This window comes from Gopherus evgoodei, chromosome 12, assembly GCF_007399415.2.
Source record: "Gopherus evgoodei ecotype Sinaloan lineage chromosome 12, rGopEvg1_v1.p, whole genome shotgun sequence".
Taxonomy (NCBI): domain Eukaryota; kingdom Metazoa; phylum Chordata; order Testudines; family Testudinidae; genus Gopherus; species Gopherus evgoodei.
The window spans coordinates 18,283,261-18,546,785 of NC_044333.1; the positions used below are offsets into that span (position 1 = coordinate 18,283,261).

The following is a 263,525-nucleotide window of genomic DNA, read 5'->3' on the forward strand; positions in this document are numbered from 1 at the left end:
GTCAGAGCTGGTAAGATAATGCAATAGTGCTTCCTTTGGTCAGAGAGGGCATTGCTCAGAGTTTGCTTGATCTGACCAGCAAGGTCAGGCAGCAACTTCTGCCTGAATCTTTATGGTAGTCCTGTTCTGGTCTATTAGTTTCAGTCCCACTGTAGTGTGTGGGTTTTCCCGTAGACTTGGCAGGGTCACCTAGTCCTGGTAGCCAGAGGGTCTGGAAATCCGTTTGGTTCCTAAGTCCTTAAGGGGTCATTAGGGGAACCCAGGCCTATCCACTCCACTGCGTTCCAGCTCAGGACCCTTAAACCAGGCAGGCAGAATCAGGCCTCAACAGCTCTTCCTTCTGTGCCCTGATCTTCTTCCTACCTCCCTTGGTTTCTGCAGGCTTCTCCAACTGTAGATCTTGTCATCCCCTCTCAGGGTGCTGTCTCTGTGTAGCTTCTCAGCAGCTTGGTGGCAGGAGTTTCATTCTCCAGCCTGCTTGCTCCTCTGGCAGCCAAGTGTTTGCAGGTGTATTCATACAGGCCCATAGAAAATTTGACCCAAGCATATCATTACATTTTTAATCAGACAATTGCTATTAAAACTACTTAATCAAGCCAATGTTTCATATAAGGTAATGTAACATGATACAGTGCCCCATATGACTGAATGTGAAGCAACTTATACAAGACAAAAGCAGGAGAAGTTATGGAATATTCTGGTAGATTAACAAGCAGTAATGACTGAGGCAGGGAGCATTTCCTCTGAGATTAATGGCTGATTATGAAAGAGGATCTTCCAATTCAATGCCAAGGGCCATTAATTTCATCCGGCCATTAGCTCTTTAGCAAAGAGAGTGTATGCACGTGTAATGTGCATGTATGTTTGTTTAAAAACGCTTAATATTAACACTGTAGCTTGTTTTCCTTTCTATTCTCAGTGATGCAATATCTTGTATGTTGCTTCATGCTGCATCTAATTATTTTTATAACTAATTTATCCCTAATTATTATTTTCTTACTCAAAATTATTTCAATAGAAACACTGGAGTTTTCTTTAAAAAATATTTTTCATATCACTTGCCATGGAGCAAATCCTATTTAGGCCTTTAAAATGAATTTAGTACTGAGGCTAAATTCACAGATTGGGACAATTATTATCTTCATTTAGTCACTGAATAGATACAGTACTTACAGCAGCAGTGCAAGCTTCCTACACACTACCTCTGCTTTGACTCAATCTCCAGCCACATTCATTTCTTGCCATCTGGGCTGAGATGGCCAACAGCTTTCTTTTTAAATGGACACCCGTCTACTCGGGCAACAAATTTCTCTCTTTTCTGAGCTGGCTATATTTGAACTGGTGACAGACAGAAGAGTTCAACATCTCACTACTAGTTCCCTGAGTCAAACAATTATCTTTCCATTATTTTGTACTACTATATTTCCACACAAAGAAACATCCAAATGGTCTTTATTTCAGATTAAAGGAACAACACAACAAGAAAGAACAAAAGGGAAGTCTCCATGAGTGAGCACACAGTGTGCATCTCCTCTGACAGTTTATATTAAATTGAATTAAACAGACTACTAATCTCAAAAGCCAGGAGCAGGGGACTTCTCTTCATTTAAAGATCCAAATAATTCTGAACAAATACTGTCAGGTAATTCTTAGTCTTGTGAATAGTCTATGAGCAGAAAAAAGACTACATTCATCAGATGAATTTATTTTTTTTTCAAATTATTTGATGAGTTGTACAGACAACACCCCAGTGAAGTAGGTGAAATATGATACCCCCATTTTATAGATGAGGAAACCAAGGCACAGAGAGGTAATGTGATTTTCCCAGGGATTGTTTACACAGGAACTCTGGAGTAGAGCCAAGAATTAAACCCAGATCTCCTGTGTTCTAGTCCTGTGACTTAACCCCAAGACCATCCTTCCTACTAATGCACACACAACTCTTACTAAAAGTAAACATAGCACACAGAGCTTTGCTTGAGAGTAGGACCAGGTATAAGGATAGGAATGAGATCCTGTCCCTGTTAAAGTCAATAGCAAAACTCCCATTGACTTCAACATGGTCAGTCACCCACAGTTGGTAATGAGACCACTGTTCATTTCACACAAATCTTTAAAAGGTTGTCAGATGTCAATATCTTTACTGACATGGACTGGATTGAACAAGTAACCAATTTACCCTTGGAGCTACCCAGTATCCTGTTGGCCTTGATTCTCAATGTACCAGTCAGCCATATTTTACGTGCTAAAATTCTTCTACAGTAATTATAGCCAGCTGTTTATTGGCAGGTTGAAAATACTCTCAGGCACATAACATTTTCTTTAATAAGCTAAAATTAATCAACAAATACATTGTGCATATGTAAACAAGCTAGTTACAGAAACACATCATTGTAACAATAACATTATCACCATAATCACTGAGATACTAAAAATAATGAAGGAATATTTGTATATTTCAAAGCTGTATTGGCCTGTGGAAAAACCATTCTGGATTTCAAAACAGAAAGATATTAATATGGATTTCCTTCCTTCGAAATAATACATCCCACTCTTCTAAAGCATTAATTATAGCCCATTGTCCTTTACTTTTATCAGGCCAACTTAATACCATTTACCTAATGTTCAGGCTCTGAAAAATACTGTCATTTTGGGGCATATTGTGGAGTTATTGTGTTGTCCTTTCTGTGTTTCCCCCTTCATTTCTTCCTGTTAATGCAGAAGCTAATGAAAGACAATAAGGAAGAATTATAACACAGCCAAGGAGAGAGAAACAGTGCATTCAGATGGGTTTCTCTGATTTTTCAGCATACTCATTAGACTAAGGATGCATGGTCAGACTGGCAACACTAGCAAAACCTTCTTTAATTGCACATTCTATTTGCCCCTGCTCTACGCATTCAACCTGCAGAGAAGAAAGACATTTAAAGATTACCAAGACAAGTTTGTAATGAAGCGGATACCTCTTTGTCTGTCCTTGTGCCAACAGCAGCAGAAGGGATACTAATTAGAGGGTGAATTATTAGCTTCCCATGGTGCACTGCAGGGGTATTAAAAATGAGTGTAGTTTGTTGCTTGCCTTTTAGATGGTTAGTACTGGTTTAATATATTCTTGTTTCTAGGTGAACAGCAGGGGACAGTTTTTATAATTATAATTGTTGCATAATAATTACTGGCCTAAGGTTGCCTATTGTTAAATAAAAATACTGAGATACTAATGTTTTATTGAACAGCACAAGTAGATAAAATTGTAATATATTTTCAATGAGCAATATAAGCTTGTTATCTAGCAGCTTGGTGACAACCCTAAGTTGCCCTGTGCCTAAGGACTCTGATTTTTGTGGAGGCTGAAAATAAAAAGCTAAATATTTGTTTGTTTGTTTGTTTTTTAAAATTTGGAATCCAATTGATTTTAAAAATAAAATGATATTACTGAAAATAATTCCAGACTAAGGGCCAAGTGCTGCAATCTTACTCAAGCAAAACTCCTGTCAAGTTAAATGGGGGTTTTGCCTGGTACAGAGTATGCAATGACCTTAGGACTCAGCCTTGATTTTCCTAGACATCCCCTTGACAATGTGCATTTACTAATAAACACATCTTGAACTTTTACCCCATATTTTACAGTGACATTTGGAACAGCCCAAAGTGATTAACGCACGATGCAGATACGAAAACAAGCATTGTGCAGAAATAAATGTTCCCAATAAATCCAAATTGGCCAACTAACTTTTCCCCAATTCCACTGTGAAATGTGAAAACCTCTAGCTTCTCATCAGACATTTCTGTGATGGAGAGGGGTTTCACAACCTTGAAAAACAGAGTTTTTGTGACTGTAAACAAGCCTGTTCATAAGGGAGAAGAACAGTGTGATTACATGGGGAAAAGAGCTTTTCACCTAATCTCCTCAATATCCTACCTTGGTTTCTGTAGGTCAGTGGTGAACAAACTAGTATGACATCCCGTGGTGGATCTAGCAACCTGCTTTGTACTGTAACTCCCATCAGATAACCATTCTGAAGTGTAAGGATCATACCTTGCCACTAGTGCATCCTCTTATAGAACCTTGAAATCTGTGGGAGTTTTAGGTGTAAATCAATGGAAGGATATAGCCCCTGTGACAAAGTTCCTCCTCTACCTTGGTGGGTCCTGCGCTTATTGGCAGATTTGCTCACCTCAGTGATCTTCCCCACAGTCTGGATCATCTCCTCCTGTGTCTGATCAGAACTTGGGAAGTTTGTGGGGAACCTGGGCCCGCCCTCTACTCCGGGTTCCAGCTCAGGGCCCTGTGGATTGCAGCTGTCTATAATGCCTCTTGTAATAGCTGCATGACAGCTACAGCTCCCTGGGCTACTTCCCCATGGCCTCCTCCAAACACCTTCTTTATCCTCACCACAGGACCTTCCTCCTGGTGTCTGATAACGCTTGTACTCCTTAGTCCTCCAGCAGCACACCCTCTCACTCTCAGCTCCTTGTGCCTCTTGCTCCCAGCTCCTCACACACTTCCTCTCTTCTGGCTCCTCCCCACCTGACTGGGGTGAGCTCCTTGTTAAACCCAAGTGCCCTGATTAGCCTGCCTTGATTGGCTGCAGGTGATCTAATCAGCTTGTCTGCCTTAATTGGTTCTAGCAGGTTCCTGATTACTCTAGTGCAGCCCCTGCTCTGGTCACTCAGGGAACAGAAAACTACTCATCCAGTGACCAGTATATTTGCCCTCTACCAGACTCCTGTAGCCCACTGGTCTGGGTCTGTCACACCCCTAACAACATAAGAACAGCCATACTGGGTCAGACCAATGGTCCATCTAGCCCAGTAACTAGTCTTCCAACAGTGGCCAATGTCACGTGCTTCAGAGAGAATGAACAGAACAGGCATCACTGAGTGATCCATCTTCTGTCATCCACTCCCAGATTATGGCAGTCAGAGGCTAGGGACACCAGAGAATGAGGCTGCATCCCTGACCATTCTGGCTAACAGTCATTGATGGACCTATCCTCCATAAATGTATCTCATTCTTTTTTGAACACCATTATACCTTTGGCCTTCACAACATCCCTAGGCAAGGAGTTCCACAAGTTGTGTGAAGAAGTACTTCCTTTTGTTTGTTTTAACCTTGCTGCCTATTAATTTCATTGGGTGACCCCTGTTTTTTGTGTTATTTGAATAAATAACATTTCCTTATTCACTTTCTCCACATCATTCACAATTTTATAAACCTGGATCATATCCCCCCCCTTAGTCATCTCTTTTCCAAGCTGAAAAGTCCCAGTCTTTTTAATCTCTCCTCATATGGAAGCTGTTCCATACCCTTAATTATTTGTGTTGCCCTTTTCTGTACCTTTTCGAATTTTAATATCTTTTTTTTGAGATGGGGCCACCAGAACTGCACGCAATATTCAAGGTGTGGGCATATCGTGGATTTATATAATGGCATTATGATATTTACTTATTATCTATTCCTTTTCTAATGGTACCTAACATCATTAGTTTTTTTGACTGCCACTGCACATTGAGCAGATATTTTCAGAGAACTAACCACAATGACTCCATGATCTTCCTTATCACTATCCTTGAGTGATAGCTAATTGAGATCCCATCATCTTGTATGAATAATGAGATTATGTTTTCCAATGTACATTACTTTGCATTTAACAACATTGAATTTCATCTACCATTTTTTAGCCCAGTCCCCCAGTTTTGTGAGATCCCTTTGTAATTCTTCACAGTCTGCTTTGGACTTACCTATCTTGAGTAAATCTGTTTCATCTGCAAATTTTGCCACCTCACTGTTTGCCCCTTTTTTCCAGAGGATTTATGAATATATTAAACAGCACTGGTCCCCATACAGCTCCCTCAGTGGGCACCACTATTTACCTCTCCTCATTTTGAAAACTGACCATTTATTTCTACCGTTTGTTTCCCATCTTTTAACCAGGTACTGGTCCACGAGAGGATCTCCTCTCGTATCCCATGACAGCTTACTTTGCTTGACAGCCTTTGGTGAGGGACTATGTCAAAGGCTTTCTGATAGGACATGATTTCCCTTTACAAAAGCCATGTGGACTCTTCCCAACAAATGATGTTCATCTATGTGTCTGTTCTTTAGAATCGTTTCAACCAGTTTGTCTGGTACTGAAGTTAGGCTTACCAGCCTGTAATTGCCAGGATGGCCTCTGAAGCCTTCTTAAAAATTGGTAAACAAAACAGCCCCAGGTAAACAAAATAGCATTTGAGCCTCTTTTGGTTCCTTCAGAAAAGGTTGTGTGGGGATTGGGGGGAAAGAGAGAAGTTTTTTGTTAAATTCGGTGAAAAATAATTTTTATCAAATTTTGCCAAAAGACAACTAGAGATTTGGTCAGCATCACACTAAAATAAGTGTGTATTCTATAGTTAACTAGTGCAAATACACTGCTACCTCGATATAACGCCACCCGATATAACACGAATCTGGATATAACGCGGTAAGACAGCATTATATCGAGGTAGAGGTGTAGTTAAAATTGAAAAACATGGTGGTTCCTCTATAACTCTTTAGATCTCTTAACAAAGCTCCTAAAATGGCATTGGAATAATTATTTAAATTGTTGGACATGTTGATTTCTAAAGACTTTTTTCGTGGAAAATATGACTTGCCATAATAGATCTGAAATGAAGACTGCAGTTGAGTGAGGCCACTTCCATGAACTTGGATGGACTTCAGAATCTGAGGTTGTCCAAAGGCCCACAGGATTGGAACACTTTCTACTGCCTCATTTGTCTTGCTGTCCTTGGTCTCCTAAGAACATTCCTGCAAACTCTGCTGTTGTCACACCTTAATGGAGACTGAATATTACATTTATGATATTTTGTAGAAAAAGCAACCAAATAATGTAACATCATTACTAAAGCTACTTTTCTTTTAAAATTGCAAACATTGTAAAATTTCTTAAGGGAATTAAGTGGCTGTAGATGGGCTCCAACTTGCATGCCCATTCAGGGCTAGATACACTCAGACTCACGGTGGAAGGAGAAAGGAGAAATTATTTTAAAAGTAATCCCTGCCGTCATCACTATATAGCTCACTGTCACTGACTGCAGGTTCCACATCAAACTAACTCAAACAGACATGCTACCCCTTCCCTCGCTGCTGCCCATAATTTCAGTATTACTGGTCTAGCATCCAACAGACATAACTCTTGAAGAGCAGCTTAGTTTTAGTTGCCAAACTGTTAAAATCAGTGACAGGAATATAGCGCTTGGTCCTTTAAAGGAGAAATATTGTTTTAACACAAAGTGAAACAAAGGAGGAGGATGGAGCTGTTTTCCATCCAACTACATCTGATGGGATATCACACACATACCTATCACCACCTTTCCCCACTAAAATCATCATCATCACTATCCATTGAACTTCTTCCACTTTGACCTAGAAAATACATTAGCCGTTTGCTATTTTTGTAATAAAATGCTGATCTGTGCAAGCCTATAGCCCACGCTGACACATCTATACAATATTTTCCCTGCAACATGCTGCAGGTTGCCAATCTCAGCAAACCCATGGTATTGTTGAACACTAAGAGACCACTGACCTTTCCTTCCTCTCCAATGGATGGGCTATTTAAAGATGAAGCTGCTGTAGAGATAACAAAACCTAAGGAACTGATGACAGGTGTCACATTTAAGAACTGTGCCAAGCTGCCTGTTTTTCACAAACATCCCCATGCATATTTGTGAACCTGATTTAAGGGGAAATTGTCATTTCTACCAGCAAGCACAGGTTTTTATTTTTAATGTCATGAAAATTTCACCATCATCAAAATTTCACAATAGCTCCAGGGAGACATTTCATTTTTACAGAACATTTTTTTCTTTTTTGTGCATTAAATGGCAGTTTTTCATTTGAGATAAAAAGATGCTGCAGCGACATGCAGGAAAAAAATCCACAAAACGTTTTGCATTTTTGTAACTCTGGGTTTTCCAGAACTTGCCTTCACAAATGATTTTTTTCCCCTTCCTGGCTGTAATAATTTCATCTGTGCCCATCTGATTTCAAACAAAAATGGTTTTTCCCTGTGGCCACTAGCACTCGGTGGTGAAACTGAGATTGACCAGTGAAGTGCAGTGTAGTGAAGGATCAGGCCCTACCCTAGGCTTATCCAACTTTCACTAAGCAAAGCCAATAGAAAAAAATCAAAATGCTTAAGCATGTGCTTAATTCCACTCCTATTCAGCAAAGCACTAAAACTTAAAGTTGAGCATTTGCTTAAGTCTGATTGCAGCTAATGGGACTTACACACATGCCTAAAGTTAAGCATTTTGCTTAAATACTTGCTGATTAGGGATGGATTGCTGAATTGGGGCCTAAGCTATTTATTTCTAATTTAAATTTGTAGTTTTTTCATAAATTTCTGGTAAAGGAACACTAAGATAGACATTTCTAATTACATATCTTTACAATACAATTTTATAAAGTCTGATCTAGGGAATCAGTAACAACTTTTCTCATGCAAGGACAGGATCCTCATGTACGGTAGTGTCTCATACAAATTACGGTTAGAATTCAGATGCTATATTAATGCTGATGTATGTGGCTTGTTGGAGAAAGTATGAGGGTAGGATTGCAGCAAGAAAAGCAAACATGAAGGTGTAAGATAAAGCAGACTTCCTTCCTATGTACACGCAATGTCATCTTCACCTTGGTTGGAGGCTTTTCTTCATCTCTAAGCATTCGCGTGACTTCCAAGCTGACATTAATCCTCTTCACATCCTCCATCAGTATCTTGAATCACATTTTTCTGGGTCTTGCTGATTGTCCATGTCCTGTGACTACTAGACCTTGCACTCTCTGGCCAACATATCCTGCATGTTGTCATATTACATGACCCAGCCATCTCAGTCTGTACTCATTCAGCTTTTCCATGATGAGGCTTACCTGCATCATGGCATGGACCATTTCATTGCGTAGCCTATCATTCACCTGAGCATTCTCATTTTGGTAGTGTGAAGAGTTCTCTCTTCCTCATTGGCCAGCATTCCAACCCATACATCATGGCTGGAATAATCATGATCTTATACACTTGGTTCTTTAGTTTACTTGGCATATTTTGATCACAGAGTATTCCTGTCAGCTCCCTCCATTTGCACCAAGTGCTTTTAGGCAGCTCCTAACATACACATCTACATTCCCATCATGGCTCAACAACGAACTAAGGAATCTGAATTGTTGCACAGGCCTTAAACTCTATGCCATCTAGTTTTATTGACTTCTTGTTGTCCCTCTCACTTATGCATTGAATGCATTCCATCCTTTTTCAGCTGATTCATAAGCTGTTTTCTTCTAATGTGGTCCTTCATTTTTCTAGATCCCTTTCCAGTTCATATTTATCTTCACAGCACAACACAATGCTCCATGGAGCTAGGGTGACCAGATGTCCGGTTTTCGATCAGAACACTCAGTCAAAAAGGAATCCTGGCAGCTCCAGTCAGCACTGCTGACCAGGCCATTGACTGTCTGGTTGGCAGCACCGTGCAACAGGGCTGGCAGGCTCCCTGCTAGCCTCTGCACCGCGTAGCTCCCAGAAACAGCTGCACGTCCTCCCTTCAGCTCCTATGCATAGGGGAAGCCAGAGGACTCTGCATGCTGCCCATGCCTCAAGTGCCGCTCCTTAGGCTCCCATTGGCCGGGAACCACAGGCCGGCGCCTGTGTACAGGCCAGTGCATGGAGCCACATGGCCGCGCCTCTGCATAGAAGTCAGAGGCGGGATATGCGGCTTCTTCTGGGAGCTGCTTGAGGTAAGCACCGCCCAGAGCCTGCACCTCTGAGCACCCCCCTGCATCCCATCCCCTTTGCCTCATCCCTGATCCCCCTCCCGCCCTCCAAACCCTCAATCAGAGTTCGGAGCACCCTCCTCCACCCCAAACTCCTCATCCCAAGCCCCACTCTAGAGCCTGCACCCCCAGCCAGAGCCCTCACCCCCTCCTGCACCCCAACCCACTGAGCTATCCCAGTGAAAATGAGCAAGGTGGGGAGAGCAAGCAACAGGGGCAGGGGATGGAGTGAGCAGAGGCTGGGCCTCAGAGAAGGGCCGGGGCATGGGCAAGGCCTCTGAGGAAGGGTGCGGTAAGGGGCGGGGCAAGAGTGTTCGGTTTTGTTTGAGTAGAAAGTTGGTAACCCTACATGGAGCTTTTCTCCTAATCCTGTTTCCAGGAGTCCATTATAATCACAAATAGGAATGGGTTTAAGACTGATCCTTGATGTAGACCTACCCTCACAGCGAATGACTCACCGTAGCCACAGCTGCTTCTTACTACTCTTGTGCCACCTTTGTACGTGTCCATGATAAACTGAATATATGTCGCCAGCAGATTGCACAACTGCAGGCACCACTACAAGCAATTCCCTAGTGTTAACAATCTGGATCTGAATTTTGTGGCTTCTAGCCATTTGTGTTTTTCACCACTTCTGCTGTTTGCTCACTAGCCCAATCTGATTCTGTTTGGACAGTGGAATTAGACTGATGCTTTTGTTTATAGTCCACTTCACTTTATGGTTTTCATGCTTTATCACAATACTGTTGCATTTGCCATTCCAGTCCTGATGGAAATTGGTTAAAGTCAAATAACAGTTTGTTTTTTTTTTTAATCCATGAAACCACCATTTCTATTCACAATAGGTTTTATAAGATTTGTATTACCTAAGAGCTAGATATGCACCTGCCCAAAGGAGTAAGACAGAACAAGAACTCTCCCTTACCACACTTCCACTGGAGACTTGGACCTTTGGTCCAGATGCATAAAAATAAGTGGAACTACTCACCTGCTTATTCCTTCCCTGGAGCAGGTGGGCAGGGACTGAACAGATTTTCTATTTGCTGGGCAGAACAGTTGAAACAGAGTAGTAATTTGAGATAGGGCAGCAATAAATTACTACCTCCTGGAAACAAGGAGGAAGCAGGGAAAATTTGTATCTCAAAGGTGCTCCCTCATGGCTGGACATGACATTGCACTTCTTGCACCCCCCACTTCTTGGTGACCACTTCCTTGGCCCCATGATGGCTAGCCCCAGCCAGCCTCTTCTCCCAATTCCCTCTCTGGTTCTTCTGTGGCTCATAAAATTCACTCCCCTTCTGGGAGTCCACCTTAAGGTCACAAACAATGTCCAAACTTATAGATCTTCTTCCCTCTTGGGCTTGACTGAAATCTTCTGCTTCCTGGATCTTTCTCCTGGCCCCAGCACAGATTCTCTTGAACCACTTCTTCCCCTGCCAGATATCCCCACTGATTCCCTTCATCTGAGACTCCAGGAGTTTACCTCTGGGATCTCTTTGCTCCTTCTAGGACCTATCTCAAGGATCCCCCACCCCCAGAAGCCTACTCTGTTCCCTGTGGGTCTCTTTCTCCATTGCTGGCCCTAAATAGGCCTCTCTCTCCAATAAGAGTCTGCCCTGCTTCCTGTGGTGACTCAGCCTCACTGCCTCAGGCCCTTCCCAGAGGGACACTCCCTTTGTCCCTTTCTCCAGGGTCTTCCTTCCTCTACTGCGTTCCCATGTCTATTTAAGTATTGCTCACCCTGCACCACCAAAGCTTTGATCAGCCTTTCTAATTAAGTTCCATTACACCCAGCTGGGGTCACTAATTAGGACCTGGTGCCAGCTCATGAGTGAGGCTGAAGGATAGCTGCTAGGTCATGGTCAAGCCAGAGCCCACCTTCTCTAAAACCAGTAGGTTTGTGCTTGGCACGATCCACTGTCACAACCTGTGCTATTGAGGCTACACTGCTATCGATACTTGCGCTAGCTTGAGGAGAGGTAGTGCAAGCATGGGCACACAAGCATAGGAATCACACACCTAGCTCACAGTGCAGATGTAACCCTAGACAGGACCAGATTAAGCTATGTGCTCTTGGTGCCCTTGCACAGGGCCCCATCTCGGGAGGGGGTGGGGGGAGGGCTGACCACCAGATTTTGGTGAGTCGTGTTAAAACCTATGACACTGAGCCACAGTGCCACTCAGCTTTGGCCCAACTTCCCCTGCATCATGACAGGAGAGTGTCCAGGCCAAATTTCAGTAAAGGTGGGAGGGCCCCAATTTGCATAGCGCACAAAGCCCCAAAAATTCTTTAATCTGGCACTGATTTTAGATACTCATATGCCCCCTCTCCCCCCAATATCACAGTATCTCACAATCTTTAAAGTATTTTTTCTCAATCTAGCCTTACATTAGAGGCCTAAACTCCTTGGCATTATCTCTTTGGTAATTTATTAAAATTCTGTTACTTGGACTATTCAGGATGAGGTAAAGACTTAGGGCCAGATCTTAGAAACTATTTAGATGCCTGAAGATGCAGATAGGTGCCTACTGGAATTTTCAAAAGTATTTAAGTGAGAGAGACACCTAACTCTATTGATATTCAATGGGAGTTAGGCACCTAACTTCCTTTTCTTTCCCAGCACATAAAAATACCTTTGTAAACCTGGCCCTAAAACCCTGTTCTTGCAACAGGGCCCACTCACACAAATCTAGGTGCAGGACTGGGGCAACTTTGCAGCCTTAGTTCTGAATTTTCTGGCTTTTATCAGTTTAAAGGAAATCCCTAGTAATATTGAAACAGATTTTTTTCTGTGTTCATATTTCTATTGTGTCATTTACTTTAAGAAGTTAGAAGTCAATTAGGGTGACCAGATGTCCCGATTTTATAGGGACAGTCTCAATTTGGGGGTCTTTTTCTTATATAGGCTCCTATTACCCGCCACCCTCTGTCCCGATTTTTCAAACTTGCTGTCTGGTCAACCTAAAGTCAATAGAGTGGTTTGTCATGAGAAGTTATCATGGTCCTCTCAGCTGGGGTGCTTTCTAATATGCTTAGTCTCTATTAGTACTAATACACATTCCCTAAATAAGTAAATTAATCAACATGAGAAAGAGTTTTATCCACAGCCATGCATCAATATAGTTAATAACAACTTGCGCTTACATGCTGTCTGTTATAAATATTATGACAACTGTTCTTGCGATCGTTATTTCTGTGAAGGGAAAGAGCAATCTCTGCCTCAGCATGACTGAATGGGATTGAATGGCACCTTAAAGGTCTCATTGTGTAAGCCTCACTGAATTTGTCTTCGTTACACAATTTAAAAGCTAAGGAATTGCCCAAAGCAAGGGTAACCAAGGCTTAAAGAGTGACTGCATAAGCAAAATGACAGATGAATATAACCACCGTGATAAAGAATATACAGCAGCACTTGGAAGCTGTTCATTTAAAATAGGAAGGGAAAGAAAAATTCCTCACATCCCTTGTCATTCTTTTTGTACTGAAGTGGTCACTACAAGGGGGAATCTCTTTTCACACCAAGGTAAGTCAAGACTAACTCCAGTGAGGTAAATGGAGTTACCATGGTGTTAAACTGGTGCAAGTGAAATTAGAATCAGGCCAACAGATCTCATATAGAAATCCTGCACACTTTTTACAGCACCATCTAGTGAATACAAGGGGCAAAATTTATTTAAATTATTGAGAGTTTTGCCAGAAACTTCAATGGGAGCAGGACCTAAAGTGTTATCTAAAATGTTCAATGAAAAATATTAAAATTCTATTTGATGTAGCTTCAGCCCAAGAGGAATTGGATTTATATTGGAATGCACTGTCAGAGGACCTTTCAGTGACAATGGAGACAGTAGGAGTCACATTTAAATTAAATTAATCAATAGGTAGAGTGTGGTTATGATCACTAGGATCAACAATATTATTTAAAGGTATTACCTGGATCTTTCATTTTGCCTGGTGCTGCAGCCTAAGCGGTCTGCTATTTCCAGAAATGAATGACATCAATTCCTGACTGGGATTGTACTCAAGCAGCTAGCCTGAGACACTACTCATGCACCTGCAGCCACACTGCTCTTTTTAGCATGTTAACTCAATCAGAGCAGTGAAGACAACGCAACATGAGCTTCAGAGTGGGCTAGAAGCCAAACAAGTCCAGTCTTGACTAGAGCCAGCTCCAGCTTTTTTGCCACCCCAAACAGCAAAGAGAAAAAAGAAAAAAAGAAAAAAAAGGAAAACCTGATTGAGCTGCCGCGGACGAAGAAGAAGGGGAGTGAAGGACCCGCCACCGAATTGCTGCTGGAGACCTGGATGTGCTGCCCCAATACTGGATGGAATGCTGCCCCTTTCTATTGGCCGCCCCAGGCACCTGCTTCCTTTGCTGGTGCCTGGAGCCGGCCCTGGTCTTGACTTGTACTGAAGCTCACACTCTGAATCTCATTCTGTACTGTCTGCACTGCTATTGTTACCTGCACTAGCTGGATTCAAACTAGTTCAGGTTGTCTAGCCTGTGCACAGCTTTTGCTGTGAAGACATACCTATACTTGGAAAAAGAACATAGCATCCAGTCAAAACAACAACTTGAATTTCTAACTATGAATATTGAAACAATACTTACAAGTAACTCACATGCTGACATATGTTCATTTAAAACATCCAAATAAGTTCAAATAAACAAGTAGAAACCATGATATGTTTATAAACAACTCAGAAACAGAAAAAAGGACTTCATTTGACAAACTGTTTGCTGAAACTAGCTGATCCAGCTCTGCTTGAAGTTGTAACTAATGTTAACGAGTTTTGAGGGACTTCATTGGCCCTTCAACTATAATTTAAAAAGCATTCAGACATCACAGTGATGTTTATGGTATAAAAACCTGAATAAAATAGAATAGAGAAAAAAATAGCACCCTGTAGCAATTTTGGAGATTAAGCACGATAGGGCTGGAGTTATATTTCAGTTGTAATTCACATCATTTGTTATTTCAGTTTAAGTCTGCACATGGACACTCTTATTTCAGGAAAAAAAGTTTCCTATTTCAATTTAGCTTCAATTAATAATTAAGATGTTCACACATAGACTTGCACCAAAATTACAAAAAGTGAAGATTAAAACTGGTTGTTAATTTGATGCAAGTTTGCATGTATATCAGCTCTCATTTAGAATAAGGCCTCTTATACTACTCTGCTAAAGAATCAAGGCCTATAGTCTGTGTTAGGTTTCTAATATAGTAGGACAGTTCCAGGTTTTCATATAAGGCATCTGTAGAAATTTGCAGCTTGCATTTAATAGCGTTCACATGGATAGTGTTCTCATAAAATCCCAAATTTTATGAGAATTAAACCATGATCTAAAATTCTGTGCAAATTATCTCAGAAAAGTCTACATGTTAAACCTGCAATGACAAACCTCTTTTCCATACTTTCAATCCATTAGTGTAAAGCAAACCTAGAAAGTAAACAGCTCATGTAATCTAGCAGTCAGGGGCTGTAAATTTATGTCTTGAGACATGTTTTGCAGCTAGTCCTAGACTTTGCCTTAGTGTATGTACGCTATACAGAAGTCTACTATTGCTTGAAAGCATTCCATCTCTAGATAGCTCTAGAGAGGTAAAACAATAATATATTGATTCTGTTACCCTCAGTGACACCGAATTCAAATTCCAGCATGACTGGTCAGGCTGCTGTGCAAAATAAGGGCAAAATCTTACTATCGGATCCATGAGGCAACTTTAAGGTTCACTATCAACATTATGACTGTTTCAATGCAGAAACATTGCTCCTATGCTATTGGGTCAAAAAGGGGTGTTTTGTCTCAATGCACCCAAATATTAAATCTACTATCACAACTTTAAAAGTCATGTCAGAGATAGCATGAGTATGTCTGCTTAAGCTGGGAATCACAACCATAGCTCTAAGTGTAGATGTAGTCTCAAAGTGGTAACTTACAATTTTAACATACATCACAAAAACCTCTGTGTATTCCAGCTAGGAGGTGGAAAAACTAATGTAGAAGATATAAACCAGTAAGATGGATGAAGATAAAAACATACACATGTACCTCTAAAAAACACATAAAATAGCAAACAATCCATAATCATCATGTTAACTTTGGATGTTTCCTAGAGGATACATTTCTCAAAACTGTTATGTTCATGGCATGTAACCAGATAAATTATATTTTTAAAATGCATAAAAATACTCTTGCTGCAACATTAACACTGTTTTAGTTGTTAGAATTATGAATGATAATACACAAGAACCCCAAAACAGAGAGAGACAAAGCAGGTTGGTCTTTAAAACAGAAAGGTACAACTTTATCCATCTTATTCAAACATGCTCTCTGCAGACCAATTGCTCTAGACCCAAATTGCACACCTCCCTTCAAAGCTCCCTAGCCTGCAAGCCAGAACACAAAAAGCCCTGAAATTTAGGTTTGTCTACACCTAGAGGTGGGGCATGATTCCAAGTACAAGTAGACTAATTTCTGCTAGCACTCACCCAGCTAGCATGCTAAAAATAGTAGTGTAGCTGTGGTAGCATAGGCAGTAGGAAGTGGCAGCATGGGCTAGGGTGACCAGATAGCAAGTGTGAAAAATCAAGACTGGGGGAATGGGGGTAATAGGCACCTATATACAGGGGCAGCTCTAGCTTTTTTGCCGCCCCACACATGGCAGGTAGGCAGCTTTCGGCGGCTTGCCTGCGGGAGGTCCGCAGGTCCCGTGGCTTTGGCATACCCGCTGCTGAATTGCCGTCAAATCCGCACGACCGGCAGACCTCTCGCAGGCAAGCCGCTGAAGGCAGCCTGACTGCCGCCCTCGCAGGGACTGGCAAGGCACCACCTCACGGCTTGCCACCCCAGGCAGGCACTTGGAGCACTGGTGCCTGGAGCCGCCGCTGCCTATATAAAACAAAGTTCCAAATATCAGAACTGTCCCTATAATATCGAGACATATGGTTACACTGTTTTCATGTCAGATTACAGGAAAACACTCCCTTGTCCTTCCACCAGTACAGAAAAGTGCCACAAAACTCACCTATCGAGCCTGAATCTGTTACATTAAAACTCTTTACATTGTTATGGTTTCTTAAAGTGGGTGGAAACAGGCCACCGAGAGTAACCCCTGCTCAAAGGGTCTCCTGAGCAAATGAAGAGCTGGCATAAAGGCTTTCCACTCTCAGCCCCTGTGTAGATGGTGAAAAAGGAGGCATGGTAGGGGTGGTATTGGATTGAACTGTGCTTTGGCTGTTCTCTGTTTCTCGAGGCCCACTGAGCGGCTATGGGAAGAAAAGAATAAATTAGAGTAGCCTAAGTAGCGTGCAGGCACATTTCTATATGGCCCCAAATATGAGAAATGGAAGGGTCACCTAAAGCTCTAAGCACAGAAACAAAGGTAGCCCCATATTTGTGGACTCTGAGGTGCTGCATTAACTATTTTTGTCCATCTAACACAAAGTGCACTTTAGTGGCCTTATTCTCACTGTCTAAAGAGGCTGTAACACATAGCAAGCTGCTAGGTTTGAAAAGACAAAGAGGACTCTTGATTTCTGGCAACAGTGGAGCCATTGCTGCTGAGTAGGAAATAAGAAAGATAAAACATCAAGTTTACGTCACTCGTCCATGTCACTGTAATCCACCCACTAGCTTTGTCAGAAGAGCACCACTTTCAGGAAGCTTATGTCAGTTTTGCAATGCTTCCAAACAAAACAAAACTCTGCATTAAAAAGTATAAGAGGATCAGAGAGTTTTTTAAGGTTAAATTCGTTAATGTAAAGAAGCTAACAAAAATCTCATTCCAAATCTTCTACTTCTGCATTTTGTTAGTCTTTCATGTTTATTAACGCAATATACTTACAATTTCAGTCAAACATAATATTCAAATTTATTTAAATATGTCAAGTAATAAAGGCTTTTCTGTTTTTGTTTTCCTGTTTAATTAAAGAAGACATTTAATATCATTTTGGGTATTTGCAAGACTGTTGGCCTGCTTTTCTTTTCTATTTTTTTAAAGTCCTCGACTCATGGATCACTAATGATGGCATTTTCGCCAAGTGACAATGATGTCCTAAATTAGTCCATACCCTTTTGGCAATTTAACAATGAGCATTAACTATTAAACTTAAAAATAATATAATATAATTGATACAAGGATAGGGCTTTTTGGGGAAAGATAATTAGGAGAGGAATGAGGACTCTTTAATGCTGAATTTTTTAATAAAATGTATAGAAAATTAAACATGTAAAACATGACAATCAAAGAAGCTGAAAAGATGCACAAATTAGTAAAATATAAAATGCAAACTGCTTGTTCCTATTTCTCACTACAACCAGGAAATGTCAAGGAGTTTTAATGCTTAATGAGCCCATCAAGCCTCAAATGCACCAACTGTAACATTTTAGCTAATTGGTTACAATATTTTCTGTCTTCAAAGTTTTTCTCCCCCATCAAGTTCTTTTTTTTTTTTTTTTGATAATGGCAAGGACACTTAGCATCTTACATGAACTAAATCACTTCCCGTCAAAGGTGCAGGATATTTTGTGGGGTATTTTTTAAGTAGGCATTTCAAACAATATGTCAAAAAGGATCTATTGCTTCTGGTGTGGCTGACATTTTTTTTTTGACAGATACAATGGTGTTAATGCAAGCAACGGTGGAACAGAACGTTCAACTTTATCGGGATTTAAGTTTACAAGCTTATATTAACAAAAACAAAAACACCCTGCTAAACCATTTATTATAAGGTTAGAAATATAAACAGCATGGACACAAATGCAGCACTTACTTCACATACAGCATTTATTGATTAGGCACAAACTGCTAAAGCATTAAAATAAATAGCTACATAAATACAGTTCAGTATTTAATAACAAAGGACTCCCTGCTGTCATAGCTGGTCCCAGATAACAAGTCCAGCCACTGCAGTATTATTTTCCAGTCATGTCATGTTCTTCATACTATTTCCAGTCATGAGCAACCAACACTGAGTTGGAAAGTCATATTCTGATACCTCTAACCCAGTGTTTCCCAAACTTGGGATGCCACTTTTGTAGGGAAAACCCCTGGCAGGCCGCCAGTTTGTTTACCCACCGTGTCTGCAGGTTTAGCTGATTGCGGCTCCCACTGACCGTGGTTCGCTGCTCCAGGCCAATGGGAGCTGCTGGAAGCAGTGGCCAGTACATCCCTCAGCCTGCACCGCTTCCAGCGGCTCCCATTGGCCTGGATCAGCAAACTGGGGCCACTGGGAGTTTCAATTGGCCCCAACCTGTGGACGTGGCAGGTAAACAAACTGGCCCGGACCGCCAGGGGCTTTCCCTGCACAAGTGGTGGAACAAGTTTGGGAACCACTGGTCTAAATGAATCTCTCATAAATTGAAGCATTTTAAAAAGTGAGATATAAGGGATCTCATATAGGAAAAACGTTGACAGGCAGCTTGTTAATTTCTGTTTGTCGAGGGATCTCTTTTAAGTAAGCGTTACAGAGTGCTACAAGCCTAGAGCTGACCCAGCACTCTGGTCACTAAGGTACTAGCTATCATCCCCTGGAATGGACTTAACTGGGGAGATGGTCTAATTAGGAATGGGATGGACAAGCTAAAAAGAGCACTCAATCCATCAGCTAGGAATGGTTACAGGACTAGAAGGAAGTGCAAGGGAAAACACTGGCAGAGACTAGTGAAGACAGGATCTAAAGAGGAGGAGGTAGAGGGACTCAATAAATAACACAGTGATGCTTACAAACTCATAAGTGTCCATGCTATTTGAACAGGAGTACTTGTGGCACCTTAGAGACTAACAAATTTATTTGAGCATAAGCTTTCGTGGGCTACAGCCCACTTCATCGGATGCATAGAATGGAACATATATTGCTATTTGAGGTAGTCCTAGAATCACAAGACCATAGGGTTAGAAGGGACCACAAGGGTCTAAAGAGTGGAGAAGGTCACAGAAGGATTCGTTGAATACCTCAGGCTAGGTTTTGACTGTCTCATTATGGGTACAAAACAATGGGGGCAATGTCACAAGATTCTCCTTCCCCTGTCCCAAACTAGCCGTGATTGCATGTCTTGAGTACAAAGGGGTGGAATTCTGTGTCCAGCAGTGTGCCACACCCTAAAGGCGATGTGACTGGGTACAATGGCAGTATGGACAGGACAACATCTAGCAGTCAGAAGCTGGTTCTGAGTGGAACAGATGCAGCACTTTTTAAAAAGAGGCATGAGCATGAGCAGGTGTTTCCTCCACCCCTATCCAATGGCTAGGAATGCATTCTGCTTACCTCAGCACTAGAGGTGGATGAAAAATGTGACTTAAATTTTTGTTTCCACTTAAAAATGCAGATTCAGATTGACCGAAACATTCTGCAAATTTTTATTTATTTCATCAAATGTTTGAGTCGCAACAAAAAATTCTGAAAAAAATCAAAACATTTTGTTTTGACATTTTCAAAATCAAGTGTTCCAATTTTTTAAATTCAAAATAGCTCTTTTTTAGAAGATTCCTTCAACTTTATAAAAATAGTAAAACATAAAAGATCAAAAACTAAACTAAACGATTTTTTGACTTTTTTGTTCACCAAAAAATTGTTGAGAAATGTTTATTTTGGGGCAAAATGATTTTTTGAAATTTATTTTTCAAAACTGCCCGCAAGCCAAAAAATCATTTATTCATCCAGCTCTACTCCGAACTCGGCAGGTATAATACCTCCGGCAACTGCCCAGCCCCAACCAGGGCTCTGGCTGTAAAAACCAATTGAGTGTTTGTATATATAGTATTTACTAGATGGTACAGCTCTGATTGAGACCACATTTGTCTGCAAACTGGAACAAATGTTTTCCGTCAAGAAATTAAAAAAACAACAAAAACCCATGTTCCTAACTCTTTTCATTTTTCCTGGTCTTGCTTGAGCCTCCTCTGGGAAAGTATAGCACCTCTGTAGGAGACAAGGCTCAAGGTATGATAAGAAGTATTAGCATTTTTATGTTCATACCCTTTCAACAAGGAGAAGGATGGAGTGCTGGGAAAATATTATGTATCTTTGAACATAGTGATACCGCTACCTGCAGGTTAACTCTCATTTTACAGCAAGGTTAGTACCTACATCATGAGAAATAGTTCTTCATTTCAGGCCTGATCCAAAGCCCATCTAGACCAAGCGAAAGAATCCCATTCACTGCAATGGGAATTGGATCTGGGGCTTAACCCCTGATCCTGCAAAACACTGAGTACTCTCAACTTCCACTGACAACAATGAAAGTGGAGAACACTCAGCACTTTGCAACATTGGGCCCTTTAGACCCAGATTCACTTCAGTCTCATACACACCTAAAGCAGCAAAGAATCCTGTGGCACCTTATAGACTAACAGACGTTTTGGAGCATGAGCTTTCGTGGGTGAATACCCACTTCGTCAGATGCATTGCATCTGACGAAGTGGGTATTCACCCACGAAAGCTCATGCTCCAAAACATCTGTTAGTCTATAAGGTGCCACAGGATTCTTTGCTGCTTTTACAGATCCAGACTAACACGGCTACCCCTCTGATATACACCTAAGGCTCTCCCACTTGTTTTCATTTTAAGCTATTGACATCAAAAAATCAGATTTTTTTCACCATACAAGAGCTGTTGCATGCTCAGTAACTCTGGAAACCACACTACTGACTTATATAAATTAAATATGAATTTGGATACCTAACTTTAGGCAGGCAAGTTTCATATTCTGAGCATACACCTACATAGATGCTATATAACTGGATGGGAATACTGCTTACATGTAAAAAGGGAAAATAAGGAGGAACCGTGTAATTGGCTTCTAGCAAGAGATCCCAGTCTAGAAACTTTCAGTGGTCATCTATGTTTACAGCACGTCAATGCAAATGCCACAGCTCACGAACTTTAAATAAATGGAGCACCTACACACTAGGATTATGATTCAAACACTCTCCTGTACATCACAGCTACTGAGGAACCAAAAAACTTCCCCTACAACAGATGCATTTTGAAATCAAAGAGGATTTATTTATACTAGAAATATCCCAAGCACAAAAGAGTAACCTTATTGATAATGAAGCCAGGAGATCAGTTGTAAATGAAAGAGGTATAGATACTTATTAAACCTTGCAGTTCATTCTCTTTGAGATCTCATTTAAAATTCTACCCTACATTCTAATCTATACCATGAGCTGAGTAAACTAACCCAGGCTGAAAGCACCTCTAAACCTGTCCTGGAGCAGAATTTTTTATGTGCAGATGGCATGGGTGTTTGGGCTATAACAGGGTTCACTATGCAGTGAACACATACCCTGATTCAGATCATGACATCTGCAAGATGTGGATGAGAAAAAGCAAGCATACCACTTTCTCTAATTTCTGCCCCTCCCTTCTCCTGTCTGAGAAAATGTGGGGGCTACCCTTCCTTCAGCTACCCAGAAGTGCATTTTAAAATTACCTCACCAATTTAACATCTAGTACCTCCCCTTGCAAACAAAGCGCATTTTAATTAGACTCAGCAGCAGCTTTCTTATTCCCTGCGGGGAGTCAAAGCAGCCCCTCTCTGGACTGCTATGTGAGCTCTTCAGTACTGAGCTCTGGATAACCAAGAACCCTTCAGAGGGGTAGCCGTGTTAGTCTGTATCCACAAAAACAACAAGGAGTCCAGTGGCACCTTAAAGACTAACTGATTTATTTGGACATAAGCTTCGTGGGTAAAAAACCCACTTATCCCAATGCATGGAGTGAAAATTACACATGCAGGCATAAAAGAACCCTTGTTCTTACCACTGGAACTCAAATGGCTTGCATACAACAGGGAAAGCTATTATATTTTGATCATTTAAAGATTAACCCATTCTTCTTAGTTTCAAATGCAGATTTCCAGCCTCGTAAGTAGTAAAGATATTACTTAGTTAAAAATCATAAAGAAAAGCCAAAGAAACCTTTTTCTGTCATAAACACAAATTAAACAGATTAATGAATTCATTTTTCAACCACTGGTCAGAGAAGACAAAAAATCTGCAGTACATTTTGAAATACAAGAGTAATGAAATTACAAGAGATAATTGTAAAGAGCCATTTGCAGTTAAGGACTAAAAACCTAAATGTTCCAAACTACCATGTGAATTGCTAAATAAATTTCAAAGTAGTCATCTTTGCCAGAGAACAGACTTTCTATTCTGACCAAGGAAAGATTCATTTTCCATATACTATGAAAAAAAAATTAAAACTTGTGTGTCTAAAATTAGGCATCTAAAGGTCTGTCTACAAAATGTGTTAGTCCTCACCAGTGGGATGTAAATTTTAGTCTGAACCAGGGTGTCAGGCAGTATCTGGCCCATGGGGGTCACTAAAAATTTCCTAATGTGTGCTGATGTATTCCCGAAACAGTACTACCTTAACACATACTAGTGAACTTTTAGTGCCCAGCCACGGGGTCCATACGAGCCAATTAGTGTGAGACATGCTGGTGTAGGGCACACTGGTGCATAGGGTGACCAGATGTCCCAATTTTATAGGGACAGTCCCGATTTTTGGGTCTTTTTCTTATATAGGCTCCTATTACCCACCACTCACGTTCCGATTTTTCACATTTGCTGTATAGTCACCCTACTGGTGTGGACTACAGCATTCTGTAGACAAGTCCTATATGCACAGTTACTTACCTAAATGCAATGAGCACCCAGAATTCCCATTGTTTTTAAGGGGAATTGTAGATGCTCAGAGCTTATGAATGTCAGGCCACTTTGATTTATGTGCCAGCCTTAATTATCAGCATTACTACCAGTTCTGCAGATAATTATAAATTGGGAGGAGTATGGGAGGCTGTTTATAGTTGTACATTTGTTTTTACCTTTTTACTTTGGAATAAACCTAGGAAATTATATGCATAACAAATACATTAAAAGAGCATTATTTAGATTGGAAATTCAAGCACTCAAAAGTTAGGAAATGCCAAATTTAAGTTTGCCCATGCAACATCAGTTCTGCCCACTTGAACATCTGCAATATGATATAGTTTTTAATTAGTTGGTAATATACTATTTTTACACACGACTGATTTATTCAGTGTATCAGTTGGATGCACAAGAGGGCAAAAATAAGATTGCATGGGCAACTATAAACTGAGCATTTCCATACTTTTGAGGGTTTGACTATGCAACTTAATTCATGTTCTTTCGATCTAGGGTTTTTGTAATATACATATATAAATATAGATATAGATATACATGTCTGTCATCCAAAACACTTGATAAAGAAACTGACATGACAGACACATTAGATTGGATATCACTTGATCCATCATATCGACCTCTGACTATAATAGGGTTCAAAAAAAAAAAAAAACTAGATGAGTTCAGAAAGGATAGGTCCATCAATGGGCTATTAGCCAGGATGGGCAGGGATGGTGTCCCTAACCTCTGTTTGCCAGATGTTGGGAATGGGCGACAGGGGATGGATCACTCGATGATTACCTGATCTGTTCATCCCTTCTGGGGGACCTGGCATTGGCCACTGTCAGAAGACAGGATACTGGGCTAGATGGACCTTTAGTCTGACCCAGTATGGCTGTTCTTATGAAGTGTATACATACTAGCAACTAGTTCCTAAATACTAGACTATTCATGTTTGCATGAAACACAATGGAATGGTTCCAAGAGGACTGCTACAGTCTGTCATGTCAATTTTCATTCATTTCTGAGAAAGGCTCTTTTAATGCTAGTATAAAGAGTCCTTATTCTTTGGATACAGAGTACTTCAGTCTCCAGGCTGTCAATCTTTTCTGAAGCATTGTTTTTGTTTGTTTTTTGAGAAAACACTAAAGAGTGAAGCTCACAAAACTATGCTTGACTAAAGTTAAGAGTTTACAGGCTGAAATCCTGCCTTGCTTTGCTTTAGTGTGCCTAAGTAAGGCAAAGGTTTCCCAAGAGTAAATAATCATTAGCATGTGTTCAGTACCTTGGCAAACTGATTATGAGCTTCAACGTTCACTCTCTCTGGGCTTTTGAAGATCAAGCCGTTAACAATATTCAGACATAGACTCAGTACCTTCTGAACATATTTGGCCTGATTTTCAGATGTGTTGAGCACCAGCCACGCCCTTTGAAGTCAAAAGAAGCTGCATGCATTCAATCAGCACATTTGATAATCAAGCCATTTGTACATAGGTATATTATCTATGTAAACAGAAGGGGGCCCAGACCAGAATCCCATGAACTATACTAAACTTTGGAATGTGAAGGTAAAAATCCAGACAGGACCCTAGATCTACATTTCACAGCTAGGGCCTACCGGCCATCCTGTATCTGAACATCCAAAGTTTGATGGCAGGACTCATTGGTAAAAACCCAAAGCCACATCCTAAACCAGTATAAATCAGTATAGATTAATTAACTTCAGTGGAGCTAGGACAGTATATACCAGCTGAAGATCAGGCTTCCAGATTTGAACCGACCATGGTCCTGATTTAGAAAAACATCCCTATTCAGGAAAGCACTTAAACATGCTTAACTCCTATTAAAGTCAATGAGACTTAAGTACATGTTTAATGTCAAGCATATGCATAAGTGCTGTGCAGAATAAAGATGGATTTAAGCATATGCTTACATGCATTCCTAAATCAGAGCATGTAGGTCTAAGTTTTGCAAATTCAGCTTCTCTAAACAGTGTGTTTTACCCAACAATCCAGTACTTACCATTAGGGCTGTCAAGTGATTAAAAAATTAATCACAATTAATCCCACTGTTAAACAATAATAGAATACCATTTATTTAAATATTTTTGGATGTTTTCTACTTTTTCACATATATTGATTTCAATTATAACACAGAATACAGTATTCACTTTATATTTATTTTTGATTACATGTATTTGCACTATAAAAAATAAAATAAAACTATTTTTCAATTCACCTAATACAAGTACTGTCGTGCAATCTATATCATGAAAGTTGATCTTACAAATTTAGAATTATGTACAAAAAACTGCATTCAAAAATAAAACACTGTAAAATTTTATAGCCAGCAAGTCCACTCAGTCCTACTTCTTGTTCAGTCAATCGCTCAGACAAACAAGTTTGTTTACTTTTGCAGAAAATAATGCTGCCTGCTTCTTGTTTACAATGTCACCCAAAAGTGAGAACAGGTGTTCTAATGGCACGGTTGTAGCTGGCGTCGCAAGATATTTATGTGCCAGATGTGCTAAAGATTCATATCTCTCTTCATGCCTCAACCACAATTCCAGGGAACACGCGTCCATGCTGATGATGGGTTCTGCTCGATAACAATCCAAAGTAGTGCGGACCAACTGATGTTCATTTTCATTATCTCAGTCAGATGCCACCAGCAGAAGGTTTAATTTATTTATTTATTTATTTTGTGTTTCAGATTCTGTAGTTTCTGCATTGGAGTGTTGCTCTTTAAAGACTTCTGAAAGCATGCTCCACACCTCGTCCTGCTTAGATTTTGGCAGGCACTTCAGATTCTTAAACCTTGGGTCAAGTGCTGTAACTATCTTTAGAAATCTCACATTGGTACTATACCTTCTTTGCATTTTGTGAAATCTGCAGTGAAAGAGTTCTTTAAATGAACAACATGTGCTGGATCATCATCCAAGACTGCTAGAACATGAAATATATGGCAGAATGCCAGTAAAACAGAGCAGGGGATATACAATTCTCCCCCAAGGAGTTCATTAACTCATTAACACATTATTTTTTTAACGAGTGTCATCAGCATGGACGCATGTCCTCTGGAATGTTGGTTGAAATATGAAGGGGCATATGAATGTTTAGCATATCTGGCACGTAAATACCTTGCAATACTGGCCACACAAATACCTGTTCTCACTTTCTGGTGACATTGTAAACAAGAGGGCAGGATTATCTCCTGTAAATATAAACAAACTTGTTTATTTTAGCGATGGGCTGAACAAGAAGTAGGACTGAGTGGACATGTAGGCTCTAAAATTTTACATTTGTTTTGTTTTTGAGTGCAGTTGTGTTACAAAAAAATCTACATTTGTAAATTGCACTTTTACAACAAAGAGATTGCACTACAGTACTTGTATGAGATGAACTTAAAAATACTATTTTTTTATCATTTTTACAATGCAAATATTTGTAATCAAAAGTAATATACACTTTGGATTTCAATTACAACACAGAATACAATATATACGAAAATGTAGAAAAACATCCAAAATATTTAATAAATTTCAATTGGTATTCTATGGTTTAACAGTGTCATTAAACTGTGATTAATCACGATTAATTTTGGGGGATTAATCACGTGAGTTAACTGCAATTAATCGACAGCCCTAGTTATTATGCATAAACACAGAGAGAGCAAAATCTGATCCAAATATTTCTGAGACAATCCATTTTTTATAATTTATTTTCCCATCTGATGTGACATTACTTAAAAAAAGAACAGAAAAGAATATAAACCTCTCTGCAATGAGGATGCATTTGATAAGATATATTCTGCCCCAAACAAGAACTCCTCTTTTTTGTCATTCAGTGAATTATCTTCCTCATTGCAGATGTGTCAGTTTCATTTTGTCTGAAGAGTATTCATTTGACACAAGCTTAAATTAAGACATTAGCAGTGAACACAGTGGTAATTAGAGCTGCAGTGCACAATTCTACCAACATTATCTTTAGTCTGTTTTGAGGGTCAAGACTGAGTTCTATGACTTGTAAGCAATTATTCAGTGAATGTGGGAATATTGCACAGTGAAGCATTGCCATCAGCTGTAAATTGGACAATCACTTTGTTATTCAGATTGCTGCTTTATTATTTTAATCTATGCACTGTATACTATTATCTCCCCCACCCCTACCAAAACCAGTCCTAGTAAGAATTTTCAAAGATACAAAAAAAAATCCCAATAAAAAACATGTAGAATGACTGATATATATTACTGTGTTTAGAGGCACATGACACCAGCTGGCCTCTCACTTCATCCAACTTGCCCATTAAACCTGCCTCATTGTTGTGAATGAGTTTTATATAGCAAGGACTTTAGAAAAACCTTGGAATCCTGCCAGGCTGCACAATCATAACTATTCAATACATTGTGCATGACTGTATCAGCAGGAACACAAAAGATTATTATAATACTGCCTTTCATTAAGTGACTAAAACACACAGAGCTTGACCAAGTAATATTAGAGCCTGAATGATCTGGTCATACTGTTACAGTTGTCTTTCAGAGGCCACCCTAGTTGGGAAGTATTGATCTTTTCATCTCCACAGCTGCTAAATCTCACCAGATTGCAGAATGACAAGTGTTAAAAAAAGAGAGAAAGAGTGAACAAAACTGTGAAATATGTGCAATTGATTAAGTGGCTGAAGCCTCCATGTTTGTGTTACGTATTGATTCTCTCACTTTTTTTTGTTATTTGATTGATGACAATGGTGTTTCATGTCAGCTCAAGCCACAATAATATTTTACAACCATGTTTGTGAGTGCTGGACTAAATGAGAACAATTGGATCAGGAGGCCTTCAGTCACATCTCCTTGATTTAGTGAAGCAAGAGTCTATCTTTATTGTGCTGTATCTAAAACTATCAGTAATTAAAGCTGAGTGCTTAAATCACTAAAGTTAATCAAAGAACATGTCCAAAATGCTTGTTTACTGCTAAAGGAGTGATAAACCAAGAAGTCAACCAACCATGTAAAGACAGTCTTTTGAAGCTTTAAGAGGCTGAGTGAGATTTGCTCTGTTACAATAATGTAAGAAGAAAGAAAATACATGCCCATTTTCTTTAAATTAGTGCCTACTGAATGGCTCCCAAAAGCACACTGTTCAGAAATGTAGAAACATCAGTGTTTGCTTCTTTGGCAATGTATCCTGGTTTAAACATTGTATCATCATTATAATATTGCAATTACACCGTTCTGTAGAAATGGAAGACACCTCCATATGCTGATGACAGTTAGATTCTGAAATTAATGCAAGTACAGGTGCATTAAGGACCTAACTAAACAAAGCACTTGTGTATTTATGTTCATCCCTATTCAGAACAGCATTTGAAGGATGTACTTTCTATTCTATACATGTTCTACCTTAAAGAGGTCCTAAGAATATGGTTAAAGTTAAGTATGTGCTTAAGTGCTGAATTGTCTCAAACTGCTGGTTGGGAAAAGCAATATGCCTAATACCAAACATTAATTTTAGTAGTTAGATATTATTTGTAAAACAGTGATGTGTTATGGTGTTTCTTTAAGTTTTAGGGCTTGCCTGCATGAGGGATTTAAACTGGGGTAAATCAAGTTAATCCAGTTCGAAAACATTTACATATACTTGATGCAATCTGTCACAAAGGACTAACTGCATTTATTTTTGGTTCTCATGTCATCTAAAGGGCAGAAGTGTCACCTTTTGCAATTAGCTTAATTATTACTGCTGCATCTGTAAGTCATGATGCAAATATTTACAAGCCTTACAGATGCCAACAGTCAATAGAGTCCAGCTGAGACTGACCTGTTTCCTCTTCGCAGTTATGATAGAGGCACATCAGCCTTGCTGTTGTGGAAGGTCCATTGGCCCTTTTTGCTCTTTTGGTTTGATATCTTGGCCACTTTAAGAACACGTCAGACTCTCCAATATCTCCTGTGTTTAGCTTAAGCTAAACACAGATAAAACAGAGCTTCTAAACTCCCCCCTGCAAAAAAAAAAAAATACTCGCTGCTACATCCTCAGTTCTCATTCACAGTTACTGTGGACAACACCACCCTTCTGCCTGTCACTCAGGCCCACAGCCTGGGTGTCATCTTCAACTTGGACCTCTGTCTCGGGCCTCACATCCAGGCTATATCTAAATCTTGCTGAGTCTTTCTGCATAACATCTCTGTGATACAGCCTTCCTTATTCATACAAACAGCTAAAACTCTTATCCAAGGTATTATCATCTTGTGCCACAATTACTGAAGCATCCTCTTCTCTGGCTTTGACAGATGAAATCTTGCCCCACTGATATCTATTCAGAATGCTGCTGCAAAAATCATTTTCCTAGACTTTTGCTTTGATCATTTCACACCTCTCTGTGAATCCTTCCACTGGCTCCCCTTCTCTATTGAATCAAAATACACAGCTTGTATTTGTCTTCATGGCACTTCATAATCTGTTTGTATTTACTTTCACGGTGTTTGCAGCCAATGGCTACGCTACCTTGCATCTCTAATTCACTATCAAGCTTGCTTTTGAGTGGCCCACAATGCCAGCCTCCATTGCCCACTTGTAAAATTTTCAATCACTTTTGTGCTTTCTCCCATGCTTGGGATGAGCTTCCCATAAATATCCACAAAACTAACTCATTATGCTCCTTCAAAATCCTCCTTTAAACTCCTCGTTGTGTGGAGGCCTACAAAAAAACTGACAATGGTTAGGCTGTTGGTATGCAGAGACCACTGCATCTCATGCTCACCAATACTGTTTCGTTGTTCCCTTGTACTCCCTCTCTGTCTGCATGCATCTGTTGTTTCTTGTCTTATATTTAGACTGTAAGCTCCTTGAAGCAGGGACCATCTTTGTCTTCTGCTTTTGTACAGTGCCTACCACAATAAGTCCATGCCTAGGGTTCCATGTTCATCACTATGGTAATACAAATAATAATAAATAATTGTAATTATAATATGAATAATTTTAACTTGTGCCTAGTCAACCTGATTCTCTATTGCCCTGCCTGCACCTTGTGAAATCATTTACACAAGTGCAAAGTGACTGTACAACACTACTATTCTGATTTGGTAGGATTATACACTCATTTTGATTTGGTGTACGTGACAAAGGAGAATCAAGCCTCATATCTCTAGTCAGATCCACACTACTCATTCTTTTACAAATCAATCATTTCAAAATACATTAAATAAATCATTGTAGTTTATGACTGAAAAGCAATTTAGCTTATACTTTTTTCACTAAACTCTAGACAAAGAATGGCTTAATTTAGAGAAAATGAAGTTTTGCATGTAGTTAATTCTGAAAGTCTTCCACGCCCTCATTTGGGAACAAACAAGGAAGACAGAGAGAGATTGGTTTTGAAGGTAATAACGGTAACATTTTGCCTCAGCATTAAAGAAGTTAACATAACTGCGTTGTAATGCCCAAAGCCACTGATTCAGGGGATTATCACTCATTCAGGGTAACTTTTCTCATCAGAATACAATAATTTGGAATTTGCTGATCGGGGGAAATAGAGTTTTGTATTTTTCTAGTCTTTCATCACAATATGAACAATCAAGGTTTCAGTATGGAGTTCTCTCATCCTTCCTTTACCCAGCCTTCTCATCTTGTGTCTAATGCATACACTTACACACATGAATAATATTATTCATATAAGCAGCATTCACACACTGTCCTCTGGTCATAGAAAATGGAATGAGAGTGGTACTCTCCCATATCTGGCTCATTAGCAGTTGGTACCAAAGGCCAAGTCAGCCTTCAGAGAGCCCAGAATCAGGGTGGGCACACATAAAGCCACTTAGCTATAGTAAAAAAAAAATGTTGATTTTTGAAAAAAACAAAACAATAAAAATGTTAAAATATTTTTACAAATCTTTTTTTCTTGTATTAGCGCTAAAAATCATTTTTGTCCTTCCACCTTCAGCTGTATGCAAATACATCTCAACCAAACACAAGGATCAGGGTGTATGGTTTTCTTTTGCCGTAGATACCAGCTTGATAAAAGTCAGGCCCTGCACAGTTTGCACCCAAATACACTTTAATGCATGTTCATCGTCTTTTTCTCACAGCCAAATCATGTCATTTTGTAAGGCTCTAGTCTCAGTGCTATTGAGAGTGATTCAAAAGTTACCCAAGCCTAAACAAACATACAGCATCTGTCACTCTACACAAGGGTATCCTACATGGAGTGTTGTAATGTAACTAACCCAAAAACATCCCCCTCCCACACTCTTAACACAACCCTGATGAATTTGCAATGTCAGAAATCATCCTCTCTTGTGTTATTTAAAGCTTTTCTTTTTAAGAAAAGAAATCCAAATATATGAATAGTTTTTATTTGGTCTTATGGAATTTCCTCAGTTTATGTCAATCTACCCCACTTAATGAACATTTTTCATAAAATGAAGTAAAGTGCCATAAAACATTGCAAAAATACAAAGATACTAAAAATTTTAAGAGGGAAATAAAAGTAGTTTATTGATGCCTATTAAAAATCTGCTGAGTATACTATTTTACAAAGACAAAAAAGGGTTCATTTTTTGCCAGCAGAATATGAGATCACCTATTCAGCATAATCTATTGAATTGAAGAAAACATGAAAAAAATCAGTCAACTCTTTGCTGAGCCTGGATAATAAATATATAAATCTAAACTATAACTTTGTTTGTGTGTTCATTGTCCATATAATACTGTTGGCATACGGCATTTCTATTCATTCCCAATGGTTTTCAGAGCAGCTTGTTGACCTTTAAGCACCCGATTCTCATTTACAGGAAGACCTCTTTAAACTGATATGGAACAGTTCACTCTCACTATAAGGCTCTTTTACACTTCCAGTGTACCTGAGAATCATGTCCTAATAATCTACTGTCCTTGTGACAGGTACCACCTCATCATCTTTTTCTTTTGCAGTGCTAATCACATTTGGCACCTGATATTGAGCAAGCATTAGAATATATCTTGGAATACCGATTACCAAAGCTGCATGATGACCTTTCTGATTACATCACAGACATGCCCAACTCAGTTGTGCACAGCTGGGACCCCATCACTTAAGCACACAGAGAAAATCTCTACACTAGTTATGTTCAGTGGGGAAAAATTCAGTGGGGAAAAATTAACAGGTTGGACAATGTTAATGTTCCCTATAGGAAAGCAACTATTGGAGGGAAGAAAGAAAATGAAGACCTGAAGGAGAACAAAATGAGTTTCAGCTGCTCCCTCCTCAAAAGTCCCCAATCTGCAGTTTATCAATGGGCTCCCTGTAGCATAGGGGGCTGACTGCTCAGAGCTCACAGCTGAATCAGAGTCTTAATTTGCATTTAGGAACTTTGATTTAAAACATAAACAAAACTGGTTAGGTTTAAATTACTTGGTCCCTGTCAAGGTTCCTTCCCCACTCTGAACTTTAGGGTACAGATGTGGGGGACCTGCATGAGAAGCTCTAAGCTGAATTACCAGCTTAGGTCTGGTCTGGCTGCCACCATTCACAAGCACTCCCTTCCTTGGGTAGCCTTGAGAAATGTCACCAATTTCCTGGTGAACACAGATCCAAACCCCTTGGATCTTAAAACAAGGAGAAATTAACCATCCCCCTTCCTTTCTCCCACCAACTCCTGGTGGATCCAGATCCAACCCACTTGGATCTAAAAACAAGGAAAAATCAATCAGGTATTAAGAAAAAGGCTTTTAATTAAAGAAAAGAAAGGTAAAAGAAAACCCTCTGGGAAAGATTAGCATACCAACTACTCTCACAGACAACAGATTCAAAACACAGAGGATGTTCCCCTGGGCAAAAACTTAGTACACCAATGAAAATAACCAAATAACCAATTTGATTCTACCTCTAATTGCACAAGACAGGTTACAAAGAAATAAACATAAACCTATTTATTCCTTTCTAAAACTTACTACTCTGATAAGAGGCTGGTTCCTTGATCTTTTTCACTCCGGCTGAAACTGAAAACTAACAAAGATAAAAACCCTCCTTCCTTTTGAAACATCTTGTTCCCTCATTGGTTCCTCTAGTCAGGTGTCAGCTAGGTTGGTGAACTTCTTAACCCTTTACAGGTAAAAGAGGCATTAACCCTTAACTATCTGTTTATGACAGTCCCATTGGTTGGTCATTTAAAAAACGTAATTGCACAGCACACTAGAAAATGTGGAACAGAGACCAAAGGCTGTGGATGAACAAAAGTAGTCATATTAATAAGTCTTTTCTGTCTCTAACTTCTGTAATTACACAGTAATTTAATAATGAGTGCTCTGCCAGACACAAGACAATATTTTTGTATGTAATGCAATATAAAATGTACACCACCAAAAAGTAGACACAGCAAATTTATTTACAAGCATTATCTGCTATAAATAACAATTACCTCCACTTCTCATAAGAGGACTGTACCTGGTTCAAACAAAATGTGGGAAAGCCTAGGACAGTGCTAAATTACTGCAGTTTAGCTCCTCTTTATATCAGTAAAGTATCCGACACCACAAAACGAATCTGTCATGCTACAGGGCAGCTGTGCTGGAAGAAAAATGATATTTTAATAAATTCACTGTTTAAAATATATAATTGGATTAACATGAAGCGAAGCATCCTAAATAGCCATGATATAGTTAACCATGTGTCTTAGAGCTTGAAACAATAAAAACAACTCTTATTGACCACGTTTTAAGTTAACTATGTTTTTTTACCATACCCATGTCAGTAAAAATGTAGTTGACTACTGCCTGGTATTTTCATGAGTTAGAGGAAAGCAACAAATAGTGAGTAGACTGGGTTGTATCTACCTTTACCAATTTGAATGAAAAAATAGAGGATCATGCTTTTTCCCCAGCAGCATATTCTGACATGTTGATGAGTAACAGGATGTGAATTTTAATTTTCAGGACACCACACACACATCTTTCGGTACAAGGACTCTCTAACAAAGCATTCTATTCTGCTAGAAGAGAATGTCTTTTTTCCTCTTGATGACCCAAAAGCCTTATCACTATAAATGACCCCCATAAACTCATTGAGAAGGATCTCAAGGCCAGTTCTGTAAAATGAAGTATCTTTCTTAGTAAAAAATGAAAACATCCAAGGTTTCCATATCATTTTCAATGAGATTGTGATGTTAATTCCTATTCCACTTACTCCACATGGAAAATTTAAGTTAAATAAATGTTCAACATTTATTGTAGGGTTTATTTCTACAAAACAGCAAGAAGCTGAATTTAAGCATCTCCCAAAGATCAAACATCTTCAAATATTTGCTGGGAGTGAGGGTGGAGGAATTGGAAAGCTCTGACACCAGCTATAAAGCCAATAGAGGTTATATGGGATGTAATACATGTTATGTAGCCTTATAGAAAACCTAGGGTTGTTTAATCAACATATGCTATAGACATTCACACAATCCTAAAGGATGTAAAGATTGCTTTGTGGGGTATGTCTACGCTTAAATTGCTGCAGCTGTGCTGCCGGAGCACTTCAGTGTATACACTACCGATGCAGATAGGAGGGGTTCTTTCATTAGCATAGGTAATCCATCTCCCCAAGAGGCAGTGGCTAAATTGGTGGGAAAATTATTTCACTGATCTAGCACTGTCTACACCAGGGATTAGGTGGGTATAGCTAAATCTCTCATGTGTATGGATATTTCACACTCCAGAGAGATGTAGCTATGCTGATGTAAATTCCCAGTGTGGACCAGCCCATGGTTAAGCACTGGATTGGATTGCCAGTGATCTGGGTTTTGCTCATGACTCAGTTAGACTCCTTGTACATCTTTAATGAAGCTACTTAATCTCTTTTTTCCTCAATTTGCTATCTGTAAAACATGGATAATCCTTCTTCGGAGGCGTATTGTCAGGAAGTTATTTATATATTACAGTGCTGGGTGTGTGACCCTAGGCATCCTTGTAGTCATACCCTACACACTACTGCAATGATATTTGTACAAAATATGGCTTGTGAGCTATCATATGAAAGCTAATAACTCACAGGTTATTAATATCATTGTAAAGTGCATGTGTTAACATTATTTGTGAAGTTATGAATTGCCTCTGTATGTTACTAGAACATGTTTAAGTCAAGACACGCCAGCCTAGGTAATGGTGATGAACAGGTCTGTCCTAGAGAAAGGAATGTGGGTTTACCTCATTTTACATATTAGCAGTAAATGAACCTATTAAGCTAAACCAGCAGGGGTTATCCTGTTTCTAAACTGGAGAGACAGAGATTTAAAATGGCTCCTGAACCCCAGAGAGACACAGGAAACTGAATCCCCAGGAGGCCCTCCTGACTTGTAAGACACAGCCATCCCTAGCAATATAAGAAACAGAGACTCCATCTTTATCTTTCACCTTTGGAGACAAAGCAACCTAGCAATTTAAACTCTGTGATGGATCCTGGCCAGGCTGGTCAATAAACAGCTGGAAAGGAGACTGAGGGTAAAAGAAACCACCTTGAACTGTATCTTGCTAGATTAAACTTTTAGATGTGTTTTCACTTTTATTTTCCTGTATCCATCTCTGCCTTTATCTTTCTTATTTTTTTGTACCACTTAATCCATGCTCTTTGATTAATAAACTTGTTTTACTTTTACTATAAACCAATTCAGTGCTGTATTTGAATGGACTGGTATATTGATCCTAATTAAATTAATAAGATGTGATGTACTGACTCTTTAGCAGAGCAGTGAACTTAATAACTTCTGTGAATGCACAGTGGTAAGGTCTGTGAATTGCAAAGATATATCTCTGAGGAGACTGGGGACTGGAGTCCACTAATTGTTAGCTGCTAGGCAAGGGAGAGACTTGAAGATTTTGCTGGTGAGGAAGACCTACTGGCATGGCAGGTTGCTGATAGTCTAATAGCCAGCAACTCACCTTTGCTGAGGCACAGAGGTAACACAGTGGCTCACAGCTCTGGGTACACTCAGCATCATGTTATAGGGTGCCATCTTAGTAGCTAATTAAAAATATGGGTAAAATATAGACACCCCCCCCCCAAGTTATCCTTCATAATTTTCATGCATTTGGTTCATACTGGGCAGGGCCGGCTTTAGGAAGTCCGGGGCCCAATTCAAACACTTTCGGCGGGGCCCTGGCAGGGATGACTTAAAAAGAAAAAAGTGTAAAAAAAGCCTTCCATTTCTTCCATGTATTATTTACTTTCCATAACTATATAAATAATAAAATTGTATATTATGTACATTGCATCATATATGCTGTTGATTGGTTATTAATGACTGCCGTTTCACATGTGTGGGTCTCCACCACTCCCTGGGGGCGTGCACATGTGTGGGTTCCCACTGCTTCCTGCCCCCCTCATTGAAGCAGGTGTGCAGGTTACTGGCCTGGGAACTGCAGGGCAACAGTGGACATGGGGCTGGTTCGAGGCAGGGCAGGGGCTGACTGGAGGTAGGGTCTGGCTGCAGGCAGGGCAAGGGGTGCGGGGCTGGCTGGAGACAAGGGAGTGTGGGGTGGGCTGGCTTCAGGCAGGGCCACAGGGGGGTGCAGCAGGGGTTGGCAGGGCTGGAGACAGGAGTATGGAACTGGCTGGCTTCATGCAGGGGGGTGCAGCAGGGGTTGGCTGGAGACAGGGCAGGGGGTTTGGTAGGGGCTGGCTGTGGGCAGGGGGTGCAGAGCTGGCTGCAGGCAGTGGGGGGCGGGGCTGGTGTGGGCAGGGCAGGGCAGGGGGTGCAGCAGAGGCAGCTGGAGCCCCGGCCCTTTAAAAAGCCCCCAAGCCCCCCGCTATCCCAGGGCTCTGGGGGCTATTTAAAGGGCCCGGAACTCCCCTGCTTCTACCCTGCCCCGGACCTTTTAAATAGCCATGGGAGCCCTGGGGAATGTATAGGGGCAGCGGGGCTCCAGCAGCTATTTAAAGGACCGGGGTGGCAGAGGCAGCTGGAGCCCTGGCCCTTTAAATAGCCCCCAGAGCCCCCTGCTACCCCAGGGCTCCCACAGCTATTTAAAGGGCCAGGAGCTCCAGCCGGGGCACGGGGCTTGCCACGCTCCAGCCAGGAGAGCGGGGCCGCAGGGCTTGCGGCACTCTGGCCAGAGCTCCAGCCGGGTCCGCGGGGCTTGTCGCGCTCCAGCCAGAGCTCCAGCCAGAGCTCCAGCCAGGAGAGCGGGGCCGTGGGGCTTGTGGCGCTCTGGTCAGAGCTCCAGCTGAGAGAGCGGGGCTGTGGGGCAGCCATGCTCCTGCCGGCACTTTGGTGAGGGGAGCGGGGCCATGGAAGACCCCGGAGCAGACCGCAGCCAGCGTGAGTAAAAAAATTTAAAAGGCGCCTAAACCGCTGGGCCCTCTTAGGCGCGGCACCCTATTCCCAGGAATCGAGCGAATCGGCCTAAAGCCGACCCTGATACTGGGAGGGGCCAGCAACAGCTGTTATGTGTTAAATGCACCATTACAATACTGGAATACTGGAAAAATCAATTCAATATTTTGCATGTGAACAAGACCCACCATGTTAAATATCTAAACCCACAAATGCCCTGCCAAGCATTTCATAAATGAACTATTAAAAGAGGGACTAAGGGAGGGATATTGGCATCTCTTATAAGCAAGGGGAAAAATCAAATTGTGGGCTTTACAAAATTGCCCAGGAAAGTCCTAGCAGACATCTTTTTAAGAACAGTCTAGCAATTAAATTCTTCAGAAAACTACAATATTCAGTGTACAGTTGGAGGAAGGGGTTTGTGGATGAGAACTGTAAAACTCATTAATAGGGCCCTACCAAATTCACAGCCATGAAAAACGCATAACGGACTGTGAAATCAGGTCTCCCCCTTTGAAAACTGATATTAGGTGTGCTTTTACCCTATATTATAGGGTAAAAATCCATTTTAGATTTCATGGGGGGAGACCAGCATTTCTCAAATTGGGAGTCCTGACCCAAAAGGGAGTTGCATGGGGGTCACAAAGTTATTTTAGGGGATCAGAGTATTGCCACCCTTACTTCTGTGCTGACTTCAGAGCTGGGTGGCATATATACCATGCTACCCTTACTTTTGCGCTGCTGCTTGCAGCGGCTCTGCTTTCATAGCTGGGTTCCTGGCCAGCAGCTGCCACGCTCCAGCTGCTCAGCTCTGAAGGCAGCGCTGCCACCAGCAGCAGTGCAGAAGTAAGAGTAGCAGTACCGCAACCCCCCTACAATAACCTTGTGACCCTCCCACAACTCCTTTTTGGGTCAGGACCACTACAATTACAACACTGTGAAATTTCAGGTTTAAATCATGAAATTTACTATTTTTAAAATCCTATGACTATGAAATTGACCAAAATGAACCCTGAATTTGGTAGGGGCCTATTCATTAGTGATCAATTGCCACATGAAGAAATTGATCAAGAGATGATACCTTTTTGTGAAGAGATATAATCTGATAACATCTTTGCCCTAGACCAGGGGATCTCAAACTCCCACTGTCTGCGGCCTGGGATCCTCCCCAATGTGGCCCACGGGGCTCCAGCAGTTTTGGGGCCAGGTCTCTCCTTTAGCCCCACCTGCTTCCCCCAGGTGCTCCCCCCTCAGGGGGCCCCGGCAGCGCAACAGAGCTGAGTGGCATCTGCCTACTCGCTCTAGTGGCTGCGGCCCCTCTCTGTGGCCAAGGGGCGGGGCAGGGCTTTGCTTCCATGTGCTGCCTCTGCCCCAAGCACCCCTGTGGCCAATGAGATGCTGCAGGGGCAGTGCCTGGGGGCAGAAGCGCGCAGAGGCCCTCTGGCCCACCCCGCCTTGGAGCCTCAGATAAGCACTGCACCCCCACCCTCTCCCCCACCCTCTCCCTACATACCCACTCCTGCCCCCAAACTCCCTCGCAGAGCCTGCACCCCCTCCTGCCCCCAAACTCCTTCCCAGAACCTGTGCCCCTTTCTCCTTCCCACACACCCCTCCCACCACCAAATGCCCTCCCAGAGCCTACCCCCTCCCCACATCCCCGAGCCTCCAAACTCACTCCCAGAGCCTGCACTCCTCCTCACACACCCTCCAGTCCCCAAACTCCATCCCAGAGCCTGCACCCCAGATCTCCTCCCCCACCCAAACTCTCTCCCAGAGCCCAACCTCTCACCCTTTCTGCACCCAAACTCCCTCCCAGAGCCTGCACCCCAGATCTCCTCCCCCACCCAAACTCTCTCCCAGAGCCCAACCTCTCACCCTTTCTGCACCCAAACTCCCTCCCAGAGCCTGCACCCCAATCCCCTATCCCAGACCTCCTCTCCCAACCAAACTCTGTCCCAGAGCCTTAGGCAGGTGGGGGATGGAGTTTTTTGGGGGGCAGAGTTTTGGGAGAGGGGTTCTCGGCAGCATGAGTGACATTGGCCTGCTGGAAAGATTTGAGGACTGGCATTGGCCCTAAGGTAAATTGAGTTTGAGACCCCTGCCCTAGACTCTTCTTTGCACATGCATGAGGCTGGTATTGGAATGGAGATCCTTAATGCAGATTTACTGGAGGAAAAAAAGACCTACATGAAGCTGACAGAGTTGAGAAGTCTGATGTGCCACAGAAGTAAACTAATGTGCCACATGGCAAAATATAGCTCTCAGTTTTAGTTGACCCATTTCCATTTTAGGAAAGGAAGGTAGGGGAATATTTAAGAGACCTACAAAACTCTACACCTTGGGAAATCTTGACTCCACTGAAATTAGTGGCAAAACTTCCATAGTTTCTTGAAAAGAAAGCTATTTCCTGGTTAACTGAAGGGTAGGAACTGAAGTCATTTTTCCCCATCTACTTTCTAACATCTTTCTAACATAACGTAGAACAGCTGCTAAATCAAGCATCACTAATTAATGATTCAACTATAGAGTGCTATAGTGTACTCTGACCCCATATCATTATCATTATCGCTTCTGAAAGGGTGTCATTTTTCCTTATAACTTCTAGGTTTAATGTCTTTGGTTCATGCAATTTCCCAAAAATGAGAGCAAAGTCATGCCAAACATCTCTACAGGTGTTTCTGTATAATTAGGTAATGGTGTCATTTACAGTCTTTTCAGAAGGCATTTGCCACCTTAACCTTCTGAGGGCAATTGGTATCAGTTTAAAACTCTCAGTGATCAAACTTAAAATTCACAGGTGATAACTATTAAGCCAAAGCATGAGTATTCTGCTTGAGTTATCATATCAGCTTCTTGTTTGCTGTCTCACAGAAAGTTAGTACCATGGTGATATTGACAGGTTACTTTATAAAATTCTCTGCCTGATCCTTCTAAAAGAGAGGAGGGAGATTTAGAAAGAGTGGCCACAGGTGTCCAAAAGGGTGCCCAGCACTGGGAGGTGTTACTTTACTTTCTAGCCAGAGGTTTGGCTGGCCACTCACAGAGCTCTGGCTCTTCGCAGACAGTCCCCCAGCCTCGCTCAGCAGCAGAAGGAACCTTTCAGATATCTGCTGTGTGCTTCATCAGCATGTCTTGATGTGGAATTTGCACTCATGCCATACACATAACCACTTTCTTGTCCCTAGTATGCCCCTGTTCTACTCTGTACAGAAGCAGCTGGAGTTCCCAACTCACCAATATGAGTGTGGTATGGAACTCTATTCATAATATGGATGCAATGCTGATGCACTTGGGCCTGATCTGAAGTCAGTGGAAAGATTTCCATTGACTTCAATTGGCTTGCTGAGTGTGTAAGCATATATGAATACACCTCAGCAGGTACACTGTTTCCCTTCCTCACCATGCAATGGCTCCTAGGAACAAATTATTGTTTACTAAGCTAGATCACACTCTTCCATGACACTGGAATCACTAACTTCATACTTTAATGGTGTGGAAATACACAAATCAAGATGTACAGATAGTGACATATTTATTATTTTAAGATGGTTGTGGAGAATAAGAACCTCTGCTTATGTTTCACAGACACTTTACCAGCTATGTTGATATGGCATAATTAAAATTTAGTCATAAAAATCCAAATACAACCTCTAAAATTTCAGCATCCTATTTTCAAGTTAGATAGTTGCTTTGAATTCCAAAAGTATCTAATTTAAATCTGTTATGGGAAATGTTAGTGTTACAAACTTTAAGTAGATATGATGAACCACCAGCTGCTGATGTGAGTATTATCATCTACATGCAGTACTGTATTTTGCTACCTTTAATTGTGTTTATCTGTTTTCTTACCCACAGTGCTTTTGTGAATTTGTGATATTTGTACACTCAGGCAACTATATTGGGTTGTGTGACATCAGCGTATGCTGTGTCACACGATGAACCGACTAACCTGACATAATCCAGGACAGCATACTTTTACACATTAAGGAAACCAGTATGTATAATTCATCAAGACTTATCTCCTAAATTAGCCTGCATGCTGAACTGTTATTTCTCAGTATTAGCTAGAAGAAAGAAGTACTTTGGCAAATGATTATTCAGTTCAGAAGCTGAAAGCAAGCAAATAGTGGTGTAATTGAAAAATCAGATCTGGATAGACTAAAATGCACCCAAACTGAGGCCCAATCCTATTGCTATTTAATGGTCAAACTCACATTGACTTCAAATGGACAGATGCTAGTCATGTCACTTAATGTACTACTTGAAGACATTCAGATACTGTGGTGATGAGGTCGGTACAAGAACCTATAAAGGACAAAAAAGGATCAGGACTTTGATTAATACCTAGGGTGAAATCCTGGTCCATTGAAGTCATTGGGAGTTTTCCACTGACTACAGTGGAGTCATGATATCACCCCTAGTGTATAGTAAAATGTTTTTCTAAATGACCTACTTCCCAGGGATGTGGTGAGTTTCAATGAACTAATGCTCTCAAGATGTTAAAAAGTTAAATATTACTATATCCACCCAGTGCAAATCATTCTGAAAAACATTTTGATACTGCATTTCATTTTTAAAAAATAGTGTCACCTAAATACAAAAGGCATGTTGCACCCAATATTCTATATTTGAGTTTTTTACATTATTCTAAACCTTGGGCATCTTATAAATTGAATACAAGACAATAAAAGAAGACTGAGTATTTTTTTTCCCTGCAGGATGAATCATGTCAGCTTCTCAGAGTCTCTTTTAATATATTTGGAGTTCAGCATATTTCAGTTTCATCTTTTTAACTGCATTTAAATACACTGCCTTGTTCCAAGCCATTAAGCAATCAAAATAAAAGTGTTTACAGAAAAAAGGATAAGTTCATTTACATAAACATGGCATAAAAAGATATAAAAACACTTTCTAAACACATGTAAATTTGCATCCAACCAAAACTTCCCTTGAAATAGCACATAAATTCAATTAAAGCGTTATATGCTTAATGTAAATTTGTTTATTTCTGTGGTTATCATTGGAAGTGTCAGAAGTTCCTGTCTTTCAATACTGCAGGTGAAAAGTATGAGTTGGTTGAAAAAATTAAAAATATATGTTTACAGTTTAAGTAACATAAAATTAGTCCACTTGAGTTTCTATAGCACCATTTTTAGATAGGCACTGTATTATGGAAAATAAAATAGGTGATATATTCATATGAAATCAAATACAGGTTCCATATGAAATCAAACATAGTATAGTATAAAATTTATATGAGAAACATTTAATCTTGATATTGTTATAGTTAGAGTATTCAAATTCTCCAATCTGCAATATTTCAGGGATTTTATAGATGATAGTCAATGGTCCTTGAGCTCTATAGACAATTGTGTTTGGTTATACTCAAGAATAATCATACTTTTCACTTATACAAGTCAGAGGTCAATAAACACTGGATTTTATCTTTTCCTCAAAATGAACCCTAACACAACTCCTGAGTTTAAATAAAATAATAAGACAACTAGGGCCAAATTCATCCCTTTATAACCCCACTGAAGTCTCTAGTAACCCTATTACAAATTTAGTCCTGGGTTCTCCTCATAATATATGCTTTGAAGATCTTGGGGTTATACCAATTTTGTCTGAAAAAATAACTAGCAGTCTGAACAGTTCTATTCCTCTTAAATTTTAAAAAATAGTCATATCTTGATAGTTTAATATGATAAAAACTGTAGGATTTTTATATTAGCAAATAGTCTATATGCTGTCACAAAAAATTAAACGAAACAATATGTGCAACATGTTATAGAAAATATATCTAAACTATATATTTTTCTACCTAAAAACTACCTAGGAAGATCTGGGACCCCGTTATCAAAACCTCTATCAGATGGCATGATGCTGATAATATTCTAATTAAATGCTAATCTCTCTATAATACAAATGGCTGCTTCCCATCATTTCAAAGACCTCATATCACTTGAGGGCACTTTTGCAAAGAATTCTCTTTACATAGAAGGTCAGTCTTCTGAGAACTTCACAAAACTGAGAGATGCAGCTATTATTTATGTTTGGCATTCAGCTTTCTATGCAAACATAATGATTCTAGCTCTTTGGGCCTCATTTTAAAGCTTTTAGAAACTTCATTCTGTATAACTAAAAAGTTTAATAACTAGGCCCCAATTCATCAAAGCGTTTTAGCATGTGCCTAAAGTCAAATATGAAGCACTTGGAGGAGAGGAAGGTGATCAGGAACAGTCAACATGGATTCACCGAGGGCAAGTCATGCCTGACCAACCTGATTGCCTTCTATGATCAGATAACTGGCTCTGTGGATATGGGGAAAGCAGTGGACATGATATATCTTGACTTTACCAAAGCTTTTGATGAGGTCTCCCACAGTATTCTTGCCAGCAAGTTAAAAAAGTGTGGATTGGATGAATGGACTATCAGGTGAATAGAAAGCTGGCTAGATCGTCGGGCTCAATGGGTAGTGATCAACGACTCGATGTCTAGCTGGCAGCCAGTATCAAGCAGAGTGCCCCAAAGGTCAGTCCTGGAGCTGGTTCTGTTCAACATCTTCATTAATAATCTGTCTGATGGGATGGATTGCACACTCAGCAAGTTCATGGATGACATTAAGATGGAGGGAGAGGTAGATATGCTGGAGTGTAGGGATAGGGTCCAGAGTGACCAAGACAAATTGGAGGATTGGGCCAAAAGACATCTGATGAGGTTCAACAAGGACAAGTGCAGAGTCCTGCACTTAGGATGGAAGAATCCCATGCACTGGTACAGGCTGGAGACCGACTGGTTAAGCAGCAGTTCTGCAGAAAATAACCTGGGGATTACAGTGAATGAGAAGCTGGATATGAGTCAGCAGTGTGCCCTTGTTGCCAATAAGGTTAACGGCATATTGGGCTGCATTAGTAGGAGCACTGGCAGCAGATCGAGGGACGTGATTATTCCCCTCTATTCGGCACTAATGAGGCTACATCTGGAGTACTGTGTCCAGTTTTGGTCCCCCCACTACAGAAAGGATGTGGACAAATTGGAGAGAGTCCAGTGGAGGGCAACAAAAATGATTAGAGGGCTGGAACACATGACTTATGAGGAGAGGCTGAGGGAACTGGACTTATTTAGTCTGCAGAAGAGAACAGTGAGGGGGGGATTTGATAGCAGTCTTCAACTACCTGAAGGGGGCGTTCCAAAGAGGATGGAGCTAGGCTGTTCAAAGTGGGGGCAGATGACAGAACAAGGAGCAATGGTCTCAAGTTGCAGTGGGGAAGGTAGGAAAAACTATTTCACTAGGAGGATGGTGAAGCACTGGAATGGGTTACTTAGGGAGCTGATGGAATCTCCATCCTTAGAGGTTTTTAAGGCCCGGCTTGACAAAGCCCTGGCTGGGATGATTTAGTTGGGATTGGTCCTGCTTTGATCAGGGGGCAGGACTAGATGACCTCCGGAGGTCTCTTCCAACCCTAATCTTTTATGATTCTATGTGCTTAAGTTCTTTGCTAAATAGAGACCATTTGTTGCTTAGAATGCACATGCTGATCCTGTTGGGAAAGGATTATGTGGGTTCTGCTGATCCACTGAAGCAAATTTTTCACCCCACTTGAATATAAGGGAAATGGGAGTAGCTCTCTAAGGAGAGAGGCTATGGGTGTGAGTAAAGAAGTTCTGAGGTAGGATCCTAACCAGCAGCCAAGACTGGGGAGAAGGTTTGAGATGAACTTTGCTATGTTATTGCTTCTTTCTTTCTTAATAAAGTAAAACAGTAGGGAGAGGGAAAGTTTGGACTCTTCATAGTGTGTGGATTTTGTTTGCAGAGCAGGCTGGGAAATGTTCCCCTGCTCACAAAAAACTTACAGAATAAAGCAGGGGAAGATGGAAGCCCTATCTACTTGATTTGATAAATGTAAATTAATTCATTTACTTGTCAAAATACTATCAAGACCCTAGTGGAAGGAACAGACTATTACTGTTCTTTTAAACAAACAAGATAGATTGTTTTTCATTTCAAATCAAAGCTAACAACAACAACAAAAGGATAGGTTTTCATTATTTTGGAGACCTTGGCATTCTTGTGGATGTATTCATGAATTAATCATTAAAAAATCTTAAGCACAAAATAAATCATGCAGTTTTCAATGCCAATGCACAAGAAAGAATATTGAAAATGATTATAAAAACACAGTGGAACCTCTTTCACTAGCAACTCCTAGTGAATGAAAAGTGTGATAGGTCATTCCTGTAATCTGGCAAAGCTAAAGATGATTGGATGCAGGTGATAACAATATGTCAACACATATTAGCAGTATTTAAAATCTGTTAATGAAACAGCTACAGGTATAGTAAACAGTGGGAGCTTTAGAATGCCATGTAACTTTTAAATTATTAGCGCTAATTAGCCAAATGAAAAAAGACCAGAGAACACATTAGAAATGAGGTAAAGACAAGTGTATCTGCATTGCTATGTCAAGATTAAGTTTCCAAACAACCAATTAGTGAAGACGACCTTTCAGCCCAGTAAGCCACATGCAAAAGTGGACAGCTTCATTACCGTGGCTGCCTAATTAACATGTAAAAGCTGCTGATCACTGCATAATTAAACAATGTGTCATGTGGTTTCATCTGGCTATCGCAAAGCAGCTAGACCTAAAATCATTAATGCCTTAGATGGTGCCTAAATGAGTCCAGAGACTGCAGAACTACATCCTGTCAGAACACAGAGCATCTTATGGTCATTATGGAGATAATATCCTCCAAAGGGGCTTTTATGTATAAAATGTTAAATTTTTTCTCTTCATATGACTCCAGCTTTCTTTAATCCAGTTTTCTTCCTAATTAGCCAGAAAGATAAAGGCTAGCAAGGCTAATTAACTTCCAGCTACTGTAATCTAAATATAAAGCTACAGAAGCAAAGATTTTCCCTGTGGATATTCTTAGTTTTTCCATGAGTAAAAGCTCTGTTATTGAGAAATCATTTGTTAGCTAACCTCATGTCTTGACTGAGAATCCCTTATGTGGTCTCTCATTTAGATTCTTTACAGCATGCACAAGGGGTAAAAAAAATTGCAGTAGTGGTTCTCAAACTGATCTGTGGACCACAAGCAGTCCGCAGAGTCCTTCCTGATAATCCGCAGAAACACTACGAACCAAACAGTGAGGGTATTGGGGATCTAAGAGATTTTCTTCTACAAATTGATCTGCACAATGCTGAAGCCGGAGAAATACTCATTGACATGAAGAGAAACATCTTTATTATTGTGAAAATATCTACATTCCTCCATCTATGGGACAGAAGTAACACTAGCTGAGCTTCCTTTGAAAATCAGTGTAGAAGTGCTCTTTCGTAAAATGCCAGGAATAGCATCTGTTCTACATCCCAATCAATATCTTACAGTGCATCTTCTCCTTTTGCATCTCTCATGTGTATACTCCATACACCTTTCCTCAGATATTTCTAACTGCAATAGGGATTTCAGATGCTTTCTTCTGAGCACTTTGTTTGAGGTTACCACTTCTTAGAGACCTTTGCCATTTGAAAGTAAACAAAGCTGGATCTAAGTGAACTAGGAAGAAACCAACTTGGCAGGAAAGCTCATTTTAGAAAAATTAAAAAGCTCTTCGCATTTGCCAGGCTTGCAACCTAAGGGGAGCTTAATTAAGTCAGGAGAGATAAACAATGAAGCACTGGAAAATGATACATGGAGATAAATACCAGCAGACCAAATTTGGTGATGAATCTTGATCACGTACCACCTGAGGCACATTGCACGTATGCTAAGAATATCTGAAAACCTGGAAAATGCCAACAATATGAAACTGGGGGGTTTATATGGTGAACATTTTATATCTCAGCCCATGCACCTTTTCCCTACTGTCATCCCCTCTCTGAGGCTTGGTGTGTGGAAAGGAGAATTACTGCAAGATCGCCCTTTGGATTTCACCTTTGTTTTCTTTCTTTCAGTGTTTATAGTTTTATTATTTCATAGCATTACAAAAAATAAATAAAATCAAGTCTAAAATATACAATAGACTTGAAAGGTAAAACACATGGAAGTAGGAATTATCCCTCTTTATGTCTACAGTATGCGCTGGATCAGTGGGCAGCAATCAATCCAGTGGTGATTGATTTATCGTGTCAAGTCTAGATGCGATAAATCAATCCCAGAGCACTCTCCCATCGACTCCTGTTCTCCAGCATGCCGAGAAGTGCAGGCAGACTTGACAGGGGAGCGGCACCAGCCAACTCACCACAGTGAAGACACCACAGTAAGTCGATCTAAGTATGTCGACATAGCTGAAGTTGAGTAACTTAGATCGAACCTCCCCCACAGTGTAGACCAGGGCTCAGATTCCACATGCTTAAGTACTTACAATGTTATTTCCAGCATTTTGACTCTTTGCCTACCCTTCCCCCTCCCGCACCAATTCTATGGCTTAATTCTCCTCTCACAGTAATGTAAATCAGATCCAACTCCAGTAGACTCCATTAAATTGTATTACTGTTAAACTGGTGTAAGTAAGAGGAGATTCAGGCCCCTAGTCTATCTTGCTGATACACCAGTTGTGTCCTGGGCTTGCATCACACACAGGACTAATTTATTACAGAATGTGAATTCTAAACATCCATTCTAAACATACTGTACATTTCCTTCAGGAAAACTGTTGCTTATGTTTGGAGCATTTTGAATTTCTCATTGGCGCAGTGGACAGTTGTGAGGCTCAGTCTGTATCCCCCCCAGACCTAATAAATGCATTCAGCCTGGTACAGTGAAACCACCTGGGTAATGCTATGTGGCTCTAAACCAAACCAATATTCTCTCACTGAGGAAAGCACTAAGAACTGTCCTCTTGTTAAGTTTTCTCAAGGACAACTAACTTCTGTATGGGATTACATTTGTGAGATTTCTCTCTGGTAGCATCACCGCTAAGGAAGTGATTATAGCAGCGAACAAACATCCAATTCCTTTCTCATTCAGCTTCATATAATACTAATCTTTGGCTTTCTGAGTCTAATGACTTTATTTGTTATAAAAACTGGAAGCCCCATTACTATAATACCACTTTCAAGTGAAAGATGGACCACGGCACTTTTAAATATTCTAACTATTCACAACTTAGCTTGTTTGTGTTGCTTCAGTCCTTAGGGCAAATATAGACTCTTTTGAAATAGAGTGTATAAGAGAAAAATTTGAGTGGATTTCTCACTAGACTATATAGGTAGCTGCAGTAAGATTTTCTGCCCTCGATCCCCAACCCACCTTATTTTTTTGCAAACCTTTGCTTGTGAGCAGGATTTCCATATCACCAATTCTGAGAAATACAGGTAGTGATCAACTTATAAATAATTATCTGTATTTAGAGGTGGGTGAATTATTTTGGTGAACAGTAAATTAGCCAAAAAATGCAGTTATAACCAAATAAAACATATTGGGAAAATGTTTGAAAAAGTCAGAAAGGTTAATTCTGACATTCGAATAGATATTTAATTTTAAAAATGCCAAATCAACCTCAACAAAAAAAATTTTTTGCTTGTTATTTTGGCAAGAAAAACTAAAAATATTCAGTTTGGGCTCAAAACAAACTGAATATTTTTGGGGGATGAGGGCATCAGTTTGGGCACCAAGCCAAAAAAAAAAACAACCACAATTATTTGTTCAGCTCTGTTTGTATGGTAGCACCCAGGAGCCTTAATCTGAGCCCCATTGTGCTGGGCAGGGGACACTGTTCAAATATATAGTAAAAGGCAGTCCTTTTCTTGAGGAGGTTAGAGACTAAATTAAGACAAGACCTAATGTGTGGATGTAACAAAAAAATGCAGGAAAGAGAGGAAAGTAGGTCAGGATAACAGTTATAGGAACATGGTGTTACACAACCTCCATATCTCTTCTTTATTTTTTTAATATATAATCAAATAGATTTTAACAGTGTCAGTAGTTCTGCTACCAACCGGCTTATGTACCATGCACTGGTATAAACCTATGCCTATGTGTACACTATATACTGCTGTATACACATTTGAGTATTCTTCTATTGGCAATTGTAAGCATGACTATACATATCATACTACTTACCATGTCTTGCTCATCCAACCAGAATTGTCTTCCTTGTCATTTTCGCATATTATATAAACTGTACCAGAAGAGCAACTGTGATTGGCATTATAATATTTTGCCCTTGTATAATAATTAGATCCAGAATAGCTCTTTCCATCCTGGTGATTTCCCCAAGCACTTTCACAAACAGATACACAAACTCTCAAAGCAAAGGAGAAGATGAGCAAGCAAAAAAGAATAAGAATAGAGAAGGGGGATGATAAATGCCATTACTGAGCAATACTCTATTCAGAGGGCAGAAAGGGAAAGGAGGAGAAAAGGAAAAGGCAGAGTGAAACACAGACATGGAGAGGTGGAGTACTACATCACAATTTAATGTGTTCCTGCTAGTACATATGTAACTCCCTGGTCAGTGAGTGTTACATTTTCCTCCATCTGTGCCTGATCCATGATGGATGTGGCTCTCTTACAGCTCTCAGTTTGTGAGCCTAGATCGTTAGCTTTTTGCTTTGGAGTCCCTGGTTCAATCCCCAGTGACAAACAAGATCGCAGCTGTTATACTTACACAGGGCAGATTTTTTTATAAAATCCAGTTAGTAACACCAACCCACAAATAGCACCAAGTTCACAACTTTAGGATATGATTAGACAGACTTTCCCTCATCAAATAAGTCAGCTCATTAGCTGCAGTTCTGCTTTGAATCTTCCCTGAACTAGGAGTAATCAGGATGTTGGCAATGTTCCCAAGGTCTGCTGGCTTGTAAATTGTCAGACAACACTGTGCTCTTACCATTACATAGTCCTACTATTCTTTCAGCTTTGAATACATCAGTCCAACATAGAGCAATGATCACAATTTCTAAAAGACTAAGAACATCTCAGAAGCCAGTATGTGTGTGTGTGTGTGTATGTACTCACTCACACACCTCAGTGCATAATGTTTGCCAAATGTGACAACAAAAGAATTAAATCAGAATGAACTTGAATAGTTTACCATACACCTGAATTTTTAGAGGACTAAATTAAGATGAAGGGACCCATTAGCCAGAGAAAATGCACAGCTGAGAAGCTAAGCCACCCTCACCCCTAGTCTGCTGCAAAAGCGGTTGGTCCTAGCATTATGACCAGGATCTCCAGATTAACATTGGACCTAGTTTAGCAGTTCTATACTTTGTAGCCTTAGCTAGTAAATGTCAGATATTTGAAGCCCCTTAACCCCCCGCCCCCTTCCAAAAATTATCTGGCTTACAGAAAGAAAAAAAATATTTTCTCTCTCCCCCTCCTACCCCAACTTTTCCCACAACAAAATCTCTTGGCAAGTGCAGGAATGCTGGCAGGGACAAGAGGTCTCTCCTAATTTTCCCTCCACTAGCCTCTGTGTTTCTCCTCCTCTTTCATTAATAGCTCCAAAGTCTACTTCTGTTGCTGGTCACAGTTGATCTCATTCTTGTAACTGTTTGCAGTGTTGTTGTAGCTGTGTTGGTCCCAATATATGAGAAAGACAAGGTGGGTGAGGTATATCTTTTATTGGACCAGCTTCTGTTGATGGAGACATGCTCTCAAGCTCCCCTGAGCCGTTCCTTAGGTCACCTGAAGAAGAGCTCTATGGAGCTCAAAAGGGTGTCTTTCACCAAAAGAAATTGTGCCAATAAAAGATATACCTCACCACCTTGTTGCTCTGATTCTTTTAAGTGTCGCTGCTACCAACAGTATGCCAAATAGCAACAGAAAAAATAATCTGACCAGTTTTCCCTCTGAAACAGTTTGGCAAAGCTCTAAGATGTGACAGCAGAGACTCTGCAGATGTAGGCCTGATCTACACACCATTTTTGTTCTGATATCATAGATTCATAGAAATATAGGACTGGAAGGGAACTCAGGAGGTCATCAAATCCAGCCTCAGGAACTGAGGTAGGACCAACTAAACCTAGACCAGTGGTTCTCAAACTAGGGCCACCGCTTGTTCAGGTAAAGCCCCTGGCGTGCTGGGCCAGTCTGTTTACCTGCTGCATCCGCAGGTTTGGGCAATCACAGCTCCCAGTGGCCGTGGTTCGCTGCTCCAGGCCAATGGGGAGGGCGGGAAGTGGCGGCCAGTACGTCCCTTGGCCCATGCCACTTCCTGCATCTCCCACTGGCCTGGAGCAGGAACAGCAGCCACTGGGAGCTACAATCGGCCAAACCTGCGGATGCGGCAGGTAAACAAACCGGCCCAGCCCGCCAGGGGCTTTCCCTGAACAAGCGGCAGCCCTAGTTTGAGAACCACTGACCTAGACCATCCCTGGCAGATGTTTGTCTAGCATGTTCTTAAAAACCCACAATAGTAGGGATTCCACAATCTCCCTTGGAAGTCTAATCCAGATCTTAAATATCCTTATAGTTAGAAAGCTTTTCCTATTATCGAACCTAAATCTCTCTTGCTGCAGATTAAGTTCATTCCTTCTTGCCCTACCTTCAGTGGACATGAACAACTGATCACCACAGTTGTCAACTTTCACATGGTAAATAAGCACCCCGACTTTCACAATATGCCAAAAATTAAACTAATCCCATTTCAAAACAGAGCCAAAACAAGCCAATCCCTAAGAACCCCAACACTTTATGTGACTAGATCCCCCCAGCATGCAGTCTGGGACTGTGGTTGGCCTGCTGTGCACCCCTGACTTTCTCCCCCACTTGCCCCTGCCTGCCCCTTGTCCCTGCTTGGCCCCCCTTGTCCCTGCTTGCCAGGAGCCAATCAAAAAAAAAAAAAAGAGGCAACAAGCTACAAGCCAAAAAACAGCCAACAAGCAATTCACAAGCCAATTAAGCCAAAAACAAGCCCAATTTCTGCATTGTTTTCGCAGGTTTGGCATGTCTGCTGATCACCATACTCTTTATAACAACCCTTATTATATTTGAAGACTATTATTAGGTCATCCCTCAGTCTTCTTTTCTCAGGACTAAACAGTCTCAGTTTTTTAACCTTTTCTAGTTGCTCTCCTCTTTACTCTCCCATTTATCCACATCTTTCCTAAAGTGTGGTACCCAGAATTGGACACAGTACACCAGCTGAGGCCTCACCAGTAGAGATGTATAGTTACCTCCCATGTCTTACATATGACACTCCTGTTAATACACTCCAGTATTATATTAGCCTTTTTTGCAACTGCATCACATTGTTGACTGATACTCAGTTTGTGATCCACTATAACCCCCCAATACTTTTCAACAGTACAACCACCTATCCTGTTATTCTCCATTATGTAGTTGTGCATTTGATTTTTCCTTCCTACATGTAGTACTCTGCACTTGTCTTTACTGAATTTCATCTTATTGATTTCAGACCAATTCTCCTATTTGTCAAGGTAATTTCAAAGTCTAATCCTGTCCTTCAAAATGCTTACAACTCCCACTAGTTTGGTTTCATCTTCAAATTTGACAAGCATACTCTCCACTCCATTATCCATGTGATTAATTAAAATATTGACTAGTACTAGATCCAGGACAGACCCTGTGGGAGCCCTCTGGATACACCCTCTCAGTTTGGCAGCAAACCACAGATAACTGTTCTTTGAGTATGGTCTTTCAACCAGGTGTGCACCCATCTTATAGTAATTTCATCTAGATCACATTTCTCTCATTTGCTCATAAGAATATCATGAGGCTCTTTGATCAAAATATATCATGGCTACTTCCTCCCCCACCCACTAGGCCGGTAACCCTGTCAAAGAAGGAAATGAAGTTGGTTTGGCCTGATTTGTTCTTAAGAAATCCATACTGGCTACTCCTTACACCCTGTTTCTCTGGGTGATTACAAATTGATTGTTTAATAATTTGTTCCAGTATCTTTTCAGGTCCCCCTCCAACACCTAGCCCTCTGTTAAGGTTGCCTTTTTTTAATGGTTACCTGTGAGTTTTTGTCACCTGTCCCCTTTGAACTTAGGTTAAAACTCCTCCTCACTGGGTCAGTGAGTTGACATGCAAAGATGCTCTTCCCCTTCCTGGTCAGGTGGACCCCATCTTTTCCTAGCAGTCCTTCTTGGAACAGCATCCCATGGTTGAGGAAGCCAAAGCCCTTCCATTGACACCATCTGCACAGCCGTGCACTCATCTCCAGGATGCATATGTCTTTGCCTGTGTCCTTACCCTGAACTGGGAGGACAGACAAGAAGACTATCTGTGCCCTGGACTCCTTTACCCTCATTGCCAGATCCCTATAATCACTGTTGATCTGCTCAAGGTCATGCCTGGAAGTATCATTAATGGCCAAATGGATGAGTAGCATGGGGTAGTGGTCAGAGAAATGGATGAGCCTCAGCAACCTTTCCATAACATCTTGGATCCAGGTTCTAGGCAGGCAGCACACGTCCTGGGACATCATGTCAGGTTGGCAGATGGATGCCTCAGTGCCCTTCAGAAGGGACTCCCTGACCACCAGCACCCTATGCCATCCTCATCTTAGGTGAGGTGGCTGTAAGCCTCCCATCCCTGGAGGCAAGTGGCTCCTCCTCAGCCACTGGGGGCTGCTCGTCACCTCCTGTTGTCAATACTCGTTCTCAGACACAATGATGGAGGACCTGCGTGGGAGGGTTGAGCATTGTCTACTGCCCAAAGTGGCCAGCAGCCTGTCTCCTCCCCATACAGCAACTGATTCTCCTTTCTCCTCTGATGCTGCTGAACTCATCTGTGATTGGCTAGCATCCTCCATCCCAAAAGTTTCCATGTAGATCCTGTTGGTAAAATACTCATGTTCCTGGATGCTATGTAGATGAGATACCTCCACCTGCAGCTCTCTGACCTGCTTCCTGAAGGATTTCACCCCCAGACATCTCAAACTGGGTGGTTCCCCTTGCCTGACTTTTGACGACAGGCAGGGACATACAGGCTGGATTCCCAGCAAATCATACCAGGACATCAGTGGAAGTTTCCAGGTTCAGGATGGCTGTCTGGTAGGGATTCCCCACAGGTGCAGGCAGAAGAAGAGCTAGCAATAGTGTATAGCCATACCCTGTTTTCCTCCCATTGCAGGTTTTTCCTTGTACAGTACCTGCAAATTACTGGGGGAGGGGGGAATTACCTCCCTGCCTTCCTCTGCAATCAAACTCTGCTGTCTAGCTCTCTTAGTTTCCCAGCTGTCTTCTCACCAACCATGTATCTTACCAGCCACTGGGAGCCTGTATACTTTTTCTTATCTATGTCTGTTAGGAATGCAATTTATTTATCAACATAGTTATAACCTCTATTGTGGATGTAGTTATACCAGCATAAAACTGCCTTATAGCAGTATAACTTATTTCCCTTCCCCGGCAGGAACATGTTATACTGGTATAATTATAAGCATATTTATATTGGTATAACTGTGTCCACACGAGGGAGGTTGTCCCACTTCAACTATCCTAGTGTGATTAAAACTGTACAACCTTTTTACATAGACAATGCCTTAGAAAGGTAGCAATCTGTTGGTTTATACCCAGTTCGTATTTGGAAGGTTTCTTGGGGGGGGGGGGGGGGAGCTAAACCTTTTTATTTTTAAAAAAAAGGAAAAAGAGGAAGGATGAGATTCTGCAGAATTGATGGCATTTTCCAGGAAAGATTTTTACTTGCTGTAGGCAAACAAGTGAATGTTTTTTTTTTTCAAGCTCTGGGTATGACAAAGCCATGAAGATTTTCTGATTTACATGCAGTAAAAACAAAAAAAAATTATTTCCTTTGCTATACTTTTTTTGTTTATTTTATCTTACTGGACTTTTGAGGTTCTCTGTATTAGTTTTAACTGTAGGTTAACATACAGCTAGACAAATTAAAAGTAAATTTACACATAAAACTCATGAGCTACAATAGCACAGACAGAATCTCTTCTTTATATACTTGATTCTCTGGTGCAGACAAACTACATTATTTCTAATATTCATCATCCAACTTACATGGAATAGAAACTAAAAACTCAACTCTTTCTTTACTGAAACATTGTGCTTCTTCACACATTATAGATTCCCCCGTCCTTGAAAGCAAATGTGTGCTATGAGACAACATATATAGTGCCTGACACTTACTATACTCTCTTCCCAATCTCAGTAAGAGAGAATGTTGCATGCCATATATTTGATATATATGGCATGCAACATTGATATATTGATATAAGGAAAAGGCAGCAGCTGTTTTTCCACTACCCATGTTGAGAGCAGCAAACTAAACCATAGACGGGGCTACAGTATCACACCTGGCATGTGAAAAACTGTGCTGACTGGAAAGGACTGTTTTTTAGAAGCATCTAAACAAGGGATGGATTCAACCACATTTCATTCCAAAGAGGCTCATAAGGGCAGCTGTATTTCCATGTTGTTTTTCCGAGTGTCAAATGATTGGAATGGTGCCATGTGGATTGTTTACTCTCTTTCACAAGGCACGTGAAAACCAGAAATATGGCATCTACATGATAAATGCTTGGAACATCATAAAGGTTAGAACATTCCCACAGTCACAGGATTCTAAATATAATCATATAATTATTGGAAGAAGATGCAACAAGCAAGCCATTAAAACCAGAGGTTCTGAGAGCTATTTCATTATAATTTTGTTTTGCATTTACCTTTTGTATTACATTTTTTAACTTGTATCTATACATAATGGTTTAGTTTGAGAGAAAAGTCCTATCTTCAATATTTTGACATTATTGAAAAGTTACTTCAATATTTAAATAACAAACATTACAGTGGCTAATTCTACTTTGACTGATTATAGAAAAAACAGTTGACTGATTATAGAAAAAAGGTCAATAGGTAAAATTGTTAGAGCTGTAGCCAGGTCCCAGAAATTCAAGCTTGTCTTGAAGAACCTAAATATGGTGACAAAATTCCCTTCTTTTAAATCTGCAGTTGTTCTCTTTAATGGGAGATTATTTTAGTAGTTGATGATGATTCCATTTTATATGTGGATTCTAGACTATTGTACTCTGGCTAAATGCCCAAAGCACTCCTTTGCCTCTTGCACTCACTCTTTCTATAAACACCTTAAAAAAAATATATAAAGACCTTATAATAAGTAGTGTACAATCAAAGAAGAGAACCTAGATGGTTCAGTAAGTATGTACTTTACACGCAACAAATACTTTCTTGACAATGAACTTTCTGAAATCAAGGAAATGAAGTGTACAGTTGCCAACTCTTGATAATTTATAGATGCTCTGATTCAGTGGCCTCTTTCTAGGAAGAACAAACATGGAACATCATGAACTTTTTTACAATGTGCTTAACTAGCATCCATATTATTCCAGGAGCCCATAAATAGACGAAAAGCATGAGTTAAGTGTACAAATTTGCACCAGCTGTAGTGTTTTAAATGAAACATCATTGAAGCAAGAGGAGTGAGAATGGCAGTAGGTCCCCATTCTTACAGGCAAATCTTTACACCACCAATTAAATCTGGAATGTTAGCTGGAAATAGAGCTATGTTTTTAATCATGATTCATCAACATGAAGACCACTAGCTAGGAATGTGCATACAACACTGTGAACACTTAAACATAGTAAAAATAGTGATGTGGATTTTGCTCTCAGCCCTGGTCTACACTACGAGTTTAGGTCAAATTTAGCAGTGTTAGATCGATTTAACCCTGCACCCATCCACATGACAAAGCCATTTTTGTTGACTTAAAGAGCTCTTAGTGCTGAAATAGACATCGCCAGGTCGAATTTGAGGTAGTGTGGATGCAATTCGTCAATATTGGCCTTCGGGAGCTATCCCAGAGTGCTCCATTGTGACTGCTCTGGACAGCACTCTCAACTCAGGTAGACAGGAAAAGCCCTGTGAACTTTCAAATTTCATTTCCTGTTTGTCCAGCGTGGTGAGCTGATCAGCATAGATGACCATGCAGAGCTCATCAACAGAGGTGACCATGGAGTCACAGAATCACAAAAGAGCTCCAGCATTGACCGAATGGGAGGTATGGATCTGATCATTCTATGGGAAAATGAATCCATGCTATCAGAACTCCATTCCAAGAGACAAAATGCCAAAATATTTGAAAAAATCTCCAAGGGCATGAAGGACAGAGACTATAACAGGGACCCGCAGCAGGGCCATGTGAAACTTAAGGAGCTCAGGTAAGCCTACCAAAAAACCAAAGAGCCAAACGGCCACTCTGGGTCAGACTCCCAAACATGCCACTTCTATGATGAGCTGCATGCGATTCTAAGGGGTGCCCCCACCACTACCCCACCCCTGTTCGTGGACTCCTGCAAGAAGGAAGTCTCACTCAACAGGGATGAGGATTTTGGGGATGAGGAAGATGATGATGATGAGGAGGAGGGTCGCACACAGCATGCAAGCGGAGAAACCGTTCTCCCCGACAGCCAGGAACTGTTTATCACCCTGGAGCCAATATCCTCCCAACCCTCCCCAGGCGGGCTCCCAGACCTTGAAGGCGGAGAAGGCACCTCTGGTGATTGTACCTTTGTAAATATAATAAATGGTTTAAAAGCAAGAGTGTTTAATGATTAATTTGCCCTGAAGATTTGGGATGCATTTGCGGCCAGTACAGCTACTGGAATGCATTCAGACAACATCCGTTCTTTATCTCTCTGTGTTATCCTCAGGAGAGTGATATCATTCATGGTCACCCGGTTGAAATAGGGGAATTTTATTAAGGGGACATTCAGAGGTGGCCATTCCTGCTGGGCTGTGTGCCTGTGGCTGAAAAGAAATCATCCCAGCTGTTAGCCACATGTGGGGGGAGGGGTGAAGAAATCATCCCAGAGAATTGAGGGCAGGGGGGATTAGTTGGGTTTGTGCTGCACGTTAACCCAAAAACTGCAGCCCGTCCGAAAATGGCAGGCCCTCAGTATAAGAGGCAAAATGCGACCTTTTACCAAAAGCACGTGCTATGTAATGTTAACAGCTTGGTTCACCATGAAAGAGTCAACTCATTGTTCTCTAAAATGTGTCTTTTTAAAGAATACATTCCCTTTTTTCCTCCCAGTGCTGCAAATGTGTCAACGCTTCCCCTATCATCTCCGTCCCCGAGGCTAGCGCAGATAAGGTGAAAAAAACGCACTCACGATGAAATGTTCTCTGAGCTCATGCAGTCCTCCCACACTGAAATAACTCAGCAGAATGCATGGAGGCAAACAATGGCAGAGTCCAGGAAAGCAGAAAATGAATGCGAGGACAGGAGGGACGAGCAAGAGGAAAGGTGGCGGGAGCAAGAATAGAGGTGGCAGCAGCATGATGAGATGAGGCAGAATGCAATGCTGAGGCTACTGGAGGATCAAACTGATATGCTCTGGCATATGGTTGAGCTGCAGGAAAGGCAGCAGGAGCACAGACCACCGCTGCAGCCCCTGTGTAACCAACCACCCTCGTCCCCAAGTTCCATAGCCTCCTCACCCAGACACCCAAGAACAGAGGGGGGAGGGGCCTCCGGGCACCCAACCACTTCACCCTGAGGACTGCTCAAGCAACAGAAGGCTGGCATTCAATAAGTTTTGAAGTGCACTATGACTTTGTCCTTCCCTCCTCCACCACCCAGCCCGGTGCTTCCCTTCTCCCCTACCCCTAACAGGCTACCTTGGCAGTTATCCCCCTATTTGTGTGACAAATTAATAAAAAATGCATGATTTTGAAACAACAATGACTTTACTGCCTCTGCAAGTGGTGATCAAAGTTGGAGGTTGGCTGGCTTAAAGGGAAGTAGAGTGAACCAAGGGAGTGGGTTATCATCAAGGAGAAATAATCAGAACTCTCACACCATAGCCTGGCCAGTCATGAGACTGGTTTTCAAAGCTTCTCTGATGCACAGCGCACCCTGCTGTGCTCTTCTAACCGCCCTGGTGTCTGTCTGCACGTAATCAGCGGCCAGCTGATTTGCCTCAACTTCCCACCCTGCCATAAACATCTCCCCCTTACTCTCACAGATAATGTGGAGCACACAGCAAGCAGCAATAACAATGGGAATGTTGGTTTTGCTGAGCTCTAACTGAATCAGTAAAATGCACCAGCGCGCTTTTAAACATCCAAATGCACATTCTACCACCATTCTGCACTTGCTCAGCCTATAGTTGAACTGCTCCTGACTACTGTCCAAGGGGTAGGCTGGGTCCCCAAGGATAACTATAAGCATTTCAACATCCCCAATGGTTATTTTCTGGTCTGGGAGGTAAGTCCCTTCCCGCAGCTGTTCAAACAGACTAAAGTTCCTGAAGATGTGAGTGTCATGTACCTTTCCCAGCCATCCTACATTGATGTTGGTGAAACATCCCCTATGATCCACCAGTGCTTGCAGTAGCATGGAAAAGTACCCCTTGCAGTTTATGTACTGGCTGCCAAGGTGGTCCACTCCCAAGATAGGGATATGCGTTCTGTCTATTGCCCCACCACAGTTAGGGAATCCTATTGCAGCAAAGCCATCCACTATGACTTGAACGTTTCCCAGAGTCTCTAACCTTGATCGCAGCAGCTCAGTAATTGTGTTGGCTACTTGGATCACAGCAGCTCCCACAGTAGATTTGCTCACTCCAAATTGATTCTCAACTGACTGGTAGCTGTCTGGCATTGCAAACTTCCAGAGGGCTATTGCCACTCACTTGCGAATTGTGAGGGCTACTTTCATCTTGGTATTCTTGTGCTTCAGGGCAGGAGAAAGCAAATCACAAAGTTCCATGAAAGTACCCTTATGCATGCGAAAGTTTCGCAGCCACTGGGAATCATCCCAGACCTGCAACACTATGCAGTCCCACCAGTCTGTGCTTGTTTTCCGGCCCCAGAATCAGCATTCCATAGCATGAGCCTGCCCCATTGCCACCAGGCTGTCCAAATTGCCAGGGCTTGTATTTTGAGAGAAGTCTGTGTCTATGTCCTCATCACTCTCGTCACCATGCTGCCGTTGCCTCCTCACCTACTTTTGAAGGTTCTGGTTCTGAACATACTGCAGGATAACATGCGAGGTGTTTACAATGCTCATAACTGCTGCAGTGATCTGAGTGGGCTCCATACTTGCCATGGTACGGCGTCTGCAGCGGAAAAGGGAGCCCATGACAGCCAACATGAAGAAATTTGCTGTCGATTGAGATAAGAGTAGGAGAGCAGAGTGGCAGAGGAAGCGGTCGTTCGATTACAACGGTTAGCAGTCCTACTGCACTGTCTGCTGAAAGCAGTATGGTGCTCGCACGGAAAAAGGGCGCAAAACTATTGTCTGCCATTGCTTTCATGACAGGAGGGGCAACTGACGACACGTACCCCAAACCACCCGTGACAATGTTTTTGCCCCATCAGGCATTGGGAGCTCAACCCAGAATTCCAAGGTAACTGTGGGATAGCTCCGAATGCCGATGCTAGCCTCGGTACTGTGGATGCGCTCCACCGACTTAATGCACTTAATGAAGACACACACAATCGACTGTATAAAATTGCTTCCTAAAAAAATCTACTTCTATAAATTCGACCTAATTTCATATAGTGTAGACATACCCTCAGTTGCATTGCTGACTACAGGGGACTTTCTGGAAATTTGCAGGTATAAATGTGAGGAGAATTATCCCCAATTATAATAAATACCAGCCAATAATTTTGTATGGCTTTTGTAATAGTCATATGCTGGTTTAATTATTTGGGAGGACAGTGAAAATTCCCAAGTTTGTCTAGATAGAATTGATATTCTCTCCCCTGGAAAATCAAAGTAAACATGTTTAGAATGGAATATATACAACAAAATCTAGTGAAAACACCAGTTTATATTGTGACAATTGTGTTCCTTTTCCTATCAGACCAGCATAGTTACCTGCTTCTTCCTTTTGATTCTTACATTTAAGTATCTAGCACAATGTTGTATTGACAGTGGCAGATGCATAAACAACAGAATGATTCCCACCCATTTGAAGAGTGTTTTTAAAAAGTGAATAGCACCACTTCAGGGGATAGAAGAGAATTTGGTTTTATATAGTGCCTTTCACGCACATAGTGTCCCAAAGCATTTTACAAAGCAATTACTTAAATACTGATAGCACCATGACCGTGTAGGAAAATGTGGCAGCTATTAGACACTCAGCAAAAGCTCACACACAGCTTTAGGCACTGGAACTTATTAAAAGGACTATTGGCCAGTGGACTGAGGTTTATTCCTTTTCCCTTCATGAAAAAGATCTGAGTATAGTTTTCATTCACAAGAGAGGTGGGCAGGACTCTCGTATCCTCCCACAACATAGGCTGTATTATTGGGGTTTCATCATTAATTTGGGATACAAAGATGTGTCCCTTTACTTTCCCATAACATAGTGCTGTATGTGTAAACCTGAAACAAACAGTGGGATAACAGTACTACACCAGATGGGACCTAAGTGACAGGTGTAGCCTTGCAGGAGCCCTAGGCATAACTAACAGTATGAACCAAAGACTGTGAACCAGAGTAGGCCTGGCTGTGGCAAAATAACAACACACTAGGTATTAGCTAACCAAGCAAGCATATTCCTGGCCTGAGAGGATGGTACATGAGTGAGGGGAGGGTTATGGTGCATTGTAAACCAAAGCAAAGAAGTTTGGCTGGTTTCCAGAACCTCTCAATAGAATTATAACTCCAGAATTTGTATGCATTAAAAATAAATTTTAAAAGTTCTTGTTTTACATAACATACAACTGATGAGGTCTGGAACACACACACCCTAGTGCTGCTTTCAGTTCCCTCATTTCCCTCTGTGTCCGCCCTACCCACCCATCTGTGCATAGACCACTTTGCCTGCTATCTTTCCCATTTTGTACTCCACTTGGAGTGTCTCTTCTTTGTTTCCTGCTCCAGTGACCCTTGGAGAGACTTTGCTTGCAAACCTCAGCAGTATCTCCTCCACTGCAGTTGGGGAGGAATGGCTTCATACTGTTGGGTGAAATGCCAAGTGAATTACAAGAATTCTGTTGCTCAGACTGCAGTAGGCTTAACATTGTGATCTCTGTGTATGTAGATGTATGTATGTCTGACTCCAGTGTTCAATGAAATTAACATTACTTTACACAGTGCATCCAGTGAAGTTATTTCAGAGAGCCTTATTCTAAGGTGAAGTGGGAGCCTTTCAAGTTATTTTAATGCTGGCCAAATCATAGCAGTTTTTTTAACCAGTTACTAGATAACTTCATTTAGAAGCGGCCACTAAACTTAATTACTTAGTTTTCCCTGAGGCTTTAAACTGAGGGTCACTTCAAAATGAGGGTGGCATCTATTAAATATATTTTAATTACTGTCTCCTGCATCTTCAGCATTAAAGGTGGTGCTTTTGATCAAGGACACAACACTTTTCCATAGAGGTCAGCGGTAAATCACCTGTGGACTTGTTTTCAAAGATATTTGGTATTCACACTCTACAATTTTTTTTTCACGAGCAATTAGTTACTTTATTGAAAGTCATGAAAAATACTAGAAGGAAATGGCCAGTGAAAGTGAGGTGTCTGGCACCTACATTTTCAGCTATCTCCACCTTTGTGGCACTGTTATTACAAAATGAAGTCTGATAATCTATCAGTGGCTATTCTGATCCCCAGTTATTGAACCTTCTGTGCAGCAGATTGATCCTCATGCTGGAGAAAAGAGGATACCGATATCATTCTCTCAGGCTTGATTTTTTACACCAGTTTGCACATTCACCTAAATCCCTCCAATGTGCCTCTAGACACAGCAATAATTTTCCTTACTCTGGCTGCAGGAGGACTGCAGGAAAATCCCAGAATGCACATTTACTGTAAATATTGTTTTATCTGAATGGAGCCCACCAAGCCTGATTTCAAAATTCATCCCCAGAGACTGTCTCGATAACAAAATAATTTCCTACACACCAATTTCAAGTCTTTGAGCTAAAAGACAAATCAAAGAGACTTCAGTAACGTCATGCAGGAAGAGAACTGTGTACAAAAATCTCTCAGGTCCAGGACTCTTTAAACAGTGCTGTTTACTGAGAAGCATCACAGTAGCAAAGAAGATTGAGACAGAGGTTCCACTGGTCACTCTTGGAATGCTTTGGGCTAGAGATGTTCAGTTTAGTTGTTTAATATAGGGGAAACAGGAGTTTAACTTCAGTCACCAGTTTGAGTCTGACTGAATTGTCACACCTCCCACCAGTGGAAGAAAGAAAGATCTAGTCTGAGGCGCTCAGGCCCTTTAAATATAATTGGTTAAAGAAAAGGAGCTATCTGCAGCCTTTACATAGGCAGGTGTCAGTAGCTTTACCAGCATACCATAGTCCCAATCCGTAACACTACATTCCAGCCTTGGGCCTCTCCTGAGCAAAGACTACCAATCTCACTGAATGTAGTTGAAACCATTCTCATTTTCACTGATGATTTGAGATACATTCTTTGAATCCCAGGTTCTAAAAAGCAGCATGAAACAACAGTTCTATTAATTTGTTCTTATTGGGTTTTAAAAGATCTGATTCTTTTTTGTCTGAAATAAATAGCAACATGTAGTGGACAGTGACAAAGTCAGAGTGAAATATATCCAGAAGAAAAATCACCCAACAGGGAGGAAGATAAAGGAGAGGACCACAGGAGGATGCAGTAATAAAAGGAAGATCGGGAAACACTTCATACTTTTATTGCCAGTAAAGATCCCAACCCTGCCAACAAAGAAAGGGAAGGGATTTTTTAAAAGGGAAAGGCGTTCTAGAGACAAGTGCAGATATGCTATAAAATCTCCTGTTTTGCCACTTTGTAGAATTTCTAAAGCCACTGCTGCAAATTGGGGAAACTAGAAGGGATGAGTCAAGCTGAGAAATAGGCTAAAAATAAACTCAAACTTGAATCTGTGATACACTGCATGAGCTGTAAATCTGAGTTACCTTTGTTTTTAAGGTAGTACACCTTTACATTTCTAAGAACTCTCCTTTTTTGCAGAGATGGTAGCCATTTTGTTCTCAGTGCAAACTGGGTTTGATGAGAGCAATACTTAAAAAAAAAAATTAAAAAATCAGACCACTTATTGAAGGGACTAAAAATTCGATTTTCAAAAGTACTTAAGAGACTTAGGGCTTGTTTACACTTTGCAGCAAAGTGCACTATGGGAGTGTGATTTCTAAGGCACACTAACTCATCCATGTAGACTCTGCTGATGCTCACTAAAGGTTACCTAGTGAGCTTTAATAGAGTGCTATTTGAAACTGAACTACCTTAAAGCGCAGTAGGGAACCTTTAATGTGTACCTGCAGGGTCTATATGGACCAATTAATTTGAAACACTTTCATGCGCTTTACAAAGCACATGCACGTAATGTGTATTACCCCAGCATGTAGACAAGCCCTTAAAAGCACAAGCCTTATTTTCAAAAGTTCCATTCTATGCATCCGAAGAAGTGAGCTGTAGCTCACAAAAGCTCATGCTGAAATAAATTTGTTAGTCTCTAAGGAGCCACAAGTACTCTTGTTCTTTTTTTAAGTTTCATTGAGAGGTAATAGTATTCATACTCCTAAGTGCCTAAGTCACTTTTGAAAATGGAACTTGGGCTCCTAATTCAATTAAGTGCTTTTGGAAGTTTTAACCTAAGTAAAGACTTAACAACCTTTAGGCTTTGTTGACTTTGTTTTTGTTGTTTTTATTTTAAATCTTGGCCTTAAAATGTATACAAATTTAAAAATAATTTGCACAGTGACATGGTTTTCAAACTGTTCCAGATGTGGTTTATGTCTTTACCAGCACATTCTCTGAACATTTAACTCATACTTATAGTTCATTCCTCCGGTTAGTTATGAGCAGCCTGAATGTTTCAAAGAATCTCACAGAGATGCATGGAGACTGACAGCTGCTCAGATATCATTAGAACAAGATTAAGCGTTGACATACTTTAAATATCACCATTAAGAAAACTATACTGAACTCAGTGACTAACTAGATTCTGCGAGTACTGACTATCTTTCAACTACAAAGAACCTTGGATATGCCGTCATCCTAGAATTACCAAGAAGAGACCTAAAATCAACAAACACACATACCATAGCACTACTGTTGCTCCGCACAACATGATTAGAGTTCTCTATGCAGGAGTGCAAGTAGGCTGATATTCGCAAGTACGCAGTACCAGCAAGAGATTTTTAGCAGGTACGGAGTACCAGAAAGACTTGGGGCTAGACCCCACCCGGAGGTGGGGGGTTGTGATAATGTGGCTAGGGAGGGCATTCATTCTTTAAATGGCTTTAACAGCACAATACATATGCTAACACGCTTAAACAAAGCAGCTTATGTATTGTGCTGTTACGTTGGTCAGGAGTCCTCAAGAGGGGAGGGAGTGGGGGGACGGAAGTGTTTAAACAGTGTTTTTTATTCTGTTTCTCCCCATTGGTCTGAATTACCCATGACATCCATACCGCATCACATCAAATCCAAATCAGAGGAAGGCCTCTATTTGCACTGACCAGAGGATGTTTGGATTCTGATGTCAGCCCAGTTCTGCAGCCTTACAGAAATCAGGTGTTGTCCCCGGTGTACAGAATTCTTCTTTGCAGCCAAACTAGTCTTATATGCATTTTGTTAACTGGAACTGGAGCAGCAAAACAAAGAAAACAAATGCCTCATTTTCCACTTTGTGGGTGAGAGAACTAAGTGAAGATTATAATGCTGGACTCTGACAACCTTAAACCAGCTGACTCAGGAATCTGCCAAGAACTTTGCTGAAAACATGTTTGTCATCTTAGCAATGGAGCTAAAACTTATCATACACCTGCCTGCCTTTATTCGAATGAAGCTCTTTCTGATCTGATAGCTCAGGCATTGTCAGTTTCATCCAGAACAATTTACAAACTTGGAACCTAATCCTGTAAACTCTTAATCATTTGATCAATTCTACTGAAGACAAATGGGACTGTTTGCATGACTGTTGACCACTTTTGTGGACTGGTAAGAGTTTCAGGAATCTGTTCTATAAAGGAAGTGGAATCCCTCATTGAAATGCAATGTTACCTAAAGCAGTTTAGGATACAACTCTACTTAAAATTTGTCTTTTAATAAGTCATACATATGCTGAAATGGCTCCTCACCCAACTCCCATATTCCATATAAACAGACTGAACACTATATATGTTGGGGGAAAGTGAGTAGTTAAGCATGCTGATGTTTGTATATACAAAGTGGGATGTCAGAGGGGACAAGGAGAGCGTGGCGTGGGGGCCCCGAGCTGGGCAGGAAACAGTCACATGGAGGGTCATGTGGGGAGGTCAAAGGCCCCCCTTGTGTCCCTCCCAAGACTGCAATACCCGCAAGAAATTATTTCTACTTGCACCACTGTCTCTATGCAGCATCTCGCAATAGAGAACTCTGCCCTATGGAGAAAAGCTGCTGAGCTATGACAACTGCAGGTACTGCAGCTTATTATATGTCTGATAAGCCACCAGTTCTCTCTCAAACACATATCCCTTGGAAGCCTGTATGGTAACTTCAGAATACCTGAGAAAGAGTAAAAGCTTTTAATTAATAATTCATTCTGAGTAGTTTACATTTTCATGCAGTGTGTATCAAGGTGATATTATGTTTAATAAAATGTCAGCTTTTTAAAAAAAGCAAGCAAAAGCTGATTTTGTTTTAGGTGTGAGCCTTTGAAAAAATTATTCATGATACCACAATAATCTGGCAGCTATACTGACAGCTGAAATGAAGTGTGCTGCGCATCTTGGAAATACCCAGAAAAATTTTTATGCTTAAAAAAAAAAAAAGAAGTGTGCATAGGGAGGTGAAGACAACGCACTGAAACCCGCTGCCAGACTCTGGATGTGGATGTAGAACTTCATTCAGATGCCACTCTATCAGAATCTCTGGAACTCTTTAAGTCATAACAACCTATCAGGAAAAATAACCTGAAGTGATCTCAGCATAACCAAAAATGTTCAACTGTCCTTTTGAAGCAGTAATTCAAGTATTTAAGCTCAGAGAAATTTCTTGATGGAAGATACCAGGGAAAGAGCATGTTAGTGGAAAAGAAGCTGCTTTAATTGGGTGGTTAAGAGTATTTGATAGGATAATAAAAAGGCAGAACTGTCAGAGTGCAATTCTTCCCTTGGTTGCTGGCCAAACCAATGAAGGCTTTTAGAGGGGAAAGTAAATAACCAAAATGAGAACAACAGCCTCACAGGCCAGTCTGAAAATAGTTCTCAGTATTTCAGCTTCATTTGCATGATAGCTAGTTTTCACTTACTTTAATGTTTTCTACTGTTTTTCTTCAGCCCTTATGCTCCCTATACAGGATGTTTGCTCCAGTTACAGCCTCTGGTGGACACCTACTCCAGTGCAAACCCCTAGCAGATATGCAGAACTACCATTTGCGCCAATACATTTTATCCTGTTTGAAACCAAGATAAATTCCATCTTGAAATCAGGATATATTCCACCAGTGCAGCAGCAGCTTTGCCCATCTGCATTAGGAACTGCACCAGTTAAACTATACCACTGGTTCATCTATAATAAGGGCTAATTCCCAGCACAGAGAAAACCCTAGAATTAATAAGTGTGATAGATCAAGCTCCCTGCTGCAAGCCTTTTAGGCAGCTTTACCCATCAAAGTTCTTCTTTTCTCCCTTTGAACCATAACTTTGTCTCTTCTCCACCATAACTCATGATATTTAAAGGCAATTAATTTCCCTGAGCTGCAAATGCTTGGTATAAGCTAGGAAGTAGACTAAAAAGTCAGGGAAGATAGACTGTAGCTCCTAATTCCATTCAGTCCAAACCCCTTTCCTCGGGGCTGGCTTTATTTTCAAACAAGAGTTCCAAAACAAGAGCAAATAAACTCACAAAGCTGAGTATGAGCCACCCTAAGCTGTCCCAGCTTCCATCAGCTCAGCAGGGAGCAGATACACCCTTCCCCTTTTAGGAGCGTCTCTTAGCTATTGTGGAGAAAGCCATATTAGAACTTCCCTGATCTTGTGGTGCTCAGGGCTATTGCCCTTTCCCAGGAGACAGGATGCCTTGTATCTGACTTCCTGTTGGTCAGATGCTCACTAGTAGTTATGTGCCCTGCTGCTACAGTTGCCCTATAAGCACAAAGGACATAATAGGTGCACTAGGATGTATGCATGCATCCCATAGGCCAGTGCCACATTTTAGATTTTAAATAGTTTGCATATTTTAAAAGGTCTTATTTTTTAATCTCAAACCTGTTCTGCATGTAACTTTTGATACATGGCCCTATCCCAAATGGACTTCAAACACCACCCCAAAATTTTCTCATCACAACCTCTAAACATTTTTGAGTCTGATGGAAAAGCAAATGTTTGAATGGAGTAGTTTGAAGAGAGGAAGAGAAAGTCCAAGGGGATCCAGGATGATATTTTAGATAATATCTGCCACTCGGGGCAATCTGGAGAAGGGGTGAAATCTACTGTGATTTGGCAATAGAAGTAATCTCTGCCAGAAATGCTTTAGCAATATCCATAGGATGGAGGAAATGAATTCCACCATAATCAAGGAATTCCTGCTGTTCTTCCTTCAGTTTGAATATTGAGAAACTAAGATATAAGATACATGTTTGTACAAGATTCGTTATCACTCCTACCATTTTAAGTTGTAAAAAATATGATCTGAGTTACAATCCCATTCACCAAGAATGTGTTGGAAAAACATTTTCCCTAAAGACTTGTTAGCCCTTGGGGTGACTGGTGGTCTTGATTGTCACAGTACAGAACTCTGTTGTTTTAAAGATCGAGGATTGATCTTGTTATATACCATGCTCTAGTACACATCCAAGAGAAGCTAGCAAACCCTTGACATCAGCCCAAGCAAAGGGGCTGGAGTGTAAGTATAACTGACAGAAGAACAAACGGAAACTTTTTTTATTTTTTACGTGTTCAGCATTTGTACTATTCCTTCTTGTCACTATCATCCAATGTGTATACAGAAAACACATAGAACATGCGTACCTATTTACATTATCTGCTCTCCAATTAAGATCTTGCTAACCTGCAAAATTTCAGCAACTTTATTTTTAGACCACTGAACCACAGCTTTTTAACCTGCTACTAAACCAGCATTACAAAAGTGACAAACCACTATGAATTAAAGCATTTTCCTAGGATATGTAGGAATGGAAGCACTGGAAGCAAACAAACCACATGCATCCCATATTATCAATATTTCTGATGGGTCCACTTGGACATTTTCCTTTAAGCTGCTAAAATATTACATATTGCATTTCAGTATCCTCTTGATCATTTAGGTCAGGGCAGTTGAGCTTTCATTAAATTGGGACTGTCCAAGTCAGACATTTCAGGCCAAATCATCTTTGCCTCATGCAAAGTTCCCAGGATTTGGTCCCACATTATTTTCACAAATGTACAACAAATATTAATACCTCTGAAATGAGAGCTATAGAAAGTAGAAAAGGCTGCTGACTGATGATGGGACACATCCTGAGAGCTGCTAAACTTTTTTAGGACAGTTGCAGGCACTTATACAATGTTCTTGTAAAATATATCATGTCCTACTATAGTAGCAGACACATACAGAGAACAACAGACTACTATTACTACTATCTAAAGGAGTTGCTTCTTTAGCTGAAATGGTAGAGATCATGTTTTGGTGCTAAGGATCTCAAGTCCAAACCCACTTAAGAAAATTGTTATGTTTGGAAATTGGCCTCTATTTCAAATGTGTTTCACTTCCTATAGTATGTGGAGATATGAAAAATGGTTTAGCGCAATCTCTTTTCCTTTGTTCACCACCAACTAACACCCTCTTCATTTCTCATCAGCTCTTGTGTTATCTTGTGATCTATTAAAAACATTAAAGGTTTTTCTTGAACATATGACATTTCAAAAAAGGGCACTTCCTTTCTTCTTTCCTTTCCTCATAAGAATCAGTAGGATAATTTGCTCCTTCTCAACTCACATTTAAACACATTCCGCTCAGCACATCTGGAGAGTATGAAAATGGCCTAAGTGGTTATATCCTCAACTCTTGCAATTACTCCTTCATTACCAAAAAATTATAAACCTAAACAAAACTCCAAATTATAGCTGCATGTAGACTTCGGCAGAAGCATAAAATTGCACTTACAAGCACACTTATTATCATCCCTATGGACTAGCATTGACTAATGTGTGGCATGAAGGCCAATTGGTGCCCTTAGAATCCTCATATTCTGCCCATATCTTCCTTTTGCCAGTAGCCCTCCAGCAAGGCAAAGCTAATCAACCACAGATTTTTTGTTTTAAACAAACTTAGCCACCATCCAACCTCTATTCTACTAAGAAAGACCCTAGTGCAAGTCAATATTATGGATATAGGCATTCGTTTAGTTAGTTAGCTGATCCCAAATAATATTACAAGGAAATAAATTGTAGGGCTGAGACTACCAGCAAGCTGCCAAAGTTGCCTTTAGTGCAACAAAGATTGGGCACCTCTGTCTGTGACAACCACCTGCTTGACCCCCATACATCAATCTTCATGTCTACGCTATGAGTGAGGGATGTCATTCTCCTGCTTGTGTACACATACTTGCGCTAGCTCTCATCAAGTTAGCATGAGTATAAACAGTAGTGTGGCCTTGCTAGCATGGGTAGCTGCAGTGGATGCATGGCTGAACCATGCCAAGTAAATACCCACCAGTTTCAGGCAGGTTCATACTTGGCATGGCTCAGCTTTGCCTCCACTGCCGCTACCTATGCTATCATGACTACACTTCTATTTATTGAGCTAGCACGAGGATATTTACGCGTGCAGGGAATTCACACCCCTACCTTGCAGGATAGACGTAGCCTTACTGCGCACAGAATTACATACACACCTCCTCTTTAAGTTTGCAGTTTGAAGGCCTGTGAATGGGCCAATGCCCAGATCCAAAAAGGAACGTAGCTGTTGCAATGCTCAACATTTCAACACCTACCGTTTAGTGATCTAGAAAATCATAGGAACAACATTGTGATCCACAAAGCCTAATTTAGATGCCTAGGCTCTGACCCAATGGGGAGAGATAGGTGCCTAAGACTGCGATCCACAAAAGTAAACATGCTAGACAGATAGCTGCCTAAAGTAGCCAATGGAAGATGCAAATGAGAAAGGCGAGTCCTAAATCTTGACCCTCACAGAGATAGGTACCTAAATCCAGGCTTCAGGGACAGGCCTATCTCGGCTAGCAATCCACAACCAGGAACCTTTCTCCTGGAAGTTCTTTAGCCATTTAAATAAAAAGAAAACAAGGGAAGAAGAAGTGGGACTATTAAACACTGAGGATGGCATTGAGATTAAAGATAATCTAAGCATGGCCCAACACCTAAATGAATGCTTTGCCTGAGTTTTTAATAAGAGTAATAAGGAGCTTAGAGGTGGCTAATGGAAATGAGGATATGGAAGTACAAATTACGACATTTGAGGTGGAAGTCAAATTCAAACAGCTTAATGGGACCGAATCAGGGGGCCCACATAATCCTATCCAAGAATATTATAGTAACTGGTATGTGAAATTGCCAGCCCAATAGCAAGGATTTTTAATAAATCCATAAATTTAGGGGTCGTACCCTATGACTTGAGAATTACTAAAATAGTTACTATTTTAAGACAGGAAAAAAAGTAATCCAGGAAACTACAAGCCCATTAGTTTGACCTCAGTTACATGCAAAGTCTTAGAATAAATTTTGAACGAGAAATTAGTTAAAGATATAGAGGTAAACAGAAATTGAGATTAAATATAACATGGTTTTACAAAAGATAGATCATGTGAGACCAACCGTATCTCTTTCTTTGAAAAGATAAACTGATTTTTTTTAAAACAATAGATCTAACTTACATGGATTTCAATAAAATTCCATATGGGAAATGAATAGTTAAATAGGAGAAGCTGTGGATTAATACAAGAATTGAAAGGTGGATAAGGACCTGGTAAAAGGGGAGAATACAATGGAGTCATACTGAAAGGTGACCTGTCAGGCTGGAGGAAAGTTACTAATGGAGTATCTCAGGGATCGGTCTTCAGACCAACCCTATTTAATATTTTCATTAATGGCCTTGGCACAAAAAGTAGGTGTGTGCTAATAAAATTTGCATGACACAAAATAGGGAGGTATTGCCAATATGGTGGAGGACAGGAACATCATACAAGAAGATCTGGATGACCTTAGTGTGACCAGAGGTTAAGGGGAAAATATCAGGACCGCCGCAGGGTGTGCTTTTTTGTTTTTTTACACTCACCCATCTGGGAGTTTGGCGGCAATTTGGCAGAGAGCCCTTCAGTCGCGGACAGTCTTCGGCAGTATTTTGGCGAAGACACAAGCCACCAAAGGCACAAACAGCCGCCGCTGAAATACTGCTAAAGACCATCCACGACTGAAGGACTCTTCGCCAAATTGCCGATGAGGACCAGGAAACAAAATATCAGGACAAATGGCGTCCTGACCATACTCTGATCGGGACGTGGGACAAACTCCTCAAAATCAGGACAGTCCCGATTTTATCAGGGCACCTGGTCACCCTAGAATGACCTTGAAAACTGAAGTAGTAGAAATGAGAAAAAAATTAATAGTGCAAAGTCATGCACATAGGGAAAAACAACAAGAATTTTTGCTATAAGCTGGGGACAGATCAGTTGGAAGCAACAAAGGAGGAGAAAGACCTGGGTGTATTAGTGGATCAGAGGATGACTATGAACCATTAACGTAATCCTTGGATGCATCAGGCAAGGTATTTCCAGTAGAGATAGGAAAATGTTATTAACAATATACAATACACTGGTGAGACCTCAACTGGAATACTGTGTGCAATTCTGATCTCTGATGTTTAAGAATTCAAACTGGAACAAGTGCAGAGAAGGGCTACTAGGATGATCAGAGGAATGGAAAACCTACCTTACAAGAGGAGAGTCAAGGAGCTAGGCTTGTTTAGCCTAACAAAAATAAGGCTGAGGGGAGATGTAATTGCTCTTTATAAAAATATATCAGAGGGATAAATATCAGGGTAGCAGAGGAGTTATTTAAGTTAAGCACTAATGTTGGCACAAAAACAAATGGATATAAACTGGCCATCAGCAAGTTTAGGCTTGAAATGAAGGTTTCTAACTGTCGAGGAGTGAAGTTCTGGAACATCCTTCCAAGGGGAGCAGTGGGGGCAAAAATCCTATTTGGTTTCAAGACTGAGTCTGATAAATTTATGGAGAGGATAGTGTGATGAAATTGCCTACAATGGCTTGTGACTCATATGTGACTGCTAGTAGCAAATATCCCCAACAGCTGGAGATGGGACACTAGATGGGGAGGGCTTTGAGTTACTACAGTTACTCTTTCCCAGGTCTCTGGCTGGTGAGTCTTGTCAACATGCTCATGGTCTAACTGCTCACCATATTTGCGGACAGGAAGGAATTTTTCCCAAGGTCAGATTGGAAGAGTCCCTGGGGGGCTTCTGCCTCCTTCTGTAGCCTGGGGCACAAGTCACTTGCTGGTTTAAACTAGAGTAAATGGTGGGTTCTCTGCAACTTAAATCCTGATTTAAAGACTTCAGTAACTCAGTCAGTTGGCCTTAATGTCTCAGAGTCAGGTACCTAAGCCACGCCTTGTTAAGCAACTGCCTCACTCCAAACAAAGCAGCTGGAGTTGCCTACCTGTCATGAATCTGTCCATGAGAGCACCCTCTTTAGGCTACATGGGAAGTGCAGAGGTGCTGCAGGGTGTCCCTTTAGCAAGCCAGTGCTCACCTTCCAGCCAGGGCCTCTCAACTGTCTCGTCCACTATGTGTCTCCAGTGATGCCACCAAACAACACCTAGCCAGCAAAAGGATTAAACAAAAGAAAGATGAAGAAAAACATGTAAGCAGTTCCCTCCAGGATATGGGCCTCTCTTACTTCAGAGGGGCATTGTGAGTATCAAGGTCCACTTCAGAGCTCACTGGGTTCCAGAGCAAGCCTTAGTTCTTTCCCCCTTTAACTCAGGGGTTCTGCACCCTCCTTTTGCAAGGGCAGGGCTTCTATAGGGTGTTAGCCCTCTCTCCAAGGCTGGAGAAGCGCAACAGTCTGTTCCTTTCATAGAGTTTCCCCCATCTGAGTGGAGTTCCCTCTTTTTAACTACTTCTCCACTCCTGACATGATTGGAAGGGGAGGTGCACTGGGGCCTTTTAACCCCAAAGCGGCTCCATAACATCCTCCCTTCCATGCCAGTGTGAGGTATATAATACCCCAGCACACTACTTTATAACTTTTAGCCTGGTTAGAGCAGTCAGCTGGGATGTGAGAGAGCCATGATCAATTCCCCCCTCTGCCTCCTGGGGAGAAAGACTTTGAACAGGGATCTCCTACCTCTCAGGGCTGTACTCTAAGTACGATCTATGAGATAGTCTCTTCTGCTGAAGCTATTCCACTGTGTATAAATAATCAAAGAGTCATTAGAGCAGGAGACAAGACCCTGGATCTCCCACCTCACTGGTGGGTGTCTGAACCACTAACATACACAGTCATTATCGCTTTCTCTTTCTCTCTAGCCCAATTAATCACAGTGTAAGGCAAGGAGCTGTGCAGCCTTAAAACTTCCCCAGTCAGAAGGGAGTGGGACAAGAGTCCCTGCCAAGAGACAGGTGTCGGCAGGAGACTTGAAACCTGACTGGGAACTCCTGAAGTGGACTACAGAAGTGGACTATCCTGGAGGGAGCTGCTTACACATTTTTCTTTATCTTTCTTTTGTTTAATACAGATACAGGTACAGTTATCCTGAAACTGTGATGCTGTGTATATCCAGGATGAGGTCATCCACCAGAACAAGTGTTGTCTCAATACTATTCCTCACCCTGAAACCTGACTGAGAAGGATCTAGGATACTGGGAGCCAACAGCTGATGTTGGATATTGTATTCTGCTTGCTTAAAACAGGAAGGTTAGACATTAGACAGTAACTAATAAGTCAGGTACCTAAGCCACTTCATAGGTCACCACCAGCATCAAGTGAAAGACTCTTTAGTACTGGTTAGATAACTGCAGGCTTAGAGTAGGAGATAGGAATCATTTTTTGGAATACTGTTAACAATATCTCAGATGTTCTCTACTCTTATATTAGACAAGAAGGTTTAGGGTCAGAGTCACATGTGGTCACTCTAAATGCTGTTAGTACTTCCAGGGCTACTTCTTGTGCAAATGGGCCATATTCTTGGAAGAAGGGTACTTTATTTTCAGTTCTGTGTTCAACTTTTGATGGTGTCCCATGACGTCATCCCAGATGCAAGAGATCTTCTCAGTAAAACGAGATGACAATTCCTTTCAGCAGGAGACACTAGGTTCTGGGGTTGAATGAGGGCATTCTGGGTTTAAGGGAAATCCAATCAGAAAGGGATATTACTTGGCTCTACTTTCAATGGCCAGGCTATAGTATAGATGGGTTAAAACCAAATCTATCCTTTAAATCCACAGTGAAACTATAGTCAAACAGGGCAGTGCAGAAAAATTTACAGCTTTCAAAGAAATAATATTTAACAAGCTACAAGAAAAAAAACCAAGGAGATGATACATAAAGACAGTACACAGATACTTTACAGATGAATAACGACAGTTACAATAATACATTTAAAGACAATTGTTCAATTGACTTTAAATTGTATAAAACTGTTGAATCTGTCTTTAAACATAAATTTGAAAAAACACTTTTCCATTCATAATTTACACAGCAAGTAAATTACAACAAATGAATGGCTACTTGCCATGCTATAATTTGCCTCTATTTCCTTGAAGATATTAGGATTATCCTTTTTTAATGAAAATTTTTTCAAATATTGAAATGCCAGGAGGAAATAAGTTTATTTGCTTAAAATCTTTTTAAAGGACAGAATGTTCTGCACAGTACAAAAGCTGACTTACAGTTCAAGAGTTCTTTAAACATATGTGTAAGCTTTTTAATATATATTCAGAGGCTAAAGAACTAAGAATCTAATTTACTTATTTTCTTTATGTTTTGCATGTGTGGATCACTGATATCAAGTGTTCACTTGCCTCAATTTATCTTAAACAGAAGTGAGGGTAATAGGACTTACAAAACAGTATAGAAATGATAAATTACATCTTATTGTATGAAGTCAAAGGTTAAACTTATTATTGCTCACCACAGGCCAACCTTAACCTCAGGATTAATGCCATAAACAAAAAAGAAAATTCAGTTTGCACACATAATGCTCTGGGATAATGTCTCAGAAGAAATACAAAAGTGAAATGATGCCCCCTACTGTTTTTAGAAATGTTCTTGGATAAATAGCACCTTTTGGATCTAAGAAAGGAAATTATCATGTAAAATCAATAAACATGTATTTTCAAACTAACTAATATTCATTAGCATGAGATATAGCAAAGATGATATATTTCTTTTCCTCATTTTAATTAAAATACATGAAGAACAGTACCTTGCAGAGGAAGTTACCTGAAATGTATACAGCTAGGGTGAATGTGAAACCTTTATATTTCTCAGAAGATTTTGGACAAAAAAACCATGCAACTTAGCAAGTAATTTTTCATTTACAATTTAATACATCAAGTATTAATTCAGTCTTTATATGGTAATTATGTTTTTCAAATAGTAGAAATGACAGGATTGATTTTTCTATCGGTAGCTACTAAGGTGATACAATTCACTAATAAATAACAGAGAGCATCTAATGCCTTTGAGTTCTGGACAACCATAGTTCAATTCCCAGCTCTGTTATTTAGGTCTCGGATCACAGCTACTGTTGTAATGAGTTTCTTGATGGGCAGGTAAGGGGGAAGGGTCATTGTTTGAAATACTCTTCAGAAGAAAGAGAAACTGAAATATTGTAGAGCTAGAGCCTGATTCTCTTCTCACTTATACCAGTTTTATACCAGTGTAGCTCCATTGACATCACTAGAGAAAACTCCAATTTACACATGCTAAATAAAAGAAGAATCAGGACTTTTGTCTTAGTGACTTAGCACAGATGAAACACAGGTTGGAATAATTAGAAAGGACATTTTGGAAAAATCTGAAAGTTGCTGCCACCTGTCCCTGCCCAAAGGAGTTACAAGGAAATGTGGCACAAAGAGTCCACAGCTTAAAAGTGTGTATGGGACAGCAGAAACAAAATGAAAACAGTAAATACACTATCAGTAAAATCAGACCAGATACTATTTAGGTAGCATGAGCTGTTTAATACAAAGCTTTAAAGCTTCACTTGTTCTGGTGGTATTTTAAAAAATATACATATTTCACTACTATCTGATATCTCTAGCTTTTCAACCCAAAGGATCCTGAAGCACATACCAGACTTTACAATTGTAAGGCCAGATTCTGCCTGGATCTTATGCGGCCCTTATGGGAGGACATAAAGAGTCTTCCCCGTATACTTATGCAGCATAAGGCCAGGCCCAGTTGAAGCACCTGTATTCTGGAGAACACAAGGGTTGCAGCATTTCTGCTCCCCTGTGGGGGCATAGTTCCCCAAAAAGGGCAGGCAGAGGTCAACGTCTCCCCCAACCCCATACACTGGCCAGCCACATGGGGCAAAGGGAGTAAACTTCATACAACAAAGGTGTTGAGTAGCAGCTGCTGCCTCTGCAATTGAATGCATCAGCTATTTAATGGTGCAGAGAACCACCACACATCTTAAAGCAGGAGAAAGTGTGAAGAACAATACCATAACCTGTTGATGCTGCAAGAGGAATTTAGATGCTGACAAGCAGAATGTAATTGCGCAAGTGCAACATGTAGAAGCGTGTGCTAGGTGTCCTATAAATGGATTAAATAAAAGCAAGCCTAAATTTGGAAAGACATTTTCTCTAATGGAGAACTCCCTTACTCTTGTGAAAAGGGCTAGAACATCTTTAATGAACACAAGCACTCAGAACCTGTAATCTTGGAGGTGTCATCTCTAACAGCACAGAATCCCCTCCCACCATGGTAAGGTTTCATACTGACTTAGGCCCAGTGGTGAAGTCAATAGGGTCTACACAAGTATAGGACAAGAGATCTGGCATTCATGATTCAGTAGATGACATTTATTTCTTCTAGCAACTGGCATTTCTTTCATGGTTTCCTTTCAAATACTGACCAGACCAATCCTGCCTGGTTTATGAGATTTTACAAGATATCATCTCTGTTAATATTATGTCAAAAGCCTAAATATCAATAATGTTATTGATTATATCTGCTAGTCACCCACATCGTGTTTTTCAAAAGGCCCAATATATAGCACAGGATAAAATCAGATTTCTAGTCTTAACTTGAAATATTCTGCCTTCTGACCTGTTGCTCCGCAATATTAGGCCATGAACTGGCAAGCCAATCTTACAGATGTAAACATCCACCCACGTCGATCAGTTTGGAAGATTTTGGTCTTAATGGACTAAATTCTGCCCATTTGACTACTTTGAGATGATCTGATGATAATTATTCAGCTAGATCCTCAGGTAGTGTAAATGAATGTAGCCCCACTGAAGTCAAAGGTACTACACTTATTTAAACAAGCTGAGGGTCTAGCCTAATATTAGTAATACAAAAAGGTGAGCTCTGTTTTTTTTAAATCACAGCATAAGCTGATTTGTTAAAAACCATCATAACAGTAGGCACTGGATGAATAAATAATTCTGATTATCCACATTTTCATGTCATTCCTCAATAACATTTAGCTGTGTTCAAATATTAACAGATAGATATAGTTGTAGAAATCATTTCTGAGTTCCTGGCATTTGTACATTCATAATGATCCAACTGTGCTAATATTTTAGGATGCTCCATTATTTTCTATTTAATAGATTGTAAATAACTACTAGGAATTAATATTCATTAGTATGGGAGAGCAGATTAAATAACAAGTGGAAGTGGAAATGTCATCTCTTTAGAAAACCAGCATAAAATAAATTACCTCCAAATTATCTCTTTCTTGAATCTGGACAAGAGATTCTTCAGGGCCAACGCACACTCCTTAATGTGGACTGTCTTTCTAGCATTCCTATTGGAAGAGACTGAAATGGGATCATAGCATCCTTGGGATTTTTTTCTTCTGTTTTTACTTTTGTGAAAACAAGCAAACATAGCAAGGCACTCCAGTTCTATAAACATGCTTCTCTAAATGTTAAAGGGTTAGAGCAATTTCCAAAGGTCTCTGCCTATTCATCTGATATTTAATTGCATGGCTTTTGCTTCAAGGCATGCAGGAAAATATAGTGTAGTCAGTGTAAATGCCTCTTTGGATTCTATGTAAAAGCACAGAGCTTAATTCACTTCTCATTTATATCAGTTTTACACCAGTGTAGCTTGGACCAGATCCTCAGCTGGTATAAATTAGCAAAACTCAGCTGAAGTCAGTGGAAATATACTGATTTACACCAGTTGAGAATCTAGCTTATTGACTTCAGTAGGGTCCTCTTGATCAAGACCTCTGTCTGCTACTTTGACTGAAAGCCTGTGAGCCTGATTCTCCACTGCCTTGGTCCTTGTGTTATTATGTACAGCTGTGCAAATTAGGTGTAAACCACTACTAAATCAGAATGGAAGCATTTTGTACTTACTTTGTGCAGTTGTAAATGACTATACAAGGTGAAATGCAGGGCATTGTCTATTGTTAAAATAAAGAAAGTACACAAAACACGAAAGAACAAAGGGGATATTAGAACACAGCATACTCATCAGATAGAAACTGTCTCCATTCATTTAAAAAAAATTCTACCTGTTTCTGAACTAAAGAATATAAATGGAATGGTATCACTCTCCTTTAGAAGCTAAAATAAAATTCAAATTTAGGGCCAAATCTCACAAAATCTTTCTCCTGAAAGTAATCAGTATTCATGCTTACAGTCCCACTGGCAGCAATGACATTACTCACAAGAATATGACACTGCATGATTGCGTAATTATTTCTTTTATACTTTTTATGTTAATAGATTATCTAAAAAATTGAAATGATTAATTCAGTCACTTTTTTCTGTCTCACTTTGTTACTACTCAGGTTTCTGTATTTAATTACAACAGGACTATTTATCTGGCCCTTTAGAGAGTGCTTACTGCTTATTCACATCAATGTTCATACATGACCCCAAAACATGAGGTCAAATTCTGCAACCCTTTATTCATGCAGAATAATAGTTATTTACTCATGTCAGCAGTCTGACAGAATCCAATGAGACTACTCATATGAGTAAATAATACTCAATGAGACTAAATCTCCACTCCCTTGAACCTTGTGTAGTAATTTGCTCCTGAGCAAAGTCGGAGCAAACTACTACAGTTCTGATTTGGCAGTGTTTACACATATTTTGTGCTCATTTTGCACAGGTGTTAATAATAGCACAAGATGTAAAGCAGCAGAAAATCTGGGCCAATGTCAGAGTTATAGAATCTTGTCCTTTATTCTGTCCTTGTCAATCATGCCTTTGAGCAAGGTCTTGTCGATTTTTCATTGTGTGTTCAAAGACTTTTCTGAATCAGCAGCTGTTTTCTATAGAATTAGAATTTCCACCTTTTAACCTACCTTAAAGATGTCTGTTCTTTTCTCCCAGCTAACTACCATCTTATGTGGTCAAGTGCTTGGAATTTGAGAAAGGAAGGAGTGAGACTCCTCTTTAAACTTTATATCTGTATATCGATATATCATTTGCATAAATTTCCAGTTGCCTACTTAAATAATTCTAGTTCCAGCATAAACACGGAAGATGGATAATTATTCCTTGCTATGGTCCAACCAATGAAATATCTGATGAAGACAGGGACAGAATTCTACAATCAGCTCAGCTCTCTTCTTTCAACTATCTCAAATCCCATCATCACTCTCTTCAGCAACTTTAATGCTACTGTTGATAATTTGAGTGGAGCATGGAAAAACATCATTCATAGAATCATAGAATATCAGGGTTGGAAGGGGCCTCAGGAGGTCATCTAGTCCAACCCCCTGCTCAAAACAGGACCAATCCCCAACTAAATAATCCCAGCCAGGGCTTCGTCAAGCCTGACTTTAAAAACCTCTAAGGAAGGAGAGTCCACCACCTCCCTAGGTAACCTATTCCAATGCTTCACCACCCTCCTAGTGAAAAAGTTTTTCCTAATATCCAACCTAAACCTCCCCAACTGCAACTTGAGACCATTACTCCTTGTCCTGTCATCTGGTACCACTGAACACAGTCTAGATCCATCCTCTTTGGAACTCCCTTTCAGGTAGTTGAAAGCAGCTATCAAATCCCCCCTCATTCTTCTCTTCTGCAGACTAAACAATCCCAGTTCCCTCAGCCTCTCCTCATAAGTCATTGGGCCTGTTAACTCAGATATTTTAAATGTCAATGGCAAACACCTTTTACAGTTGGGTGTTTCTTGTAAGCTTGTCATTACAAACATGTGGTTTCATAGGAAGCAAATTCGCTAATTTATTTGGTTGATAATGATGGCTGAACAAAGAACATGATTGATTAGATTATAACCTCTTGTCATTGGAAATCATCCATCAGCAACTGCAGAACTTATTGGTCCACTGAGCTTGGTAACACTGAACGCAAATTAGTCTCTGCAAATTTCCATCTTAGATTAAAAATCACAAGCAAAGTAATAATTGAGTTAACAAAATTTGAACTATCTATGCTACAAATCGATAGCATTTGAAACTGCTATGCATCTGAAATCTAGAACAGGTTTGAGACCTTGCCAGAACATACTGAATCCACCTGGACAAACTTCAGATCCCAAATAACCAATGCTGCTATGACCATCATTGGTCCTAAACAAAGAACCAAGAAACCCTGGATCTCCGTTAATACCCTACCCATCACTGGACAGCATCACATGACGTGTTTGCGAGGTGATATGGTCATGTATCATAAACTAAATGGCACTCATTATAAAGCGATACACATTGACCACAAAGCTTTTATGGAAGCTAAAGCCATCACACTTGAGAAAGCTTCTGCCAGAAACAACATCACCTCCTTGTATAAACACTTGAATGACCTCATTGATGAGAAATCATTCACTTGGTGTGTTCTACTCCAGTTCTGACCAGCTAACCAATACAGAAATGGAGTGAACATTTCAGCCTGTTGCTTATCACACCTCTAGTTTCTTTGGACCCTGGCATTAAGGCCACTGCCAAGTTCACCTCTTCTGCACAAAATGAGCCTGATGCATTTGCAAACAAAATTCACAGAGATGTAAAGAAGCTTAATGGAAATAAGGCAGCAGGAATCTGTGGAATTCCTGAGAACTGTTAAAAAGTGCTGGACCAGCCAGTACTGGGCTTACCATGGCATCAGGCCCAGAGTCAGAAGGGGCCCCAGCCAGCCTGATTCCCCGACTGGCTGAGCCAGCCAGGAAAGCTGCCCCCACCCCTGCTCCGCCTCTTCCTTAAAGCCTCTGCCTCTGCCCTGCCCCACCCCACCTCTTCCCACCCTTGCTTCTCCCCAGCCCTGCCCTCACTCCACCCCTTCCCCTGAGCAACATTCCAGGGGACTGCAGCAGAGGTTGGGCACACCCTGCACTCACCAGCTGGTGGGAAGTGGAGCGACCCAGCCCCAGCCTGCTCTGCCGGCTCCCAGCTGCACCACTGGTGAGTGCTGGGGGGCAGTTCCCCTGCCCCTCAGTCCCAAGGCTGGGAGCCAGGGGAGCAGAGTGGAGTGGGCTAGGGCCAGGCCATTCCACTTCCCACCGCCCCATGAATGCAGGGTTAGACCCACCCTGCAATCACCAGGCAGCAGGAAGTGGAGCGACCCCGCCCCAGCCCGCTTTGCCAGCTTGTGCTGGGGGGCGGTTTTCCATCTGTCCCCCAAGCCTGGGGAGGAGATGGAGCAGTGGGGAAGGGGCATGGGATGGGGAAGAGAAGAGGATGGGGGAAGTAGGGGACAGGGGAAAGGAAGGGGGTGGGATGTGGAGGAGATGGAATGGTGGGGAAGGGGCATGAGATGGGGAAGAGAAGGGGATAGGGGAAGCGGGGGCAGGGGGAAAGAGGCAGTGAGGAAGGAAGGGGTGGGATGGGGAGATGGAGCAATGGAGAAGGCATGGGAAGGGGAAGAAAAGGGGATAGGGGACACAGGGGCCCAGCATGCTGATCCCCTTGGCAGCAGCTGGGGCTCCCCTGTTATGCAGGCCCATTAAACCCTCATCCTGACAAGCCCCACCTCCCCTGCATCTGTACCACCCCAATGAGCCCCCCCAGACACCCTCCCCACTGAGCCCCAACCACCTACACCTGGACCCCCACCCAAATGAATCCCTTCTCCCCTGCACCCAGGCACAGCCCCACCAACTGAGCTCCAATCACTTTCAGTTGGTCCCCCCTGCAGACTCTCATTGCCCCTGCACCTGGCACCTTCCTGTGCATCCAGATCCCCCACTGAGCTGCCTGCACCCAGACTGCCCCACACAGAACCCTCTTACCCCCATGTGGATCCCCCCGACACTAAGTCCCTCTGCACTAGGATCCTTCTGCCAGGCTGAGCCTCCCTGCCCACATCTGGTAAGCCTGGTGCAAAAGGGGCAGGGCCCCAGGGTGTTTCTGTGGTAGGCATGGCCCTTGTGCTGTGTCACTGTCAGGTTCAGCCTCACTGCCAAGTCCCTGTCCCAGGGGGCAAGGAAGGCTGCAGGATATTCTCCCACCTCCATGCAGCCAGTGGCCTGTGCTCCCCACTGCCATAGTGGAGCTGCCAGCTAAAAGCAGTGTCCTTAACAGCCCAATGCTGAGAAACAGGACAGACTCACGCTGTTGCCAATCCTTTAGTGTCTAATATCTCAAGGTTTATTTACAAGAGAACACAAAAAGGAGAGCATTACAATGGTCAAAGAAATCATATACATACAATCATCACAAAGTTCTTGGATCAGGTTTGTAGCAGTGATGTTACAGACTGCTGGCAACTTCCAAAAGACTGGAAGGTTCTCAGCCCATTGATTGGAATGCTCCATTTTGTGTAAATCCATAGTCCAGAAATCAGAGCAGGAAGGAGGCAAAGTGGATATGCTTCCAGGGTCCTTTATACCTTCTCCCATATGGAGAGAATGCTCTTAGTCTTAGTTTGTGGAAACTTTCAGGCACAAGATGGAGTCCAGGATCACATGAGCAAATCACATGCCTTTATATGCTTTGATGATTCACAGGAGCAGCCATTACCCATATTCTGGCTATGGGATCCACAGGAAGGCTCACTGGGCGGGATGAATTTCTTCTATGGCCCATTATGAGATTTAATTGCCTTCAGTGGACCATCAAGCTTGAATAGTCCATTTGCAATGGCTGGCTAGACTGGATATAAACTACTCTATAGGTATTGCCCAGGAATACTGCACTGAGGTAGGTAGGATACCAGTATATAGTCAATATTTATAACTTCAGATACAAAAATAATATATGCATATAAACAGGATAATCATACTCAGCCAATCGTAATTTTTCCATTGACACCTTACATAACATACTTTGTACAAGACTTGTTGCAATTGTCTAATAGTGGCAATATTAATGATATAAATGGCCATGTTTCATTCCTGCAGCATCACAGCTAGTACAAGTTTCCAAATCTTGTGGTGGCTGATAAGACTGTGTGCTGGGCCAGTATTTTTCAGCAGTAAGGCTGCAAGTGAGAGTTAACACCAGAGACAGAAGCTACATTTTCTTGTCCCCTACACCAGCTTGTCTATTGCCCGCTGCTCGGGCTTACCTCGACCGGGTCCTGCGAGAGAGCACGCCCCGCCCACCCTCCACCCCAGGCCCCATGGACATTTTTTTCGGGCCCAGCCCCCTCACCCTTTCACTGCCAGCCGGCTGCATGATCTGCAGCCGGTTTTGTTCCAGACTGCGCCACGGAAACATCTGTACTCGCTCGTGCTCCATACCCTTCACTACCTCACCCTCGCATCCCGCCCCGATACCAAATGGCGGGACCTCCTGCCGCCTCTCGAGGGTGAGGAGCCCCGGTGGGCCAGCTTGTACTCTGCCCTGGTCCCGAGGCCCGCCGGGGATATCAGTTGGCGGCTCCTTCATGGAGCCGTGAGCACGGGCGTGTACTTGGCGCGGTTCACATCTGTCCCTAGCACCTGCCCTTTCTGTGGTGAGAAGGAGACCTTGGCGCACGTTTATTTGGAGTGTGCCAGGTTGCAGCCCCTGTTCCGGCTCCTCCTGAACATTTTCCTGCGTTTTTGGTTGCACTTTTCCCCTCACCTTTTTATCTACACGCTCCCCATCCGTGGCCCCATGAAGTCGCGGGATCTCCTTCTCAACCTCCTCTTGGCCCTGGCCAAACTGACCATCTACAACACCAGGGAGAGGAGGTTGGCCGACGGGATTTCCTGCGACTGTAGGGCCTATTTCCGTTCCTCCGTCTGCTCACGCATCCGGGCAGAGTTCCTCTGGGCGGCGTCCACTGGCTCCCTTGACGTCTTCGAGGAGCAGTGGGCGTTGTCCGGGGTTCTCTGCTCGGTGTCCCCATCGGGTTCCCTTCGTTTAGCCCTATGACCTCACTCCCGATCCTGTTTTTTTCATTAGTTGTCCCCCGTAATTATTTGGTGTCCCAGACCTGTGGGTCCTCCCCTTAGGCTGGGGGGATGCTGGATGCCAATAGGACCAGCTTGTCTATCCTGGAATGATCTTCCTAGGGCAGGATACTGCAGACCTAAGGTCAGATTCCATCAACAATACACCACTGAGTGGCCACAGTACATCCAAGTATTTGGCCCAATAACTACAGCCCAAATTAATTCCTGACCTCTGCCTATTTGAGAAAAAAAATCCCATTTGAACTGTAAAAGTGGAAAAACAAGTGTTTACTATTCTAAGTCTACATTTGAATAAGCTATAAGCACAATAATATTTAAAAAAGTGTTGAACTTCCCACATTACAATTTCAGCAAGAATATTTCCTTCACTGACAGTTTCTGAAACTGCAACAAAGTGTATTCCTTTTAAACTCATGTATAGTGTAGTAATTAAGTTCATAACATGTGCCTGTAACATTTCAGCTAAATATGGGGCAGCTACTCCTAAAAGACAAAAGACAACCCAAGAACATCACTTGTCATTCTTGCAAGTAACTTAATAGTGTTTAATTCTCTCATAACGAAGATTATATTCCTCCATTATCATTTATTTGTCAACCATTCAAATGAAGCCAGCATATTTTAAAACACCACTGTGCATAGACCAAATAGTGTTGAAAACTTTAAAATGACTCATAATCATTCAGCTAAATATTTACATTAAAAAACTCTCTTCTGGAATACTTCCCAGTCTCACTAATAGTCTTTGCCAGCACACCTGCAGCTTTTTGTAACTAATTAAGGAACTCCAGCAAACACATTCAAAAATGCCTCAAAAACAGATGCAGACTCCATTAATTAAAAAAGCTAACACCAGCTTCAGCAATTGCTGAGTCTGTAACTGGAAAAAGTGCTTCTTTTATTCCCTTTCTGAAAATTCAGTGGGTTTCAAAATCAGCTTGGGGGTGGAGGGAGAGGTAATAAATCAACTGCTTTTGAAACAGAAGGGACAAACTTAGGTCAGTCAAAAGAACTGTCCTAATTATCGGTACTAAACCTACACTTCATGTTGAATTATTTATATGAACTTGTGCTCTTGGAATCAAAGAAGTAACATCACTGTCTAGAGCAGAGCATATTATACACTAGGGTCACTACAGTCTAGCTCTAGCAATAAGCTCCATGCAGGCAACATCTCCTTGCCTACAAACCAACAATCTCCACATGAGCATACAGGTCAGCAGTGAGCTCAGTGAGAACACAATTGGAAACTTGAACAATGCAGTCTTCTTCATGCAGCTCTGTGAATCCACCTCAGTCTTTTTTTAAATCTATTTTTGCTTTTAGCTTTTTTTATTTCTATAATCAATGAATACAAGTCCTCAGAACCTCCCAAGGAGGACGTGACAGAGCCCTTGGAAGTGTGTATGTCTCAGGGAGAGGTAGCAGATAATCAGGATTGGAGAGTGTTAGAAAAGTCGAAATCTTTTCATTTCTGGGCCACATGGATCATCATTCCTGATGTATCATTCCCAGGAAAATTGGGCAACTGTAATATTTATTGGATTGGTGCAAATTTAATCTTAGTTTCCTCTCAGCAGAGTCACACAAAGTAATTGTGTGCATATTTGTTTTAGGCCCTGATCCTGCAAACACTTACGTATCTGTTTAACTTTATGCACATGAGTAGTCCTATTGGAGTCAGTGACACTATCCACATGCATAACATTATATGCTCATGTGTAAGTGTTTGCCAGGATCAGGGCAGTATTTGTTACAGGTATCATCAAATCCTGACCGGCTCATTGAACAGCTCTTCTGTCAAGGCTCTAAAGGGTGATTTTGGGAGTGAGTCTCTACTCCATGCTGTGTCAAGCAGCAGCCCATCCTGTATGAAGTATCTCTCTCAGGTGTAAATATTTCAGGATGAGAGCCTAAAGTTAATTTTCCATGATCATTTGAGCAATCAAAACTCAGTTGCTGGAATGTCCATGGGAAGCACACAGGCATGTAGCATGGTTGAAGCTAGTTAATTTTTTCAGTTTGAGCAAATATAGGTCAAAAATGTTTTGTGGTATTTTCCCAGCTCTAATATGAATAATCGATATCTTGGCATTCATCTCACATATATTACTGCTTTTGGATAATTCATAAAATGTCCTGGGGGTACAAGCTCCTTCTGGTACTCCATGTGGAAATCCAGGAGCAGGAGAAGGATACGGTTGGTCTCCTCTACTAACTGTTGACAAACAAACAAATAAATAAATAAATAAATAGAGCTCTCCCTCCCTCAAACCTATGGGATGCAGCTACAGAGAGAAGTTCCCCTCTTGCTAACAGCCCCCTCAATTATGAGAGTTTACTGTGGAAAGCCTTTGTCATTTATTCCTTACTTCCTCAGCAAATGTTGATTGTTAATAAAGTAAAGTAATACAAGAATTTGCTCAAATTCTGAATCTGGTTCAAGTACAGTTCTGGGCCTGAGATAGAAAGTTAAGATCCCAGTTCAGACTTCTCTGTCATGGTAGGGGTCTACTACAGACCACCTAACCAGGAAGAAGAGGTGGATGAGGCTTTTTTTAAACAACTAACAAAATCATCCAAAGCACAGGACTTGGTAGTGATGGGGGACTTCAACTACCCAAACATCTGTTGGAAAAATAACACAGTAGGGCACAGATTATCCAATAAGTTCTTGGAATGTATTGGAAAAAAAAATATTTCAGAAGGTGGAGAAAGCTACTAGGGGAGTGGCTGTTCTAGATTTGATTTTGACAAATAGTGGGGGACTGGTTGAGAATCTGAAAGTGGAAGGGAGCTTGGGTGAAAGTGATTATGAAATGATAGAATTCATGATTCTAAGGAATGGTAGGAGGAAGAACAGCAAAATAAAGACAATGGATTTCAAAAAGGCAGACTTTAGCAAACTCAAGGAGTTGGTAGGTAAGATGCCATGGGAAGCAAGTCTAAGGGGAAAAACAACTGAAGACAGTTGGCAGTTTTTCAAAGAGACATAATTAAGGGCACAAGAGCAAACTATCCCACTGTGTAGGAAAGATAGGAAGTATGGCAAGAGACCACCTTGGCTTAACCAGGAGATCTTAAATGATCTAAAAATCATAAAAGAGTCCTACAAAAAGTGGAAACTAGGTCAAATGACAAAGGATGAATATAAACAAATAACAAAAGTATGTAGGGACAAAATTAGAAAGGCCAAGGCACAAAATGAGACCAAACTAACTAGAGACATAAAGGGTAAAAAAAATATTCTACAAATACATCAGAAGCAAGAGGAAGACCAAGGACAGGGAAGGTCTGTTACTCAATGGGGGGGAGGGTGAAAGCAGCGAGGGGGCTACAGAATAACAACAGAAAATGCAGAAACGGCAGAGGTGCTTAATGACTTCTTTGTTTCGGTTTTCATCAAGAAGGTTGGTCGTGATTGGACATCTAATATAGTGAATGTCAGTGAAAATGAGGTAGGATCAGAGGCTAAAATAGGGAAAGAACAAGTCAAAAATTACTTAGACAAGTTAGATGTCTTCAGGTCACCAGGGCCTGATGAAATGCATCCTAGAATGCTCAAGGAGCTGACTGAGGAGATAGCTGAGCCATTAGCGATTATCCTTGAAAAGTCATGAAAGAGGGCAGTGATTTCAGAAGACTGGAAAAGAGCAAATATAGTGCAATCTATAAAAAGGGAAATAAGGACAACTCAGGGAATTACAGATCAGTCAGCTTAATTTCTGTACACAGAAAGATAATGGAGCAAATAATTAAGCAATCAATTTGCAAACATCTAGAAGATAATAAGTAACAGTCAGCATGGATTTGTCAAAAATAAATTGTGTCAAACCAAACTGGTAGCTTTTTTTGACAGGGTAACAAGCCTTGTGGATGGGGGGAAGTGGTAGATGTGGCATATCTTGACTTTAGTAAAGCTTTTGCTACTGACTCATATGACCTTCTCATAAACAAACTAGGGAAATACAACCTAGATGGAGCTATTACAAGGTGGGTGCAAAACTGGTTCGAAAACCATTCCCAGAGAGTAGTTATCAGTGGTTCACAGTCATGCTGGAAGGGCATAACAAGTGGGGTCCCGCAGGGATCCGTTCAGGGTCCGGTTCTGTTCAATATCTTCATCAATGATTTAGATAATGGCATAGAGAGTACACTTATAAAGTCTGCAGATGATACCAAGCTGGGAAGGGTTGCAAGTGCTTTGGAAGATAGGATTAAAATTCAAAATGATCTGGACAAACTGGAGAAATGGTCTGAAGTAAATAGGATGAAATTCAATAAAGACAAATGCAAAGTACTCCATTTAGGAAGGAACAATCAGTTGCACACATACAAAATGGGAAATGACTGCCTAGGAAGAACAATGAGGAGTCTTTGTGGCACCTTAGAGACTTAACAAATGTATTTGGGCATAAACTTTGGTGGGTTAAAACCCACTTCATCAGATGCATGGAGTGAAAAATACAGTAAGCAGTATATATACAGCACATGAAAAGATGGGAGTTGCCTTACCAAGTGGGGGGGGGGGTCAGTGCTAACGAGGCCAATTCAATTAAGGTGGATGTCGGCCTATTCTCAACAGTTGACAAGAAGGATCAGCAGAGGGAAAATTAATTTTTGTAGTGAGTACTGCGAAAGGGATCGGGGGGTCATAGTGTACCATAAGCTAAATATGAATCAACAGTGTAACACTGTTGCAAAAAAAACGATCATCATTCTGGGATGTATTAGCAGTAGTGTTGTAAGCAAGATATGAGAAGTAATTCTTCTGCTCTACTTCACGATGATTAGGCCTCAACTAGAGTATTGTGTCCGGTTCTGGGTGCCATGTTTCAGGAAAGATGTGGACAAATTGGAAAGTCCAGAGAAGAGCAACAAAAATGATTAAAGGTCTAGAAAGCATGACCTATGAGAGAAGACTGAAAAAACTGGATTTGTTTAGTCTGGAAAAGAGAAGACTTAGAGGGGACATAATAACAGTTATCAAATACATAAAAGGTTGTTACAAGGAGGAGGGAGAAAAATTGTTCTTCTTAACCTTTGTGGATAGGACAAGAAACAACGGGCTTCAATTGCAACAAGGGTGGTTTAGGTTGGACATTAGGAAAAACTTCCTAACTGGTGGTTAAGCACTGGAATAAATTGTCTAGGGAGGTTGTGGAATCTCCATCATTGCAGATTTTTAAGAGCAGGTTAGACAAACACCTGCCAGGAATGGTGAAGACAATACTTAGTCCTGCCATGAGTGCAGGGGACTGGACTAGATGACCTCTCGAGGTCCCTTCCAGTCCTATGATTCTGTGATTCTCCAAATTACAAGGGAGATTAGTTGTGAGCTATAATTTCAAGTGAATACAAAATAAATCTCTGCTGTAACCTACAGGTTTTGTCTAGCTTTGAGTTACAGCCACGTGAAAAAAGTTCCTCTAGGTTCCATCTGAAGTCATAAATCAACCCAGATTTGCCTCACACTTGCTGCATGTTTGCAAACCTCAGCAGACCTTTTGACAAATCTAGCTTTCATTTCAATTTGTAAGGGCCCCTAAAACTAAATCTTTGCTCCTTCATATGCTTACGGTATGTCTACATTGCAAAATAAAAACCTGTTGCACCAAGTCTCAGAGCCCAGGTTGGCTGACTTGGGCTCAGGCTGTGGGGCTAAAAATAGCAATGTAGATGTTCAGGCTTGGGCAGGAGCCTGAGCTGACAGACCCTCCATGCTTGCTGGGTTTCAGAGTCCAAGCCCAATGGTCTACACTGCTATCTTTAGCCCTGCAGTCCAAGCCCAAGTCTATTTGACCCTGGCTCTGATACTCATGTAAGCAGAGTCAGAATGAGCTCTACCCTGACATCTGGTGGAAAGAATTTCAGAGAGTGTATTTGCATAGGCACGCCTACCCCATCCCATGCTGCCGAGCTGTGGGACTGCTTTGTGACAGAAATGACTCAACCTCAGTTGAGTGGTACTTGCTAGACAAGGGACATGGGTTCCAAAACCCAGTGAATTGAGAGAGGCTGGGGACAGGTATCTGTGCCTGGTGGTGCAGTTTCCTTGTGGAGCCAGAAGCACCAGTTCCACCCCCTCCTCTCTCCACTATGGAATGTCAGAGTTGATTTTTTATTCCTTCAAGAATCTAAATACAGGTTACTGAGCTGAACTCACTTTGGGCTAATGGTGCACTAGCACTGGGGCTCCCCTACTAAGAGCTGAGATCACTAAGAGTTGAAATCACTAAAGAGCTGAAATTACTGAGCTGAGAGCACTGAGTACTGTGCTAACTAGTGGGGGAGCCTGAAGCTATACTGTGGAACAGAGCAGCTGGCGGAGTGGAGCAGTTGTGGGGACGGCTGGAGCGGATCACGGGACAGCTGGTGGCAGCGGAGCGGCTGGCAGAGCGGAGTAGCTGTGGGATGGGTGGAGAGGTCCACAGAGCGAGCGGAGCCGAGCAGTTTGCAGGGAGAACTGGAGCAGCTCATGGAGCAGAGCAGCTGGTGGAGCAGAGCAGTTTCTGAGGACGGCTGGAGGAGCAGAGTGGAGCGGCTGGTAAAGCAGAGCAGTTCGTGGAGAAGGCAGAAGCAGAACCCACGGAGAGGCAGGGCAGTTGGCCCCGGACCACATAAGGTGCCCCTTTCTACCCAGGCTGGGGGGAGGGACCTCTACAGATAAACTCTCGAACTCTGGGGTGGCATTGACCAGAGACTTTTGGGTTGTTGGACTTTGGGGTGATTGGACTTAAAACCCTAAGGGGAAAAAGGACAGTGCCAAACGTACTTGGAGATGGGTTTTTGTTTATGGTTTGTGTTATAACCCTGTTTGTGGTATTTCTCCAATGGGATGCCGCATTGATTCCTTCCTTTATTAAAAAGATTTTGCTACACTCAGACTCCGTGCTTGCGAGAGGGGAAGTATTGCCTCCTAGAGGCGCCAAGGGGGGTGTAGTATGTGAGTGTCCCAGGTCACTGGGTGGGGGCTCGAGCCGGTTATGCATTGTGTTACTGAAACGGAACCCCTGGATACTGAACCCGGCCCTTGTTGCTGCCAACTCAGAGGGGCAGAAGGGTTACACTCAGCACCATGGGTTTTTCTTTACAGTGTAACCATACCCTTACACGTCTGTGTAAAATTAAGCATATGCATAACTTTGCAGGATCACAACCTAAGCCTATAATTTCATATCCTATTTTAGACTAGAAATTTAAAAAAATATATTTTTGGCTTGTCCTGAGCATTATAATCTCACGTGCTATTTAATTTTAATGAGCAGGGACATGTTCTCTGAGAACTTTATTACAAGAAGGCTCAGATCATTGTTTGCTACAAACCACATTTAATATAATATTGACTATTTTAACGTATTGTCCATTCAACCCTTGGATCAAGACTTACAAATGCAAAGCACTGAGAAACACAATATGACAAAACATAGCACAAAGAAATAAATTAATAAAGTCTCAAGAAGGGGCCACTTTGTTTATGAAACACTTAAGCCTTTGGTTGTGCTGAGTCATCTACAAAATGTACAGCAGACTGCACAGCTAGATCTCAAAACATTTGCTTTTGGATTCGTAATGATGTTCTTCTCTAGCTCAGCTGCTTGTAATTCGTATCCACAATAAAATTTCCTACTTTCCACTCGGAATTACCAGAGCTTGCACTAGCTGCATTTGAACAACAGATGGCACCAATCATCTCAAGAAATCAGCCAGAGAGCTATTATGTACAGTCTAGGTTTGTTTGTTACAAAAAGTAGCATCATGATGGAAAAACAAAATGCAACTATGCAAGCTAAAGGAAAGGAGAATCCTCTTGGACATAGTCCGTGTTCAGGAGACTAGAATTTCATTTTTAGCACGGTCTGTTTGTGCTAGGAATGACCTTGTTTATATGCTCAAAGTCTGACCAAAAAAAAAAGCCCTCTGGTTTCACATTCTTTTCTAATTTTTTTTGCCAAGCCACAGGCTGTTGGTCAGTGAACCAAGCTTTGGAGCTTACAGAGAGCTCTTCTGAAGAAGCAGCTTCTCTCTCTCACCAACAGAAGTTGGTCTAATAAAAAAAATCTCCTCACCGATCATGTGTCAAAAAGTCATGAGAATTGGTTTACAAATAACAAGTATTTCTCTGTAACTATGAGGGGCAGGAACTCACTTTTCTCTTAAATGAAAGCTGAGATTCTGAGGTAATAACGTGACTCCAGGAACTGAGACTTTAGGGGAGGAACCCACTAAATATGGTGAGACTATACCGAAGGGAGTTGAAGCCACTGGTTACTTTTCCAGAAAAGGCTCCCCTGCGCTCACAAACAAACAATGCAGCTTAACTGCTCTCCTTCATAAGGCGATTTCCATGCCCCTCTCACCAGCCAGAGCCAGCGTCGCACTATTTGCAGCCCAAGTGCAAGGCAGCGGTTTGTCATCTGCCCCAGGAACGACTTTTCCCCAAGTCACTCTAACCAGACGCTGAAGGGAAGCGGAAGCTTAAGCTCCCACTGCAATGAGCTGGGGAATTTTTGAGGACGTTACTGGTGACGTTTCTGTCTCGCGTTTCGCGTTCCCCTGAAGGGCGGGGGAAGGGCGTTACCCTCAGTAAACAGGGATCATCGCGATACGGTGTAGGACAGGGCACTTGTTTTGCCCTCAGTAAAGATGGCAGCTAGGCGTCTTGCCCATAACAAAGATGGTCGCCACGCATCTTTTTCTCAGGGAAGCGGGTGGCCCTTCCCAATAACGTTGGCGGCGGCTGAGTGATTGGGCGGAGTCAGGGCACCCCGCGCTGAACTTGCGTCGCAGCCGGATGACGTACATGTCCCGCCGTGATGAGGGCAGCAGGGGTTTCCCCGCTGGTGTTGTTGTCCCTGGGGTCCGGAACTATGGGAGGCAATAGCGCAGGGCTCCGTGGCCGGCTCTGATGGCGGCGCCCGGAGCGGTCAGCGGCCCCGTGCCGGTGCTGGACGAGTTCACGGCTCCGGCGGAGAAGAGCCGCTTCCTGGAGAAGAGTCGAGGCCGCATTCAGAGCCTGTTCGGGGTGCGGCTCGCCGTGCTGGGGGCGCCGGGAGGCTGTGGCCCCTCGGGACAGCCCCCTGGCTCGGGCCCGGCCACTGACAGGATCTGGCTGCGGCTCTCCGGGGACAAGGAGACTGTGCGCAGCGCCAAGGTAACAAGGGGCGGGGCGGGACGGTTCCTCGGGTACATCAGCCCTTTGGATGCTCCCAGCCGGGGGTCTCCCTTCCCGCCCGCCGGGAACTCTCCTCACCTGTCCCGCTTCCCCCCTCTTAATCCGCCCTCTCTCCCGGCTCCTGGCAGGGCCCCGTGCCGCGCTGGACCCAGTGTAAGAACAAGGCTGGCTCACAGCCACGCTCTGGCTGGCGGGGAGAGGGGCCCTGTACAGCGCTGAGCACGCTATCAGCGTCTGACAGATAATGATGATGCTTCTGTTGAGTCTCTACTGGCCACACAGAAAGGAGGGGGGGAGGCACTTCAGCACAGACTGAGGCCAGTTTTGTTTTACACGTGGTTGCCTGAGGTTGGTTATTTTTGAAGTGGGCATAGAGGGAAGATGATGGCTGAGGTGTAATGTTGGCTGTATGCAGGGAGGGGGAACATGAGGTTCAGATATTGAGGTATATTCTAGTAGTTGAGAACCTCTGTCAGTCTTATGGAGGATAAAACTGATTCTTGATCTATGGGCTGATCTACATTTGAAACTGTCTCTCAGGAGTGTGAATAAATCCATGCCCTGAACTCTGTAGTTATGATGACCTAACCCCCAGTCTAGATGCTGCTAGGTTGAATGCTTCTATCCACCTAGTTACCATTGCTCAGGCAGGTAGTGACCCTAAAACCACAAAAAATTCCTTCATCATTGTAAACTGGATCTAACCTATGGGTAAGACCCTCCATTTTCAGTTTTTATTAAGTTTCCTGGGAATTTGAAAAATGGGTGTAATTCAGTACAAAAAATTAAGGTTTCTGGGTGAAATATTGGGGGATAGGAAGATAGAAAAAAGCAACAGAGTAAGAGTATTAAAAGGTAAAAGGAGTTTAATGCTGTCAATTAACTGTACGTTAACAGTACATACACATATGTGCAGGCATGTGTTGCCTTACTTTAACAAACAGCCTCGGGTTGCATCGACTAATTTATTAACATAAACACATCTACCCAATGCAATGAATTGGATTTTCTTAACATAATCAGTATTTTCATGTATTTATGTTGTCCAAAATTCAGATAAAAATCAGTAAATAATAATAATTTAGTAATAGCTTTTGTAAAACCTGGGAATTTTTCAGTAAAATCTAAAAATGAGGTTAATTATGAAGTTATACTGGTATATAGCTATGGTGCAATAGCTGTGCTACTATAGTCCCAAATAGTATAGATGTGGCCTTAGTGTATGTTTGTATTGGTGTAACATAAACAGCTATGGATCAGCCCTACCCTACATCAGATAGCTTTAGATTGAGTATTTGTGTGTAAAGGGAGGAGGCGGATGAAATAGAAATAAAATACATCTGTATAAAAAGAACTCCAATTCAGACACTGACTTGTCCTTACAAGTTGGTATGTTCACATTGCCAGTGTATTGTTTTTTGTGCCATTGTTTATAAGCATGGGAAATAAGGAACCAAACATTATAAGATTCTGTCAACACTAAAGTGTAGCCCTGCTGTGTCACAATTGTGAAAAATGGCTGTGTCTTAAGCATTTTATATCAGTTTCTTCTAGACTGTGCAGGCAGGAAAAACAAAACAAAAACCATATTCTAATCATGTTAAGAAATGTTTTAGTCAGCATGTTTTTTACCATGTATGCAACTTGATTTCTCCTTGAGAGCTATCTGACAGTCAGGCTGCAACCATAATAATTTGGTTTCTTCTTGAGCGCTGTGTGAATGGTAAAAAAAATATGTTGACTAAAACATGTTTCCTTAATGTGATTAGAATATAGTTCTTGTTTTGTTTCTCCTGCCTGCACAGTCTAGAAACTTCTATTATGAAGTGATTATGCTCCAGCCATGTTATACAGTTGTTTTAAACGTGTATTTTCATGGCATTTTTGTAGCCAAGGCTCTGTTTATCATTGCATTGAATGGTTTTAACACAGTTCTTCCTTGAAGAATGCTAACAGTTTGACATTGCTAATACCTCTTCAGCATCAGAGCAGACAGAGCCTACATGATTTCGATCAGTTTAGTTCTTGGAATAGGTGGCAGTTTATCCAATTAAAAAGCAAAAAAATGAGTTATGCTAAGCCAGGAAAAGGCTAGCTAGTCTTTCCTGTTCTTACAGTCTCTGATATTTTGGAGTATTGGGTGTGACACTAACTGATGTGAAACAATCTCCTAAGGGTGGTTTTGTAATCAAATTTCTTTGGCTAACTTTTTGGGGGTGCAACTACAATGTTGCAATTGTCATTACTCCAATAGTTAATTACATGAACCTAGCAACTGTAGCCCATTTGAGGCATGTGGGGAGAATGGCAGATTAAGCATCATAATTTGTTTAGGAACCAGTCTGCACAGAGTAATTCCTGTTGTGTGTCTCCTCCTTGTATTAGTAGAGATTCTTAGCACCTATTCATAGGTCTAATTCAATAATAATTTTAGCTTTACATTTTAGTTCTTAAAGTTTTATTCTTTAGCTGTGGAACTGCAGAATAGTTTATTTCAGTTAAATCTATGAATGATTTCTAGATTGCAAAAGCCACCAAATCTCAGAAGTTTAAAGTTTTTCCTGTTATTTATATAATAGAAACCCTAATAGGCTCAGCATCTCATTGTCCCATGTGCTGTACAAACACACACAAAGAAGTTTCCCCTTTCCAAAGAACTTCCATTACAACTCAATAAGTATTTCTTTTCCTAACAGCAAGGTCGGTGGAAAGTAGCAGAAAACTTTAAAATGTGTTTTTTAGAAAAATTGAGTTTTCTTTGAACATTGTGGATGAGTTAGTCATTCTGTAAACACTGCTTTCAAGAAATGCCATGCATCTGATGAAGTGGGTATTCACCCGCGAAAGCTTATGCTCTAATACATCTGTTAGTCTATAAAGTGCCACAGGACTCTTTGTCGCTTTTTTACAGATCCAGACTAACATGGCTACCCCTCTGATACTTAAGAAAAAGTTACTTTGTTGTGCTTGTAAATGTGCTAGTCATAGCACTAGAAATTTAAGTGCTCTAGTCATTTACAGACTAAGAAAAACACATACAGGGGAAAAGCCAATGGTCCTACTAATGTGCCTTCACTTGAGCATGATAATTATCTCCTACTTCTAAAGCAGTGATACTCAGGCCTCTGTGATTCAGGAACCAAATTAGCCATCAACATTACCCAAAAGAGTTGCAGTTTTGTGAATTCTTCTTTTAATTTACTATAGTACTATATATTCATATTTAAACAGTATGATGGGGAAATACTTAGTTTATATTATTCTCACAGTAAAATGATTGACCATGTTGTTGTTTTATCATCTACAATTGGTTAATAACAAAATAAAAGCATCCTGATTGGTTAATAACTTTAGGTTAATAATTAAATCACACAGTATTTTAATATGTGCCACAAAGAGCCATTTGTAACGCTCAAACCTCAGTCTGAGTATCGCTGCTCCAGATAAATCCTTGGCTTCTCTATGGATACTACCAAAAAAAGGTGCTGGTTGTGGGTATTTGGGAGGTCCCCTTTAAATTCTTACTGTAACTGGAACAACAAATTGTCAATATTTTAACCACAAAGTTGCCTAGATCTGCTCTGGGCAGGGTTAGATGACACAGTGGTTAAAACTGTCATCTGGTGGACACTGTAGTGTTTTTTGTTTTTTTTTATTTTTTGGAAAAACTTGTGACATACTAGTATAGACACAGCCACAGAGGTGATGGTATTGATTTTCAATTATTATTAGCTGTAACTACTGGAAATTAATTTGTACCTCCTAGTTCATGAAGTCCATGAAAAGAATCTGCCGTTTATATTTAAAAGAGAGATTCCTCTAGTTTGTTTTGGAAGAATTTGACCAGTTCTTTATAGGTGGAAGTATCCAGTGTTAAGAACTGTTTTCATGACTAATTGATAAGTTGCTGAGATTTATAGGTATAGTAACAGAAATACTTTTGTTTAAGGGAAGCTGAGCTGCAGTGGAAGCCCATTTAAGTGTTTTGCTCAGTTCTGAGTAACAGATATTACAAAACATGATAGAGGAAGGACTCTTTTCAACCCAAATGTTGAATTTATCCATTGATCATGAACCTTATGAGTAGACTATATATAGATATCGTGCACACAAAGTGAGTATGCATAGAGTAATGCTGGGTTTTAGCTCTGATACCCTGCCTACTAGGTAATGTAAGTGTGAATTTGTCTGCTCATTTTAGGTTCATGGTAAAACAAATCCGGGAATAAAATGTTAAGAGTTCCACTATGATAGTCTTCTGCAACAACTTGAAAAGTTACTTCTGCATTGGACAGAGCAAAAATGTAGAATAAAACAATGGGTTTACAATTTCAAATATTTAATAATCACAGATGGCTAGTATAATCCAAAATGACTGACATTTTGCATAATATTTACAGTATCCATGAAATAACTAACCTGAAAATTGTTATTTATTTGATCAGATGTCTTAAAAATTTGAAATGGATAATAGAACCTAGCCCAGGTAGGCGATAACAAAAGTTACTGTTTGATGACCTGTGGGGGATGAGTTAGTGGCTATAATCAACACAGATGTTGGCAGGCTCAGTGAAAATCCAAGCATCCGAATGAGCCTTGTAGATCCCTCCAGGTTAAGATCTGAAAGGGTATTGGCTGGGCAGTGTGTGTAACTGTGCATTGCCATTGCCTTATAAAAACAAAGAACTTCAGACTACAGGTCTGTCAATCACAAGCAGTCAAGTCACTTCAGAAAGCATTTTTACTACTATATATATTACTTTAGAAACTTTCCAGATACTGAATGTCTCTCTTTCACTACCATTGTATTGCTATTTTTATGGGGGAGGGGACTGTTTTTTTGTGCAGGCCAGAAAAACTACTTGCCTCCTTCAGCTTATGTTACAACAGCAGCTTGTACTACTATGTCGTCTTTTAGCATCCAATCCTTAAAACTGTGTTGATGAGAATCAAAGATGGCACAAGGCAGTTACACTGTCCATCACATAATATTTATTTTCAGTTCCATTCAAAAACGAAGTGGAGATAGGGAACAAAATTGGTTGGATGTTCTTTTTATTTGTTTTTTGTTTTGTTGTAAGAGTGTTGCAAACCAATAAATCACAAGTGGCCTTTAAAATCACCAGTGCTGATGGTGCTGCAGACTGAATTGCCAATATATTTTGTTCCAGTTACATGATCTAGCTTTGAAGCTGGAGATGGTTGCTGTGAATCTTGGTGGACTACCATTAATCATGTTAATGTGTAGAGTTAATACATGATGTTTTGGAGCCTGTAGGTATGCTAACTTTAGTAGTTTAGAAACTGGCTTCATGGCATGATAGAACGTTAACTGTAGAAACAGGAGGCTTTCGTTGGTGGCTTTTACATATTTAGAACAAGTTGTCTAAATTCTTGTCCTGATATTGCCTGTGAGCCAAGAACATGCTTGACTTTCCAAGTTATGCAAGAATTGTCAAATAAATGCAGCAGATAAGTGATTTTTGGCATCTCTTCCTCCTTATCTCCAGCAATAGATGCAACTGTGGTGTTTACTATGACTATCTGTATACTAAACTAATTTTGTATATGAGCACCTCCACTTTTATTTTGAAAGCTCCGATAAGCTGAAAATGAAAATTAGACCTGCTTTTCTGAAGATGCCTGTGAACATGCTCACCTCCTATGGCTCTCTACTAAGCACTGTTTTACAGGTTATAATGCATTACCACAGCTCTAACTATGGAGAATTGGTGTTCAAGCCATTTTCTTAAAAACTGATTCTCACACTATGGGCTGTGAAACTTTTCTTAGTGGTCTTCAATATTAGATATTTTTAAAAATCAGGCAGTTGTAGTTTGAGAGGTTAAAAGAGGTGATCTGTGGAAAATGGAAGGGTAAGGCTTTTCTTATTAAATGGTCTTGAGAACCACTGCTGTGAAATAAGCTAGACATTTATCTTTAGTGCTAATTATTAGCATAAAATATAGTTCAAGACTAGGTATGGAGCTACAAAAGCCAAGATCAGCATAGTAGAGGCCTGGGTTGTGTACTGGCTGAAAAAAACGAAAGATAATTATGTACTAGAAAGAAACAAATGCATGTCTGTTACATAGAAATTATATTTAAACACCTCTGTGGAAGATAGAGAATTAATTAGACGTGTCACTACTTTGATTCATACCCTTATTGTCTGAAGAGAAGAGAAAAGAGAAACCCAAATATTTACTATATTGCTTCATTCTTTAAAACAGACATTGCATAACACCCAGCTACATTGGCAAGGTTAATGCCAAGGTACTCTTTATAGCTTAAATAAATAAAAGATAGTTTTGCCAGTCCATTGTGAGACTTGGTTTATTACCATTGTAAGATTTAAAACTAACTTTAATGGATGTCATTTGCAATGGTGTTGTAGCTATGTTGGTCCCAGGATATTAAAGACAGAAGGTGGGTGAGATAATATCTTTTATTGGACCAACTTCTGTTGGTGAAAGAGACAAGCTTTTGAGAGCTCTGTGTAGCTCTTCTCTCCCCCATTGCCTCTTGAATGGATGCCATTCATTTTTCTGAAACAGAATTATATCCAGAAAAATCTGTGAAAAGACCATTAAAGTTGTGTTCAGCGCTTTGTGCTTAGATCCCTCTGCTCTGTCCCCTCTTGCCCGTTCTACCACCCTATGCCTGATTTTTGCCCTGTCCTTCCCCTGTTCCCATCTCCCTCCCTCAGCTTCTACCTGTGTTCCCTTATCTTAACCGTTTCCCTTTTCCTCTTCATGGTCTTCATCCTGATACCTGCTCCTGTCTCTTTTTTTCCCTCCATCGCTCCATCCCCCCTCATACCCCGCCCCCATTCTTCAATCCCTCTGTATTCAAGTCAAGCGGCTGTCCTTCACCTTGCTGTGAGAGCATTGAGAGATGTTCTTGTTGCTCTTGATTCCATTGCCTGCCATAGCAATGGCCCTGGCAGAGGGGAGGATTATTCACAGGGAAAATCCTGCTCTGCCCCTGCAGCCTGGAATGAAGCATTCAGTTGCTGTGTAGGACTAACACAAATCTTTTCAGGTCTGTATATAGGAACTGAGGATGAAGCCTGCTCAGTTCACATGGACTTCAGAGAACTTAGCTGTCAGTTCCAACAGGTTTCTACTGAGCATGTACAAACTGGGTTTTGGTTTGTTTTTTGTGTTTTTGAAGTTTATAGCTTGGCCAAATTTGGGTGAATTTTCATGAAAATTACATCCCTGATATCAGAACAATCATCTCTCCAAATTTCAAGTCCCTTCTCCAAAACATGTAGGCACTAGATCATCTCAGTGAAATAATTACAGGATTTTTTTTTAATAGCCAAAATATAATTTTCCCTATCCTCATTCTCAGACATGGCTGAACCATGTTAGCTGAAACTTTTTTTTTTAAAAAAAATTCATCTAGAGTCAGACAGCTGGCAAGGAAAACTTCAGTCCAAATGATTAGTTTGGCAAAGTTATAAGCAACTGAAAACAAAGCTTTGGAAAGTGTTTGCTTGTCTATAGGTGTTACTAGCTGTGCCACCTATGTTGTGATGACAACAGAAATGTGTCTATAAAGGAACAAACGTACTTGGAATAACTTTTCTTGTTTTCTCTGTTTAGATATAGAAATGATTTAATGGTGGAGCTCTGTCATTCAATCACTCTTCCATTTCCTACCAGAATCTGTCCTTTTAGAACAGGCCTGCACAACTCGTAAAGCGGTAAGGGCCGCATTACTCCAAAGAAAACAGCTGAGGGCCGAAACCCCCCAGCCCCGTGGAAACACCCCACCCCTCCCAGACCTCCCGGCCCTGTGGAAACACTCTGCCCAAGCACCGCCCAGCCCTGCAGAAACAAACCCTCCTTCCCCAGCACCGCCCCACCAAAACAGCTGTGGACCAAAAAGGAAGGTTGGGAGTGGGGAGGTGATACTTGATTTTAGATCATCCAGGGGCTCCCAGCTGATTATTAAAGGGCCCGGTGCTCAGGCGGCTGGGGGAACCAGGAGCTTTGCGGGGCTGGGGCAGGGATTTAAAGGGGCCAGAGCTCCTGCTGCTGAGGGGAGCTTGAGCCCTTTAAATCCCAGCCCCAGCCCATCTGCTGGAGCTGTGGCTGGGATTCAAAGGGCTCTGGGCTGCCCGTGGCGGCAGGGAGCCTTTAAATCTCAGCTGCGGCTGGGAATCTCTGCGGGCAGCCCAGAGCCCTTTAATTCCCTGCGGCGGCTGAGATTTAAAGGGCTTAGGGCTCCCAGAGGCTGCGGGCAGCCCAGAGCCCTATGAATCCCAGCTGCAGCTGAGATTTATAGGGCTCAGGGCTCCCCGTCGCTATGGGCAGCCCAGAGCCTTTTGAATCCTGGCTGTGGCTGAGATTTAAAGGGCTCTGAGCTCCCTGCCGCTGCGGACAGCTCAGAGCCTTTTGTATCCTGACCGCGGCTGAGATTTAAAGGGCTCTGGGCTCCCCGCTGCTGTGGGCAGCCCAGAGCCCTTTAATTCCCGGCTGTGGGCCGCACAGTGAGCCTATGTGGGCCGCATGTTGTGCAGGCCTGTTTTAGAATCTTATTCTTTAAAACTGAATAATAGAAAATGTGGATGATTGGGGGGGGGCTTTCTTTAAGTATAACTACCAGTTCTAAATACATGACTGACTAATGGAGTTGCAGTTTAAAATAATATAATGAATATTTTATTCAGGTAATGGAAGAACCTATAATTGTTGGCATCTGGATACCATGATGGGGTGTGTGTGGTTGGTTTCTTAAAGGAAATAACTACCTATATTAGGATTGGTACTGAAACAAGCTTTATGTTAAAAATGTTTTTGTAGCTTGATGTATGCATTCCGATTGTTTAAATACTGATCTTGAGTGAATAATTAAACAGTACTAGCCTAAAATATAACTAAAAAATTCTTGATATTACTAATTATACCTATTGCAATATTTTTAAATAATTTGTTAATTTTCTTCATTTTTGGTGTTGGAGTACTATAATCTTTTAAACAGAGATAAATTTGTGGCTTAAACCTCATCACTCCAATAAAAACACATCATTTCAGCATCAATTTTCTGCAGAATATCTTTGTAGCTGACACTGGGACATATTAGTTATATCAGACCACATTGCAGGACTGCATGTCGCAGATGAACTTGATTTATTATTCATAACTATAGGGAAATTGCCATAAGAATAACCCTTGAAAATAGTCTTGTGCAGACTGTTTTTTTGTTCCAGCATGTTATTTATGAGCCAGAATTACCTTATGACATTGTTTGAGTCAACTTCAGAAGAGCACACCCCTTCTCTGACTAATATTGGTAAAATGCATCCTTATATTGTCTTTTTTTTTTAAGAGAATCAATAAACCACCATGTCAGCTTCAGCTATAAAAAACATAAGAAATCCAATGTTTGTTTCAAATGAGTTAGCTGATAGCACAGCCAAGCATAATAAATCAAAACCGTTTCTATTCTTACAATCTGATTTAAAAAAAAAAAAAAAGACTGTATATACATTCAAGAATCTGTATCCCAAAAGAAAATAAGACCTAATTACATATTGTATGAATATTGGGAATAACTTCTTTAACTTGGCATAGATTTCAGAGTTTTGAGGCAGCTCTAGAAACTTTGATTGCTGCACTTTCTATGCATGTAAATGCTTCTATGCAAAGCTTATCACTTTGACAAACCTTAGACCAGTGATCCCTGAACTTTTAAGGGTTGTGCACCTCCTTACCCCTGTCCATGCCCCTCTGCCACTGGGGCAGGGAGCGGGGCTACAACTCGGAGTGGGGTGGGGGGCAGACAGGGTAAGGGGGCCAAGGCAACAGCTGGGGGTGCGTCTGGGTCCAGGAGTGGGGCTGAGGATGGAGCCAGTCAGGGGCCAAGGCTGGGAGTGGGAGCAGAGCTGTAGCCAGGCTGCGATAGGGGCCTGCAGCCAGGTGCAGCTCCGCTCCCACCACCAGCCTTGGCCCTGGGCCGGGAATGGAGCCAAGGCTGGGGATAGGGCTGGGAGCTGGGACCACAACTGGGGGCTGGCCTGGCCCCCTCGTGTGTCCCCTGCCCCCTGGAAACGTTCCACTTTGGAGCACACGCCAAAGTTTGGGAACCTCTGCCTTAGACTGTAGTCTCCTGGGAAACCCAAACAGACATTTGAAATGCAATGTTTACGCTTATCTTGGATATCTTCCTCAAGTTGATAACTTCATACATCATAATAAACTGGTTTTACTGTCTATTATAGTTGCCTATCATTGGCCTAAACAAAAAATATTGAAATTGTATAGACACTTTTAATTTGTAAAAAGTTGTTCATTATGCTTTCTCTCTTTTCCTCCCCCTGTCCCCTTTTATAGGAGTATATTAAGGGACTCTGTGAACCTGAACTAGAAGAAAAGGAATGTTATCCAAAGGACATGCACTGCATTTTTGTTGGAGCACAGAGCCTGTTTCTTAACTATCTTATTCAGGATACCTGTGCTGATATAACAGTGCAGGAAATAGGATTACTTAGTATTAAGGGTGGTGCAGAGGCTGTTGTGATGGCTAGAAGTCATATTCAGCAGTTTGTGATGCTCTTTGAAAACAATGAAGGCTTATTAAGTGAAAAGGAATCAAACATAAAAAAGCAATTTAAACAATTTGTGGAAGCACATGCAGATAAATATACAATGGACTTGTTGATCTTGCCTAGCTCGCTTAAAAGAGAACTTCTGAATCTTACACAAAATGATTGCTGTGAAGTAGATGGCAATATTATAGATCTTACTACAGATTCTGAAAGTACACCAGAGTTCTCACAGAACAAAACCCCAAAACTAACTGCAATGAGTGGAGATGGAAGAACAATTGGAGAGGAAGCAAGAAAAAAAGCTGGAACCCCTGTAACAGAGCTTACAAAACAAATGGATACGGTGTTTTCCAATGCACCAGGAAGGTGTTTTGTTCCTATTAATGGTATGACTCCACTTGAGGCATCTGTTTCCAAAGAGAGACAGTCATGTAAAAGGAGGTGTTCTGATGCTGAGGAAAGGCTTCCTAAGAAACAGTTTTCATTAGAAAGTGATCAGGAGAGCAGGCCTACCCCATGCAATAAAGATCCAGATAGGGATGCAGTTATTGATCTGATTTCTGATACCTGCAGTGAGTCGGATGATCCACACTTCTCTGTTACAGACTATGATGACATTAGTGAAGAAATGGAATACAAGATTCTTGTAAACTTTTTCAGGACCATGGGATATTCCCAAAAAATTGTAGAGAAAGTTATTAGTGAACTGGGACAATCAATGGAACCATTAATGCTGCTGGAAGCAATAGAAAAGGAAAGTACAACATTTCAGAAGGAAAAAGAACGGTCACCGCAGATATCTAGAACCGTAAGTGTGCATTCAGATGGCAATGCAGATCTTTCACAGACTCTGAAAGACAGAGGTTCTATCAGTAAAAATCAACTTAAACCCAGTCATACTTTAAAGGAGACAAAAAGCATAAAACAAAAAAGAGCGAATTCACCACGTTCACAGCTCCGGGCAGAAGACAAAATGCATGTGACAGAATATAAAAATAAAACTGCTCTTCCTTCCACTGAAAATTCAACAGAGCATTGTAAACAAGTACATCTGAATTCTTCTGATCAGAGTCCCAGTTCCAGGACAAATGATATAGAAACTGATGGTCTCATACCGTCTTTTAACACTGCACAAGAATTAAAGAAATATGGAGCACTAAAAGATGTTGACTTTGTAGCAAGAGGGAGCTCAGACCGAGGGCGTGCATCAGTTCAGACTGAAACTGTAGTTCAGCAAAAATCTGCAGGGCCCTCGAATACGCAGAATAATCAACCTGTTCATGTGGAGAGACCAGGACATGGCAATCCTTCCCAGTTTAGACTCCTGCACCAACCCTCTTTTGATATCCCAAAACCCACTGAATGTCCTCTTCCAACTTCTGTGTTTCCATCCCAAGTGCATGCTTCAAATCGAGAGAGGAAGATAGTGGGACCATGCAGTCATCATACAGATGCCTCAGTTACTGGGGTTCAAAGGTTTATGGATTCTCTGAAAAAGCCGTATAATCTGGAGTTGAAAAATGAACCTGGGAGAGCATATTTAAAACACATCATTATAGATGGAAGCAACGTTGCAATTTCGTAAGTATTGCTAGTTTGCGCTACTTTTTCTTTATTAAGTGTCAATGAATTTCAAAGTGAAACTGGGAGGAGCGAGCACAACCTGGGTATAAAAGTTTTCTTGTCAAAAATTCTTGTTAACTGGCCTCCATATGACCAGCTATTTATTTACTACTCCAACAGAGTTCCCCAGCAATCTTGTAGTAATGGGCTAATTTGGTAAGGTGTATAGTGGTGAATTCTGTCCATTGCAAGCTAGATGAGCAACATGAACCTCATTTAATTGCCTATTTAAACTGTAGAAGAAGTTGCAGTTTAATACCTGTATTCTCCAGTTTCTGTTATAAACATGTATGGTGTTACTGTTTTAATGGTTGCCATGTTCCTTTAGGTGCTTTAGAAATTCTTCTAGATACATACCTAGGAGATGATGCTCAAATACCGTGGTGATGTGGGTGGTATAAGAATAGCAGTCCCATTTCTGTTATGTGTTAAGCAATTCCCAGAGAAGAGTGTGTATGTTTGAGGGGGGGGAGGACTTTGACCTTATGCTAAATAGAGCTACTATCTATTTATTAAAACTTTAAAAAGTTTTTAGTATTTGAGAAAATAGGTGTGAGTTTTTAACTATAATTGTTAATATTTGTAAGTCAATTAAAAAATAAAGTAGTACATACTAATAGTTGAGAAACTATATATAGCCTATCGTCCTAATTCTAAGTTTTTATATTTTAAATGTTATTCTGTGGTACCTTTTAAAGATTTGACTTCCGCATCTTGGCAAGAACTGAGGAGAGTCCTGAAAACATACAACAGGTGTCCTGTGATTTAATTTCTTCAATTTCATATTTGTGCACTAACACATTAATAGACATGATTGTAAATGATCAAATGCACACTTCATATTTTTACATAAGAATGTATATATTAATATAATACGGAATTCTTTTTAACATTGTTTTGTAATATAGAAAACTAAAATCAGATAGGGCCAGGGAGAGAAGAGATCCTTTCTAAGGTAATTCAGTTTTCATTTTTCATTTATTAAATCTACAGGGTTTTTATTAAGCAACTATCAAACACAGTCTGATATGTGCAGTTTTTTAATCAACTGCTTTAAACTATCACTATGCAATCTCAATGAAACGCATCCCCACTTAAATTCAGAAAGAGAACTCAGCAGTGAGCCCTAACCTAATATTGTAGCTTTATAAAAGTTGTATGATTGAAACTTACAAATAAACAGTAACCTGATATTTAGTGTTCTGGCAGACAACTAATGAGCATTTTCTTAACAAGTGAAAACAAAAATAATTAACAGTAAGAATGTAATGCTTGAGCAGTGAGAATATTTTATAAATTATCAATGGAGTTAAGGGTAAGCATCACATTAAAATCTAATTATTTAAAAATTTGAGTAAAAGGGGGTTGGCTTTTTACATTTGCCTGAAGTCTTGCCAATTTTTGCTTTTTTTATAGTCGCATTTTCCTGCTGCTAAAAATATTTACAGTGCATTAATACTCCCTTGCGATCAAGGATCAGGGCCCCACTGTGCTAGACACTGTGCAAACATGCAGTAAAAGTAGTCTCTGCCCCCCAAAAGTTGACAGACTAAGGGGAGTTGTGTATTTTGTTTGTTGCCTACTGGGTGCTGTGTAAAAGACTAACAAACAGAGGAAACAGTGAAAAGGACAGTGTACAAAATAAACTTACTGAAAAAAGTGACAGAGTCCCACATGCGTCTGACAAAGTGGGTATTCACCCACGAAAGTTTATGCTCCAATACTTCTGTTAGTCTATAAGGTGCCGCAGGACACTCTGTTGCTTTTTACAGATCCAGACTAATACGGCTACCCCTCTGTTACTGAAAATAGATTTTTACCTTTCAGTTAGACTGATTTTAGGTGTTCGCAGTTTTTACCTGTACTTGTTAAGAGTGAGACTGAGGGCTGGTCTACACTCAAGCTGTAAGTCAACCTAAGTTGCGCTACTTCAGTTATGTAAGTTACGTAACTGAAGTCGACGTAACTTAGGTTGACTTACATTAGTGCCTATACCACAATGTGTTGAGAGATTCTCTCCCACTAACTTACCTTCCACCTCTCAGGGAGGTGGAGTATGGACATTGACAGGAAAACGCTGTTCCATCGACTTAACTTGTCTTCACCAGACTCACTAAATCGACACTGCTGCATCAATTGCATCAGTGCTGATTTAGCTGTAAGTATGGATGAGCCCTGAGGTGGGACTTCTAAATTGCCCTCTCCTTTAGTTGATCTCATGCACCTCAAATTATGAAGTTTGCAAGCAAATGAGTAGTAGAATGATTACTTGCTTGAGAATTCTTCATAGAAATGGAATGTGGAAGTGTGATAATCTAGGAATATTTCATTTCTTTTTTGAGGAAGTGCTGTTTTCCAGGAATAGACTAATTGAGCTTCCTGTTGCTCCACTGGCTAATGCTAAGATAAGAAGTAACCCTATCTTGCTTTGAGTTCCTCTGCAATGATAACAAAGAAACTGTCTACTATGAAAATAAGTATCTCATCTTAAAACTCACCAGCAAAAAGTAAAAATTGATTACTTACAGCAAAAATAAAATCAAACCAAAATAAACTTACACCCTCTCGGTGTAATTTACTCCCGATTAGTAAACTAGACTTCATGTCCTCCTTTAAAACAGATCATTTATTTTAAATATATTGCTTTAAAGGCAGGAAATACTAACTGAAGTGATATGAAGGACCTAATTATAGACATAAAACTTCAGGTGGCGACTGAGGTCAGTGTTTGAATGGGACACTTCAGAGAGTAGGCCAGAGTGCTGCCTGTAAGGGTGATTCAGTGAAGTATCCTATGCTGCAGGAAGTGCTCTCAGCTGGATGAGATATACAGCAGGTCTTATTCAATTGTAGCCATTAGATCCAAGATGCTGTTAAATAGAATTACCTTAAATCTGTGTCCTAAACAAATGTACTTTAGTTTAATATTTCTCAGAATATGTAAATTTTCCCTGCAATATCAATTTACTGCATTCTTTATTTCCTGCCCTAAATATTTACTGTTTCTTTATGCTGTTAAAAAGCTGGAATATAGTTTCCCATCAGTATCTGTAAATATGTACATATTTGTATATACATATATGCATGCAAATGTGAAGTCTCCAAACTTTTGGCTATATGAGGATACAAAAGTGGACTCTACTACACCTTGTACATCTAGAAGCAGCCATGGATTTAACCACCCAACTCACAGTTCACTAAATTGTCCACTGTGTTAACAAGATTAACAAATTTCCTTAGTTGTTAGGGAGAACATAACTTCCACAAATTCCTCCAGCTCCTTACCCAACCTAACATCACTCTCCAAGCTCCAGTTTCATTTGCACACTAGAAGAGGCTGATAGCTATCAACATCTGGATCCAATGAAAAGGATGAAGGACTTGAAAAGAGGCTTGCTTGGTCATAGAAAATGTGAGAGTGCAGAGGGTGTCATGAATGCTTGTATACAACAGAATAATATTTAGTACAAAAATATCTTTGTTTTACCAAAGTACTTATGACTTAATATATATTCTATGGAACTCTTAACTGTGGATTATTTTGTAGTGTATCATGCTTCTGGTTTTGAAATCTCCTCTCACTTACCTTTATAATGGCTTATAAAAAGTCAAAATTTATTGTAGTGCATTATAAACTGAATATCATTTCAAGTTTAGATATTTGAGGTTATGCAGATTGTGACCTTATTTTCTGCTATTCAGATGCAGATCATGGTTGTTTCTGAAGTCTCTTACTGTTAAGCTGCACATTTAGTCTAGGTATCTCCGCTTCTAATCATATCTTTGGAGTGTACTTACCTACAATAAAGGTAGCTTTTCCCTTATTTTGCTGGGAAAAGGAGATTTGAACTTTATTTCATTCCTTCAAGGCTTTAAGAAAGATACCTTTCTTGCATTGGATATTTTAGCAACAGCTTGGCCTGGATCCTTCACATCCGTTTTGAGCTGGACATTTTTATTTTGTTGCATATGAATAAACATTCACGTGCTAAAGTTCTATTACTCAAGAAGAAATTTATGCCATAGCTGTTAGAGCCACAAAAGAAATTCAAAATTGAAGAAGAAAAAATCTGCATCTCTAGATGTTGAGTTGAAATTTCACGATGTTAAATCATGTAGGGCTTTTGCCAGAAATTTGATCTCAACAGGTGCTGGTCTCATCAGATGTTCCCTGGACTCCTACAGATCATCCTTAAAACCTGATAGCTTCTCAGAAGAGAGATTAAAAGAAAGCAATTTGTCTTAAAACAGCAGCACCTGTTAGTACTGTAGTTAAGGGTATATGTCAGATTCCTAACAAAGTATGTTACTTTAGGAGTTCATATTGTAGCTCTTAACTGTATTTCAATTTAAACTGAAATCCTAGAATACAAAACATCAGTAGTGACTAATTCTTTAGCCCTTAGTAGAATTAAAATAGGTTACTCACATAAATATCATGGACTGAATTTTTGGCATCTGAGAGATGTTTCTTTGTGGGGTGCAGTCTTTTCTAGTTAGAACATCCTATTAGTCTATTGTCAGTATTTTTTAAATAGTTTAAAAATGGTCTAACTAGTGATACATTCCCAAAATTGTAGATTTTTTTTCAAGGTTGCTCAGACATCACAGGACTAAGTGCATTACAAAAACTCTGATCTTTTCCTTCACCCTTTTATTCCATCTACTTTATGACAGATTTCTGTTTTTCATTTTCCGCTAGTGCTAGTCTGATGACTCCTGTTTCAGGCCACTTATATTTGCTGATAGTTGAGTAAACTTGAGAGTGTTTCCAGAACTGGCTACTATCCTCCTATCTCATCTCTTGGAACCTTACCCGTGGCCAGAGATTCAGTGCTTTCTGGCAGATCTCTAAGAGCATTCTTAAGGTTTCTTATTGTATCTTATTTCAAAAAGGTATTTGTAGCCTCCAGCACCGTAATGTCTGAGCACTTACTGCACTGACGGGCTTTAAATTCACAGGTGCCAAATATTCATGCTGAAAGTAGTTGCACACTCTTGCAGTCAGAGGACAAATCTTACTTTCACTGGCTAAATACAACTAATGCATTTTGAAGAGCAAAGATCTAATACTGGTCTCATGGACCTCTTTGTAATCAGTCCAGAAAGATTTTTTTTTAAAGGGGGGGGGAGTCAGAAAAGCAAGTTTTGAGTAAATGAATGTATCTGAGGAAATTGGCCTCTTTTTGCTTGTGGCATATCTTGAATGGTCAATGAAGTGAGTTAACCATTTGTTCCAAGATAAATAATTTACCCAGTCTATTGTTAGATAATGTAGGAAGCTTTCAAATATAGTGTTACCTTCCTTAAAGTATGAGGTTATTAACCAAAGGAGATAATTTGGTAGCTATTATTCTAACTTCAGTTTAAGGACCCATAGGTATATCCTCTGAAGAATTAATTTGGATACCAGTCTTGAAAATGCCAGAATTATAAGAGTTAACTGAAGTATTTGATTAACACTTCCTGTCACTTGACTGTTGCAGTCCTGGTAGCTCTTATGGGGAAATTTTTTATGACCCAGAACTGTGTGACAGTACTTGAATAAAAGTACAGTGTTTTCATTACTGTAAATAGCTTTACAAATGAGCTATTTCCTCATGGTTCAGATTTTGTTCTTTAGAAAATAGTCATGCAAACTGCAAGTCATAATTGAGTCATAATTTGTCTTAACCTTTTTAGACCAATTTCCCAAACTTATATTAATGGAAAAGAAATGCAAATTGCTGGGGTTATGTAGAAAGTAACAAATCCACCACATCCTCTTTAATATCTGCTTATTACAGAAGGAGCATTTTTCTAGGGAAAGAGAATGGGGTTTTATGTAATAGTATGAACTCAAAATTCTGTCAGAAGATATGTGCATTGTTCTTCCTAGCACTCAAGAAGGTATTGAATGCTTCAAAAAATAAATGTCTGGATGTATTACGCTTGGTGGAAAAACTCTGAAATGACCACTCAATTAACAGATAGTGAATTAAAAAGAAAATACCTTAAAGCATTCTTAAGCCATTGCCTAAAGTTTCACTTCCATACAGACCCTTACTCTTAAAGCTTGTTTTTGTTACATTGTTAGCTTAAGGTATAACTTGAATTTTGCCTCTAACCAACTCCCATCCGCACAAACAGCTCTCTAGCGTGAGCTGAGTGGTCCTTTAAGCTCAGGCTAGCTTGCTGGTTGAGGGAGTGGTACAGGTTGAAGCCTGTGTGCTTTCTGATACTCAAGTTTAGGCTATGTCTACACTAGAGAGCTTACAGTGGTGCAGCTGCTCTGTTGTAAGATCTCTTGTCTAGCTGCTCTATGCCGATGGGAGAGAGCTTTCCTGTTGACATAGCTATTGCCGCTTATAATAAAATAATAATAATTGGAACTAGATATATCTCCTAGAACTGGGAGGGACCTTGAAAGGTCATTGAGTCCAGCCCCCTGCCTTCACTAGCAGGACCAAGTACTGATTTTTGCCCCAGATCCCTAAGTGGCCCCCTCAAGGATTGAACTCACAACTCTGGATTTAGCAGGCCAATGTGCAAACCACTGAGCTGTCCCTCCCCTGCTTGTTGGGGGTGGTTTAATTATGTTGGCAGGAGAAGCTCTTCCACCGACATAGTGCTGTGCACCCTACCACTTATGCCAGCGAAACTGTCACAAAGGTTGTTGGTGTCACTCTGGCATAATCCTAGGTAACTCGGAAAGGGGGTACACCACAAGTGTCAATAAAGCCCTCCTGTTGTAGGCCTCAATGAACCAATGTTCCTCCATGTTCAACACTTTGTGTAACCTAGTGTAACCTAATGTACTAATAGTTGCAAAAATGTAATGTTAGCAGTTAGCTTTTGGTTGTAACAGCCAGTTGTCTGCTATAATACATTGAAGCTAGGCTAAAGCAAGTTTCAAGGCCACTTTTAGATACAGCATACATGTCTCTGCAGTAGAAAGGGGGAAAGGGAGGGGGAAAACAAAGAAATGTGTGAGAAGAGAATGCTGCAGCTGAACAGAAGAGGGAGGGGAAACGGGGGATTGCTAGTCAGTGAGAAGTTCTCATGGATATAAAGGAACAACAGACTGCTTGTTTTAGGTGTGCTTGATCTGAGTCATTCTCCCTGCACCGCTTTGAGATCTCAAATAAACTTGGTTTGCTTCTCCACCCTGGTGTGTTTATTGGCACGGCACACCAGGCGACGGACCCCCCCGCTGTTGCTTGGCCTCAGGCAGTTATCTGCCAGCAACACAGGTATGACCTAAGTTTTGCTGACATAAGTGGTAGTGTAGAAATGGCCTTAGTAATGCTGTGGGGATGCAGCAGCTGGAGTTACAACTTGTCAGCTATTAATCAGATCACTGTATGCTGCTTATCCTATCAGTCTAGGCAGCTTTTGCTTTTGAGTGTTTCACAGTATGGTTGCGCTCACTAGAGCTAGACTAGCTCAAGTAGAGTAACAAGATAACTTGCAGTGAAGACAAATCCCTACAGAATGTCTACACTGTATCTGGGAGCAAGCCTCCCAACCATGGTGGAAAGACTTGTGGTGGTGGGGCTTGTGCTAGTGTGCTAAAAATAGCTATGTAGACATTCTGGCTCAGGCTCTCAAGCCTAAATCAAAGCACCATAGCTATTTTTAGTGCACTAGTCTGAGCCTCACCACTACAAATCTGTGGATCCAGGGTGGGAGGCTCGCTCCCAGATACAGTGTAGACTAGCAGTTCTCAAACTGGATTGGGACCTCATTGTAATGGGGTTGCCAGGGCTGGTATTAGACTTACTGGGGCCCAGGGCCAAAGCTCATGTCCCATTGCCAGGGGCCAAAGCTCAGGAGCTTCAGCCCTGGGTGACAGGGCTTGGGTTTTGGCTTTGGCCCTCCTGCCCAGGGCAATGGGACTCGAATGGGCCCAGGTTTTGGTCTACCTGCTGGGGTCATGTGGTCATTTTTGTTGTCAGAAGGGGGTCGCAGTGCAGTGAAGTTTGCGAAGCTCTGTAGACATACCCTGAAGTGCTTTCCCTAAACCTATTCACAATGACACCTGCCTCCTTGTTCAGTCAGCTGAAAACTTTGATTACAAAAACATGAGGGTGAGGAAAGTTAGCTAAAAGTAACAGAGCCATCAAGAAGTTTAAATGCTTTACTGAGTATCTGATCTTTTGTCAAGGTTATGCCCTTGATTTGTTTATTTGCAGCCTTGTTGTGTATAGGAAAGGCCTGAGGTTTTTTTGGTTTTGTTTAAATCCACAGCTTTCTATGTACTTTAAAGTGGGGATTCTGTCATCTGCACCTCCACCAAATCATGCCTCCTCTCCCCCCATGCAGCACACCTCTTTGGGAGGGAAAATCTCTGAAACTGAGTGGGCATCAGGCTCTAGACACACCTTTTGCCTTTTGAACTTTATTCTTTTAGGTTATGTCTATATAGGAACAAGAAGTGTGTCTCTGACATGTTAATGTATAAAATCCTGGTTTAGGCAAGCTGTAGTTTTAAACACTTGTTACGTAGTTCAGGTGAACCGTAAGGGAGTGTTACTTCAGTCAGCTTAGAGTTTACCTTAACCGGCTAACTTGTGTTTAAAAACATACCCTTTTTCTTAATGAAGAGAAGGCCTTTCAGGTGGACTGTGGGAAACATCCATGCAACATTTAAAACAACATTTATTAAAATAAGAGAAAAATCAGAGCGGCATAAAAAATAACATCTTCTGGATTCTTTGGAAAAGCCCAGCCAAGCTGGCTTCTCTTTTCTTAGTTATAGAAAAGAAAAAACCTTACATGTTCGAGAAAGCAAATGCTTTCTCTGACATTGTCCTGCTGCTGCTATGCTATGCTGCTTATTATCTTCTCTACTTTGCCTTGCTGTGGCCCCACCCCAGTTGTAAATACACAAGTTGGGGAACACTGAATTCCATACGACATGAGCAACTGAGAATAAGATGAGTCTTTAACAACAGTTACTTGCTATCTTTTAAAGGCCTACCTAGTTCAAGTACCACATTTCACAGTTCAGCTTCTTCAGCAGTGCCCCGTTTACCCAGGCTTTATTTCGTTGTTGTTTTATTACAGTAGTGCCTAAGGTCCAACTAAGGGGGGGGGGGGAGAGAGCATTGTGCTAGGCATTGTACAAATCCAATACTCAACTGTCCCTGCCTTGAAGAACATAGTCTCAACAGCCAAGACAGATGCAAGGTGGAGAAGAGGGTAGAACACAAGCAGTTTAAATTCTTTATCAGTTTTCTCTTGCCATGAATTATCAATTGATAACCTTACCCTGACCCAATCCTACCTTCTCTATACATAATAAAGCAGCACAAATGCCCCTCCCCTCTTTTTGCCCATGCAGATCACCTTTAAGGAAGACGCAATATCTTTATCACTGCACATTTTGCCTGCCTGCCAGCTCCATGAGTCTTGAGGGTCAAGAGCTGCTGCTCTAAGGCTTCTGCCTGGACAGTTTGATTACATGAGAGAGATTGTAAGTCTGTTGTTCAAATGCAGGTGGCAAAATCATTCATTTGTGTCACTTTTTTAAAAAAAAAAAAAAGTTTTGCAACAAGAGAGACTGCAGGAGAGGCATAACTTACAGTTTTAGGAGCCGTTGCCAGTTCTGCTGCTTTCTGTAGCCTCCAAATTCTACACTCTTTTTTTAAAATAAAAATAACCCTTTTACAAAAATACAATCATGTGAATTAATGTGTTCTTTTATAGCAGAGTTTTCTGCAAAACAAGAATCAATAGCAAAGATTTGAATGTCAAAAGCCAACTAAGACTATTCAGATGCTAAAATTATCAGGCATAGGTGTTTTGTTTCTTTAAAAAAAAAAAAAGGTTGCACAGTAGGGTGTTGAAGGTAAGGGTTTTCTGTGAGGGCTAACTCTTTATGACAATTGCATTACTTTATTTAAATGTTGATGTTTGTTGTGTGAAGCACACACAGTACTATTTCTATCAGGAAAAAGCACAATCATGTTGTGTTACATAAATGGAGCCACATTGTTTCTCATTTACAGTTCAAATATAATTAGTGGTCTATCTTTCCCCTTCTGCTCCAGCCCCACTCAGAGAATTGTTCTGTAGGTGGTGTCAAAAATAGAAAGCAAGGACGAAATTTAGAAAAAGAGGATTTAAAAAAAAAAAGAGGGGGAGGATTACTGGGGATTAAAGTGTGTTACAGACATTAATTTAGGATGTCTGCTAGCAGATCTTATTTTATAAGTTGGTTATTTAGTTGATCTAAAGTCTCTAAACTAGCTGTTCAAGGAATAAGTGTAGACTTCAAAACATTTAGGGTATGTCCACGCTGCAGCTAGGAAGTGTGATTACAGTACACACAGGAATACCCAAGGTAGCTTTGATCTAGCTAGCTTGCTAAAAATAGCAATGAAACCATGGAGGTGCGCAACATTGCCAACTCCACATATAGCAGGAAGACCCTAGACAAATCCTGAAAAGTTGCTAAATGTAGCTGTTTAAGCACTCAAAAGGAGCCAAAAATTAATATATATTTGCACACACGCACACACAGGCAAGTATAGTCACAAAATAATTCACAAGCAGCTCAATAATGTTATTAAAATCCATTCCATGCTGTTCTTACTACATTCTGTTGCAAACCAGAAGCAACTACAACAGTACACTATCATCAGAAGAGCACCCTCTGCTCACTGAGAAGGAAACTGCAACCCTCTGCTCATTGTGAAGAGCGCTCTGTTCACTGCAGTCCAGGTTAGCTGGGTTTAATTAAAATCAGCTGAACCTCCCTTTCTTGCCAGCCTGGATTTGAGTCTACAGGTTAATGAAAGGGAGATCCCAGAACCAGGGGGAAGAGGGCATTCTTCTGACCTGAGCTCAGCGCTGCAGGGACCCAAGAAAATAGATTTAAAAACAAAAATCCGCTAGCCAGAACCCTCTCTTCCCCCCCCCCCCCATGCTTCCAGGGTTTCATTTCTGAAAACAGCTAGGCAGCTAATCCCAGGCCAAGCCAGGGAAAGGAGTAAAGAGGAACCTAAATCAAGCTAGCTCCACCTTTGATCCTGTAGTAAGGGCTTCATCCCTGGAGGCACAGTGCCCCTCCTCCCCATGCCCCAATGGGGCACATGGCCCTGTCTCATCCCCCACCCCCAACTTTCATCCTTGCAGCTCTCCTAACTGGCTAACCTGTCTCCTCCACCCAGTATAGCCGTATTTCCCTGCATCACAGGTTGTGCTGCCTATTACGGAGCAGTGAGAAAGAACACATTTGAGTAAAAATAAGCCCTGGCAAAGTGCTGCTTTCTCCAAAGTGTGCCTGACTTTAGTAACATATTATTAGCCTCCACAAACTTCTTTTCCTCACCTGCAGATTAGAGTGATCTCAGCCCAATAAGCCCTGGACTGTGGTTCCTTCAGAGGACATGCTCAATTGAGACATAATGTTGTTGACTTGGTGCGCAACAGAATGTAGTAAGACCAGCATGGAATGGATTTTATTAACGCTATTGACCTGCTTGTGAATGATTTTGTGACTATACATATTGGTGACTTCTTTCTCTGAATGTCACTGTAATTGGCAGTGAAACTCGCTAAATTTGTCACTGGTCACTTTGACACTTATCTTTTCAGTAGGGCAAAGGTAGGCAACCTATGGCTCGTGTGCCAAAGGTGGCACATGAGCTGATTTTCAGTGGCACTCACACTGCCTGGGTTCTGGCCACCGGTGTGAGGGGCTCCGCATTTTAATTTAATTTTAAATGAAGCTTCTTAAACATTTTTAAAACCTTATTTACTTTACATACAACAATAGTTTAGTTATATATTATAGACTTATAGAAAGAGACCTTATAAAAACGTTAAGATGTATTACTGGCATGGGAAACCTTAAATCTGAGTGAATAAATGAAGACTCGGCACCCCATTTCTGAAAGGTTGCTGACCCCTGCATTAGGGAAACCAAAAAGTCACCAAATCTAGTGACAAAGTAGCTAAATTGGCACAAGCCACTTGAGTGAAGCTCTTCTGGGACTTTCCGTATATATTCGGGCAGCTAGTCCATGTCATTGCCCATGCTGCTGTGGCTTCGCTGGTATTTTTAGTGAGATAACTAGATCAAAGCTAGCTCAGGTGTGCCTACCTGTGCTACATCACACCTCCCAAATGCAGTGTAGACATATCCTAAAGTACTGAATAATGCAGCCTACTGCCTTATTTCTGAGATCCCTGATCTGAAATGCATATGATCCACGATGTGTTTAGTTCTTGCATTATGCACATAACTTTACATTCTCTTGGTGTCTGCCTGATTAGAAAACATGACGTGTGCTGAAACCTGCTGCCCTCGTTTCTGTTCAGAGCGATGTTTCATTAAGTTGCTTTCCTGTTGATTTAAATTCTGTTGAACCTGTTATAATCTATCCTGCTGTCTCTACTTTGTGTGTGGCTCTGCTATAAATCTGGCTTCTGATCTGTAGAAGGATATGAAACATAGTGATTTTAAAAATTTAAACTGGTATTAGTCTTGTTTAATCTGTTTCATAAACTTTCAGTGAGATTTTGTTTTGTAATATAAGGAGATCTATCTCTACCTGTTGCTATTTAAGTCTTCCCTTTGCCCAATTCTCTTATCTAGTTCAGTTCTTGAAATTGGGTGGACTGCTAAGTGGCCTATGCAACTTTTTCATTTGGGAAGTTGGATGCTGGAAATCATGGTTTCTGGAATAAAAACTTAAATTCTGTTCAATATTTGGCAATTTTACATGTACTGAATACTGCTCCATTCATTTTTGCTGAACAGCATCCATTTCTTTTGCATATAAAAGCATTATTATTCCTATCTGTTTACATCCTATCCCTAGTTGGAATTTTTTGAACAGCTGAGTCTAATCATTTTCAAGAGTAACTTTAGTAGGAGATAAAAATTGAAGTATTGGGCTGTTGTACACTCAGGGCTCAATATTTTAACTGTAGCCACTTTTATAATCCAAACTGTAATTGCTGTGTATTATCACTAACCCTTGTTAAAGTCTGTAATAAGTAATATTCTTCAGGACTATAATCATACAGTTATTAGATACTTTAAACATTTGTAATTGAAGGATTTAGCTACTGATTTGGGAATCAAATTCTTACCCGCCTATTTTCATTTCTTAACTTCCATCAAGTCTTGCTGTGTAACAAATTATCTTAACTTCTGGTAAATTGACCTGTATCTTCCATGTTAGGCTAGTTCCATGCTTTTCTTGGTTTGCTTTTCTTTATTAGAGCCACTTGGCTAGGTCACAGAAATAGGAAGGTGATACCACTTTATTCCTGTTGCAGTTTATCTGAACTGCAAAAAATTCAGGAAGCTTAGCCTCAGAGGTATTACATAATCGATTGATCTTGCTAAAAATTACTGGCCCAAAATATCGGATAGGAAAGGAGTGAAGGGCCTTCTGTTTCCCAAACTCAATATCTGCTACTCCAAGGAATCTAACAAGGCAGGTCCTAACATCTGGCCCTCCCGGTGAAATACATTTTGGTGCTAACTGGAGAGAAGGTGAATCTGGTGCTTTGCAGCACAATACTTATTTTCATTATAATTAATTGGATATGGATCATTTTAATCTGTAATTGGTAGCTAATCATAAAACTAGAATATGCTTCAACTTCGGAAGTTCTCAGCTGCTGGGCTCTTCACAAGGGCCTGGTCCCTGCCATGACTGATGGCTGTAGTTCTGCCTACAAAACTTGAATCAGGCTAATCTGTGTATCTGTCTTGCTTTGAGAGGAAGGAGTCAGGTAATATGGCAGAAGAGACACTTCTCCCTTTTTTGCACTAAACTCTCTTTCTTGTATGGAGCACCTTGTATGTAGCTAGAGCAATAAGCATTCCCCTACCTTTATTTTTTTGATGGTATTGTATTTATAGTGTAAGCTATAACTTCACCTTAACACTTTGAATTTCTTCAGTGTTCATAGTTGCACAACTCATCATGAACCAATCTCACTTGTTTTTTATAGTCATGGTCTCCAGAAGTTCTTCTCCTGTCGAGGAATTGCAATAGCTGTTGACTACTTTTGGAAACGTGGCCATAGAAATATTACTGTGTTTGTTCCACAGTGGAGAACAAAACGTCATCCTAACATCAAAGGTGAGGCAAATAATGTCCTGCTTTATTTTCTTTTGGATTCAATCTAAGTAACTCTCTTTCCAAGTTCAGCTCTTGATATTTGGGACCTGTCACAAAAATGTAATTGATAAATGACCTAATTTTGAATTGCTAAGTAACTGACATTTCTATTAAGTTTTTTTTACCTTTCTCTGAATTTTATTGAATCACTTGACAATATCCAGTTAGGTGTTATATACTTCATCTTTTATACTTTAACATTTGGGTATTTAGAGAAACCTTTCCAGGTTTTCTCAACAGTGTTGAAGACCATTATTTGAAGAGCTGATAATTATTTCACTTTCATTAAGACACTGAGGGTGCATCTTTATCATAAAAAACGTATTCTTACCTCGAGTTAGCTAAGATAAGGTAAAACCCGGCATTGGCAGTTTGTCGGTTCATGAGAGTTAGCAGGTGGAGTTAAACCTTAGGTGCTCCCATAGTCTTTAACTTGACCTAACTTGTATGAAAACTACAAACTACCTTGTCTTCACTAGGTTTTTAACTTGTGGTAGCTAATGTGAGTTAACACATCTTTTTGCTAGTGAAGGCAAGGCCTTAATGCTTACAAGTCCTTAAACTCACAGCTTTACCTCTCCTCCACTATTCTTAATTTCTTTTAAAATCATTCTCACCTCTTGAATAATTTAAAATTTTTAAACTTATTTATAAGACTGAGCTAGTTCATCCTTGAGACAGTTCTGTGAAGTAAAGAAGCAGTAGCTTCACTTTAATTAGGAAAATAAAACACTCAGTTAATGGGATTTTTGGGTGCTCACCATCACTGAAAATCAAGCTACCTGTTTAGGTGCCTAACTTTAAGCACTCTAGTTTGAAATGTTTTAATATAACTGACCTGCCACGGGTGGGGGAGATGGGTTTTAGAGGCAGGTTAGAATTTAGAAACTTATGGGCCATTGACTCCATCCACGTCAGACTTGCCAGCAGTAGTCCATTTCTAAGATGTAGCGTGCCACCCATGCAGATCAGTAGGTACTGTTATCAGAGAAGATAAGCTGTTTTGTGTGTTATGTAGACTAGATGTAAATTCTGTAAATAAACACTTTAAAGAAGAAAGCCTTGCCTTTAAAACTGAATGTTTGTTTTACCCTTTTAACAGAGCAGCATTTTTTAACACAGCTCCAGGATGTTGGAATATTGTCTCTAACTCCTGCAAGGATGGTATTGGGAGCAACAATTGCTGCTCATGATGACAGGTATGAAAGATGGGAGTTAAATCCTTTTAAAAGATACACAATGATTTTGTCACACCTCATGACTGATATTGTGAGGTAGCCATTAACCTGGAGAGCCAAGCACCAATTTCATGTCTAAGAGGTGTTCCATATTTTTGTGTGCAACTGTGGTGTATCTGTCCTACCCTTGTTCACCTTCTGCTTTCAGAATGTCAGTAAGGCCAGCATTTTTAATGGCATTATATGTAGCCAAATCTTAGCAACTTTAAACTATCATCATTCATCCTTGCATGACATGGGTATTCTGTATAATTTGATAGCTTCTCTCATTAAAACTTGTCATGGATTTTAGTCCTCACTGAGGACAAGTGTCTTTGACAAGTTTTGTATAAATCACTTGCTGAGGTTTACTAATCTATAACCCATTGACTTGTGGAGATTGAATACACACGTGTCTGGATCTGTGCTCATTGAAATAACATGTGAACTACTGAAGAGGAACTAAAGAGGGAGTTTTTACCTGACTCGTTTTCTACCTTCCAGCTCCTAAGATGGCATGGGAGAGACAAGAGATTGTTACCTTATGCTTGAGTTCCATAGGTTGCATATGTTGAAATGCTGACTCTCTTAAGACTTGCTGCACTCAAGATGATCATAGCCCTAGTGTGCCATATCGTAGTAAACTATACACAAAGGCAGGTAATGTCAGACTTGTATCCCAGTTTTATTTAGAAACATGTCAACAAAATATCATACTTATTTTAAACACCACCTCCAACCTTGAAGTTCTGGGGAAGTCTTTCAACAGATCTGTCTCACTTATCGCAAGTGGGGCATTTCTTTCCACAGTCAGTTAGCTTTCTTAATCATTGAATGATGATTTCTATTAAAGTCTCCCAGTGCAAAGGCCACTAGTTAGAAGGACATGCTAGAAAAGTTTTTCTTTTATCAGCTAACCCTTTAAAGGTTGGCAAAGACAAGCAGCTGAAGCTCTGAGCTAGCCATCTGGAAGCTAGCTTTTTGGCTGCGTCTCCCTCCCTCCCAGCTGGTAAGCAATCCACCCTTTTGTTTTTCTACTGACTAAGGAGATGGCATGTTCTTGCACATAGTGCATGATTGATGTTGTTGAATATGCAGTCTAACCATCATGTACTCATTAAACATGAAAATAAAAGTAAATGCACCAGCACATTTTAGTAGTTCTTAAAAATAAATAATCAAATAAATAAATAACCCCGCAGGGGTCTGTTTTGGGACCGGCTCTGTTCAATATTTTCATCAACGATTTAGATGTTGGCATAGACAGTACACTTATTAAGTTTGCAGACGATACCAACCGGGAGGGATTGCAACTGCTTTGGAGGACAGGGTCAAAATTCAAAGTGATCTGGACAAATTGGAGAAATGGTCTGAGGTAAACAGGATGAAGTTCAATAAAGATAAATGCAAAGTCCTCCACTTAGGAAGGAACAATCAGTTTCACACATACAGAATGGGAAGAGACTGTCTAGGAAGGAGTATGGCAGAAAGAGATCTAGGGGTCATAGTGGACCACAAGCTTAATATGAGTCAACAGTGTGATACTGTTGCAAAAAAAGCAAACGTGATTCTGGGATGCGTTAACAGGTGTGTTGTAAACAAGACACGAGAAGTCATTCTTCCGCTTTACTCTGCGCTGGTTAGGCCTCAGCTGGAGTATTGTGTCCAGTTCTGGGCACCGCATTTCAAGAAAGATGTGGAGAAATTGGAGAGGGTCCAGAGAAGAGCAACAAGAATGATTAAAAGTCTTGAGAACATGACCTATGAAGGAAGGCTGAAACAATTGGGTTTGTTTAGTTTGGAAAAGAGAAGACTGAGAGGGGACATGATAGCAGTTTTCAGGTATCTAAAAGGGTGTCATCAGGCGGAGGGAGAAAACTTGTTCACCTTAGCCTCCAATGATAGAACAAGAAGCAATGGGCTTAAACTGCAGCAAGGGAGATTTAGGTTGGACATTAGGAAAAAGTTCCTAACTGTCAGGGTAGTTAAACACTGGAATAGATTGCCTAGGGAAGTTGTGGAATCTCCATCTCTGGAAATATTTAAGAGTAGGTTAGATAAATGTCTGTTAGGGATGGTCTAGACAGTATTTGGTCCTGCCATGAGGGCAGGGGACTGGACTCGATGACCTCTCGAGGTCCCTTCCAGTTCTAGAGTCTGAGTCTATAAAACCCCCTCCATTAATGCAATGTTATGTCAGAAAATTAAAAGGTACAAAGGGTAGGCAATCCATAGTTGTTCCCACTGTAGTTATTTTATGTTCTCTCATCTCACATACTTTTAAACTTATGCCTTAAAATAGAACAGCATTTATTATAATACAAAATGCGGTATACTTTCAGTGGAAAGACTTCTGATTGCTGTGGAAATCAGAGTATCACATTCTGTTTACATTGAATCTGTGTTCACAAAACTGTTTGAGAATTAATTATTTATTTTTAAACTGTACATCCAAAATAGTTCATAATTGGTATTTTTAAATAGCAAAAAGTGGGATTGTTTATTTCCAGAGGAATAAACAACTTGTGTACTTTCAAGGTGGTCCCTGTATTTCTTGTATTATTATATCAATAATAAAAACTTGCATTAATTTTAATCATATAATTATGAAAAGGATATATTACTCATTGATAAAACAGCTGATGAAACAGGCAAGCGTAATGGTAATGCAATGGGGCTGAAGTATTATCTTGCTGCACAAGGGGACACAGCAGATTAGCCAAAAGAGAATGTGTGGCAGTGGACTTAGGTTGAATTGTGTAATGAACTTTCAACTTTACTGGTTTATTTTAGACATGCAGCTTTATTTACCTCTACATACACTTTTTGTAAAACTAATTCAACGTTCTTAGTTAGCATTTCTATGATAACCACCAGCAGCAAAGACTTAACTTAAAAACGTGCTTGAGTAAGCAGTGCAGCTTGCAGTCGGTTGAGGCTTGGGATTCATTTTTTAGTTGGTTGGTTGAGGTCAACCAGTCCCTCTTTATAAAAACTTTTAAAACACGTGTTTTATTTAGCAGAACTACACTGTCTAATTAGGGAAGGCTCCTCTTATATGACTATGATCCTTGTTTTCTAGCTGAGGTGAATGGCTTTGGCCAGGATTAAACTGAAAAAATATTTTAACTGTCTTTGAAATAAATGTTGTTGTAGATTTTTGCTGCATCTTGCTGATAAAACTGGAGGCATTATTGTTACCAATGATAATTTCAGAGAATTTGTGACGGAATCATATTCTTGGAGAGAGATTATTGAAAAAAGGTAATTATGTGGATTTATACAAACTCTAAAAGAGAGTCCTATCCTTATGCTCTAGATGCCTTTAATATAATTTTTAAAATAATGATGAGACATAAATTTTAGCAATACCATACAACAAAACTCACCTGACATCGTGCTCCAACAACTTACCCCCATTTTCAAACATCTGGGGGGCAAAAAGGCATATCTGAAAGTAATCCTTATTTGGGCTGTTTTAGACTGAGGTGGGAAGAAAATTTAAAGTTGTGCCTCCCTCCCCCTCCTCTCCCAAACATCCTGCCAGTAGTCCCTCCCATTGAAGATGCATGGTTACATAAGCTTGAGAACCTTTGCTAATCTCAGCTATGGTACTTTGGCATAGGGAGCAAGGTGGTTTGTCAGACAAGTAAGTAGGTCCGAAGCATTTAAGGCTTTGCTGGTCAAAACCAGTAGCTTGGTTTCTGGATGGAATTTCACAGAGCACTGACCTCAGATTCTTACAGTGAGATACTCCATTTCTCTGCTGGGTCATTGCATGCTGCAGAATCTTTAATTTATCGGTGGTTTTAAGGAGTAGCCTTTTATAGGGTCCACTGCAGTAGTTTAATCATGAAACGACAAAGGCATATTGTAAATACCATTTTGGTGCTTCTGTATTGTATGTTTCTCATTTTAATGAAAAAATACAATGGCCAATGCCATATGGGTATTTATTAATTTCAACACTTCATTGATAATTTTTGCCATAGACTTTTTTCAGTGCTTTCTATTCTGAACATGTTGATTTTTGTCAAACTATCCCAATTAATGACATGGAAAAAGCCATATTGCAGGTACAATACACCTGCTTGTTTACCTGTAAACAACCTCCTTCAACAATTAACTTTTAGTTTCTTAAAGTTATGTAAACAAAGTCTAAAATCTAAATGTAAAATCTTAAAAATTGGGTGTGTCATATTAAATTATTCCATATTATTCAGGGTCTAATCCCAAGTCAATGGAAAGAATCCAACTGACTTCAGTAGACTTTGAAACGGGCCCTATAGTCTTTTAGTATTTTGTCTTCTGAATAAGTAGTTTTTATTAAAACATTGTTTCCCAAACTTGGGATGCCACTTGTGTAGGGAAAGCCCGTAGCGGGTCGGGCCGGTTTGTGTACCTGCCGCAGCCACAGGTCTGGCCAATCGCGGCTCCCATTGGCTGCGGTTCGCCGCTCCAGTCCAATGGGAGCTACTGAAAGCGGCAGCCAGTACGTCCCTCAGCCCGCGCCGCTTCCGGCTGCTCCCATTTGCCTGGAGCGGCGAACCGCGGCCAGTGGGAGCTGTGATCGGCCGGACCTGCAGACGTGGCAGGTATACAAACCAGCCCGGCCCGCCAGGGGCTTTCCCTACACAAGTGGCATCCCAAGTTTGGGAAACACTGTATTAAAGGATTTAAATAGGAAGAAGGTGATTAAATGGTACAGAAATAATCTCTTCCACTATTGTATTTCAAGTTTGTATTTAGTGTATATATAAACACAGGAACTTCTGATTAATGCTAAAGATTTGCAGCTAACTAACTTTAAATAAAAAAATCTTACACACGAGACTAGTCAGCATCTAGTGCCTGTCCCCTGGAGACACTCTATTGTGTTTTGGTCACAGATCCCAATCAGTTGTGCGGCTTGCAATGATGTAGGAGTCTTGAGCTAATTATTTGAATATACGGACAAGGAAGGAGAGATTAAACAAGTATAATACAATAAAATCTTCCGTAGTCCTTTATCTCTCTCTCACTTGTTTTGCAGTGGCCAGACCTTCCAGTTTAAGAACCTACTGTAGTCAGGAATAGTGGTGGGATTTTCATTTCCATATGATCACCCATTAATTCATGATTTTGAAAGGGAATGTCATTTTTAGCTATAGCAGAATAGAAGTTCATTGATCAGACTGCACTGATTCTGGCTATGAAATTAGGTGGCTATCCTGAGGTAGTTAATTCTACATATTGGGAGTGGGAGGTTGAAAAAACTAATTGTATTGGTAGAGCTATTTCATTATTATTTACTGTTGCAGGTTGCTCCAATACACCTTTGTTGGGGACATATTCATGGTTCCTGATGATCCGTTGGGAAGAAATGGACCTAGATTAGAGGACTTCCTTCGGAGTGAATGCTGTTTTAGGTATAGCAGTCTCTTCATTCTGCTTTGAGAGCCAAGGTTTACAAAGGGCAATAAATGCTTTAACTGAAACCTGAAGCAATTTACTTAAACAAACAAAGTCACAGTGTACAGTATGAAAAATATATTAAGAGCACAAGCTCTAAAGATGTAATAGCTTTACAGGAAAAAAATGTGTTCTTATTTGTTACCTTAGTCTGTTCAAAAAATGGTGGTGACATTATATGCATCTAACCAGGATCTCACAATAAGTAAAGCAAGTGCCTCAGTAACTTCCTCTAAGGTTTGACTGTGGTGGTGTTACATAAATGTGGTGGTCCACATAGCATATTGGTATTACACAAACCTATGATGCATAACTAATTACTCTGTTTCCTAAGAAATAGAATGAGTTCATCTAAATATATCCTTGAATTACCCCTTACTGATGATCAGCATTTGGATGATAGGAGCACTATAGAAAAACCTAAGATAAATAGACATATTAACAGTATATTCTGCACATGAGAGAAACAACTTTTTTCCTATTTCTGTTTTCATTTTCCAAGCTACCCTCAGGTTACTACATCATACTATTAAGAATGCCTGCCAAGACTTCTGGACCTAAATAACTGTTAAATCTATTTCATTTTTAATCTTAATTTTGTTTTAAAATGTGTAGATTTAAATTTACTACCACATATTCAGAAATATATTTAAAAATCAGATCTTCCTTTATATTCTTACAAAGACATGAGTTCAGACTTTTTTGTTTTTTCCATTGCACCATGTAATGACTTTCCTAGTCTCTAAATCAGTGAAATGAATCTTGAACAGATAAGTAGTGGCAGTATTTTCAGCATTTGGAATAGAAAGAGCCCTGATCTAGGGATTCTTGACACTTAACCTTAAAGCTTGAAAATACTACAGTATTTATATTAATGATGATGATCATAATAATAAACACGTAACTCTTTAAAAACACAACTATTTCATTAGAGATAAGATAAAAATAGTTATTGGCTGATTTTCAGCATCATGTATGACAGTTTATGTAATGAACTGGCTGACTTAATTTTTTTTAATCCATCTCTACTGTAACTAAGTAATACTGAAGTTAGTACATGGCATTTTGTAAAAATGTTTAACTGATTACTTGAATGTTTTGCTGTATGTTGAGCACTCTTTACCTGTCTAAAACGTGCATCACAGCCAGTCATATCTAATGGTAATCCATGTTACTATCTCTTAAGTTTCGGATTTGAAGTCCCTTAGCTAGATTGTTGTACACCTCTACCCCAATATAACGCTGTCCTCGGGAGCCAAAAAATCTTACCACATTATAAGTGAAACCGCGTTATATTGAACTTGCTTCGATCCACCGGAGTGTGCAGTCCCACCCCTCCGGAGCACTGCTTTACCATGTTATATTCGAATTTGTGTTATATCGGGTCATGTTATATCAAGATAGAGGTGTACTTACTGTTTTGTATCACTTTGATGGAATCAAGTGAACTGCATCTTTAATCCAAAACAATCTGAAGAATATTAGAATGTAGGGGTTCAGAGGCTTTATTTTGCCTACACTTTTTATACTCAGAACAATATCACCTCTTCCTTAATTTACCAGAGATTTCATTTTTGTTCTGTAGAGATTTTCCACCAGCACAAATAACTCTACCGACTGGAAGACTGCATTCTTCTGAGACCTCACACTTCATGCCAATACCCAAGTCATGCAGTAATAATAGACAACCTATGAACCAAGTACATGGTGGTCCTCCATCTGCCAGGTTTCCATTTGAACCAAACTTGCCAAACATACAGACTGGTCTAACAATTCCACCGCAAAGATCTACTGCAGAAACAGTACAACTAAGGGATGCGTTGATAAAAATATTTCCTGATTCTGAGCAAAGACAGAAGATTGATCGAATACTAGCTGAACATCCATTCATGAGAGACCTTAATGCGCTATCTGCCATGGTGCTTGACTGAGTATGATACAGGGGTCTTACATTGCAACTGATCCATCTAAACTTTGAATGTCAATGTGAAGATACATGTTGCTCAGTGTCATGTCACTTTATGAATATTCAAAAAATAATACTTTTATTTGTATAAAAAGATATGAACTATTTTTTGTGCATATCCCTAGGGCTTTCAGGCCTCAGCCTTTTTTGGTAAATTAAGTTATGCTGCTATTACAGATTTGTATTAACATTTTCTGTGAAAGAAAACAAAACTTTGCTTCTGCCTCCTTGGAATTGTTTATTAAAGAAGTTCACTTTAGAATAGTGTATTTGTACTCGTTTCTAAATTATACTTGAGGGGGGAAAAGGTCATGTTTGACATATACTCAAATTAGAAAAAGCAGCAAAGAATCCTGTGGCAACTTATAGACTAACAGACGTTTTGGAGCATGAGCTTCTGTGAGTGAATACCCACTTCGTCGGATGCATATTAGAATATTTATTTTAAAATATAAGATGAAAATGGAACCTTTAAAACAGTTTACCATTGGGGGATGTATTTGCCAGATGTATGCACATAGTCTCATTAGCATTAAGTACACACTTTCAAGTAATTGTTTTTGTTGGTTTTTTTTTTTTTTTGCCACTGGGTTGGAATTGCTTGTACTATTAGAATTACATTTTCTCTGTATTGTAGAAGTAATGCCACTAGGTGGCATCTTGAATCCATTAGTTTGTAATGACCAAGAAAAGGGCTTCTAACTGAAATTCAAAAATGCCAATTCATATAATCAAAAGAACATACAAGCAAAGAGAACTAAATTGATGACTGAGACAGTGCTACTGTGGCACCATTTAGGGAATAAATAGTGAGAGGGCTGTTGAACATAATTTTAAACAACATAATTCACATAAAAACCTTACAGGAAAGAATTCTGCTATTTCAGGAGACCAGGAAATTAGTCTGTACACATGAGTGGGATTTTGGTTCTCAGGTAGTTCTAAAATTGCTTCATTCTTAAACTGAATTCACACACCCTACTAATCCAGATTGGGGGTTAATACCTTAGGGTATTTCCACATAGGACTGTTAAAACAGAAATGTACATCCATAAGCCACTCTAACAGAAAAATGCTTTTAAAAGAAGCACCACAGTTTGAAGATGCTAAGTAACTGATTTTTATTTTATTTTATTTTTTTTATGGTCAGAAAGGGTCTCTTGGTCCCCCAAAAATAAAAAATCTTTACGCTATTTTGTCCAATGCTTTTCATATAAAACTTGCTGTTTATAAGTTATCTGTTTAGTTTTAGTTGCTAGTACTGTGATCTCAACTTAGTTACTGAAAATGAAGCTGTATTCTTCTGTCCTATACATAATTACCAGTCATCTTAACTTGTTCTTGACTTTTCTTACAAACTGTATTAAATGCTGGGTTGTTGGTGACTAGACCTTCCCATAGCTGAAGAGAGTGTTCATAAAATCTTGGCCCTTAAATACCTGAGGGCTGATTTGGATTGGTGTGCTGGTCCCCGAGGAGCTGCACAAGATGCATTAAACTGGAGGCCCACCAGGTGCTGTCAGAGGGGACACTGAGCCTCAAACATTGTTGGAACCAGTAGCTCTACTTACTCATCACATCAGCAGGTTGGTTTAAGCTGAAGAAAAGGAGTTTGCTTATATAACTTTTTTCTAGGCTTTTTTAAATTTACATGAATCGAAGGAAAATTGTGCAATGATTTATTAAAATTATGCCTTTGGCAGTCTTGAAGGGGACAGTGTTGCCAAATCATGTATGTATGTATGATGTGAGAAACTCCAGCCCTCTGACTGGTTGCCTGCCCCACTTGTCCATCTCCTGGGCCAGAATAACCAATCAGAGCTTGTGCAGGCAGAGCTCTCTTCTCCCCATAGCAACCCAAAGCCATTCTTGAGAGAGGTGGGGCTGTAATGGAGAGTTAAAGAGCCCAGCAACTCAGAATGAGTCTGCTCCTTCCTGTGAGTAGGGAGGACAGGGTGACTCCTCCCCTCTCCCTCACTACAGCACCTGGCCTGGGAAAGGTGTAGGGAGGGGTGAAGAATTGTTGGAGCTGCACCCCCAGCCTGGAATAGGGAGAGGAGAATCCTAGGAGGAGGAGAAGTGAAGCTGGAGTGCCAGAACCGCTGGGAGGGCTGAACTCATACATGTTGGCACTGAGGAAGGCTGAACTAATGGGTTTGAGGATAGATTTAACCAGTGGTCAGGGCATGAGCAGATGCTGTGGTGACAGATTATTCACCAGGGGCCAAAATCACCTTACCCAATAAATTTGGGAGAGGTGGGTAACATTAAATGTCTTTCATGGAGGGGGATGGGTGCAGGAGTTCAAAATTCAAAAGATGGACTTACATATATTTCTTTAAGTCTCATGATTTTTGATTTCTTGAGGCTGGCAATACTGTAAGCTTGTGTGAACAAAGTGGTGGATCTTTATACCGTTTGTAGTCTATTGATGGTATTTCTACTGAAATGGAAAGATTCAGAAAGCATCCCACCTGATCCTAACCAGGGTTTTCTTGTTGACCTGATAAATCCCAGGCATTAAGATGCATATACCACCTGCTCACAGCTACAGGATTAGCTAATGTGCTCACATGCTTCAAGAATGCAAATGTAAGAATTATAAATATGTAGATAAAGTCACAGTCCTTAGAAGCCCCAGGCAAAGTTTACTGAGCAAATCAGGATAAAATATTCCTAAAACTGAGTAAATTCAGAAGCATAAGAAAAACATTTTTTAAATAACATTTTTATGTGCAATTCTCAAAAAATCTTGCTATGGCTGCCATGTGAACTGTAACTCATTCTACTCAAAGGTATGTAGTAGTCTTGGTCTGTGTGGTAACTAATACGTAATGAGTGTGCAATTTGGCCATGTTATGGTTCCCATAGCAACCATAGTGAAATTCTTGCCTGTATTGCATGTAAAATCTCAGCCCTAATAGGTCAAAGTAGATTGCATTTCATTTCTTTGTAATAAGGCCCACAGATCCTTGATGGTGGGAACTCTCCTCTACAGAGCCTTGGAGGCAGACCACAGCTGTCAGTCACAGACAGAGGGGGTGTGACTCCACCTCAGAAACCTGCTTGTGTCTGGCTCTCCAGCTGCAAATAGTCCCTGGTGCAGAGCAAATTTAAGAATAAAAAGCTTAATATTTCTAGGCCGTGAGGATCTGCCTTTAGTGCCAGAGAGGATTACCTAGTCAAAGGGACTCCCTGTGCTCCCCTACAAGGAGTGCAGAATGTCAGCGAAGGTGAAGAAAAGAGGGAAAGCCAGACACCATGGCTCCAGCACCTCCCCCTCTGATTGAGAGCCTGCATGGAGACCTGTCTGTGCTGCTCTGTGGAGACTCAGGCCCCTCTCAAGTGCTCAGGCAGGGGCAGACTTTCCTGTAGCCTCCCTCCCAGGACTTCCCTGGGAAGTGCTCTCAGGAAGCAGTGGCAGCTTCTCAGCAGCACAATCCCCTCAGGCCTGGCAGAGGGAGAAGCAGTGGCCCTGGGAGTAGTACAAGCGGCAGTTCCCCCGTTCCCCTCATGTGGCAGGAAGCGGGGGAACATAGGTTGAAACCCAAAATCAAAGGTCCAAGGAATCTTCCTGTTCCCAACTAGCCACTGGAGCCTGCACTCGCAGATTTGAGTGACGGTGAAGCAGTTGCCCAGCCCCTCTCCCTGCTGCAGTGGCAGGGGGCTACTGACAGGGATCCAGAGACACCAACGAGAGCCTGGTAAGAGAGAGCCTCAGGCCCACCCCCTCCATCTGTTCTGTACCGAGTCCCAGTGCAGCTCCTGAGCCAAGGACTCCCTTACACCCATGAAGGCTGGTGTCTAAAGCTTCTAGGGTGGGGTCAGCCTATGTCCAAGAATCTCCCTTGAACAAAACGTGGGATGCTGCAACCTTCCCCCACACACATACACACACGTCTGGGTCTCCTCCAGCACAGTCTTCCCAACCTGCTCCCTGTAGAAAACTACTCTAAAGAGTAACCACAAGGTCCACCCCTCCCTACCCCCCCGACTGCAGTATTGCCAGCCCTTGAAAATTAATCACAAGTCACAGGATTTTGGAGCCTGCAGGAGGAGCTCTTGTGAGGACATGCCTCCCACTGCCCCAAGAAGAGTGGCTGAATCGCTGGCCCAGCAGAAGGCAGTGGAAGAGGGGAGGGAAGGGGGCAGAGTGGAAGGGGTCCAGAATAGGGGTGGTTGGCCAGGGAGGGGAATTGAAGAAGGAATTGCAGGGGGTCTGGGAGATATCAGGGAAGTATTTCTTGCAAAATGCTATAAACCAATCCCATCTTGGTGTTACTGTGCATTGCTTATATAAATCATGGATATTTTTTTTTTTTTGCAAAGAAGCACTGTTGTTATAAGATGATTTTTGGAATATTACAAATACTTTCAACACATTTTTTTAGTGGCAGGAAATTATACAACATTGTGCTCCCTAAAGATACTGGTTATGTGTTAGTTGAACAATCACAAACACTGATTTGTTATTTCATCCTTACTTGCATCTGTTCTTTAATTGCAGTACAGTAACTCCTCACTTAATGTTGTAGTTATGTTCCTGAAAAGTGTGACTTTAAACAAAACGATGTTAAGCTAACCCAATTTCCCCATAAGAATTAATGTAAATGGGGAGGTTAGGTTCCAGGGAAATTTTTTTCACCAGACAAAAAACTATTTATTATATATATATACACACAGTATATGTTTTAAACAAACAATTTAATACTGTTCACAGTTATGATGATTGTGAAGCCTGGTTGAGGTGGTGAAGTAAGAGGGTGGGATATTCCCAGGGAATGCCTTGCTGCTAAATCAGTGGTTCTCAAACTTTTGTACTGGTGACCCCTTTCACATAGCAAGCCTCTGAGTGTGACCCCCCCCCATATAAATTAAAAATACTTTAAATATTTAAAACCATTATAAATATTATAAAAATATTTAAAACCATTATAAATGCTGGAGGCAAGTAGGGTTTGGGGTGGAGGCTGACAGCTCACGACCCCCCCCATGTAATAACTTTGCGACCCCCTGAGGGGTCCCAACTCCCAGTTTGAGAACTCCTGTGCTAAATGATGAACTAATACTGGGCTGAGCCCTCAAGGGTTAATACATTGTTGTTAATGTAGCCTCTCACTCCACAAGGCAGCAGGAATGGAGGGGAAGGGAGACAGCATGGTAGACAGAGACAGACACACACCTTGTGTGTGGGAGAAAGACAAATACACACTGACCCTTTAAGTAAGCTGACCCACTCTTAAGTGCTTTGTCTTTTTAAGTGGATCAGGAAGTTGAGACCAGTAGCTGCTACCCCAGGCTCTCTCTGTCTCTCTTGCTCTGTGTCACCACCCTGCTCTATATGGAGAAGAAGGGTTAAGCGGGGTGTAGGGGGAGGGGGACACCCTGACATTAGCTCCTCCTCTTGGCCCCCCCATCCCCCGCACAGCAAGCAGGAGGTTGGGGAGTAGCTCCAAGGAGAGAGCAGGAGCAGCACATGGCAGTGGGAGGAGGGATAGCTGCAATTGAGAGGCTGCTGGCAATTGCTGCACAGGGAATTTAGAGGAGCGGGGAGCTGATAGCGGGGCTGCCAGTCCACCTTGGTTCCAAGCCCCAACCAGCTGGCTGCAACAGGCTGCTCTTCCTGCAAGCAGTGGACAAAGCAGGCAGCTGCAAAACTACTTTAGAAGGGAGCATTACACAACTTTATACGAGAATATTCCCTAATTGATCAGCAACGTAATAAAAAAACTGTTAACCGGGGCGCCTTTAAGTGAGGAGTTATTGTACTACATAAACATGAATTTACTTGTATGTAATGACAGAGCTGACTTCTCTTCTGTTGCGTATAATGCTCATTTTTGTCTAGGATCCCATTCTGAAATATGACGCTGCATGCTGTTCAGCTAAATTCTGAAAGCAGGACTTCAAGTTCTTTAACATGTATATCTATAATTTATCAACCCTAAAATGTCATATATATTCTATTTGCAAGTGTGAATCATGCTGCATTAATTAGGTTAGTGGTCTCAAACTACTAACCATTCAGACCTTCTTTTAGCAAAGGAAATAAACTAGAAGGGGAGAGAGTCAAGACGCTGATAGTTAAGGCTAAGATTTTGCCGTGGTTATTTTTAGTGAAAGTCTTCCTCAGTTTTTTAGGTGTGTTAGGATACCCTATATCCCACTATTACATCCTCACAGGCTGCACGAGGAGGGATATATAGCTATAGCTTGTCTAGGGAATCTGCAGACCTTAGAACAGTTTACAACTCTCACTAATTTCTTTCCTCAAAGTCTATCCTCTGTGTATTTTCAGAAAATTCCCTCGTGTGGTTGTGCATTCACACCTAGAAGAAACAGCACATCTATGGCATGGTCTTTTCTGCATTGATTTGTCATGTGTGAGGATGAGCAGAGGAACCCAGCCCTGATGATTATCCCCTGTGCTGCACTCCATGCAGAGCAACAGGGAACCCAGGAGCTGAGGACTACCTGCCATACTGCACTTTGCAGACATATGCAGTTTGAGGGAAAGATTTCATTTTGTGCCTCTTAGGGCTTGTCTGCATGGTGGCTTAGTCGTCACTAGTTGGGGAGTAAATTGTAACATACAGCAGCATGACATACACTAACTGATCTGTGTGGACCCTGCTGGCATGCGCTGAAAGTTCCCTAGTGCACATTAATGTAGTACTGTGTAAGGAGGCGCCCTGGCTCCCCGCCGCGCCTGAGGGGGAGGAGCCAGAGCAGGTGCCTCAGTGGGTGGAGTCAGCACGGCCTGTCCCCGCCCCCCAGAAGTCAAGGGGTGGGACAGGAAGTATAAAAGCCCGGCCCCAGCGCTCAGTTGGAAGCAGGCTGCCGGAGAGGACAGATGCTGGTGCCCGGGCTCCTGCCAGGCCTGACCTGCCCCACGCCCACTACCCGGAGGAGCCCTGCCCGGACCTGCCTCGCGCCCACTACCCGGAGGAGCGCTGCCCGGACCTGCCTCGCGCCCGCTACCCAGAGGAGCACTGGCTGGACTTGCCTCAGACCCGGTACCTGGAGGAACGTCGGCCTGACCTGCCGTGTGCCTGATACCCTGAGGAGTGGCCTGAGCTTCCCCATGATTGGTACCCGGAGGAACCCATGGTCTGGGACCCCCCAGACGATGTTGGCAAGAACCAAGTACCCAGAGAGGGGGAGGTTGGAAGTAGCCCGGGGATAGCCGACCCTGGTTTGGCTCCTGAAGAGCCCGAACCCATGTCAGTGTGTTGCGGCCAGGATCCCCACTGACCGCAGCGGGTCTTGACCGCTGCTAGGGCCCCGGGCTGGAACGCAGTGGAGTGGGAGGGCCTGCGTTCCCCCTGCCACCCGTAACCGGGTGGCAGTCTCCCCCTCTTCCCGCCTATTGCCACTGCTCTGCCCTGATCCAGAGGGCCAGAGTGAACTAGACTTGTGTTTGGTGCCCCGCCTGGACCAAGGGCTGGGCCCCTTTGACTTTGCCACTGCTCTGCCCTGACCCAAAGGGCCAGAGCTAATTAGACTTGTGTTTGGTGCCCCGCCTGAGCCAAGGGCCCGGGCTGATACTGTGTTTGCTCAGCCCCTGCTAGGGGCCTGAGCCTGAACTATTACTGCCCGGCCTGTCCAAGGGCCTGGGCTTATTGACTTTGAGAGCCCCGACCCCGGCTAGAGGGCTTTACCCTGTTTACAGACCTTATACCCCGCTCAACACCTGCCGAGGGGCTAAGCCGACCCGGACTGCAGTGCGTAAGGAGGCGCCCTGGCTCCCCGCCGTGCCTGAGGGGGACGAGCCCCGACGCAACCGGCTTACATACTGTTTGAAATGGGACTGCATTAACGTACACTAGGAAACTTTTAGTGGGCACCAACAGGGTTCACATGGGCCAGTTACTGTGTGACACACTGGTGCACATTAGAATTTACACCCCAGCTAATGTGAACAGAGGTACAGTGTAGACAAGCCTTTAGAACACCTCCTTGTAGAATCCCCTAAGTGAGACTCTTCAGAAGATGAAGGAAATCAGGGGGACTTTCTCTTCCCTCAGTGCTTTAGGTTAGGGACGCTAGAGGGATTTGAACAACTGAGTCTTTCTTATGCCTTCCCTCCTTGGGAGAGAGAGAAATTTCAGACTGACAGTCTCAATATTGCTAACTTCAAGAGATCAAAAATCATCAGTCAGAACCCCAAAAATCATGAGACTTAAAAAAAATGGTTTCATGCTTTTTAGTCTGTCTTTTGAACTCCCCTCTACTCCTCTGCCAATGTGTGTATGAGATAATTTCAGGTGGAAAAGTCAACCCTTCATGCACACAAAATGCACTCCTCTGCCTGACTGCTCAGATGGAGACTCCACTTACCTTCTCCTCACCCCTGAGACAGGGGAGCTGCCATCCATTTCCTATGAGTAAGGCTAAGATTTAGCCACAGAGGTCACTGCAGTCACAGATTGCTTGACTTTACTGGACTTCCATGGCATCTGCTTCAGCTGTCGGGGCCTGAAGCTAGGGCAGGAGGCGGGACTGTGCACCCCTGACCTGCAACTGGGGCTGGAACCAGGACTCTGCAGCCTCTGCCCTGTGGCTTGTGGCAGGGGCTGCAGCCCAGCTGGGGGCTGCAGCTGGGGCCACACACTCCTGTTTGCAGCAGCGGCTGCAGCGGGGGCTGCACCTCCCTCCCAGGCTGTGGCTGGGGCTGTGCACCCCTGTCCCACTGCTGCAGCCAGCTCCAGAGCAAGGGCTGCACACCTCCTGTTTCTGTGCCCCAGTGATGAGCAGCCAGAATATTAATAACCAGTTCCCTACAGGGTCTTCGGTGACGGATCCTTCACTAGCTCCAGGTCTTCGGTGGCACTTTGGCAGCGGGTCCTTCAGTGCCGGTGAAGACCCGGAGCGAGTGAATGACCCGCCACCGAAGTGCTGACGACAATCTGGTAGGGAACCGGTTATTAAGCGCCACCCAGTGAGTACAAGGCCAAGACACACACCCCAACTGCCCCCCAGGGTTCCACCCCCTACCCATCTCACCCTGCTCCCTGTCCCCTGACTGCCCTGACCCCATCCACCACCACCCCAACAGGCCCCTGGAACGCCCACGCCTACCCAACCCACCCCCATTCCCCGTTCCCTGACTGCCTCCCAGAACCTCTTCCCTCTCCAACCGCTCCTGGCCCCTTATCCAACCCCTCCTCCAGGCCCCAGCCCGGACCCCTTACCATGCTGCTCAGCGCAGCCTGTATGGATGCTGCGCGGCCCGCTGGAGCTCGCAGCCCCATACCATGCCGCTCGAAGCGGCAGGAGCTGCCGAGCTGCCCAGGAATGGTCCAGAACGCTGGCGCCGGGCTCTGCGAGAGGGGGAAGGTGGGAGAGGGGTCGGGGGAGACTTCCCAGCCAGGAGCTCAAGAGGGCCGGACAGGACGGTCCCACAGGCTGGATGTGGCCCGCGGGCCGGAGTTTACCCATCCCTTTAACAACCGGTTCTAAACCAGCTTCTAAATTTAACAACCGATTTGCGTGAACCGGTGCGAACCGGCTCCAGCTCACCATTGCATGCACCCAAGACTGGCGGCTGCAGCAGGGGCCGTGCACCCCCCCTTGTGACTTCTCAGGGCCGTGGGGCGCCTCCCCCGCTGCAGTCGGCGCCACACACCCCTGTCCTGTAGCTGTGGCCAGCTCTGGAGAGGAGGCTATGTGCCCCCTGTAGCTGCGTCCCACACTGCGGCCGCTGGAGCCAGGGCTTTGCCCCCTTGTTCTGTCAGTTCCCCACCCCTGGGACTCCATTCCTCCCCCCTACCCAACCCTGCCCCCTGGTTATTTTTAGTAAAGTCACAGACAGGTCATGGGCTCAATGAATTATTTTTTATTGCCTGTGACCTGTCCCTGTCCATCATGGCCTAATCATTCCCAGCTGTTGCTGTGGGTCATCAGGCCCTAATGTCCTGCTTGTTGTTCCCAGCTCTTGTTGAAAGTTCCCAAGCCTAAAGACCACCTCTATCTCCTTCCCCAAGCAGATAACTATGTAGTGATGAGAGGGACAGCACCTCAGATGTGCAAGTAATGGAAGACAGTGAAGGGCTTCTTGACCTGCCATTTCTTTCTTTCCACCCCATGCTTCCTCCCCATTCCTCTATTCTGTAAGGTCAGAACATTCCTCAGTGTGCACCAGTCAAAATTTATCCCAGTATCACTATAGAAGATCGATGGGCCGATTTCCTTCATGGTCAGGAACTCATCATTTCTAACTGGGAGAGATTTTTATCTGTGCATGAGTTTCTGTTGCTTGAGCTAAAGGACATGTTTCTTAGCCAAGGCTATAGCAGGCTCATCAATCTCTGGGCAGCTTAGCCACCAGTAGAGGAGGACAGAGCGCCTCTCTGAGCAAGCGGGGGTTACATACCCCTCCTGAGCATTGAAATGCGTCTCTGAGCTTCAACGACTTTCTCAGTTGAATTGCCTGAATTCCTCATATGGGCCACCACTTGTAACACCAACCCACGCAGGGGCATTGGCAGTAGGGATCAAACGTGGGACCGCCTCACTATATAGCCTTTGACAAGTAGCCAATTCCAAGCAAGCATACCTCAGCCCCCTCCTTCACACATGAAAATAAATATGAGGGTCATCATTAGGTCAAGAAGAGCAAACAAAAAAGAACTGTTGTCTGACACCCTATTGCCCCCACATGCCTTCACAAGCAATGCTAACGAGTGGCCAAACTGCAGCTTGCGAGGCACGTGGCTCTTTTACAATTCAAGTGTAGCTTGCAGAGCCCCCCCCCACAAACAAACAAACAAACAAACAAAACCTATCATTCTCCACCTACCAGATGGGGGGAGCTCAGGGCTTCTGCCCAGCGGAGAGGGGGATATTGAGGCTTAAGCCCCACAGGGCATCCCTGCTGGGGCTTCAGCCTCAAGAACCTCTCCCCAAAGGGCCGACGCCCTGAGCCTTCGCAGGTGCCTTCTGTGGGGCTGAAGCCCTGAGACCCTCCTCCCCTGAGGGCAGGAGCCCCTAGCCTCACCAGGCCACCCCAGGGCTGAAGCCCCGAGTTCTGGCTGGCGTGCTCCAGCTCTCAAACTTTTGAAGATTGTTGTATGCAGCTTGGAGGGTCGGTAAGTTTGGCCACCCCTGAATGCTAACATGGGTCGATGGCATTTCAAGGATGGTCCCTCTCAATTTCTTTAAAAAATATATATTTTTTAATTGCATGGTGTCATAAACAGATAGCTAAGCGTTAATGTCTCTTTCACCTATAAAAGGGTTAATAAACAGTAACCTGAAATACCTGACCAGAGGACCAATCAGGAAACAAGACTTTTTCAAATCTGGGTGGAGGGAAGTTTTGAGTGTGAGTTCTTTGTTCTTTGTCTTGGGTCTGTTCCTTTTTCTCATCTCTGAGAGAGATCTTTCTATCTCCTGGCTTTCTAATCTTCTGTTTCCACGTTGTAAGTACAAGGATAGTAAGACAATAGGTTTATTATTTTTTTTTTTTTGTATTTACATGTGTGTAGTTGCTGGAATGTGTTAAATTGTATTCTTTTTGAATAAGGCTGTTTATTCATCTTTTTCCTTTAAGCAATTGACCTGTATATTGTCACCTTATTACAGAGATCATTTTATGTCCTTTCTTTCTTCTTATATAAAGCTTTCTTTTTAAGACCTGTTGGAGTTTTTCTTTAGTGGGGCCTCCAGGGAATTGAGTCTGCAGCTCACCAGGGAATTGGTGGGAGGAAGAAGTCAGGGGGAAAATCTCTTTGTGTTAGATTTACTAAGCCTTGACTTTGCATACCCTCTGGGTGAGGGGGAAGAGAGATTAGATCTCTCGGTACTTGTGTTTCCAGGACTGGAAGCAGGGAATCTCCTAGGGTCGTCCAGGGAGGGGAGCCTGGGAGGAAGTAACAAGGGGAGGGGGTTATTTCCTTTTGTTGTAAGACTCAAGGCATCTGAGTCTGGGGGTCCCCCAGGGAAGGTTTTGGGGAGACCACAGTGAGCTAGGCACTGTATAATTCCTAGCTGGTGGCAGCAATTACCAGGTCCAGGCTGGTAACTAAGCTTGGAGGTTTTCATGCTAACACCCATATTTTGGACGCTAAGGTCCAGATCTGGGAAAAAATGTTATGACACATGGCCTAATGGCCTCTCCATGATGAAGAAGAGAAGTCATGACAAGTGCTTTCTTTGTGCTTTATTCTCCAGCATCAAAGGAACTTCGAAACTTCCATTTCCAGGTGGCTGAGATACTGTATCTCAGAAGCATAAAGTCAAAAAACGTAACTCTTGCAATATTAGAGCTCATTCCCTCAGAGCTGTGGCAGCTTCATGGACAAAAATATCACATTCCTCATACAAGGACATTTGTAAAGTAACCAGCTGGAACCGCCGTCCCCAAACATATGGGCGTAGCTTTTCCAGGGCGTACACAATGGCATAGCATTCCTTTTCGCTGACTGACCAGTGACTTTCCCTCTCAGACAGTTTCTTGCTGAGAAACACGACAGGATGGAAGTTGTGATCCGTTGCTTCCTGCATGAGAACTGCTCCTATACCACGCTACAAACTGGACATCTTGTCAGCATCTGATGAAGCCTTCTGTAGGTGGGTGCTCCTCCCTGTAATATCCGAGTAACTATTAGGAAAGGGTTATATTCTTTTGCATCTGTGCATAACTGTGTATACAGTACATTCCTGTTTATCTGAACAGCCTGGGGGACATCTGAAACTTTCAGATAATCGGACATTTGGATAAACAGTAGTGTTATTTTGAACTGCCTTTTCACAGGGGGGATTTACTGTGGATCTGGATGGCTAGGGATTTTGGAGAAAACAAATGTAGGTACCTGGAATTATACTGCAGTTCCCACCACCCCAAGTGGACACTGCTATGAAAATCCCAATGTCATGCACCTGTGAAACTCATTATGAATAAAAATAGAAAAAAATGAACTGTGCCTTATCTAAAAAATTCCTTTCTTGGTGTGATGAGGTCCATGGATCCAACCCACACCAAAAGGGCTCTTTGGAAAATATCTCAAATGGCAGTTTCTCAGAGGTGGAGCCACAATTCCCTGTCTCTGATTGACAGATGTTGTGTGCCTCCAAGGCTCCAAAGAGCAGCGAGACAGTGTCATGGAAATGTGGACCTCTTTATTCCTAGAAAGGAAATTTTGTGGGGAGGCCTGGATACATTTCCCTGTTCCCTTTCTGATGAAGGGGAAAGACTTCAGAGTTCAAGTAGTAAGACACTCATTCAGTTAAGCTGCTCTGCAGTCTTGCACAAAATGTATTTAACTTGGATCTGGTGGCATGGCAGGCTACTATATCTGTGACCTTCTCTGTCTTGCTATAAAGTTGGGGAGAGGAACACACTCCCCTTTCTCAATGACTACTTAAAATCTCATTGGTTTTCTTATATCCATTGACTTCAATGAGCCTATGACAATTTGTATCAGCTAAGGATCTGCCCCATAGTGGCCCATGTCTTAGTGCCATAGAATGTAGCACAGGGGTGGCCAACCTAAGCCCGAGAAGGAGCCAGAATTTAACAATGTACGTTGTCAAAGAGCCACAGTAATATGTCAGCAGCCCCCCATCTGCTCCCCCACCCACTGGCAGCCCCACTGATCAGCACCTCGCCCTCCCTCCCCACACCTCCCAATCAGCTATTTCATGGCTTGCAGGAGGCTCAGCGTGGGGAAGGGGAGGAGTGAGGGCACTGCAGGCTGAGGGGAGGGGGTGGGAAGGGGTGGAGTGGGGGGGAGGGCCTGTGGCAGAGCCAGGGATTGAGCAGTGAGCACCCCCAGCACATTTGAAATTTGGTGCCTTTAGCTCCAGCCCCGGAATCGGTGCCTATACAAGAAGCCACATATTAACTTCTGAAGAGCCGCATTTGGCTCTGGAGCCACAGGTTGGCCACCCCTGATGTAGCATGTAGAGTGCTCAGAAGTTAAATTGAGCCTGCTTTCTAATATAGACACAGTCTGGAACCATAAAGGGTGATCAGAGTTAGCTGTCAAGGTAAGTGAATGGTATGCATTTTTAACAAATAAACACCTGAAGAGAGTCTTATCTTTTAAATTCCTTAATTATAACCATTAATTATACCTGAATATTTATATTGTGCCAGAATTCAACATCTAGAATAAAACAGTTATGGGTTCATTTTCTTTGGCACAACAAATGGGCAGATCCTCAAGTTGCTGTAAAATGGTTTAATTCTGTTGAAGTTAAGGTGCTTTGTTTCTGTAACTTCTTCATGTCCAAACATGGAATTAATCGGTAATAGCTATTGCACTTTAAATTCACACCCTACATTAATTCAAAACAACTTTCAAGTGCAGACAAGCCCAAAGTAGTTTTCTAGCTCACTTGACATCAAAGCCAATGCACTCTTTCCCTAACTGGCAACACTCATTCTGATAATTAAGAGGTTCTCAAACTGAAGCTTGGGACCCCTCAGGGGGTCGCGAGCTGTCAACCTCCACCCCAAACCCCGCTTTGCCTCCAGCAGTTATAATGGTGTTAAATATACTATATAAAAAAGTGTTTTTAATGTATAAGGGGGCTCACACTCAGAGGCTTGCTGTGTGAAAGGGGTCACCATTAAAAAAGTATGAGAGCCACTGTGATAACTTAATGCAGGCAATAGCCAATACTGTTGGTGTATCTGATCTTGTCTCTTGCAGATTTTGGCAATCTTAAAACTTACTGCATACACCTGCCCACTTTCATGTGCATACTGGCTTCATTAACTTCCATCTTTGGAGTGCTGATGAAAAGAGTCCAACACCTTTATGTATATACATTGTGGTTTTTGTCCTTTTGTCCCAATTTCATACTTGTCAACATTTAAAAGCTGAAAAATGGACATCTCAAGTGTATTGGAATACTTTTGGGGAAGCAGGTACAGTTCTCTGCTACACCTCAAGAGGGAGCAGGGTAAGGCTTTAAGCCACCTTTGTGCTCTTCCAATTCTGGCTATTTGGGTCAAAGTGGCCCCTGATGTAACTTAGCCCTGCAGGGGCCTCTCACAGAACTACATTTCACTCCCCACCTCCAGCACACTCCATATGCCGGAGCTGGGAAGTAGTCCTTAAAATACAGGCTCTGGCTGCATTCCTCACTTCCTCCGCTAAGGATTTCTCTCCTGAGTCAGTGCTTTGAATGGGAAACAGCAGAGACAGTCCTGTCTAAATAGTGGGTGATAGTGAGTATTGTGTAGTCTGCTTCACCATGTGTAGGGTCTTATAGCATGCCCATCTCCATTGTGGTTGAATGCCTGGGCTTTTTATACCATGGCTTTTTTGTTCTTGCTGTTGTTGCTGAGGAGAAGTACAAATTTGTGTAATATTGTGTGTAACAGACAAGAAAACATAGTACCTGTCCTGAAGAATTTAGGATGCAAGGGTTAGATATATAGTACCCAGCATAAGCAATCTGGCTCTAAATCTCTGCCTCTCATTCAGTGCCTTACTCAGGCTGCTGGAATCTGTCTCTAGCTAATTTTTGGAAGAGCGCTTCTGGTAATGGCATAAGTGTCTGAACAGCCCTTCTGGGGAAGGACATTGACTCATACAGTGCTGTTATTGACTCTGATGTGGTCTCCTTCTACTTTACAAGCACACAGGCTGCATTTTATATGAACGCCTCTCTCTCCATGATGGTTTTTCTGCACTGTGTGCTATTTCTGGGTGAAGGCCTGATTATGTTCTGAATGGTTCTCCCGTGTGGGAAGCTTGTAGTTCCCTCTACTGTGATGTATGCAGTATCATATGTTCTTCTAATAACAAAACTTGCAGAATCACATTTTTTTTAAGACCTCCTAATGTGCTGTCAGCTGAGTAAGTTGTCATATTCTAATGCTAGAGGGGTTCTGATATGTGGAAAAATCTGCTTATAAAACTAGGCACATATCTGGTATGTTCCCATTTCCACCTGCTCACAGAGGGCATAAACTCAACAGGCCTGTACCTATACATTAGGGCTCTCAAGGATGTTTGACCTATTTTTCAGTGCAATCTCAACCAGACCTGTTTTTGTGCATATGTGTTTTGGTATGCTAATTATCTGTGCAAACAGTTGAAAGACTATAATGCCTGGGCATAGTTGATAAACTGTTCATTCACAAATGGGTTTTGTGCATACAAATTCTTTCACCTACCTGTGCATACTTATGCTTAAAACATGTGGTTGCATCTTACTCCTGAAACACTGCAGCTATGTAGACTACAATCTTCTTGACTTTTCAGGAAAACCAACTAGTTTTACTACTTTAATTACAACTGATTAAACTCCATAAGATTTCATTATATCTAAAATGATTGCATCATCACTACAGAAATAAGACACTGTCTCCCCCATTTTAAAAAAAAAAGCATTCCAAAGAGTGAGGAATAGTCAGTATAAAACTGAGACAACTTAACTCTGTAAAATATTGCTAATTCTTTGATTAAGACTTGTAATGAATTTCTGAATATAAAACATTTTAAAACCCCAAATTCTAGGCAAGTATGTTCTAACAGAAAGCTCTTTTAGAGCCAAGAGGGTCCAAATATTCAGAAAACAAACCCATTTAGGTACATGTGACATTTTACAGCTTCTCAGAAGCAAATAACTGGCACATTTGAAAGAAAAGCAATTACTTATATCATGATCAAAATCTGGAAACTATGTTCTAATGACTGCAGTGGAACTGTGCCAATGTACACCACTTGAGCAACTGGCCTTATTTCTTGTACTCAACCACAAATGATAGAATAGGTGAGCCAGTCCTTTGAGTATCAACCCACTGTAACCTGTTGTTCCACTGTCTAGTTTATAAATGGAAGTACATTATTCAAGGTGATGGGTCTTTTAAAATCTGCAAGGCCAGCGATAAATCTGATCATTAGGGCCCTACCAAATTCACAGCCATGTAAAACATGTCATGGACTGTGAACTCTGGTCTTCCCCCTGTGAACTCTGGTCTTTTGTGTGTTTTTACCCGATACCATACAGATTTCAAAGGGAAGACCAGCATTTCTCAAATTAGGGGGCCTGACCCAAAAGGGAGTTGTGGGCAGGGGGGTCACAAGGTTATTTTAGGGAGGTCATGGTATTGCCACCCTTACTTCTGAGCTGCCTTCAGAGCTGGGCAGCCAGAGAGTGGCGACTGTTGGCCAGGTGCCCAGCTCTGAAGGCAGCGCCCTGCCAACAGCAGCCGAAGTAAGGGTGGCAGTACCATGCCAGACTACCCTTACTTCTGCGCTGCTGCCTTCAGAGCTGCGTGGCCAGAGAGTAGAAGCTGCTGACTGAGGGCCCAGCTCTGCAGACAGTAGCACAGAAGTAAGAGTGGCAATACCATACCATGCCATCCTTATTTCTGCACTGCTGCTGGCAGTGGCTCTTCCTTCAGAGCGGGGCTCCCAGCCAGCAGCCAGAACTCTGAAGGCAGTGCTGCCGCCATCAGCAGTGCAGAAGTAAGGGTAGCTGTACCACAATCCCCCATACAATAATTTTGCAACCTCTCTAGAACTCCATTTTGGGTCAGGACCCCTACAATTACAACACCGTGAAATTTCAGATTTAAGAGCTAAAATCATGAAATATACGATTTTAAAAATCCTATGACCGTGACCAAATTGACCAAAATGGACCATGAATTTGGTAGGGCCCTACTGATAATGAAATATGTTGTAAGAGAAAACACGGTCCAGCAAGGATACCAGCAAGAAAATAAAATGAGGTTTTCATGTGAATAAAAACAAAAACAGACAAGCAGGCACAGTGGTAGCACATGAAGATGAAGAACCAGTTGTCACTTGTAAAGCCAAAATCCATACACCCCAGGTCAAAAGAAAAAAAAACAATTAGCTGTCAGAAAACAGTCCATAGTACCATTAAAACATCCCCTACTGGGAAATCTGTGTGCTAATGGCACTAAAGTAACTGCAGGGGGAGCCCGTAGCCAATTCTTTCAGAAGGAGATGAAAAGTTACAATTTCTCAGCCATGAGGAAAAAAGGTGTGCTCTTATATAGGGATGTGTGATCATAGCAAACGTTTGCACAGTTACTCAGACTTAACACAGAAGTTTGTTTCTTTGTCCTATTGTTTATTTACGCTCCCCCATTGCACTGTCAGTATCCATCAGATGTCTCTTGCCCTTATACTTACATTGTAAACTGTTTAGGGCAGGGACCATCTTTTTGTTCTGTGTTGGTACAGTGACTAGCACAATGGCGTCTTGGTCCATGATCAGTCTGAAATTGCAAAGAGCCTGAAAATACTGGAAGAGCATGAAGGTCAGATCCGAGACTGGCAGGACTTCGATGGGGAAGGAGGAGGAGGATATGCTGTGGTTTGTAAATAGCTTTCCGCAGGAAATATTTACAACAGAGGGCTTTGAATTAGAAGTGTTTCCCAAAAGGTTCCAGATTCCAGGAAAGGTCTAGGTGAGTCACGCATGCCCCAGAGGCACTCTCACCCCACAACTTCCCCTGGGAAGCAGCAGACAGTGATATCTGGGTGGCAGCAGCAGCGCAGAGGAAGCAGCGGGAGCCAGAATGAAGACAGTCAGGGGCCTGGTAGCAATCATGGTACACACACCTTCACTCACTCAACCAGGTTTTTTTTTTAAATATATAACCTACAAAGATGGCCTTGCTTATATATAAGCTTTCTCCAAAAATACTTTAAAAGAAAGCAAAGGTGTGTCCCATCCAGTTCCTTTCAATGTAAAGTACTTTCTCCATAAGTGAATTCCCTAGAAAACATTTTATATCATCTAGACACACAGTTCTACAATCTAATATCAGAATAAGAAAAGCAGTTCAGTGGTTTCTTTAGCATTGCTATAAGCATCAAAGAATAAACTAGCATATTAAATAAGAGATAGGTCCCCATCTTACTCCAGCTGACGTCAGTAGTAACACAGGGTGGGAGGAAGAGGAAAAGATGGTTACAACCTTCTACCATTGATTATACTGGGTCCTGATTCCTCACAAAGATCCTCTCTGCAAAGGAGCATGAGGAAGCACTAATATTGATGAAGCTCCATAATGAATTAAAACAAAAACAGTTCATGTTTCCTTTTGGAAAAGCCAATTAAAAATGAGGTAAATGATGGCATTTCTTTGTACTTTGTTCCTCTGAAAAAAAAGACTCTCTAGACATGTCATGAGATTCAATAGCAATTATTTCCCTATCAAATCAGCTCCATTTATGACAGAAACGATCATTTATTTTCCTCTTCCTAATTGTCAGCCCTGCAAACTTACCTTAGGATCTAAGATTCAAGGTGGTCTACTTATTTCTGATTCTGCACCAATAAGAAAGGTTCTGCAGGTGGCACCCTCAGCAACACCTGTGCAATCCTATGTCCCTCAGTAGGTTTGCCCAGATGTACATTATTGGAATTAGTCAACAATCCTGCTGCTAAAACACAGACTCACCCTCACCAGCACACACTGTCTGATCTATGGTGGCTGTGTAGGGCTCATAGGAGTAAAAGGCAAAAACATAGGCCAACAGAGCTATCATAGGCCAGCAAACACTTACCCATGTGCTTAACTTCAAACACCGTGAGTAGACCCTCTTGAACATATATGCATATAATAAATGGAACTCAATGGTGCTTAATGTGCATCATTTCTGTTCCATTAGAAACACAGGAAAATTAACACATGCTTAATCAGGGGCTTAATGTTAAGCACCTGCATAAATCGTTGCAGGATTAGGGCACTAGTCAGCAATCCTGCAGAACAACTTGTGGGATCAAAGCCATATTTCTGTCACTAAAATGAACAGATAGGACATTGGGTATACCCAGGACACATCTTTGAGTAAAAAGATGCTATTTTTACAAAGATCTTGCCTACATGATGCCTTAGTCTGCACCTGCCGGGGTGTAAATTCCAAAGCACACCAGTGTATTATGCACTAACTGGCCCGTCTGAACCCTATTGGTGTGCAGTAAAAGTTCCCTAATATGGATTAATGTAGTCCTACATTAAACAGTACTACCTTAACCCATACTAAGGAACTTTTAGCATGCACCAGCAGAGTCTACACTGGTGCACATTGGAGTTTACACCCCCATCTGATGCAGACTAAGGCACCATGTAGACAAGCACTGTCCATTCAGTCACTTTTCAGAATAGAACCTCACTTCACATAAATGGTGAGAATCTCTTGTTTAAACTGAGCTCCACACCAGCAGCTCCCTGTGCAGGAGCAAGGATGGGGATATTTATGGTTTCTAGTTTCAAAGCAAATTGTAAAGTGGTGTAAGCCCCACATTCACCTATCTTCAAACGTGTGCTGTTGGAAAACATTCTCCAGTTTACAAAAAATTCACCACTGAAAAGGCAACAGAAAATAGCATCTGTTTTTGTGGGGATCAATATTATTTGAATTATCATAGTGCTGAAAAGCCCCAGTAGTGGACCATCTCAGATCCGTGCAGATATGCTGCCCAGCGCTGTGCCTATTCCTGCTGACAACTTTCATGAGTCTAGTCCAAACCCAAAGAATTTGGGTAATTGAAGAAGTGTTGTTTTACTGTGTTTCTTACAGAACAGAGACTAGGCTCATTTTTCAAATACAATGGATATAATTGTTACAGATCAAAAGTCTATTTTTAGAAGTGCCAAAAGTGTTTGTCACCAAATACGTTGGCTTACCAGAGTTTGATAGAATTTGTCATTGTTAAGGGCTTGATCCTGCAAACATTTATGCATATAAGTAACTATTGGGTAGACCCGTTTATTTAGGTATACTCATATGAGTAAAGTTATGAACATGCTTAACTGTCTGCAGGATCAGGGTTGGTATGTCCAGTGTATTTCATGGTGACTATTAAAATGGCTTTAAAATATCAACTAAATATTATCCGACTTTGAATAATTTGTAGTGTGAAATGAAAGATCTTTTTATTTGATGTTTCTCATAACTCATAACTTCAATTAAAGGATTTTGTGTCATGATTTCATCTTCTTCTTTCTAATAGTGCCTGAAAGGTCCCATCCAACATCAGAGCCTCATCATACTACAGAGCCCAAATCCTGAAAACATGCACATCTTCTCATAGAACCATCTCTTCTCATGGAATATCAGGGTTGGAAGGGACCTCAGGAGATCATCTAGTCCAGCCCCCTGCTCAAAGCAGGACCAATCCCCAACTAAATGGCCCCCTCAAGAATTGAACTCACAACCCTGGACTTAGCAGGTTAATGCTCAAACCCTCCACTTTACACACATGTAATCCCATTAAAGCAGTGTTTCTCAAACTGAGGTTGCTGCTTGTGTAGAGAGAGCCCCTGGCAGCCCAGGCCGGTATGTTTACCTGCCCCGTCTGCGGGTCCGGCCGATCATGGCTCCCACTGGCCGTGGTTCACTGCTCCAAGCCAATGGGAGCTACTGGAAGTGGCACAGGCCGAGGGACTTACTGGCCACTGCTTCCAGCAGCCCACATTGGCCTGTGGTGGCGAACCGCTGCCAGTGGGAGCCGCAATCAGCCAGACCTGCAGACAGGGCAGGTAAACAAAAGTGGCCCGGCCCACCAGGGGCTTTCCCTATACAAGTGGCAACCCTAGTTTGAGAAACACTGCATTAAAGTCCCTTTGCAGTTTGTTGTTAAGGCATTGGACTGAGATTTAGGTGACCTGGGTTAAAATCCCAGCTCTGCCATAAACTTCCTGTGCAACCAGCGGCAAGCCATACCTAATTAGAAAAGAGACAAAGAACAATTAAGTGACTTACCCAAGGTCATACCGGAAGTCTGTGACAGAGCTGGGAATTCAGATCTCCTGACTCCCAGTCCAGTGCCTTAACCAAAAGACCATCCTTCCTCACCACTCCACCCTCTCCGATTATCCATTCTTTAAAAACTAGAATGTTACTTTGGTATTTTTTTTGTCATATCAAAGCCATGATTTTCCTAATTCTTTCCATTATAAACTACCATAAATTCACTCCTCGTCCCCCACCATTGGTGGTGAATAAAGTATAAAGAGCTGAGGGAAAACAATGTCTGTCTCAAATAAAATAAATAAACAGGACACTGTCCCTCTCTAGTGATTCCCTGGCTGAATTCTGGTTGAATGCAATGAAAATTGAATTGGCAATTAAAACAATTGTGAGAACCAACCAACCTTTGTACTGTCTATATTTCAGTCATTGCATCCCCACTGGGTGATCAGATATGGAGATATAAGACTTGGTTTTCCACTTAGGTTTTTCCATCCAAGCTCTTTTTTGATCCATTCCTCTTTTTTCCCTTCAATATTTTTTAAATGTCATAATCAAGGCTCTGACTTACCAAAACCCTTTAGCGGGTACATAAGTGCTTTGCTGAATCAGGGCCAAAGAAAGCAAATATACATCACAACCATCAAGGATTCACTGAACACTCCCATAAGGATATTAGAATAGGAATGTGGAATCATTTGGGACTTGCTTCTTCAGCCCTTTAGACAAGTGCACAGACCCATTACGGTTAATTGAGTAAAGTGTGCAGGTTGGGCTTCTGCTGAGCTGTGTGACAATCAAATGCTATATTGTGTACCAGACATCCTTAATGAGTCTCTATTTAGAAGTCTGTGCCATGGTTCATGGATAGCTATTTCAATTGTATTTGAATTACTTCCAGAGACTGCTTTCTCTTACCTAGGTTTTTACTTATTTTCTGACCCATTCTAAAAAGAAAACCTCAGTGTATAGATTTCAGTTTGATCTGAGCATGTTGGCTTGAGCGTGGACACTTTATATGACTCCCCCCACCCCCACCCGACAGTCAGTCTTCTTCAATGAACTCTTAGGCTTACTCAACAGATAAACCAGCTGGGGAGGGTTCAGCAGCTAAAGCAAATGCCCTTCCCCAGACCATATGCTCTCTCTCCCCTTGACCATATGCCCTCTGTGACAGTTCTGGATTAACTCAGTGTGTGAACCCGTATCCAGCAGATGGCATCTTTGCAAACCATAGGAACAACTAATGGAACCTCTGGTATTTAAAAAAAAAATACAGACTCTGCCAGCCAGCAAAAGACGAGTTAGCTGAGAGTTTTTCCATATCTTTTTTCAATATTGTCACAGAGCTTTGATTTCTTTGCCAGAAGCAGTTAAAATCTATAGACATCTGGCATAGGCTTAGAAGATTGGTTTTATATGATTTTTAAAATAACATAAAAGCCCAGGTAAGGACACATCCTAGATATAACTGATGCGGTAAATGGAACAAATTGTCTGACTATAATATATTAATCTTGCAAAATCTGGCATAAGAGACCTGGCACCTCCAAACTTCACAGGGTGTTACACTAGTTTGCAGATTGGCTCTCGTTAGTTTTTTGTCCATGAATAATTTCATTTAATGAATTATAAGAACCAATATGTTCCATATTCTGATTGCAAGTTTGTCAGTCACAGCAACTTAATTAATTGGCTCAATAACTTTAAAGAGGTTAGTATTTCTGCACGATCATTTTATATATGACTCTCCACAGGACAAGGAAGATTTAACAAAACACTTGTGTAACCTGGGAGTAATGCCACCATATTGTAAATTTTTGTTCAAGGAGGCTGAGCTAATAAATACAGAGGCAGCTGCTCAGAATTCTCTGTGGTTAAACAGACCAGTCATCTCTTCATCACTATTTAAATACAGAGGAATTCCGAAGGAGACAAACACTTATAAGAGGCTTACCTCACAACTGTCAGTGCACACAGATTAATGGCATGGCAGTTATACCAAGAATGTTGTGATCGTTATTTCATTTTTATGTACCGCGTTCATTGCCTGCTGTATATGTTTTCTTAAAACCACAAACAGTTTCTTTTTAAAAAAATAGCTTGTGTACAAAAGTTTTAAGTAAACACTTATATGGCAACATTCATAACAGGAGTTTTGGTGGAGGTTAAACTAAGGCCTGGGAACAACCGTGAAAGCAAAAACCATGAAATACTTTGAAAGTGTGTCAGGAGCTCTTTTGAGCCGTTAGGCATTGATTTCATACCAACATACAATCAAACCTTCACATGTTATGGGGCAAATCAGCTAGGCTGCAGCAGGCAGGCATCCAGAACATCCATTTGGTGTATCATGCACATAGCCATTGTGCTGCAGGGGAATGTCAGTCCTTTCAGAATGATTTTTAATAATTTATAACAAAACAATTATGCCTTTTGCCAAAATACTACAACAGATACTACTTTATCAACACATGAGCATTCATGCGATCACTACTTCATTACAGCAGTTATTGGCAAGATAAGAACCTGTTATATTCCCAAGTGTAATTAATACCTTAGACATGCATGCAAGATCAGTGATTACCAGCATGGGAATTACACAGATATAAATTTACCTGCTTCAATGTTTCATTGCTTTCAGTTTTACTAAAAGTAGGGTTTGCTGCAATGTCCTCAGTCACCATTCTCCTTGCTCCATAAGCAGTCTCTGTTGTGGAATAGTTTGTAGTCACCTTCCATCCCAGAAGTACCTGAAGTTCAGTGGTGGTGAAGGGATACAGAATAATTTTTTTTAAAACTAGTGACTTAGGAGCCTGAGTCCCATTTTCAAAGGGGATTTAGGCACTTAGGCCCAGATCATTAAAGGTATATAGGCTCCTAACATCTGTTGGTTTCAATGGGAGGTAGGTGCCTCAATACATTTGAGAAGCTTGGCCCTAGGAGCCTCATTGCTAGGCAGTGGGAATTAGATGCCTACAGATGCAGATAGATGTCTACAGGATATTCAGAAGTGCCTAGATGCCTACCGCCTACTGAAGTCCTTTTTGTTCTAAAATCAGTTTTATTCTGGAAAAGTGTCCTCACCTGGAGAGTTACACCAGCAGAGTTGTTGTGGAACAATTATAAAAATAGTTATGTCAGTTAATTTCCCCATGTAGACAAGTGTTTAGTTTTAACTATCTTGCTGCTCTGTATAAAATATCAAGGTATAAAATTTTAGTAATATTTTATTGAAGATGCAATATAGTTATGTATGTCATATTTGTAATGCTGAAGGAGATTTTGGTGCTTATAAATGAGGAGTAATTTCTCTTTTTTTCAGAATCTGAGTTCAAAGTTTTGGCTTTTCAATGTAGCTTTTTATTGAAGTCTTGTCAATACATCAGAATCAGATACAAAAGATACTGTGAGTAAACATTCTTAGAATAATCACACCTGTGCATTGACTTGAGACTTCAACCTTTCTTCCTTTGAGCTCACCTGCTCTGGAACTATTAGACAGAGCTAAAAACAAAAAGAAAACTATTAAACAACAAACAGCAAAAACTCAAAGGAAAAACATTAAACATATTACAAGCATCAATTTGTTTCCTGTACTCATATCCTACCCCAAAACCTTTGTTTTATTGTCTGTTTACACTGTAAGCTCTTCTGGGAATGAACTGTATTTCACTCTGCTTGTACAGCACCTAGCACAATGAAGACTCTTGGTTGAGTCTTCCTGGTGTTGCTGTAATACAAATAAACAATATCGATAAATATTCTATGATCTGTCTTAAGTCTAATACTCATTATGGGCTAGACTGTGACTTTTAAGGCACAGCCCTGAGCTGGAGGTGGTGTGGGGTATCATTCCAGGAGAATCACCAAGACCCTTCAGTCTATGATAGGCAGAAAGCCCCCAGAGCTCTCTAGTGCTTGGGGGAGCCTGGATACTGCTACACCACATGTAGAAGTGCAGCATAGTTATCTCCTCACAACTCTGTTTGTAGGCACAGGAGGTGGTGGTCTGCTCCTGGTGGGGCACAACTTGGATGCAGTTCTGTCATCCCCCAAGTGCAAGGGCTGCAAATCTTGTTGATGATTCAAGGGCTGAGGAAGGTTTCTTGCTCTCTCCCCTTCTTTCCCCTTACACCTGCATAAAACAGCAGGTCATGATCTATCTGGCTCTATGTACATTTGAAAGCCAATATCTGCATACCATAATAGTTGTACACCATACTCCGGTGACACAGGGCACCTGGAAAATCTGATACTTCACAAAGGCTGAGTTGGGTCTGTCCAATTTCAGTTTAAATTGTCCTTTTGTCTCTGTCTCCTGTGCTGCAGCACCTAAGGATGCTCTGTCATGTCACTTAAGAAAGGAGATCATGCAGCTTTACATTTATATTTTCCTCATTATTCCCAGCAGGGAGATCTCAATACCTTTCATTTTTGGTGACAGTTGCTGTTTCTGGCAATATGTCTATATATTTTGGGACAGTACCGTATAATTTGGTCCAAGCTCCCTTCTCCACTGCAGTTTCTCCAACAATGTAATTTCCATTGCCCATTATCTGGAAGCAGAGGAACAGAATCTATGTACGGGTGATATGGTGTTCCCATCAAATTATAGGCAGTAGCATGGCATCCTCTATATATTATCTAATTACATTCTTCTTATATTTAGAAGTCAACTGCTTTCCCCCATTCTTTAAGGCTTATTTTGTTCCCTTTGTTCTACCTATTATTCCTTTCCATGGAGAATCCTGGAATAAAACTGTCTTCAGTTCAGTTATGTCTTGAGTTATTTGTACATCATTTTTTTTCTGTTGAAACACTACACAGCTGGAAACAATTATGAAAGGAAATTAAAAAAATCCCTTCTATTCCTGATGTTCCTCAGTAGTATAAACTCTGAAATAAAGTAGTATATAATATTTTCTGATAAGCTACTTTCTCAATTATTAGGCTTTCCAGTAGTTGAAGTAACTATTGTTAACTTGTTTATTTTTCCAAGTTTCTTTTTTAATCAGGTCCAGTTCTCTATGTAGTCATAATTAAAGATGCTTCTTACAGCATTTTTCTTCTGTATAGTAAAGATTCAAAGGTGCATTAAGTCAATGTTCAGTTGTAAAGTTTTGAAAGAACAACCATAACATTTTGTTCAGAGTTATGAACATTTCAGAGTTACAAAAAACCTCTGTTCCTGAGTTGTTGGCAACTCTGAGGTTCTACTGCAGCTGAACTGCTCAGTAATAGTGACAAAAATGTAATTAAATTTAACATCTTAGTAGGGGGGGAAGTATCAAAGAAACCCACCAGAGTACCGTTTAACTTCAAAAAGGAGAATTACGCAAAAATGAGGAAGCTAGTTAAATGGAAATTAAAAGGAACAATACAAAGGTGAAATGCCTGTAAACTGCAGTCAATCTATTTAAAATCACCATAAGAAAGGCTCAAACTAAATGTATACCCCACATAATAATAATAAATAACAAAAATAATAAATCATAAAAAAACACAGGTTAAAAAACTGCCACCATGACTAAATAGCAGAGAAAAAGAGGCAGTAAAGGCATCCTTTAAAAATTGGAAGTCAAATGCCAGTGAGGAAAGTAGAAAGGAGCAAAAACTCTGGCAAGTCAAGTGAAAATGTATAATAAGGCAGGTCAAGAAACAATGTGAAGAGGAACTAGCTAAAGACACAAAAACTAACAGCAAAATTATTTTGAAAAACACCAGAGGCAGGAAGCCTGCCAAACAGTCAGTGGAGCCGCTGTATAATCCAGGTGCTAAAGTAGCACTCAGGGAAGACAGAGCCATTGCAGAGAAGCTAAATGAATCCTTTGCATCTGCCTTCACTGCAGAGGATGTGGGAGCGATCCTCTCACCTGAGCCATTCTTTTTAGGTGACAAATCTGAGAAACTGTCCCACATTGAGGTGGCAAGGTGGATGAGGTAATGTCTTTTGCTCTGGAAGTTCCTAAACCTCCAACTGCCAGAAGCTGGGACTGGATGATAGGAAATGGATCACTCGAAATTACCCTGTTATGTTCATTCCCTCTAAAGCATCTGGCACCAGCCACTGTGAGAAGACAGGATAAGGGGCTAGATGGACCATTAATCTGACCCAATATAGCTGTTCTTATGTGCTCTTATGCAAAACCTCCAGTCTTCCTTTTTCTTTCTCAAGGAAAGCAGTTCTTCCACGTTGTTTTTTTTCTTTACACTGCTAGCCATTCCAAGCAATTTCCCTCAAATTACAATGTTTGCTGCATCCCACAGAGTACTATAACTGGTAACTCCTATATCATTTAATATCACATATTCCAGCATTTTAAATCTGTGACACTGATGTTCTGATGTAGAGTATAATTTCATATTCAGTGCTTTCCTTGTTTTTTCCATATCTACAGTTTCTACAGCAGCTCACATTAAGGCCTGTTCTGAAAAAATAATATTGTCTATGCCAGTTTTATAGTCTCTATATAAAGGTTTACAATTGACAAACATAAACATTATATTCTGGAATATGAACACTGACTATTCCAATATATTTTCTAGTCTTTTCTTCCAAAATGCGATTATTTCCACATATCAACCAACTGCATTTCAGAGACTGATTTTGAAGATTGCTTATCATATTTTCCTTCTTTCCACATATTAAAGTTTTATCAGACTTTCTGCGTAGCTCTAAGTCTGACTTCCCTAAACAAAAATAAGATACCCTTCAACTTATGGAGTAAGGTCTAAAAGAATACTTTTAGTAAATTCTTTGCTTGTTTCATCAGGGTATAAAGATTTATTAAGATAGTTCCTTGTCTGTTTATATTTCCAGATACAGGTACATCTCTACTCTCTTTGTCAGATAAAGATGGCATAATTTAGAATGAAGAGTTTTCTATTTTCTCTTTGCTTTTTCCTTTGATAGGATGCAAAATATACTCTTCAGTCCAAGTTTTATTTTAATTTAGCTGATTCATCACCTGTGAGATGATTCTTTTGTATGGCTACAGTATCAGGAGGTAGCTTCTTAAGATAATTAAGCACCTTCTTTCTCTTTAGCATACTATTATGGCCATTAACATTCCAGGAGACTATTTTACAAGTACTGTTGGTTCCCTTTATGTAGGAGAGTAGATAAAATAGAATTTAACACACACACAGTACTTGCCTAAGGTATGTGCAATGGAAGAGAAATAATCTTCCTCATGTGCTGCATTTGACTTAGATTTGGCATTTTTAGAATTGCCAAAGCACGTAATGTATCTCTCTCTCTCTCTCTTTCTGCATGTGTCTGTGTGTGTGTCTCTGTGTGTGTAAACCCTTCAGCATTCCAGCCCTTCAACAGCAGTAAATCCTGCCAATGAAAACTAGCTAGATACCCAAGTAGAACAAATCAACAGGAAATCTCATGAAAAAATTTCCACCAAAAAGCTACAGATTCCCCTACCTTCCCCACGATACACACTTTGTGAGTATAAATTTCCCATATTATATGCTTGGGTAGTCAACGAGGTGAATCTAAGATAAGATTTTAAAGGGAAAACAATTAGCAAATTGTATGCAATTGATATTCCACATATGAAGTTCTGCTTTCAGTTTGTACTGTTTTGGGACATTCTTTACTGGCCTGTATGCTGCATTTCTTAATTAACTCCATCTGCTGAAAGACTGGTCTGGCACTTTAACTGTGAAGAGTTCCTTTATATAAGAGTCATGCTGTATGGTAAGCTAAGAGATTCTACTTGCCTTGCAAGAGCTACTGTAGAGTAGTAACAAAAGTAACAGGGTCAATACCAATTTGTATTACAAATGTCCAATTTTTGCTGATGTTGAGGCACTGTAGAATATCCTGGCCTACGAATGTGATCTTGTCATAAGTTTTGCATAGTACAATCCACCATGCATATTCCCATACAATATAGGAAATTTAAGTGGGTAATCTTAATCAGTAATTCCAGTTGTAATTCTATGGGTCAAGTTAGCTGGATGATTACGGTAAATCAATTACTGTACTGGGAAGTGAATATTATAAAGAAGATGACATCTACGGTGGGCTGAAATGAACTGGAAGCGTAAATGGACCTTGTGAGTTGCAAGTGATTAAAGTAAGCTGCACATACCCTTAGTTTGGCAACATGTTCAAGAATTCTGTTTAAATGTGAAATAAATATAAAACCAGGAAAATGTTATTGTATTTATTATTTATGCAGTTTAGAGCCTTATATTGCACCACTGAAGTCAATGGGAGATTTGCCATTGACTTCAAAGATCAAACACTTAAAGAACAAAGTAAAGAAAGGGCTGTAATGTCCATGCAAAGTGATCACATTGGTATTGGATACATATCTGGTCAGTTGGTTTTGTGTTTGTGTAGCACTAACAGCATGCCAGGCACTCATTCTAGAACAGAAACCGTGCTATTCCACATTAATTTGATCATTCTCATTGTGTACTAAAGTTAGCAATTCTGTCTAGCTTTGTAATGTACTTTTTTATTATATGTCGTGCATGGGAATTGAGTAGCATCCCTTTAAACAATTTGTGAGCACTTGAATGGCCATCCCTGTCTTCTAGGCTTGAGAAGGCACCAGACCTGTGCCAAAGCTGCAGTGTCTATACGTAGCTAGGCCATGCATGCTGTAAATAGTAAACATGGATATTTTAATCCCACTCTGCTGGTGTGGTTCCTTCCTATATGCATGTTGTGTAAAGAGCAAGACACATCATCCTTATGCCTTTAATAAAAGCTTGAAGTTTTGGGAAGTTGGTTTGGATTGGAGTGATAAGGGAAATTCTGCCTTAGTGGAAGCAGGTACAGCTGCAACTTCATTCATCTCAGTGAAGATACCAGCTTATAATGGGACTGAATTTGTCTATGTTTCATTGTGCCCATTAGTAGCCTGGCTTATCCATGATATAGACTACAGCTAAAAAGTTTTCTTATGTATAGTATCTCCTGCCAGTACTTTTAATGTTCTTCTTCTTATTAAGTGCGTACCACTTGCTATAGAAAAACATTTGACCAGTTTCTTAAACAGTATGGCTCAAAATCATTCTCAACGTAACTTATTGACTGCAGTGAAATTACACCAATGATAAATTTGGACCCACTTTGATTTAACAAATGCCTCTTTAAAGACAAGCCACGGGTAACACCATAAACTGCATTCGCTAATCATGAATGAGAAAAGGAGTCCAAAAACAACTACTCTGGGAGTGTTAGGGCATCACCATTACTGATTTTTCATGAGAAAGGGCTGACCCAGTTTAGTCACTAAACCCAGGAGGGGGTTCATACCTGGGAATCTCAGATTGAGGGAAGCATCTCCCACTCTCTCTAGTCCAGAGTTAAGCACCTAACTCCTTTTGAAGTGTGAGACTTAGGCCACACCCCTCTTCTCACTCACATTCTGACTCACTCACTCACATTCTGTAGTGCAATGTTTGTCAAACTGGGGTCGCCGCTTGTGTAGGGAAAGCCCCTGGCGGGCCGGGCCCATTTGTTTACCTGCCCCATCCACAGGTCTGGCCGATCGCAGCTCCCACTGGCCACGGTTCACCGCTGCACGCCAATGGGGGCTGCTGGAAGTGGCGGCCAGTAAGTCCCTCGGCTCGCTCCGCTTCCAGCAGCTCCCATTGTCCTAGAGCAGCGAACCGCGACCAGGGGGAGCCGCAATCAGCCGGACTTGTGGATGGGGCAGGTAAACAAACCAACCCGGCCCACCAGGGGCTTTCCCTACACAAGCGACGACCCCAGTTTGAGAAACACTGATGTAGTGGCTAGCATAGGTGGCTCCCTGCTCAGTGTGCTGGTTTCTGTGAATCCCTAATTATCCCCACTCATTGTACAGGAAACCTGGGCACCCAACTCAGAGTTGTGAATTCCATGATACGATGCCTAAATGTTCACCTTGTGAATTTATCTGTAAGTGCCTTTCTGCATCTGTAGGTGCCTAAGTACCTTTACAAAATCTGTCCCCTAGTAAAGTAGTTATATTATCACATTTTACCTGCTTTATTGAAAGTGTCTTGCCATATGCAAATTTGTCTTGACAAAAATTAAAAAGATTGCACAATTTGTCTAGCTTACTGCCTGAAGTTTCAAAGGAAACTTAACTAACAGTCTGCGTTGCTTGGCATTGATTCAAATGTAGTAACAAATGAAAAGCAGTCTGAGAGCTGGAGATTTAGAGCTCTAGGTAGAAAGACCTTTCACAGAGGTCTGTTTAATCAACCATCTATTATTTAACTTCAATTTTTAAAATAATTTTTAGGGAACTGTAAAGATACATGGGCAAAATGCTCTTTTGATCATCTGGGGAATGCCAACATCCAAAGAAAAACATCAGTCCAGAACTAACTGTGAAGCAGTCCACTACCTTTTTCAAAGGAGACTAGAGGAGCCTGACCTCTATGCCCAAGGAGATAAGTAAAATCCTAAGTCAGGGTCCAGAAAGATGCTGTAACTTCATTTGCAAAACTTCATCTCTAGCACAGCCCATTGTGGCAAGGAAGCTGCAAAGAATCTGAGAGTATCTAGGTTGGACCTGTGACCACGGTTGAGAAGGTAGTTGAAAACTTGATTCCAGCTAAACCAGTTTCTGCAACAGGACCAAACTATGGAGAACCACATTTAAGAGTCCTATTATAGGCTAGGTAGGGATGGTGTAAAGATATACACTGTCTCTGCTGGTTTGACCTCATGTTTGCTAGCCAGATATACTCAGAAAACTCTTTAGCTGGAACCATGTGTAACCTAGAATCATAGTATCAGAGGGGTAGCCGTGTTTGTCTGGATCTGTAAAAGCAGCGAAGAGTCCTGTGGTACCTTATAGACTAACAGAGATATTGGAGCATGAGCTTTCGTGGGTGAATACCCACTTCGTCGGATGCAATCATAGAATCATTGGGTTAGAACAAGGGACCACAAGGGACAGCTAGCCTAACCCTCTGCCAAGATGCAAGATTTGTTGTGTCTAAACCATCCAAGACAGATGGCTATCCAGTATAAACACAGTTTCCAAACTTGGGTAAAGCACCAACTTTGATGTAGGGGCCTACAAAGGAGATGATGGCTTATGTGGCACCAAATAATTGTGTCTAGCATTGTGTGGATAACTGTGTGAAATAATGCTGGGATTGAATGTGTCTCTTGTTGTCTTTGTATTTGGTTTTTGTTATTTGTTAATACTAATAAAATGTAGGATCTGTTAAGACATGTCCAGGATGATTTCATACCTCTCAGAGGTAGCTAGGATATATGGACTAGTCACTCGTCGTTTGGTTGTGTAGGAAGGGCTGATGATTGTGCGGGCATGGTAAACTTTCTTGATTTTAATGTTATAATCATACAATCTTAAAAATCAGAGATGCAAAAAGTCTTCTTCTAGTACATCACCTCCCAGTACATACAATTAATTACTGAGCTCTGGATTCAGTACAGCTTCTAATTGCATTCTAGACTCATTTAATCCTCCCTGCCTTAGAGGGCAATCAGCAGTACAAATGTTGGGCTAGGTTGTTTTATGGGTATATTAGTATGTCTTGTTATATTGCACAATACTGACAGGTTTTTTTAAGCCAATTGTGATATATATTGGTGGAGAAGTGGTGAATACATTTATCTTGTATAACTGTATACATGGCTGCTTCCCTGGTTTCAGGTATTACTTGTGCCTCATTTTACAGAGCTAAAAAGAAATCAGAGTGATTAAAAATATTAGATATCAGTGCTTCTCAAAGAACCCAATTCAGTGGTTTTCCAACTTTTATTCAGCTGACAACTTTGCAGGAGAAATATTGACCCATCTCCTCTCCCAATCCCTCACTTTGTGGCTCTCAAAACATTGTATTCTGTGGACCACCGGAAAAGACAACAGGCCCTGGTTACAGAACTGTTGCTGCAAAGGAAGAGAGCTCTAACTAAATTAGTCTGTAGTTACATCAAAGAATTCCCTCATTAATAAATCAATAAATGTCATATTTAAACAGATGAAACACTAACAACAAGCATTCTGCTTTTAAATTGAGTGTGATGGATGTTATATAGAGAGTACCCTTCAAACACCTTAACACCAGTCTGTAACATTCTGAAAATGCTTCATTTTTTGAGGCCAAAATTTCCCAAAAAGGTCCAAAGGTCGAGTGAAGTTTATTCATCCTGATTATGTGAGAGTGGAGGGGGAAGGTGGGAAATACAGTTTCTTCTTTTGTTTTTTGCTAATTAAGAACTGAGAAATAACTGAACAAAAAAAATTTCAAACTTAGAATGTGGCTAGTCCTCCATGAGGAACAATCTTTTAGCTAGGGATCTGATCCTACTCTTACTACCATGAATAGTGCTAACTGTTATTAGTAGTCCATTGACATCTTAGCCAATGTTAGTTAAGCTAAGAATCACTGCTGGAAAGTTTCAAGCAACAGATATTTATTTTAAAATTTAAAGTCAGTGGGTCTAATCTGATTGGTGCTTCTATGTCTGTTTTACCTTAGTTTAAAAAAGCATGAGATTACTCGTAATAGGAAGCACTAAAATCACTCGTAAGGATCTGGGAGAAGATCTCTTCTGAACCTTCTCAGTATACTAAAGATTTTAACAGGACCTAACGAGGTCATTCCCACGATGACATGCAGGTGGCAGAGAAGACAGTACAGTCTCCCTGCTGCCACTCTCGAGCCACTGGGACAATGTATATTAGGGAGAATGAATCATCTGAGCAAACATGACAGGATGTGACCCGCAGTGTTTAGCATTTAAAAGGTAACAGTATAGTATGTTATACTTTTTGTTGTAAATTCACTGTAATGGAAGAACAAAGATGCAATATGTGTGTTCTAACTGTTTGCTTCTGTTTGCACTGATCATTGTTAATTAAATTTGCACTCAGGATAACGTTTTGGAATATAGTAGTAGCTATATGAGCAAAATAACATTTTAATAGCTGTACAAGATCCATTACAAGCACATTATGGAAACAAATGCCTTTTAATTAAACTTCTCTTTTAAAGACTCTAGCTAGATAGCTCTCTGTATTTGTAACTTGTTATACATACAGTCATGCAAGAAAACTTTTGTAAGCCCAATAGAGAAGTGCTTGGTTTTAACAAAACTAGAAATTGTAGGTACTCTGCTTGCAAAAATTTTTAACTGAAGTAAATTAGGTATTGAGGCACTCAATCAGCTAAATCCACAGACTCAACACATTTTAAAATACATTTGTTATAATTCACTGGATGCAAACTTTGTGTAACGGTGAACCTTAATTGTCTAAAGTTTGGTCCATTTTCCGTTGTGGCATATTTAATATGTGACAAAGCATGAGAAGGCAGAAAGGTAGACAGTAAGTCAGGACTCTGACAAGGGGCACTTGCTTCTTAATGAGTAAACCCTAAGTCACCTAGTACATGTGATAGTCAGAAAGTTACACTGCTCTGTGTAGATGGTGGGATGGATGGGGGAAGCATTCCATTTCTCTGCTTCCTGTGGCAAGCAGGTATATCCTACTACCAGCCACCGGGGATAGATCATGTGAAGCGTTGTGAGATCAACGTCCTATGAAAAGGCTGGTTCTAGCTGAACAATCCAGTTCACTAGCTGTTCTGTCCAGCTGAAATAGGAAGTATTTCAGTGCTTACCTGCACCTATCCAGTTCAGTGGACACACACAATCAGGTCCTTTAAAAATACACACAACCTTATTCTGTCATGTTGATTTAAATTTGTGGGGTTGATTAGCTAGGTGTTCACACTCAGAAGAGCTCATCTTGTTTGGTTGCCCCTCTTTTTTTCCATTGCTCTGTGGAGTATCCTGCTGACCTCTGCCTCTCCCACTTCCTTTAGCAGTTGAGATTATACCATCAGTTTACAGCTCCTTCAGCATTTAAAAGAACAGCAGAGTGATGTCAACATGATCCACTCTGCCCAGTCTCTCTTTTTTTTTTTAGAAAAAAAAGTCATTGATCTCTTTGTTTATGCTGTGAAAGTGGAAGAAAAAAGGCAAGTTGCACAGAATCTGCTCTAGTAAATAACAAGTGACAATAAGTGCCTTGTTTATCCCAACAGGACCAGATGAGAATGTCAGTAGCTGTTGCTGAACTGTCATCAGCATTCCATTTTTATGTAACAGATTTTGGCTCTCTCTTGCAAGTATGTTGTGCAATCTATGGGGCTGGGTTTTGGCTTTTGGAACAATAAATTTACATAACATGGTTTCTAATCCAATCTCCCCTTCCTGGCTTGAAAGAATATCTTTGTGAGGATTTTTCCATAATAAAGCTTCCAGATTCCTGTGCAATTGTTTACCAAAATAACAGTATCCTAACTCTTAAAGAGATAATACAAATGCACAACTGGTTTTGTTTGTATATGGGGCTGCTATTGTTCACTTTTAAATGATACACCATTTTGTTGTTTTCATATCCCATTTGTGGGATGAAATAAACTTTTTCACACCACACTAACTGCTGGGGCCTTTTACTAGCAGAATCGTCTCAATTGGCACTGCATGGAGGAAACTGAATCATGCCAACTAAAATTATGATCATCCCAGTCCTCAAAAGCTTGTACAAATACCCTGGATAGGGAGAGACTCACTTTTCATCCATGCTATACTTATGAAAGTATAGTTCCCAAACTGGCAGCCACAAGGAACCCCCATTTCAGTAGTGGAGGCCATTGATAGTAGCATGATATGTTCTGCTACATTACCACTCTGTGCTGACAGGGCTCTGTGGAGATTCCTTGAGGGCCCTAGGGAACTGAGATTTATTGCAACTTTGGGCTATACATTCTTCCTGCTTTAACAAGAAACCTCTCTAACTCCTTCACAGCACACACCACCCAGCTTCTGACTTCAACTTTTACAGGCGTGAATACACCTTACTTCCCCCCATCGCCGCCCCAGTAGCATGCTATAAAATTTAAGCAGGTAAAGAGCGAGGGTCTCACCTCAGCCCAGCTCCTGCTCTGCAGTGTGGCCAGTTTGCTACATATAATCTAGGCAAAACAGTCCTTGGGCTACTGTAAGCAGCCACAGGAGGCTCCCCCTAGCATCAGATAAGCTTCTGCTGGCATAGAGTTAGTGTAATTGCTTCTGTGCTGCCCTTTTCTCCCCTAGTTGCCAGGGTAAAGGGCCTGGGTCTAGGAAAAGGGTGTGTGGCTGAAAATCTCCTTGGAAGCTTGAGATGGGAAAGATTATCTTTCCCATACCTGAACTGGCCACTCTATCCCCTATCCACTATAGAAAAATTCTCACAACTAGTCCCTGGGTTGGGGGCCACAATTTCTAGGTGCCCAGCTTTTAGGCAGCTGAGGCTTGAAGTGCAGAAAGTGCAAAGCAGCACCACGGATCCCCCCCTACACACACACACTTCTGTCACTGTGTTGTTGGGGATCAGCCCCTCTGAGAATCATTTTGATACTGATGAGTTAACATTTACAGAAGTCTGTGTGATATTTTGGGGATTGACTAGCTGCCATTGCTTCAGAAAACTGCTGTTCAACATGACTTGCATGAAACTCAAAGAAATCTGCAGCCATAAGTGATGTCTGCAGCAATAAACAATCATTTTTATTTCCTTTCGCAGAGTTCCCTGCTTTTAAAAGTTGTATATCCTCTAATTCAAAGGGGCTTCAGATTTAAAAAAAAAAAAAAAGAATGAAAAACATTGCTTGGAAAAAAAATCCTTTTAATGGATAGTGAAAGATGCCAGAATGCTAGTCATGGACTGAAGTCCTCTGTTTATTTACAGAACAGAGACAATATGGACAGTAGCAATGGAAGTTCCTACACTCCCCCACCAATGTGTGTCAGCACGCGGGTATGTGCTATTAAGTGCATTGCTTTCCACAATCAGAGTGCATACTGACAATGCCAAAAAAAACAGGTGGTATACAAGAAACATCCCCGTCTATATGAAATCTTCCTTCCTATGCCCTCTCCTCTCCCCGCATCCTTTTTCTGCTCTTCTTGATATCACCATCACCTTCCCTGTCAGTCCAAGGCACAAACTAGAAGTCATCTTTAACGCCTTCCTCTCCCTTGCCCCGTACATCTGGACTGTGTTCAAATCCTACCATTTCTTCCTCCACAGCTTTTATAAGATCTGCCCTCTTCTTTCTGTCCCTATAAACTCTCATTCCGACTCTCATTGCCTCCCATCTTAACTATTGTAACCTCCTCTCCAAACTCCCTGACATCCTTATTTCTCCATTCCAGCCCTTCAAAAATACTGCTCACAAGGCTCTTCACTTGAATCATGAAGCACCCATCTTCTTTGGATCCCTCCTCTGGCTTCCCATTTTTCACCACATTGAGTTCAAACTTGTTGTCCTCATTTTCAAGGTCTTACAGCACTCTACCTCTTCCTATTTATCTGCCCCTGTTCCTTTTTTGCATCACTCAAGTCTCCTCAGCTCTATCCAAGATGCCAGCCTTGACACATGGTTAGTCTGCTCACCCCTAGAACTATCTCCACAATATCATTCTCACCAGCTCCTATACATTGGGTGACTTTCTGAAGTTGTACTACACGGTCTCTACCCTCTCTGCATTCAGATGCCTCCGCAAGACCCATTTCTACCAGGTCACCTATAAGAAAATTATTTCCTTTTGCTATTCAATATGGGACTTCATCGAGCAACATTTGGATGCCATTTTGATGATGTTGGTTGTGCCTTGACAACATAACATGGCAGAATATAAGAAGATTGTCATCACCTACCCCAGCTTTCCTAGACTTATCTGCTGCCTACCACACCGTGTGGAAGAACAGCCTTCTTCTGAAAGCTAGCAAAATTATCCCATGCAATGCAAGATAAAATTCTTCTGAGAAGTTCTGTCAAATAATAGGGTTTGCATTTTCTTTGGTGACCAGGCCAGTAGGTTACATACTCTCAACAATGGTTTACCACAGAGATCAGTCCTAGGATTCAATATCAATACCAGCAACCTTCCTCAATCATCCTTTTGGAAATTTGCCTATGCTGATGACATTGCTCGAACTGCACATGCACAGGATTTAGTTACCATAGAACAAATCGCATTTCTGACATTCGTGGCTAAAACCGAACCCCAAGACTGTTGTGGGCGTTTCATTTAAACAATCAAAGGACTACTGTGGAACTGCACCGGGGCTTCTGTGACAGCAGATAAAACACTATCCCACCCCCAAAACATCTTGGTATGACATTAGACTGACATACCACCAGCACTTGAAAAATATCCACAACAAAATAAAGATGCATGCAAATCTCATCCAGAAACTGGCAGGAACAACTTGGGGAGCTGATGCAAGTACTTGGGACCTCTTCACTGGCCCTCATGTACTCCACCACAGATCTCCCACACATCACTCATCAATTCTCAACACTGCCATATGGATCATTATGGGCATAGTAAAATCAACACCACAACCATGGCTTCCCATACCACCTACACCAAATTTGTCATGACATGAGAATTCTTCAGGAGTCCTATTATATTCTAGGGAATAAAGATCTCCCAATACATGAGGGCCTAAAAAGCATACCAATATTCTGATTTAAATCTAGAAAACCTTTTTGGCTTTCAGTGCAAGAGCATGAAGACTCAGGGGGTTTCCCCTGAAGATCAGTGGCAAGCAGTGGTGGATTTAGAGCTAGCGGGGACCTGTGCGCAGCTTTTTGTGGGGCCCCCCTCGGGACCCAGCCAAGAAAAAGAACATTCTCTCTTATCTCCCCACCATTTTTCATTCTTTTTTTTCCTTCATCGTCCTCTTATATTATAAGTAATGGGAAGTAAATGAAAATAAAGTGAGGTACCTTGATTGGGGTAGGGGGTTGCGGTGTGGGAGGTGGTGCAGGAGTCGGGCTCTGAGAGGGAGTTTGGGTGCTGGATGCGGGATCTGGGCTGGGGCAGGAGTGTGGGAGAGATTGTGGGGATCGGGCTCTGGGAGGGAGTTTGCATGTTGGGTGTGGGCTCTGGGCTGGGGCAGGGGGTTGGGGTGTGGGAGGCAGGCGGGGGCGGCTCACCTTGGATGGCACAGCTCCCAAAGTGACTGGCACACCCCACCCTGGCGGTGGCTCTTACGCAGGGCAGGGGCAGGGGATCTCCACGCAGCGCTGCCTGTTTGTTTAATGGAAAATCCGCTCCTGGTGGCAAGCAAAGTGAAAGGATGCCAACATCCTGAACAAACATCTCATTGAGGACCCAATCAAAGAGCCTCGTTGCTTTTCCCTCCCATGGTCCATTTTTGAACTGCATTTGCACATCACATATCAGAGGAACCTACCTCCTCCATACATGGGGACTGAGATACAGTCGTATTTGCGACTCTGGAAACTGACTTCAAACTGTGGAATATCTTGTCAGCCAATGTTTCAAATGATCATACCCTGGTAGTATCTCTGCCATCCACTCTGCAACATCTGAAGCAATCAGCTGGATCACCAACTTAGACTTGAACATCTAACTTTGCTGTTTTAAGTCATAAGAAAGAAGGCAGTTTACAAGAAATTAGCTCTCTAAAAGTGATAATGCAGGGTAGGGCTAGGGTCCAGACTGACCTAGACAAATTGCAGGATTGGGCCAAAAGAAATCTGATGAGGTTCAACACTGCACTTAGGACTGAAGAATCCTATGCACTGCTACAGACTGAGGACTGACTGGTTAAGCAGCAGTTCTGCAGAAAAGAACCTGGGGATTACAGTGGATGAGAAGCTGGATATGAGTCAGCAGTGTGCCCTTGTTGCCAAGCAGGCTAATGGCATATTGGGCTGCATTAGTAGGAGCATTGCCAGCAGATTGAAGGAAGTGATTATTCCCCTCTATTTGGCGCTGGTGAGGCTGCATCTGGAGCATTGCATCCAGTTTTGGGGCCCCCACTACAGAAAGGATGTGGACAAATTGGTGAGAGTCCAGCTGAGGGCAACGAAAATGATTAGGGGCTAGGGCACATACTTATAAGGAGAGGCTGAGGGAACTGGGCTTATTTAGTCTGCAGAAGAGAAAAGTGAGGGGGGATTTTATAGCCTTCAACTACCTGAAGGGGGTTCCAAAGAGGATCCAGCGCAGCTGTTCTCAGTGGTGGCAGATGACAGAACAAGGAGCAATGGTCTCAAGTTGCAGTGGGGGAGGTTTAGTTTGGATAGTAGGAAAAACTGTTTCACTAGGAGGGTGGTGAAGCACTGGAATGGGTTACCTAGGGACATGGTGGAATCTCCTTCCTTAGAGGTTTTTAAGGGCTGGCTTGACAAATCCTGGCTGGGATGATTTAGTTCAGGGATGGCCAACCTGTGCTTCCAGAGCCACATGCGGCTCTTCAGAAGTGAATAAGTTGCTCCTTGTATAGGCACTGACTCCGGGGCTGGAACTACAGGCGCCAGCTTTCCAAAGTGCCAGGGGGTGCTCACTACCACAAAACAGCTGATTAGGAGGTGCGGGGAGGGAGGGAGAGGTGCTGATGGATGGGGCTACCGGTGGGTGGGAGGCTCTGGGAGCGATGGGGAGAGCTAATGAGGAGCTGCTGACATATTACTGTGGCTCTTTGCCAGTGTACATTGGTAAATTCTAGCTCCTTCTGAGGCTCAGGTTGCCCACCCCTGATTTAGTTGGAATTGGTCCTGCTTTGAGCAGGGGGTTGGACCAGATGACCTCCTGAGATCTCTTTCAACCCTAATCTTCTATAATTCTATGAGAGACCAAAGGAGACATATTTTAAAAGATTTATACACTAGCTCAACACCACTGTATTACCAAAATGTGCCCAACCATTATGCTGACTACTTTACATGTATGTAGTTCACCTTTGCCTTTACCCTTTCCTGTTCTGTCTTTTTACACTACAAGTTCTTCAGGACAGAGACTCTGACTTCCTGTATTGGTACAGCACCTAGCACATTGCAGGCAATAGCAGAAACTAAAAACAACAAATTATGGTAACACGAACAGGAAAGCTGATGGGTTCCCCAAGTTTAGAAATCTTAATTTTCAGTGTGTCAAGCAGAAATATCTTCAGGCATTTCTTAGCTATCACCTTTAACATGGTAGTTAGTCCACTAGATTAAAGCAGTTGTCCCTCTTTCTAGCACCTGAGTGATTTTCTTAAATTCCATAGCTTTAAATATTTAATTTGACATGTTTCTCAGATTTACAGGTATGAAACTATTTACCTGGTTCATTCTGTCAAGTATCAGGGGGTAGCCGTGTTAGTCTGTATCCACAAAAACAACAAGGAGTCCGGTGGCACCTTAAAGACTAGAAGTGGGTTTTTTACCCACAAAAGTTTATGCCCAAATAAATCTGTTAGTCTTTAAGGTGCCACTGGACTCCTGATTCATTCTATTTACTAAAGCTTGGCTAAGTGACTTACATTTGGTTTCAATTTAAATGACCAGAAAGTAGTGTTTTAATATGAACTGAGGAAAGTTTTCTGAATCAAATTATTTCAACCTCCTTTTGGTTCAACCAAACTAATGTAAAACTGGAAGCCACTGCTGACAGGAATTCTACAGATCAATGTCTTGAAATATCTGCAATTTAAGCTTCCTAAAAATTCATAAATGTATTATATGAAAACATTGAGAAATAAGATCAGCAATTCAAGATAATATTCAGAGCACTCTGGATTTGATCAAGCTAAATCCATCTACTACCCTTCAAAGTATCTCCAATTGTTTAATTGGAAACAGATTCTAAAACATCAGCTGAATATTAGTTATGCAATATGGCTAGAGGTTATTGGTGGTAGTGGTTAAATCTGTTTTGAGAAATCCACAAATCAAGGACTTATAATATCTCAAAGGCAGAACATATACCATTACATTTGATTTGGCTAATCTCCCCTGGGCAACCCAGGTCTCCATCTATAAGCAAGGGGATGGAAGTTGGCCTACAACTTAATAAGTAAAGAGAGAGATGGGTAATAGGGTTGAATCAGAGGCGTCTAAATATGTCACTTATCTGGCAGTGTGCAAATCCAGTTTGATCCTAAAATAGTTCAGGATTTTTGGTACATCAAACTGCACCCTCCTAACAGGACCAGATCCTGCACTCCAGGCTCAGGCAAAATGCCCATTAACGTCTAAATTTTAAGAGAACAAGGAGTACAGGATCAGGCCCAGAGTAATAAATAAATAAATCCAGGAGGTGCCACCATACACCTACCAATTTAGCAGTTATGGAGTGAAGGCAGAATTGGCAGGGCCATGTAAATACAAAGTAACTTGAATTCTGTCTTTTCTATTTCCATAGGCTCCGTGATTAATAATGAAACCTAAAACTAAATATCAAATATGTTGGGCTCTGGATAAACACTGGATGGGCAAGGTCAACCATCCTTGAGAATATCACTTTTATCAAAACTAATTGTCCCTTAAGTATTGGTAGACAAGTAGCTATTTGATACCACTGGTTTTCCTGCCTGCATGTAAACAGTCTCAGTTCATGCCCCCCCGCCATACAGACACACAGTAAACATTCCAGTATTTAATCCTTTGTGTTTAGAGAGCAGACCCCTTTACACCAGACAAACATAAAATGTATAATAGTCATGAGTTATTAGTCACTCTATTTCCCATCACTGTATGTATGTTTGGTTAAAAGATATTTTACACAAAACAAAATTACAAAACAAAAAAAAGCAAAAACAAAACAAAAACAACTTGTCTGATTGGATTATGTAGTTACACTGAAATCAGGGATAAATCTGTGTGAGCAGAAGAGCTATATGATTGTATATATAATGGAAAAAGAGTTTCTGTTTGTTGCAAAAAAAAAAAATGAGCAGCTTCAGAAATAGCCCAGACGATCACAGTTAACTCTATTATATTACTGAGAAGCTAATGTATTATGAACAAATGCCAAGATATTTCTGTGTAACACAGAAGAGATGAAATGGAAATTTCTATTTTGGGGATCTGCTTTATAGTGTACATGTAATAAACAAATGCCTAGATAACAAGGAGTGCATAGATAGCCTGAATTCTTGTTTGAATTGGATCTTATCATTTGTGTGGTGGGGGGGGGATTACATTCTACCTTCCCTATCATATTAGAAAAACAATGATAACTTAAATGATAATGTCGTGTTGCTTCCACTGTTTTGCAAACATGAGTTAGGCTGTGTATTCCACATGTAGTTCACCATATCAAAACTAGATTAATACAGGCCCAGAATGGAATGTCAGTGGAGTTCCATAAAATTATATGCATGCAATGGTTTCTTTGGGTTTGAGTATATAATGACATGCCTGTGAATTTCCGTGGGGCCAAACGTTGGTCGTCCTGTAGTCAGTGGGAGTTATGCACAAGAGGATCAGAATTTGGCTCCAAAATTCTTACTATATGGTTGAATAATGTGAATATTTATTGCCAGATAAAAGTAACTTCAACTGCATTCCGTAATGACATGAAGTCGTAATTTCTTTGTTTTCCACATTGGCTTCTCAGACTGATTTCCCCAAAGGGTCTTCATACTTGCTTTTCCTGTTTAAAGGTGCCAGTATCAATTAAAATATTTACAGTACTTTGGATTCCATTTGTGCTGCTATGACGAAAAGAATGTTTATACATCTCTATTTTAAAGGGTATATAAATCTCCCATTCTGGATTGGCCACTTGTTAATCTTACAGAAAATAAATCTGGAAATATCTCTATCATGCTCATGTGCCAGGGAGTGGTGGGGCAGGAGATATCTGATTTCCATAGCAGGTCATGGCATTTTAAGAACCTAGTGTCCCCAGGGTTTCCGGAACTGGTTAAGTTATTGTTAGGCTTCCATCTCCAACAATCAGCTTTGAAATCAATGAACATATAAGCGAGAATTATAAATTTTGTTATCTGTGCCTAGACCATACTACATTAGCTTGGACCTCTTGCTGTGGACCTTTCCCCTAGGCATCTAATCACTGAAGCATACAGTTGCAGGACATTTTGTCCCCAGAATTTGCAGTTCTTAACTCTATACCCTAAACGTAGTAAGGGAATGAAGATATTGTCATAATGAAACATCAGCCAAAAAACACTGCGTGACAAGACTTGTTTCATAACAGCAGGACTGTAGGGGATGATACAATCCATTGAATCCAAGTATGTGTCTGAGGTAGGATTTCATATTTTGTAGTTTTTCAGTTATGCAGCTGACTGTTAATCTAACACATTCCTGTAAATTGCCTGCATAACTTTCCCAACACTCATACTCTCCATAATTCCCACATCTCCAAAATTTCCTTGGCCGCCTCCCCACGTGACTGTATACACAATTGTTATGAGAAAGAGTTAGAAAAATGTAACATTCCTCACCATTGCATCCCTTTTCCATCTTTTATTCCTTAGCCTGTATTGCCTGCCTATGTAATGTGCCTCCACTTTTAGGTCATGGGTAAGATCTTGACTCCATTGAATTCAATGGGCATTTTGCCATTGATTTAATTGGAGTCAGGATTTCACCCCTGAATGTTATGAAGGCATAAATATAGGACGAGCCTGCCTGCTGCCCATCATAGGACTTAACAAGGGCTGGCATGGCTGGTAATCCCACAATAAATCTTGAGAAGAAAGGAAGCAAAAGCTTTCTCTGACTGGCTATCTCTGCCAGAGCTCATGATTCTGGAAATGGTCACACACTCAATGTACGCTATAGCTCCTCTGAGACTTTAGTGTGTTCTCCAATTTGTGCTAAGTATGCCGTCTGTGTTATCCATTTGTGAGTTAGATGCTGTATGTACATGCCCTGTGGAGCTTCTGATCTAACTATACATGATATTCCCTCTGACTGTAATGACATTTAGGAGGGGAGTGGAGGAGGAAAGCCAAGAGTGACAGAATCAAAGGGTAAGGCTAAAAATTACTTTCATTTCATTTTTAGTGGCTTGTTTAGAGAGGGTGAGGAAATGGGGCGTTATTTGTAGGAGGTGGCTGAGGGGATTTATCTTTAAGCAGCACTTCTGGGATTTGTTTGTATAAGAGCTACACTGAAAGATTTGTTTCTAGGTATGGTTTTCTGTACATAAAAAGATGTAACAATAACATTCAGTTTATCTCATAACCATCATTTCTTCTGGTGTCTATCAGGAAGCCCCCAAACTATTATCCCAGTATATCTGTAAGAAACTGGTCTTTTTTAGATACTGATGGTATCTGGCATTTAACTGGATCATGGAAATTCTCCAGAGACCCTCCAACAGCAATATATTCTTTTAGCTACCTGGTTACCATAACAAAATGACTGAGTTTAATTACTCTGGTCATTGAAGTAGCTATTGTAGGTGTCAAGCCAAGATGGACCATCTGGGATAGCTTCATAGACAAGTTCCAGTGACTTGCTAGAAACTTAATCTGCTTTAAGGTGACATGCTTTGCCTGCGGCCTGAGCAAGTGTAGCTGGAGCATGTATGTCTGAACCTGCAGCTTCCTTTCCAGTTAAATGGACTTTGTTGTTACATGTTCAAACTGTTTGTAATATTGATGCCTCCCATGCACCAATTGCGTTAATAGCAATGGGGCGTTCACCCACTGTATGTGGAAATGATTCTGGTCTATAGGAAGCTATAATTTCTATGTCAAGATGATTGTCCACCATAAACCCATTCCCTTAGATGTGTCTCCTGTCATCTATCTGCTACTTGAATTGCTCAGCATCATTTCCTGCCCAGTCCTTATTCCCATATAAGTCGATGTGGGTGCTCAGATTGTTTCTAAATAAAGCTAAGGACATTGGCGATTGTTGCCACTCACTTATATGCAAAGCATGAACCTCTCACATGCTAATTGCTTTGGCTAATCAACAATACTGTTGTTCCATAGACTACAAGTAAACAAAATATTTCTATCTCAGTTTATGTATAAAACTAACTACAAGACATGTTAGTCAATTAATGGTGCAAGCCTCCACTACGTTAGATACTGAATTTCAATCTATGAGCCACTGAGGTAACAGCAATCCTCTGCAATGATGCAGATCCCAAAGCCATGGACAAACTGTATGAGGGCTGGGAAATGAAGCATTTTCAGTTAAAGAGATCTAACTGAGGGAGAGTAGGCAAATCCAGAGTCTGACCAGCTGTAGGAAATACTGCAAAATCTTCTTGGAAAAGGTCTTTCCACCATTAGAGCGATGCTGATACTCTCATTGGCCCAAAAAGTGCTAGCTAAACAAAACAAAAGAGAGAGCGCGCGAGAGATCCTGAAATAATCTACCTACAAAAATAAATTAATAAAAATCCTACCACAAGCAGAGTTGTGATCCTTGAAAGGGAGACGTGCCACATACTTCATGGAGTCCAACAGGGGCTTTGCTATTGCTATTGATTGCATGTAGACAGTGCTCAGATATATGGTGGTGAGCAGCTGTGTAGAACCCTATGATAGACAGTCAGATCCTGAGGTCCTAGCTCAGTTACTACTCAGTCCTTTTTCAGGTGAAACTCAAAGGACCTCAGTATCTGACCATGAAATTTACAGCACAAACTATGTAAAAATCTGAAGCCCTTACAGTTACACTAGCATTAATTTAGCACTTTTTGTTTACGATTATGATTAGATTCTGTTAGATCTGCAATCCTGGTTTTCATGTAGTTCTGATAGTTTTTATCTTTTGTATTTAATTTATGTTGGAGTTTAAGGCTATATGCACAGATCTGCTCTTTCATTTCTGACAGCTCCTTCACTTCCCTTTCCTGGTTCCCATCTAGTAATGAAAACGTTTCTAGATATTTTTCCTCAATGACAGCTGGAAAATGTGCTCTCCAGGAACTAGCCACATGCAAGTAAGGCTATAATCCCAACAGAGCATCACACATAAGGAATGCAGAAGACTGCAACTGCAGAAATCACTTCAGGCATTGACTCAATAGATAGTAACCTAGGGTGCTGTTCTTCTGAGTGGTGTTATGACTTTATAAGTTGTTCCACAGAAGTACTATCCTGCTGCAGCTGGAGGATGACTGGCCACAATAAAGTTCTTTACCCCAGTAAGGTGGAAAGGAAAGAGATGGAGATGGATGGTGATGGAAAGGAAGAAAGATTTAGAAAGAAGTGAGGAAACAATAATGAGGAAATCATAGTGGAGCTAAGGTGGGGAGACAGCAAGAAAGGAAAAGAGGAGAGGAATAGAGGAAAAGGCAGCAAAGAGGGATAGAGAAGCTACCAGGTGGGAGAAAGAGAGACTGATTGTGAAAAGCCTGGAAAGGGCAAAGAGCTGGAGATTCCTTTTGTTGGCTTAGAGAAAGAAACCAAAAACTTCCAATATATCTAGGGCTGACCCAGTGAAACTGTTTCTGATTCATTCTGCTGGGCACAATGCGTTTAAAAAATAGCCCAATCATAATGCACCCTTAGGCTTGCTGTTTCTAGAGATGATTTTTTAATGGCTGTGAGGGCTCAGCACCTATGAAAACCTGGGTCCTAGGTGTCTTGAAGTGGACATGACAAAGTTAGAGGCACTCCATAGTTAATGGAGCCACTCAGATACTTTGGCCTTAAAACATAGCTCTTTCCCAGTAAGCCACCTACACAAATGTAGACAAATCCAAACCCAACAGAAAATATAAATATCATGTGACATGATTCACAAAAACAAAGCACAGATGTCAGCTTGTTAGTGACAATTTTCATTTAACTAGTTCTTGGGTTTCCATAGTTATGAGCACCATTACTAAGAAAATCAGAAATGGCATCATACTTTCCCTTCCCCCTTATTTACTGATATTTTCAGTTCAGTATAAGTGCAGTGCAGTAAATTTCCATATGTGAAAGTGCAGGTATTTTTAGGTTGTGGATGGTAATTCCTGTCAAAAAGATTACACTGAAGCTTTTGTTCTGTAGTACTTGCAGCCCTAAAATATAGTCAATATCCTTCTGCTTTGATGTAAATCCCAGCCCATTATCTCAGTTAACAAGTGAAACATTTCAAAGGTCCTACTACCAATCAATTTTCTGGAACTGAACATGAATGAAGATTAATTAAGCACTAAGACCTCACATGGGTGCTGGGAGGTTGGAGAATGATGAGGCCTTGCTTCAAATTGCGATGCTAACTACCAGCACTACCTACCAGGGAAGGTTTTATCGCTTTCATTAAAGGATACTGCATTTGGAACAGAGTCAGATAATCAGCAAAAGAGCTGCAATTTGAAATGAGGAGGGTGTCTTGTTACTGCCTATAACTGGGATTTTCAAAAGGGCCGAAGGGAGCTAGGTACCCAACTGCCATGGAAGTTAAATGGGGATTGAGTGCCTAACCCCCACAAGCCAATAGGCTAGGATTTTCAAAGATGCCTCTTTAATCTAAGCTACCCAGATTTTACACAGCAATCTTCTCCATGTATCTGAGTGCTTTCCTGGGAGTTTAATGCCCCTGTCTCAGCTAGTGAGCATCGAAAAGTATCTCAGAACAATGTAAATCTGGAATAATTGTATTGACCCCAGCCTGTAACTCCACTGACACATATTTACAACAGTGTGTCACTAACAACAGAATATGGCCCATAATAACTCAGCCATATGCCAATTACACATTCAGTATCTGCTCTTGTTTACTAATATCAGCTTTCTAAGATTTGAGCAAGGTGAAAAGTGAGATGGTGATTTATGCGTGTACTCAGGACCAAGCAAGTCCCACTGTTAGCGGGGGCTAACTCTGGTAGAATGGCACAATTCTAAAAGAAGTCTCCAGCGGCAAACTAAAGGAAACAAGATCTACTCATTGCATCTTTTCTATTGTTGCAAGGTCTCTGCTTTGTACCAAGTTTGTTGCAGGATACATGAGGCTGCCCAGATTACCTGCATATTTTCGGCTAAGAAGTTATGGTTTAATTCTGATAAACTTTAATAGAATTGGTATGTAAAATAAAGACAGTTTCCCGCATTTCAAGAATATTTTTCTTTAAAGACTCTGGGCCAGATCCTGGCTCATACTACTGCTACACATTTCACTGCTCTGATGATGCAAATGTGCCAGAAATCAGTTCTAACCAGACAGCTGAAGATTTCTGTGATATAGAACTGGTGCAGCAGTAGGGGCATGCCAAGGATGTGGCCAGTGAGAGGGGACGTGTGCCAAGGAGAGGTTGAGTAATGGCCATTTGCCTGAATAAAGACTGAGTAGCACTTCTGGATTTGGCTTACAACGAACCAGACCCAAAAACTATTTTAAGGGCAAATACTATGAATCATCCTTGAAGTTATATCTCTCTGACAGACCACTACGTAGATTGGTGGCTGGTGTTGGGGTGTCTTTAAAGAAGTGAAATGTAAAGTTTAAATACAAAGAAACCTAATATGTTATTTGAATTCTCAAAATAGTTATATTTTATAATGTTAGGCCATGTCTTGCATTCTTCGACTTCAGCTAAGACAAACTGAAAGTTTAGAAGCATAAAGGACACTGGGCCAGACACAACCTTAGGAAGTGTGAGCTAGAATCCTGTTATACTATGAACCCAGGAGAAAGGAATGGGCTCAATGGAGATGCATGTCAGTTATGAGCCCTACCCTAAAGTCCACACAGGCAAACTTCCACTAATTTTTATTAAGTCTGGGACTTAAATAGATATCATTAGCTGCAGCTCACCAAACTGTGAAATGTTTTGCCAGCAAAGAGAGACTGAAGATGGCTTCTGCCATCCAGTAATTTTGATGGTGGATTTTTAAGTTGAGCTATTTGTCTTTGCAAAGCTGCAGAAAATTCCTATTAAAAGCATCTGTGTGAGTTTTACCTGCAGAAGAACTGCAAGATTTTTGGTTAATTGGATTACTGCAAAATAGCAGCTAAGTTACTCTGGTAGAGGGACAAAATGGTAGGCTATGTAAGCCAAGTTTTCTAATGTAAATTCAACTTCTTACTTAAATTCATACATATTTCTCTTACCACAAATCTGATTTGTGGTCCAAAGAAAGAAAACTATAACAAGAACTTTTTTTTAAATTAAAAACAACTATAGTTGGAACCATATGATTAGAAGAAGAACTTTATTATCATTTTCATACATGTCTGGTATTATTCAATATTTTCATTAATGACTTGGATAATAGAGTGGAGGGTGCTTATAACATTTATGGATGACACCAAGCTGGGAGGACTTGTAAGCAGTTTGGAGGACAGGAGTAGAATTTAAAACAACTTTGACAAAATGGAGAATTGGCTTGAAATTACCAAGATGAAATTCAGTGAAGACCAGTGTAGGGTATCACACTAGGAAAAATCAAATTTACAACTACAAAATGGGGAATAATTGGCTAGGCAGTAGTGGTGCTGAAAAGGATCTTGGGGTTCTAGTGGATCACAAATGGAACATGAGTCAAGAGTGGGATACACTTGCAGAAAAGACTAATATAATTTTGGGGTGCATTGACAGGCGTGTCATATGTAAGACATGAGAGGTATCTATCCTGCTCTACTGAGCACTAGTGAAGCCTCAGCTAGAGTACTGTGTCCAGTTCTGGGTGCCACACTTTAGGAAAGATTGGATAAATTGGAGAGAGTGCAGTGGAGAGTAACAAAAATGATAGAAGGTTTAGAAAACCTGACCAGTGAGGAAAAGTTAAAAAAAAACAGATATGTTTAGTCTTGAGAAAAGACTGGGAGGGACCTGATAAGTCTTCAAATATGTTAAGGGCTTTTATAAATTGCTCTCCATGTCCACTGAAGGTAGGACAAGAAGTATTGGGTTTAGTGTGCTGCAGGAGAACTTGAGTTTGGATATTAGGAAAAACTTTCTAACTATAAGAATAGTTAAATTCTGGAATAGGCTTGTCATAGCATTCCCTCTCAGATCTGAACCTTAGAGTTCAGAAAATGAGATACTAGCGCCTGAAGCCTCTAAGCCTAATTACCAGCTTAGATCTGATAGCAGTGCCACCACCCAAAAATATAGTTTTTTGGGGCACTCTGACCTCCCCAACCTTCCCTGGGGACCCCAAGAACCCAGATCCCTTGGATTCTTAAAACAAGGAGAAATAAACCATTCCCCCACATCTCCCCCTCCCAGAATTTCTCTCCCTGGGCTATCCTGAGAGATACTGATCCAACCTCTTAAATCACCATACAGAGAAGCATCTCCCTTCCCTTCCACAAAGAGGCAAACAGATTCAAGGAAAACAGAGAGAGATTCTATCTCTCCCCCTTCCCATCTCCCCCACCCGTCCTGGTGAGTTATCCCAATCCCCTGGAATAAAACAAGGGAAACGAGAAAAAAAAATCAATCAGATTCTCTAAAAAGAAATCTTTTAATAAAAGAAAGGAAAAAGTAAAGAATTATCTCTGTAACTTTTAAATATTTGTAAATACTTGTAAATATTACAGGGTCCTATAGCTTACAGACACCAGAAAGAGACTTTCCCCCCAGTACCAATACAAATCAACATATTCCCAGCAACTACACATATAAAAGTTAACCAGCCAGATCCACAATTGCAAATAGAGTAAAACAATCAAAAAGCCTAAACCGCCTGTTTTTACTTACTATTTGAAAAGAAACTTAGAGAGCCTGTAGTAATGTTTGGTCTCTCTCAGTCCCTCCGAGAGAAGAACACACAACAGACAAAGAACACACACAAAAGCTTCCCTCCACCCAAATTTAAAAGTATCTTGTCTTCTGATTGGTCTTCCGGTCAGGTGTCCAGTTCCCTGCTTGTAACCGTTTACAGGTACAAGAGACATTAACCCTTAACAATCTATTTATGACAAGGCTTCCAGTGGAGGTTGTGGAATCCCCATCATTGGAGGTCTTGAAAAACAGGTTGGACAAACACCTGTCAGAGATGGCCTAGGTTTACTTGGTCCTGCTTCGGTGGGGCGGAGGGGGGACTGGACTTGATGACTTCTCAAAGTCCCTTTTAGCTCCACATTTAATTAAGATAACAAGGAACTAAATTAGAGTAAAACACCCTGCATTATTAGAAAATATAAAATAAAATAATCCAGAGTATCTTTCTGGCTAAGGTCCTGGTTGTCCTCTTAATGAAATTTGGGTCTAGATTATTAATGGACTCCTTCACTAACTATTGGCTGCCCTTGGGAGACATTTGTTAATATTTTATTCCATGTAAACATATGGGTCTAATTTAGTCAAGGAACATTGTGAGAGCAAACTGGCATCTCTCCAGTCCACTGCAATAAGTGTCTGGTTCTTTGAGTGCTCTGTTTGCCTTACTCTTTTGAGATAAATTCACTGTCAATTCAGCTAACTGACTTTCGATAAATATCTCATCCCCACCCACTATATTAAGTATTTTAAGGAAAATGTGGAGAGGAAATTGATGTTCGCCTGCATAATGCTACTACAGTGGGATTTATGGTGGATACATATAAAAATGTTCCAGGAAAAATGTTGCCCAGATAGAGGACTGGATCCTGCTGCAATCCCAATCAATGAGATTTTTCACTAAGGATTGATCCCGCCCCCTATTGTTTGTTATTTTGCCATGAATATAGTAGGTTGTTTTGCTAGCCATTTATTAAACTTCCAGTTGACTTCATAGGTTTGCGTAGGTATTTTGGTCCTTTAGGTCCTAATCCTGCGAAGTGCTGAAGACAATGAAAGATGAGAATTCTCTACACCTCTCAGGATTAGACTTTACAGAAAATATTCCTTTCTATATACTTTTGTAAAAGCAGCAAAGGATCCTGTGGCACCTTAGAGACTAACAGATGTTTTGGAGCATGAGCTTTCGTGCGTGAATACCCACTTCCTCAGATGCATGTAGTGGAAATTATGCTAGCAAGCAAGCTAGAGATAACGAGGTCAGTTCAATCAGGGAGGATGAGGCCCTGTTCTAGCAGTTGAGGTGTGAAAACCAAGAGAGGAGAAACTGGTTCTGTAGTTGGCAAGCCATTCACAGTCTTTGTTCAGTCCTGAGCTGATGGTGTCAAATTTGCAGATGAACTGAAGCTCAGCAGTTTCTCTTTGAAGTCTGATCCTGAAGTTTTTTTGCTGCAGGATGGCCACCTTAAGGTCTGCTATAGTGTGGCCAGGGAGGTTGAAGTGCTCTCCTACAGGTTTTTGTATATTGCCATTCCTAATGTCTGATTTGTGTCCATTTATCCTTTTCCGTAGAGACTGTCCAGTTTGGCCGATGTACATAGCAGAGGGGCATTGCTGGCATATGATGGCGTATATTACATTGGTGGATGTGCAGGTGAATGAACCAGTGATGGTGTGGCTGATCTGGTTAGGTCCTGTGATGGCGTCGCTGGTGTAGATATGTGGGCAGAGTTGGCATCGAGGTTTGTTGCATGGATTGGTTCTGAGCTAGAGTTATTATGGTGCGGTGGGCAGTTACTGGTGAGAATATGTTTCAGGTTGGCAGGTTGTCTGTGGGCAAGGACTGGCCTGCCACCCAATGCCTGTGAAAGTGTGGGATCATTGTCCAGGATGGGTTGTAGATCCTTGATGATGCGTTGGAGGGGTTTTAGCTGGGGGCTGTATGTGATGGCCAGTGGAGTCCTGTTGGTTTCTCTCTTGGGTTTGTCTTGCAGTAGGAGGCTTCTGGGTACACGTCTGGCTCTGTTGATCTGTTTCCTTATTTCCTTGTGCGGGTATTGTAGTTTTGAGAATGCTTGGTGGAGATTTTGTAGGTGTTGGTCTCTGTCTGAGGGGTTAGAGCAGATGCGATTGTACCTCAGTGCTTGGCTGTAGACAATCGATCGTGTGATGTGTCCGGGATGGAAGCTGGAGGCATGAAGGTAGGCATAGCGGTCGGTAGGTTTTCGATATAGGGTGGTGTTAATGTGACCATCACTTATTTGCACCGTGGTGTCAAGAAAGTGGACCTCCCGTGTAGATTGGTCTAGGCTGAGGTTGATGGTGGGGTGGAAGCTGTTGAAATCGTGGTGGAATTTTTCCAGAGTCTCCTTCCCATGGGTCCAGATAATGAAGATGTCATCAATGTAGCGAAGGTAGAGAAGGGGCGTGAGTGGACGAGAGCTGAGGAAGCGTTGTTCCAGGTCGGCCATAAAGATATTGGCATATTGTGGGGCCATGCAGGTGCCCATAGCAGTGCCACTGATCTGGAGATATATATTGTCATCAAATTTGAAATAGTTGTGTGTAAGTATAAAGGCACAGAGCTCAGCAGCCAGTTGTGCTGCGGCATCATCAGGGATAGTGTTCCTGACAGCTTGTATTCCATTTGTGTGTGGGATGTTTGTGTAGAGAGCCTCTACATCCATGGTGGCTAGGATGGTGTTTTCTGGGAGGTGACCAATGCATTGTAGTTTCCTCAGGAAATCAGTGGTGTCATGGAGATAGCTGGGAGTGCTGGTGGCATAGGGTCTGAGTAGAGAGTCCATATATCCAGACAGTCCTTCAGTGAGAGTGCCAATGCCCGAGATGATGGGGCGTCCAGGATTTCCAGGTTTGTGGATCTTGGGTAGTAGATAGAATAACCCTGGTCGGGGCTCTAGGGGTATGTGGATTTCTTCTGGTGTTAGTGTAGGGAGTGTCCTGAGTAGATCTCTAGCTCGTTATCTCTAGCTTGCTTGCTAGCATATATATACCTGCCCCTGGAAATTTCCACTACATGCATCTGAGGAAGTGGGTATTCACCCACGAAAGCTCATGCTCCAAAACGTCTGTTAGTCTCTAAGGTGCCACGGGATTCTTTACTGCTTTTACAGATCCAGACTAACACGGCTACCCCTCTGATACTATATACTTTTGAGTGAACTTTCATAATATTTACACACATCTGCTACAAATGTTTATAACCCTGAAGGACACTGGTTAGTTAGTGGATAAATTCAAAGTTCCGGCTATTATAAGGTAGTTGTAATTTCAAAACAATATGCCCTGTTCATGAAAAGAAAATTACATGGGCAGCTTGTGTTCCTTCTGTGATTTATGGACAATTTCGGGAGTTGAATCCATGTGTGGTTAATAAAGAATTTCTTTTGCATGGTGCAGGTGTAACACAACATATGTACCCCAGTTTGTATTAACCTCCTCTGGCAGTGGGTGTGGACGTATGCTTCCATTAAATGTGTGTGCTGACACCTTGCAATTGCATAGCTCTTTATATCCCAGAAGCAAAAAATATCAGTTTTTCCATCTGTAAAATTGAGACTGGTAAGTATGATGGTCTCAGATATGTAATGAGGATTCATTTTGTAAAGCTCTCTGAATATGTGAAGTTATGTAATGATAAAATATTGTTACATTAAGCTCCCACTGCTCCCTGATGAGGTAAGTAGGTAGGTATTTTACAGATGGTTAAATTCAGATATAGGACAGATTTGGGCCAAAACCTGCCCACCTTTCTCCTGTTCCCCCATGTGAGTGCAAAGCCAGGAAAAAAAGATCAGTGTCTGTACCTGGGAACTCTGCTCTCCTTGTGTATCTTAAAGCACTGCTCCTCTTCAGCTCTCTCTCTAGGACAATATAAAGAAGTGTAAAGAGAACAGCAACATCACCATGTAAGGGACATATAAAGAACTGTATCTGCTACAATAGCAGCCAATGAATGAATAAATATTTCCCAGCTGCTCAATGGATTGGAAACAAGATTGTAGGAAGATTCTGTCCTCTACAATCTTCACATTTGCTTGCACTTTCATAAGGGACCTCCAACGAGAAAGTGGGACTGTTGTAAATATGTATCACAGTGACATTCTACTGGGAGAAGTTTAGAATCCATAAAGAGAAGTCAAGCAGTGGTGCCATAGGGACCTGAAAGAAGATTAAAGATTACAGTGTCCTACTGGACCAGTGACAGAGTGGGCCAACATCTGGAAGGCATTCTGCTATACAGAAGGCTGGATCACAGCTGGGTCCCCTGGTGACTTTTTCTCTATAGCTATTTTCCTTTCTCAAAACATATTTTCTATCTTTTCATTTAAACCCCTGGTATGTGTTAATATAAAAATTACTTTCATTTCTGAACAGACAAGTCTGGGAGTTTGAATTTCTTAAATAAAAAGTTGGAGCAATATACAATTGTGAATGTAGAAAAAACTCTACACATGATCCTGAAGCAGTTCTGAATGCAGAACACCCCTTGAAGTTAAAGGGAATTCCTTGGAGCTACTGCTGGATCAGGCCAACTACTGGTATATATTTGTTCAGATGCATCACTTTACTTGCACATTAAAAATGCTTAGCATGTATGGAGAAACTGTATAAACATTTAGTAACTGGCAACAGAGATAATTATAAAAACATCCAGAATCCAGAGTAAACATTAGTCTAACGGGGTCTGCATTAACTGATACCTTTTTTAAATGTTTTAGAAAATTTCAAACAACAATTTGGATGTCAAGAACATGAATACAGAATTAATGCATACAGCACCAAGTATGTGAGCATCAGTTACCGTTGACCTTGTGACAGCTGCTCTTTAGGGTTTTATTTACACAAATAAGGAAGCTAGATTTTTGCAGCATAAAAATAATCACTTGTTGAACATCCCTGTGCAATTTTTGTTGATTTGATAGAAAACAAATTTATCAAAGGCCAATGGAAAGGTTGTGTTTGGCCCACTGCCCACTTTATAGCAGGCAAAAGTCCATGTGGTACTGGTAACCAAGCCCCAGCAGGGGGATGTGGGTATATGCATGGACTGATTTTAAACCAAAATAAATTGCTTGTTTGAAATATGCCTAGGCCTTTGTTGGCATCTAAATCACAGAGATTATGCCCAGATGCAACACTTAAAAGTTAATAGGGTTCTCACACCTCTGAAGTTAACAAAATTTTTTTAAAAAAAGGAATAGATTCTGCCCTATACATTGTACAACCCCATTGAATTTAAGTTATCAGATCTCAGAAGTGTTATCCGTTATTTTCCAAATTATCTCAAAACACAGCAGGGTAAGTTTTAAAATGGAGGGGGTGTTAAAACATGAGATCCTAATTAATAGGAGTCTTGCAGTCAAATTCCTGTATACTTCTTTGAAAGTTTACTCTTGTATCAGTTCTCACTTCTTCAGTTACTTGTAAAATAAACTGATTCATACTTTAGCATGTGTAGTTGAAAACGATACATTGTTTCTGTGGTATTGGCTTTGGGCTGTGTTTTCATTTTAATTGTTTTAAATAATTAATTTAATTGGGTCACTTTGTAGTACACTTCAGAGCAAGATTAATAATATAGCGACTGTACTGACGTAATTCTAGAGGAAACATTTAAAGTAAAAAGAAGTTTTGTATACAGATTCTAATTCTTTCTGAAATGTCATTGAATTCCAGGCATTCTTTCCAAGGCATCCTAAAGTATTTTACATGAAATAACTTATATTTTAAGAACTTTCCTTTTGCACTGTAATAATGTAATATAAGAGGTCTCCCCTGGAGGCTTGGTTGCTGGAATGGGTGAAGTCCAAAGTACAAGGACGTGGTCCACTGACACCTTGCTTGAAAAAACAAAGGGGACAGACAGCAAATTAGCAACTGATAGACTGGACTGCTTACGTCTGCTACATGGAATAAGCTCAGTGGGTGACTAAGCGCTGGTCTACACTAAGGGGGAAAATCGATCTTAGATACGCAACTTCAGCTACGTGAATATCGTAGCTGAAGTCGAAGTATCTAAGATTGAATTACTCACCGTCCTCATGGCGCGGGATCGATATCCGTGGCTCCCCCTGTCGATTCCGCAACTCCGTTCGGGTTGGTGGAGTTACGGAATCGATATAAGCGCGTTCGGGGATCGATATATCGCGTCTAGATGAAACGCGATATATCAATCCCCGAACAATTGATTGCTACCCACCAATACGGCGGGTAGTGAAGACGTACCCTAACAGAGACTGCCTTTAGGGATAGTGAAAGCTGTTCTGAAGAACTTGAGGATGGAATTATTTCTGGGAGAAAACTGGCAGGCCTATCTTAAAGCTGTTGGACCATGTTCTGCTGTCAAGTTTCACTAGTGTACACAGTAAACACCACTGGTAGTGATGGAATTACTCAAGATTTACTCTGATATGAATGAAAGCAGAATGTAGTCCATTGATGTACATCGACTGTCCTCTGTGAGTGAACTGGGAGAGTTCAGGCTGATGTATCTCCAGTTTCTCTAGAGGGGCTCAAGGCTCATTGTACCTGGGCATTCACCCTGGTTCAGGCCACTGGAGTAACTGCACCAGTGCAAGCCCCTAGTATGGGCAGGGTAAATTGCTATCAAGAGCAATTTTGTGGGTGCTGTAGCCATCAAGTGGCGGTGCTTTGCAGCATTCTACCTGTGTAGGACAGACACAGGTGGAATGCTATAGGGAGCACTGTTATAGTGTTCCCTTCACCACTTGGGAAAGGAGCAGCATGAGCTCTAAGATGCTAGCAGACATGGGGCCTTGATCCCTGACCCTGCTTCCAACCCAGCAGGCCATGCCTCATGCACTGCCAGGCATGCTACCACATTCCACAGACTAGCACTCAAGGCAGAGTCAGGTGTCTCTTTTACTTATCTCCTGGGCGCACACACTAGAAGGGGAAAGAAGTTCCTTGCACCATCTCTCCCCTTGTTGTCCTTTATCTTCATTCATATTTTCAGTGTTACAATAACCTCAATGCTGTTGCTTAGATAAATGTGAATGTGATTTAAAAAATAAATAAAAGCTTGCTCATAAACATCAAATACAGCATCTTTTTAAAATCCGGACAAGATCTTTCTACCTGGCAGTTTAAACTTAGAACCTTGTGTTGTCATAAAAAAAAAAAGTATTGCTTTTCATCTGTCTTCCCTCAGGCTTCTAGGAGTCAATCTCAGTGTAGCAGACGCTGCTATTGCTATTTCTCTTTTAAATCTGGGACAGCAAAGCTCTGGCACTTTTTCAGAGTCCTGGTGTCCTTGATCATATTTCTTCCCACAGCAAATAAAGGTAAGGCTTGCACAGCAAGCGTCCTAGTTTTTAACTCCTAATTCCACTAGAGAAATTTAAAAAAAGTTTTGGCAGCTTCTTGTATATATAGGTATTAAATCATCCATTGTGTGTTTGTAAGACACCTGTGCAAGACTGAGGAGATAAAATGTAAATAGTCCTAAAATTCACCACATAGTACCATTTATAAAATCTCAGTGGAGCATGCAACCTTTCCCCCCAAACTTCCACAGCTAATGGATCATATGCCAGACAGGTATGTCTAGGAACAGTGGAAACCTTTTCTGAGTTGTTTAAAGATCTAAAATGGAATAGAAACGATAAAGGATTTTACCCTGGGAACATATTTTCAACATTTTTGCCCAATGTTAAAGCATTTAAGGCCACATCGTCAAGTGCTCAGCACCTAGAGTTGGAACCAGATTTTCAAAAGAGCTCAGCATCCAATATGCACCTGAAGTGCTGATCTCTTTTGAAATTCTGGCAATTACTGAGGTGCATTAATGGGCTCTGAGGACTTCTGAAAACTCTGGCTTTTGAAGAAGAATTAAGCAGCATCTTCAGTACCTGCGGAGTAAAGTTCTCACTTTACGAAATATTCTCTTCATCTGCTACCCTCTTACAAATTTGGGAGTGACACTGAATTATGCTGGTCTGCAACCAGGAAGCTGAAAAACAAATATGTTGTTGAGTGGCTGTTGAGATTATGGTTTGTTTGTTTTGTTACTGTAGTCGAATTGTATTGACTTTGCCTTCATCAGCAAAGGATTCACTAACAGCTGTTTTGAAACTAATGTGCCAAGGTTACATTTTTGTAAATAACTTTTTTTAAAAATACCCATTGTGTCTCTTACACGTTGTGCTAACATTGTCTGCTCACAGGACAATGTCAAATCTGAACAGCGGCTTTGCTGGAACTGATCTCAATATGCACATGTAATGCTGACAGACCCTGGTCATCAGCGAGCAGGATCAAACCCAGGGACCTCTGGAGCTTAGTACATGAGCCTCTACAGCATGAGCTAAAAGCCACCTGGCTGTTAGCCAAGGCTGTAGAGCAGACTCATTTTATCTCTCTCTTTAAGTGGTCTTGGTGCCACTAGATGGGACAGAACACCACACCCAGAAGGTATGTTGGTTACACACCCAAGGCACTTTTTAATATATAATCCAGCATAGTCAGATCTAGAGTGGAACTAAAGAACTAAAAGAATCACAATGGTGCCTTTTTTGGATTTCATATACATCAAAATCTACTCTCAAAGTGGCACCCCACTTCTCCCCCCCTTTTAAATGACCAACACAAATTTTGTTTTGCTTTCTCTGTCAGGCAAACAGTTTCTGATGGTCTGTTGTGTGGTTTCTTAAGACAGATTTCACATTATTTGTAATTCAGCGCTACCATATATGTTTAATTTATGGGCCTGATTTTCCGCAACTAGAAATGTTCACACAAAAATACATGCCTACTTTGCACATGCATACTGGATTTAGTAAGTGTTTAGCCAGTCATGTTTATTGGGGATTTGCATGTGCACATCCAGTAGGGCATGCACAAAGTAGGTGTGCTTATATTCACAAATGAACGCTCACCTACTTACTAAAAGTGAAGCCAAGAATTTCAGAATATATGTTACATTCGGACAGTGTTGTTATTCAAGATTGCTATAAGCACTTCCATTAAAAAATTCCTCTTTTTGATACTGTATATCTTTCTTATTTAAACTAAACTTGTATTGCAAAATCTTTTTTTACACAACATTTTAAGAATTAAATGTTCTTTTTGGTTAATAATGCACTATAAAACCTCTATTTAGGGAATGGGTCTCCTAGTTATAATTTATGGAGCCTCAGCAGATGGCGTGCAGAGAAGGACACTTGTTGCACCACTTACTCCTATGTTTTGTGGCCTATGTGTAGCTCAAACACTGCCCAGAATTTGTCTCATGTGGCTTATTAGTACTGCACTGCTCCAGAAAATAGTTAAAAGGATAGTTTTAAGAGATGCTGTTGAGATATGCCAAGAAGCTGGAGTACTTTCAAAACTGTCAAACAGGGAGTATCTGCAGCACACTTCAAAAGATTAATTAAATCCCTAGTCTAGGTCCCTATGAACCTAGGTAAGTAAGCTCATGAGCTACTAAAGCAATAGGAAATCTGAGCAGTAAGACAAGGAGAGAGGAGGAGGGATGTTCATATGGCTCCTGTTGCTAAGGAAACTTCAGTGCTGCCTTTGTGTCTATATATTCACACAGCCTCATTTTGATGCTGTGTAAGAGAACGTGACTTGTGGCAGTGAGGTAAAGATTTACTTTAAATAAAAAATTAAATTTATACTACCAGTATTTTATAGGTATATGTTTACTTGTATTATTTGTGCTTAGAAATGCTTCTGCCTTGCTTTTGTCCCTTTTCTTGGAGATGGTTCTGTAATGCAGCATTTGTTACTGTTTTCAGTTGAATCTTCCCCCTCCCCAACCCTTTAGTGATTTGTTTGTGTAGGGACCTGATCCTGCTTGGGGACAGTCAGTACAGTAGGTGCATCCTCTGTAGCTGACTACTACTGTAATTCTTCACAGTTACACTAGCTCATCTGCTGCATCAGAGGCTATTCCACATGCTGCACTGGGCTGTGCGGGTCCACTACCAATTCTCTACAGACCTACTGCATCTTGCAGGGCGGGAAAAGGGGCCATATTGGGAGTGAAGATGCTCAAGCAGAGATGCTCATGCTGGACTCTAAACGAGGTATGATGCAGCCATTTAGGGGATTATCACATGGCAACTGAATCCATGTGACGTTGTAAGACAGGAAGGAATGATCAATCTTTTATATTAAGTTAAGCCAAATACACAGTTTTAGATTTATTAAGAAGGAACAAACATTCTGTATTTGGCTCATGCTGATGAGAGTTAATGGGAGGCTCAGGAAAGTCAAAAAAGTCTCTCCATCCTGCCCTGACAGAGAAACAGGGACTCTGATTTCTCCCATCTCCTCAGGAGATCATCCTTCCTGGTCCACTCCCCAAATGACCTTCTCCTCAAGCTATGTGGAACCATCGACAGTCCTGTTTTCTAGCTAACTGCTCCCTAACCACTCATATCAGGTGCTGCTAGATTCAAGAGCGCTATAATTGATTTCCTGGAGCTTCTATAGTGACAATATGTATCAACAATATGTCAGGGGTGATGTTGAAGTAAATGTGCTTATGTTGCTCTCATAAGAGAAAGTAATGGTTAGATTTACTGTGCCTTGTCCCTTTTTAAGGACTGAAGGTCTGTTGAGGGAATACCTCTGATTGAAGCAGAGTTTTGTGTTCTGTGACAGGATGGAGCAGCAATGTGCAACCTGTTTTGGTTAGTTTTTTTAAATACTAAATTTAATAAAACTCCAGTTTTAAAACTGGCCTTGGCTGGGAGTATTACACTTCTAAAGTCACTCCTAGTGGCAGTTCTACAGCTCAGATCAGGGTCATTCTCTCACAGATCTGGGGACCCCTAGGACTGGTTGAACGAAGTCTGCTGTTGCCACAAGGGAAGAGGCTGGTCCATCTGTCTCTTAGGCCCAAATGTTTTTATAGCTAGTGTGGAAGTAGAGGACTCCAGAGTACCAGTACTGGCACAGTCCCTCAACCCTCTTATGGATTTAGTAACAGTTAGCAAATCGCACAGGAAGAGACTAGACTTGGGACTAGTGACAGGTGCAGAACACACCACATGCAGTTGGACTGAACATCTCCTGCCAGCAAAGTCTGCAGACCATCTAAGTGTTTGGCTTTTTTTTTTTTTGGCCCGTAGTAGGGAACAGGCTGAGGTCACCACAGGGAGTGTCTTGTATCTTGTAAGGTGAAAATAGAATTCCTGGGACTGGGACTTCTAGCCTTTGGGGATATGAGTCTCTCATCAAGTTCCAATACCAGCTGCTTCATATTAACAAAAAATCTCAACTACAAACACAAGCAATATATATTTACAATTTTTCTTGAACTTGACCTCAGCGGAGTAATATTTCTGTCATTTGCAGGTTATTTCTTTGTGTTTGCAGCAGCAGAGACCCCATTCAAAAGTTAAAAATGTACAGAGAGGAAATAAGAGCCTACATGCTGACCCCCAAGCTCGTGGGTTTGTCTAATGTCTTGCTAAAACCAGTCACCAGCTCCACCATTACTGATGTCAGCACCAAATGTGGGATAATTATAGCTCCTCCAGCTGACTACTGGGCCTCTTAATATGCCCACAGAGACTGAGGCTCCAGGTAAGAAATTTTGCAGAAGTCCAGCCTGCTGTAGCTAATACTTTCCAAAGTGATGGATTGATGGTTTCTTCCCCTTTAAACTCTCTTCTGGTTTAAGCTCCTGTTTCACTGTGTCTTTCGCTCTCACTGCTACTGCAGGCCTTCTGTGGAATCAGTGACTCCTGCAAGATTTTCTTTTATACTGGAAAAAGGAAAGAACACACACACACACACACACATATACACACACACACACAGAGAGATTAGGTGGGGAGATTATTTTTTATTGGCCAAATCTTGCCCTCATACCCACCCATGTAATTCCACTAACTTCAATCGGGTTGCAAGGATAGCACAGAGAAAGTTGACCTTTAGCATTTATATAATGATTCTGTAAACTGCTTTATACATGAAAGGCCAAATCCTGAGATTCTTATCCAGGTAGTTTCAGGTATTTCATGGGTAGGTGAAAGCAGAAACAGAAAGAAAGAAAGAAAGAAAGAAAGAAAGAAAGAAAGAAAGAAAGAAAGAAAGAAAGAAAGAAAGAAAGAAAGAAAGAAAGAAAGAAACAGCACCCATTATTTGGGAGTCCTGCAAATAAAAGTGTCTGTAGTATTAGCAGTGAGAATACAGGGAATAGAATTCCATTCTTCAGTAGAAGGACATCCACATGGTGTGCTAATGGACCTAGAGGATACAGAAATTTATTTTGAAACTATGTCAAATGTGCATGCATATACCTTAAAAACACAGGTGCTTGCTCTCTCTCTTGCGTGCACACATACACGCACACACACACACAGAGCCAAGGAATCACATAAAAATGATAGAGATGCTATGCTAAAATTGATGCAAGGTTACATAGCATTTGTTGAGAAGCATATTAATGAGCTGGCATGAATTCACACTTATGCTGACATTTGTCAAAATGTCTAAGGCCTTGAAATGTAAATTGTGACAGTGTCAAAATACAATCAATGTGTTTATAATCTGAACAGTAACAAAATTGCAAGGTAGAATTGGAATAGCTTTCACTGCTGCTGCCTGCGATTTGCCTATTCTGGACTAGAATTTAGTGTCATGTATCAACCATAGTACAATGTGGAGCCTTAGTGCCCAGGAAGGAGCAATGTCAGTACAGTCTCTTCCTGTGCTACTCCACAATGTCAGTCTAGCTCCCTGTGAGGAAGAATGTAGCTGTGGCCTCACCTACTTTCAGCCACCTTGCTTCCTGAAAGCAACAGGAGAGAGCACAATGATTTCTATTGTTGCTGCCTTTAATTGGCATGCAAGGAGGAGTGGAGATTTCTTGCATCGACCCCAGGTTTGCTTGGCAATGCAAAGCACCATTGCTAGGTCATTGTGCCAGCTCTTCAATTGTATTTTTAAAATTAAGAATATTCTTCATATTTAAGTTTGCCCAGTAAAGCAAGAGCAAGAGAAGCAGCCGCTGCCATCTTAATTCTACCTTCAGATTAGGGTCATCCCACAGAACTACAGTCTTTTGGGGATGGGATGTATGTGGGGAGTAAATCAGTATAGGTCTAGAGTGAACATTCTACATTATAGAATTTTTCACAGCAGCAAAGGCTTTCTCATGAAATAAATGATAGCCTATTCTGCCCCTCCTAAAATTGGGGCTCACCTGCAAAATCTTTGTACCAAAGCTAGGACAGAGTCAGAACTTGGGTACCAATAATGACTTAATTCATGCTGCACACATCCAGACATACCTCTTAGTGGTCCTAGTTATTTCATCAAATATTCCCTCTGCTTCCCTTTTATCCAGTGGGGCCTCTCAATAATTACTAGGATAGGAGAAACAAAAAGAGACAGATTATACAGTAACTATGGGACTTAATTTAGAGCCACTTATGGCTTTGAGATATTATTCCCTTTGTTATCCCTGAGTTATACCCTAGAGAACTGAAGGTACGCACACAGCTAATAGACTCGATTACAGGTAGGAATTTCTTTCCAGTTGGGAGATTTCGAGACTTGAGCAATTAGTCTGCACTTTACGCTCAAATAGCTTAAGAAGCAGAGATTCCAGAATCCATAACCCAGACTTTGTTATAATTTTCTCGGGAAAATACAAAATAATTAAAATAGTTTTTAATATGAGCTTTGGTAACAATATAATAAACAGAACCTTACACTGGGACTAAAAGGTGCCTGGAGAGATGCCTGAAAAATTGTATTTGTATTGATGGGCATAAAAAGAGTTAACTTCCAGTTCAAGGATAGGCAGATGGAGAGACATGCGCACACACAAAAACAACTGCAGGCAAAAATTTAAAATGTAAACTAGGCCATGATTCCAAACCCATTAAAACCAACAGAAGCTATTCCATAGACCCCAGTCAGCTTTGTATCAGGTCCTTCAAATGTATGTGTTCTGTGAACAAAGGAACTGTGCCAGGAGTCAGAATCCTTCTCACAAACTGAGAATAAGGGGCCGAGTACCCCCACAGCAGCTACTGCAGCATCAGAGGTTCAGTAGCATCCACAGCCCTTACATGCTGCTCTGTGTGGGTCAGACCAGTGGATCTACTTGGCAAGGGATCTGCTTACCTGTCCTGTCCCTCATTGCTTCTCCTATGAGTCAGCAGTGGAGATGGCATAGAGTTGTGTTCCACAGCACAAATGAGGTATGAATGCCTTCTACTTTACCTCTCCATGTCCTACCACTCCCATAATTCCACTATATCAATAAACGCCTATGAAATGGAGGCATTAGCCCCCCACCCCCATGTATAAACATCTTCAAGAAGACTGTAACACACATACAGTAATGCATACAACATACTCAGGCTTGCTTCTTCAGTAGTTAGGCATCAACCTACACTTTCACTAGAGTGAAAAGACCTATCACAGCTGCTTCACAAGGTGAAGTTACTGCCATAATACAACAGAAGGAGACAGCTCAACTTCTCCAAACCAGAGCGATATCTCCTGGCTAAAGTTAATCTCTCCTAATGAGGGTCCTGTATACACCAAGCATGAAAATCACTCACTACAGCCAACAGAGAATATAGGGAAGGGCTTCAACACCTGCTGCTCCATGCCTACAGGCATGGAGAAAGTAAAAGGAAATGGTAGAGCCCTGAGGAGACAGAAACCTCATTTCACTGAAAAATGGAGGGGGTGGGGTTAAGACAGCAAGTCACTTCTGGTAAGTAATGTTATATGCCTGATGTGGGGCTTTAATCATTGCATGAAAAATGGAGTGTACACGTGTTTAAGCTTGGGGTGATGCCTGAGGATTCTCATTTAAAAAACACATACCCTGTGGATGTGAAATGCTTTCTGAAACCACACTAAGGGTCAGTGTGATGCACTCAGCACTGTAAATCACTGTCTTCTCAATGAATACAGACATGTGAGCCAGTGTAAGTGTCAGATTTGTGGCATGTAGGTGTAATTATTATGTTGTTTATCCAAGTAATGCATTCAGCTGTAAAACTGGGTTTCACACACATTAGGCCCAAGCCTGTAAAGGGAGCCAATGTTCAAAAATGCAAATATGAACAAGTTCCCTTGAACAGTCTGGCTGACAAAAGGAGTCTAAGTCCCAAAGTGTACTTCAGTATCTTATAACTCACAATGCTCACCAGCTGCCAGCTACTGTAAGCTACTTCGGGGAGATTCATAGATTGTAGGACTGGAAGGGACCTCAAAAGACACAGTCTACTGTTTCTCCCCCATTGTATGTTTGTGCCATCTGCAGCTGGATTATGTGGACCCTCTGTCCACTGCTTTGTTTGTGGGCAATTTTACCACATTTCCCCCTCTACATTCCCTTGCAAAGATCTGCCTCAGATGTGACATGAGGGGAGAGAAGAAGTCTATCAGCAACAGAGTTTTTTGGGATCTCATGCAGACATACAAGGCTGTTTAGTAGGACAGCCCCATGGATTACAATCATGATGACGAAAAAGAACAGGAGTACTTGTGGCACCTTAGAGACTAGCAAATTTATTTGAGCATAAGCTTTTGTAGGCTAAAGCCCACTTCATCAGATGCATGCAGTGGAAAATACAGTAGGAAGACATAGATCTATAGATATATATACAGAGAATGTGAAAAAATGGGGGTTGCCATACCAACTCTAATGAGAATAATTGATTAAGGTGGGCTATTAGCAGCAGCAGATAAAACTTTTGTAGTGATAATCAGATTGGCCCATTTCAAACAGTTGACAAGAAGGTGTGAGTAACAGTAGGGGAAAATTAGCATGGGGAAATAGTTTTTAGTTTGTGTAATGACGCATCCACTCCCAGTCTTTATTCAAGCCTAATTTAATGGTGTCCATTTTGCAAATTAATTCCAGTTCTGCAGTTTCTTGTTGGAGTCTGTTTTTGAAGTTTTTTTTGTTGAACAATTGCGACTTTTAGGTCTGTAATTGAGTGACCAGGGAGGTTGAAGTGTTCTCTGACTGGTTTTTCAATGTTACAGTTCTTGACATCTGATTTGTGTCCATTTATTCTTTTGCATAGAGACTATCTGGTTTGGCCAATGTACATGGCAGAGGGGGGAATTGCTGGCACATGATGGCATATATCACATTGGTAGATGTACAGATTAACGAGCCCCTGATGGTGTGGCTGATGTGATTAGGTCCTATGATAGTGTCCCCGGAATAGATATATGGACAGAGTTGGCAGTGGGCTTTGTTGAAAGGATAGGCTCCTGGGTTAGTGTTTTTGTTGTGTGGTGTATGGTAGCAGGTGAATATTTGCTTCAGGTTGGGGGGCTGTCTGTAAGCGAGGACTGGCCTGTCTCCCAAGATCTGTGAGAGTGAGGGTTCGTCCTTCAGGATAGGTTATAGATCCTTGATTATGCTCTGGAGAGGTTTTAGTTGGGGGCTGAAGGTGACAGCTAGTGGCCAGATCTTCCCTAGTCCTTCTGCAGATGCACAGGAGGAAGAGGACACAAGTAGACCACACTCTTCTTTGTACCTGACACAAGGACAAGGGAATACTTGCAGTGCCTGCACTTGGGATTACAGGGACTACTTCATCCAAACACTCCCAGGGGACACAAATTGCCCTGTAGGAGACAGGCAGGAAGGCACTCTTCTCCCACAGCAGCCCACAGAGTATGCTGCGTGATCTAGAGAGGAAGCAGCGTGAGCACACACCCTGAGAAGGCATCAAGTGGGAGATTAAGCTGGCCCAACAGGATTCCTACCTTTGGTACTCGGGGAGGCAGTACATGTTAAAGGTGGATTCCAGAAAATCATGAAGTTGGTCTGGCCATCACCTGTAAACATGCCCGCCCCCCATGTAGTATGCCATAATCACTGCGACAGGCCAGGCTGCCAGGACAAGGACAGTGTTGTGAGGGGTTGGCTGAGAGTTTCTCAAAGATGTCCCTGACCTTCCAGATACCTGTACCTCAGGGGTCCCTGCCTAACCTCCCCAAATCCTTTTCCTGATACCAGCTGTCAGGTGGGAGATTCCCTGAGTTGAGGAAGGGATCCCAAGTCTCAGCCACATGTCTCTGCACAAACACCAACCTCTCTCCTAAGGGTCAGAGTTAACCCTGTAACAAGTACCACACTTAGAACACTTAATCTAACTCAGGAGTAAACTCAGGGGAGGATTCCTAGAAGGGGTTACACATGCTTCCTTGCCCCAGTACAGCATACAGCCCCTCCCTGACACACACATCTTGATTAGCTAGGCACATAGACTCTCCACCCCACATCAGTTCAAACCCCCATGGATCAGTCTAACCCGTTCCAGTACTCTGACACTGGTGTGCTCTGTGAGCTCAGAATGGTGGGTCCAGCTGTGTGGGCTCTGATGTCCTGTCAGCTCCAAACTGTGCACCTGTTATCACCAGTGCAGCAGTGAGTTGTCCTTTCAACAGCTCCCAGTTCAGACTGAGCACCCTTGCACTTTGGCATCTGTGATCTGGTCCTGCTGTAGCGGTTCAGGCCCCTTGTTCCCCTCCAAACTTCCTGCACTTACAGGCTAGTCCCTCTGTCCCATCACCCTCCTCCCTGCAATCTGCTCATTGACTCAAAGCCTCCTGGCTGGTCTGTAGCCAGTTCTGTGTCATTGTTCTGGAGTGGCATTTCCCACATCAGCCAATCAAATTTTGTTGTTGGGGACGGGGGGGGAGTGGTTCTACCCACTCCCACAGAGGGACTGTGCCTCCAAGACAATCCTTCCCATGCTAGCCCTAGAACTGTGAAGTTCTGCATCACCTATTAGCCAGGACTGGGACTAAATGCCACAGCTATCCCCAAGTAATGAAGCAGTGCTCCAATACCACAGTGATGAGCAAAGTATAAGCTCCTAGATAAATAGAAGTGAACACTTCCAAATTTTGCCTAACTCAATGAACTTTACTAGGTTACAGGCACCATGTAATATGTTTTCTACATGGTTTGTGCCACATATAATATCATGATCAGTATGTAGGAAACACCAACTGTCACATCTCAAAGTTCGGAGTGACTTGTTCCCTTTAAGGTTTTAGGATCTGGAGCAGAAGCAGGCAAGCAATCTATGTTGTTGCTCAGACAGTTCCTAATCATGGCTTCCTGGTTTGTATACTCGTATCAGCCAATCATTGTGCTGTGAGGTGTTGCCACGCAGGCTCTGTGGGGCAGTACTTCCTGCCAAGCCTAGCTTTGCAGGGTCCTCCCAGGAATGCCTTGCCTAAGGCTCTAGTGGTGATGATGTGGTGGTGTCAGCAGCCCCGAAGAACCTCCTGTGGTTGCAGGTTCTTGTGTTCCCACTTGGTATCAACTATGAGGGTTACCCTCTTGCTCTGCTGTGCTTAATTGCCATGAAGCTGTCATGATGATAGGAATGATATTGCAGGGCTTGTCGTAACAGTTAAGTCATGGGAAAAATTAGAAGGGGCCACAGCTGAAAGCAGATTCCTCATTGGATCTGCCAACTAGAGAGTTGAAGGAAGGTTTGCAATTCTGAAAAATGAATTAGTCTAAAAACTGAAGTTGGGTACAGCGTGAGTGCCCTTCAGGAGAAAGCTTTTCAGATGGCAGTCACTGCAAGAGGAGGCAAGACCTTCAGATCCAGTGGGGAAAGGAAAAGCACCCTCCAAGAGCCAGTGGCAGCAGATATGAAAGACGTAGTCAGAAGGTTCCTTCCCAACCTACCTCCAGGAATACTTGGTAAATTGGTTTTCTCTCTACAGAGAAATTACTCTAGCCCTAGGGAGGTAGGAATTCCAGGCACTACATGGTCCCAGTAGAGGGAGCACTGGTTCTAATATAAAGAATTGTTGGGGAGCTTATTTGCATGACCTCTCTTCCCCTGTCCAAAGCAGGTTTGTGTCATGCAGCTGGGAGCTTTTGGTGGGATTTTTGCACTTTGGCCTTCTGTCTTTGGCCAGTCATGGCTTGGTCAGCCTGCCATGGAATAATCAGCATCCAAGGGTTTCCAGAGCTAGTATAGCCCAGCAGGCCAAGGGTGTTTACAGAATAGTCAATGTGCAAATATACTGGTGGCTACTGTTTAAACAAATTAAAATTATTGCAAATCCTAGGAAGATAAAGGACCAAATTCATCCGTGGTATAACTCTACCAAAGTTAATGGATGAATTTGGCCCCCAAACTATAATTATTTTTAAAAGTTAATCTAGTCTGTACATATAACCAGCGTGCCCCTGTGGCAGCAGCTTCCTCTGCTGCTAGCCCAGAGTGTGTGGAGAGGCTAAACACAAGAGTAGCTTTGTAGCTGCAAGAAATGTTCGGATATTAGAGTTTGTTTCTTCTTTAAAAAATAAAGGAAAAACTATGAAATTCCATAAAAAATGCTGCCTGAAGAGAGTATTGACCTTGCTTGTATAAACACTAAAAAGTAAAGAATAGCAAGGTTGGGGCTGTGCATGCAACCTTAACTCTGCACCATGTTTGTAAACATTGTACAGTCTTAAGTTACATAACTGCATATGATTTTACAAATAATGCAGTATAGTATACTTTTTTCCTGGGAGACCTAGTGTAAGATGGGCAGCAATGGATATTGTATGGCGTGGCTTGAAGCACCTCCTGACCCTGTGGTATGCCTGTGGAATCCAAACTGCTTATCCCTGCTGGGCCAACCAGGGCAGGATTTAGTCCCTACATTATTAAAATGGATGTTTATTTTACTCTGCAGATGTTCAAATGATGTGCCTGCTTTAGCTCATTTAGAGAGAAATTCACTTTTAATCAGTATCACAGCTAACTCAGACAGAGCTTACAAAGGATTTCTGTTTAATGTCTGGGTGAATTTTGTTGCCATGTCACCCAGAAAATACTTTGGAAGATGATATCTTTACACAGCTGACAAGCTATAAATTCTCCCATGCAGCCCTATAACTGTGTCATCTTCCTACAAGTTAATCATAACCCCCCCCCCAGATTTATTTCACATATAAAAGCTTAAGAGATTTTTGTATTTAATTGTGTGTTGATTTTGTGTGTGTATATATATATATATATATATATATATATACACACACACACACACCCCTCTACCTTGATATAATACTGTCCTCGGAAGCCAAAAAATCTTACCGTGTTATAGGTGAAATCGTGTTATATCGAACTTGCTTTGATCCACTGGAGTGCGCAGCCCCACCCCCCCCGGAGCGCTGCTTTACCATGTTATATCCGAATTCGTGTTATATCGGGTGGCGTTATATTGGGGTAGTGGTGTATATATATATTTTTAACCTTTTATGAATGAAGTCTAATGGTTCAGTTAAAAAAAAAAAAAAGATAATCCTACCCTTTCCATGGAGAAAGTTGCACACAGACGTGTTCTATTCACACACCTGAGACAAGCTAATAAAGCATTACAGGAATCTAAAGAATCAGTTTTAATATGAAAAATTGTAGCGATGCAACTGGCAAAGCTCAATATTACCATACCAAATGGGATGGCTAACAATTTCATCACATTACCTTGTTTGAATTATCCTGCTGCAAACCAGGCCATGTTTCAAGATGCATCTCATGAGACCTAGGATAACCTTATTACAGTGACCTCACTGAATAAAAGAAAGCTTGTGATTCAAAGGTTTCCTGTACAAACATGATCAGTCTAGGCAGGGTGGGTTGGAAGAAAACACTAGGTAGTACAGTTGTAATTGATGTTACTGTTGCTAGAAAAGACTAGCAATATAAAATACGCATTCATATCCAAGAACATTATAATGCCTCAGGCTCCCTTAGTACTCAGGTGGAACACAGAATGTTGTCTTTTATAATTTTCCCACTTGTCTGGTAAATCAGCAGTCTCAGGGAGAATACACAATTAGACTTCTTTGAACCAGATAGGTTCTTCAAGGAGACTCATTTTCCAATTTGAGAGCTCAAGTTACTGTCTGTTAAGGTCCAATCCTGCAGTCTTTACTCAGTCAAACTTCCCATTAAAATCAGTGTGGAGCATTCTGTGATTGATCCCTTAGTTTCAAAGTACGTTAGGCTCACATGATGAAAGGTGCTATATATGTGCAATTATTGGTGACAATATATCTTTGAGATAGAGAAGGAGAGAGCTATAGAGGTCTATAAATGCATTTTGAAGGGCAAGACTGTGAACAGAAAATCTACCCCTTTTCTCCAGGGTGGACTTTGTCATCAGAATACAGGGTTTAGAGAATACTTAGCTTACTGCCTGAAGAAATAATAAAGACCACTAACCCAGCTGCATTCAGAGCTCAGTGAAAAGCCCACTTCTTCATCCAAAAACTTTCCCATGTTAATACCGTCATTTTCATTGATTCATTAAGAAAACAAACCATCAAAGCTTCTAAGCAGTGGTGTAGAGATAAAAAAGTAGTGGGTAAACTGACTTTAATTAAACTCCATATTCCCCAAATGAGAAGCAAGTAAATTCCATTTACCCATGTTTACCCTTGACTACAGTGCTGCCTCTAGAGAAGCAAGTAAATTCCATTTACCCATGTTTACCCTTGACTACAGTGCTGCCTCTAGAGCCAGCTGCAGCATTTTATTGTGGTACCTCACAGAAGGAAGAGAGAGAGCGTTGTCATCTCTTAACTCACAAGAGGCACTCTCTTAATATTGTTATACTGGAAGGTCTTAAATGGCCCCCATCAATCACAGACCTGGATGAAGTTTATGGGCACAAGCACCTCTTATTCAGGCCAAATGAAGGAGCAGTTAAATGCCTCTTGGTGTAATGAGGGCTGCTGAAACAGTAGGAACCATCATCTAAAGAACTGGCCAGCATAGCAGGGCATGAGCAGAAGCTAGGCCATGTGGGCCATGGGGTTTCCCTGAAGGCTGATTACACATACAGGGGCTGGGACATTGATTTGATTGCAGCTGTGTGTGCTATTCAGAAAGCTTTAGTTAGTACAGAATGCAGCAGCCCAACTTGCTTAGCTGTGTCAGTTACAGATCATATATCATACCTGTTCTCCAAAGGCTGCACCTGCTTCCTGTTTGTTTCTGGGCAGAAATTCAAGGTGTTGAGCTTAATTTAAAAATCCTTTCATGGCTTGGGTCATGGAGTGGCTACCACCTGAGAAACCTCTTTATCCCCATGTTCTGTCATAACAGAAAAAGCACCCTACAGAATCTCTAATACACCTAGATCCTCAAAGGTAGTTAGGCATCTAACTCCCATTGATTTCAATAGGAGTTAGGCACCTAAATACCTTTAATGATCTGGACCATAGTTCCTAGATTTCAGTATCTGGGTATTGGAGGTGGGGCACTCATAACAAAGGGAACCTGACTGTTTCAGGCTTCTCTCATAGGTCTACCAGCCCTATGTGACCTTCAGAGCATGGTACGAGGTTCATCTTATTCAGCCTAGGCTTCTGCCTGAATGTGTGTTGCGAGGTGGTGAGGGGAGGATTATGGAATTATTTGGGAGAGGAGTCAGTTTTAGTGTGATAATGTTAATTAGTTGTTTCAAGATAGTATACTTATCCTCCACAATTTCACTCCATGTTTTGTATCTTCACTGACTTTTGACCATCATTTTTCTTGACCAAATCATTTGCATGGCAAAAGGTGGGATGCAAACTGCATTTGTATATGTACATATATATTTGTGATTTTGTCATTTTCTAAATTATCATCTGTCATCATAGTGCAGTGGAGTAACACACAGTGCCTGAAGGCTATGCTAGAATTTCAACAGCTACATGCCCCATACTGCATTGCTGACCACTCAGATTTATGTCTTTTTGGCTTGCTGCCTAATTCCTATAATATGCACATAATGTGCAACTGTTGGATTCACTCTTCGATGAGGTCACCGTCTACCTTGGGAAAAGCTGCACAAACAGGACCTGATACTCCTCTCATTTACATCAGTGTTACAGTGGTGTAACTCCATTGATTACAGCTGCGTTTACACCCCTGACGTAAAGGAGTAACACATAAAAGCAAGGGCAGAATGATGCCTAGAATGCTTATGGGCAATCCTCACTTGTTATAAACAAGTTGAAACTACCAGGAGGTCTGTATGAATTTCCCAAAAGTAGTAAAATCTGCCCCTGCTAGTAAGATCTCAATGTCTTATTTATCTCCCTTGCTTATTCTAACATATGTTGTTGTGGTACACAGTGATCATGGGAATTGCCATAAGATCACACTAGATTTCCCATGAAAAGAGCAACAAACTAAGGCCCTGATTAAGCAAAACATTTAAGCATGTAAGTAGCCCCATTGACTTCAATATGAGTTAAACACGTCTTTCAGTGCTTTTCCCCAATAGTGATGGTGTAACTCACATGTTTGTGTTTTGCTGAACTGGGATGGGACTACTCAACTGCTTAAAGGAAAGCATGTGCTTCAGTGTTTTGCTGAATCAAGGCCTAACTGAGCCTAAATGCCAATGGTCAGTAATGCAATGTGGTAAACAGAGCTGTGGGATTCCTTGTAATCTCTCCATTCTACTCAGTGGAGGAAAATAGTGTTTTCATAAGGTTTGATAAATACAATAAGATTCACACAGCACCTGTAAAATGGTAACATGCAGCAATTTCACAAGAAGAGGACAAATTTGAGGCAACATGTAGTAACTGTTGACAAAGCAGTTGCAAAGGAGAAAGTTCCTACAGAAGAACTATCACTGTCATTATTTTCCCAGAATATGCGTTGCTAGACTCTTGTATTACAGGAAGGGCCAGACTAACTTGTCACAGGCGCTTGCTGTCATAATAATTGGTAAAATGACATCTATGTGCATTAACTGTGTAAAGAGCCTATTGATTTTCTTAAAAACATGCTATCTCTAATGCAGCTGTAATAGCTTTAGCATTTAAAAAAATAAACTAAACCAAAATACTTCTAAACTCAAACTTTGATCCCCTGCTTGGCTGCATGCTGTCTCTAGACTGTCAGGCTAACCCTTGGCAGATTTAATTACTGTTTTAAACCTGGGCCTAACTGTAGGCTCTGCTCATTCTCCCTCTCTCTCTCACCCACACACTCTCCCGCTCACCCCCAATTCTGAAGCCATAAAAGTTTCAAAACTGTAGGATCAGGGGGTAGCCACTGTGTGCATTTCCTAGCCTGCTTTACTGAGCTGATGATATCTTAAATGGTCCCATAGATGTTAATCTGGGACATTTCACCAGCATTAAATTAATATTTTTTAACATTTGCATGTAATTTCAAAGGATCATCATAAATCCCCAGAATGACTAAACCAAAAGAACTTTTGAGTTGATAAATTGTACAGTATTACATTGTACTTTCTATTATTTTAAATTTATAATTTTACCAGAATGTTGACCAAAAAATCTATCTAAAAATACAGGTACTTAACTAAGGTCCCAATGCATAGGTGTTTGCAGTACCAGGCCCCGCCTAATTAGCAGTATACAGTTTAAGTGCTAAGTGACTTTCAGTTTCTTATTTGAGTTATTTTCACAGCATGATACAATACAAATTAACCTCTCAGCACATAGATTTGTTAATATTTACCTTAAACAACATAAATGATCACTCATTATACCTGGATGTCTTCTGCACTGTTGGAATGTGTGCAAACGAAGTCTAACATAATTACTGTATGAAACTGTTTTTTAAAGGCACTATGAAAAAAATGGCTATACTTGTACAGTGCAACATAATGCTACTTTGTACTAAATGTTATTTTCCAATACAATGTTATGACTTCATCTTTCAATAATCCTCTAAAAGATTTCCTTGGATTTCATTTCAGAACTAGTCTGACCTTCATTTTTGATTCTGTTATGAGGTAGCATGGTGGAGTCTTTGTTATGTTCACACTACAGAACATGTACTGTCACTCATCTAAAGATTTCTTCCTCCAACCATGTCTTTTTATATAATCTCAAAAAAGTATTCTTTTTCTCAAGAGAAAATTCAGTTATTTAAATTAATTATTGTAAAGAATGTTGAAACAAAAAATGCAGTAAAAATCTTGGCATAAGTCCTACTAAATACTGTTAATATCAGTTGAGTTAAAAACAAGGGGCCAGATCTTCAGCAGTGTAAACTGAGCTAATTCAATTTAAGTCAATGGAGTTATACTGATTTACACCAACTGAGGATCTGGCCAAAGAGAACTGGAGACAGATTCTGACCTCAGTTACACCAGTGTAATTAGAATAATTCTACTGGAATTAATCTAGATTAACATAGGTGTAAATCACATAAGAATCTGGCCTGCTATCTCCCAAATAAGAAAAGAAAGTTGTTCTCTGGCAATAGATACAAAAGTCACTCCTGAAGCATGTGATATGTCTGACAAGGGTGGCGCTGGGGAGGGGGAGATGAGTGGATTGCCAACTGCATCTTGCTGCATAACTTCTTCTGCCAAAAGATAGAGCCCAATCCATCAGCAGCCCCGCCAAGGCAACTGCTATTGCTGGAGAGAGATACAGGCTGTTAGAGCCTTTCCTGGTATTCTGTTGTTGCCAGAGAGAAACATAGTACCTGCAGGGATCTCAGGTTGTGTGTTACTAGTAGAGTGTACTACTTTCAGCCTCTCCCTTGTTTCAGTGTAGAAGGGAGTCAGTCTCCCTCACTTCATCCTGCTGCATTAGAAGTGTGTGGCATGAGTCATTTCATTAATTACTAGTGCATTGTCTTCAGTCTTTCAACTGATTTACTACTTTGTTATTCTATTTATAAGGAATGTATATTATGGTATATGCCTAAAGGTCCTAGCTGGGATGTCAGTGGCATTGTGCTGGGCACTGTACAAATATAGAAGATACAATTCCTACTATGGAGAGGTTTACAATCTAAAGGATGCATTTTCCCCTTTTCTTTATACGATATCTATGAATCCATCAAGGAGGCACACTAATAATATTAGTATTGATGGAAGCTGTGTGCACTAAGGAGACTACACATGTAAGATTCCAGAACAGATTTGTGCAAGAATTCAGAGCTATAACCATCATCTCTGCAGATGTACTTTGAGTGATGTTACCATGTTCCTCTCCCAGAGCACCCCTTAAGGGTAGGGATGGGATCTTTGCATGCATCCACACTCCGATCTGTGACATGCAGGCATTCCACCACCCCACTCATAAGAGTCTCAGCTCTCCAACTGAGCCTGAGATAGTCCATTCCTTCTGGGATTATCAACAGACACAAATGAACTGTCCCCCAGGTATGGTAGGACTCTCATTCTTCAGATATCAGAGGGGTAACCGTGTTAGTCTGGATCTGTAAAAAGCGACAAAGAGTCCTATAGCACCTTATAGAGTAACAGATGTATTGGAGCATGAGCTTTCATGGGTGAATACCCACTTCATCAGATGCATGTAGTGGAAATTTCCAGAGGAAGGTATAAATATGCAGGCAAGAATCAGTCTAGAGATAATGAGGTTAGTTCAAACAGGGAGGATGAGGCCATCTTCTAGCAGGATGAGGGCGGCCCTTGGTGTTCACACCTCAACTGCTAGAAGAGGGCCTCATCCTCCCTGATGGAACTAACCTTGTTATCTCTAGACTGATTCTTGCCTGCATATTTATACCTGCCTCTGGAAATTTCCACCACATGCGTCTGATGAAGTAGGTATTCACCCATGAAAGCTTATGCTCCAATACGACTGTTAGTCTATAAGGAGCCACAGGACTCTTTGTCATTCTTTAGAGGGCTTCCATAAGTTGTGGCCCCAACTAGGCTCACATTTCATATAGAATAATAGTCTTACAATAGTGGTTCAACACTAGGTCCACCATCCTGCCCACCCACCCACATTTCCAGGAGGGACCAAAATACAACAGTCACCCAAGAAGCACTTCCCTGGATCACAAGCTAAATATGAGTCAAGAGTGTGATACTGTTGCAAAAAAAGCAAACGTGATTCTGGGATGCATTAACAGGTGTGTTGTAAACAAGACACGAGAATTCATTCTTCCGCTCTACTCTGCGCTGGTTAGGCCTCAACTGGAGTATTGTGTCCAGTTCTGGGCACCGCATTTCAAGAAAGATGTGGAGAAATTGGAGAGGGTCCAGAGAAGAGCAACAAGAATGATTAAAGGTCTTGAGAAGATGACCTATGAAGGAAGGCTGAAAGAATTGGGTTTATTTAGTTTGGAAAAGAGAAGACTGAGAGGGGACATGATAGCAGTTTTCAGGTATCTAAAAGCGTGTCATCAGGAGGAAGGAGAAAACTTGTTCACCTTAGCCTCTAATGATAGAACAAGAAGCAATGGGCTTAAACTGCAGCAAGGGAGATTTAGGTTGGACATTAGGAAAAAGTTCCTAACTGTCAGGGTAGTTAAACATTGGAATAAATTGCCTAGGGAGGTTGTGGAATCTCCATCTCTGTAGATATTTAAGAGTAGGTTAGATAAATGTCTATCAGGGATGGTCTAGATAGTATTTGGTCCTGCCATGAGGGCAGGGGACTGGACTTGATGACCTCTCGAGGTCCCTTCCAGTCCTAGAGTCTATGAATCTATGAATCAGTTTGCCCTTCTCTACACACTGAGGAGTAAAAATCTCCTCTGGTCAAGGCAACTGTATTATGTTCTCCTCTTTTAAGCTTTTCCCTCCAAGTCTGACATCTCTTACAGGTGTAGGGAGGCAGGGCTGATTGCATCCACGTTAGCTCAGTAACTCCAGTAAATCCCATCACATTGACTTTAGAATATTATATTATAAAATCTACATTGGGTTAAAATAAGGGCTAAGCCTTGCTATGGTGCAAGGAAATACATTTTATTGGTTATTGAGTGCTAATGCTTAAATAAAGAAATATAGTAACAGGAATTTACCTGGGCTACTTCAGCCACATAATAGCAGACACCCTTTTGCTTCCCTCCCTTGCAAAAAAAAGCAAGACAATAGTTGCCTATAGGGCATGACACACGTAAGCGTTTCCACTGAGCTCCATGAACTCACAATGAGTCACATACCAGCATATGGCTGAAAATAAAAAGGATTGTTAGAAACCTTACCATATCCAATTATTTTATAACAGCGTCAAAGTCACATACAGAAAAATCATGAGAACAGCCTAATCCTGAAATTTCTGTATAGTAAGACAGCTAGAAGAACTCAAGATCCAAGGGCCAGGCATCAAAGAGGGAATGAACAGAGCCTATAAGATGGTTGAGAAAAGGTGAGATGTACACTAATTACACAATGCTCCCAAAGAGCTAATCCAATATTGCAACTTAGGCCCTGATCCTGCAAACGCTTATGTATATACTTAACTTCACAAACATAAGTAGTTCCATTGACTTCAATGGGCCTAGGCACATGCATAACATTTACGCATATGCATAAGTATTTGCAGGAAAGAGGCATTAGAAGTAATTTCTTAGGAAATCCCCTGAACAGGGTTCCTATGAGGTCCTAAAAATCCATATTACAAAATATACCTATATGTTTTTGATGAAAGGAAATATTGCCAAAGTAATCAGCAGTTATTAAAAGATCAGTATGAACTTAATTTTTTAAAATTGATGAATTAGGAAAAACCAAACAAACCAATTTTCTGACAGAACACTTTTTCAATAGTGTCTGATTTTTTAGTCAGTAAAAAATATTTTGTGCGGCTCCCTTTTTGTTGTTTTGAAGTGTCCTTTGGGCAAATCCATAGCAACACTAAACATTCTTGTATTTCCCTTTTCTATTTGCACAATACTTGTCTTCTGACTATTCTCTCTTTCAGCTCTGTTGTTGCTGTTACTGGTAAACATCCTCTTGCAGAGCCTGAGGAAGGGCATAAATCATAAACCAAATAGTTAAAATAACTATACACGAAATACTGTCAAGTGCACAAAGTTAAAAATAAAACAGAAAAGAGAATTTTAAAATAATCACTAATCTCTTTATTTATAGTTAATGTAGGGTTACTTGTGACAATTGTAAGTACAAAATGTTCACATGAAAATGTGATTTTTCAAGTTGTGTCCTTTTAAATGATGATCGAAGACTTGCCAATGAAAGATTGCCTCATCCAGCTACACGATAAATAGAAAGCAAATGCTTCTTGTGTGGCTTGTTGCTAGTTAGGCTCTGATCCTGCAAACATTTACACTCATGCTTAACTTCATTTACTGTGAGTAATCCGACTGAAGTCAATTGGCACATCAGGATTGCCAATCCCAAATAATCCAAAATGATGACTCAGACTCCAAAAATCACAAGATTGGCTTAAAAATCATGAGATATTTAAAATAATAAATTTGGGATTTTTTTATTTGCCTTCGTTCTTTTGAAACTGTATGATTCACATTTTCAAGCTTTTCTCTATAACCCTTTTTAAAATGAAAACAGATTCTCAAGTAATCATGTGTGTCAGAAAAGCATCTTAGAAAAACATCAAATATGCAAGACTCAGGAGTTGGCAACACTGCATATATCTAAGTCTTTGCAGATTGGGGTCTTAAAGCTTACATTTTTCAGGAAATCTGTAAAAATGTGTAGAAAGTAGGTTTAGTCCCACAATCCTTATATGGAGATCTTTAGCCTATCCCTAAATTCCTTTCCTGTGGTATTTTATATTTTTTGCTCAGAATATCATGGTACTATGTAAATTAAACTACCATATCTAAGAAGTAACGATCAATGTTTACATGTAAAAAAGTAAGATAGCTTTTTTATGAACGCATTTTGCACATTTAAACATACTATGATACTGTCAGCTTCTTTGCCTTCCAAATTCATAAATAACACAGATAGAAAACGCACTGAGGAGTGTGAATGAAACAAAGTAGTCTTGCTAGCAATGAGAAACCAGTAACAAATTTACAATATTACTGTACTCCCAAACCCTAAGAACATTCTTGGATATTTGCACTCACAGTTGCTATTGTCTTCCTGTGAGATGTGAATTGCAAAAACCATATGTGGTTTATCCAATTGGTAATTTTTTAACAATATTTACTATTTATGGGGAGGATGATCATTGGTTCAATCAAAACAAAATACAATGAAAAAGATCGGGGCTTGTATTTATAGTAAATGTATCACTTTGCAGAAATAGCTTAAATCCCATAGAGTCTAGTATTTTTTCTGGCAAATGTTTAAAAACAACATATACAGAATTACCAGTAGATGTAAAAAAGGCCAAGTAATTTAGTGTTATCACCCTCTTATTGCCTGTTTTGCATTGCATTCTTGCTGCTTTGTCCAACTCTATAAATACGCTTCCAAAATTCAATATTTAAATGTTTTATTCCATAGAAAAGTACTACATTGAATCTTTACATCGATGGTTGGCCAAGAGTTCCTGCACCTCCAGTGTACCCATCATGCCACTGACAGAATGGCTCTTTCTTCAATTGGTTGTATTGTATTACCTTCAACAATTCCTCTTACTCATATCCTTCTCAAAGAAAGCATACATAAATTGTGTGTCATTCTGAACTTGATCTTTTAGGTGCTGAATATTCTGGTCCCAATATTGCAAAGCATTAGGATGGGATTTTCAGAAGTGCCTAAGGGAGTTAGGCACTCAATTCCTTTAGGGACTTTGAAAATCACTCTTAAGCAAGTAATTCATTGTAAGCATGTGAGCAGTCCCATTAGCTTCAATGGTACTACTCACAAATTTAAATTGGGCATGTGCCCAAGTGCTTTGCTTGGTTGGGGACTAGAGTGCTCAGAATCTGGCAGTATCAAGCCTTGTATGAAATGTTTTGAAAGGATGCTGGACTTCTGCCCTACCAGCTGGATTCAGCTACAAAATCTGAGCATCGATCTCTCCAACCACTGGCCACCATACTTCTCAGCCTCAAACAGTGAGAAATCTCAAGGCAGACCTGCCAAGTGTTACTTACTGTGAGAAAAGATTAATTCATTTGTGCTTAATTTTATGCCAGTTTTGAAAGTATTTCACTCTTATAATGAATGTGTTTCAATGAGACTTTTAAAATATCACTCATTTTTTTTAAACTAGAAGCATTTAAATTTTTACAGTGTGAATGAACCTTAAATGTTTTAGCAATAACTAAATAAAAATGTGAATATTTTTGTTCTTTTTAGCTAATTAAATACAAAATAATAATATCTGTAGGGAAGGGAATGTTGTCTAAAGATTGGAGGAAAAAATTAGAGTCTGTTCTCATCATGACATTCTGCATAACCTTGGATAAATTAATTTGCTTCTCTCTGCCTTACTTTCCATTTGTAAAATGAAAATAATAAAATGTATCTAGTCTTAGATTTCCTGAACTGATTAATTATCATATGGTGTGTTAAGGTGTTTGGAGATATTTTAATTAAAAGAACTATAAATACAAAACATAATATGTTTGGACAAGACTAAAAAACTATGATCTGTGAAACTAGGTATGACGTGTGTAATTTTCTTCATAACACAATAACTTTAACTTTGACCCAAAATAAATATTATTTTTATCAGTAAACATAATCTTTAAATATAAAAATAGAAACCCGTATGAAAATTATATTTATCCACTAATGATACATATATAGATCACCCCTAAACTGCAAGTCCCCATATATATAATATTAACAAAAAATGATTGTACTATACACTTTTCCTACTAAACAATATATATAAAATTATTCTCATGAAACAGCAATTACTAAAAAATTACTAAAAATTCCTACTCTCAGTCACAAAACATATTAATGATATTCCCTTAAAAGCAAATATTTAGATAACATAATACAGAATATAAAAGTAATATAAAATTCAACAATCCATAGGTCAGAGATAAGGTTGCTGTGAAACAATATGATGATTTTTCTTTCTTTCTTTCATGGGGATCCTAATCAGCATTATAACAAGAGTGTGATCTCAAACCTGGGCCCTGATCTTGCAAACATTATGCATATGCTTAAGCAATAAGTGTTTGCAGGATCAGGAGCTTAACTGTGGAAATGCTACCACTTCTCAGTGATAAGCCACATAGACCTCTGGAGCAGGGACTAGAATTCTGGTTCTTGATCTCCAGAAATACCAGCTTCTACCGTTGGAACTAAAGGAAGATCTCTTTTAGTTATCACCTGCAGAAGGTGCCTTACAATCTTTCTAAACTTCAGCCAGCCAATAGAGCACGTGTTTATACATACAGTGATTGACTCTACTCCATGCTGAAATCAATGAAAAAAAAATCCCCCAAAATCTACTGACATCATGTTGATGCACAACTTGGCCCACAACTATCCACAACAAAAATAATGAATAATTTTGCTTAATTGGACCTATTTTTCTTCAAGTATAGCTGATGTACATTTTCAAGGAGATTTAACAATATGGAAAACTTGGTTGGACAATAACAAGTCGTCTTTGAGCTAGAGACAAAAATGGTTCAGACAAAAGTCCATATTTTCAGATCCGAGGTAACTCAGAAAGTCTCATGAATTTCCTTCGAACATTGCAGAAATACTCTCACCTTAGTCTTTAGATTAAATATGGTAATTTTTAGGCGGAAAAATTTTTTCCATGCCAAACTTATGAGGGTACTAAAATAGGCCTTTATAATGAAAGCTGGTTGCAATCTTAACTATGGATGGGTATTCAGTTGTACCAGACTGTTTACATGGAAAGATTTCATGGCACCATATAAATACAAGATTTGGAGAGAGAATGGTTTGTGCAAAGCATTTATACTTCAGAGAAGTATATTTTTCCATTATATATCTTTAAGTAGCTTTGTTTACACAAAGCAGGACTGAAAAATTCTGATATTGAAACTGATTGCAAAATCCTGCATCACCAGAAGTTACCTTCAACTAATCCCAAATGTGAATGTATAAGAGTGAGATTTAGCAGATCTGACATAATAGCAGCATACAAAACTAAGTGCTTTTTGGCCACTGAAAGGAACAAGTAGGCTATTGAAAACCATCTGGATAATAAATTCAAATAGACAATAGAAAACTATCCAGTCACTAAGTAGTAAATCAAGAAACATCATTACAAATATACATATAAAAATTATATTGAAAATAAAAAATATACATGGTTCTCCTCTTCCAAACTTCTGAAAGACTTCAATCAACATGCAGAATTGCATCCGGATCCACCAAGGACTTAAACATATGTGAATAGTTACATTGACTTCATTAGGTTTACTCACATGGTGAAAATTGTTATGCATGTGCTTAAGTGATTTGCTGGATGGGGGCCTAAAGTGGATTATGTAAACTTGTATTAACTGATGAGAAAGCTGGCATAATATGAGAAACTGGCATTTTTTCCATAATCATATAGGTCCTGATCCTCCCAATGCTCATGCACATTTTTTACTTTGCTCATGTGAGTTGTCGTTTGAAGTCAAGAGAATTCTCATGTGAATTAAGTTAAGCTTGTGCATACCTGCAAAATTAGGCCCATAGAAATGTATTGTTAAAGGGCCTGCTCCAGATGAAATCAATAGGAATTACCATTGACAAACTAGAGAAAGACTATATACTAAGGCCCCTGTCCTGCAAACACTTAAATACAAGCATAACTTTAAATATATAAGTAGTTCCATTGAGCCAAAAGGGACTACTCAGATGTGTAAAGTTACTACATGCTTGTTTGCAAGACTGGGGCCCAAGGCAGCAAAACGGAGAAGAAAGGTGTGACTATGTTTAGATGCAAGTGGAGGGTGATGCTAATACATGTACTATAAATTGGTTTGAAGTACTTTTTCTCTTCCTTTTTTCTATTTTGTCATCAAGTAAAATCACATTTCTGACTGATAATTTATCTACTATTGTTACAAGTAACACCAAGGATACCATAAATGAAAAAGCACGCTGTTTAAAGACTAGTTTCCACTGTTTCCGTGAATGAGGAAAAGGGTCCTATGGAAAAATAGTAAGCAGTCATGTAATTACAGGCTATATCATGTTGCATATGCACAGAAGGGGCTGCATTAAGGTTGCACGGGCAATTCTAATTCTTGCATTTCCTAACTTTCAAGAGCTTGACTTTACAACCAAATTTATGTTTTTTTATCATAAATTGTTGAACGTAGTTCTATAAAAGTTAAGATTTTTTTTTTAAAGGAGTCACACATTCAGTAATGGACAGGTATTTCTAAGTAGGGCCCTTTATATTGCACAATTCCATGGATGCAGTATCCCCAGGACAACTTCTGTATGCAGTTATATGCAATTATTACAAAAAACTTTACATATTTAAAACTAAAGTGTGGGAACACCATAAAATTGGTTTAGATTATATGTTGCTCTTTACTTACAGTTGCATTTGTGTATTTAAATCAGTTTAGAAACTGATGTAATTGCAGGAACAGGATTTTATAATGTCCTATGAGATAATGTATGATTTGATTTCATCCTGTCAGCCACCCTTTTTAAATAGCAGAAAGGAATAACAGACCAGAACAATCCTTCTGACTTGATTATGGTCACCCTTTTGTTTTGGGATAAGTTATATGTCTACTATGGTTTCCTATATGTATTACAAATTAGGCACTCTAGTTAAATATACAGTTCTTTGTTTTAAGGTTTTAGTAAGTAAGAGACAGGATCTTGTATTGTATATATGTTAAGGTTAGAGGAATATTGAGGGTCTGAAGCCCCAATGTGAACTGTTTTAGTTAAATATTTAGCAAGGCTGGATTTACAATGTGTTCTGCTGCACATACAATACTCCTGTCTGAATACCTTTGAAAATTTCTGTAAGAGATTATTTATGTGAATGAGGAATGCATGCATCAGGAAAAGATAAGGTGTGAAAGCCATCACAAATGTCCAGATAGTCAAGAAAAAGTTAGAGACTTGGAAAGGCCAGGAGACAATCAGAAAATATTCATTGTATCCAATGCTAAACATGTAGCAGCATCGTCAGAGGTGAGGCAGGCACCCCCGAAGACAACAAATAGATGATAATGATGGGAAGCTTGACAATAACCATCAAATAATCACCATCAGTGATCGCCAAAAAAACACCATCCTGGCCACTATGGATATGGAAAGCCCTCTACACCAACATTCCACACAAAGATGGACTACAAGCTGTCAGGAACAGTATCCCCGATAATGTCACAGCTAACCTGGTGGCTGAACTTTGTGACTTTGTCCTCACCCACAACTATTTCACATTTGGAGACAATATATACCTTCAAGTCAGTGGCACTGCTATGGGCACCCACATGGCCACACAGTATGCCAACATTTTCATGGCTGACTTAGAACAACGCTTCCTTAGCTTTCGTCCCCTTTCGCCCTTACTCTACTTGTGCTATATAGATGATGTCTTCATCATCTGGACCCATGGAAAAAAAGCCCTGAGGAATTCCACCATGATTTCAACAATTTCCATCCAACCATCAACCTCAGCCTGGACCAATCCACACAAGCGGTCCACTTCCTGGACACTACTGTGCTCATAAACGATGGCCACATAAACACCACCCTATACCGAAAACCTAGTGACCACTATACTTACCTACATGGCTCCAACTTCCATCCAGGACACACCACTCCATCCATTGTCTACAGCCAAGCTCTAGGATACCACCGCATTTGTTCCAATCTCTCAGACAAACACCTATAAGATCTCTATCAAGCGTTCTTAAAACTACAATACCCATCTGCTGAAGTGAAAAAACAGACTGACAGAGCCAGAAGAGTACCCAGAAGTCACCTACTACAGGACAGGCCCAACAAAGAAAATAACAGGACGCCACTAGCCATCACCTTCAGCCCCCAACTAAAACATCTCCAGCACATCATCAAAGATTTTCAACCTATCCTGAAAGATGATCCCTCAGTCTCACAGATCTTGGGAGTCAGACCAGTCCTCGCTAACAGACATCCCTGTAACCTGAAGCAAATACTCACCAGGAACGATACACCACACAACAAAACACTAACCCAGGAACCTGTCCTTGCAACAAAGCCCGATGCCAACTCTGTCCACATATCTATTCGCCACCATCACTGGACCTAATCACATCAGCCATGCCATCAGGGGCTCGTTTCACCTGCACATCTACTAATGTGATATATACCATCACGTGCCAGCAATGCCCCTCTGCCATGTACATTGGCCAAACCGGACAGTCTCTACGCAAAAGAATAAACAGACACAAATCTGACATCAGGAATCAAAACACTCAAAAAACAGTAGGAGAACACTTCAGCCTCTCTGGCCACTCAGTAACTGACTCGAAGGTAGCAATTTTGCAACAGAAAAACTTCAAAAACAGACTCCAAAGAGAAACTCCTGAGCTTGAATTGATTTGCAAATTAGATATCATTAACTCTGGCTTGAATAGAGACTGGGAATGGCTGAGTCATTACACTACTTGAATCTATTTCCTTATGATAACAATCCTTAACCTCTTGTCAACTGTCTGTAATTGACCATCTTAATTATCACTACAAAAGTTTTTTTCCTGCTGATAATAGGTCATCTTAATTAATTAGCCTCTTAGAGCTGGTATGGCATTTTGTGTGTGTGTGTGTTGTGTGTGTGTACACATAAATGATAACACCACTTACGGACTAATGATTACAGGATGACATTGCAAATGCATGGACTCAAATGGGAATTTACAACTACAAGCTGGGGTGTTTTGCCATGGAACTCTTAATTTGGGACCTGATCTGTGGTCCCAGATTCATGCAGACATCCACCTAAATATTTGCTTGTACAGATCAATTGCAGGATGAAGACCCTTGGCACAGGGATCTTTTAATGGATTTTCAACATCACACTTAGGAGTGCTATCATGTAATTAGCAATTGGAGCAACTACCATGTTTACAACTCATACATTATAAATTTTGCCTTAACAGAATTGAAAACCAAGGGTAAGCATACACAGTAAATGAAGCTGTAATTATAATGCAGGTAGGCATATCTGTGCTAGCTTTAGGTAATAATAGCAGTGAAGCTGCAGGACAGGCTTCACCTCCAGGCTAGCTGCCTCAGTACTGCCAGGAACATATTCAGGGTACGTATGTAGCCTGTATGACAATCATTTGCTGTGTAGAGGTACCTGATAACAGAAAACAAGTCAATCATTAAAGTGAGACAATAAGAGGTGCAGAACAAGTGCAGAGTCTGCAAGGGGGGCAGGGCTAGTGATCTGAAGTCATATGGGACTCCGTGAACATCAGAACAGGAAGGCTCAGCACTTTTTGAGGCAAACTAATGGGCCACGTCCATGTGATAAGAACCCAATGACACAGCAGGACTGGGGACACAAAACCAGTCATTGTGTCAAGACACGGAGGGGCAGAAACTGCTTTTCAGCCCCCACGGGGGCTCTGACCTGGTCCTGAGAGAGCTAGGCTGATGGAGAATAGGTGACAAGGCTGCCGTTCGTGGGCTCCACTGCCTAACGGGGTAAAAAACAACACACGTGGGGCACCGGGGACCCCCGGGGAATGGGAGGGACCTGCTGTAGTCCCAGGTGCGCACTCTGCAGAGCTCTGGGTGACCCCTGTTTGGGGGGCTGCCTGAGGTGCTGGGGGGGGCACGAGTATGGGGGTGCCAGGTGCCCGTGGGTGCCGGGCTCGTGAGATCACCGGCCCGCGATGATGGTCACGAGCGGGCCCAGGAGTCTGGCGGGGCCTAGGAGAAGCCAGCGGGCTGGGTGCGCGTGCGCGGAGGCAGCTACCGGGTGCGCGCCTCCGCCGCCCGCGTCGGGACCTGGGAGCGCGCCTCGCTGGCGGACTGTGCATCGCGGCCGGCGCGCTCCCGTGCGTGGCGGTGTCTCCTCGGCCGGCGGCGGGCGGGAGGGAAGGAGCGAGCGGTTGGTTTGTCGGGCCGGGCCCCAGCCGTGTCGGCGAGAGCCTCGCAGCGAGTCGCCCCCGCAGCCGGGACGGTAAGGGGGAGCCAGGCCGCTTGCAGCGTGGTCCCGCCCAGCGCCCACAGGTGAGCGGGGAGGGAGACCGGCCGGGTGGCCGCTGAGGGGACGGGATCTCTCGCGGCGGCCTTCCTCTCCTCGGTCCCCGCGGGAGGCTGGCGGGCGCCGCGCCCGGGAGAGGCCCCGTCCCGAGCCCCAGGGGCGGGAGAGTCGCCGCGGCTGCAGAGGAGACTCGGGACAAGGCCCCGCCGCGGCCTAAGCCCAGCCTCGGCGCCCGGCTTCCTCTTCCCGGGAGCAGCCAGCCCGACGCGCCCGGGCTCCGGCTGCGAGGGGCAAGGGGAGCCTCGGGCGCGGCGCTGAAGGACGGGCCTGGGGTCCCCGTTTCGGCGCCAGGCCCGAGTCCCCGTGGCTAGGGAAGGCGAGCCTGTGCCGAGTTCGGCTCTGGGGCCGGGCGGCTGCCTGTGCCCCGGGGAAGGCGAGCTCGCCCCTGTCGCCAGTCCGAGGCAGCCTGGAGCTCGCCTGATGGCTGCGGACGAAGGGGTTGTTTTGAAGCCCTGTGTGGGCCCCCGGGGCGCGGTGGAGGCGCCGCTCCGCCTCCGGGGCTGCCCCTTTGTGAGCCCGGCCTCGTTGACTCGTGCGCTTTGTGTCTGTGTTGCGGGAGTGGAGCCGAGCTCGCAGCCGGCAGGGCGAAGGTCAGCAGGGCCGCAGCGTGTCTGGGAGCGAGAGGGCTTGAGTGTGGGGGAGAGCTGCTAAGCCCCGTCTCAGGGGGGTCTCAGTGAAACCAAAGGCCGGGGAGCCTCTGCCCGCTCCCATCACCCACTCCCCATGGATCCCTTTCAGATGGGCTTCTGTGATACTGGACTAGCTGGGCCAACGATCTGATCCCGTGTGGCAATTCCTGTGAGATCCAACGTCTCCATTCTCTTATCTCCCCTTCCTCCGCTGGGAGGAAGATAGGGGAGTTCTGCTCATCCCTTCCATCACTCTGCCCTTCCTCCCTATGGTGCCAGCAACCCAAACCTGGAGCACTGCTGCTTTACTCTTCCATTTCTCCCTACTACTCTACGCTTTTAATTAGCACTGTCTAGTCTGCCGTGATATATTATTACTGTTTGTAGTAATAAACAAAATATAACCACTCATCAAACACAGAGGAAGAGAGTCTCAGAGCAGTGTACAGATTAAAAATAAAAAGAGGAAAGGTGGGAGAAACAGTTCCTTTGCATAGTAGGCAAACTCTTATGAATTACTTTGTTTATTTAAAGATAAATAAGCTAAACTACTCTTCCCACATCCTCCTCCTACAATCCAGCCCTCTCTACCATATTCCCAGTTTTAGTGTACTTATCTCTTTTTCCTCCCATGAACAGTTCATTCATGAGCTAAACATAGTAGAGTAGCTAGTTTCTTCTCTGTATGTCAGAAGTGGGGGAGCTCAGGAAAGTTTTTAAATGAGGGTCATGGCTTTGTGGGTTTGCAGCTCATGAAAGATATTCTGTACCTTGGGTTCAGCATGGAAGAAGAAAGTATGGGAAGGGTCATGGGATAAGCAGACAAATAGAGCAATGAGGCTAGCTCTGTTGCTGGAGACACCAAAGGCTTGGTGGAGCCTCTGCTCAGCCCTAAATCTTTTAAACAGTCTAATGAGCCTGAAGGTTTGAGGAATTTGACTTACAATCCTCTCAATGAAGCACTTGTCCTAAGAAATAGTGAAGGAGTACCTGCTACGATCTATAAATTACTATATAGTCATTTGGGAGTAATATGGATCTTTATGAGGAAGTTGTTTAGTTAATTATAAAACAAATTTAGAGAATACATTTAATAGATAAGTCAAAGTAATTTTAGTTTTGCAACCCATTTTATGCTGATCTGTTGATGTGGAAACTGAATTAATTGTGTAAATAAGATAATTTAATTAATCTGGATGTAAACTAATGTCCTTATCCATCACTAAAGGTGACTGCAGCAATTCTCTTTAACTTGAGCTAGTGGACAGCAATCAATCTTAAAATTTAGTTAAATCTAAGTGAAAACATAACCTGATATAAGTTAAACTTTTGTCTTTTAGTTCTACTAAGTTAAGGTTTGTTAGTTACAAAGGTAAAGACATGTCAATGTCTTGTACAGTGACCCTTTTCAAGCAATTTTCTGTGATTGTCAGGTTGTAAACTTCTGAGGTATACATGCAACTTTTATCTTTAAAGAAATGTTGTTCACTTGTATATTTTGTAAGGGTCTTAATTGGGTACAGCCAAATAATCTCCCCAGCATATACTATATTACAACACAATCAGTAAAAATACAAACCACACAAACAACACTGGGTAGTCACATTTCCAGGTAATAGTACAGGTTTACCTGATCTGTCATTCAATTAGCACATGCTTCTCAGTGGCAAAGAGCTTTTAATTCCATGATTTGGGGCATTTTATAACTTATTGAAATTTACTTAGGGATATACTGTCAACATTTTTTGAAGTGTTGTTAGTGTAAAACAAACAGCCTCAATGCCTAAATAGCACTGATACATAATTTGCTCTTTTACAGTACCTTATCTGTAGTAACTCCTAAATTCTAATCCAGACTGTGCACTGATTTTCTGTATGGCTTTGGGCAAGTCATTTCAACTGCACGACTCATTACCATATCTGTAAAATGGGGATTCTTAACCATCTCTCTATGACGTTGTATGACCTGGTTAATATTACTAAAGTGCTTTTGTCATATAAAGAGCTAAATAAGTACAATTAACCCTGAATACATGCACTTTGTTTTCTTGTGGTTGGTGATGTAGGTGGGGGAGGAGTGTATGTCTGTGGTGGTATCACAACATTCATCACTGTGCTGAGAATTGAATATAGAATTTCAAATTACTTTATTTCCCCAGTGAACAATGGTTTAGTGTGAAAACTGCAGAATCTAGCTCACTTTGTTTTTCTATATCTGGAATTGTATCAAACATTTATAATATTACATATTTCTGTGTAGTAAAACTGGTGCAAAATATATGTAGGCAAGTACATTTTAAAATGATAGCTGACCATTTCCTCCTTTGTCTGTCTGACCTGAGGTCGCAATTCTGTATATTTTCCTATATTAGTTGATGACCATGTGAACACACACAGCAAAGCAAGCAGAGTGCAGCACCTTGCATTACTTAAGCTATTGGTGATGTCATCTGCTCTTGAAAGACAACAGAACTTTGAACTTCAGTCTTTGGTGTTGGCAAGTATAAAGCCTTTCAGTTCACCTTTTAAAGGTCTGCTCTGGCATTTATTGTGCAATATACTCAGTGAATTTTATGGTTATACAAGGGATCCTAAATCAGACCCTATTACTGCAGAATGTGACTGCAACAGATTTTCAAATGAGTCGGGGGTAAGTGTTGAATTTTGAACAATGTGCACTAAATTGTGGATATTCTGAAAGGGAAGAACGTTTGTTTGAGTGGCATTTACATACTGTTTATGATGTATTCTCAAACAGCTGCATTCAGAAGTGGGGCTTCAGATTTGCGAAGGAAATGTCCATACTAAGTGTGATTAATGTGCAGATTGTCTAGAGTTAACTGATTTTGATTTACAGGGATGAGTTTTAAAACTTGCTATTGAATTGTAAAAGGGGAAAGAAACTTCAGAGTAAATTACTTAACATAATTTCCTGTGGATGGTGCCTTGCTTGATGATGTAGGTATGTTGAAATGCTTATCTTTATTGTTCCCATTTACTATAAATCACAATCTTTGCTTCTGTATTTAGAGAAATTCTCTATTTAGCTTTACTGTGGTAAGCTCCTTTTTTTTTTTTTTATAAATCTCATTAAAATTTGTTGTAGGGTGAAACTTGATATAAGGTCTTGGTTTGAAAGGGAATTTTAAAATAAATTTATCAGCATTCGTATGCTTTGCGTGTTTTTATAGCTCAAAACAGCATAACTTTTAAAGTGCAATGCTTAATCATTATTCTCTATTAATAAATTAACGTTTTGAAAAGGTAGAATAGTGAAGTTGGTAGTCTTTTACAAATTACTGCCCATTGAGACACTGGGGTGCAAGGTGCTGCAGGCTGTGGTCATTCAGTCAGTGCAATGAACCTCAAATTTAAATGTCTGCTTGAGATGGTAGATTGTCATGGCTTCATTGTGACTTTCCTATTTAGCAAAACATTCTGATTTATATTTTCCCCAAGTAGATGCAGTTCTGAAATCTTTTGAGAAACATGGCATTAGGAAAGTTTACAAAAATTAAGTTTTTTAAAAAGTGCTAATAAGAATAATCAGGAACAAACTAATATATGCAAATGTATTGTGATGTTTTTCCATAGATACACTTGAAATCTGATGTATAACTTGTTACTAAGGCCTTCGTCTTGCCATGAGTTCTGTGTGAGTGGAGCCCCATTAACTTCAGTGATGTTCTACACAGGCACAGGGATACACAGGGGTACACCTGCATAGAATTCATCTAGGATCGGGGCCAGATTCCTTGTCTAAACACAAGTTGCACTAGTTTAAATCAATTTAAAAGTCAGTTTTAGTTAAGCAAGTGCAACTTTTCTGTGTAGACAGAGCCCTAATATTTTCTTTTCCCCCTCATCCTTAAAGTATGATTCTTTTCTGATAAGTAGCTGTAAAAATGGCATCTTACTCAACAGTTTTGCTCTTTATATGTATTTGGAGACTCACTTGTTTATTTTTAGTTATCAAAATATGATTTTAAAACTTTTTATTCCTTATAGCACTGAAGACCCAACATAGGTGAGAGCTAGATTCTGTTCCTTCTTGTGCATCAACATAATTGTTTATAACAGTGTTTTTCAATCTTTTTTCATTTGCGGACCCCTAAACACTTTGAATAGAGGTGTGGACCCCTTTGGAAATTTTAGACAATCTGTGGACCCCCGAAGGTCTGCAGACCACAGGTTGAAAACCACTGTTCTGTGGTAATGGCAACCTTTTGTGGACCCCTTAGACATAGTCTGTGGAAATCATGTTGAAAACCATAGGTTTATAGCATTCTAATTGCTTACATCTGTGCAACATTGATGGCAATGGGGTTACACAAATGAATATCAGTTACACAGGTGTGACTGAGGAGGGTAGTCTGGCAGAACAGGTTCAGTTTGTAGGGCTGACAGAAAAAACATTGTTTTACTTATAAAATGAGCATGTTTGGTACATAACTGATGCCATTTTCAGTCACTTTTCAGTACAGAACTTCCAAGTAAGTTGTAATATCCTTATAATTACCCCCCAAACAAACAAAAGAAACCACATCAAAAAAAACCCCAAACTGTTAAAACATCCTTCTAGGTTGCAAATTTAAGGACTCAGAAGTTAGAAAATGCTGAATTTATAATGCTCGTACAACCTTAATTCTGCCAGTTTTCCTGAGCAATGCAAGAGAGAAGTGAAAAGGTGATTTTTAACAGTTTATAATTTGGCTAAATCTGAACAAAATATCCTGGGACAAAGAAAATACACTCCTCTAACCCAAGGGCTTTCTCCTCGCTGAATTTGAAAGGCCAGTCTCAAACAATGGAACTTGTGCTTAGAACTTCACAAAAAAGGTCAAGAATTTTTTAAAACTGTTAGCCTACATAGAGAGGTTGCTACCAGCACTCCCTAAAATAAAGATGGTAAATTGCCAGACCTGTAATCTGAAGCTTTTTTTAATCTTCAGGGTGGATACAAGACAGTTGATGAGGGAGGATGTTGTAAACTTCTTCCAGTTTTCCTCATCCATGACTTAGGGTACGTCTACACTACCCGCTGGATTGGTGGGTAGCGATTGATCTTTTGGGGATCGATTTATCATGTGTAATGTAGACGTGATAAATCGATCCCTGATCTCACTCTCCCGTCGACTGCTGAACTCCAGCTCAGCAATAGGCGGAAGCAAAGTCGACGGGGGAGCGGCGGCCGTCAATCCCGCACCATGAGGATGTGACGTAAGTGATTCTAAGTTCATCTAAGATGCGTCGACTTCAACTACGCTATTCTCGTAGCTGAAGTTGCTTATCTTAGATTGATCCCCCCCCTCCCCTAGTGTAGACCAGGCCTTAAAGAGACCATTATTAGGCCTGAGTATAGTTCATGCTGATGTCCGTTTGGGTGTTAGCTTCTCTTCTGGGCAAGTGGAATGCCAGTCAACAACAATTATCTTGTGGAAACAGTTTACTTGAACAATAGGACTGAGACTGCGAACTCACTTTGCATAGGCCATCAGACAGCAGTGACTTTTGGTTACTACCAAACTGGGCTAGATTTGAATACATGATCTAAAATGGTTAGTGTTCAGTGTTCTCATTACCAATATCCTGAGCCTTCAGTCCCTCGGAACTCTGTTTCTATCTTGTGTATTTGCTCTAGTACTGAGCTTGCCATATCACTAATAAATTTGAACATCCCTGTGAGGTAGGCAGTACTATTGTCCCCAGTTTTCAGATGGAGAGCTGAGGCACACTGACTTGCCCAAGGTCACACAGAAAATTTGTGGGTGAGTAAGGACTTGAACCCAGGTTGCCTGAGTCCCAGGCTAGCACCCTAAAGACTAGATCATACTTGCCAATGATACTATCTTTTTTTTTTTAGGTTTCAAGGAATCCTGAAACTTTTTGTGTAATGTGGTTGTCTAAGGAGCCAACAGTCCAGTCTGTTTTTGTTTGCTGTACCTCAGGGTGATATTTTTGGGTAAAGAGCACTAAAGCAGTCCCTGTTATTTATGAGGTAAAGCCCCATTTATTTTCATGAATATAGTTCATAAACAGCATTCTCTGCAGGTCAGTAGGCACTAGAAGCACTGCAAAAATAGCACACTTAGCACTAGTGAACAGAAAATCAGGGAGAGTTACTTGGAAGTAATCCTGAGTTAAGGAGCAGCGCTGATGTATATGTAGAAAGTGTTAAGAAATGAAATGCTTAGGAATTTAAGATGATCAGAGATGTAGGAATGCCAATAAACTCTCTTATGGCAAGAGCATATATTATTATAATGAATTGAGACCACTTCAGTGCTCTTTTGTTTTACCTGTAGCATATCAGCAAGATGTAAATAGTCTAATATTTCACTTAATGGAGAATAAACAAACATTCCACATCAAATTCCAAAACTTCTCTCATCTGTTTAAAAGAATATATATGTTCCAGCAACTTCAGAATGACCATTTTAAATGTGGGCTTGCATCTTGTTCTTACGTCACTCTGTGATTTATCATTGTGTCCTTCAGGGACATGTTACAATTAAAATAAGGAACACTCAGGTTTTTGCAGAGGAACTATTTATACACACATGCTCGTTCTTTCTGAAAGCAGAAGAGTTACAGATATGTAGAAAAAATAACAAACACTTGGCTCCCTCAGCTTCCTCACCAGTCCTAGGAGTCTTTTGGTCAGAGGTCTGTCTTCATTCAGGCTAAGTGGAGAGTTCCTTGAGCCATGTTAGCCTTTGTCAGTATGGTCCGTTAGGTTTTTAGCAGTGGGCTGCTGTAGTCCTAAATTGATGATTGTGGCCACCTGGTAGCAATGCTTGTGTGTTTGGACTGCTGCTGATCTATTGTGAAGCACTCCCATGTAAAGGGGTCATAAAAAAGTAAGATCTCTGTCACAGCCTGGCCTAGTTCCATTCCCTCTAAACAAATACCAGCCTGTTGTGAGAGATCCAACTGCTGAGTCCTGTGTGTTGCTAAGCTCCCTAGGTCTGGGTAGTGACTGATGACTATTCTTAGTTCTAGGATACTCAGACACGTGTTACAGGTCTAATAACCTGTCTTGGCAGTGGAGACTCTGCAGTCTAGCTGCCTAGATTTTGGAACCAGTGCTTCAGCCCTCATTTGTTTATGCATAATCTCACCAGAACTCCACCGTTGTGGTTTAACCCTTAATAGACTTTTGACAGATAAAAAAGGAATATAGGCTTTGTACCAGAACTTAACATACACACTCTTCACTTTTTGGCTACGTCAATACTACACACCTGTGGCAGTGGCATGTAGTATACTGTAGCTACACATCACAGCAAAAAGAATACTGTCTTCACACTACTGTGTGTAGCTCCATGTATCAGTGCAAGGCTCTGGGGAGAGGGATAGCTCAATGGTTTGGGCATTGGCCTGCTAAACCCAGGGTTGTGAGCTCAGTCCTTGAGGGGGCCACTTAGGGATCTGGGGCAAAATCAGTACTTGGTCCTGCTAGTCAAGGCAGGGGGCTGGACTGAATAACCTTTCAGGGTCCCTTCCAGTTCTACGAGATAGGTATATCTCCATATATTATATTAATAGTCATTTGAAAAAGGTTTCAGGAGCTCCTCATTGCTGGAACATTTTATTGCAGTAAGAAAAGGCTCTGACGGGGGGAGACCTTTCCCAACTGCCTCCCCATTCCCTGAGCCTTTTTTCCACTGTCAGTCATTCCCTGTGGTGTGGAAGAGCTCCAGCAGTGGGGAGGCAGTGTAACTGGGGTAGCATGGCTTTGGCGAGTAAAAAATCGTGTCATCCTTCAGATGAGTCTTTGCTCATCTAAGCCTTGCCTCACAGTCAGCACTGCTCTTTATAACCATGCTAGGAGGGCATGCCCCCGAAAGAAGTGTGCGATGTAGATGCAGCCTCTGATAGCACACAAAATATGTAGATCTGTGCATAAAGGGGGAACTCTTGAGGAGTTGGGTGGTATATTACCTCTGTGTTTGGCACTGAGTCAACCACTCCTGGAACACTGTCCAATTCTATGTTCAAGAAAACTATAGATTGGAGAAAGTTCAGAGAAGAGTCACAAAAATGATTGAAGTATGGAATACATGCTTTACAGCGATAGATCCAAGGAGCTCAATCTATTTTGACTAACAAAGAGAAGGTTAAGGGGCGACCTTTATTACCATCTATAAGTACCTACATGAGGAACAAATATTTGGTAATAGGCTTTTCAGTCTAGCAGATAAATGTATAAAATGATCCAATGGCTTCATACTGAAGCTAAACAAAACCAGACTGGAAATTAGGTGTACATTTTAAACAGTAAGGGTAATTAATCATTGGAACAATTTTATTAAGGGTTGTACTAAGTTCTCCGTTACTGGCAATGTTTAAATCAAGATTGGAGGTCTTTCTAAAAGATATGCATTAATTCAAATAGGAATTAATTCAGGAAACTCCAATGGTGTGTGTGATGCAGGAGGTAAAACTAGATTATCACGTTAGTATCTTCTGGCCTTAGACTATACGAATATCTATATGCCATTCCCTCCCTCGGAGTCGTCCTCATTTCTGAGAGGCTTTGGTGGTTTGGTCAATCCAGGTCCCTCTGGCCATTTTACTCTTACCTGATCTTCTGGTCTGGCAATGGTCCCCTCTTCCCTTCCTTCCCCCACTTGGGCTTGGCTGTGTATTAAAGTTATTCCAGAATAAAGTAGGGTTATTCTGGAATAACTCCCCATATGGATGTTCTTATTCTGGACTAAGGATGCCTTCTTCTAATTTACTGAAGATAAACCAGAAAAAGACACTCTTAGGGCTTGTCTACATGGTGCCACATTGCAGACTGCAGGGCTGTCATAACAATAGATGCAAAACCTGCAGCCCACTTCACCACTACTACTATGATGATTACCCCCCACAACATACCTTTCAAGATCCATGGATCCTGCTCATGCCTGTAACATGAATCAAAGGCCCGAACACCAGCTGTGTGTGTGAAACTAGTCAATCGATCCCTATGCTCTTCTGTGAACTCTCACAGAAAAATTATAAAAAAGCAAAAACACCCTGTTACCAGTGGGTGAACACTTTTCACAAAATGATCACACCGTATCTGACCTCTGTCCTCATCCTCAAAGGAAAGCTGCACAGCACCTTCAAAAGATGAGCTTGGGAACTTAAATTTATAACTCTGCTAGACACCAAAAATTATGGATTCAATAGAGACACTGGTTTTATGTCTCATTATAGCAGTCTGTAACCCACTAACTCTCCTTTGTCTTATGACTGTAGAGGTGTTAATTGCCTGCTTCGTTTTGAATGATTTCTTGCAACATGTTTATTCCTTATGCTTAATAATCTGTTCCACCTTGAAATTTATCTGTCACTCTGATTACCTTTCCCAGACCTGAAAGAAGAGCTCTATGGAGCTCAAAATCTTCTGTTTCCCCAACACAAGTTGGTCCAATAAAAGTTACTACACACCCACCTTGTGTGTCTCATATCGTGTTACCAACACAGCTACAACACTAACAGAATTGGCTATGAGTTCTATAAATGTTTCTGGATCTGTTTTATCAGTGGGTTATGAGTGATGTTTGGTTGTAATTGACATTCCAGAGAGCAAAAGTTAAATATTGTACTCTGTAGTTCACACTGAATGCATGCTCGTTAAAGCGTGAAAGATAAGGTTTATAGTTCTGTTTTCACTGGTAGTTTGTCCTGTTTTCATAATATTGCAGAATTCTCCTTTATCTAAGCTACGTGCACTCATTAAAAAGATATTTAGTTGACGATTGGATGGAATTACAGCTCATGGATTGATAGTTTTAAGTTTTCTCTTAGGAATCCTTATATTTTGCAGTTGTTGCTTCCATATGTCATCACTGTGTGGTGATACTTTGCATTGCAACCAGTGTTATGCCTGACTTTGTGCATGGTAACAGTCTGCTTTTATTTATGGGTATTATTGGGCTAAGTTTGCGATTGGAAGGTCATCCTGATTTAATATCTTACATAGCTCTACTGAATATGTTCAGTGCATAGAAAAAGTAAATGAACTGTTGTGAGAAAGAATGAACCATTCTTTGTTTAAAACAAACCCAGACACTTACAATTTAGTCTCAATTTAATAAGTGTCAATTTAATAATTTTTACCAGTGTGTCTCTTAACATAGTGCCATCTAATTCCTTAATAAGGAGATATAAATTTATATGGTATAATGGTCTACCCAGCATTTACACGGAAGGCTACATATTTTCATAAGTCTCATGAAAGAGTGTTTTGATGGATTTCTTGGTAACAAATTGAGGACTGAAAATGAAATCAGCACAATTTTAGCTGAATTATTTTAACAGTTTTAAAGTTGCTAACATTTTGGATCAGAATAACTTGAACAGTTTCAAAGCCTGTAGATTTAAATGTTGACCTCCCTTGATTACCCTTTGTTGTTGGTATTAGTTTCCAAGTCCCAGAGAATGTGCTTCTTACTAAAGCAGATGCTTACATAGGTATGTAATGAAAAAATGCATGGATGTAATATATAGTATTACAGATTAATTTGGTTATAAGTAAATCTCAGCATGAATTGTTTTTGTTTTAAAAATACACTAGAATTTGGAAGCCAAGTCATACAGGGACCTCTTTCTAGATACAATAGAACCTCAGAGTTACGAACACCCAAGTTATGAACTGACCACTCAACGCTACACCTCATTTGGAACCAGAAGTACGCAGTCGGGCTACAGAAGAGACAGAAAAAGAAAAGGCAAATACAGTACAATACTGGGTTAAACATAAACTATTAAAAAAAAATGAAGGGAGGTTTAAAAAAAAGACTTGACAAGGTAAGGAAACTGTTTCTTGTGCTTGTTTCATTTAAATTAAGATAGTTAAAAGCAGCATTTTTCTTCTGAATAGTAAAGTTTCAAAGCTGCATTAAGTCAATGTTTAGTTGGAAACTTTTGAAAGAACAGCCATAACATTTTGTTGAGAGTTACAAACATTTCAGAGTTCTGAACAACCTCCATTCCGGAGGTGTTTGTAGCTCTGAGGTTCCACTATATCTCTTGGTAGTGTCTTTGTTTAATTTGAGGAATTTCTGAATAATCACATCACAGTTCTTCCAAGAATAGAACAGATGACCTAGATAAACATTCATTGCATATATAACTGCTCGTGTAATAAGATTACTACTATGCCTTAGGCATGGGCAAATGCTCCCTGAATTTTTCCAGGAGATACTGAATGATAGGGCAAGAACTAGATATTGATGTATTAGCTATCAAACTACTTGGTTGAGATTTTCTTAAAACATTCTAACCATAAGGTGGAATGAACAGTGTTTTAAGAAGAGTATGCACCAGCGCACAATGGAGATGTCAAATAATGGCAGTGTCCTGACTTGAGGTAGTGGGCGAAATACAAGGTGAACATAGATCAATTTTTTTAAACATCAGTGTGCTTGAAGTGTTTCAAAGGAAGGTTCTAATACTTACACAAACAGAAATTCCGTAGAAAGAATATAACTGATGCTTTTCAGACATGGTAAATTATAAGGAAAACAAACTGAAAACCACTTGTTTCCCCCTTATTCTCAACCCTCTCCCTGTTTTTGGGATTGGGGGTGTAAACTGGGTAAGAATATTGGCATGTAGAAATATCTCTAAAGGCATTATTATATTTAAACAAACCTTCAGTTTTCATGCTGACTTCTGGGAAGCCAAACTATGTAGTCATACTTGAGTTTTGAAGATTTTAAAGGTGATCTGTAAAAAGGCACCAGGTATATTTGGCTTGGGGCCCTTGTTTTTGCTCCTTTGTAATGCTCTTTTGAATAACAAGTTACTTTCTGATTGTAAGTTGAGGCAGGGTGGTTTGATTTAAATCAGGAAACAATGATTTAAATAATTGATTTTAATCTTGTTTTGTGTTTGCAGCTTTTAGTTATTTTCCTAAATTGGTTGGTTAGAAACATGTTGCTTAGAAAACTAGTTTAGCCTTTAACACAATTCAGTACTACTTTTTATAGCCACGGGTCTATATACCTTTTAAGCAATTATCTAGCTTAACATGCACTTAATTTTTACATTTTTATTATACTATAAAATGGCAAATTGCATGCTTACGTACTAGATAATTTTTTACTTGGGATTTGTGTCAAGCGGCATTGGATGGAAATTGGAATTAAATTAAACATGTACAAAACCAGCATTTTAATTTTTTTTATTAGTTAAATAATACTCCCTTAAATGTGCTGGGCACATCACAAACAAAGTAAGCATAAAGACTTTTTTGCATTTAAAATGGATTTATTAAAGTATTAATTGTAGTTAATAAGTTGATGTCTGATCAATGTGGGCTAGATTTTTGAAGATATTAAGATCCCTAGAATTGCAGATAGGTGCTTTTGAAAAAGCCAGTAAGTATCTATGCAGATTAGGTGCCTACCTTTCATTAAAATCAATGGCAGTTAAGCACATACTGCTTAAGTGCCTAATGGCACTTTCCGAAGCACATATCTGCCTCTTTAGGTCCCTAAGTATTGTTGCTCTTTTTTGACTTGAGTGGCTCGTCAATGTTTGGGACACTGGGGTGATGTCAGTTAGGTGGAGAAATTGATGATGGGTGGTTCTTTGCAATCTTCTTTTATTTACAAAGAATGCATGTAATCCTATGCCTCTGAACATAGAAGAATGAAATAGCAGGAAACTTTTTTTTTTTTTTTTTTTTGACTCCCAGCACCAAGAACACTCTTTTTAACCTGCACCTTGACCCAAAAACCTTTCTTCCAGGGTCAGATCTGCGCTTTCAGCTTTCTTTCAGGCTGTCTTTTTCTGTGTATGTTTTTTGAACACACATGCACATGCTAACTGCTCAGCAAAAACTCCTGGGTGGGTTCATATACTCCTTTTGTCCTGGGTGGGGGCTTATCCTTACAGTTATGTTAATTGATGGGTGCAGACATACCTGTCAATCTCAATGAGATTTAAACTCATCCTATAACAAGGTTTCACATCCTTTATAAACTCCCCCCATCTCTGATTTGGCACAACATCCTGATTAAGCCTAAAATGTTGACACCCAGTAACCTATTTCAAACCAAAAGAAAAGGAATAATTTAACAAATAAAATGATACAGGGTTAACTATGTACATATATACGGTGTCTGTCTTCAAGATGTTTCACCTCACTAATCCAAATTTATTTTTATTCACAACCAGACTCCAGTGGAAATTTCTGCTCCCTGATAGACTTTATTTCAATTACCAGAGAGGGACCCTTTTGCAATCAGCCCTTGAAAAATGCCTTTTGTTTCTGTGGAGTTTGGGTAAGGCAGACCCTGCCTGTTTGAATAGGGGAGTCACTGCTGTAACAAGTTTTCCAGCCTCAGTTTTCACAGCTACATTCTCAGATTTGGGGTTGGCCAGCCAAGCTGAAATTCCAGCCCCCAAGCTGTAAGCACTAGCATCTGTGTCCAGTGTGAAGAGAGTTTTGAAACATGTATAAGACGGGAAAAGAGCCATTTTCAACTAAAAATGATTTCCTTTTTTACTATTTGCTGCTTGTCAGAAACATTCAACAAAGGATCAGGAATCAGTTGTTCTTTCAGATCCATAACAACTTTAGCAGTTAAGGTTCCCCCAAGATCCTGGATCTCAAAACAGGTTTCAGCTACTCCCCCACCTTTCCCTTGCTGGAAAGCTACCACAGCATATAGCTATTAAAATGGTTTCTTCCCCTAGGGGAAGGATAATTCATTCACTGCATACCAATTGTCTGCAAATCATTTATCTCACATGAGCCATATCTTTACAGGGAATTTCCGCAGATTGAATTTGAGAAACACCTTTCTTGGCATTGATTACACAGTTGTTAGCCATAATGAAATCCAAGCCAGTTGTTAGTTTATGCACTGTTTCAGGCACCCAGACTTCTTGCTTGAATTCCAGAGGTCCAGTCTTTAAATGCAACTTCGCCAGTTTTTGGATGAGTACCCTTGCTATGATCACTGTCTCCATTTGAGACCAATTAGGTGGTTCAGTTACGGATCCCTGATTCCCTAGCCTTTTTAGCATGTCTGGTTTAATAACTGATATGCTTAGAATAGTGTCCATCATCCCAGTGAATTTTACAGATCCTTGTACCTCCAAGCTTTTCTCTTTGAGCTTTGTGTTTCCCCAGTTTCCTGAACTGGGAAAGAGGCTTCCACCAGATATTTGTGACGATCTTTTTTGGCCTGCCTAAAATTTATAACAGTAGTTCTTTTTGTGGCCAGTTTTGTCACAGTATCAGCATTTAACTGAACTGTTTCCTTTAAATCTTTGCATTATTGCCAATTTCCCATGTTTTACAAACAAGATTTATCATTTTTTTTCTAATTGTTCAGTAGGTCATGAACCAAATTAAAAACCTCTCTTTCTTCATACATATAAGGCACAGAGCTCATGGCAATCAGCTTACATTTTCCTCACTAGTGGTTGCTTCCTCTTCTGGTACACTGTTGCAAGAATCAAGTTCTGCGGCAAGTTCAACAGCCTCTTTGGAGTGTCTTTGGCTTCCTTTCTCTGATTTTAATCTGCGAGTCCCACTGAATATCTATAAAATAGTCCATCACCAGTTTATCCTGGAAGGCCTTACTGGTGTTGGAGTATGATAGGAACATAAGGTTCTGTAGGTTCTGTGCCACTTTAGGCCGGGTTGTTTGTTTCACTCTCCTCTCTCTTGTGTGCTGTGGCCAGCTCAGATATATGGCTAGCTCCAAACCATATATCTAGGGCTTGTACCAGGTCTGGATAACTCAGGCCTGGTCTACTGTTAAAATTTAAATCCACAGCTATGGTGCTCAGCAGTGTGAAAAATCCACACCTGTGAGTGCCGTATCAATGCCAACCTATCTCCCTGTGTAGGTGCAGTTAAGTTGATCGACATATGCTTCAGTGGACCTAGCTACTGTTGTTCAGGCAGGTTGTGTTCCTATAGCGACAGAAAAGCTCCCTCCATTGTAGTCAATTGCATTTACAGTATGGGGCAATGCCAGCATAGTTACTACGCCATAGTTATGCTGCTGTAGACATGGTCTCAGTCTCTCTTCTGCAGGTAAGTTCTGCAGCACTGTCAGAGCTGGGCCCACCCAAGTTGGCTGCTAGAAACCCCCCTTTCTCTCCCTCTTCCCAACCATTCATTTGAGCTGTAATGTTGAATTGAGCCAATAAGCCTCCCAAGGAGCTTTTCCCTCAAAGATATTGCATTATTTGAGCTGGATAGTTTAGCCACTGTGGATTAAATGGGGTAGAAAACTCTAAATGTCTGGACTTACCAAGTCCTCTGGCTGGCTCAATTCCACATCCAGTCAGCTGCCTTCTGTGATCTGTGACCATTTCGTTTCCTCCTGGAGTGAAATATTCAGTGTCTTAAGTCTTTACTGTAGCTCATCTTGGTTAGCTATTTTTAGCTATTGGTCAGATTATTGGTCACCTCATAATCCATTTTATCATTCCTGCGTGGGTGTGTTGCAGCTGGGTTTCCCAGTCTGGTAGTTGCTGCTCCAGTAGGGATCTCAGCTCAGCCTGCAAGTCGTCTTTGGCTCCTTTCTGGCAAACCTCTAGCAGCTCTTTTAGGTCTTGTCTTAATTCCTTTTGAGAAGTCTCCAGCTCCTATTTTAGATCTTGCTTTAAACCCATTTGGACATCTTACATTTCTGTGAACACTGCTATCATTTGTTCCCTCTTGATCCAACAAGTGTATCTGCTCACTGTCTTTCTCCTTGGAAACTAAATCCCACACTTGACACTAGCGTTGCCTTCTTTTGACCTGAGTGGCTAGTCAGAGTTTGAGGCTCTGGGATGTTCCAGTTAGGAGGAGAAACTGGCGATAACGAGGTATTTCTTTGTCCAATTTTGTTTATTTACAAGGAATGTCTTTCTGAACAAAGAAGGAATCAAATAGCAGTGAACGTTTTCTCTTGCTCCCAGCACCAAGAATAATTTTTTCAGCATGTACCCCTGACACACAAACTTCTCTCAGCAATAAAACGGCCTTGCAACCCGAGCCCTGCAAGCCTGAATCAGCTGGAACAAGCCAGATGCTAGTTTTTATTTGCTGTGTAGACATACCCTTAGTTTATCTTTCCCTCTCTTTCTCTGTGCATTTGCCCCCACCCCCAATTCTCATAAAAAAGTGCTGTTTGTTTTCATGCGCCTTTTGTCCTAAGAGGGGGGTTATCCTTACGGTTATATTAATTGAAGGGTGTCAATAAAATGAGGTTTTAACTCAATCCAAAACAAGGCTTCATTCTGCTCGTAACTGTACCTTTTTAAAAACTGCCCTCATGTTCTTCAGTGAGATCTCATTCTCTCCTGCCTAAGCTGTCCTGTTTTTTCAACTCCTAATTGTTTTTTCAACTTTGAATGAGCTAGGTCTGGATGACCTTGAATACCAGAGAAACAGAAATGGAATGAAACACAGGGGTAAGGTCATGCATTTAGGGTCTAATAATAAGAATTTCTGCTACAAGCTGGAGGCTTATCAGTTGGAAGCCACAGAAGGGGGGAAAGACCTGGGTGTGTTGGTCAATCACAGGATGACAATGAGCCATCAATGAGATGTGGCTGCGAAAAAGTCAAATGTGATGTTAGGATGTATCATGTGAGGCATTTCCAGTCGGGGGAGAGAAGTATTAATGCCATTGTACAATGCACTGGTAAGACCTGATCTGGAAGATTGTGTACAGTTCTGGTCACCCATATTAAAAAAAGATGAATTCAAACTGGAACAGGTGCAGAGAAGAGCTATTAGGATGATTAGGTGAATGGACGACTTATCTGAGGAGCTTGGAAGAGCTTGGTTTGTTTAGTCTAGCAAAAAAAAAAGGGAGGGCTAAGAATGGATATAATTACTCTATAAATACATCAGCGTGGAGGGTGAAGAGCTTTTTGTCCTTTAGCTTGGCACAAGAACAAAGGGGTATAAATTGGCCACAAATTCAGGCTGAAAAGTAGGTTTCTAACTTTCCGAGGACAGAGATTCTGGAACAGCCTTCAATCCTAGTGGGAGATGAGGACAAACAACTTAACTTAATTTTGAGAGCGAGCATGGCCAAATATACAAGTACGATTGTTTAGATATTCTTTTGTGATGGTGGGGGGAAGGGCATGACAGCCCAGAGGGTCCCTTTTGGTTTATGTATTATGTTCCCAAAGTTCATGTTTCAAGGCTTCAGCTAGTCATGTATAGGGATCAGGAAGGGATTTTTCCTCTGCAATGTATTGCAGATTTTTCTTGATTTCCTTTCTCTGAAGCAACAGAGAAGGCCTTGTCTGGAAATAGGACATTGGAAAGGTTGAGCTGGTGCTCTGAGATGGCATCAAGCATTCTCTGTCTCAGGTGCTTGGCAGGCTGGTTCTTCCTCACGTGTTCAGTGTCTGACTGGTTGCCATGTCCGGGGTTAGGTGGGAATTTTTCCTTAGTGACTGGGTTTCTTTCAACTTACTGTGCATCATGTGGTGTAGGACATTTGCCAGGATTAACTGGGTATATTTCATTTAATCAGTTTCCCTTTTATCTTTAGTGTTGTGAAACTTGGATTGGAAGCTTAGGCACACTCCAACACTGGTAGCCCAGAGAATAAGCATTGGTTATGAAATTCTATTTTTTTTTAAAAGTCGTCTCTTGGTACCCCAGAGTCTTATGAGCTCAACCATACAAATCTAATACTTTGCAGTTGATTGCTCTATATCGATATTTCTTTGAAAGTTAGTTAGAACAGTATTAAACATCTCATTTTGAATTAAAAAAAATCTGAACATTTATTAGCAAGTTTTATGTTTTTAGCTTTATTTTTGTAGAATGTGTTCTTTAGAGAGTAATTTTAGGGCTTGTCTGTTTTTGGGAGTTATTCAGAAACACCTATCCCTGAACAGTACCATGTGTAGACACTCCTGTTGTTGAATAGGAGTACATTGTTTCTGTTTAGCTTAACCTACCTTCAAATTAATAATTACAGTACAATAGGTGAGTTCAGCTACACCGCTCAAGTGCATTAGCTACATGTCAAATAGCTAATAATAAAATACAGTAACTCCACTTAACGTCTTAGTTATGTTCTTGAAAAATGAAACTTTAAGCGAAATGATGTTAAGCAAATCCAATTTCCCCATAAGAATTAATGTAACTGGGGGGGGTGGGGTTAGGTTCCAGGGAAAAATTTTTTGCCACACAAAAGATATTATATACATTTACAGTATTGTAAATCATTTAAAACAATTTAATACTGTACTCACCAATGATGATTGTGAAGCTTGGTTGAGGCAGGGGCGTAGTGGGGTTGGGGCATGGGGTCTTGCCCCGTTCTGCCTGCCTGGTGCTTCTGCTGGGGAGCAGGGTTGGGGCATGGCGGCTTGCTGGGTGGGCGGAACCGGGCAAGCCCCTGTGCGCCAACCCGGTCCCTGGCAGGAGCACCAAGCTGTGGGAGCCAAACAACATTATAAAGGAACATTGCAGGACTTTAAAGGAGTATGTTCCGTAGTAGGTCAGCGACCTAATAACAAAACAACGTTAACCTGGGCGATGTTAAATGAGGAGTTACTGTAATTAAAAACTGATTTTAAGTAGTCACAGTAGTGTTTCTGAGTTGGTATTAAAAGTTCATAGCTCTCTGAATGCTGCAAACTCATCAGTTTGCATTTTTGAGCTCTTTGTGTCTGAAAACATAGTGTAAAAAGAACACAGAAAAATTGTCTAAATCCCATAATCTTAAAATCACTGACTTTCTGAACTGATACATTTCTTGTGTCCAAGTAAATGGATGGTTTTCATTGGCACAATACAGTCTTTGTATTGCAAAAGGCAATGGTGGGTTCCTACTGCATTAAGTAACTCCATTTTTTTATATTTAACCAACTTTTGTACGCTAAGAAGGTTTGAGTAAGGAGATCATATAGCTCTCTGGCAAATGTTCTGGAAATGACAAGAATTGATGACTTTTGTAGAACTTTGTAATAACTAAGAGGGATGCATATCAGTCACAAGGAGGAAATATATGCCAGGATAATTCCATGACTATTGAAAGTGAATAGGGATTGTTATAATTTTATGTATTAGTCTGATTTTTCAGAAGTTTTTGTAACTAATTTGCATATGCAGTCTACAGTCACAACACTTGTTGTTCAGGGTCATTTGACTGAAATTTGGCTCTAATAAATAGACCTGACTGATTTTCTGTCTGATGAACTTTTGCGAAGCTTACTCTTCTGTACAAGACTGGAGTTGCCTCCTCTATATATAAGGTTCTATAGCAAACCAGACCTTAATTCTGCAGTGTGAAGTCGCTTGATTCTGCAGCACTCTGGTGTGACATGCTACAAACTCTGGCTTCTTTTAAATTAAAACATTAATTTCTTATTAGTTGCATTTGAAAATCAGTAACGCAGTCAATACAGTAGTTCGTGTTTAATTTGATTTATCTTATGCTGTTGCCTTATTTTTAGTTTTCAGTATAGTGCACTTTTTATCAATCTAATATAAAAGTTGATAAGGAAGCTAGAGGTTTTGGTGACTAGGAAGGAGGCAGTTGGACTTCTGGAACATCTGGAAATATGGATGAAAGAGAGGAATTGTGAGATAAGGACATGCCAATAATTTTATTAATAATAGCTAATATCCTAAGGTCCTGTCAGCACTAAATTTAATCATGATTTTATAATCAGAGACAGGGTCACTTTAACTGGTTACATGTGATACTCTTCAGTTTATGTTCAAACCAAAGCTTTTGTGAATCTGCACCTACGATTCTACCTAATTGTGTTGCGTTAGTGCATTTTTGAAAAGTCTATGCAAGTAATAATGTCTTGGCAGAAGATGCATTTCCCAGAGCAGGGAGGCCAAACTGGCTCCAGAGCCAAATGCGGCTCTTTGGAAATTAATATGTAGCTCCTTGTATAGGCACCAACTCTGGGGCTGGAGCTACAGGCGCCAACTTTCCAGTGCGCTGAGGGGTGCTCACTGCTCAACCCCTGGCTCTGCCACGGGCCCTGCCCCCCTCCCCCCCGCCTCCTGCATGCCACGAAACAGCTGATCAGGAGGTACGGGGAGGGAGTGATGGTGCTGGTGGGTGAGAGATATGGGGGGGTGGAGAGCTGATGCGGGGCTCCTAACATATTACTGTGGCTCTTTGGCAATGTACATTGGTAAATTCTGGCTCCTTCTAAGGCTCAGGTTGGCCACCCCTAGCCCAGAGGAAATGCACAGAGTGACAGTAGCAGCTCATAGAGCAAAAGTGCAGTATGATGTCATGCATAGAGAGCTGGGAAAAAGGACAACTGGCCAAACCAGTTACATAAATATGATGAGGGTGTCTTCTCCACATGACCCCCCCCTCCAAAAAAAAAAAAGTGTGCTGCACTAGTTATTGGAAAACAACCATGTGTCAGCCAAGGCAGGATGAAATAGCTGACCTGGTTGGTATATAGTTATCCATTAATTACCAGGTTTTATCCAGGAGGTGAACAGAATCACCCACATTTGGTTACAAGTTATAATTTATGGCCTGTCCATGCTATCTCTAGGTTTGGGCATTAATGTCTTTAGATGAACGGGGAAGTTCATACATCTTAACTGTTGGTTTGGCCTGTCTGGAGACCTGGTGACACTGCCTAGGTTTATATTTTATTCAAATTTTCAAGCTTTTCTTCATAGTCATGAAGGTTAGAAAATGTAAAAAAAATTAAAGTAGTGATTCTGGAGCACAATTATGTGGTAAGGGGAGAAGGGTGGTGGGTCAAATTCTGAGGCTTCAGATTTTCAGACTACACAGGGCCCTGGAGTAATTTCAGTTGAATGCATCTTCGTCTTTGGATGAAAAATTTAACTCTTTGGTTTTTTCAGACTGCTAGGATTTCTTATGAAAATAAGGAGAATAGGATAGCTGATGTGAAGAGGAAGGCAGTACTTCCAAAACCCGCTCAACAAATCAGAAACATTATTTTAGCTCTAGTTAACATTTTATAGTATTTATTCTGGATTACTATTGACTTTTTAGTGTTGTGTGATAATGAGGAAGCATTCAGATGTTTAAATAACTAATGGCTAGCATGTACTACAGGCAGTAAACAATGCAATTTCCTGGAGGGTTGGAAAGCTACAAATTTCATAAATGAAGTATAACTAAAAATTGCTATAGATCTCAGATTTTTATTATATGATTGGTTAATAAGACAGTGTCTCATGAACTGTAACCCCTTCCAAACAGTTTAAAACTAGGCCAGCATAATTATGGCAGCCCACATACATTCCCTGATGTTATACTCTCGAGTCAATGTATGCTCTATGAAATATGCTGTAGCCAACACTACTCATGAAATCCAGTTACTAGAACTTTTCTGCTCTGAGAAGACCTACCAGCATAATTCTGGGAGATCAGCTTTTCCCATTTTAAAGGCCAATAGTTTAAGCCTGCAAGCAGAGTTTTAAAAATATCCAAATATAAATTGAAATGTTTTCTTTAAAAAATTTTCATACAGATACTTTCTGAAACATTCATCTTTAACATGAAAATTTCCAGTGCTTTATCTCTATTCACAAGTCGTCGTTTTTGTTTGTTTGTTTGTTTTTTGTTTTGGTTTTCCTCCTCCCCCTCGCCCCACCAAATCATCTGAGGCAGGCAGGCATACCTATTTTTGCATGTTAGCTTGCCTAACAAGTCCATTGGAAAAACAGATGAATAGTGAAAGTTGGCAAGAATATAGTCCTCAGTGAGGAGTGTAAATGATCTGTGAAGGGAAATAATTTAAAGTGGTTTGAAAAACACACCTAAACAAAAGCTAAATTATTTTAGTAGGAGCTAATAGTCCTTTTATGATATCACAGTAGTCTCCCAGTTTAAGCAGGAGAGAAGCAAAAATGCTGTCTGATAGCACAGATAAGAAAAAGTATGAGTGCAAAAACAATAAATAAATACATAAAAAGTTCTCTAAGGGCCTGATCTTCAGAGATGCTGAGCATCCACATCTCTCATTGACTTTATATGGAATGTTGTGTGCTCAGCACTTTTGAAAATCAGACTCTAGGTAACTTAAATTTTTGTCATATTCTAAGCTTTCACGATACAGAAGTAAAACTTGTGTTGCCAAGATACACCCTTCATAATATAAATTGATATTCTTTTTCCATTAAACCAAGTATTGTTGAATACCTTCAGCCAGACCAGCAGCAGCAGAAGTGAGAACTTACCCATTCTGTATTTCATTCATCTCAGGGCTTGTCTATACTTACAGCGGTGCCACTACAGCACTTAGTGAAGATGCTGCTTAGGCTGATGGGAGAGCTTCTCCTGTCAGTGCAGGTACTCCTTCTCTCCAAAAGGCAGTAACTTTGTCAGTTTTTGGGAGGTCTTTCATGCCTCTGAGTGACATAGTTATACCTATATAAATTTTAGTGTAGACCAGGGCTCGGTGAGTGCATTTCAAAGCATAACTAGAACTATTTAAAAACTAACATTAAGCAAAATGTGGCAGGTGTGTGTTTAATGCAAAGGGAAAAAAATGCAAGAACTAAATTTGTTACATTAAAAATGCAGTACACATAGAATGAGTCATGTGGGGAAACTCCCCTAGTTCTTAAGATATTATGACTCATTGTGATGAGAGAAAAAGGGTGCAAGTATCAGATATTTTAGCTCAGTAGTCTGGAAAGTTTGAGAACCACTGCTTTAAAGAAGGAAAATGTGCTTACCTGTAATTCTTCTTTGATGATATCCAACAGGACTCCCGCTTATCTGCTGACCTGCTTACCCTCAGAATTTGAGAAGCTGTTTGAGGTTGTGGGTCTAGGTCCACCCTTTAACTGTGGTGCTTGATCATTCTTTTTGGAGTAGTTGACTCAGGTTCAAAGAAGAAAATGAAAACCAACAAGCGGAAAGAAATTGGCATTTTTTAAAAATGCTGTATATTTAATTAGAGTTAGAGCAACTCTCACTTCCTGCTCTCAGACAGGAGCTGGCTGGAATATTCTGGAGCCTCTGAGGGCCCAAGGTTGTTTTGCTTTCTATATAGCAGCACCCTGGAGCCAGCCTTCCAAGATACCTCAGAGCACCAAAAATTGTAAAAGCTGAAAGAATTTCCCACGATTCATGGTAGAGGCATGAGATCAAAAAACAGTGGGATCTGGTGATGGTTCAAAGAAACAGACCTGCAGGTAAGTAATTTCCTCTCTGCAGTTTGGGCTAACAACCCTAAATCAGGAATGATTAAGCAAAAATGGCAAGAGTCCTGTGGCACCTTGTAGACTAACAGAAGTATTTATTGGAGCACATGTCTGACAAAGTGAGTATTCACCTATGAAAGCTTATGCTCCAGTACCTCTGTTAGTCTATAAGGTGCCCCACAGGACTCTTTGCTGCTTTTTACAGATCCAGACTAACACGGCTACCCCTCTGATACTTGACACCAAGCAAAAATGTTAACTCTGCCATCTGTCATATATGTAATATTTGTTTTTCTGGTTTGTATGTGCGTGTTTCTTGTTAAACTTGAATCTTTAATTTATTACTGCTTTTTATAAATCAGATGTGCAGTGGGGAATGAGTTAATGTTGCATTTGGACACTTAACTTTTTTGCATTTCCTGACTTTCTGTGATTAAAATAGCTTTAAAGATTGTCAATTTAATGTGCTGGAAACTGGTAAATTTAGTAGTAACAATGCATTAGATTATTAAAAGTGAGACATTAAAAAATCAAATGCTTCCACTGTTTATGCCATTTCGCTTACTATTTGCATTTCTTCTATCAGAGACAGATTTATTTTTCAGGCTTTTAGTGATAGACTTTCGGAACTGGAGGAATGTTTAAGAACTTTTATAACAGAATGGAAGATGCTCATGGAAATGCTTCTATTGACTTAGGTTTTAGAACTTTTTTTTACAAAACTTAATCTTTGGGCAAAATTGAAGTTGACAGTGTCCCTTAATGTAGTTTTTACAATTGGTGTAAAATTAGAGGGATAATGTCAAGATAAATCATTTCAGTAAAGCAGAGGTCCCCAGACTTTTGAGGGTCGCACACACATACCCCAACCCTGTCTGTACGGGAATGGGAGTGGGGCTGTGGCTCTAGGGTGGAGGCACAGACAGAGGTAAAGGAGCTGAGGCTGGGGCTGGGGCAAGGAGTGGGGCTGCAGCCAGGAGCTGGGTTGTGGTGGGGGCCTGCAACCAGGTGTGGCTCTGCCCTTGGCCTCACCACCAGCCTCTGCCTTGGGCTGGGAATGGAGCCGCAGCCAGCAGATGAGGCTGGGGACTGATGCAGGGCCATAAGTGCAGCTGCACCGAGCTGGGGACATGGTTGGGGGCAGGATCGAAGCAGAGCTGGGGGCGGGGAGGGTCTGGGTGAAGCTTCCTCCATGGACATGACCTCACTTCCGGACATTCTTTCATGCCCCCCCCCCCCCCCAGGATAGTGCACCCCACAGTTGGGGGACCTCTGCAATTAAGACAGAAATAAGGGCAAGTTGTTAAAAGTAACTGCATTTCAGGGTTATGTTTTGGAGTGTGTATTTCTTCTCCACTGCATGTCTTTCCTGTGTGATGTCTTTTACACAACTTAATGTTACCATGAAATAAAAATCTGGGCTGCATAAAATGCAGTATAAAAGTGTGGTGTTAAGCAGCTTATGTGTGCAGTCATTTAAAAAAAAAACACCCAAACCAATGAAACTTGAGACTATTTTGCCCAATGTATTTGCCCTTTTATCAATTTTATTGCAATGCCACCACATTGCTTTATAGTCACCTAAATTTTCTTCCTACCACTGAAGAAATATTGATGACTTAAGATGAAACTTTTCTGCTCATTGATCTAAACCCCTGAGATATGTAGGTATACAGATCTAACACCCAACCTCATGTAGACTGCAGATTATCTCTGCCAATGGGAGAACACCTCTTGTTGGCATAGGTAGTATCTATACTATATTGCTACAGTGGCACAGCTATGCCACTATAGCATTTTAAGGGTAGACATACCCTCAGTCCAGCCTTTGGTATAGTGGGGATACTCCATCTTATTCTACCTCTGTAGGTCTGAAAGCATATCTAGCTCCCTGTTACCATGCATCTGCTCCTCTAACAGCTTTCTCTGTTTCTGATGTTTCCTTCCTTACACTCAAATATTTCAGATAATCTAATAGTTTCCTACTTTTTCTTACCCTTCTCCATTTCATTTTACCTCCACATTTAAAGTTTAGTTTCCGTGATTTGTTAATGATGCTTAAGTGAAGCATTCTTTCATTTGTGGCCACTCTACAATATTGGCATTCATCAGCCCTTAAAAGTAGACTTCAAAGGAAAATAAATTGGTCTTTTTTTCCCCTTAGGATGTACAAAGAATACCTGGTTTTTTGCAAAGTCTGTTTTTCTGTTTGTTTTGCCATTAGAAATTCAGGTCTTTAGAACTGTGAAATTACATAGCAAGGATCAAGAGTGATTATTGAATTGGAAGAGGAAGGGATTTTTAGTCAGACTTAAAGCTCTATTTTATTAACACTGATTTAACTTGAGTGCCTAACACTGGATGAAAGACACTTTTGTTAGATTCGTCACTGGCTGCTCCTTTAGCTAAAGTATTAGACCTTGTCTTAGCAGGCAAAGTATATACTTTTCAGTCATGTTAGCTTGAGCCATTTATTTTAACAAAATTCTAAGCTTTATAAGGCCTTATATAGACTAAGATTTAAGATAAAATGCTAATGCTTGTTAGCAAACACATTTGAGAAGTCCAGTCAAGGCACAGTATCTTTCCGATGTGTTTAAACTGGTCAAGTTTAAAGCCTAGGCCTCCAGACCAAACACAAAAGTACAACACCAAGACCAGAGCTGATATTTTCAAAATAAAAACTTCTTTGGAAGGAGGAGAGATGAAAAAATACCTCTTCAGTCTATTGTATACATGATGAAACAGAAAAAACAAAAATAAAAACAAAATTGACCTGGTAAAAGGAAAAATGATGGTTTTATGTACCCATTTGTGGGGGTGCTGCTTTATGATGTATGAGGAAAGGCCCACAAAGAAGCATTTTATTCTGCTTGGGGTTTTTTGTCATGTGTAGGCCCTTCTCATCTGCTGGCTGTCTCCTTGGGAAACATGGTGGTAGATTGGGATCTTCCTTAGCCCTTAATTTAAGGAGTGTGTATGTGTAATGGGCAGAGGATCTTGTACCTTTTGTCTTTTTTCCAACTGTCTTGTTGGTTGGGTTTAAGAGAGGAAATTACTTTTATTCAACCAGGTATTAACAAAAACTATTAATCAGGCTTCACTTGGTTGTTATGATGGACTGTCAATTTCTTGCAATATCCTGAATGAACTTGATTGAATTAAGTTAAACTTTATTGAATTTTTTTAGTTCATTGCATTAAAAATGCAATTATGTATGTGTTGTGGAGTTGTATGTATTTCCTTGGGAAGGGTAAATATGGGAACAGTGGTGGATGATTGGGTAAATTCACTCCTGCTGTAGCATCTCCAGAGAAACCACTCTCTGGAAAGGTATACGTATACTATTACTGGGGGAATTCTGTGCTAGAAAGTTAAAAATTTTGTACACAATATTGTAAAATTCTGCATATTCTGTTTGTCAAAACACCACACTATAAGCATGCCAGTTTCAATTATTTTTGGTAATTTATTTCAAAATACCCATCAGCAAATATGTCTGTAACAATACACACAAAAAAAATTCAGGATTTTTCTTTTTTTTACAAATAGATTCCTTATTAGGCATATTAATACAGAACTTTTGAGTAATTAATTTAAACTGTAATACAGAAACTTATTTCCCGTGCCCTTCATAAGCTGCGTAAAGGCATAGAGGAGTCATGGGTAATGGAGGGAGAAGGAAGGTTCCAGAGAATGAACCTGGAGGGCTGTTGGGTGTGGGTGGGAGAAGTATGGAACAGGGTTTTGGGGGGGGGGATTGTTAGGGAGTTGGGGAGCCTCCTCCATGCAGACCCTAACTGACCCTTAGCCGCTCACATTCAGTCAGGCACATCTGCCCCCTGTTCCTGTGTCCCTGCAGCCCTCCTCCTGTGGAGCCCCTGGCTCAATGCTGTTACCCCACTAACTCATGAGCCTGCACCCCCGTTTGCCCCACCACTAGCCCTTCTGAACCCCAGCCTGTGACAGCCCCCAGCAGCCCCATGTGCCTGCTCTGTCCATCCCGTGCCTCCTCACCTGTGAGGAACACAGCTTCTTCCCCTTCCCTCTCCACTGACTGGCTGCCCTCCCTTCTGGTGCCACAGCAGCCCCTGGTGTGTGAAAAGTGTAACTGCAGCACCTTGCCTGCAGAATCTATATTCTGTGGAGAGAAGAAAATCTGTTAGACACATGAGTTCTGCACTTGTGCAGTGGTGCAAGATTACCCTAGGAGTAATATACTAGTTCAGGCTGGATTCTCCAGGATACAAGAAAGAAAGGGTTTTTGGATAAGTAGCTTGGTTTTAATACTAGCTCAGTGCTTTCTTCCTAATCCAACAAATGGACAGGACCCTGGTCCCTGGAAAGTCCCAATCCTTGGTGTAGGGTTAAGGCAGGCCTGCACAACATGTGGCCTGCATGGGCTCACTGTGCAGTGCGGGGGGTGTGTGAGTAGGCAAGCGGTGGGTGAGGGAGGGGGCACACCTCATTCATTCAACAGAGCAATTGATTACAAAGTGTGGGGGGGAGATCTTATTCTACTTCAAGCAAAAAGACATTTTTCTTTTAGCTTAATTATACTACCTTAGGGGCCCGCTGTAACACATTACCAAGGTTCAATACCACTGTTTCAGTGGGGCAGCGCTGGGGAAGGAGAGTTTGTTTCCGCAGGGTGGGTGGTGCTGGGGGGGGTATTTCAGGGGGCTGGGCGGTGGTGGTGGGTGTGTGTTGTTTTGGGGGGGGCATGGTGGCCCAGGGGGAGGGGTGGTCAGCAGGGCCGGTGGGGTTTGGCCCTCAGCTGTTTTCTGTGGAGTAATATGGCCCTTGCCACTTTACGAGTTGTGCAGGCCTGGGCTAAGGACTAGGCCTGCCAGAATCTCTGTCAGGGGTAGTCCTAGTAAGCTTTATGAGCATGCATGTAGATTCTTTTTATTTTTTTTTCCCCCCTCTGCAATGGTTTTTACCTTTAAAAACAAGGTTGGTTTGCATAGGAAGTGCTATGTGGTAATTTACAGCTGTTGACAATCACTTTTATCAGTATCTGAAGAGAAAGCACACCTGTTTAGGAGACTGTCTTTGCTGGAAAATACACAGTGAAGGAAGGGAATGATTCAGCCTGGACATAGCTTGGTCAGAAGGGAGTGAGATCCATTATGGGTCTCTACTGGAAAGAGGCAACAGCTGGAAGCCTGAGATTGGGTGCACTTTTTAGATCAAATACAGGTACAGTTGTCCTGAACTGTGATAGTTGCTGCAGTATTAAAATGCTCATACAGTTGTCCATAGTCTTCCAGGAAGAAAACATGGTGGACAAGGCCTGAATTTTTAATGTAGTGAGAAAACACTTTTTAAGAAAAAACTTTCCTGGCCACCTTTATACATTACAGAAGCTCATATTCAATATATTTTTCCTTTGGCAGGCAACCTCTATTTCCTCCTAGCAGTCTTAAGTTTACAGACTATATACTGTGTTCATCTTCTAATATATGTGTATGTGTTAAAATGTGCCTTTGTGCCCTCACCACTGCTGTTTCACTTCCTTTTCCTATAATCCCCCGTCCCAGCTTTCCAGAGTCCAGTATATGCAATATTCAACTTGATTTTTCCACTTGTACCAAGATCAAGCTTAAAAACTCCTCTAGTTCTCAGCTCCCATGGAGTCTTCCCATCTTACCTCAGACCTGTTTCCTGTACTCTTGCTTGTGCTCATCTGTCCTTTGAAACAGCCTTTATGTAGGAAGTTCTAACAGGTATACAAATAGTTACCACCCAAATGTCAGAAGCAAAACAGTAAAACTAATGTTTACTGGCTTGTGTGGCACAAGATTTACTTGCATGTCTCACTGGTGTCTTGTTTTACATGCTTTAACTTTTTAATCAATTTTTAAAAGTGGATAGATTAGATTGAATGTAATTGTTACATAGGCATACAAAGTTGAGACTGTAGTGCTGTATAATAAGCTTGTTAGCTATTCAGTAGTAATACAGTCACATACAGGAAAAACAAGAAATTAAGTTGTCAGCTGTTGAAAACAGCTTAATCCCTTAAAATTCAGCAATTTATTGTATGCTGGACAGTTGAAGTAGCTTCTATAACTAGCTGCGACCGGGGGTTTCCAGCGCATTGTACGTAGGGGCCCCACCCATTCTTTCCCTGAATGTTTGTGTTTTGCTGACTGCACAGCGAGTTCGGTTGATCACATGAGGTTGATGTGCCTGGATGGCTCCCCGGGCCTGGGGGTGGGAAGGCAGCACGTAGGAGCTGCCGTCTGCTTTCTCTGCCGCCTCCTTTTTCTGTGAGCCCAGGCGGGTGCTAGGAGGAGCTCGAACAGAGCAGGGAGACGGCTGACCTTTTGGCAGCAAATGGCTTTTCCACAGGAGACAACGTACGGGACTCAGGAGTTCTCCTTTCTGCCTGTTACTCTGGCTTTGCAGCCCCCTCTTCTCTGCCCGGCTGGAGCTGCGCAGAGCTGGTGGCAGCGTGTCCGCAGCCAGATCCTTCTCATGGGCGCTCCGTAGCTCAGCAGCCGAGGGAAGGGAAGGGGTCTGCAGCAGCAGCCGAGCTTCCTTTGCTGGGCAGCAGCCGGAAGAGTTTGGGAAACCATTTTAGGGAGACTTTCTGAAGATTCTTGTATGTGTGACAGATCGGACAAAGCTGTTTCCTTCTCCCTCATATCCCGCTGTGGATTACTGAAGAAACTTCACTTGTGGGGGAGTTGGCTAGGTTTCTGCTTACTGCGCTGCAGGTTTTTGTGCCCCGTTTGTGTGATTCCCTCGCATGAAAGTAGCTCCTCTCTGGTATCGTACCAGGTCTGTCTGTCCTCAAGCCTCATGTTACCAGGAGGGGCCTCTGTTATGAGTTGTTTTTGTTTCTATGGGGAAACGTAATGAGCTGTTCCAATCCTCATGACGGGGAAATCTGCCTTGAGCTTTCTGTATTCGTGGAAGGGGGGAGCCCTGTTTACATCATGTTTGCCAGGAAGTAAAACCAGTAGGAGAAAAGGTATTTTTTAAACCTACAACTTATTAGGTGCACCATGTTAAGGCTGCCATCTGGGAGTCTCCAGTAGGTTCAGGATTTGCAAAAAAAAGTTTTCCTGCTTTGCAGTTTTGGGAATAACTTTAGGTTTGTTTTTCCAACAGGTTGATAACGCTGGTTCAGCGTTTGGTTCAACGATGGAACATTTTTTCTTGATGCCGAATTTAAAAATCTTAGAATATTTCCCCCCTTTTCTGTACTTCTGTTTTTCTGCTATTATTTAAACTTTGTAAAATGTTTTAAGATAAATTTTTGTTAAATCAGATGCAATAATATTTTTGGTGGTGACTCAGAGTACCTTAGTTTCTCAGTGTTGCTTAAAGACCAGCTCCCCACCTCCACAGTGAGAAAGGACTGGTGTGGGATCTTTGGGAGATAGCACCCAAAATAGCAAGTGTTACATATATTTTCACCTGACACCAGTTTGCCATCCTGACAGTTGTACTAAGGTTTCTGTAACTGAAAAAGCTTTAAACAATTTTTTTCAATTTTCTCTACATAACTGTTGACTGTTTTCCAGTTATCTGTTGGCTTGCTTCCTTGCTTTTGGTGGAAAAAATGTAGCAGGTTAGCATAAAATGTAGGTATGACCAAGCTTTAAACAGTAAGCTTAGGAAAATAAACTTGAACTTCTCCTGTTTCTCCATTATTTTGTATCACTACTGTTTCCTGCTTTTTCCATGGTGGTGAGGGTGGAGAAAAAAAGGGGCTTTGGACGGCTTTTGGCTTCGCTGCCTGGGACATAGGGCTATAGTCTGCATGCAGGGGCCAATCCTTAATCAGCCTGTTACTCTAGCTGGCCTGTGAAGGGCAGTTGGCTGTTTTAAAGACTGTATTTGTTCTGATGGATGTCATCTTGTTCTGAGATAGTGATTAAAACCATGTGTGGAGAGTGTGTGATGGGGAATCTGCCTGTGAAAATTTACCAATTCCATTTGATTTGATGAACTCTAATTGTAACCTGCAGGGTGGGATGGACCCCCATTATGTATCAAACTTTGTGTCCTGTGCTGAGGACCAGTTTGAACTGATATATGCTAGCCCCGGGGTCCTCAAACTGGGGGTTGGGGTCACGAGCTATTAGCCTCCACCCCAAACCCCATGTTGCCTTCAGCATTTATAATGGTGCTAAATATATAAAAAAGTGTTTTTAATTCATAAGGGGGTGAGGTCGCACTCAGAGGCTTGCTGTGTGAAAGGGGTTTGAGAACAGAAGTTTGAGAACCACTGTGCTTGGCCTGTTTGGAGATGTTTTCACACCTTTTGTAGGTCTAACAAAACAAGCATAATCTAGACTGCTCCTAATGGTTTATGGACTTGCTAATAACTTTTATCCACTGCTCACCCCTAAGAAACAATGGTGTTCTGCACATGAACTCAGCATGGGACCCTACACTGGGGTTCATGACCAAGACTGTGTTTATGAGGAGGGGTTGTGTGTGCATGGGGACAAACCAACAGCAGCAGCAAGAGGTTCTTGCTGTAGGAAGACAAGGAAATCTCCACCTAGCCTGAACTTCGACAGACCATGACCCAAAAGATTCCTAGGACTTGTGAGGAAACAGAGAGAGGACAGACCTTTGTTGTTTTTTCTGTAGATCTAACAGTTTTTTAAAAGCAGAAGAGTTAATGTGTGTATTAGGAAGTTCCTTTCCAAACATTGTGTTGATCCCTAAAGGGTATAACTAGGGAAACCAGAGTGCACTCAGCCTGATGGCCTCTGGATGGAATGGATCTAATCAACTGGGAAGGGTGATGGAGATCAGGAGGGCCAGGGCTCCGGTTTCAGGGTCTGAGGTGGCTGCATTCTTGGGTCTCTACAGCCAAGAGTGTCAGACATGGGGTCTGCATCTGAGGAGTACTCTTGGGTGTCCCAGAGCTAGTAGTAGTGATTAGGAATTACCCAAACCCTGGGAGCTTAGCATCCCATAGGATTTGGCAGTTGGATCCCTTACAACAGAGTACTGTCTGTTTAGAGAGAGAGAGAGAGGTCTTGCAGGACTAGACTGGATTGTCACAGAGATCTTCTCTCTCCCTGCGCTGCCCCCTCCCTCTCCCCCTGCTTTAAATAGGAGTGCCTCATAGCAGGAAAGCAGCAGTCCAGTTATGCAAGTATTGCTGTCAGGTAGCTACAGGAATCAATTTAGGGCCTTAGTGCCCCCTGTTAAAAACCAGGAGGATTATAATGGTAGACTCTAGTTTGGCTCAACCTATGTTCTGTGACTGGGGAACCAGTCATGGATTGCACACAGTCCTATACCTCAACACATTAGCAGCATAATCTGGCATAGTAAAGTCTTTGGGCTCTAAATAGGTACATGGTCAGGTCTGTGCCTTTGGCACTCAAACAGCACAATGCTGAATGCTGTGTTCTAGGCTGATACAATATATCACTGCCAGTTTCATGTGAACCTCATAAAATAAATGGAACAAAGGACTGGTCTCAGATGAAAAAATGTTCAAAGCTCTGGCTTGGCCAGAGATGCTTTTTAGGAGGAAATTGGAATGTCCTGTCACAGTAGAAATGAGCCATAAATAAATGATTAGTTTGAAATGAACTAGTCCTGAGATGCACACCCATAGGAATCACCGATTTCCCTTGTCTTGTTCTGTCCTGAGAGTGTGCATCTAGAAAAAATAGGTGCCTATATGATCAGTCTGGATCTCTGGTCCCAGTTGGGAGCAATTCCACAGTTGTGGGTGGGTATGGTGATAAATGAGGTGCTCACTGCTTTTTATTGTAGGTATCCCTTTCTAAAAGTAAAAGTGGGAAAGGGGATAAGGTCTGTCTCTAGGCTCTTGGGCAGGGTTGGGAGAAGCAGGGAGAACTGACCCTGGAAAGGGAAGCACTTCAAGTAGTTGACAGTTTATGGTGGAGTGGGGCCCAGTGGTTAGATGGTGATTCTCATATTTTTTTTCCCATTCCCTTCCAGAGGCACAGGAGACTAGACAAGGCTAGTTTTTTCACAAACACTATTGGCTACTTCCATATGTATGCATGTGTCTTATAATTTAGAGTTGCAGTTTGTTGACTCTTTGATATGTGGTGTTATGTCCTCCTCATGAAGGTGTTTCAGGTCTCTGAAGATAGCTATTAGAAACATAACTGAATAGCTAAAAAATTTAAGAAAAGTGTACAAGATAACCCCAAAGAAAAAATTTAAAAGTCAAATGAATTAATATTTTTTTTTCTGGTTTGGTAAACAAAATATTGAAACTGTCTCACAGATGAAAGGCGTTCTTGCCTTCCTGGCTAAAGGATCTATTCTGAATATGTAGGGAAGCATATCTTTTACTAACACATCTGCTGAATATTTTAGGTTTTCTTGGAGAAAAAACTATAGTTTGTCTTCCCAAATGCCTATCCACTAGGGTTGTATTTTCTGAAATGAAAAAGTATAGCAAAATGGCAACGTTCACTGAACATGACTTTTAATATACAATTCTTATAAGTTGCCACAAGTGTTTCAGTGTATACCTCAAGAAAGAAACAAAGGTCCACTCCAGACTTTAGTTTGTTGGATATTTTTTCTTACTAATAATAGTCTGGCAAATACAGCAAAAGAACCTCTTCACTTTCTGAAAGACTTTCCACCTCAGCCTACTGAAACAACCTGCCCTAAAGACCAGAACATTCTAAACAGCAGGGAAAGGGAAAGAAAAGAGTATTGTTTTCTTTGGAAAAGTTAGGGTCTCCTTTCACCTTAGCATCAGGGGGAGGAGGAAAAAAGAAAATCAAAAGAGCTCATTTTCCAGCCAGTGCCTCACTCCCATCTACATACTCATACCTTAACATCAGGATTTTTCTACACGTCCAGTAAGCAGAATAAATGGCAGAAAGTTTTGAATAGCAAGGTGTGGGTTGTTGGTTTTTTTTTTTTGAGACTGTGCTTTTCACAGCAAATGGCTAGTTTCTTATTTGCTAAATCTGAGGACTTTGAAAATATAGCATTACTGTCATTAGTAGGATGGTTATTATAGAAGCATGCTTATGGTTAGAACCCTTTATTTTCTTGTCATCTAGGGTGTGATATAGTCACTTGTTCTATATATCCAATATACATATACACACCAAACACCTATTCTTCAGGAGTGCCTTTACTTCCTTTCTCTCTCTCCAAGCAAACAGACATCCATTCTCAATATTAAATTAGAAAATTTAACAGAATTTCTGTGTTCCTTGATCTCAACTTTTTGTAAAGTTGGCCAGCATGCAAGTATTTTATATCCTTTCCAGCTTCACTCACATGCACTGTAGCCACACTCTTCACATTTAATGAGTATCATGTTTGTGAAATATACAATTTATTAAATGGTATGTCAAATTTTTTTCTCAAAAATTTGTTGTTAAATCAACAACTACATGGAAAAGACTGTGTACTGACACATTCTCTCATATACTAACTCTGTTCTTCCTTCATTACAGAAATGAGCCGTCAGACTGCTACAGCACTACCTACAGGTACTTCAAAGTGTACACCATCACAGAGGGTGCCTGCTCTGACTGGCACTACAGCGTCCAACAATGACTTGGCAAGTCTTTTTGAGTGTCCTGTGTGTTTTGACTATGTGCTGCCACCTATTCTTCAGTGTCAGAGTGGCCATCTTGTTTGTAGCAACTGTCGCCCCAAGCTTACATGCTGTCCAACTTGCCGAGGCCCACTGGGTTCCATTCGTAACTTGGCTATGGAAAAAGTTGCGAATTCTGTACTGTTCCCATGTAAATACGCCTCTTCTGGATGTGAGATAACTTTGCCACACACAGAAAAAGCAGACCATGAAGAGCTGTGTGAGTTTAGGCCTTATTCATGTCCATGTCCTGGTGCTTCATGTAAATGGCAAGGTTCGCTGGATGCTGTAATGCCACATTTGATGCATCAGCATAAGTCAATAACAACACTACAGGGAGAAGATATAGTTTTCCTTGCTACAGACATTAATCTTCCTGGTGCTGTTGACTGGGTTATGATGCAGTCTTGTTTTGGCTTTCATTTCATGTTAGTCTTGGAGAAACAGGAAAAATATGATGGTCACCAGCAGTTCTTTGCTATTGTACAGCTGATAGGAACACGCAAGCAAGCAGAAAATTTTGCTTATCGACTTGAGCTTAATGGTCATAGGCGGCGATTGACTTGGGAAGCAACTCCTCGATCTATTCATGAGGGAATTGCAACAGCCATTATGAATAGTGACTGTCTAGTCTTTGACACCAGCATTGCACAGCTCTTTGCAGAAAATGGCAATTTAGGCATCAATGTAACTATTTCAATGTGTTGAAATGGCAAGCAAACATTTTCAGGCCAGTGTTTAAAACAGTTGCATTTAATTTCGCAGAAACTAGGGTAACCATCTTTGACTGCCAGACACAAACTATTTGGTAGAGGGAGGCTAGACGTATATGAAGGTAAATAAAAGGAAAGGCTGTTAAATTACAGGAAGCAGTTGCATGTAGTAACACTAATATATTTAAAATAAGTCAACAGTAAACCACTGAAAATATATATACACCCAAAATGGGCATCTTTTGTATTAAGAATTGATTCTACAGGAAATGTTGTAAAATAGTTCTAAAAACTTGTTTGTAGATTGATTGTACTGTTGAAAATGATACTGTTGTGTTTTTTGTTTTTTTCCCTTTGACTGACAAGCCATGTTGAGCAGTCTGGTCTCTTGCCGCTGCTTTTTCCCCTTAAGTCACTACATAGTATTGCTGCTGTTTGTGTATATTTTTTGTGTATTTGCTAATTTTTATTAACTTCTAGTTTTTCATTAAATAAATATGACTTTCTTTTCTGTAATTCAGGTTTTCCTCCTTTTTGTACCTTTTAAAAATAAATTGCAGGTGTCATCTTTTGACATGCATAATTGCTTATGGTAAAACTTATACTTCTGTACATTTGGTAAATTAGTCTCTTCCCAATAGTCCATTCATTGGTGATACTGTTCTTGATTCAGCTATTTTGTGAATGTATTCAACTCTGAAGGAGCAATTACATTGGAAGAATTATCAGAAAAACAGCTTCTTTTAGAAACAGGCCTAGATGATGATGTACTTTGTTATACCTTCAAACAAAAGTGAGGAGTTATTGGGTAACATCCTAATTAAAAAAACTGAAAATTCAGGCACACTTTTTAAATTTAGAAACTTCAGACACAAACTCATGCTTGTATTTGGTTTTGCAGTACAAGAAGGCATTGTCTTATGCAGTATTTGTAACTATAAAAACAGACCATTTAAAAAAAAAAAGGCAGTCTCAGAATACGATGTTCTTGGTCTTTTTTTAATTTTGTCATTAAAAGAATACCTGGCAAACGAAACTCTTGTTTTTTGCTTTAGCACAATATTTGACTAATTTAATATTTTAACTCAACATTGCTTGTTCTTGTATCCTTTGTCTATTACTAGAGAGAACCAATTGTATTTTCCTTAGTCATACTAATCTTGTATGTCATCCCACCATGTTAGTGATATGATGAACAGCATACATCCAAAGATTCATGCAATTCTCTTGCATTTAAAGGCGTAAGTGGTATATTGGGGCCTTTTTGCAGGTTGCTTGCAAGTTTGAGAAATTCACCTTGAATGTATGTCCGTATACAGCACTGAGATGGTTAATGTAAAGAAGAACTATTAAATTTCAAACTGCTTTAAAAGTATCTTCGCCAAACTTGCTGTTGGGAGAAATAGGATGAACATTAGCTACTTTTTGTATAACATTAAAATATAATTTATTTACTATATATTGTCTAACTTTCTTGTCAGAAACTGATCTGTTAAGACAACTCATTGAATTGTTTTTGGTGCAGTGATTACACATTTTAGCCTGACGGGGTAAGTAGTCATACAGGTAAGGAATGTGAACCGGTTTTATAGACAGGCCAGTGCAGAAAAAATTCATTTTATATAGTTACAGAAGTAAGCTTCAGCAACTTTTTTTTTAAAAATTGATGTTGCATTATTCAAGAGGATAAAAACTTAAGAAATATACTGGCATCTCATTTCTTTAATTTACTGTTACACTTTGATCTCTAGTTGAATACTTGCTGTGTCAGTTTTCTACATGCAGCCTATTTAATCTTACCTACATTTACCCAGACTTTGTTTTTGCTATGCTATGAGATGTTTGGCTACAGCAGTTACAACCTTGTGGCTGGTAGGTTTGAAATTAAGACTCTTTATTTAAATTTATTGTTTCTCTTTACTGAAACTTGCATTTCAATTCTAAGTCTTTCAGAGGCTGTTTATAAATAGTGTGGACTACTTTTACATCCAGACTTTGGTTTGAGTAGTAGATTAACTCCTATTAAAATACATAGATTTGAGGCTTGCCTAAATGAATTAATAGGATGTTTTTGTTTTCTGTGTTTTAAGAAATGGTCACTTCCTTAGATATTAAAAGTTCTATGTGATGATATGGCTGGAACTGAGGAGATGATAGTTGTATGTTTGGTTGATTCTAATACCTTCTCAGATCTTGTAACGGAATCCTTTAAAGTTAGTGGAAGTCTCTTTATTTGGTGAGTCAGAACTATGATTTAAGTATTCCTTATCCATGTAATAACCTACTTTAAAAATAAATGACATTTTATCTTAAGTCAGGGGTCAAGCTGTCAGCCTCCACCCAAAACCCTGCTTTGCATCCAGCATTTATAATGGTGTTAAATATATAAAGTGGTGTTTCACTTAGAGGCTTGCTACTTGAAAGGTGTCACCAGTATAAAAGTTTGAGAACCACTGTTTTAGGGGGTAATTACTTTTTTTATATTATTTTTTACATTGCCCAAACACAGCATTCATGGGATACTGTAATTACAGAAATGTCAATCTTGCTTTGAGACTTTTAGGGATATTTATTAAAAAAAAAAAAAACAACCCAGGAATTAGAGCATTTGTTTGGACTAATGGCATGCCAAAGGTGCGAAGCCATGGGGGTGGGGTGCAGAGTAGCACCTTGAATGCATGCTACAGGAGCTGGGACCTCTTTCCCTCTCCCCATTTATGGCCAAGAATCATTGCAATCCCTACCCTGGGAGAAATAACAGGAAACTTGTCCTCTATGCTTTCTACAGCTGAGTTACCTTGGCTGGGGATGGTCCTTGTTCTGGTCATGTTCCCTCTCCCCTGCAGACTGTATAGTGGGGGTCTGATAGGAGGCAAGCTGTGGTGAGTCAGGGGGGTTTGGGAAGCTGGATTCCCTGCTTAAGCCACTGACTGCATGTTGTGCTCCAACTGCTCCCAGGTAGCCCCTATTAGCATATGCTAGGTACCTGGAACATGTTAATGTAGTCCAGCAGGTTCCACTCAGGGCAGTTAGAACACAACACAAAGCCTGCAGCTTGGATGGTGAATCCAGTAGTGTCCCAACCAATTCAAAGTCACCCCAGCTTGCCTCTTATCAGAGCTCACTGTGCAGCCTGTGGAAGAGAACACCCCCTCACTTGTGGCACTATGTGCTGATGAGTAGTGGTGACTGGTACATATGCTGCAGCTTGCAAAATTCATACATTCAGCCCTAATTTCTTCAGTACATGTTAAAGATGGGAGGGGAAGGATTACAAAAAAAATAGGGTTGGCATCTCTGTGGTGTGAGTCTGAATGACTCTTGGATTCACCTCTGAATTTCGGGCAAGGGTCTAGGTTTGCTTTGGGAGGGAATCTAAGAAACACTGAAATTTGTCTACTATATGTATTTAAATGTCCTACATGCACTTGTGCTTTGGGTTTAGTTAACAGAACTTTAGAAATGCTAACACAATAGTTTGAAAATAGGGCCAAGCTTCAGAGAATATACAAGAAAAGCGAATGATGCATATAATAGATACTGTCCACGAAAAAGCATAACATGATGGAAACTGTAGAGAGAGAGGTTCAGATGCATTTTTCTGGTACGATTTAACTAACTTCCTGGCACTAAAGATAGGGTTGCTTTAGAGGAGTATGTCAGCATAAGTGTAGCACTTTCATAAAATGGTTGCTGCTTGTTGTACTTTTAATGGGTAAACAGGACATGAGGTCTTAAAGGCTTAATATTAACTTGCATCTACAATGATTTACGGTTTGGGACAGTTCAGAATTCAGTATAATTTAAGATAGACATGAAAGGTGAGCTTGCAGTAGTCCCTGCAGACAGTTGCTTATCTCAGTGATTTTAAAAGATTTTACGTTGTTTACAGTTAATGTATGCTATAGTGTAGTTAATGTTGCTTTCAGATTTTGTCCCCCATGACATTTTAATGTCATTCATCAGATTGAGAATGGTTAAAACATGCTCATGAAAGACATTAAGTATAGACTGACTTTTTTTTTTTTTTTTACTGTTATGCAGTAAGACATTAATGATCTATATTGAATGTTGTACTAGCTCCCATGAGAACTAAAAATAGTGGTATTTAAAATGCCTGGAAATGTCATATTAGCAGTGACTATTTACATTAGAAAAGTTTACCTTATTCTAGTAGAAAAAGTGCGTTCCATTATTTTAAATAAAGATAATTGAGTAAAGATCCTTCTGTATATTTTTAAATATATTTAGAGAGAAAACTGTCAAACAATTCTATCCTTAATCCAAATACCTGTTTTTGTGTGTGTGTTTTTATTAATGGCAGTAAAACTGTAGGTGCATAGGCTTTGGGAAGGCAAATGTGTGCATTAACATTTAGTGTTTCTCTGTTCAGACATTCCTTGCATACATTTGGTTATTTAAGCTGTTAAGTTATTGTTTGCACTATGCACAATGATATGTCTATTAGGAATGTTATGGCAACTCTGTATATCACTGAAACTACTGTAATTCAAAGTATGTTATCCAGATAGCTTTGAAAAGTTGAACAAAACTATTCTGAATAAAATTAATTGCTTCATACTGTGATGGGCCACCTACTTAGGGAAATTATTAGTTTGTGGCAGAGGGAAGGAACAGCAACTGCATTTTTGCAGCTTTCCAAGCCTGGTTCTCTTAGACTAAGTGTGTAGTTCCATTTTGAGAACCTTCTACTTTGACTAGACAGCTGACACACCACTAATAACCAGCATTTGAGTATCAGTTACAATTTACATTCATCAAATACCACCTCAGTGCATTGAAGTTGTGACTTTGGAAGGCCTTTACTGTTTGTGTCAAGAACAGGAGTCACATGATAGTAAGAGAGCATGAACAGCTGAGTGCAATAAATAAAATACAAGTGTCCAGGTGGTGGTACGCATAACCTCAATTTATTCAGCTATTAAAAACTATGATTAGTGAAAGACTTTTAAACAAAGGATTTCTGCAGGAACAGAGGTAAGGCCAGGACAGCAACTGGTGGGGGTCAGGGGAGTAACCCATGACAGACCCCCACATTCTCCCCTTCCCACCTTATTTGGGGAGGATGGCTCTAGCCTGGCTGGAACTGCTCCAGCAGCTTGGCCAGAAGCAGAGAGATTCTAGCTCCCCCTCTTCCCTTCTGGCTCTGCTGCCTCTCCTTGCTCCCTCTGTTGGGGGGGAGGCCTGCATCCCACCTCTCCCTCTCTACACCTGCTCATAAGCTGACCCCCTTCTCTCATGCTTCCCTTTTTCACAAAAAAGCACAAATGGTTTTCAACTACCACTAGCTTTCTAGGTCCCAGTCCCTCTCTGCTTATTTCTGAAAACTTACTTCTATGTTCAATAAAAACGAATGCACTTGCAGTTCTGCATTAAACTATGCAAATGTAATCTGTTTACAGAATTTCTACTGGGCTCTTCTAAATGTAGTTTTACAAACTGAGTGCATCTGTGAAACAAAAGTAAAGTTTGCAGGGGGTTGGATCCTTAGGAAAATTGAGTCTTCACTAGGCTCTATAGTGGACAACACCTCAGTGGCCTTGTTGCTATGGAAGCTGATGGAACTCTTATAGTCCTTCATTAGAATAAACACTTTCTATGTAAATCAGTCACAAAAAATATCCATCCATGCACCCACCTTGTCATGGAAAAAAACATGCTTGTTTAAATAGAAAGCTCCTACAGTGTCTTCTGACGTCCTGCTGTTCCTCTCACTACCAGATAAGGGCTACTGCTTTGTCCCTCCATGTCAAAAAGGAGAAGCTGAGAATAGGAAGCTTTCCAGTTCCTGCGTGTCCTATGTAGAGTAGAAAGCTACAAGCTGCAGGACTACTTAGCACTTAAAAAATGTTTAAGGTGGCAAGATGTTGGTTTTGTTTAATGGTGTGCATTATTGATGTAGTGATGTCTGCTATTACATGTTTATAATACTTAGCATGTCACATACCTCAACTCTCACTGGAAGAATCTTCTAGCAATTTTTGGCACTTTCCTACTTTGCAGAGCATTCCAGTGCACTTCTGAGGGCTCCCTCACACCCAGGAAATAACTGGAATGATGGACCTTCCTGTTCTGGAAGTTTACAGGCAAGGAGAAACTATCATATTTGTCTTGATGCAATACACATTCCTTAGCCTTGGTTTTTAAGGCTGTAGTCCAAAGCTTGTATTGGGGGCTCTTGATATGATCAGGGAAGATGAAGCCTTCTTTTAATATAATTAATGGATCAGTTGTAAGAATGCCACTGAACAATTGTAGGATTAGTCCCATTATGACCCACAGAAGGTTTAAGAGACCTCATACGGTTGCATATACAGAATCCAGTCGAAGCAAAATATTCTATGGTGTATGCTTCATTGTGATTTCCCATTACGGAACAGTTACCACCACCCTTCAAATTTTTCTACAGCAGACCCCTATTTCTCTTGATGCCTACATCATATTCGTTTTATGAGCAGTGGTGGTATTTCAAAACTAGTCTTTCATTAGTAGAACTAGCTTGCAGGAAGTGGTCAAACCTTTATTATTTTAATACCAAACTGAAAAATTTAAGTTACAAAAATCAGCATTACTAAAGATTTTAATCTTTCTTCATATGCTAACATAACAAAAACAACATTCAGAGACTCCTAATCATAGAATATAATCATCTTCCCCATAATTTAAAACACGTGTAGACTAAAGTTGGTAGCTTTAATTACAGCCATCATATGAGAGGGTGGAAAAATACATGAGGGTAAGAGGCTAATATGATTCTTTACAAAGGGTAGAGTGGCAAAGAAAACTAGAATTTGACAATTAAGGCTATGCTTTTTCTATACTCCTTGTTCTGAAATGTTTATACTACAACTACTATTTGAATTTTGGAGCTTTAAAACACCAAATCAAAATGTTCCCTTTTTTATTTGAGCATCCAGTTTTGTCTCTTTGTATAAGCCTGACTTTTGCCTCTCCCTTCTGCATTCCCTCCCCATGCAAAAAACCCTGCCTTTTTAAAAACTCATCTGATTTGTCAAATTTCTCATGACTGCTGCTCTGCCAGAAGAGCATGGTTTTAGAAATTCCAGGAGAGAATGAAGTAAAAAACTAAATTGTTGGGAGAAAAAAATTAAGA

At 41.0% G+C, this 263,525-nt stretch overlaps 2 protein-coding genes and 1 long non-coding RNA gene across 14 annotated transcripts; all 3 read left to right on the forward strand.

The window, feature by feature from the left end:
• The first annotated feature begins 94,843 nt into the window (after window positions 1–94,843).
• N4BP1 (NEDD4 binding protein 1) lies at window positions 94,844–130,841 on the forward strand. Of its 2 annotated transcripts, XM_030581214.1 has the most exons (7): window positions 94,850–95,319; window positions 105,687–107,482; window positions 121,484–121,614; window positions 122,756–122,852; window positions 126,027–126,134; window positions 128,171–128,278; window positions 129,907–130,841. In XM_030581214.1, the coding sequence occupies exons 1-7, from the start codon at window positions 95,074–95,076 to the stop codon at window positions 130,250–130,252; spliced, it is 2,832 nt and encodes a 943-aa protein (XP_030437074.1). In that variant the 5' UTR covers window positions 94,850–95,073; the 3' UTR covers window positions 130,253–130,841. The 2 variants fall into 2 exon arrangements, with proteins under 2 accessions (XP_030437075.1, XP_030437074.1); XM_030581215.1 differs by lacking the exon at window positions 126,027–126,134 and having other exon boundaries at window positions 94,844–95,319.
• Window positions 130,842–142,776: 11,935 nt separating this feature from the next.
• On the forward strand, window positions 142,777–213,621 carry LOC115660167. Of its 3 annotated transcripts, XR_004002763.1 has the most exons (4): window positions 142,781–142,860; window positions 159,306–159,447; window positions 210,428–210,568; window positions 212,641–213,621. It is a non-coding gene; the product is annotated as an uncharacterized LOC115660167 (long non-coding RNA). The 3 variants fall into 3 exon arrangements; XR_004002761.1 differs by lacking the exon at window positions 159,306–159,447 and having other exon boundaries at window positions 142,777–142,860; XR_004002762.1 differs by lacking the exons at window positions 159,306–159,447; window positions 210,428–210,568 and adding an exon at window positions 193,792–194,022 and having other exon boundaries at window positions 142,790–142,860.
• Window positions 213,622–220,096: 6,475 nt separating this feature from the next.
• Window positions 220,097–257,355, forward strand: SIAH1 (siah E3 ubiquitin protein ligase 1). Of its 9 annotated transcripts, none has more exons than XM_030581221.1 (3): window positions 220,097–220,269; window positions 223,305–223,429; window positions 255,535–257,355. In XM_030581221.1, the coding sequence occupies exon 3, from the start codon at window positions 255,537–255,539 to the stop codon at window positions 256,383–256,385; it is 849 nt and encodes a 282-aa protein (XP_030437081.1). In that variant the 5' UTR covers window positions 220,097–220,269; window positions 223,305–223,429; window positions 255,535–255,536; the 3' UTR covers window positions 256,386–257,355. The 9 variants fall into 9 exon arrangements, with proteins under 9 accessions (XP_030437081.1, XP_030437085.1, XP_030437080.1 ...); XM_030581225.1 differs by having other exon boundaries at window positions 220,097–220,219; XM_030581220.1 differs by lacking the exon at window positions 223,305–223,429.
• The last annotated feature ends 6,170 nt before the right edge of the window (window positions 257,356–263,525 follow it).

What these genes read in the sequence shown, in the direction of transcription:
- N4BP1 (XM_030581214.1), top strand. Translation starts at nt 95,074, where the DNA reads ATGGCGGCGCCCGGAGCGGTCAGCGGCCCCGTGCCGGTGCTGGACGAG. An exon ending in ATTGCTGCTCATGATGACAG is followed by an intron (nt 122,853 to 126,026) that starts GTATGAAAGATG and finishes ATGTTGTTGTAG; the next exon opens with ATTTTTGCTGCATCTTGCTG. An exon ending in CGGAGTGAATGCTGTTTTAG is followed by an intron (nt 128,279 to 129,906) that starts GTATAGCAGTCT and finishes TTTGTTCTGTAG; the next exon opens with AGATTTTCCACCAGCACAAA.
- SIAH1 (XM_030581218.1), top strand. Translation starts at nt 250,976, where the DNA reads ATGACGGGGAAATCTGCCTTGAGCTTTCTGTATTCGTGGAAGGGGGGA. An exon ending in TAAAACCAGTAGGAGAAAAG is followed by an intron (nt 251,073 to 255,534) that starts GTATTTTTTAAA and finishes CCTTCATTACAG; the next exon opens with AAATGAGCCGTCAGACTGCT.